Source organism: Oncorhynchus gorbuscha, linkage group LG19 (genome assembly GCF_021184085.1).
Source record: "Oncorhynchus gorbuscha isolate QuinsamMale2020 ecotype Even-year linkage group LG19, OgorEven_v1.0, whole genome shotgun sequence".
NCBI classification, from domain to species: domain Eukaryota; kingdom Metazoa; phylum Chordata; class Actinopteri; order Salmoniformes; family Salmonidae; genus Oncorhynchus; species Oncorhynchus gorbuscha.
Window position 1 is genome coordinate 29,307,724 of NC_060191.1, and position 288,358 is coordinate 29,596,081.

The following is a 288,358-nucleotide window of genomic DNA, read 5'->3' on the forward strand; positions in this document are numbered from 1 at the left end:
CCAAACCGGATGGGATGACGTATCGCTGCAGAATGCTGCGGTAGCCATGCTGGTTAAGTGTGCCTTGAATTCTAAAAAAATCACTGACAGTGTCACCAGCAAAGCACCCCCACACCATAACACCTCCTCCTCCATGCTTTAAGATGGGAAATACACATGCAGAGATCATCCATTCACCCACAATGTGTCTCACAATGATACTGCGGTTGGAACAAAAAATCTCCAATTTGGACTCCAGACCAAAGGACAAATTTCCACCCGTCTAATGTCCATTGCTCGTGTTTCTTGGCCCAAGCAAGTCTCTTCTTATTATTGGTGTTCCTTTAGTAGTGGTATCTTTCCAGCAATTCGACCATGATGGCCTGATCCACACAGATGTGTCTGTTTATTGAACTCTGTGAAGCATTTATTTGGGCTGCAATTTCTGAGGCTGGTAACGCTAATGAACTTATACTCTGCCGCAGAGATAACTCTGGGTCTTCCTTTACTGTGGTGGTCCTCATGAGAGCCAATTTCATCATAGCGCTTGATGGTTTTTGCGACTGCACCTGAAGGAACCTTCAAAGTTCTTGAAATGTTCCGTATTGACTGACCTTCATGTCTTAAAGTAATGATGGACTGTCGTTTCTCTTTGCTTAAGTTGAACTGTTCTTGCCATAATAAAAAAAATAGGTCTATCTTCTGTAAACCACCCTACCTTTTCACAACACAACAGATTGGCTCAAAGACGAAGATTGGCATTAAGAAGGAAAGACATTCTACAAATTAAACTTTAAGAAGTTAACTGTTAATTGAAATGCATCCCAGGTGACTACCTCATGAAGCTGGTTGAGAGAATGCCAAGAGTGTGCAAAGCTGTCATCAAGTCAAAGGGTGGCTATTTGAAGAATCTCAAATATAAAATATATTTTGATTTGTTTAACACTTTTTTGGTTACTACATGATTCCATATGTGTTATTTCTTGTTTTGACATCTTCACTAAAATAGTAAAAATAAAGAAAAACCCTTGAATGAGTAGGTGTTTTAAAACTTTTGTCCGGTAGTGTATATGGCATATTTGCATTTCTATAAATTGGTATGTGGAGAAATAAACATGATTAATTCAGTCCATAAAATAGCATGTGGTTGAAATTGCATGATTTACTATTCCATTGTGCTACAGTACACTCCAGCAGAGGGCAGCATTTGTCCACCACCTCCTGATATCTGTCGCTTTGACATGGAGCTTTCACTCTTTAAGTTTACTCTAAGACAAATGGGCAGGGTCAGTATTTTACTCCAAATGTTTCACATGAGAATAGGCCTTTGATGTCTCACACAATTAAGTAGCCATTGGTCACAGGGGTAGGCTACGTGAATGTTCTGGCCACAAGTGTGAAGCTACTCAGTATTCCCCACCTCTTTGATCTGGGGTTTTTTAACAGCCTCCGTCTGCTGATCTCTGCAATCTGAACATTGAGTTTGGAGAGCTTTGGCAGGTACTTGTCCTCAAATAAATGTTGCTCTCAACGGGCCCTGCTGAATTACGTTATTCACTTCTTTCGTCAGTATAGTTCTCAGAAGAGCACCTGATTAAATTGGTCGAATGGTTACTAAACATGCTGTAGAAGCAATTCTCACCACAAAGTAGATTTATTTTAAACACTTTTTGGGAGGATGATACAAATTGGATTGTGAAGTCTTGCGAAGGATGCGCTGCAGAGTCTACTCACAGACGCTATCCCACTACTGGACTGCACCTGAGATTTGACCTGCTTCGTTTCCAACCTGGGCCAGTGCAGCCCTCCTTAGACGACATGGAGGGCCCGGCCTCCGCAGGAGCACTATATAGATACTGAATTTAGTGCAGACACCCGTTCGACATAGAGCGTCTCAGCTCACACAATGCGCCAACCTCAGCCCCGGGGTGACTTGGGTTTACAGGCATGCGCCACCGCGCCCGGCGCGAAACTGATCTGCAGGTAAAGGTGATAAGCAGAGTAGTATGTGACGTCATTTCAAAGGAACGTTTACAATCCTTTGCAAAGTCAACGAGAATAACTAAAGACTTTAGTTTTCTATAAACTAGGCTTCAAGTGCTTCAAATTACCCTCAGATTTGACAATATTTTAATAGAAAGTCAGAGTACAGAAAATCTCTGATAGACAGTTTTTTCTCTCTTTGTAAAAAAACAGTTTTTTCTCTCTTTTTTCTCTCTTTCCGCTACAAGACCATGGTGCTTGCCTACGGAGCTGTGAGGGGAACAGCACCTCAGTACCTCCAGGCTCTGATCAGGCCCTACACCCAAATAAGGGCACTGCGTTCATCCACCTCTGGCCTGCTCGCCTCCCTACCACTGAGGAAGTACAGTTCCCGCTCAGCTCAGTCAAAACTGTTCGCTGCTCTGGCTCCCCAATGGTGGAACAAACTCCCTCACGACGCCAAAACAGCGGAGTCAATCACCACCTTCCGGAGACACCTGAAACCCCACCTCTTTAAGGAATACCTAGGATAGGATAAAGTAATCCTTCTCCCCCCCCCTTAAAATATTTAGATGCACTATTGTAAAGTGGTTGTTCCACTGGATGTCATAAGGTGAATGCACCAATTTGTAAGTCGCTCTGGATAAGAGCGTCTGCTAAATGACTTAAATGTAAATGTAAATGTAAGATGATGGAAGGTTATCTGTGCTGTTGAAGGTTGTAAGAAAGAAAACAAGGCTAATGTATTTATGCTTTACCATACATTATGGAAGAGTACAGTAAAAAAAACATATTGAACTGACAATGAGATTGTAGTATTGTATTTGTATTAATTATTTTAGAAAAAGCAATAATTTATTTTAAAATTTGCTCAGGCTAAATCGAGATTTAGGACTACTAGGACAGTTACAGGACAGTTACAGTTGCTGCTGTGGGTCTCTCTACTATAGAACAATCTTTACTCTGGAATACATACATCTACCGTGTATTTCCCAAAACTCCACTGGCCTCCAATTCTCATCTGTCCTCCTTCTAGGCTCATTTGAAAGGTAGCAAGGTAGAGGTGCAACATGTCCTTAGTTAGTTTTAAGGAGACAGAACTTCCTGATTTGGCTTCATTTTGGATTTGGTTAATTAAGAAATGCTAGCGGCCATGAATGAATTCAAACATGAGTTGGTTTTGGGGTGTAGTGTGATGTGGGTGTCTGGTGTGTTTGTTCGCAGATGGGAAGAGTAAGCCAAATTATTTGGCCAATTATCTACAGCAGTCTGTCTGACTTTGACAGACATTAAATTACACAATGTAAATGAGACAACATTTCCATGTTGCACACCTTTTAGTTTACTCATTAAATGCTTTCAATAATTCTATATGAACTTCTAAAATTTATAGTGTGTTTGAGGTTTTTAAGTCATTGACATTCGGGGCTATTGGAATTTTAACATATTGTCCCATTTACATTGTGTAATTTACCAACGGTCCCTAACTGGCCCTTAGGCCAGGGACGGGCAACTCCAGTCTTCAGGGGCTGGAGTGTTGCCACACGTTTCCCCCATTCCTAGCATACACAGCTGATTAAACGAAATGCATTCTGAGCTGAAGATCATGATTAGTTGATTATTGGAGTCGGGTTTGTGAACTGGGCCTGGGGCAAAAGTGTGACACCAATCAGGACTGGAGTTGCCCATCCCTGTCCTAGGCAGTGCATTCAGACCCCTTCCCTTTATCCACATTTTGTTACGTTGCAGTCTTATTCTAAAATTGAATAAATAAATAAAAAGTCCTAATCAATCAACACACAATACCCCATAATGAAAAAGTGAAAAACAGGTTTTTAGACATTTTTGCAAAAAAAAATTTTTAAATCTCTGCAGCACTGCACCAATCAGACCTTTATGGTACAGTGGCCAGACGGAAGCCACTCCTCAGTAAAAGGCACATGACAACACGCTTGGAATTTGCCAAAAGGCATCTAAACGACTCTCAGACCATGAGAAACAAGATTGAACTCTTTGGCCTGAATGCTGTGGGGATGTTTTTCAGCGGCAGGGACTGGGAGACTAGTCAGGATCGAGGGAAAGATGAGCAAAGTACAGAGAGATCCTTGATGAAAACCTGCTCCAGAGCGCTCAGGACCTCAGACTGGGGTGAAAGTTCACCTTCCAACAGGACAACAACCCTAAGCACATAGCCAAGACAACGCAGGAGTGGCTTCGGGATAAGTCTATGAATGTCCTTGTGTGGTCCATTCAGAGCGGAGAGACCTGAAAATAGCTGTGCAGGGACACTCCCCACCCAACCCGACGGAGCTTGAGGATCTGCAGAGAAGAATGGGAGAATTTTTTATATATTTGCAAAAATGTCTAAAATACAGTTTTTGCTTTGTCATTATGGGGTATAGTGTGTAGATTATGGGGTATAGTGTGTAGATTATGGGGTATAGTGTGTAGATTGATGAGGGGGGATTTTTAAAATATATTTTAGAATGAGGCTGTAATGTAACAAAATGTGGAAAAAGTCAAGAGATCTGAATACTTTCCGAATGCACTGTATGTGGATATAACGATAAATGAGCCAAAACGTGGACCTGCAGAGTGGAATAAGTTATAAGATCTATATTATTCATTTAATTTAATCAGTTCCACCAGCTAATCGTAGATGCATCATTTAAGGGTCTATGTACACTACGTTATCAAAAGTATGTGGACACTAGCTAGCTCGACAATATTTCATTCCAAAATCATTCATATGGAGTTGCTGCTATAACACTTTTCTGGAAAGGCTTTCCACTAGATGTTGGAACATTGCTGCGGGGACTTGCTCCCATTCAGCCACAAGATAATTAGTGAGGTCGCTCACTGATGGGGTGTGTGTTCGATGGGTGTGTTCGATGGGTTTGAGGTCAGGGCTCTGTGCAGGCCAGTCAAGTTCTTCCACACCGATCTTGACAAACCATTTCTGTATGGACCTCACTTTGTGCACAGGGGCATTGTTATACTGAAACACAAAAGGGCCTTCCCCAAACTATTGCCTCAAAGTTAGAAGCACATAATCATCCAGAATGTCATTGTATGCTGTATCATTAATATTTCCCTTCACTGGAACTAAGGGGCCTAGCCCAAACCATGAAAACCAGCCAGTAGCAAAGTGTATAGCCAGCCAAGCTGAAAATGAACACTTTTCATCACGACTTACATCAATATCCTTTGCTTGCCCATTCACTATATATACTGTTAAATAACTCGGACTGACACCCAATAGCTTAAGGATGCATAGCGCTAATTCTAGCTTCTTAGCATTAGCCAACCCTTATACCGAGAGAGACAATTCAGTTAGCTACTACCAACCCTGCACAAACCTACAACTCTGCTGTTGCTGCAAATGGACTTCATGGCTGTTCTGCAACCTCTCTACCTCATTCACTGCTACCTCAACTTGCTCAACCTTTTTGCACTCTTTTGGAAGAAGTTCCGAATATCCAGATTCTGACTGAGTGACAGGCATTTTGCTGAGTGACGACATTGATATCTAACCGGTGCTGCAAGGGTGGTCAAGGGGTCAAGGGACGTGAGTGGTCCATTGCGATGTGAAATCTCGATCGATCACAGCAGGCACTGTGTCATTCTAGGGGCTCCTTTCAGTGCCTTCTGCCTAGCGCATTATATTGTATTGTTTATTTTTGTCACACAAAATGTGTCAGTAAAATGTTTTCTTATAAATACTGCATAGTGCAAGCGATGTGTGGTTATGGAAACTCATATCAGACTGAAATGTAAGAAGGTTGGGGGCTGGAGCAAAAAGCCCAGGCCTAATGATGCTACTGCTCAATTCCTGGACTCGCCCAGTGACTTCAGCACCATGGACAGGAAACCCATGCTGCGCCTCAATCGTACTGACATTGCCTGAGATGCAACTATATTGTTTCAAAATGTAGATATTTGTTGTTATTTCATGCATTTGTTGTTGTCACACATCCTGATCTTATTGTCTGTGTCATTTTGGGGGAACAAAATCAAATCTGAATCTCGCTACATAGGCTATGGGAGGTGGAAGAAGGCAATTTGAGGTCGGAACAATCATGCCTGCGTTATGTAACCCTACACTGCTGGAACATTGGTCATACTTGACTTCGAGCACGCGCTGTCACTGGTGGTGAGTGTTTAGCAGCTTCATCCTCGTCCAATCCTGTGTGCACAGTGTAATTTCCTCATATCAAAACACAGAGTGGGATGGGCTCCACAGTCAGACTCGTGAGGAACACTGGAGTAACGCGGGACTCGTTGTGGTGTCCGTGGTTTAGGCTACACGCGCATCCTTTGCGACTGGGGGAATCAACACCAAACATCCAAGCAAGTATAATTATATGTTTATGTAAATAGCTTGATAAAAAGATTTTGGAAAAAATAGGAATAGGAAAAACGATACGCATGTAAATCTGATTTCTAGCTGGCCTATGATGTTGTTTACTTTCCCATTTCGCACTAACCAAATGTTAAAGGTGGGGCTGGTTGAAAAGATGGTCAGGTTAAGTTTGAACCCATGTTCAGCACCACGAGACAGTGGACAGCGCCACTGATTTCAACTGCGTATTACGATAATCCCATGGGCGACCATCCCCCCAATGCTTTGATATCTTTCTTCTGGGGTTACAAGAGCGACAATGCATGTTTTGGTAGCCATATTTTTAGTACATTTATGGGCTAGACTATATGATTTACCTTCGTTGTTGGATTTTAGAAGAATGGTCTAAAATCATTTTCAAACCGTCAATATTAAGAATTTATACATGTGGCGGATAACTTTTGATATTAGGCCTACCTTTGATGTTAAAAAGGGGGAGACCTTCATCCAAATCCATGAAGCACATCACATAATGTAACTTAAACATGGACAAACATGGTCAGCATTTGCAGAAACAGATATTATAAGGATATTAAGGGACGTTTTGCCGTCATAAATTGGTTGTCTGTATTCTCTCTGTACATAATGTGTGTATTTAGAGTGCACTGAATGGGATAACTGTTGATAACTGAATGTTATCAACCACCAAAAAGCAACCTTGCCATTGTTATGGGTCTTTTATGGGTATTTTATGCACACCATAAGGTTCAGGATGATAAGGAAAATCTATGTTGGATTTGGGGGAAATCTATCAAAGCACTTTATAGAGCTGGACATTTTTAGATGTGGTTTTATTGGAGAAACTGTAATGTATTCGTTTGTGAACATCCTCAAAAGACAGAAAAGTAGACACCTTGAAACACATAGTTTCTATCATCCTGCTGAATGCTCACACACGTTTGCATGTTCTTACACACACACACACACACACACACACACACACACACACACACACACACACACACACACACACACACACACACACACACACACACACACACACACACACACACACACACACACACACACACACACACACACACACACACATCCACACGCACGCACACACACATACACACACACACACACAAACACACACAAACCATACACAATACCTGCACATACACAACGTGTCCAATGAGCTTATGTTCTCTTTTTTATATGGCTTTCAATAAATTATTATGTGCCATACCATGTCAACCCACTCAGAGGAAGAGATTGGATTATATAACAAAGCCAAGCAGGCAGACAATATACAGATTGAACAGAATGAGGATGCAGTATCATGAAGTAATTCCCAACTCAGAAATAAAGTGTAGTACAAATAACAAATAAAACAACACGAAGTAAATGAAACCATCATACCCACTAAATGAGCTTTCATAACTAAATGAGTTATCTTGTTAAATATGAGCTTGCCATACCCTGCAGATCTGTGCAGCTATTTAAAGGCACAGACGTCTTATATATTTCCACACTACGAGGTTAGAAAAATACTGTGAAATTGTGAAAATTATTATAATGCCCTTTTAGTGTAAGAGCTGTTTGAATAGACCACCTAAAATGTCAGCCTGTTTTGGTGGGATGGCATTTTGGCCTGCCTGGTGACACCACCAGGTGGTAAATGTGTTAATAGACCAATAGCAAAGAGTGTTCCAAACCTCTCTGCCAATGACAGCTAATTTCAGTTTTCCCCTTCCCACTCAAACCACTACCAGACAGTCGTAGCAAAATTCTTCTTTGAGAAATTGCTCTTTGCTAAGAAGCTATTTTTGTTTCTTTTTGACCATTTTAATTTAAAACAATTACAGCAAGGTACATCATTATTACCCAGAAATGATTTGATATTGAGATTAACGGCTTCAAACCACTCGCTGAGTAAACTTGCCTGCAAAACAGAAAATGACTGTTAACTCCCAGAGCTGAGGTCTATAGACTTTAGCTTGGTAAACTAACATAGTCTTGTGTTGTGCAAAACACCCGGGTTTGATACCCAGTTGATTGCATAAGTTCCAGCCATAGGACCAAAGCCAGGAACACTGTGAACAACACAGCCAGGTCACCCATGATGCCAAATCAGTGGTAGACGTAAATCCATATCTGAGGACGTCAGGGGATTATGTGGAAACCATCCACAAGGGGCAACAGTGAGCGGTGTTAGTTTCAAGTAGGTTTATGTTTTTGATGTGGACAGGGATGGGTGTAAGGATCTGCTTCTGGTGCCAAAGGTTGCATGTTCAAATCCAGCTGTAGAAGTTGTTTTTTAGATTTTTGTCCCTTAACTTAATCATTCAGAGTTAATGCCTAATCATCTGCCTCTGGTGCCAGGTTGCAATTTTGAATCTAGCAATAGAAAGTTGTTGTTTTTAGATTTTTTTCCCCCAAACCTTAACCCTTACCATAGCCCATTCGGAGTTAATGCCTAACCTTAAGATTTTGGAGTTAATGCCTAAACCTGGCCCTAACCTTAAAAATTCAGAGTTAATGCCTTAACCTGGCACTAACCTTAAAAATTTAGAGTTAATGGCTGAACTTAACCTTAAACACTTTGAAATTTGACATTGGGAACAAATGTAACCCTGGAGGTGCCTTGATAGATAGAGACCTGGGTGAAGGGTTGACAGCCTCAGATTCACCGAGAGGTGTTGACCAACGTGACCATCTCCACAGCGGGAGCCGTCTTGCGCTCTGGCTGTTGTCAGAATTAAACGTTTGTCCATGTTCGTCCATCTTTCTCAAGCGTCAAATTTCGATTGAGAAAGATGGACAAACATCTAATTCTAACGTGAGACCGTGAGAGCTTGTTGCAGCCATACGGCTCCCGCTGTGGAGATGCTCATGTTGTTTTGCATCTTATCTACCGAGAGCATGCATGGGCAGGCTTAGATGAAAACATCTCTCTGTGAATCTGAGGCTGTCAACCCTCCACCCAGGTCTCTATCTTCTAAGGGACCACCAGGGTTACATTTGCCTGCATGGAAAATTAAATGTTTTAAAATATTTTGTAACAGAAAGCGAAAATATGTGCTTGTTATTTGACAGGTCCAGGTAGTCCCTCACCGTTTCAGTCCATTTCCTTTGACCTTTTCTTCTACCTGGGTCATTCCTCATGACCCAGGAGGAGGTTTACAAGCACTACTGAGATTCAATCAGCATTGAGACACTGTATGGACATGATACGATAACAACTATTGAGTATAGCAATGCACAAACTTGATAGCATTTTCCTGACATTGATTGCTGTTGATGTGCACAGAGACAACGGCTCACGTGCACTTGCTCATATGGGAGCACACCTGACCTTGTTCCAGTCTGTAACACTCCCCCCACACTGCCGTAGGCCACTCCCAAAGTAAACAACATTGACATTTTTTATGTTGCAGGAGGAAAACCTTCCTATTGCACTCTCGGAAGATGCTGAACATAGAACTGTCTGCAAATTTAATTGGCCCAATTTAGCCTGTTTCTTCCTTGCAGTAATTTTCCTCTGTTGCTAAGTCTGTTGCTAGGGCATTGTTTGGTGGGTAGCTCTGTGACTGTGCCTGCTGCCTAATCTGATTCCACTCTGAAGCTGTGTGCTTGTGTGCCAGCTATCCAGAGGCGGGTAGAAACAAAAGGAAAACATATCGAGGCATAAAATGCTGTCGTACTGCTGTTTTATTGTGATGCTAATGACACACTTCTCAGTTGCCTTAAGAGGTACAAAAAGCTGAACTAATTTCAGGTGAACATTTGGTGTGTTCTCCTATCAGGGCTGGGGGACATAGAAGAATAAAAGTACATACAATCTGGTGTAAAACCTGTTTTCAAGTATTATTTTTTGTGGTTTAACTGTTTAACTGATTTCTTTGCCCTTACTTGCTGAAAACGTACCTGTAGTGGAAGACATGATGGTCAGGCTACACAGTGTATTTCAAGAGGGGTGTTTACTTAGTGACAGGGACAGCTGCTATATTTACCAACATCCTGGGTGCCATGCAGTCAGAATAAAGAGAGAGCATCTGGACTGTAAGGGGGGGAAAGAAGTCTGGATTCAGGAAAGCGATAACGACCTTAGGGGTCAATTACGTCATTCTTGATATAAAAAAAGGAGAAGGCCAAAGACGTACACACTTACATAACCAACTCCTTTAAGCGATGATGCTAAGCTGCACAACATTCAACAGTAGAGAGGGAATGGATAAAGAATGGAGGTATGTTATAATGTGCAGTCGGGCATTATGTGAACCTTGAATTATTCAGCCGTCAAACATCAATAAAACAAACACTTTTGTGCATGTACTGGAGCCTGGAGGCCTTTGCATGTCTAAGTCAAAAATGGAGAGGGTGAATTGAACTACCTGTATAGGGTCCGTGAAAATCGATATACAACCCAAACATTGTACACTATTATTCTGTAATTCTTATCTGAATATTCAGTCAGCGGTTTTCCGCTGTTTTCCACCTGGTGGGACGACATCATTTAGAAATACATGAATACATTAAGAGTTAGAACCCCACCCAGTTCCTATCTGCAGCGTCATTCACAGCTAGATTTCAATCATCATTCAATTACATCAATACGTAATCGGATAATGCGTTTTTAGGTTGTTGCATTTTTCTGTGGCACCTGCATGTGAACGACAGTAAGCTTTGGTTTTATTGGATGTAAGAAACGGTCTCATGCCTTTGTTCCATGTTTGAGGAAATACATGCAAAGTATTTTCAAGTAAAACAAAAACATTTTCCATCTGGTAGCCTATTTTTGATGTGGGTCTCACTGGTTTAATGACCAAGGTCCAGTCAGTGTCTGTGCCATCTGTGCCAGGCAGGGGTGGACGTGGGCGGGGGTGACATGATTTTACATAACAGATTCCAGACAGAGTCGCCCCTTGTTCGTAAAGGGTACCGTGCCAGTGCGCCACGTCATGAAGCCTTGGACAGAAATACATCTCACCTAGTTTTACTTTTCTCACAGATCCAAAGGGGAAAAGGCAGTGTTAAGCACCATGGGACCATTCCAGGAATACGAGGTGCGTGTCATTGCAACACTTTCAAAGTCAATCATTCTTGCTATATTAGGCTATCATTTTGAATCTTAACAGCTAATATTTTGGTTAACATTTCACATCATGAGAATGATAGTTATCTAATCTAGACTGTCACAGTCACAATAGCAGACCATAATTCGTTCCTGACTGTGTTGCTGTGACAGAGCTAGTGAGACAAAAACAAAATGCGCAAAGTTGCATTTGTGCACACCGATTCTGATATGAATCTGATTTGTTCTTGTGGCAAAGATTCAAGTGGCGAGCATAGTTGTGATACTTGTATGGTGCTCAGGAAAAGAAGTCGCCAGGGAAGGAGAGCCCCCGCAGCCGCATCCCACGCTTGATCCTCCATCCTTTCCAGCCTAATGAGAAAGGGTCGCCCCTGTCCGAATCACCCATTTCAGAGGAGGAGGGTAAGGACTGTGACATCAGCTCGGACAACTCCAAACGGACCATCAGCACCAACAGCTTTTGCTCTGGTATGTGGTTCCCATGTTTCAGATCGAGGCTAGGGTACATCCTAAATGTCTATAGTAGTTTCCTCTTCTAACCTCACTAAATGTAGCTGAAAACATAAAATTGATAGGAATTTGCTTTCACCTGTCACTATTGTCACATTTTTTATGGCTGCCAGGGCAGTTCTGGCAATGGTAGACCGAATTGGTAGGCCAAGTAGGCCGAATCCACATCTTATCACATACTAGTCAGGGCGTTGGTTACATAATCATGCATTGGCGATTTTGTGAGTGTTGCCAAGTCAAATTATGTAAAGAGAAGTCCTCATCATATCACATGAAAGCTTGTTGATTACTGTTGTTTCAAACAACTAACATACTGTTGCAACAAATTTGAATTACACAAGGCTACTAACCTACCACAAACAACAAAGTTGGCAAGCATAAGAGTTTGCATAATAGTTGGCATTATTCCAGAAATGACCTCGCCGTCTGTAGTAGGCCTAGATTATTTTCTCTATAGACATTATTTTGACAACAGTTACACCTAACCAAAATGAGGTTACAACATATTGACGTATATTGAATAACATTAAGTCGTCATGGAAGTTCCTCGTCACCCCCTTCGCCTCCCTTCAGCTTCCATAACACAGTGCTGTGGCGATGGTAACATGAACACTGTTGGTTGGACGAGTTACAGTATGAACAGATACGAGGGAGTGAACCTCGAGCTCTGTATGATTGATTGACTGCTGTGTGTTCCATGCTGCATGCGTATTCTTGGCTATACCTGTCTACATAGATGACACCGGCTGCCCCAGTAGTCAGTCTGTGTCCCCCTCCAAAACCCCATCAGGCTCAGACAACAGTCCGCATGGCTCCCCCACGCCCACCGCCGAGTGCAAGACCAAGGTGAAGAGGGTGAGGGTGATGGAAGAGTGGCACACACCCCCGCCAAGGCACAAGAGGGAGCAGCGATCGTCCACATTGCCCAGAGGTAGGCTACTGCAGGGAATTGGCTTCAGTTTTTTTTGTAGGTGGGGTTAGGAGGATCATACATACGTTGTCCTAGTAGATCTTAGGCCAGGGCTGACCAACCCTCTTCCTGGAGATCTACCGTCCTGTGGGTTTTCAGTCCAACCCTAATTTAACACACCTGACTCCACTAATTAGCTGCCTAACAAGACCTTAACGAACTGAATCAGATACACTGAATTAGGGTTGAACTAAAAACCTACAGGACAGTATATCTCCAGGAAGAGGGTTGGGCAGCCCTGTCTTAGGCATTTCTCTCAATGCTCATTCTGTGAATTTGTTTGATTTCAGTACTTGTCTAACTGTCAATTAAAATAGATCTACAAAATACATCTACATCAGATTAATATATATATGAAATAGCCATGTGAAATGGTTTCTTGTAGACCACGGTTGGGCTCAATTTGAATTGAAAGCAGTCAATTCAGGAAGTAAACTAAAAATCACAATCCAATAATAGAAAAAAGGGCATTTATTTTCAATGACTTCTCAATAAACTCAAAAGTAGAAGCTATTTATTTCATTTTGTTTTTAAATGTCTGCATTTTAAATTCTATTAATTTCCTACTTGACTGCCTTTAATTCAAATTGAGCCCAACCCCCGATTTCTACATGGTTTGTGTGTATACACTATCTGCATAGTATTGTTTTCATGTATTTTTAGCAGTAGAAAGTAAGTGTAACTGAGTTGAAATGGCTAGCTAGTTAGCGGTGTGAGCGTTAATAGTGTTTTAATCGGTGACGTCACTTGCTCTGAGACCTTGAAGAAGTTGTCCCCCTTGCTCTGCAAGGGCCGTGGCTTTTGTGGAGCGATGGGTAATGATGCTTTGTGGGAGGCAGTTGTTAATGTGTGCAGAGGGTCCCTGGTTCGAGCCCAGGTAGAGGTGAGGAGAGGGATGGAAGCTAAACTGTTACATTGGTGCCGTGACCCGGATCACTGGTTGCTGTGGAAAAGGAGGAAGTCGGAGGGGGGGTGAGTGTAACCGATGTGAAATGGCTAGCTAGTTAGCGGTGTGAGCGATAATAGTGTTTCAATCGGTGACGTCACTCACTCTGAGACCTTGAAGTAGTTGTTCCCTTTGCTCTGCAAGGGCCGTGGCTTTTGTGGGGCGATGGGTAACAATGCTTCATGGGAGGCAGTTGTTGATGTGTGCAGAGGGTCCCTAGTTCGAGCCCAGGTAGGGGTGAGGAGATGGACGGAAGCTAAACTGTTACACAAGCAACAATGATTTGCTTGGGAGAATGGGAGAATCTCAATTGCAAAACATCCATAGGAGGAGACAGTCAGAGCGGCAGGACCTCTGGCTTTCTCGTCCAATGGGGTTTGAGTAGGAGGCGAGACACTAAACCTTCTTTTTTAATGAGTATGCAATTGAGGTTCTCCCTATGGTTACATCCCAAATATCTCTCCTACCTCTGTGTACACTTGTTCACTTCCATTCATGGATTTGAAAGGAACTGACTGGTATAAGACACATGATAGAAACTTCCTCTAGCCCATGTCTACACCAATCCAATGCTTTTACATTTCTGGGGAATAATGAACAAATGCAGGAAGAAGGAGATATTATTGGGATGCACTCAATGGTTGTGTTCCGCTGCTCAGACATTGCATGTATTAACCAATGGTTGCATGCCACCACATCTTCTGTGCCTTTGGGCACCAGATTTCTGACATATGATGTGGTTAGCTGATGTATAAAATACTTATCTAGGCTTTGTAAAATCTGGCATGTGTCAGCAAGGTCTGTGCAGAAGACTGCCAACATTGAGGGGATTCGATTAATCTGGCCCAGGGATCCCGTTTAAAGCCCACATTGAAGTTGGCTCAAAACAAAAGTGATGTAATTAAGCATGTGGAGTAATGAGTAGGATTCTGTGTTTTCACATGCTAAATTTGAAAAAAGTTTGAAAATTTAAATATATACTGTATGGAAAATAGATGCATGTTTCTGGACGATTCGCCATGCTGCCTTGTTTGAAGACATGACCGAGAAGCGAAGATTACTGTTTGATTTGAGATGGGCATCCTTCCTTACTCCTTTTGCCCGTTCACGTCACGCAACCCGAGGCTCAGCATAATTGAATCCGACCAAACGCCTTAATCAAGGTTCAAATCCAGAGAGGCTGCTGATTGGATAAATAATGTTAGACGTGAGGTTTTCCAATTAGGCCGAGTAGTAGTCAGACTTCACGTTGTACTTGCACTTGATTCACTCACCCAGTGTTGAAGGTTCAGTTGTGTTGTTATTTTATCACAAATTCACTGTGAGCACTTTACTATGGTTTTATCGAATGGGAAGAGATGCTACTCAGGTATGTCATTTATTTCAGGAGTTTACCCATCACTGATTAGGGAGAATGATGTTCTACCCACATATTGAGTTGCCACGCTGGCTCATTCTGAGAGTGATTATTTTGTTTGAGAATGCAATATTGCAATAGTATTTTTGCACTAATTTAGCAACATGTCTTCAGAGGTTATTTATGGAATAAAATTGGTTGTCATGATTTGGTACAGCTCTACTGTAGGTACGTTAGGTTGGGTTGGCCCTGTTCTTTTCATTAATAATCTGGTCTGAATCTTTACTAGGTGATATGATGCTTAAATGTACTATGTTTGGTTTTCTAGGGATTAACTGGATTTAAAATGTATTTTATGAAGTGGTTGATGCAAAACGATATGTACAAATTGTATTGGCCCTCCATGTCAGTAGATTACTGTAGTGCATGAGGGAGGGAGAGGTTAGGGCAAGGGATGCCACAGCCTGCCCTGCAGCCACCAGACAGGTGAGTGACGGATCTAATGGCCTTGCCCGATAATGGACTAAAGGAACCCGATGTTATTCCTTATAGTCCAATCAACTCACAGGTTCAGTTTCAGATGTGAATTTGCTCTGGCAGCCAAATACTACATTTAAATTGAGTCGGTTCTAAACTTTGCCCTCTAATTTCATATCACAAATACAAAATCTACTTGCTGTACACTGTTTTAAATTGCAGCTGACAGTATTGTTCAATGACACAGGTGTTCGAAGACTCAGTCAACTACCAGTGCTACTTAGCTGTCTTCTATCTGTCCTCCGTAAACAAGCGCTATAACATGGAAATATGTCCTTGTGGGAAATCTATGAAAGGTTAAATTGCTACACCTTTTATATCAGCGAGAAAAAAATAAAGATTCGTTCCTTATTATGTTTCCAAACTTTTACAGTACGTAAGCGGCGCATGTTAACGTTCAAGTACGAGCGTTGGGGCTCATAATAAACTCGCTCGGCCAGTAGCGCCTATCGTCAATAGGCGCTAAAGGTAGTTCGTGTCTATGAATGGGTTAGCGGGTGAGGCTGCATTTATTAGGTACCCTCTCGTGCAAGGTTGAACCGATCGGGCCTGCTTATTTTATGGGAGCTGTGTAATCTAATAGCATCTGCTTGAATCATGCCATTGTTGCCAACCACAAACGCACCATAGCCTCTAACAAGGAAGGGCTTTTGCAGCAGGATGACGCTATTCGGTTTGTTTACCGTTTTAAAGTGGCTCGCATGGTGTTTAAAAAAATGATATGATGTTTTTGACATCTGAATGCAGAGAAGTTGGTTCTTGAAATAGACATGGAACACAACTGCAAGATGTGTAGTCATGGAAAAGCAGAATGCAAGTGTGTGTGTATGGCATGAGTGTTTAGTGTGTCCTGCCTGCTGATGCCAGGTCAGTAGTAATATCCTGATGTGTTTGTCTGACTCTGCAGGTAGTGAGGCAGACTTCAGCTCCTCCAGCAGCACTGGCAGCCTAAAGCGAGGGGGGAGCCTGGCCCACAGCTCCACGGGGAAGAAGATCTCCTCACGCAGGTGATGTATGAGGTGTCTCTGTTTCTCTACTGCCTCCATTGTAGAAGCAGACACGCCATGCCTTTGCCATTTATCTTCCCCCACTAGTGGGTGTTATACTTAAAGGGCCTGTTTTCCCTGATCCAGATTCAGCCTGATCCTAAACTAAAATGCACTTTCAACAAAAAAATGTAATTGGGTTGGTGAAACTGTTCCAATAATAGCTATGCTATTTTTTTATTGCTGTATAGTTCCCCGCCCCCACTGGTATTTTGTTTTTTCAATGATAAATGCACAACATTACAAGACTGGTATTGTGGAAAATGTCTTCTCTAGCTTTGCCTGTCTTTCCCCACAGTCGGGGTGCCCACATCAGGGGCCTCCCTGTGTTCAAGCTGGCAGGGATCCCCTCAGCATCCCGTGATGCAGAGCTCTATGCCCCGTACAGGACAGTTCCCTCATCCACCACCAACAGCAGCAGCAACTCTAGCCCCACGGTACCCTCCAGGTAAACAGCCATGTCAATAATTCCACCTAGCCTATCGAAGGACACAAGCAACTACCATGTTCCTTCCCGATTAACATGAAATGCCCTAAGAAGAAGGGGTTAGGGATCAATTTGTAATGACTCATATGTTGCTCTGTGAGGGGTGGGCATTCACTTAGGTGGGGCAAGGGTGGATAGATTAGGCTCTATGCTGGGACTTTTTTGTCGTCTCCCCTCCCCCTTCCTGAGGGATTATATCGGTCAGTATTGGGCTACACTGGCTATACTGAGATTAGATTAGATTTTATAAACAGTCAGGATTATTTTGGTGTGTGGGTGTCAACCTTGGGTTTATAGGAGAGGAAGAGTTCATTAATATTTCATGAATATGTCATCCTATCTCAGTCGCTAGCCAGACGTGCTTGCCTGGCTGCATCCCTGCCTTTTTCACTTACTGTCTGACATTTGTAGTCGCGCTTCTGGGTTCTCATGTTGCTATGTGGCAGAATATTCACTTGAGGGTTCCTGTGCTGCCATGACAGCAGCACTGCTAAAACAAGCTCAACCTTGCCTTTCTGCTCGGACTGTAAAAATAACTAACCAGAGTCCTCTTGAATTCAGCCCACAGGCTTAACGTGATTCATTCTCTATGCAACACAGAATACTTATGTACTTATGGATCTTATGCGGACGTGAAAATGTCCACGACTGCATTTTTTTATTGCTACAGGATTTTTGTCCTTGTTCCCCTCCGCTCTCTTCTGCCTGGCTGGGTTTCGTGTGACGTCCTAGTTCTCTCACTACCTTCTGCTAGCCTGTTCTATTTCTGGCAGGGATGCAGAGAGCTCGCATCAAAGAACAAGTCCCAGGTTGTTGCTAGGATATAGTGCTAGCTTTTAAGTCTGTAAGAGGGGCTGCTCTGCATATTAGCCAAATCCATCCTCTGAAACAAATGTTTCATCAACCCTTTTTTTTAAACCTGAGCCCTGATCACAGGGATATATTCCAGAACTGCTAATGCACAATTGAAGGTTAATGTGCTTGTAGTGATAAATGTAGGCGTTTCAGGTAATTCTCAGGCAAAAACACTTACCTTGTAGAGTAGCGCAAATGTAATTTGGGCTTTCCCTCCCAATTCATTGTTTTCCTATCTATCCTTGCAAGCTTTTGACCAACCTGGCATTTTAGCTTTTTTTTTTTGCAGCATGAAGTCTGCTGGCTGTTAAGCTTGTGTCCCAGTCGGACTTTGAACTTTGCATCGTGCAAGTTGCACCAATCCCTTTATTTTTTTTTGCATGGCCTAGTTCCTTCCCCACAGAACTGAGGGAGTGTACTTTAGATGGGGCACAGTACAGGATGGTGTGTATAATAGACGTGGTGTCCTCTTCATCAGTATCCATATTGAGAAAAAGATGGCGTCTGACCAGTAGAACATACAGTATGTGACTCTGGGCAAAGGTGTAATTTCCTGTCTTGTCTCCCCAGAAGGATGACCCCCAGAAGATACCACTCCTGTGGGGACAACCATGGCATCAGACCCCCCAATCCAGAGCAGTACCTCACCCCCCTGCAACAGAAGGAGGTGGCCATCCGCCACCTGAGGAGCAAGCTGAGGGAGGTGGAGAACACAGTCCACGACAGGTTACCTTCTCAGTGAACATCACATGTTTAGCTTATTTCCTAAATTCATCCCATAGTGCATTCCACCTACAGTGTAGCCAAACATTGCAATCCCACACAGCTGTAGCTACTAGCTGACCCTCTCTTTTCTCCCTCAGGGAGTCTGAGATTGAGAATCTCAAATCCCAGCTGGGACGGATGAGGGAGGACTGGATCGAGGAGGAGTGCCACCGCGTCGAGGCACAGCTGGCCCTAAAGGAGGCACGAAAGGAGATAAAGCAGCTCCGGCAGGTTGTGGAGACCATGAAGAGCAGCCTGATGGAGAAGGACAAGGGCATCCAGAAGTACTTTGTCGACATCAACATCCAGAACCGCAAGCTGGAGTCCCTGCTGCACAGCATGGAGATGGCCCAGAGCGGCTCCACGCTGCAAGACGAGCCAACCATGGACTTCATCTGTGGCGACTCCGACTCCCCTGTCAACGACCAGCAGGGGGAGGTGGGTGACCAGGCGGTGGAGGAGATGGCGGACAGTGGGCTGCTGGTCAACTACAACCTGGAGCACGTGCTCATGTCCACGGCGGTGGACTCTAGCCACGACTCTAGCGGTAAGCTGCGCTGCCACCCAGAGGCTGGTCCAGGGGTGTCCACTCTACTCCACAGTCTGGAGGAGAAGGTCACACCACTGCCTCCACCACCCTCCAACACGTTCTGCTGCAGCACACTCCCCTTCCCTGCTCCAGAGGACAAGGCCGTTCAGACCGAGGTGGTGTCCTTCCCTCCTGACCTGCACACCCTCCTGCTGCAGCTGCTGAAGCTCCATGGTGGTGCAGTTGGAGATGCTCTCCTCCCAGCTTCTACCAGCCTCCTAGAAATCCCAGCACTGCAGGGCCCAGCCTCGGCCCCTATCCCAACCAGCCCTAACCAGTCCACCTTAAGCCTGCCTAGCCCCAGCCAGCCCACACCAGTTTTGCCAGTGAGCCCTGACATGTCCAGTGATTCAGGCCTGTGTTGCTCAGACCCTGAGGTGATTGTCTCCATGCGCTTCATGGAGGAGCTGGATTTTGAGGTGAGCAGTGAGGAGCCCTGCAGGGCCCCCGAGATGGACGTGGTCAACAAACGCTATTGGAGCAGCAGCTTCCTTGTCGATCTTGTTGCTGTGGCCGTACCAGTGTTGCCCACGGTGGCCTGGCTGTATTCCCGGCATGGCGTGGATGGGGCGGCGCCAGTCTACAACATCGCAGCACTGATCCGTGGCTGTTGCATGATGGGCTTGCACTCTCTCCGTCATGTCACTCATCATCATGGGGCAGATGTGTAACGAACGGCCTCTGACCCCCGCATGCACAGCCCGACCCCCTCAACTTGAAGCACTTAAACATCAGTTAATCAAAGAGTATTTGTGAAAATCTTTAGTTTTTCTACACTTGTGAATATTAAAGCTACAGTTATTAATTTAGGTTCCCACGCGGTTACTTTGCACTGTGTACAGTTGTTGTGAGTTATGTGAAATTTATGGTGAAGGGATTTTATTTACTTTTCCATCTGTTCTGTTATCATAATTGTGTCTAAATGGATAATCTGAGTAGGTGGTTATGCATCATTGATGTCCTGGGCTGGCACTAGTTACCCCTACTTAAAGCAACTATGTTATTTTTCTGAAAGTATTAGGACTTCTGAGGGTGGGGATGAAATTGAATGTTAGTTTAAGCCTGTGTTTGTAATGGTTTATGTAATGGTTTATGTTCCCCAATCTTAAACCTGCAGCCAAAGCTTCATTAGTGAACGTTCACTCTTAATGTTTATTTTTCTACCTGGGAGTAGAGCTTTTTACGTACGTGTGTAATAATAAATTGTTGATGGGAGTATGAGCTCAATGCTTCGAAACATCCCATACTCGTTTGTGCCTGAGCTACTTTGTGTAATACTCATAACATCAAATGTCCTAATATATTTATTAAAGCATGATAATCCAATCCATGTTTGATTCCTCTTGGGCATTTTCTGGTGGGAAGGGTTGAGCAGACTTTCATCCCAAGCATTTCTATAGTGACCATACATTCTACATGCCATACCTAGCAACAGCACACAACCGTTGTCTCGTTCTACAACCAATTGAGATGCATCGTTCAGCTCTTGTCATGGGTGCCAATTTCAATTGATTATTTTCATAGTTTCTCTTTAAATGCCAACAAGAAGTTCTCTCACGTCACCCCGCTCCTCCGCTCTCTCCACGGTCTTCCAGTTGAAGCTTGCATCCGCTACAAGACCATGGTGCTTGCCTACGGAGCTGTGAGGGGAACGGCACCTCAGTACCTCCAGGCTCTGATCAGGCCCTACACCCAAACAAGGGCACTGCATTCATCCACCTCTGCCCTGCTCGCCTCCCTACCACTGAGGAAGTACAGTTCCCGCTCAGCCCAGTCAAAACTGTTCGCTGCTCTGGCCCCCCCAATGGTGGAACAAACTCCCTCACGACGCCAGGACAGCGGAATCAATCACCACCTTCCGGAGACACCTGAAACCCCACCTCTTTAAGGAATGAATACCTAGGATAGGATAAAGTAATCCTTCTACCCCCCCCCCCCCTTAAAAGATTTAGATGCACTATTGTAAAGTGGCTGTTCCACTGGATGTCATAAGGTGAATGCACCAATTTGTAAGTCGCTCTGGATAAGAGCGTCTGCTAAATGACTTAAATGTAAATGTAAAATGTAAGAAGGATATTTCAGTGAGCAAATGAAACTAAAGAGTCTTCTCAGATGTACCGTTTCTAATCTCCAGCGTAGAGGGGGAATCCTTAATTGCAAAGCCACACATGTCAGAGGCCAGCTCTGAGAACAGCAGAACACAATGTTCCCGGCCCCAAACACGAGGGTACATCTTTCTGCATCCGCACAACAGCTCTTAACTAAGGAACAAGTTCAAATGAATTAATAAACTGATCTGTCTGAGCCTTTCCATATGACTGCATAATACACTGAACAAAAATAAAAATGCATTATGTAAAGTGTTTGAGCCTAAATTAAAGATCTCAAATTTTCCATATGCTCAAAAAGCTTCTCATTTTGTGCACAAATTAGTTTGCATTTCTCCTTTGACACAATAAATCCACCTGACAGGTGTGGCATTTCAAGAAGCTGATTAAATGGCATGATCTGCTGGGGACACAAGGCCACTCTAAAATGTGTAATTTTGTCACATCTGTGGCATAAGGTTTTGAGGGAGCATGCAATTGTCATGCGGACTGCAGGAATGTCAACCAGAGCTGTTGCCAGTGAATTCAATGTTAATTTCTCTACCATAAGCCGCCTCCAATGTAGTTGTGTAGAATTTGTCAGTATGTCCAACTGGCCTCAACCTCAGACCACGTGTAACCACGCATGCCCAGGACCTCCACATCCAAGTTCTTCACCTGCGGGATTGTCTTTTCTTCACCAGGGTCTTGACCTGACTGCTGTTTGACGTTGTAACTGACTTCAGTGGGCAAATTCTCACCTTCAATGGCCACTGGCACGCTGGAGAAGTGTGCTCTTCACGGATGAATCCCGGTTTCAACTATACTGGGCAGATAGCAGCGTGTATGGCGTCAAGTGGGCGAGAAGTTTGCCGATGTCGGTGTTGTGCATCGTGATGGTGGGGTTATTGTACGGGGTTATGGTACACAATTGCATTTTATAGAATGCACAGAGACACCGTGTTGAGAACCTGAAGCCCATTGTCGTGCCAATCAACCGCCGCCGTAACCTCATTTTTCAGCATGATAAATCACGGCCCCATGTCACAAGGATCTGAACACATTACATTACATTTAAGTCATTTAGCAGACGCTCTTATCCAGAGCGACTTACAAATTGGTGCATTCACCTTATGACATCCAGTGGAACAGCCACTTTACAATAGTGCATCTAAATCTTTTAAGGGGGGGGGGGTGAGAAGGATTACTTTATCCTATCCTAGGTATTCATTCCTTAAAGAGGTGGGGTTTCAGGTGTCTCCGGAAGGTGGTGATTGACTCCGCTGTCCTGGCGTTGTCAGGAACACAATTCCTGGAAGCTGAAAAATGTCCCAGTTCTTCCATGGCCTGCTTACCCACCAGACATGTCACCCACTGAGCATGTTCGGAATGCTCTGGATCTATGTGTACAACAGTGTGTTCCAGTTTCCACCAATATCCAGCAATTAAGCACATTGAAGAGGAGTGGAACAAGACTCCACAGGTCACAATCAACAGCCTGATCATCTCTATTTGAAGGAGATGTGTCACACTGCATGAGGCAAATGGTGGTCACACCAGATACTGGCTGGTCTTCTGATCCAGGACCCTAACTTTTTAAAAAGGTATCTGTCACCAACAGATGCATATCTGTATTCCCAGTCATGTGATATCCATAGATTAGGGCCTAATTCATTTATTCAATTGACTGACCATCTTCGAAGAAAGGTCATGCCACAGATCAGCAGTGACTGTACACACACACAATGTTTTCACTTGTCACGTTACATCTATGTTTGTGTGAGGGTTGAAGTAAATCTAATCAGCTGGCAGACTGATGAAATGAGACGAGTTGGAATGAGAAGTCCCATGCGATGCTAAATAACCCATTTCCCCTACTGCCATATGGGGATGTTGCATTACATAACCATGATGCTCTGTTCATTAGAGTGCAAGGAGTCTGATGAATCATTCCATCTGTTGTAATCTCTCTCTGCAACCAGGCCTGATAGAAAAGAGAAGGTTGAATCAATATGGGGAGGGGGGATGGAGTCATGCTGCGTTCGTAACCAGTGGGAAGTGGGAATTTACCACAGACGAATGGCCCTCCAACAGGTAATTACTAGTGGGGAACTCATCTATCCTCCTAAGCTCTCTCATTTGTCTCACCTGCTGACTTCTGACATCAACTACTAAGGAAATTACCTTGATAACAGCATTTTCAGCAGTTAAATGCTATAAAACTTTATAAAAGGCAATCTATTAATATGGTTTTTGAACGTCATTTGTTTACATCCTTCATAGCTGAACTTTTAGATTATGGTTTGCTCAGCTGGTTGGCCATTAGCCATCTGGCGTTTCTCTGTGAATGCATCCAACTGTTATTTATGACTTCACAACTGGTCAATTCCTACCTCCCACTTGGTTACGAATGCAGCATTAGCTGAGTTCAGGGCTGCCTCAATTTGTCTTTCTTTGATTCCATGCATCCTTCTCAATTGTATTGGAGATGATGAACCAAGGTCCCTCCCCTCTGACCTTCTCCAATGCATTCTGAGTAGAGGCAGTAAGATGTGAGGAATCAAGGAGAGATGGATTGAGATACCAACAGAATAAAATATGGATACTTTACTTAGAATGGCTCTTATTGGACACAGAATGAGACAATTTCAGTTTTACAATGGAAAAATTATAATTCTGCAGGAACAGAGCAGATTATCCTTCAGCGATCCCTCTACCCCAACTCTTGCTGAAAAACTGACGAGTGAGACATTTTGTTCCAAGAAGTAGGTCATGATCAGTCTGAGTGGTTTGGTCAAGCAGTGGTGTTTTTTGGAGACAGATAGTGACTTTGTGACGATGTTGTTACATGTTATGGCCAGAAATGAAGAGTCAGGACAACTAGGTTTTGGGTTTGAAAAGCATTTGAAAGGAATTTGCATTGCACGAGATTAAAATGCCCTATTAAAACTACTTAAGAGAACAAGCATATCTAATGACACTGGGCTCCATGCACGTAAAAGGTTTATTCAGAATGGTAGTTTTTCCTAATGCAATAAATCGTGGATGGTGCAGAGAAATATGACTTGAGTGAATCTCGGGAGGACATTTTAGTCCAATACTAAAAATGATGTCCAATCACAAACAAGTCTGAAAAAAAACAAGTGATTTAATGCAGATTTAATCTTAAAATCCACTTGCTTAACTGATTTTGTACCTTTGTTTCTGTCATGACTCTAATATTGGTTAACATTCAGACACAATTGAAAAGTGACCCAGAGATTTATTACAGAAAATTAAGGAATGTGCAAAAAAAGACATATGACAAAGATAAACATAAGCACATATCCCCATCATGCTGACTTTGATAACAATTGGAAGAAGTATTTGCAAAGAAAGCAAAAAGGACAATTGTCAACGGTATTATTTTCATAATTCTCTGTGGCTAACAACCTCTTTCTTCACAATCCAATGTTCCATGCAATGGGTAATATAATACTATCGATATCAAGAGTCTGAAAAACAGAAATTAATCCCTCATTTACCACAAAGCCCCACCTAAAATAACCATGAAAACACCACGGTTTCAAAGGCATCGTTCATTTAGACATTCTATATAACTATTTTTGCCAGAGTCCCCATATTATATACAGGATACCCCAGTGACGGAACAAGGAAAACACAAATGTGTAAAAAGGGACTATCAGTTACTCTAATCCAACAGGTCTGTTTATTTGCAAATGCATGTCAGCTCTTACAGCTCCATCTCTGCATATATGTTTCCATGGCAACTAGACCCTTCTGCTTGACATTCCAGTCTCATACACCGGTTGCTGGGAACTCGCATAAAAGCGCACACTTCCATCACAAAAAGCTCCAATTGATTCGACATTGATTGACCATACCAAAATCATATTGATACGTAACAGGTTTAGTCCAGTCAATGGAAAAGGCTTTGACTTCTGAAATCTATTGACCGATTCTGGTATTATAACGGTCCACAAATGACAGAGGGAAGCACGAAGCTTTGCATCTTTTTATTTGCTATGATCACCGATCAAGGATGTCAGTTGGCCATCCAAGTCTGATCACCAAGTTGTCTCAGATAACACAGAGACAGAGTTTGTGTGTGTTATGCTACATTGAAAGTGTAAAACAAAAAAACATTCAACATAATAACAAAGGCAAAAGTCATTAAAGAGGAGTCGCTTCTATGTTGGTGTATTAAAAAGCAGGGATAAGAACAAGCAGGAACATTTTTTGATTATTCAAGATGTCAGAGATGTTGAGCCAGGCAGATCAGTAACCACAGGATTACCATAGGAACCCACAGTCAACTCTTGAGTATGGCTCAATTAAATTCCCAAATCCCTTTGACAGTGTCCACACTCAGTTTGAAACTTCTTTTTAAGCCTTCAATTAAAAAGTGCAATTCCAGTATATTGAAGGCTGTACAGTAAAAGTACATCAGGAATATCAAGCAACATCAATGAGAGAATGTGTTTTTGAACAAAGACGAGAAACATAATTAAAAAGCACAATAACCAAGGCAACAAAGGGATGTATGTAACTGATATACAGTGAGAGTTACATTTAATTGCACACCTTCGTCCTTCTTGTTATAAGACAATGCCAGAGAAATATGTCTCTTGAGAGTTCACTTGTACATAGATACCAGAATATTTACACATATTCCTGGAAAATACAAATGGACAGTTTGTTTTCTGTAACTCAAATCTAAATTACTGAACCTTGAGTCATACCTAGCCAGAGTGACATTTGATGGCAAATCTTTGATATAGGGCAATGCCAAAGGGCATTGCAGAGTATTTATTTAACCCTTCAGACTCAAAGTATTGTCACACAAACTGCAATTGCAGTTGAAGTCGGAAGTTTACATACACTTAGGTTGGAGTCATTAAAACTCGTTTTTCAACCACTCCACAAATTTCTTGTTAACAAACTATAGTCTTGGCAAGTCGGTTCGGAGTAATTTGTCCAAAAATGGATTACAGACAGATTATTTCACTTATAATTCACTGCATCACAATTCCAGTGGGTCAGAAGTGTGCATACACTAAGTTGACTATGCCTTTAAATAGGTTGGAAAATTCCAGAAAATTATGTCATGGCTTTAGAAGCTTCTGATAGGCTAATTGACATCATGAGTCAATTGGAGGTGTACCCAAGCATGCATTTCAAGGCCTACCTTCAAACTCAGTGCCTCTTTGCTTGACATCATGGGAAAATCAAAAGAAATCAGCCAAGAACACAAGTCTTGTTCATCCTTGGGAGCAATTTCCAAACGCCTGAATGTACCATGTTCATACGTACAAACAATAGTACGTAAGTATAAACACCATGGGACCACACAGCCGTCATACCGCTCAGGAAGGAGATGTGTTCTGTCTCCTAGACATGAACATTCTTTGGTGGGAAAAGTGCAAATCAATCCCAGAACAACAGCAAAGGACCTTGTGAAGATGCTGGAGGAAACCGGTACATAACTATCTATACCCACAGGAAAAAAAATGTCCTATACTGACATAACCTGAAAGGCGGATGAGCAAGGAAGAAGCCACTGCTCCAAAACCACCATAAAAAAGCCAGACTACGGTCTGCAACTGCACATGGGGACAAAGATCATACTTTTTGGAGAAATGTCCTCTGGTCTTATGAAACAAAAAATAGAACTGTTTGGCCATAATGACCATCATTATGCTGGGAGGAAAAGGGGGGAGGCTTGCAAGCCAAAGAACACCATCCCAACCGTGAAGAACGGGGGTGACAGCATCACATTGTGGGGGTGCTTTGCTGCAGGAGGGACTGGTGCACTTCACAAAATAGATGGCACTATGAGGAAGGAAAATTACGTAGATATAATGAAACAACATCTAAAGACATCAGTAAGGAAGTTAAAGCATGGTCGCAAATGGGTCTTCCAAATGGACAATGACCCCAAGCATACTTCAAAAGTTGAGGCAAAATGTCTTAAGGACAACAAAGTCAAGGTATTGAAGTGGCCATCACAAAGCTCTGACCTCAATCACATTTGTGGGCAGAACTGAAAAAGCATGTGCGAGCAAGGAGGCCTACAAACCTGACACAGTTACACCAGCAATGCTACCAAATACTAATTGAGTGTATGTAAACTCCTGACCCACTGGGAATGTGATGAAAATAAAAGCAGAAATAAATCATTTGCTCTACTATTATTCTGACATTTCGCATTCTTAAAATTAAGTCGTGATCCTAACTGACCTAAGACAGAGAATTTTTACTAGGATTAAATGTGAGGAATTGTGAAAGCCTGAGTTTAAATGTATTTGACTAAGGTGTATGTAAACTTCCGACTTCAACTGTAAATCAGTAGTGTTAATTTGGCTCAAAAAACAAAGAAAGAACTGATACAGGGGGTGACTTCCTGAACTTGTTAGATAAAAAAAAAGCTAATTTCCGTTGCGTGCCCTAATGAACACATCCCAGGTATGCCGTGCCTTTCCGGAAACTAAATGCAACCGTCTTTGAACAAACATCACACTGGCCAAGCCATGTCTCGAATGATGGCTGGTGGACAGAGATTTTTTTAAATGACCGCTGTGTGGAGTAGAGATGATCTTCGTGTGGAGATGACTAGAGGATAGAGTGATGACGTTTGTCTAAGTGTTCATTTTCTTGCCCTCCGGCTCACGGGGTGTGTGCTCTAAAAAAATGTTACGAGAGCTTGACCGCAATCTTCTGGTCCTTCTTCATCATCCTTTGAACCTCCTTCTCCATCTTCTTCCTCTGCTGCTCCATGGAACGCTTTTCTCTCTCAGCCATCTTCTGTTGTCTGGTAGACAGGGAAACACAAAGGTGTGAGTTTAAAAGGATTGCAACAAACCTCATTACTAAGCTTTTTGATAGAGCAAAGGTGATAGTTCAGGAGGTAGAGAGAGAAAAAAAAATTCAAAAAGTACTGCCAACCAAGTTTCCCTGAAGTCCCTGAATTTTCTGTGTGCAAATAATGCCTTTCTTTCATGTCGACTTTGTGCTGAACATTCTTAATATACTGCCACCTGCTGGATAACAACTAAACTTGCAGATCTCTTGACAATATGACAGTAATGACACTGAACATGACAGGATTTTCACATTGAACTAGGGCTGTCCCCGACAATTCGTCTGGTCCAAATTTTTAAACGTGTTTTTTTTCCCCATAAAATGACATGCTATGTGTTTTAATCAAATCAACTATATGTACTGAGCTTGGCTGATGCTTTAAGCACACCATTTGATGAAAATAGTTAAGACACACAAATGACTACAGGGAGTATGACCGCATTTGATTTGATTGTGTAGGGCCGGGCTCAGACTTGCTGCACTGTTTTTTTTTTTAAATGACAGCGAGTGACTATGTCTCTCACCTCCCTGCTGCAGTGACCACAGAACATCAATCTATTGTTTATTTTTTTGCTGAAGCTACAACATTACAGCCATTTCTGACTGAAAGGTTCTGGTACCGAAATCCTTCATTTGTTTAGAAAAAAACATTCCCTATTCCCTCAACCCTTACTCTATTTACGTGACAAATGTATGCATCGCATGCGACCGACCTATACCATAATCACATCAATAACTTGGATATAACAAACTCCAAACACGTGACATCAAATTGGATGCTAAGGACGTGACAAATAAACTCGAAACGTGGAAATGTTTTAATGGATGCTCAGGAGGAAGTCAGATATGTGGAATAAATTGTAACCTTTTGTGGAAAATATTGGAGGTCAAGTAAAGTTTTTTTGTGAAGCCGTTATTACAGCAAAGACTCAAAAACAGTCGCATTCATTCATGAATCCAATTTCCGAAATGAAACGGTTTATTTATTGTTTACGCCAATTACTCAAGGAATGCTTTATTTTAAAACGAAAATGCTGGATTGCATCTCAAATCATGAATGACTCGTATGCTGTGTGTTGACATGAATGAATGATTAATGGATACAGTAGCCTACAGAAGTATTTAAATACAGGCCTAAGTAAGTTACTGTATTAAGCCTAAACAGGATGCACTCTTAGGCCTACAACTCAATGGTGGTTATACAAGGATGTTATATAAACTTACTAATGATAATAACATTACTTATAATAATAATAAGGATGATAATAATAATAATAGTAACAATAAGGAGATCAAGAAAAAAAGAGGGTTATTACAAATATTATTTCTTCTGACAATTTGGAACAGTATAAACAAAATAATACCAGAGGCTGTTCTAACGGGGGGGAAAAAGTGTAAAGCTTTTATGACAGCATAGCTAAGATTAAAAACAGACGAATGTGAAATTGTTTATCCGACAGGTTGCGTGAGGCTTGGTGCTGACGGAACAAACACACAAAAAAAGCATCAAAAGCAGGATCTGTCTTATTTCTGTTGATATATATGGATTATTTACAGTGGCAAGAAGTCACAAGGATGTGAACCCTGTGGAATCACCTGGATTTATGCTTAAATTAGTCATCAAATTTGATCATCCAAGTCACAACAATAGACAAAAATAGTGCTTAAGCTAATAACACAAATTGTATTTTTGTCTATATTGAATACATCATTTAAACATTCACAGTGTAGGTTGGAAAAAGTATGTGAACCTCTAGGCTAATGACTTCTCCAAAAGCTAATTGGGGTCAGGAGTCAGCTGACCTGGAGCCCAATCAATGAGACGAGATTGGAGATGTTGGTTAGGAGCTGCCTTTCCCTATAAAAAGAAAAATCACAAAATTTGAGTTCGCTATTCACAAGAAGCATTGCATGATGCGAACCATGCCTCGAACAAAAGAGATCTCAGTTGACTTGCATAAAGCTGGAAAGGGTTACCAAAGTATCTCTAAAAGCCTTGATGTTCATCAGTCCACTGTAAGACAAACTGTCTATAAATGGAGAACGTTCAGCACTGTTGCTACTCTCCCTAGAAGTGACCGTCCTGCAAAGATGACTGCAAGAGCACAGCACAGAATGCTCAATGAGGTTAAGAAGGATGCTAGTGTTAGCTAAAGACTTACAGAATTCTCTGGTACATGCTAACATCTCTATTGACGAGTCTAAGATACGTAAAACACTAAATAAGAATGGTGTTCATGGAAGGACGCCACGGAAGAAGCCACTGCTGTCCAAAAAAACAAACATTGCTGAACATCTGAAGTTTGCAAAAGTGCACCTGGATGTTCCACAGTGCTTCTGGCAAAATATTCTGTGGACAGATGACACTACAGTTGAGTTGTTTGGAAGGAACACAACACAATGTGTGGAGGAAAAAAAGGCACAGCACACCAACATCAAAACCTCATCCCAACTGTAAAGTATGGTGGAGGGAGCAGCATGGTTTGGGGCTGCATTGCTGCCTCAGGGCCTGGACAGCCAGCTATCATTGACGGAAAAATGAATTCAAGTTTATCAAGACATTTTGCAGGAGAATGTTAGGCTCTTTGTCCGCCAATTGAAGCGCAACAGAAGTTGGGTGACGCAACAGGACAATGACCCAAAACACAGAAGTAAATCATCAACAGAATAGCTTCAACAGAAGAAAATACACCTTCTGGAGTGGCCCAGTCAGAGTCCTGACCTCAACCCGATTGAGATGCTGTGACATGACCTAAAGAGAGCGTTTCACACCAGACATCCCAAGAATATTGCTGAACTGATACAGTTTAGTAAAGAGGAATGGTCCAAAAATTCCTCCTGAATACAGAAAACGTTTGGTTGAGGTTATTGCTGCCAAAGGAGGGTCAACCAGTTATTAAATCCAAGGGTTCACATTTTTCCACCCTGCATTGTGAATGTTTAAATGGTGTGTTCAATAAAGACATGAAAACGTGTAATTGTTTGTGTGTTAGTTTAAGCAGACTGTGTCCATTGTTGTGACCTAGATGAAGATCAGATCAAATTTTATGACCAATTGATACAGAAATCCAGGTATTTCCAAAGGGTTCACATACTTATTCTTACCACATACACATTTAACAGTTAGGCTATTGATTATAGAATTAATTAAGTTGGGGTTTCCTCTCGCCTCAATTTTCTTAGAAAATTAAGGCAAGGGCTGTTCTCGTCTCCTAACACCGCTGCTGTCGCCAACCATTGTTCTCAACAGTGGTGTAAATTGCTTAAGTAAAAATACAACTTGTCATTTCTGGGGGTATTTATATTTACACAACTTTTACTTTACTACATCCGAATCGAAAATAATGTACTTTTTACTCCATACAATTTCCCTGACACCCAAAATAACTTGTTCCGTTTTGAATGCAGGACAGGAAATGGTCTAATTCATGCACTTAACAAGAACATCCCTGGTCAGCCTACTGACTCTGATCTGGTGGGCTCACTAAACACACGCTTGGTTTGTAAATGATGTCTGAGTCTTGGAGTGCGTCCTAGCCATCCTAAAAAATAATAATTTAATACGAAAAAAGAAATACAACAAAAAAAGTACCGTTAAAAACCTCTTGAATCTAGGGGGCACTATTTTCATTTTTGGAAAAATAACGTCCCCAAAGTAAAACGGGCTATTTTGTCAGGTTAAGATGCTAGAATATGCATATAATTGACAGCTTAGGATAGAAAACTCTAAAAATTTCCAAAACTGTAAAAATATTGTCTGTGAGTATAACAGAACTGATATTGCAGGCGAAAGCCTGAGAAAAATCCAATCAGGAAGTGACTCTTATTTAGAAACCTCTGCGTTCCTATAAGTCCCTATTGAGCAGTGAAAGGGATATCAACCAGATTCCTTTTTCTATGGCTTCCCTAATGTGTCACAATACATAGTTTCAAGCTTTTATTTTGAAAAATGAACCTGAACGTCAACATTGCGTCAGTGGTCAGCTGAAGTCTCTCAGAGTGTTTTGTGCTTAAAGGACAAATGTGGCAATTGTTTCTCTCTATCCTACTAAGAAGCCACCAGTCCGGGTGATATATTATCGAATAGATATTTGTAAAACACCTTGAGGATTGATTATAAACAACATTTGCCATGTTTGTCGATATTATGGAGCTTATTTGGAATATTTTTCAGCGTTGTTGTGACCGCAATTTCCGGTCGATTTCTCAGCCAAACGTGAAGAACAAAAACGGAGCTATTTCGCCTACAAAAATAATATTTTTGGAAAAAAGGAACATTTGCTATCTAACTGGGAGTCTCATGGGTGAAAACATCTGAAGCTCAAAGGTAAACAATTTAATTTGATTGCTTTTCTGATTTGTGACCAGGTTGCCTGCTGCTAGCTAGGCATAATGCTATGCTAGGCTATCAATAAACTTACAAATGCTTGTCTTGCTTTGGCTGTAAAGCACATTTTCAAAATCTGAGATGACAGGGTGATTAACAAAAGCCTAAGCTGTGTTTCAATATATTTCACTTGTGATTTCATGAATAGGAATATGTTCTAGTAATATTTATGTCTGTTGCATTATGCTAATTAGTGTCAGTTGATGACAACGCTCCCGGACCCAGGATGGGTAGTATCAAGAGGCTTAAGTTATCTTTTACAATTGGGTACTTTTTCCATCACTGGTTCTCAACACCAATATGCTGTTTAACGTTGATATTACTCACATAGCAACATGGTCTAGGAAAAGGCGCCAATTCAACAGCGCACTGATGTGTTTCCGCAGAGAGCGACCGCTATCGCGGGAGAAAGCACATTTGTTATAAAATAATAATTGTTAGTGTCGCACCACTGTTCGTATGTAATATAACCATATACATTTCCAGTAGAACAAATTTTAGAGTGATGAACTGTGCCATCCCCACAGCCTCCACACAGTCCACTCAGACAGGCGCAAATCTGACAGGTGTCTTGTACACCATGATTAATTTTGTTTTGCTACTGGTCGTCTAAAGAAATCTCAGTCGACCAACAGCCTATCGCCCAAACAATCGACCAGTCGACTAACTCCGTGCCTCTGCTTGACATCATGGGAAAATCAAAAGAAATCAGCCAAGACCCCAGAAAAACAATTGTAGACCTCCACAAGTCTGGTTCATCCTTGGGAGCTATTTTCAAATGCCTGAAGGTACCACGTTCATCTGTACAAACAATAGTACGCAAGTATAAACACCATGGGACCATGCAGCCGTCATACCGCTCAGGAAGGAGACGTTTTCTGTCTCCTAGAGATGAATGTACTTTAGTGTGAAAAGTGCAAATCAATCCTGGAACAGCAAAGGACCTTGTGAAGCTGCTGGAGAAAACAGGTAAAAGCGTATTTATATCCACAGTAAAAACGAGTCCCATAGACACAACCTGAAAGGCCGCTCAGCAAGGAAGAAGCCACTGCTCCAAAATCTCCATAAAAAAAGCCAGACTACGATTTGCAACTGCACATGGGGACAAAGATCATACTTTTTGGAGAAATGTTCTCTGGTCTTATGAAGCAAAAATAGAACTGTTTGGCCATAATGACCGTTATGTTGGGAGGAAAAAGGGGGGGGGGGGGGCTTGCAAGCCGAAGAACACATCCCAACCGTGAAGCACAGGGTGGAAGCATCATGTTGTGGGGGTGCTTTGCTGCAGGAGGGACTGGTGCACTTCACAAAATAGATGGCATCATGAGAAGGAAAATTGTGTGGACATATTGAAGCAACATCAAGACATCAGTTAAAGTTTGGTCGCAAATGGGTCTTCCAATGACCCCAAGCATACTTCCAAGTTGTGGCAAAATGGCTTAAGGAAAACACAGTCAAGGTATTGGAGTGGCCATCACAAACCCCTGACCTCAATCCTATAGAAAGGTTTTGGGCAAAACTGAAAAAGGATGTGTGAGGAAGGAGGCCTTCAAACCTGACTCAGTTACATCAGCTCTGTCAGGATGGGCCACAATTCACCCAACTTATTGTGGGAAGCTTGTGGAAGGCTACCCGAAACGTTTGACCAAAGTTAAACAATTTTAAAAGCAATGCTACCAAATACTAATTGAGTGCATGTAAACTTCTGACCCACTGGGAATGTGATGAAAGCAATAAAAGCCGAAATTAGCATTCTCTCTACTATCATTCTGACATTTCTCATTCTTAAAATAAAGTGGTGATCCTAACTGACCTAAGACAGGCAATTTTTACTAGGATCAAATGTCAGGAATTGTGAAATACTGAGTGTAAATGCATTTGGCTAAGGTGTATGTAAACTTCCGACTTCAACTGTATCCTTGAGAGTCTATGTATTCCCAATACACAAATATATCAGGAGCAATATCTACATGGTATAGGTCTCAAAAATATTTTCAAAAACGGAATTGCATTTAAAATATTCTCTAGACCCCTCAAACTCAAATCTGAACCTCAAAGTAGAGGGCTGCCTGTGGGTCCCGACAGAGATCATTGCGGTGAGGTCAGCCTTTTCATGCTATGGGTGGGAGTAGGCAGACAGATGACTTCTGGATTAAATTATTTGTTGTTGTTGCACAGATTATTTGGAAACGGTCATCGTTCTTCTTTGTATGCGTTAGGCTTCCTATTGTATTAAAAGCACATCTTTGTCACATTCACACACACTCAGAATTCGCTGATTCATCTCGTTGGACGTGAGATCAAGCACGACTTGTACACAAAAGTATGTGGATTTTGCTATTTCCGCCATACTCGTTGCTGACAGGTGTATAAAAATCAAGCACACAGCCATGCATTATCCATAGACAAACATCGGCAGTAGAATGGCCTTACTGAAGAGCTCAGTGACTTTCAAAGTGGCACCTCCATATGATGCCACCGCCATATGATGGGAGCAACCAGGGCTCAGCCGCAAAGTGGTAGGCCACAGAAGGTCACAGAACAGGAGTGCTGAAGCGCATAAAAATTGTCTGTCCTCAGTTGCAACACTCAATACCGAGTTCCAAACTGCCAAGGGAAACAACGGCAGCACAAGAACTGTTCGTCAGGAGCATCATGAAATGGGTTTCCATGGCCAAGCAGCACCACACAAGCCTAAGATCACTATGCTCAATACCAAGCATCGGCTTGAGTGGTGTAAAGCTCGCCACCATTGGACTCCACGGCAGTGGAAACGCATTCTCTGAAGGGATGAATCACGCTTCACCGTCTTGCAGTCCGACGGACCCATCTGGGTTTGACGGATGCCAGGGGAAAGCTACCTGCCACAATTCATAGTGCCAATTGTATAGTTTAGTGGAGGAGGAATAATGGTCTGGGGCTGTTTTCCATTGGTCGGGCTAGGCCCTTTAGTTCCAGTGAAGGGAAATCTTAACGCTACAGCATACAGTGACATTTCTAAACAATTCTGATCTTCCAACTTTGTGGCAATATTTTGGGGAAGGCCCTTTCCTGTTTCAGCATGAAAATACCCCCATGCAAAAAAGCGAGGTCCATACAGAAACGGTTTGTTGAGATCAGTTTGGAATAACTTGACTGGCCTGCACAGAGCTCTGACCTCAACCCCATTGAACACCTTTGGGATGAATTGGAACGCCGACTGCGATCCAGGCCTAATCGCCCAACATCAATGCCGATCACACTAATGCTCGTGGCTGAATGGAAGCCTCAACAACATTCCAACATCTAGTGGAAAACCTTCCAAGAACAGTGGAGGCTGTTATAGCAGCAAATGGGAGACCAACCCCATATTAATGCCCATGAGTTTGGAACGATGTTCGATGAGCAGGTGTCCACATACTTTTGGTAATGTAGTGTATAGGTGTGGTCTCATTGAAATAGAGTAGGCTGCCAATGCATGGGCAGAGAATCACTGGCAGTTATCTTTCCAAGGAAATGTACTACCTGAATATGATTAGGCTATCTCACTATATTGCCTATAAATACACATTTATAACCCATATTTGTCTCTGTCTGAACATTTTCCCACTCCTAAAAAGATAGGCTATAAAAATAGCTCAAGAGAAAGTGCAAGTCTCTCTACGTCTAGCATATTGGCCGATAGCCCACTAATACGGATAGCTTAATATAAACGGGCCACTTGTGGCTGGCAAGTGAGCTGCGTACATACGCCTAAAATAACATCACAAGACAGCGGTTGGGTTCAGAACCAGTTATGCGGATAGAGGTTGGGAGCAGGAGGAAGAAATCAGTCCTGCGCAGACTACATCGAAGCCAGTTCCACTGCCCCCCCCCATTCTTCCCCTCCAATCAGGGTCTGATTTAGACCTGGGACACCAGTTAGGTGAAATTCATTGTCAGGTAAAACAGAAAACCAGCAGGCTCTGGACCTGTAGTGTAAGATTTGAATACCCTTGCTCTTCACATTATTAAAAGTGCTATCACCTGAGCACCAAATCGGCCTCCCAGGCAGCATCTGACGACTCATCCTCCCAGGCGTTGGCCTCCTCATGCCAGGTATCCATGTCTCCAAGCTCAGACTGTGGGACAGAGGAGGAGGACAGGAATGCAGTCAGGACACGATCGCTGACACAGTATAGGTTGGCAGTGGGACCTAATCTCCATTAGCAACTATTCTTCAAAACAATATAAAACCTTTATTCAACATGAATACAGAGAACTGTGGCCCTGGAGAACTTGTGCACTCCTGGGAATGAACAATGTCAGAGCACTGGTCCAACTAAAACAGACATTTGAGATGGTGAACTAAAAAGAGACTCAGACTTCCTCATATTGCTATAGAGAGATTGTCTGTAATCAGTACCACTTCTCTCAAAGCCCCTCACCAGCCCGTCCCCTTTCAAAAGACACCGGTTTACAACAATTTCAGAGGTTAGCAGTGTGCATTAGAACATTCAAGTTAAAAACCACACCCTAACTTCAAACATCACCCCTGCAAAAATCAGTATTTATCAAAATAATAAGTACCGCTAATCCACCGTACAAGGAGATAGAGATTCAATTAAGACAACATACTCCATAGTTTTAAAGTGAAAGTTATAGAACATTTTCCAAATTAAGGGAAAGAAAGCAAAACTGAAATATCATAATTGGATAATTCTCCACCCCCCTGAGTCAATACTTGGTGGAAGCACCTTTGGCAGCCATTACAGCTGTGTGAATAACTTGGAATAAGATTCTACCAATTTTGCACAACTCTTAGAGCAATAAAAATCCATTGTTTTCGTCAAAATTGCTCAAGCTCGTTACATTTGGTTGGAAATCTTTGACGGACAGTAATATCCAAAAAAACTGGTATCAGATTTTCAAGCAAATTTCATTCAGGACTAAAAATTATTTGTAGTGGATCTAACCCACGGTCAGGTTCTCAGAAAACGGAATGCAACAACATTGCATTCATTCCAAAGTGGAAATGAATACACCTGTGTAAAATTTATTTAAAAAATACAATTAAAAAATAAGAAATAATCCACTCCAAATGATCCATTCTGTTTGCAACAAGGCTGATAAGTAATATAAAAAACTACAGGATTGGGTCAAATCCAATACAACAGAGTGAAACCCTCTATATTTTCAAGTAATGTGGTGGCAAAATTTTATGGGTATGATCGTCATCAGCAGGGACTGCAGAGTTTGTCAGGATAAAAAAAAAAACGACTCGGTCTTCTGTAAACCTAAACCTGAGATACATTTTTTTCAGCGAGACAATTACACACATTTTAATGCCAAAGGCACACCAGAATGGCTTTCCAAGAGGTGCTGAGTGTTCCTGTGTGGTCTAGTCTCAGTCCTGACTTTAATCAGCGTAAAATAAGTCCAAGTTTAAATATTGCTGTCTGGAAATGATCCCCAACCAAATGTTATGAGTTTGAGCAATTTAAACAAAAACAATGGATATAAACTCAGCAAAAAAGAAACATTCTCTCACGGTCAACTGCATTTATTTTCAGCAAACTTAACATGTGCAAATATTTGTATGAGCATAACTAAATTTAACAACTTCCACAGACATGTGACTAACAGAAATGGAATAATGTGTCCATGAACAGGGGGGGTCAAAATCTTGAGATTGCCTGCAATGACAACAAGCTCAGTCCGATGATGCTGTGACACGCCGCCCCCAAACCATGACGGACCCTCCACCCCTAAATCGATCCCGCTCCAGAGTACAGGCCTCGGTGTAACGCTCATTCCTTCGACGATAAACGAGAATCCGACCATCACCCATGGTAAGACAAAACCGCGACTCATCAGTGAAGAGCACATTTACCAGTCCTGTCTGGTCCATCAACAGTGGGTTTGTGCCCATAGGCGACATTCTTGCAGGTGATGTCTGGTGAGGACCAGCCTTACAACAGGCCTACAAGCCCTCAGTCCAGCCTCTCTCAGCTTATTGCGGAAAGTCTGAGCACTGATTGAGAAATTGTGCGTTCCTGGTGTAACTCTGACAGTTGTTGTTGCCATCCTGTACCTGTCCCGCAAGTGTGATGTTCGGATGTACCGATCCTGTGCAGGCGTGGTCTGCCACTGCGAGGATGATCAGCTGTCCGTCCTGTAGCGCTTAGGCGTCTCACAGTAGGGATATTGCAATGTATTGCCCTGGCCACATCTGCAGTCCTCATACCTCCTTGTAACATGCCTAAGGGCACGTTCACGCATATGAGCAGAGACCCTGGGGATTTTTCTTTTGGTGTTTTTCAGAGTCAGTGGAAGGCCTCTTTAGTGTCCTAAGTTTTCATAACTGTGATCTTAATTGCCTACCGTCTGTAAGCTGTTAGTGTCTTAACAACTGTTTCACAGGTGCATGTTCATTAATTGTTTATGGTTCATTGAACAAGCATGGAAAACAGTGTTTAAATCCTTTACAATGAAGATCTGTGAAGTTATTTGGATTTTTATGAATCATCTTTGAAAGAAGAAAAAGGGACATTTCTTTTTTTGCTGAGTTTGTTGCCCTAAGAGTTGTGTAAAGTTGTTGGAATCTCATTCCAAATTATTAACAGCTGCAAAGGTGTGCTTCCACCAAGTATTAACACAGGCGGGAGGAGACTTATCCAACTATGATATTTCATTTGTGTTTTCTTAATTTAGAACATTTTCTATAACTTTCTTCCACTCTGAAAATGTGAACTAGGTTGTGTAGCACTGTCTGAATTTTTTAAATCCAATTTTAGATTACATTTTATGGCAACAAAATGTGAGAAAAAAAGCTCAAAAGGGTGTAAACTTTCTATAGGTACTGTACTCTGGGCGATGCTACACAAACTCACAGATGGCTGAATGAAGGAGGTGTCCTGAGTGGCTGCCAGTCTGCTGGAGAAGCCCACACTACCATCGGGTACCAAGTAGTTGAGTGGCTCCCTCTTCTTCAGTACAATCTAGGGTGGGGACAGAGAGAAAAGAGACAAGTTAAATCTACTAAGACTCAACAATATGATATGGCGCGACAACAAGCAGCAGTGTGGCCAGCGATATTGTGGACAGAGTGTGAGGCAAGAGGCTGCACTCTTCATCACCAAAACAAATACTGTTAAGCATCAGTGCATGTACACGGGAGTTTGCTTCGCCCTCTCATGCCATGTGATAGCTCGGTGAAAACAAATGTTGTACAGTGCAGCCTCGCCCTTTAGACAATTTATGTTTGTGTTGGGAGTTATCCTGCTCCTCCCTTCTGGTAAAAGTATATTGCTGAGTCTACCTTTAATTAGTGTTGAGAAATGCACTTTAAGTTGGAATCCATAATTTGTGAAAATGCCTCATCCATTTGGGATATTTCAACAAAGAAGTTAAGTCACACAACAAACACCTTTTCCCCCTTGGACATCATTGCATGCACATATAATACTAGAGTATGTGCAGTACTGCGATTTTTTTTATCATGCCGTCTGACACTCCCCTCCTGAGTTTCATCAACTAAACAAAACAAACACAACAAAAGACACTGGGGCGAACAGTGGCACAGATTTCAGCTTTAAATGAAGACCCAGCCTACTTTCTGTGTTTTCCTGATGGTGGGAGCCATGTCTTTGAAGTAGTCTGGTTCCACTTCCTCGCCGGGCTGTGGTGGCACATTGCCATTACCGCCCTCGATCTTGATACTTGTGGGACCATCTTCATCCCACGAGCTCCATTCTTCAATTTCTGCCTGCACAGGGTTTGGTCAAATAATATGACGAAAATAAAGAGAAAGGATTTAAGTGTGCCACAAAGTAAAAATTGACTGTTGGTTGCATAATAAATGCTTGATGATGTAATTAATGACAATAGGGGGAAAGCAGGTTTGTTAGGGATGTAAAGCGAATCGACTAAGCACTTACAGCACATTATTGCTAACATGATGCATCTTACAAACTTGTATATCACTGACCGGTTTGGGTACTGATGAAAAATCAACCGTCGTTGGAAGAGATATCTGATCCCCACTTAGCTTACGCAACCTCCCAGATCTATGTCAAAACAGGAAATGTGCTTACCGTCAAAACTGTGGGCCACCACAAAAACAGACATTTTTAGAGCAAAGGCATTCCATGGGAAGCAATTTTCACATGCAAATAGCATTTGATTTCTATGCTAATGTATTTGGTAGTGCTCAAGGAATGGCATTCTATATCATTAATTTCAACATTAAGTAAAGTGACTGGAAAGCTTACAGACTACGGCTGTCAGATTTGACCGAATCTGACACGGCAAAGGGTTCTAGATCAGTTTTGCTTCTTTCAATTCAACATAATGGTTGTTCCTTACCTGCATATTAACCTTCTGAAGAATGAAAGGAAGGTTGCAAGCCATGTGCAAATCTTGAAAAGGCGAAACTGAGAGATGGCCATGGTGAAGTTGAGCTAAAAGGAGGACATACCATTATTAGCAAATTTGATTTATAATCAGAATTGTCAAGCAAGACTGTCATCAACATCCATCTAATACATGAGTAAGTTTTCTAGCTGTAATAGCTTTTGTCATTAGCATAGCTAGAAAGTTAGCTAGCTATTTTCTTCCTGGTTACTACTTCCTCCTGGCAATTTAAAAAGTATCACAGTATGAGTCATAATACCCAGAAAACCTAGCAGTCAAACAGGGGAATGGTTCCAATTGTTTTTACACCATTAATTTTTACCATAAGGGATTTGAGATACTTTTTTAAAATAAGGGCTTGCATTTCGTGTAGGCTTATCCTGGCGTGACATTTTGATAACTGTGTAAATCTCTCTAGGACAATGTGACTAACAAAATACATGCCTGTATTTAACCCCAAAAAATGAAATGCTAATTAGCTTCTAATGTGGCCATCATAAAGAACTACAAATGCCAGGATCTGGACGAGACCTGGACGAGACTGCCGAATCGAGGCAAAGGTAAGCATCTCTGGATTAACCATGTTAGCTAAATGTAGTAATGAATAAATTGGCTACATTTCTTTAAATGGGCAATTATGTGAACAGTCTTGTGCAAGTTTTAAATTGACAATGCCTGTTAGCAAAGGTGTCAGCTAGAGATTATGTGGCCCTTCTGTAGCTCAGTTGGTAGAGCATGGCGCTTGTAACGCCAGGGTAATGGGTTCGATCCCCGGGACCACCCATACGTAGAATGTATGCACACATGACTAAGTCGCTTTGGATAAAAGCGTCTGCTAAATGGCATATATTATTATTATTATTATATTATGTGCAGGAGCTTGCAGGGATTTGTAGTTTAGCATGTCGTCTACTTTGATGCTACTTAGCATTTTCAAATCTGAGAGTAAATAGTTGTGCTGTTATTTTGATTGATTTGGCCAAAGCTTTTGATACGGTAGACCATTCCATTCTTGTGGGCCGGTTAAGAAATATTGGTGTATCTGAGGGGTCTTTGGCCTGGTTTACTAACTACTCTCAGAGTGCAGTGTATAAAGTCAGAACATTTGCTGTCTCAGCCACTGCCCATCACCAAGGGAGTACCCAAAGGCACATCACTGAACTCTATACTCCTCTGTAAACTGGTCATCTCTGTATATCTGTCACAAGACGCACTGGTTGATGCTTATTTATAAAACTCTCTTAGGGCTCACTCCACCCTATCTGAGAAATCTACTGCAGTCCTCATCCTCCACATACAACACCTGCCAGTCACATTCTGTTAAAGGCCCCCAAAGCACACACATCCTTGGGTCGCTTGTCTTTTCAGTTCGCTGCAGCTGGCGACTGGAACGAGTTGCAAAAACACACTCAAACTGGACAGTTTTATCTCAATCTCTTCATTCAAAGAGTCAATCATGGACACTCTTAGTGACAATTGTGGCTGCTTTGTGTGATATTTTGTTGTCTCAACCTACTTGCCCTTTGTGCTGTTGTCTGTGCCCAATAATGTTTGTGCCATGTTGTGCTGCTGCCATGTTGCTACCATGCTGTTGTCAGCAAGGTCTCTCTTTATGTAGTTTTGTCTCTTGTCGTGATGGGTTTTGTCTTAATTATATCCCAGCCCCCGTCCACACAGGCCTTTTGGTAGGCCGTTATTGTAAATAATAATTTGTTTAACTGACTTGCCTCGTTAAATAATGGTTAAAAAAATAAATGTATTGATAAGTCACCTTGTCCGAGAGACTTCCATGATTATCAAAACGTCACGCCAGGGTAAAGCCTACACGAAATAACCCTTAATGAACTGTTTCGAAAATCTCTATGGGTAAAATTTCTGTTTGAAGAACTATTGGAACCATTTCCCTGTTTGAACGCTAGGTTTTATGGATATTATGAGACCACCGTGGGGCTCAATTTCTGCATCATCTAATGCACCCATTCAAAACCACTGAGAACTCATACAAATACGAGCTCAAATCATGCAGGTCGGAAAGTCGGAACTCAAGAAAGAGGTCCGAGTTCCCGAGTTGGAAATCCGAAATCCGTTCATATCGATTTTCCATTGAAGATCGTTTATTTCTGGATTCCGAGTTGTTTTGGACGCAATTAAGTTGGAGATTTCAGAGTTCCCAGTTGTTCTGAACGCGGCATTCTAATTCTAAGTATAGGTAACGTTATATATATATATATATATATTATTTTTTATTTTTTTTTTGGGGGGGGGTCTGAAACGGATATAGACCGTTAGCTCATTGTCTTCATTGCTAAAATACAGACACTCACCGTACAGCTCAATATACTTGCTTAGCTGACAGCTGGCGAATCAGATGTCGTCCCCAGAATTCATGTGTTTAGCTAGTTAGCGCTAACTTAGCAAAACAGCATACCGATATGCAGCGTATTTTTCCTTGTAAATTTCACTCTCGAAACAACACACTTGTAATAATGACACCAGTCATATCACAAGCGTATGTGTCTTAACAGCTGCTACCTAGCATCCGTTCTCATTATTTATTCCATAAATATTTGTCGCTTCTTCATAGCCTCATGGCTGCCATCTTGAAATTGGGGAGAGGATGTGGAACCAAAGCCGGGGCAAGAGGCACCACTAAGTATCTCTGGGCTATGGTAGGCGTTGGCCTTCTGCCCCCCAGTGGTAGAACATATCATAGGACTTTGGCTTTATTTGAGCTGTTCTGTGAAATGTTATAGGCATTAAAAAAACGCATTTGGTTAATAAAAGTATAAATGTCATCCAGGCAAACTATGGATTTATTATGAGTAAATAATTAGGACCATTAACCAGTAGTGTAAAGTACTTAAGTAAAAATACTTGAAATTACTACTTAAGTCGTTTTTTGGGCTATCTGTACTTTTACTATTTATATTTTTTGCCATCTTTTACTTCACGACTTTCCTAAAGAAAATCATGTACTTTTTACTCCATCACATATTACTGAGTGTTGGAGTGTGCCCCTGGCTATCCGTCAATAGAACATGTAAGGAATTTGAAATGGTTTATATTTTTACTTTTGATACTTAAGTACATTTGAGCAATTCCATAATTACAAATAATTTTGATCGAAGTGGGCGAAGTATTTTGAATATTTGGGGCGTAGTCATCCATACAAACTGGCCAATGAGCTGACGAAGTACTTGGACGTGGTAGATTTGAAAGTGTGTTATAAACAGACATACTGACGTTGTTGTTGTTGTTTTTTAGCTGGGAAGTGTAACTATTTCACGTGAAACTACATTTGATAAAAAGGTGAGATGCGTTTTAATCTAATGTACGACTTTTAAAAAAACGTTTTGATTGCTTTATAGCTTTGTTTCCTTGTAAATCTTTGTGCTATGGCATACGCCATAATCCGGTAGCTAACTGGCTAGAACTAGTCGCAAACGCGTTATTAGCTAAGGTAGCTTTTCTTTGGCTAGACGAGATGCAAATGGTTAGCTAGCTAAGGACGTTAATTTAGCAGCACATATCCCAGCGAACTGGTTATTTACATCAGGGTCCGTTGTATGCTTGTTGATTCACACATCAGCAGTATATATCGCACTAAAGCGTAGATGTCATATGTGTGAATAGCTAGCTAGGCTTACTGTCAGTAACTGCCTCAATATCCATTAGCTAACGTATCGACGGTGACGTTAGCTACATTCTTTGCAGCGATGTTGGAGGAGGAACATACAGACAGACAGCACCAACTTGCCATGTTGTGTCAGAAGCTCGACCGAATTAAAACAAGATGTCTAATCGAAGGTAATAAAACAATTTCATTCGTTCCATGGCGAAGACAACATGCCTCATATATTGTACATAATGATATGCCCATATAAGACCACAGAGTTTGCAAACGGTCACTCATTGTCTTTTTTTTCTCTCCCATTTTCATGCAGATGACACTGATAATATCAACCAGGCCATTGGCTCCAATTCGCCTGAAACGTGTCTCGCATATCTGATGGTCTTGGAGAAGAAAGGAGACCCTCACTTGGATGCTAGTCATCTCACAAAGCTTACAGACTTCTATACCCGTGTATTCTCAACTATGCCACTGGGAAAACACTGCCAAAATGAGAGCTATGCCAAAATGCTGGTCAGATTTGCAGAGCTGAATGTGTGAGTGAACCATGATCATGCTGTACCATGAGAGGCTTGAGCTTTGTTTTGCAACATGTTCCTCTGTTGACTGTACTTAGCTACATCAGTTAAATACAAAGTGTGGTGTGTATTAATAATATTAACGTGGCAATCTAGGATTTGGGAAAACTACAAAGTGGCCACATTGCCACTTTTTGGTTAACAGCTGAGGGATAAGGCTAGCAAAAAGGTAACCATTCTCAAATTCACGGATGCAAGGACTGACCATCCATGAGCTCAAAATAATAGTTGAAGCTATTCAGTGTTTGTTTACAATTACATGGTTTACAAATAATGGAAGTGAAATCAGTTTAGATGTTGGGGTCTCTGATGGATTCCGACAGTTGAACTAAGCTCTGGAGGCATTTATACCGGTAAATTATTTTATTCAAAAAATCAATGGCTTATTCCAGAATTTACGTCTAAAAATGTATGTACCAATCCCAGATTGCCCCTTTAACAGACAACCTTTTGGTATTTATTTATTTCCTTCACATTGTCGAATGAGTCCTTTAATTTCTTTCAGAATTCAAGACCCCAGTGGGGCGGAGGGCAACTTCAATGTTGCGACTACACACTGCCAGGATTTCGCTTTTGTCCACATTGCACACGCTCAGTTTGAACTGTCACAAGGTAGAGCGATGTACAACTATCTTTGGTTCGACTGGCATAGATGATTTATACACACAGGCAACACAATTTGGGTTATTTACTCAACTTTGGCTGCATGGTTTTACAAGCTTTTTCATATTCACCCAATACAGAGCAACTATTGAATCTCTAACATGTTACTCATATCATGCCAATGATGAATGAATCAGTCCAATCTGTGAAACTCCCATTCAGGAACTCCATACTGCTGCAGGAAAGTATTATTGGTATCTAGTCAGTAAGATTATTATTTCTTTACTATCCCATCTCAAAAGGCAACACAAAGAAAAGTACTTGGATACTTCAGAGGGCAATTGAACTGAATGCCAAACCCAATGACCTGCTGGAGGCTGCTGTGCAGAACTTGACACTGGGCAAAGCAGAACTTCTTTCCTCTGAGGATAAGGAAAATGTACCAGGTTAGTTATGTCCAATTTCCAATCCCATTTGAGATCAGGATTAACCGGAAGCCCATTTTCTCTCTTTTAAAAAAAAACTTTTTTTTTGTTTACGTCAAAAACAAAAAATAGTATATAATACATGAACATGTTTCTTCACCTTAGATTTGAATGAAATCACTATTATGCTACTGTAGGTTTTTAGTACTGTATATTGATTGTCTTAATGTGTTGTTAAAACAATTTTTCTTTCAGTCTCAACGTATAATATAAATGGATCTGCAAAAAATGGCAAAGAATTTCGCAAAGTCTCCAGAAACTCAGACGGTACAGGCGACTTGCAACTCTCCAGTATATTTTCTTCAGGGTAAAAAACAAGTGTGTTTTTTTGCGTGTTTTTTACAGTGCCATGTTCTCACACCAAGTTTCTCTCTGTTTGGATTTACATTCTTCTATTCTGTCTCGTGAAATTTTTGTTGTTGACACTGTTCTTCTCGTTCCCTTAGAACAATGGAACCACGGAATGGACCCCAAGAGGACCAGGCTCCAGCTTGGAGTTCTGGGTCTCAACGAAAGAGAGCCGTTGGCATAGTAAAGTTTGATTTTATTCTTTTAAAGATTCTACATTTAGATTTTATTAGTAGTAGTTTTAAATAGTGTTGGGGGGGGGGGGGTGTTGATACAGTTGCATATCGCAATATTACTATGGACGATATTGTATCGATACTTTGACTCAAAGTATCGATTGTGTTTTTAGCTAGGTAGCGTTAGCTAGCGCCAGTTGGTTGTATCTGCGCCAAACCCGGGTATTTTTCATCCTGTAGCTTGTTCTCCAATCTTTTTAAATTGTTAGCCAACATGTTCGCACTTTTATTTTCATGCCTGATCAAACCTTGTTTTCATTATGACTCTCTTGTCTCTGCAGCAGACATATATAGTGAGCAATGCGTTAGGAACGTCAAATCGCAGTATCGAATCGCGATACATATAGATACATGCATATCGCAATACATGTCGTATCGGTACCTAAGTATCGTGAGAATATAATATCGTGAGCCCTAGTTTTAAAGTCGTTTTCCCCCCCATCACTTCTCTGGCTTTAAATCATCTCTTGTTCATTATTATCCTGCCCTTCTAGCCAGGGAGAGTGCCTGTAGTCCATCGTTCTATCTATGAAATGGATGATGATGACAGTGATGGAAGACAGGTGAAGAAGAGGGAGGCTCTCATCCCAAGTAGCTTGTCCAGGTAAGCATCTTTATTTTTTACCTATTTCAAGGAAACACGTTCAGAACACAGGATTACAAAGCCTAAACTGATGAATGGAACTTTCTTTTAGGCAAACATCTGGTTCAAGTGCCATGTTTACCTTGTCCTCAGCCCAAAAGCGTGTTGAAGATGGGGACTTCCTCAATCTAAAGGTCTGTGAATGAAAATCCCCACTGTTTCAGTTGTAATTATAGCGGGGGGGGGGGATTGTTGAAATAACATGGAGAGCAAGAGCATATGATATCTCACATAATCCTATTTTAAAGACGAGTTGATTGGACAATCATATCGTTGTTAATGTGCTCTCTCAGACACCGATCATTAGCCCTGAGCCACGCCCATGGGAGGACATGGGAATGGTAGACTCCACCACGACACTGCTGCATGGGCAAGACGGGAGAGATGCCACTAGGGTGGAAGGTGAAAACCTTTTACATTGAAGTGAAGCCATTTTGACCTAGTAGTTGACGTACAAAAAGCTTGTTTAGTGAAAAGCATTAGTTGGTGCACACCCACATATTCAAAGAGGTGCTCACTAACCGAATGGTAAACTTGTGAGAGGAAAAATGTTCCTCACTCATATGTTCTCTGCTGTTTCAATGGTAGATACCACTGACAATATAAACCAGATAATCGGTTCCAACTCCCCTGAGGCTTGCCGGCTCTATCTGACTAAGCTGGAGAAGAGGGGCAACCCTCAGACGGACACCAACCTTCTCCTAAAGCTGAAGGACTGCTATTCCAGAGTCTTCTCCAGACTGCCATTGGGAATGTACAGCAAAAACGAAAGCTATGCCAAGATGCTGGTCCGATTTGCCGAACTCAAAGGGTGAGTGTACTAAAGGATATTTTTGTAAATTAAAAAACATGCATGTATTCAGATGTGTTTCTAGTGTTCTAGAATTGGTTTGTTGGTTTGATGGCTGTCTAAAAATGTCCTCTGTAGTATTGATGACCCAGATGATGCTCGGGACAACTTCATCGTTGTGAGATCCAACTGCAAAGGCTTTGCCTTTGTGCACATAGCACATGCTCAGTTTGAGGTGGCTCAAGGTAGATTGCCCATTTGTATTTGTATCTTACATAAACGATTGTGCGTAATATAGAGTTCTGATACTAAAGAGATTTTTGTTCATATTCTTCCAATAGGTCAGGTCAAGAAAGGCACCTCAATACTACAGAAAGCCCTTCAGGTGAACGCAAAGCCCACTGAACTAATTGAGACTGCAATGCAGAAGCTAAAAGCCGGGAATTACCAGTTTCTCCCCGCAGAAGACCGAGAGAGTGTCCCAGGTAGGTTTAATTTAAGTTTAGTCAATTATGCTGTATGTTTTGGTGGTGTTCGTTAGGGCATGCAATGGAAAATGTAGTCCCTCTGTTTTCTCCTGTTTGGTACCTAATGAACATGACCCTGTTCATCCTGACTGCAAAGTGATAACGGCTTAAAGCTTGCAAACCTGATGTAAGTTTTAGTTAATAGATTCCTTATACGTGTTTCTTTTTACAGAGCCACAGTCCCACGGGTCATTGAGTCTGTCAAACTATGGTAGAGATAGGGAGCCGGAGATTCCCGCCCGTTTACCTCTGAGCCAGACACAGCCCAAACCCTCTAGCATGGAGCTGTCTTCAGGGTGGAAAATGCCAGCCCGTGTCAGCCGAGTCGTGTCTCCAGAGGTTTGGCTTGCTATTTTATTTTTGGTGTTTCTACTGTGTCATCAACATGAAAAGTGCTAGCATCAATCTCCAATTTAGTTTGTTCATTCTTATGGCGGAGTTAACTACATTTCTGTCTCTCTTTTTGCCTCTGTTTTGACACTTAACACTTTTTTGTTTTCTTTTGGATTCTTCTATTTTAACCTTTGGGTTTATCTGTGTGTGTGTTTGGTCGTCATCAGGAGAAGCACACCCCTCCTGATCTCAGGCCCATTCCACGTCTGGTGGACTCTCTGCCCACCCCATCCCTCCCTCTCCCGTCCAGACTAAACCCACCCGTCGCCTGCCAGACGCCCAACTACAAAGACCCCAGGGCCAACTGGTGAGGGGGCTGGAGTGGACATACATCTGACATAAAAGCTCTTGTGCAATGATCCTAATAACCATAATTTAATGATTCTATTTCAGCTCTTGAGATATATTAGGAAATGGTATTGTCAGTGTTGGGGAAGCTAACCTGAAAATATCACTTTCCACTGCAAGAAGTTGCGCTACAATAAAGCTACCCTCAATAAAAAAATATATATTTTGAAAAGGTTACTTTGAAAAGGTTACTTTGAGAACTACCTCTTGAAAAATGAGCATATTTTAATCTGAACTGGCATAGTGCAAAGTTAAGACTCATCCATCCTGTGACGTGGCTTAAGTAACAGTCACGGCAGACAGTGTGGTGAGATCTGAGTGTGTTTTGTCTTGGAATCAAGAGGAAAGATGGGAAGCAGTGGTGCAGAAAATAGGACTTTGACATTTGAATTCCCTTTTCTCCTCAGTTACGTTACCCCCGTGGTCAAGAGGAACCCCCCGGTTGCGGCCCCTCTCTCAGCAGCCCATAAAGCCGGCCCTGCCCAGCAGCAGCCGTGCACCCCCCTCAGCCAGGTGTCCTATGCCCAACAGACCCACCAGGTAAACCACAAACTCCATCCATGGGATTTCCCTGATCACTTGAGACGCAGTCAGGTCAGGAGGAACTAACTCATGTCCCTAGCTAGTTATGTTCTCTATTTGTAAGTTTTCTGTTTAAGTTAAAGGCCTATGTCAAATGAAATGTGAACTTGATGGTTGAATGACTTTGCACTTGTCCCTTACTTCAGGGTTCCACCACTGCTCTCTCAAACGAGTCCATCGTGATAAAAGGCAAACAGTTCCTCGTCCTGAAAATGATTGGCCGAGGTGGATCCAGTAAGGTAGGGTCCAGTTGTCTTGTTCATTAAGGCACAATGTAACAAAAGTTCTCAAACATTGTGCAACGGACAACGAAAGACAGTTAATTGTTGGACAATTTAAGATACCAGGGAAGTACTACACAGGTGGTTGGATGACCGATTAGCCAGCTGGTTTAATAGTAGGTCCTCTGTCATTTCAGGTGTACCAGGTTCTGGACCAACGGAATCAGCTGTTTGCTGTGAAGTATGTGAACCTGGAGGAGGCTGATCCCCAGACAGTGGAGAGCTACAAGAATGAGATCGAGCATCTCAATCACCTTCAGCAGTACAGTGATCAGATCATCAAGCTGTATGATTAGTGAGTGTTCAGTGTTTGCTACTGACTTATTCTGCTAGGGTCTAGCAATATATTATTTGGATTTTTATAAAAATGCATACACTATACATCCAAAGCACAAAAACTGGTGGTACTGATACATACATAACAAATCAAATACATAGTCATATGGCCTACATGTAAAAAAAAAGGAAGATAACAACATAAATCTATTATTTAAGTTTTACATTTTTTTTTGTCTCATTGATGTTGTATCAACTCCCAAACGGGAGAGGTGAAGGTCGAGTCGTGCGTCCTTCAAAACATGACCCGCTAACCTGCACTGTTAACACCTGCTCGTTTAACCTGGAAGCCATCCGCACAAATGTGTCAGAGGAAACACCGTTCAACTGACAAGTGAAGTCAGCTTGCAGGGATTAAACCCCGAGCTGTAGTGATGCCTCAACACTGCTGATGCAGTGCCTTAGACCGCTGTGCCACTCGGGAGGGCCCAACACAATGTATTTCGATTGTGGTCCTCTGTTCCATCCCACTATACATGTCATGGGATTCCCAGTGAGCAATGCATTTTATCAGTCGAGTTCTCTTGTGTTCCAGTGAAATAACCAACAGCTACATCTACATGCTAATGGAATGTGGTAACCTGGACCTCAACACCTGGCTACGGAACCGTAAAACTGTCAACCCGCTGGAGAGGAAGTTCTACTGGAAGAATATGCTGGAGGCAGTCCAGACCATCCACAAACATGGTTATTATCTCTCCATCTATCTCTCTTCATCAGTAACAATTGTTTTCTAAGTTCCTCATACCCAAACATTGCACTCTATAAGAATCTTTTTTAGTTTTTTCAGTAACTTTTTTTGTGTGTAGGTATTGTCCATAGTGACTTGAAGCCTGCCAATTTTGTGATTGTGAATGCATCGCTGAAATTGATCGACTTTGGCATTGCAAACCGCATCCAGCCTGATGTGACAAGCATTATGAAAGATTCTCAGGTAAGAGCACAACCCCCATCTCCAACTGTAGTTCATAATGTATGTATGCATAACCAGAAACTTGCCAAAATAAGGATATTGATCTTCAAGAAAAATATCCGAAACACAGGTGGGGACCTTGAACTACATGCCCCCCGAAGCCATCAAAGACACTTCATCCCAGCCAGGGAAGGCACGCTTTAAGGTGAGCTGATGTCCCGTCCTTCCAAAACAATGTATTTTTAATTGAATGCATATTCCTTATGGACTCATTTGTATCAATGCTGGAAGTATATGCATGTGAAATGATGTATAATAAATATTTTTGTTTCTTTGATTCATAGATTAGTACTAAAGGTGATGTGTGGTCCCTTGGTTGCATCATGTACTGCATGACCTATGGGAAGACTCCATTCCAGACCATCACCAACCAGATCACCAAGCTACACGCCATCATTGACCCGACTCATGAGATAGAGTTCCCTGACATTGCAGAGAAGGATCTGCTAGATGTGTTGAAGGTGAGTGATTCCGCTATGTATTTGGTGTTTTGGTTGAGTTTTGATTTACCGTGAATTACATGGATCTGATGGGGATATGTTTTTTTGTTTTGTTTTTCTACCACCAGAGGTGCTTGGTACGAAACCCAAGAGAGCGGATTTCCATCGCGGAGCTGCTGGAGCATTCATACCTAAAGCTTCAGTCTCAGCAACAGTCACCTGTGCCAGGTACATAAATGCCCACACATTATGCATATTTTTAACTTATACCTGCCATAATACCAAGTGTTTTTTATTATATTTTTTTAATAAGAACAAGAATTGCAACAAATGTAATTTTGTCTTCCTCTATATCTCCTTTCAGCACCTCCTGACAACAACGATCTGAAGAGGATCCTCAATGAGCTCGCTGCCTTAAAGTCTCCCAACAGCATTGCCAGGGCAACTAATGTGAGCATAACAATGTGTGAATTTCCAATAATATTCATCTTATTGTCATTTGCTTTTAACTGACTGGCGTCTTCTCTGCAATCGACAGAACTTGGCGAAAATGTGCAACAGTGGTCGAAAACTGGATGCTGCAGGGTGTGTAAAGTCATCCAGCCTGCTCAACTGGAAGATGTGATCTGGCCATGTAGATGCTCCACTGATGGCCTAAAAAAACCCATAGGTGTCAGCAGATGGGACTCCATTTATAGCCTAAGTCGTGCTTTACCCATGCTTCAGCACAACCTGAAAAATACATCCTGCTTGGCAGTACACTGGCCTTGTTTGAATACTTTGAAAATGTATCCTTCCTTCCCCTTGAAGTAATCACTGATCTGACATGTCTGGATTGGTGTGAATGCTTTGAAGTGGAACCTTTACTTTTATTTTATCCAAGTATGTCAGTATGACACAGAGGATGAGAGGAAATAAGGAAGCTTTTTAATCCGGGTCCATATCTGCCCTACAGCGCTCTACCACCTCCACTTTTTATGTCCTCATGACTTCCCCTTACTTGCATCTTGACAGATATGAATCTAAACTTTTTTTCTTTCTTTTTTTAGACTGACATTTTTTGTGTTTCTTTACTTTACACATTTTACTGTACTCTCAAACATGTAACTGCAAAAAATGCTCAACAAATAAACTAGCTAACTGATGTTTATTTCAGCTGTCAGTTTCATCTGTGGATAGACAGATATAGTGAATATAGTATATATATATATAATTCATTCAAGACTTTCAGTTATTTGTATATATATATATTTTACTGGCACTGGTAGGATACAAATAACTCAAAGTCTTGAATGAATTATAGTGAAGCTGCTGAATGGACGAAAGGGGGCATTTTATGTGGAGGGGGGAATAACCTGCTCTGAAAATGTAAAATGGGATGATGTATGGTAATTATGCTGTCTCAAATTCATATCAAAACCAACCAAAGGGTTTCAGCACCACATCATGGAGAGCTATGAAAATGGACCAATACTGCATGCACCATTTCCTATTACCTCCAGCATGACTGTTACTTGCTCTTCATGACACCAGACATCTCTCTTTTTCACCTTCTTGCACCCAGGAATGGTGTACACTAGACAGCATAGCCACAAAGTCAACATTGTCTTTAAGGTTAGCAGTGTGGTTAAACAGGTAATTTGCTGTCTTTACCTAAGCACAGTACTTGACTTGGGCGGGAGGTCACCTGAACTGAGTAAAGGCACCTCAGATTTAATTCCGAGTTGCTGCGCCTCATATATCTCGAAGGTATTGAATTCCTGCAACTAAATATAAATGAGTACTGGCACCATTTCAGGTCAAATCAAGCACTGGCCTAAAGATGTATTTACAGTCTGGTAAAATTCATAGCTAGGAGGGGTGGGAAAGGGATCTGGTATATATTGACAATAATACATTTTATTGGGCAGATGCCTTTCAGGACACTCATACATTTTATTGGGCAGATGCCTTTCAGGACACTCATAATACATTTTAAGGATATCTTACATCAAATCTGGTACTATATATTAAATCTATTTGATTTAGGCCTATAATGAATTAGAATGTTGCTTTATTTACAGGGAAAATATAACATTTTAAAAACGCTTTTTTAAATAATAATATCCGGGTTCTGTCACTTCACATGGTATCATGTGCGGTGAACAGTAGCTATTGCTGTGTAGGTTACTCCACATTAGCTAGCTAGACTCACAAAACTAGCAAAAACAAGTGGGCAAACAAAGCTCACTTCAATTTTTTTCAGTTTCGGGACATTGAGACAATGATCAGCACGACAATGATGTTTTTATTCAGCACTTTAAGAAATCATGAAACACTCTTCTCCACTTCAATTCGCACTCTCCCTCCCTGTCCAGTGAAAAAAAATGGCCTATTACCAGTGTTTCATATCGTCTAGTTTGAGACTCAAGTTTTGAAATATAAGCAACTCTGTTATATTAAGGGAAGGCCTACATTCAGAAAATATGACCTCTTATTGTAAATGAAAATAGGCAAATGCATGAAACAATATTTCCAGTCAGTGTAAATAGCTCATAATTTGTAGAAATGTAATTAAATTGGAAATATAAATATGCCCAGAGCTTTTGCACTATAGTTAGGCCCTATAGGCTATTGATCATTTAATTGATATCACACAATACATGGTAGGTATACTTGATCTCTTGCGCCCAGCAGAGAATTGCACTCTGCTTGCATTTTGACTCATAAAGTGATCTCGACAAATAAAAGGTTGGTGACCAATGTTCTAGTCTATATAGGCTATGGCCTATTATTATTATTATTATTATAAACTGGGTGATTTGAGCCCTGAATGCTGATTGGCTGACAGCTGTGGTATTTCAGACAGTATACCACGGGTATGACAAAGCATTTAATTATGTTGGTAGCCAGATTATAATAGCAATAAGGCATCTCAGGGCTTCGTGGTATGTGGCCAATATACCACGGCTAAGAGCTGTATCCAGGCACTCCGTGTTGCGTCCTCCCAAAAACAGCCCTTAGCCGTGGTATATAGGGCATATACCACAACCTCGTACCTTATTGTGTGTATTAGCATACTGTTAGGCAATTCTCTACATTTCCTTTTAGGGTGTTTTAATATGCAGCATGTAACCTAATACAAAGCTGATCTACTTTGATTGGTTGCCATGCCAGTGATTAACACTAGAAAAGCCTGGCCTCGTTGGACTCACCTTTGGGGCCAATGATGTGTCTTTTGAAAGTAAACATGCTAGCAGTCTAAATAACAGTGCATTCAGAATGTATTCAGACCCCTTGAATTTTTCCACATTTAGTTTCGTTACAGCTTTTTTCTAAAATGTGTTAAATATTTTTTCCTCTCGTCAATTTACACACAATACTCCATAATGACAAAGCAAAAATAGTTTTTTTGAAATTGACCATCAGGTTCTTGGTCACCTCCCTGACCAAGGCACTTCTCCCTCGATTGCTCAGTTTGGCCGTACGGCCAGCTCTAGGAAGAGTCTTGATGGTTCCAAACTTCTTCCATTTAGGAATGATGGAGGCCACTGTGTTCTTGGGGACCTTCAATGCTGCAGAATCTTTTTGGTACCCTTCCCCAGATCTGTGCCTCGACACAATCTTGTCTCAGAGCTCCACGGACAATTCCTTCAACCTCATAGATTGTTGTTTTGCTCTGACATGTACTGTCAAATGTGGGACCTTATATAGACAGGTGTGTGCCTTTCCAAATCCTGTTCAATCAATTGAATTTACTACAGGTGGACTCCAATCAAGTTGTAGAAACATTTCAAGGATGATCAATTATTTATTTTTTCTTCTAAAAACCTGTATTTGCTTTGTCATTATGGGGTATTGTGTGTAGATTGATGATGACATTTTTTTTATTAATCCATTTTAGAAAAGTTTGTAACATAACAAAATGTGGATAATGTCAAGGGGTCCGAATACTTTCCGAATGCACTGTACATGTCATATATGCTATCGGAGGAACAGTCATTTGGTTGTGGTTATGAATGTCTTAGGTAACATTAGAATATGAAAGAAAATGTATTTCAAAGAACACAATAGCATTTTCATTAGTTTATGTAACTGTAGGCTATATGTACAAAATAAAAAAAAACACTAAAACACCACAATTTAAGTCTGAAAATCCAGGACAAAATACATTTGTTAAGGGCAGGTCTTAAGGAATTTATGAATTTAAGAATATGCATTTCAACGCAATTGCATATTTTGAGTTTAAATATATTACTGTGCTTAGTGTTACGAGTGCACACGGGGAACACATGTAATCGCAATAATTCTTCACCCCAAAAAGTTATATTTTAAAAAGTTATATATTTCTTTTGTTTCGATACCAAATCTTTATTCATTTTATCATTCTCCTGTTAAGGGAAGGGGGGGGGGGTACATGCACAATATACAAATTATTATAAGTAAAAAAGTAACCATACAGAGACAAAAAGTATCAATACATTTAGTATGTAAAGGTGAGGTAGGTAAAGGTAAAGGAAAAGGTGAGCCTCCACCCCAACATGCTACCCCATTCCCCCAACCCCACCCATCCAGCATGTTTCCCTTCAATAACCCCCTCACCCAGAAACCATGTTTTCAACCCCTTCCCAACCCTTCAATAGCAACTAGGGTTGCTTTTCAGTCCCGCCTCCCCTCCCCAGAAAAACCCTCTCCATACCACCTCTTCCTGGAGGGGCTAGAAGCAAAGAAAGTAAAAGAAGATGACAATGCCAAGAGTGTGCAAAGCTGTCATCAAGGAAAAGTGGCTACTTTGAATAATCTAATATATATATATATATATATATATATTGATTTGTATAAAACTTTTTTGGTTACCACATGATTCCATATATTTTGATGTCTTCACTGTTATTCTACAATTTAGTAAAAATAAAGAAAAACCCTTGAATGAGTAGGTGTGTACAATATTTTGACGGGTACTGTATATATGTTTCTTTACTTCGGGGGGGCTGTTCGGGCTCTATAGATTGCTTATGTGATTTAGCTGAGATTATTCTTTACAGAGCCAAGAGTATTTGTCCAGGCCTCAATTGTTTCTTGACAAGCATCATTAATTCTCGCTGTCGATAATTATAATATTAGAACTTCTAATAGTAACTGTATCCCATGGTGAATTGGGAGAGAGTGAGACAATTGCCACCTAAGTGCCAACATCTTTTTTTTTGCGGCAGTGCTGCCTGCCAGCATTAACCATCTCTGATTTATTGAGAGATTCAAGGAGCTATCATCGTTAAGTAGCATATTAGATGCAAAACGTTGAATATTTACATTCATGAACTTCTAAATGAATCCTGTAATTTTGTCCCTGGATAATTTTTCTGCAAGGCACTCCCACATCACATGAAGGAATGTGCCTAACTGATTTAGGGGACACAGTGAACAGTTGGGGCCAATTTCATCGTAAAATGTTTCCTTGGTGTTAAATATAGTCTGTGAAACAAATTGAAAATGTATAAATTGATGGTTCAGATTATGGAATGCCAAGGTCATGTTTTTACGTTCTCGTCCAGTTAAAGGTGCACTATGCAGAAATTGCTCTGCCATTTCCTCGTTGCTGAAATTAGAATAGTTTGCCTAATTTCACTTTGTGACAAAAAAAGAAAGTACAGTGTAGAGAATTGTACTATCTAAACCGCAGCAAAATATATTTTCCATTACCAAAAATACTGTATTTTCAGCTGTTTGAAGCTGGTGTACAAAAACCGAAAGTAAAAGACACAAAAACTAAACTTAAGCAGGGGAAGCAGGGAAAAAGTGCACATAGAACAGCTCCACCACTTCTTAGACTTGCTTTCAATATATCTATATATTGCATTTCTATGTGAATTTGGTTGGGTTGCCCAAAAAGTTACAGATTACAGATTTAAAGGTTTACTCATATTCACTTAGATCTGTGGACCATATTTTCTTTAATGGCTAGCTTAGAATATGAGCTTTCCAAAAGTTATTTATATATTATAGAGATGTGTCCTTTCGGGGGACCAGATCATTTATTCATGAATCCCATCATTGGATCGTCCGGTAATTGGGTTTCCCAAGATATACATAGGCCAGCATAGCTGACCTAAGTTGTAAGTATAGAAATAAAGAGTTTCCTGGTAATGAGCATGTGTCTTTCAAATCTTGGAATGTTTTCAAACCATTACTGTCCATGATATCGGTAAGGATTTGGACCATTGGGGGATGCAAAAGCCGTCCTCCAGATCGCAAGGCATTATTGTTAAATATTGGAGTTTTAATTTCCAGATACATTGTTTTTTCAAATTTGTACCAAATAGAGAGTGTGAGCAATAACAGGTCCAAAGCGTAGTTTACATTATTTAAGGCGGCTACTCCCTAACAGGCGTACGCGCAAAGCCGTTGGGGGTACGCCAAGTAAAAATGTGATTCACATTTTCAAACAGTCCATTTGGATTTTCCAACGGGGCTATACATCTGGGTGATGCTTTTTTTCACCTGAGTAACCCTCGTTTCACTGCCCAAAATACAATTAAACCATCAAGTGTTCAGTGAATACAATGTCAAATACAGGTAGCCTAGTCAAATAATTAACATCCAATCACATTAATCGTTACTCTATCGCGGAAATTCCACTAATGTATGTAGCCAAATGTAGCTGCTGCTCATTCCGTTTGCTCAAAAATTGATAAATGTTTTTTTTTAAAGTAAGCCCATAGAAACACAACAGCAGGAGAGGATATTTTTTAAAATACTGGACAGCTTTCTGACACCAAATGGACTTTGGTAGTCAATATGTGTTGGTATCTGTGCTGATGGCGCAAAACCCATGACAGGGAGACATAGTGGAGTGGTAATGCGCATGCAAGCAGGCCCCTGAACTCCATGAAGGAACGCATCGAACAGGGCTTCCGGGTTCCAGGCACTCTCCACTGCCATTGTGAGAAAATCCACTGTATAGTCTGCCACACTACAGGAGTCCTGATGTAGTTGGAGCAGCTTACGAACTTCCTCTCTCCTGGAAAACAGAGAATCAAACACTTTATGTACCTTCTGCCACAAATTCCTACAGACTGAGGCAAACAGTGGATTGCTGCTCCCACACTGCCGTAGCCCATGCAGGAGTCCTCCCAGACATCAGTGTTATCAAGTACGCTATCCTCGAGCGATCAGAGGGAAATGAAGAGGGCTGTAGCTCAAGATGAGAGAACGCAGAGAGAAACGCCCTGCAGGATCCTGGATCTCCAGCGTAGCGCTCCGGAGGAGGTAAGTTGGGTTCTCGGGAAGCCTGGGTAGATTGGGGAGAGGCGCCACTGGTAGCGGGGTAACTGACACTCTGGGGGGTTTGCTGTAGTGGCGGGGTCTGCTGGGTTAGACTAGTCCGAGTCTGCTGGGTTAGTCAAGGCCAGTACGTACTATCAGACCTCAGGATAAGACCCAGATGCAGACAGTTCAAATCACAGATGTTTATTAACAAAACAGTGTGCAGGCAGACAACAGGTAAGCAGGGGTCGGTAATCCAGGAAAGAGTCAGAAAGGTACAGAACGGCAGTCAGGGTCAGGGCAGACTGTGTGGTCAAAACTGGGAAAAGAAACAGAAAAACAAGCTCTAGAGCGAAACAGGAGTACGGGTAAAAAACACTGGTAGGCTTGACAAGACAAACTGGCAACAGACAAACAGAAAACACAGGTATAAATGCACAGGGGATGATAGGGAAAATGAGAAACACCTGGAGGGGGGTGGAGACAAGCACAAGAGAGGGAAACAAATCAGGGTGTGACAAACTCGATGAATGGTAAATTCTGCTCTCCATCCTATCAATACATTTAGTTCTGTCTTGCCCCCTGTTTTGACTTTGGAGAGAGTAGTCGCTACCGAGTCTGTTTGTTGAGAATGCTGGAACGTTGTTAACAAAAATGTCCAATTCTAATATCCGCTTTAATTGTGATGTATTCAGCCCAGATCAAAAATGCAGTTGAATTATTTTTAAACCCGTAAGAGTGCTGTCTAAGAGGGGTTTTTACTAAACTTTATGAAAAACATGTTGTGGTCTTACTGCTATTAGCCCATATAAACACATTGAGTAACAGATTCACTATACAGAACACCAAATAGTCCCCCCCAAAAAAAGAAATCTAAAGAAAGTTTGTTCTGAAGTGTAAAAAGAAAGATCAGGAAACATTATACACTGCTCAAAAAAACAAAGGGAACACTAAAGTAACACATTCTAGATCTGAATGAATGAAATATTCTTATTAAATACTTTTTTCTTTACATCGTTGAATGTGCTGACAACAAAATCACACAAAAATTATCAATGGAAATCAAATTTATCAACCCATGGAGATCTGGATTTGGAGTCACACTCAAAATGAAAGTGGAAAACCACACTACAGGCTGATCCAACTTTGATGTAATTATTATATTATATTATGTAATGTCCTTAAAATAAGTCAAAATGAGGCTCAGTAGTGTGTGTGGCCTCCCCATGCCTGTATGACCTCCCTACAGTGGCGTTGGTGGATGGAGCGAGACATGATGTCCCAGATGTGCTCAGTTGGATTCCTGTCTGGAGAACAGGTGGGACAGTCCATAGCATCAATGCCTTCCTCTTGCAGGAATTGCTGACACACTCCAGCCACATGAGGTCATGATGCTCTCGGCACTTTTAACGGACCTCTGAGACTATCACAGTGCAGGTGCATTTATACGAAGACTTGATTACACACAAGTGGATTGTATTTATCATCATTAGTCATTTAGGTCAACATTGGATCATTCAGAGATCCTCACTGAACTTCTGGAGAGAGTTTGCTGCACTGAAAGTAAAGGGGCTGAATAATTTTGCACGCCCAATTTTTCAGTTTTTGATTTGTTAAAAAAGTTTGAAATATCCAATAAATGTCGTTCCACTTCATGATTGTGTCCCACTTGTTGTTGATTCTTCACAAAAAAGACAGTTTTATATCTTTATGTTTGAAGCCTGAAATGTGGCAAAAGGTCGCAAAGTTCAAGGGGGCCGAATACTTTCGCAAGACACTGTATATCTGTTTTTAATTGTACATTTTTTGAAAGGGGCATGCTTATTTAAGATGGTGAGGAAATAACTTTTAAAGATTGACCAGGCATCCTCGACTGACGGGATGAGGTCAATATCCTGTCATCACCCGGGCCAGGTCGATTAGAAAGGTCTGCTCGCAGAAGTGTTTTAGGGAGCGTTTGACAGTGATGAGGGGTGGTCGTTTGACCGCTGACCCATAGCAGATGCCTGCAATGAGGCAGTGATCGCTGAGATCCTGATTGAACACAGCAGAAATGTATTTGGAGGGCAAGTTGGTCAGGATAATATCTATGAGGGTGCCCATGTTTCCGGATTTAGGGTTGTACCTGGTGGTTTCCTTGATAATTTGTGTGAGATTGAGGGCATCTATCTTAGATTGTAGGACTGCTGGGGTGTTAAGCATATCCCAGTTTAGGTCACATAACAGAACGAACTCTGAAGATAGATGGGGGGCAATAAATTCATATATGGTGTCCAGGGCACAGCTGAGGGCTGAGGGGGGTCTATAACAGGTAGCAACAGTGAGAGACTTATTTCTGGAGAGATACATTTTTTAAATTAGAAGCTCGAACTGTTTGGGCATAGACCTGGAAAGTATGACAGAACTATGCAAGCTATCTCTGCGGTAGATTGCAACTCCTCCCCCTTTGGAAGTTCTATCTTGATGGAAAATGTTGTAGTTGGGTATGTAAATCTCAGAATTTTTGGTGGCCGTTTTTACTCCTGAACTTATTTAGGCTTACCATAACAAACGGGTTGAATACTTATTTACTCAAGACATATTAGCCTTACATTTGTATTAATTTGTAAAACATTCTAAAAACACATTTCAACTTTAACATGATGGGATTTTGTGTAGGCCAGTGACACAAAATCTCAATTTAATAAATTTTAAATTTGGGCTGTAAATGCAACAAAATGTGAAAGAAGTCAAAGGGTGTGAAAACTTTCTGAAGGCAGTGCTTGTGTAGGAGAATTTTCAAAAGTCACTTTATGGCACTCGGTTTCATTTCCCTGCCTCAGTGTCAATTCCAAGCTGTGTTGTTAATCAGACTCTTCATATAGAATAGAAACAATTGATACTATTCTCACCCATCAGACTCTTGTCAATTTGATCTTGTCTTTAGGTAACTAATTTCTGTGCTGTATTCATGTGCTGTTCTATGAACCAATCTCTCTGTTCATGCAAGTGGCTGACTGAACAAATCCTCACTATCAGTAGCTGCAATTTGGCAGTAAACCCAGACCTTGTTCTGAGAACGAACAAAAGATATCTCAGTTTCAAGGTCTCAGCTTCGAGAGAAGAAGCCTGAGGTATTGGTCACATGTTATTAACCAGTATTGGTCGGTCACATGAATGAAACAAAATGGTAATGATTCATGAATTATGCTAAATCATGCAAATATAACTTGTCTGTGTATAGCTGTATATAAGACAACTGCTGGGACTGCCCAGGCACAGCTCCTGATTGGCATGTGTACTATGGTGCATTGAGTTGGTTGGAACCTCTCCAGCGTGCTGACAAATAAAGGATGATTCATTTAAGATTGACTTTGAGTGTCCCTTTGTAAGAATTTCCATGACGTATGTTTAACCATGGTAAATATGAAAATAAACTCTTCCAAATTAAACAAACTCCCCCACCTGTCTGTCATGCTTTAAACCATTTATTTCTATATGGCTGCACACACTCTCCCTTTCCATGGAGTGGATGAACATGCACAGGTAGCCTACTTTTTGAAGTGATTTGTTTGACTATCAGATGAAAACATCATGACTGGTTGTGTTCATGCCAAATTAAAGGGTCATTTGTTTTTACAGTTAAATTAAGTCTTTATTATTAGGCCCTGCCTATAGTTTATTATAGGTGTAGGTTAAATCAAGAGTCATGGTAGCAAGATTATTTGTTAAATGCATGGGTTGTGGTTTGTGATCGATTACTGTATAGGGTAGGTTTGTATTATAATTTAATGATGGTTTGAGTGCCTACATTTTGGACCTCCTTTTGCCCGCCCTTCGACAATGGATTTCTGCCGATGCCATTGGTTTAAAATAACATTTTAAGTAGATAAAATGTAGATAAAATGCATGAATGGGCGCGATGGCTGTGGTAACTAGTGACAACACAGTTTCGTCATCCCACAATAAAAAGTCATTCATTTTTTCATGTTTGGCACAACCAGAAATAGGGAGAGGCCCAACTCGGAGGAAAAGCGGTCTCCCCCCATTACACCGACCAAGCAAAGGTTTTTGTATGAAGTTCAATTAGAGAGTGTCGAATTTGGTCAAAAAACATTTGTATGGTTTATATGCTACGTGAGGTTTATTTGATCAAATATACGTTTCGTAATGCTTAAGTTCTTATATAAGTAGGACAGGTGACAGCAACTTTGAGAGAAAAACACTATAACGGCGTTGTCTCGAGATGGTTATGCATAGTCATTGAATGATGCAGGTCGTGTAGCATCTCTCTACATTGATACAGGTGGTTGACGTCAACAACCCTCATCGAATATTCAAAAACAGATTTACAATAATGACATTTATCCACCAATCCAAAGAAAGGATGGGCGGGGGCTAGACAGCCCGCGGTGCCACTTTGTGGACAACGATTCCAAGTGTTAGGGCGAGAGATTCTTTTGTCAGTATATCCATAATCTTTGGCACAATTTATTTACCTGAGTCAATGGCTGTGTTCGAGAGCGTCAAAACCGTGATGGTATCATGGGTAAATTGTGACTGACTGACTGATCTACAAATAATATTGAGTAGTTATTTAGGATGCAAGGTCATTTGTAGATCTTTCAGTCTCGACTCGCTTTAATAAGTGGGCTGCAATGTCGAACGTGACAAAAGTCCAGCAGGGAGTTCGATTAATCTCGCTCAGGCGCCCGTGTAGGCGTGTTTTCTATCGCCTGAAAGTCAATTGCTGCCTCCCGCAATTCAGTCGGGTGCCCGCTCTGTCCGACAGCGAAGAAGTCTCAAAATACAAGTGATGTAATTAACGTGAAGTAATGAGTAGGATTCTGTGTTTTCCCATGAAAAAGTGATTGTTTTATCTGCCTCCCCAATAAAACACATATAAAACATGTATTTTATGGAAAATATCTGTTGTACTGTTGGACGATGCCATGCTGCTTTGATGATAACATAACCGAAGGGCGCAGATTACTCTTCGATTTGAGAAGGGCGCTACTCCCATCCCGCTTTCGCCAGACGACGTGACGGACACGTCAACGCGGGCCAGCGTAAAATAACTCCCTCAAGTAAATTCAGGGTCGATGTAGGGCGATTGGACAAGAGGCTGAACCCACTGACACCACCCACTGTTTCAACCAATCACAGCCGCTTTCGACTAAAAGGGGACTCTGTCATCATTCTCTTCTTCCTGTTCAGTCCATTCACAACAGCAATGGCGGCTGCTGCACGGTTTCTGCTCAGAGGTGCAGGCTCGAAAGCCTCCATCGCGAATGTAAATATTGGTGATCAGAGCTTGTTTGGGATTACTCTGCTGAGGTTATCCCCGAATTGCTCATCCCAAACAAAAACACAAAGAAGGAATGCTGCGCACTTCACCTACCACCCTGACCCTGTCCCCACAGAGTATGGTAAGTGAATGCCCTTGCATTCTCAAATAATGTGTCATACAGACAACTATCTTTGCTGAAAGGTAAAGATCATTTGACAATATCTTCAATTCGTGGTCTACATTTTTCCCTAAATGAGTTAGCTAGCTTTCTAACTAGCATGATAAAATTAGCTAGCTAGTTAACGTTATTCCAGCTGCATTCATGCTATGTTTTTTCTGTTTAAATTTTTTCATGCTTAGCTTTTTTTCTTCTGTCGTTGGCTGTGTTGCATTAGTCTTTCTAGGGCAGTGGCCCCCAACCTTTTTTGCACCAAGGACAGGTCTCATATAGATTATAATTATAAAAAATAAAAAAAAGTTTTGGTTTTTTTTGGGGGGTGGGTCAAAACACAAAAGGAATATCAATTAGGCCTATAAGTTTAGTATAGCCACTTTTTCATAATATTTTAGTTTAATAGGTCTAACGTGATGATGTTATAAAAACATAATTATAATGCACATTTATTTTCTAAAGACCATATAATAAAAACATTACAACTCACCATGTTGCTGAGCTTGTTTCGTGGCAACAAGACCGTCCCATCAAGGGGTGATGGGAGACAGTGACACCTGAAGGGTGTTCCTTATGTCCAGCCTTCTCCGTAAGGCTGGACATGTAAGATGGCGCTAGAGAAGAAGGCAGACGTTTCAAGTGCCTCCAACTGATTTTTTTGTTCGTTTATTTGCAACTTATATTTTTAAACTTGTTTTGTACATATTGTTGCCGCTACTGTCTTTATGACCGACAATAACTTTTGGACATCAGGACTGAGATTACCCACCACGGACTGGCAGAATCCTTTTTTCCCCTATAACGAGTCTGACGAGCCCAACTTGAACGATATACTGCTTTCTCAAGAAAGGCCCAGATCCCTGTGATTTGCGTGGAGAAAAAAGGTGCCGGACGGCGGGCCGCCTTCTGAGAATTTCTAAACCTCCATTTCCTTCCATCCTGCTAGCAAATGTGTAATCTTTGGACAATAGAATACAGATAAAGTCGGAAGTTTAATTACACTTAGGTTGGAGTCATTAAAACTTGTTTTTCAACTACTCCACAAATTTCTTGTTAACAATCTATAGTTTTGGCAAGTCAGTTAGGACATCTGCTTTGTGCATGACACAATACATTTTTCCAACAATTGTTTACAGACCGATTATTTCACTTATAATTCACTGTAATTCACTGTATCACAATTCCAGTGGGTCAGAAGTTTACATACACTAAGTTGACTGTGCTAAACGGCATGGAAAAATCCAGAAAATTATGTCATGCCTTTAAAGCTTCTGATAGGCAAATTGACATAATTTGAGTCAATTGGAGGTGTATCTGTGGATGTATTTCAAACTCAGTGTCTTTGCTTGACATTATGGGAAAATCAAAAGAAATCAGCCAAGGCCTCAGAAAAAAAATTGTAGACCTTCACAAGTCTGGTTCATCCTTGGGAGCAATTTCTAAACGCCTGAAGGTACCTCGTTCATCTGTACAAACAATAGTATGCAAGTATAAACACCATGGGAACATGCTGCCGTCATACCACTCAGGAAGGAGACACGTTCTGTCTCCTAGAGTTGAACGTGTTTTGGTGCAGAAAGTGCAAATCAATCTCAGAGCAACAGCAAAGCATTGTGAAGATGCTGGAGGGAACAGGTAAAAAAAGTATCTATATCCACAATAAAACGACAACTTGAAAGGCCGCTCAGCAGGGAAGGAGCCACTACTTCAAAACCACCATTAAAAAAAAGCCAGAATAGAGTTTGCAACTGCACATGGGGACAAAGATCGTACTTTTTGGAGAAATGCCCTCTGGTCTGATGAAACAATGACCATTATGTTGTGAAGAAAAAGGGGGAGACTTGCAAGCTGAAGAACACCATCCCAACTGTGAAGCACGGGGGTGGCAGCATCATTTTGTGGGGGTGCTTTGCTGCAGGAGGGACTGGTGCACTTCACAAAATAGATGGCATCAGGAGGAATAAAAATGATGTGGATATATTGAAGCAACATCTCAAGACATCAGTCAGGAAGTTAAAGCTTGGTTGCAAATATCTCTTCCTAATGGACAATGACCCCAAGAATACTTCCAAAGCCATTTTAAGGACAACACAGTCAAGGTATTGAAGTGGCCATCACAAACCCCTGACGTCAATCCTATAGAAAAGTTACATTTACATTTACATTTAAGTCATTTAGCAGACGCTCTTATCCAGAGCGACTTACAAATTGGTGCATTCACCTTATGACATCCAGTGGGACAGTCACTTAACAATAGTGCATCTAAAACTTAGGGGGGGTGGGGTGAGAGGGATTACTTAACCTATCCTAGGTATTCCTTAAAGAGGTGGGGTTTCAGGTGTCTCCGGAAGGTGGTGATTGACTCCGCTGTCCTGGCGTCGTGAGGGAGTTTGTTCCACCATTGGGGGGCCAGGGCAGCGAACAGTTTTGACTGGGCTGAGCGGGAGCTGTACTTCCTCAGTGGTAGGGAGGCGAGCAGGCCAGAGGTGGATGAACGCAGTGCCCTTGTTTGGGTGTAGGGCCTGATCAGAGCCTGGAGGTACTGAGGTGCCGTTCCCCTCACAGCTCCGTAGGCAAGCACCATGGTCTTGTAGCGGATGCGAGCTTCAACTGGAAGCCAGTGGAGAGAACGGAGGAGCGGGGTGACGTGAGAGAACTTGGGAAGGTTGAACACCAGACGGGCTGCGGCGTTCTGGATGAGTTGAAGGGGTTTAATGGCACAGGCAGGGAGCCCAGCCAACAGCGAGTTGCAGTAATCCAGACGGGAGATGACAAGTGCCTGGATTAGGACCTGCGCCGCTTCCTGTGTGAGGCAGGGTCGTACTCTGCGGATGTTGTAGAGCATGAACCTACAGGAACGGGCCACCGCCTTGATGTTAGTTGAGAACGACAGGGTGTTGTCCAGGATCACGCCAAGGTTCTTGGCGCTCTGGGAGGAGGACACAATGGAGTTGTCGACCGTGATGGCGAGATCATGGAACGGGCAGTCCTTCCCCGGGAGGAAGAGCAGCTCAGTCTTGCCGAGGTTCAGCTTGAGGTGGTGATCCGTCATCCACACTGATATGTCTGCCAGACATGCAGAGATGCGATTCGCCACCTGGTCATCAGAAGGGGGAAAGGAGAAGATTAATTGTGTGTCGTCTGCATAGCAATGATAAGAGAGACCATGTGAGGTTATGACAGAGCCAAGTGACTTGGTGTATAGCGAGAATAGGAGAGGGCCAAGAACAGAGCCCTGGGGACACCAGTGGTGAGAGCGCGTGGTGAGGAGACAGATTCTCGCCACGCCACCTGGTAGGAGCGACCTGTCAGGTAGGACGCAATCCAAGCGTGGGCCGCGCCGGAGATGCCCAACTCGGAGAGGGTGGAGAGGAGGATCTGATGGTTCACAGTATCGAAGGCAGCCGATAGATCTAGAAGGATGAGAGCAGAGGAGAGAGAGTTAGCTTTAGCAGTGCGGAGCGCCTCCGTGATACAGAGGAGAGCAGTCTCAGTTGAATGACTAGTCTTGAAACCTGACTGATTTGGATCAAGAAGGTCATTCTGAGAGAGATAGCGGGAGAGCTGGCCAAGGACGGCACGTTCAAGAGTTTTGGAGAGAAAAGAAAGAAGGGATACTGGTCTGTAATTGTTGACATCGGAGGGATCGAGTGTAGGTTTTTTCAGAAGGGGTGCAACTCTCGCTCTCTTGAAGACGGAAGGGACGTAGCCAACGGTCAGGGATGAGTTGATGAGCGAGGTGAGGTAAGGGAGAAGGTCTCCGGAAATGGTCTGGAGAAGAGAGGAGGGGATAGGGTCAAGCGGGCAGGTTGTTGGGTGGCCGGCCGTCACAAGACGCGAGATTTCATCTGGAGAGAGAGGGGAGAAAGAGGTCAGAGCACAGGGTAGGGCAGTGTGAGCAGAACCAGCGGTGTCGTTTGACTTAGCAAACGAGGATCGGATGTCGTCGACCTTCTTTTCAAAATGGTTGACGAAGTCATCTGCAGAGAGGGAGGAGGGGGGGGAGGGGGCGGAGGATTCAGGAGGGAGGAGAAGGTGGCAAAGAGCTTCCTAGGGTTAGAGGCAGATGCTTGGAATTTAGCGTGGTAGAAAGTGGCTTTAGCAGCAGAGACAGAGGAGGAAAATGTAGAGAGGAGGGAGTGAAAGGATGCCAGGTCCGCAGGGAGGCGAGTTTTCCTCCATTTCCGCTCGGCTGCCCGGAGCCCTGTTCTGTGAGCTCGCAATGAGTCATCGAGCCACGGAGCGGGAGGGGAGGACCGAGCCGGCCTGGAGGATAGGGGACATAGAGAGTCAAGGGATGCAGAGAGGGAGGAGAGGAGGGTTGAGGAGGCAGAATCAGGAGATAGGTGGGAGAAGGTTTGAGCGGAGGGAAGAGATGATAGGATGGAAGAGGAGAGAGTAGCGGGGAGAGAGAGCGAAGGTTGGGACGGCGCGATACCATCCGAGTAGGGGCAGTGTGGGAGGTGTTGGATGAGAGCGAGAGGGAAAAGGATACAAGGCAGTGGTCGGAGACTTGGAGGGGAGTTGCAGTGAGGTTAGTGGAAGAACAGCATCTAGTAAAGATGAGGTCGAGCGTATTGCCTGCCTTGTGAGTAGGGGGGAAGGTGAGAGGGTGAGGTCAAAAGAGGAGAGGAGTGGAAAGAAGGAGGCAGAGAGGAAAGAGTCAAAGGTAGACGTGGGGAGGTTAAAGTCGCCCAGAACTGTGAGAGGTGAGCCGTCCTCAGGAAAGGAGCTTATTAAGGCATCAAGCTCATTGATGAACTCTCCGAGGGAACCTGGAGGGCGATAAATGATAAGGATGTTAAGCTTGAAAGGGCTAGTAACTGTGACAGCATGGAATTCAAAGGAGGCGATAGACAGATGGGTAAGGGGAGAAAGAGAGAATGACCACTTGGGAGAGATGAGGATCCCGGTGCCACCACCCCGCTGACCAGACGCTCTCGGGGTGTGCGAGAACACGTGGGCGGACGAAGAGAGAGCAGTAGGAGTAGCAGTGTTGTCTGTGGTGATCCATGTTTCCGTCAGTGCCAAGAAGTCGAGGGACTGGAGGGAGGCATAGGCTGAGATGAACTCTGCCTTGTTGACCCTCCGATGTCAACAACTACAGACCAGTATCCCTTCTTTCTTTTCTCTCCAAAACTCTTGAACGTGCCGTCCTTGGTCAGCTCTCCCGCTATCTCTCTCAGAATGACCTTCTTGATCCAAATCAGTCAGGTTTCAAGACTAGTCATTCAACTGAGACTGCTCTTCTCTGTATCACGGAGGCGCTCCGCACCGCTAAAGCTAACTCTCTCTCCTCTGCTCTCATCCTTCTAGACCTATCGGCTGCCTTCGATACTGTGAACCATCAGATCCTCCTCTCCACCCTCTCCGAGTTGGGCATCTCCGGCGCGGCCCACGCTTGGATTGCGTCCTACCTGACAGGTCGCTCCTACCAGGTGGCGTGGCGAGAATCTGTCTCCTCACCACGCGCTCTCACCACTGGTGTCCCCCAGGGCTCTGTTCTAGGCCCTCTCCTATTCTCGCTATACACCAAGTCACTTGGCTCTGTCATAACCTCACATGGTCTCTCCTATCATTGCTATGCAGACGACACACAATTAATCTTCTCCTTTCCCCCTTCTGATGACCAGGTGGCGAATCGCATCTCTGCATGTCTGGCAGACATATCAGTGTGGATGACGGATCACCACCTCAAGCTGAACTTCGGCAAGACGGAGCTGCTCTTCCTCCCGGGGAAGGACTGCCCGTTCCATGATCTCGCCATCACGGTTGACAACTCCATTGTGTCCTCCTCCCAGAGCGCTAAGAACCTTGGCGTGATCCTGGACAACAAACTGTCGTTCTCAACTAACATCAAGGCGGTGGCCCGTTCCTGTAGGTTCATGCTCTACAACATCCGCAGAGTACGACCCTGCCTCACACAGGAAGCGGCGCAGGTCCTAATCCAGGCACTTGTCATCTCCCGTCTGGATTACTGCAACTCGCTGTTGGCTGGGCTCCCTGCCTGTGCCATTAAACCCCTACAACTCATCCAGAACGCCGCAGCCCGTCTAGTGTTCAACCTTCCCAAGTTCTCTCACGTCACCCAGCTCCTCCACTCTCTCCACTGGCTTCCAGTTGAAGCTCGCATCCGCTACAAGACCATGGTGCTTGCCTACGGAGCTGTGAGGGGAACGGCACCTCAGTACCTCCAGGCTCTGATCAGGCCCTACACCCAAATAAGGGCACTGCGTTCATCCACCTCTGGCCTGCTCGCCTCCCTACCACTGAGGAAGTACAGTTCCCGCTCAGCTCAGTCAAAACTGTTCGCTGCTCTGGCTCCCCAATGGTGGAACAAACTCCTTCACGACGCCAGGACAGCGGAGTCAATCACCACCTTCCGGAGACACCTGAAACCCCACCTCTTTAAGGAATACCTAGGATAGGATAAAGTAATCCTTCTCACCCCCCCCCCTTAAAATATTTAGATGCACTATTGTAAAGTGGTTGTTCCACTGGATGTCATAAGGTGAATGCACCAATTTGTAAGTCGCTCTGGATAAGAGCGTCTGCTAAATGACTTAAATGTAAATGTAAATTGACCGCAGATTGGCAGTTCCAGAGGCTACCGGAGACCTGGAACTCCACGTGGGTCGTGCGCGCTGGGACCACCAGAGTAGGGTGGCCGCGGCCACGCGGTGTGGAGCGTTTGTATGGTCTGTGCAGAGGAGAGAACAGGGATAAACAGACACATAGTTGACAGGCTACAGAAGAGGCTACGCTAATGCAAAGGAGATTGGAATGACAAGTGGACTACACGTCTCGAATGTTCAGAAAGTTAAGCTACGTAGCAAGAATCTTATTGACTAAAATGATTAAAATGATACAGTACTGCTGAAGTAGGCCAGCTGGCAGTGGGTGCGTTGTTGACACTACACTAATCAAGTCGTTCCGTTGAGTGTAATAGTTTCTGCAGTGTTGCTATTCGGGGCTAGCAGGCTAGCTAGCAGTGTTGTTTACGTTACGTTGCGTTAAAAGAACGACAATAGATGGCTAGCGAACCTAGAAAATCGCTCTAGACTACACAATTATCTTTGATACAAAGACGGCTATGTAGCTAGCTAAGTAGCTAGCTACGATCAAACAAATCAAACCGTTGTACTGTAATGAAATGAAGTGAAAATGTGATACAACCTGTGAATGCGACCGGGTAGTTGAGTTCTATACAGAAGACGTTGGCTAGCGTTGGCTAGCTGTTGGCTAGCTAGCAGAGTTGGCTAGCTAGCAGAGTCACCTACGTTAAGGACGACAAATAGCTGGCTAGCTAACCTCGGTAAATTAAGATAATCACTCTAAGACTACACACTCTAAACCTAAACAACACAATTATCTTGGATACGATGATACGATGATACGAAGACAGCAAAGACAGCTATGTAGGTAGCTAACACTAAACTAATCAAGTCGTTCAGTTGAGTGTAATAGTTTCTCAGTGCAGCTAATCAGTGGACGTTAGCTAGCTGGCTAGTGAAGACTACGTTAGGACGGCGAAATACGATAATTACGCAATTATCTTTGATACAAAGACGGCTATGTAGCTAGCTGAGAAGAAATTGCTAAGATAAGACAAATCAAACCGTTGTGATATAATGAAATATAATGAAAAAGTTATACTACCCGTTGGAGCGACGTGCAGATGCGACCACTCGCTCCGACCGGAACCGGAAGTTGTGGGCATAACTTAAAGCGTGTGCGAGCAAGGAAGCATTCAAACCTGACTCAGTATCACCAGCTCTGTCAGGAATGCTCTGACTCAGTATCACCAGCTCTGTCAGGAATGTGCCAAAATCCACCCAACCTATTGTGGGAAGCTTGTGGAGGACTACCCAAAACATTTGACCCAAGTTAAACTATTTAAAGGCAATGCTACCAAATAATACTATTTGAGTGTATGTAACCTTCTGACCCACTGGGAATGTGATGAAAGAAATAAAAGGGGAAATAAATAATTCTCTCTACTATTATTCTGACATTTCACATTCTTAAAATAAAATGGTGATCCTAACTGACCTAAAACAGGTATTTTGTTTTAGGATTAAATGTCAGGAATTGTGAAAAACAGAGTTTGTAAGCTTCCTATTACAACTGTATATGACCTATGCAGAAGATTAAACTACCAACGGGAAATTCAAAACTGTAATATCTTATGCTTCACGGAGATGTGGCTGAACGGCGACACTATCAACATATAGCTGGCTGGTTATACGCTGCACCGGCAGGATAGAAGAGCGGTGTCTGGGCGCGACGGACTATGTATTTTTTGTAAATAACAGCTGGTGCACGATATCTAAGGAAGTCTCAAGCTATTGCTTGCCTGAGGTAGAGTTTCTCATGATAAGCTGTAGACCACACTACCTACCTATAGAGTTTTCATCTGTATTTTTCATAGCTGTTTACACACCACCACAGTCAGAGGCTGGCACAAGGACAGCATTGAATGAGCTGTATTTCGTCATAAGAAAACGCTCACGCAGAGGCGGCGCTCCTAGTAGCCAGGGACTTTAATGCAGGGTATCTTAACTCCGTTTTACCAAATTTCTATCAGCATGTTAAATGTGCAACCAGAGGGAAAAAAATTCTGGACCACCTTCACTCCACACACAGAGACTCATACAAAGCTCTCCCACGCCCTCCATTTGGCATATCTGACAATAGTTCTATCCTCCTGATTCCTGCTTACAAGCAAAAATTAAAGCAGGAAGCACCAGTGACTAGATCAATAAAAAAGTGGTCAGATGAAGCAGATGCTAAACTACAGGACTGTTTTGCTAGCACAGACTGGAATATGTTCCGGGATTCTACCGATGGCATTGAGGAGTATGCCACATCAGTCATTGACTTCATCAATAAGCGCATCGATGACATCATCCCCACAGTGACCGTACGTATATACCCCAACGAGAAGCAATGGATTACAGGCAACATCCGCACTTAGCTAAAGGCTAGAGCTGCCGCTTTCAAGGAGCACGACTCTAACCCGGAAGCTTATAAGAAATCCTGCTATGCCCTCCGACGAACCATCAAACAGGCAAAGTGTCAATACAGGACTAAGATCGAATCGTACTACACCGGCTCTGACGCTCGTCTGATGTGGCAGGGCTTGCAAACCATTACAGACTACAAAGGGAAGCACAGCTGAGAGCTGTCCAGTGACACAAGCCTACCAGATGAGCTAAACTACTTATATGCTCGCTTCGATGCAAATGACACTGAAACATGCATAAGAGCACCAGCTGTTCTGGAAGACTGTGATCACACTCTTTGCAGCCGATGCGAGTAAGACCTTTAAACAGGCCAACATTCACAACGCCGCAGGGCCAGATGGATGACCAGGACGTGTACTCCGAGCATGCGCTGACATAATGGCAAGTGTCTTTATTGGCATTTTCAATCTGTCCCTAACAGAGTCTGTAATTTCAACATGTTTCAAGTAGACCACCATAATCCCTGTGCCCAAGAACACTAATGTAACTTGCTTAAAGGACTACTGACCTGTAGCATTCACGTCTGTAGCCATGAAGTGCTTTGAAAGGCTGGTCATGGCTCACATCAACACCATTATCCCAGAACCCCAAGACCCACTCCAATTTGCATACTGCCCCAAAAGATCCACAGATGATGCCGTCTCTAATGCACTGCACACTGCCCTTTCCCACCTGGACAAAAGGAACACCTATCAGAGAATGATATTCATTGATTACAGCTCAGTGTTCAACACCATAGTGCCCTCAAAAGCTCATCAATAAGCTAAGGACCCTGGGACTTAACACCTCCCTCTGCAACTGGATCCTGGACTTCCTGATGGGCCGTCCCTCAGGTGGTAAGGGTGTGTAACAGCCCATCCGCCATGCTGATCCTCAACACAGGGTCCCCTGCTCAGTCCCCTCCTGTACTCCCTGTTCACTCATGACTGCATGGACAGGCACGACTCCAACACCATCATTAAGTTTGCAGATGACACAACAGTGGTAGGCCTGATCACCGACAATGACGAGACAACCTATTGGGAGGAGGTCAGAGACCTGGCCATGTGGTGCCAGGACAACAAGCTTTCCCTCAACGTGATCAAGACAAAGGAGATGATCACGGACTATAGGAAAAATAAGACCAAGCACGCCCCCATTCTCATCGACGAGGCTGCAGTGGAGCAAGTTGAGAGCTTCAAGTTAATTGGTGTCCACGTCACCAACAAACTAACATGATCCAAGCACACCAAGACAGTCATGAAGAGGGCACGACAAAACCTATTCCCCCTCAGGAGACTAAAAAGATTTGGTATGTGTCCTCAGATCAGTTCTTTGGCTGCACCATCGAGAGCATCACTGCCTGGTATCCCAACTGCTCGGCCTCCAACCGCAAGGCACTACAGATGGTAGTGTGAATGGCCCAGTACATCACTGGGGCCAAGCTGCCTGCCATCCAGGACCTCTCTACCAGGCTGTGTCAGAGGAAGGCCCTAAAAATTGTCCAAGACTCCAGCCACCCTATTCATATACTGTTCCCTCTACTACTGCACGGCAAGCAGTACCGGAGCTCCAAGTCTAGGTCCAAGAGTCCTCTAAACAGCTTTTACACCAAGCCATAAGACTCCTGAACAGCTAATCAAATGGCTACCCAGACTATTTGCATTGCCCCCCTCTTACACTATGCATAGTCACTTTAATAACTCAACCTACATGTACATATTACCTCAACTAACCGGTTATCCAGCACATTGACTCTGTACCGGTACTCCCCTGTATATTGCTGTGATTCGCTTTTGTACGGAGACCTCAGAAGTGTACTGTAATCTTGTGACATTTCATGTATCCCTATGTTACGGTGTGAACAGTTCATGGGCACACATTGAAATAATGTACGTGATTGCAGAAATTCAATGCTTCAAACACAAAGACATACTTTAATATGATTACACAAATCGATACTGTCATGAACAGGGTTTTTCAATAATTCTACATAATAGTTGTTTTCTGTAAAATGGTATAGAATCAGCTTGATCCCTTCTGTCGAAGACGCTTGGACCTTCTTTTTTGATAGTTTCAGTGGTATTGTTAACAAACACACCCCCATAAAGAAAATGAGAATTAAAAACAGGTTCAGCCACTGGTTTGACCGTGATCTTGCAGTTACTCCACCTCAAGAATTGCATTTGGCGAAAGCCTCGGCACACGCATACTCAGGCTGACTGGCTCTCGTTCAGGCAAATGAGAAGTGCACTCAGGCTATCCGGAAGGCAAAAGTTAGTTACTTTTAAGGAGCCGTTCTCTCTCTGTGGGTCTAACCCCAATAAGTTCTGGAAAACGGTTAAAGACCTGGAGAATAAACCCTCCTCCTCACAGCTGTCCATGTCTCTTAATGTTGATCTGGTTGTTACTGACAAGAAGCACATGGCTGAGCTCTTTAATCACCACTTCATTAAGTCGGGGTTCCTATTTGACTCAGCCGTGCCTCATTGCCCGTCCATAATTTCCTCATCTCCCACCCTTTCTAACGCGACACTTTTTTTGCTAGATATGCCCTAGCTATAGTTAGTCAGTGGTTGCACTGGAATGAAGCAAGGGAGTGAGTAGTAGTCATGTACATATATCCTTTCACTGTTTTCAGCAGATCACCAGCTACCTAGACCTGTCTGATCTGTGCTGTGGGTGTGTCCAATTTACACCTGTGCAAATCTGTGTGTATAGCAATGGAATTAAACATCCAACCAATGCCTCAGGTGTCGTTCTGTAGGTCCACCACACACCGCAGGGGAGACGAGCTTTAAGTTCCATGGCGTACACATCACTGACAATCTGAAATGGTCCTCCACACACAGACAGTGTGATTAAGATGGCACAGCAGCGCCTCTTCAACCTCGGAAGCTGAAGGAAATTCGGCTTGTCCCCTACGACCCTCACAAACTTTTACAGATGCACAATTTAAAGCATCCTGTTGGGCTGTATCACCGCCTGGTACGGCAACCACACCGCCCGCAATCGCAGTGCTCTCCATATTATACATTTTTCTGCATAGGTTATCTAAGCATTCAATTGTAATTTTTTATTAATGATGCACATTGATTATTTTACAACATTTATGCCTTTAGGAGTTTAGTACAACTGCCACGCTGTTGTATACTGTATATACCGAACAAAAATATAAATGCAATTTCAAAGATTTTACTGAGTTGTAGTTCATATAAGGAAATCAGTCAATTGAAATAAATGCATGAGGCCCAAAACTATGGATTTCACATGACTGGGCAGGGTTGCTGCCATGGGTGGGCCTTGGAGGGCATAGGTCCACTCACCTGTCAGCCAGACCCACCCACTGGGGAGCCAGGCCCAGGCCCAGCCAATCAGAATTAGTTTTCCCCCCACAAAGGGCATCATTAGACATAAATACTCCTCGGCACCCCCCACAATCCCCTCTGATGATCCCGCAGGTGAAGAAGCTGGGTGTGAAGGTCCTGGGCTGGCGTGGTTACATGTGGTCTGTGTTTGTGAGGCCGGTTGGACATACTGCCAAATTCTATAAAACTACGTTGCAGGCAGCATATGGTAGAGAAATTAACATTAAATTCTCTGGCTACAGCTCTGGTGGACATTCCTGCAGTCAGCATGCCAATTGCACGTTCCCTCAACTTGAGGCATCTGTGGCAATATGCTGTGACAAAACTGCACATTTTTAAGTGGATTTTTATTATCCCCAGCACAAGTTGCAACTGTGATCATGATGTTTATATGCCACTCCTGGCAGGTGGATAGATTATCTTGGCAAAGGAGAAATGCTCTGTAACAGGGACGTAAAAACAAATTTCTGCGCAAAATTTAAGATAACTTAGCTTTTTGAGCATTTGGAACATTTTTTTTTTCTTCCCAACTAACTAAAAACTGATTTTTGCTCTGTGTAGTATCAGCTGTCTATCTTCCTGACTGGTGGTTCTTTAAAAAAACGTTTAAAAAAAACGAAATATGCTTCTCTACATTTCTGCTGAAGTCTGGGTAAAAGATTGAACGGAATATATCCTGGATGTCACAAGACTGTTAACCCACTTAGCTAAAGCCCATAGGGATGAGATGAGGAAGTTAATGTAAAGGATGATGTACCACTTGCTTATCGATTACCGCTTCCCCCTAATTCCGCTTATATCGAAAGTTGAACTCAGGACCTCAAACACATGTGACTGCCCATACAATAAAATATACAAAACATTTGAAGCTTTCCATCCCATCTCAGGCTATTAATATTTTACTTCAATCAGGGTCACACAGTGTGTTTCTTGGTAGTCTTAAACAAATCTACTTTGAAACAAAAGTATACACCTCACACACATGGTTTTGTTCTTAAAAAAAAGACAACTGTACCATGTCGGATATAGAGTTGAAATGTAGTAAATTTAGTTTGTATTATAAGAATTATAACGCAATTGTTTGACATAGAAACATTAGATTCCCCCCCCATACATTCCACCCATGAGGCCACGAGGTAATTTGACTTCAGAAAAGGGCTACAACAGGCCTTTAAAGGGGCGACGCTTCAGGCTGAGGAGTGAGTTTCACAAATCCCCATCTGCTTCACTAATACTAAGTCATCAAGATCCAGCAAGGTTACTCATCAAAAGAATGCGGTTTGGTGACCCATGCTTATGCAATGAGAACCTTGCCTGAGACCTGAAGACGTGTTAGTTTGACATGTTATGGTGTCCGCATGCTTCCAGCCGAAACATTTTGTGCATATACTATATTATGACAAAATGTTCTTGTTTTTGTTCATTTTTCAGTTGTTTGAGGACATTTTCATTGAGAAATACTGCACCAAACATCTTAGTTGGATGTAAAATTGCGTGACTAAGACCTCCTTTGCAAAAACATCAAAATGAATGACAGATATCTTGCGTTAGAATTCTGACTATTTGAGGAAGTGCTTACTGGCTACAGCGTCTCAAAATGGACAATCTGCACTATTGCGTTGTTTTTTTTTTTTAAAGATTTTTTTTTCAAGCAGCATTTATTATTATTTTGGCCCCTTTTTCGCCCTGATTTTGTGGTATCCAATTTAGTCTTGTCACATTGCTGCAACTCCCCTACGGACTCAGGAGACGCGAATGTCGAGAGCCATGCGTCCTCCGAAATATGACCCTGCCTGCTTAACCCTTAACCCACACTGCTTGCTGGGTTCAGAAGCCAGCCACACGAATGTGTCAGAGGAAACACTGTCCAAATGATGACCGAAGTCAGCTTGCAGACGCTCAGCCCACCACAAGGAGTCACTAGAGTATGATGAGACAAGGAAAATCCATCCGGTCAAACCCTCCACTACCCCGGATGACACTGGTCCAATTGGGTGCCGCCTCATGGCTCTCCCGGGCCTGGCTGGCTGTAACACAGCCTGGGATCGAACCCGAGGCTGTAGTGACTGCTCAGCATTGCAATGCAGTGTCTTAGTCCGCTGCGCCCTTCGTAAGGCCAAGCAAAGGTATTTTAAGGGAGTATTCGAGCACACTCATTCGGTTTGGCTAGCCGCCAGCCAAACTGAAGCATGCTGACTACATTAGTTTCATGTCTCTGTCAAGGGTACTTGTCGATTCCCTGAGCTGACAAGGTAAAAATCTGTCATTCTGCCCCTGAACAAGGCAGTTAACCCACTGTTCCTCGGTAGGCCGTCATTGTAAATAAGAATTTGTTCTTAACTAACGTGCCTAGTTAAATAAAGGTTAAATGTTTTTTCAAAAAACATGACTGATTGGGTTAAGACTTTGTTAGCCTGCGGAGCTCAGGCCTAGGCAATGATTCTGTGACTTGCGACGCTTGCGTGATGAGTAACTGGTGAAAGACCTGAAAAGTTACATTGTGTGGTGCACAGGAGACTTGGGTTAAAACCCCATCAGTCAAACTAATGTCTTCAGGTCAAAGGCAATAATGTTGCTCATCACGTGCATAGATCACTAATCCACCTCTGTTGCAGTCTCATTGGGTGACACAGAACCTTCTGCTTCTGTTTGCCATAGAAAGTGTTGTTGTGCAGTAGGCTTGAGTTTGAACCCACCTTTTGAGGATAACGGCACTGAGCCTTTTTCTAAAATGTTTTATGAGAATGGAGAACTCTATACATAATATTTCCAGATCCTTGATATTCTGACATGGCCATTGCAAAATGTAGATTTTTGTGGTCAATTAACAATTTCTTTGGATTTTGGGTCACTTGGGATTATTATTATTATTATTGACTTGTTGGAAGGTCCACCTCCGACCTAGTTTCAGCCTCCTTGCAGAGGCAACCAGGTTTTTTAGCAAAAATATCAGGGTACTAGGTAAAGTTCATGATGCTGTTGACCTTAACCAGGGCCACAGGACCAGTGGAAGTAAAATGGCCTCATTTTAAAATCAGGTCCACCACCATACTTAACCTTATACCTACTGTAATCTTCTATTTTGACGCCTAACTCACCACTGGTGTGCGTGGCCAAAAAGCTATATTTTCATGTCATCCAACAAATGTAAATGCATAGCATTTCATTAATGACATTGGATTGAAACTGGTGCTGTGCTCAGATGACATGAGGAATTGTTATGGGGCCAAATAGCATTTCTTAACAATTTGCATTTAAAACATTAATTGCGCGTACACACACACACACATTATCTGTTACACGTACATGTCAGTACATACACACAACAAGTAGGTCACATGGGGGAGAGGTGTTGTGCCATGAGGTGTTGTTGTATTTTTTTAAAGACCAGGTTTGCTGTTCACTGGCGCTATATATACGATGGAAGGTAGTTTCATGCATTCATGGCTCTGTATAATACTGTACGTTTCTGTGAATTTGTTTTGGACCTGGGGACCGCGAAAAGACCATTGGTGGCATGTCTGGTGGATAAAGTGTGAGTGCTGTGTGTGTGTAAGTTGACTATGCAAACAATTTTTGGAATTTCCAACACAATGTTTCTTATAATAACAAGAAGTGACGCGGTCAGTCTTTCCTCAACTCGTAGCCAAGCGAGACTGGCATGCATAGTGTTAATATTAGCCCTCGGATTACAATGCGGCGCAAGACATGCGGCTCTGTTCTGCGCCAGCTGCAGCTTGACTAGGTCCTTCTTTGCAGCACTTGATCATATGACTGGACAATAATCAAGATAAGATAAAACTAGAGCGTGCAGGAATTGCATTGTGGAGTCTGCTGTCAAAAAAGCGGAGCATCTCTTTATTATTGGACAGACCTCTCCCCATCTTTACAATCTTTGAATCTATGTTTTGACCACGACAGTTTACAATCTAAGGTAACACGAATTAATTTAGTCTCCTTTTCAACAGCCACACCATTCATTACCAGATTCAGCTGAGATCTAAAACTTACAGTTGAAGTCGAAAGTTTACATACACTTAGGTTGGAGTCATTAAAACTTGTTTTGGTGTGAAAAGTGCAAATTTAATTCCAGAACAGCAGCAAAGGACCATGTGAAGATGCTGGAGGAAACCGGTACAAAAGTATCTATATCTACAGTAAAACGAGTCCTATATCGACATAACCCGAAAGGCTGCTCAGCAAAGAAGAATGGACAATGACCCCAAATGGACAATGACCCCAAGCATACTTCCAAAGTTGTGGCAAAATGGCTTAAGGACAACAAAGTCAAGGTATTGGAGTTGCCATCACAAGCCCTGACCTCAATCCTATAGAAAATGTGTAGACAGAACTGAAAAAGTGTGTGTGAGCAAGGAGGCCTACAAACCTGACTCAGTTACACCAGCCCTGTCAGGAGGAATGGGCCATAATTCACCCAACGTATTGTGGGAAGCTTGTGGAAGGCTACCTGAAATGTTTGACCCAAGTTAAACTATTTAAAGGAAATGCTACCAAATTCTAATTGAGTATATAAACTTGTGACCAACTGGGAATGTGATGAAAGAACTAAAATCTGAAATAAATAATTCTCTCTACTATTATTCTGACATTTCACATTCTTAAAGTATAGTGGTGATGCTAACTGACCTAAGTCAGGGAATTTTTACATAGTCTGTAAACAATTGTTGGACAAATTACTTGTCATGCACAAAGTAATGTCCTAACCGACTTGTCAACAAAATATAGTTTTGGTAAGAAATTTGTGGAGTGGTTGAAAAAGTTTTAATGACTCCAACCTAGTGTATGTAAACTTCTGTGTGTGTGTGTGTGTGTGTGTGTGTGTGTGTGTGTGTGTGTGTGTGTGTGTGTGTGTGTGTGTGTGTGTGTGTACCTCTCTTTGCTAAAACTGGGAATTATGGTTTGTAGACTTGATACACATGCAAAGAATTCCATTATTTATCATTTTTGAAACTGATATAGAATTTAAATATGAACCTAATTTGAAATCTGAATGCAATATTCATTCAATTCAGTTTCAAATGAAAATAAGTTACATTTATGAATTAAACCATTCCATCTTTTCATTACAAATTCAATATCTATATACAAATAAAAAAAATGTGGATTTCAAATAATTTCTGTTGACACTTTTTAATCGCTCCATAAAATTCTCCCAACTTCTTGTAGGCCCCACTACAAAGATGAACTTATTTCAGTCTGTGACCAGTGCCTTGGACAACACTCTTGCCAGCGACCCCACCGCAGGTAATAAAACTGTTCTGGATTGTCATTTAATGTGTTCATGTGTTCATCAATGTTTTGGAGGATATCCGTGAATAAGACATGCCATTTAGAAATGTTATGCCTATGTGTTACTGTGTCAATCAATATGAGATGTAACTGTATCTGTCCTTCAGTCATCTTTGGGGAAGATGTCGCCTTTGGTGGAGTATTTCGTTGCACCGTGGGTCTCCGAGACAAATATGGTAAGAGGCTAAATACTTTCCCCTTAACATTTTGGACAAATGTATCAGTATGTTTGTGCTGATTTTAATATTAATTACATTGTGATACCACCAGATGGCAGCAGAGAACCATTTTTTCATGCATACACCTATTGGTCAAAACTCAAAAAATGTGTGTGATAGTCCTGCTATAGCTATGCTTGCTTACAAATGTTGATTTTAAGGAGACACATTTTCGATAGAAACTTGATTTTAATAATAATCGCGTCATTTTTTCATATAGTAGTAATCATTCTTGCACACTTGAATTCCTCCTTTTATTATCCTAATATGAAATTATTTTTTAGAGTGGATTAACTAGTGCGGGTGTACTGCTGTTACACATGTGCAGGTTTTGAAATGGCCATGATGTATTTTGTGTGCTGCCTCCTGATAATGTAGAATTCTTTACCCTCATTTCCATAATGTGGACACCAGTCGTGATTCACCCCTGGCTAGGTGTAAATATATGATTAGATTTTGGAAAAGCCAAAGCGCATCTCCCTCTTTGTGCTTTCTTTTGTTGTATTTGACGTCAGATGGGTTGACCTTCTGCATTTACATTTAAGTCATTTAGCAGACGCTCTTATCTACCTTCTGCTAGGGATCATTATTTTTAATCTCATCTAGGTAGGTAGATGGCGGAGAGGGATTTTTTTTGTGATCCCCCTCTCTCTCTACCATTATACCACATGCAGCTTTATGGGAAGTATGCTAATCTCTATTTGTGTGGCTGACTGACTCATTCACCCCAGTGATGCATTAGTCCGCCACTGAGTAGCGTGCGCACAGGAAGTGTCTCCTGCGCCGTCCACCTGGAAACGACTAGCCACTTCGACCTCGGTCTTTCTATTTCTCCGAAATGAAAATGAGTCCGTCGTGAATGAATACCCAATAGATGCCTCAAACGCGTGCGAGGTCAGTGCATATTCATCTAATGTGAGCTCCAAAGGTATAGGGACAAATTCACCTATGTGTTTTAAAGTAGTCAAAAGATGTTGTATTTGGTCCCATATTCCTCGCACACAATGATTAAATCAAGCTTGTGACTCCTACATTTGCTGTTTTGTTTTGCTCGTGTTTCAGATTAGTTTGTGCCCAATTGAAATGAATGGTAAATAATGTATTGTGTCATTTTGGATTAACTTTTTTACATTTTTTAATTGTAAGTAAGAATAGAATGTTTATGAACACTTCCACGTTAAAATGAGTGAGAATGTTACAGATGCAAAAATATCATACCCCACAAAAAAAAGGTTTACCTCTTATTGTAATCGTGATAGGTTAGCATGTGTGGTGGGTATGATATATTTGTGCGTCTGTAACATTCTCACTCATCCTTATTCACGATTCACTCAGGCCCATCCGTAATCATGGTAGCATCCACATTCACGTAGAAGTGACTCCGGAATGACATCATACAGCATCTGTAACGCAACCAAAAACCAACAGAAAATGCAATCCAACCACTTTGCAGAGTCACAAGCTTTGATGTTGGTCATTGCGTGCTTGGAGTATAGGATCAAATACTCAACTTTGAACTACTTTAATACACAAGTGAATTTGTGGGCCCCTAAAATAGGGAGGCTGTAAAAGTGCTGTCATTTCTAAACGGTTCACCCGATACGGATGAAAAGACACTCAAATTAAAGCTGACAGTCTGCACTTCAACATAGTCATTGTATCATTTCAAAGCCAACGTTCTGGAGTACAGAGCCAAAACAACAAAACAATTGTCACTGTCCCAATACGTTTGGAGCTCACTGTGTCACTCGTTGACCACCCGATGTATTTGTTTACTCTGGCTGTGTTTTACAAGTACACAATATTCTGATTGGACTGTGATGGTTTGGCCTAATTATTCATTTATGAGGGCTTGTGGTGCTCAAATGATGTCCGGTCTGTGGTGAGAGGAGGGCGCTTGAGGTCAGGTCTCCCTGGACGGGACAGAAACGAGGTTCGGAGGGATCAAAGACAGAAAATACTTGCTTCTTAGCAATTAAACAAAGTAAGAGAACCAAAATAACATTCCTCCCCAAATGTAGAGCCCCAGTCCTGCGGCTCACTGTCAAGATTATAGAGTGGAGGATGGAAAAATAGTTTTTGTGTTTATTTTTCAGACTAGGGCTTTTCAGTGCGTCACAGCCGACTTTGCTCCAGTTGACGAGGAATCCTCTGTCTCTGTGTGTCATTTAACTTATTTTAAGTCCAGATGCTATTTTAAGGAGATACTGCAATGATTAAACACACTTATGAAGCAAGTGTTGGTTAGGTGGGGGGGTGACTGACACACCTTGTCATCCACCATGTGCCCTGGCCCTATTACACTGTGTTTTGCTTGGATATCATCCCTAATTGAAAATTAATGAGTGGATGTTTTTGAAGAAATTAGTCAGAAATACACAGCACAAACTCTCTCTGTTGGTTGATATGTGTGTGCTCTTATTTGTCGTCATCAGCCCCCTTGGTAGATGATAGCTGAGTAACCCTCTCCCCTCCTCTTTCTCTCTCCAGGTAAAGACCGTGTCTTCAACACTCCTCTGTGTGAGCAAGGCATTGTAGGATTTGGAATCGGTGCGGCGGTTGCCGGCGCCACGGCCATCGCTGAGATCCAGTTTGCCGACTACATTTACCCTGCCTTCGACCAGGTGAGCCAGTCTGTCTGCTCTCTGTGCATAAAGTGTCATTTCTCAGTCACTTGTTTGCCTGTTTGATTACACAGATGGTTTTATTTGTTGTCATCATAGCCCAGCCTCTCGTGTGACGGGAACAGATTTGATCAGGGACTACTGGAATCCATTTCCCATTTCTGCTTCTCTCGTTCATAGGTGTTTTCACCCACCAACAAACACCTGCCTCATTTGCATCCATGTCAATCTTGTGTTATTAGTGTAAATATAATATTTTCTCTAGTGAGTTCTCTGCTCATATGTGATTAGGCTTCCACACAATCAAGCTGTAATCAAACGCTGTCAAAAAAAGCAAAACATTTATAATTGAGGTGCAATTTGGCCAGATGACAACCACACATTAGCTTTTAACACTGTCTGCTGACGTATTTCTGCTATAAATAGCGCGCGCGCACACACACACACACACACACACTACTCTCCTCTCTCTATTTCCAAAATGCCCCCCAGAGATGCATAAAATCAAGAAAGAATTGTCAACCTGAATATTGGATGAAATAGAGCCTTGGACACCATCAGTGGAAGGGTCAGGTTCTGTCAATCGTGAATACGTAAGTGGAAAAAGGTTCTGAAATCCGGTTCCGAGGTACTTTATATGATCGTCGGAATGTATTGGCATGTAATATATTAACTACAGACCAAAAAGACCCCTCGGAACCTGTGGTCTTTAATAGTTTTTCGTGGTGGGTAAGGTCAACTGTTGTGTGGTAATATTTGATATACAGTGGAGCAAAAAAGTATTTAGTCAGCCACCAATTGTGCAGGTCTTATTATTCTTTACTTATTTATTTTTTATTTGCAAATTATGGTGGAAAGTAAGTATTCGGTCAATAACAAAAGTTTATCTCAATACTTTGTTATATACCCTTTGTTGGCAATGACAGAGGTCAAACGTTTTCTGTAAGTCTTCACAAGGTTTTCACACACTGCTGGTATTTTGGCCCATTCCTCCATGCAGATCTCTAGAGCAGTGATGTTTTGGGGCTGTTACTGGGCAACACGGACTTTCAACTCCCTACAAAGATTTTCTATGGGGTTGAGAACTGGAGACTGGCTAGGCCACTCCAGGACCTTGAAATGCTTCTTACGAAGTCACTCCTTCGTTGCCCGGGTGGTGTGTTTGGGATCATTGTCATGCTGAAAGACCCAGCCACGTTTCATCTTCAATGCCCTTGCTGATGGAAGGAGGTTTTCACTGAAAATCTCCCGATACATGGCCACATTCATTCTTTCCTTTACACGGATCAGTCGTCCTGGTCCCTTTGCAGAAAAACAGCCCCAAAGCATGATGTTTCCACCTACATGCTTCACAGTAGGTATGGTGTTCTTTGGATGCAACTCAGCATTCTTTGTCCTCCAAACACGACGAGTTGAGTTTTTACAAAAAAATATATATTTTGGTTTCATCTGACCATATGACATTCTCCCAATCTTCTTCTGGGTCTGAGTCCCTGGCGGCATAGTGTGTTACTGATGGTAGGCTTTGTTACTTTGGTCCCAGCTCTCTGCAGGTCATTCACTAGGTCCCCCGTGTGGTTCTGGGATTTTTGCTCACCGTTCTTGTGATCATTTTGACCCCACGGGGTGAGATCTTGCGTGGAGCCCCAGATCGAGGGAGATTATCAGTGGTCTTGTATGTCTTCCATTTCCTAATAATTGCCCCCACAGTTGATTTCTTCAAACCAAGCTCCTTACCTATTGCAGATTCAGTCTTCCCAGCCTGGTGCAGGTCTACAATTTTGTTTCTGATGTCCTTTGACAGCTCTTTGGTCTTGGCCATAGTGGAGTTTGGAGTGTGACTGTTTGAGGTTGTGGACAGGTGTCGTTTATATTGATAACAAGTTCAAACAGGTGCCATTAATACAGGTAACGAGTGGAGGACAGAGGAGCCCCTTAAAGAAGTTGTTACAGGTCTGTGAGAGCCAGAAATCTTGCTTGTTTGTAGGTGACCAAATACTTATTTTCCACCATAATTTGCAAAGAAATTCATTAAAAATCCTACAATGTGATTTTCTGGATTTTTTTGTCTTCTCCAATTTTGTCTGTCATAGTTGAAGTGTACCTATGATGAACATTACAGGCCTCATCTTTTTAAGTGGGAGAACTTGCACAATTGGTGGCTGACTAAATACTTTTTTGCCCCACTGTAAGTATTTACTAGAGATCGACCGATTTGCAATATTTTTCAATATCGATAATTGGAGGACCAAAAAAATCAAATACCGATTAATCTGCAAATTTTTATATAGATATATTTGTAATAACAATTATGACAATACTGAATGAACAATGAACAATTTTATTTGATACTTAAATAAATTCAATTTAGTCTCAAATTAATAATGAAACTTGTTCCATTTAGTTGAAATAATGCAATAACACTGTGTTTGAGAATAAAGTAAAAGTGCAATATGTGCCATGTAAAAAAGCTAATGTCTAAGTTCCTTGCTCAGAACATGAGAACATATGAAGCAGATGGTTCCTCTAACATGAGTCTTCAATATTCCCAGTTAAGAAGTTTTAGGTTGTAGTTATTATAGGAATTATGACGCGTCAACTATTTCTCTGTATACCATTTGTATTTCATATATCTTTGACTATTGGATGTTCTTATAGGCACTTTAGTATTGCCCGCCTAATCTTGGGAATTGATAGGCTTGAAGTCATAAACAGCGCTGTGCAGCAAGCATTGCTAAGAGCTTCTGGCAAACGCAGTAAAGTGCTGTTTGAATGAATGCTTACGGGCCTGCTACTGCTCTATCAAATCATGGACTTAGTTATAATATAATTAACACACAGAAATACGAGCCTTTTGGTCATTAATATGGTCAAATCCGGAAACTATCATTTCGAAAAAGAAAAAGGAACTGTTACGTATTTTATCGAACGGGTGGCAACCGTAAGTCTAAATATTGCTGTTACATTGCACAACCTTCAATGTTATGTCATAATTTTGTAAAGTTTATGGCAAATGAATTGGTCTTTGTTAGGAAGAAATGGTCTTCACACAGTTCGCAACAAGCCAGCCGCCCAAACCGCTGCGTATACCCTGACTCTGCTTGCACTGAACGCAAGAGAAGTGACACAATTTCCCTAGTAAATATTGCCTGCTATCAAATTTATTTTAACTAAATATGCAGGTTTAAATAAACTTCTGTGTATTGATTTTAAGAAAGGCATGGATGTTTATGGTTGTGCAACGATTGTTTTTTCGCGAATGTGCTTTTGTTAAATCATCCCCACCTTTTGGAAAAGTTGAAGTAGGCTGTGCAATTATATGCAACGCAGGACAAGCGAGTTAACCTAGTAATATCATCAACCATGTGTAGTTCACTAGTGATTAGGTGAAGATTGATTGTTTTTTATAAAATAAGTTTAATGCTAGCTAGTTTAATGCTAGCTAGCAACTTACCTTGGCTCCATGCAGCCACAAGGTTCTTTTGATGCTGCACTCACGTAACAGGTAGTCAGCCTGCCACGCAGTCTCATTGAGGATTGCAATGTAATCGGCTTCCATAAAGGCCGATTTACGATTGTTATGAAAGCCCGGCCATGCCGATTAATAGATTGACCTCTAGTATTTGCTATGCATTTGGAAAGTGTTCAGACCCCTTCACTTTTTCCACATTTTATGTTGCAGCCTTATTATAAAATGGATAAAATATATATTTTTCCTCATCAATCTACACACAATACCCCGTAATGACAAAGCAAAAACACGCCTTTAGACATTTTTGCAAACGTATAAAAAAAAACATAAATACATTATATACATTAGTATTCATGCCCTTTGCTATGAGACTCAAAATTGTGCACAAATGCACCCTGTTTCCATTGGTCATCCTTGAGCTCTTTTAACAACTTGATTGGAGTCCACTTGTGGTAAATTCAATTGATTGGACATGATTTGGAAAGGCGCACACACACCTGTCTATTTAAGGTCCCACAGTTGACAGCGCATGTCAGAGCAAAAACCAAGCCATGATGTCGAAGGAATTGTCCGTAGAGTTCCGAGCTTTCTGGGAAAGGGTACCAAAAAATGTCTGCACCATTGAAGGTCCCCAAGAACACAAATCATTCTTAGAGCTGGCTGCCCGGCCAAACTGACCATGGGAGAACCTTCCAGAAGGACAACCATCTCTGTAGTACTCCAACAATCAGGCCTTTATGGTAGAGTGTCCAGACGGAAGCCACTCCTTAGTAAAAGGAACATGACAGCCCGCTTGCAGTTTGCCAAAATGCACCTAAAGGACTCCCGACTATGAGAAATAAGATTCTCTGGTTTGATGAAACCAAAATTTAACTCTTTGGCCTGAATACCAAGTGTCACCTCTGGAGGAAACCTGGCACCATCCCTACGGTGAAGCATGGTGTTGTCAGCATCATGCTGTAGGGATGTTTTTCAGCGGCAGGGACTGGGAAACTAGTCTGGATCGACCGAAAGATGAACGAAGCAAAGTACAGAGAGAACCTTGATGAAAACCTGCTCAGGAGCTTAGGCTGCGGCGACGGTTCACCTTCCGACAGTACAACGACCCTAAGTACATAGCCAAGACAATGCAGGAGTGGCTTCAGGATGAGTCTGTGAATGTCTTTGAGTGGCCCAGTCAGAGCTCGGACTTGAACCCGATCGAACATCTCTGGAGAGACCTGAAAATAGCTGTGCAGTGACGCTCCCCATCCAACCTGACAGAGCTTGAGAGGATAGAGAAGAGTGTGAGAAACTCCCCAAATACAGGTGTGTCAAGCTTGTAGCGTCATACCCAAGAAGGCTGGCTGTAATCGCTGCCAAAGGTGCCTCAACAAAGTACTGAGTAAAGGGAATACTGAATACTTACATAAATGTGATATTAATGTTTTAATATATTTGCAAAAAAAAAAATGGCATATTGTTGCTTTGTTGGGATATTGTGTCACATTGCCACCCAGACTACTTATATACTGTTTATTATCTATAAATAGTTACTTTACCCCTACCTAAATGTACAAATGACCTCAACTAACCTTTACCCCCACATTGACTTAGTACCAGTATCCCCTGTATATCTTTATTTTGTTGAAACTTTTTATTCTTTACTTTAGTTTATTTAGAGAATATTTTCTTGACTTTTTTTTTTCAACTGCGTTGTTGGTTAAGGGCTTGCATTTCACGGTGAGGTCTACACCTGTATGTTCGGCGCACATGACAATACAATTTAATTTGAGATCGATGAGGAGGGGGGGGGAGCTATTTTAATATATTTTAGAATAAGGCTGTAGCGTAACAAAATGTGGAGACAGTCAATGGGTCTGAATACTTTCTGAATGCATTGTGAATATACTCAGTGTACAAAACATTAAGAACACCTTATATTGAGTTGCCCTCAGAACAGACTCAATTTGTCGAGGCATGGAATCTACAAGGTGACAAAAGCGTTCCACAGGGATGCTGGCCCATGTTGACTCCAATGCTTCCCACAGTTGCCAAGTTGGCCGGATGTCCTTTTTGGTGGTGGACTATTCTTGATACACACTGGAAGCTGTTGAGCATGAAAAACTCATCAGCGTTGCAGTTCTTGACACAAACCGATGCACCTGGCAATTACTACCATACCGCGTTCAGAGGCACTTAAATACTTTGTCTTGCCCATTCACCCTCTGAATGGCGCACACAAACAATTCATGTCTCAAGGCTTAAAAATATGTTTTTAACTTGTCCCCTTCATCTACACTGATTTGGAAGTGGACTTTAACAAGTGACATCAATAAGGGGTCGATCATAGCTTTCACCTGTATTCACTACGTCAGTCTGTCATGGAAAGAGCAGGTGTTCTCAATGTTTACTTCACATGTGACCCGTACTAAGACGATGCTATTGGCCTAATTCAACTCTTTATCTGTCTCCGTTTAACATTTATTGTGAAATCAAGTATTATGGAATGGTCCTTAACTCATGATAAGCGAAATATGAAAGCAAGTATTATTTAATAGCTTTGTAAAATGAATAGATTCACATACAAGGCAGTACTGACATTAACAATATACATCTTAACAATATACATCTTAAGGTTAACTAACTTACGAGACAAAGCGTGAACTAATCAGACCTACTCAGGGCATTGGCCTTGGCAGCTCACAAAATAAAAATGTCCATACAACCTATTTCCATGGGCAGGAAACAGGAGAAGAGCAAGAACAACAGACCTTCATCCCATTTATTACCAGATCTATTCAAAACTCAATTGTTTACCAACCTGCAGACTCAACCAATGGTAGTAAAACTAAGATATCGCATCAAACCAGCCAACATCCTCTAGGAAGTGGGTCTATGTGTAATGACCTGAGGGGGTGGGCTGGCAAGGACAATTTAATACAGTGTCGACAGAGGTCATTCTGCGCAACTACAAGTAACCATAGAGATCAGACATCCATGTAGATGTCATCTCAGTTGAATATAGAATAACACTATTGCAGCCATGTTTGGTACCTTACACACATTTCTGTAGTCAATTCTCTGGTTTCTGTTGGAGAGGTTTGGCCCCTCTTAGGTGGGAAGGGTGTACTGGTCCTCGGGCATGGTCTTTTTGTGTTTTGCTGAGCCATTTGCCATGCAGCCGAAGGTGACAGAGAGCCATAAATTAGGGCCGAGCCTACACAATCGTGTCGTCTTAATGTTGTGGGAGACTGAGGTATTGTTATGAATGTCTCGCTCTGACTATTATTATTCATGTATCACGGTCTGTCTGTCTTCAGATTGTAAACGAAGCAGCCAAGTACCGCTATCGCTCCGGCAACCTATTTGACTGCGGGAACCTCACCATCCGGGCGCCGTGGGGCTGCGTGGGCCACGGCTCGCTCTACCATTCCCAGAGTCCAGAGGCCTTCTTCGCCCACTGCCCAGGCATCAAGGTTAGACACGCATCCCTACCCCCCCCCTCCCCGTCCTCCACTCACTCACTTCTCCACCTCACCTGTACTCGGTACTCTTAAATCACCTTACTTCTGCTCTGCTTGCCCCTTCCTAAACGAGCCTGTCTTTATGATCTAAGGCACACGCATCTTTTCCCCTGTATCAGTTAGCCAACCTCTCTCTTCGCTTCACTGCGCTGCACTTTGTTGCACATATTTTGGCGTAGTCTATCTCCGTGTATGTACCTTTGCTTAAACACCCACTGGTCTGTTTGGATTGTTGATTTGATGAGGTAGAAAAAGATCTACCTCAAATTGCTATTGACCTATTCATGCACCCCCCTCCCTTAACTTCCAAACCTCGGCGGCTGCTGCGTATTGCTTTACGTCCACAGCAATGACAGGGAAATGATGCACATGGACTCTCAAATCAATACCTGACTCACTGTACACCCCGGGCGGTCACCTGGGGTTTAACCGGCTGATCTGTGAGCGTGTGTGAATTAAGCTGGCATTTAATGCACGTACGCTCGGAGGGAAACGAGTGCGTACTAAAAATTTCAAATAGGATTCACCCCCCCACACACTCCACCATGAAAGGAATAAAAGTCTAAAGTTCTCCTACGCAGCCAAGCACCACAGCAGCAGTTGGAGCTTTACAGCTATTGCCAGTACAGTAAACATCCTTCGTTGTCTTTTTCAAAGGTCATGGTAATAAACACACTGCAAGGGGTCCGAGAAGGCTCAAATGTCTAGCTCGGATGTAGAGGAAGCCGGGCTTCTGCTTTCCACCCAATTGCACATCATCTGGGTCGTTTGTTTGCGTACCAGTTGAATAGTATGGTCTGTGTGGGTACAGAAACCCCCTATTTGCACTACTAAGTCGAGGCATGCTGTACTGTTGTCCTGGGTACACTCCCTTAAAAGTCGCTGGAAACGTGCTGAAAAAGGACAACGTTATAGGAAAATGTCCGAGCAGTACAGTTCAGGTTGGCACAATGGTGTGAAAGGGTAATGTACTATGTGTTTCACTCCAGGTTGTAATACCCAGAGGTCCGGTCCAGTGTAAGGGACTGCTGCTGTCCTGCATCGCAGATCAGAACCCCTGCATATTCTTCGAGCCCAAGATCCTCTACAGAGCAGCGGGTGAGTGAAGGAGCCAATCTGACCCAGGTGATGTGTGTTTACAACAACACGTCTATGCTCAGTTTCCTCAGGCATTCTCAATGGCCTTTCGTCAGCCTTTTCGTCTCCTTGGTGACACACGGCTTGTTATTTTTTGTTTGAGAACGGAACGGCAAACAAACTATGCCCTGTCCGCTTGGCTCTGGACTGAGTGTGAGTGAGTTCACCAGATTCAATCGCAAGTGTGAACCAGCTGGTCCAAATGGGCCATAACCTGCTGACAGCCTGTGCCCTGTCCTCTGGTTGGCTGTCCTCTCTGGCCTCGGGCGCCTGCCTCTGGCCTACATTGTTTTTTTCGACCTTTAGAGCAGGGATAGATGGCCTTCACAACTGAATGGCTTCTTATTAACCCTCTCAACCAAGCCTCTAATTTCCACACATTGGTAGCTTTGGGTGATAAGAGTCAAATAAATCAAGTTGTGAGATAATCTAGCTGACTTTTTGAGAGACTGTTTTGATTAAGGCATTAGAAAGTGATTATGCCCAGAACATTATTTTTCATCTCCGGTATTGAAACCACTCTGTCCAAACAAGCCTAAGTGGCAGTCTTTCCCTCCGTCTCTTCTGGGATTGTGTTAAACTCTGTTTAATCAAATCTTCCTTTACCATACAGGGCTCTACATACAGGGCTCTACATACAGGGCTCTACATACAGGGCTGCCCGCTGGCCTAGGAAGTTTTGGAGACTGTCCGGGCCAGTCAATCATCTACGTCAGTGGGCCAGTGAAAGAAATATTGTAAAAAATGCTATTTTCAATCGACACAATTGATGAAGAATCGGACACATATCCCGAAGCTGTTACTTCATTATGTTGATTATTTATGACATGCAAGCCAAACACAGCCTAGCGGAGTAATCTGTCTGGTAGTAAGAGCATGCAGCTCTCAACTGGTAGTCGTGTAAAGCAGCTCACAGAATGAATATGGCAAGACCGCCTGTGTGACTAAGACTTTGCTCCATCATGGTATGCACGACACACAGACACCGACAGAAACAAACAAAACAAACCGGTTCCATGATGAAGCTCCACCAGAAACTAATTTTACTTTACTTAGCCTCTGCCCAGGTTTTCAACAATATTACCCTGACCTGTTCACCGGACGTGCTACCTGTCCCAGACTTGCTGTTTTCAACTCTCTAGAGACCGCAGGAGTGGTAGAGATACTCTTAATGATCGGCTATGACAAGCCAACTGACATTTACTCCTGAGGTGCTGACTTGCTGCACCCTCGACAACTACTGTGATTATTATTATTAGTTGACCATGTTGGTCATTTATGAACATTTGAACATCTTGGCCATGTTCTGTTATAATCTCCACCTGGCACAGCCAGAAGAGGACTGGCCACCCCTCATAGCCTGGTTCTTCTCTAGGTTTATTCCTAGGTTTTGGCCTTTCTAGGGAGTTTTCCCTTGCCACCGTGCTTCTACACCTGCATTGCTTGCCGTTTGGGGTTTTAGGCTGGGTTTCTGCACAGCACTTTGAGATATCAGCTGATGTAAGAAGGGCTATATAAATTGATTTGATTATCTTTCGTCATGATTCGTCCAGTTGAAGCACGTGATTTCACACTGTAGCCCAATGGTGGTTTTAATCTGAGGTGGGCAATAGGGAGCGACGCCATCGTGTATCATGTAAATAGTCACGATGGGACAAAGGTTGACATAGCCCAATCCTAGATGGCGTAACAAAGTAAACAGAGAGGCAACACACAATAGGCAGTAGTTATATGACTAACTATGAAGAACAGTGTACACGTCACGCAACTCACTTGATGCACGCACACCATCACACAAGTCCACGGAGATATATGGAGGAGTCCAGTTGTGTTGGGCAGGGCTGAGGTGCAGGAGCTTGCTTGAAGGAGAACGTGTAGTGTGAGACCTGGAGAGTCAGAAGGGTGTCCGGCCCCCTAGCAACTGACCTAGCTACTTGGTTGGCAACCAATCAGGGCCGGGTCAGAGAGTTTTGAGAGGTCAGTTTATGGTACCCATAGACTTTCAGACACCACTCCTGGCTGGATGGGGAGTGGAGTGTGCAATTTGAAAGGGTTGTGAGGTGCTGATAAGAGGCACTGTTAGGGAATTTGTAACACTTAAGTTTGACATTTTTAATTTCACCTTTATTTAACCAGGTAGGCCAGTTGAGAACAAGTTCTCATTTACAACTGTGACCTGGCCAAGATAAAGCACACAAACAAACAACAACACAGAGTTACACATGGGATAAACCAACGTACAGTCAATAACACAATAGAAAATAAAATAAAAATCTATATACAGTGTGTGGAAATCTAGTAAAATTATATGGGGATGAGGTGGGCTAGTTACAGATGGGCTGTGTACAGGTGGAATGATCGGTAAGCTGCTCTGACAGCTGATGCTTAAAGTTAGTGAGGGAGATAGAAGTCTCCAGCTTCAGTGACTTTTGCAGTTCGTTCCAGTCATTGGCAGCAGAGAACTGGAAGGCCAAAGGAGGTGTTGGCTTTGGGGATGACCAGTGAAATGTACCTGCTGGAGTGTGTGCTACGGCTGAGTGTTGCTATGGTGACCAGTGAGCTGAGATAAGGCGGTGCTTTACCTTGCAAAGACTTCTAGATGACCTGTAGCCAGTGGGTTTGGCGATGAATATGTAGCTGGAGTCAGCCAACGAGAGCATACAGGTCGCAGTGGTGGGTAGTATATGGGGCTTTGGTGACAGACTGCATCCAGTTTGCTGAGTAGATTGTTGGAGGCTATTTTGTAAATTATACCGCCGAAGTCAGGATCGGTAGGATAGTCAGTTTTACGAGGGTATGTTAAGCAGCATACGTGAAGGAGGCTTTGTTGCGAAATAGGAATCCAATTCTAGATTTCATTTTAGATTGGAGATGCTTAATGTGAGTCTGGAAGGAGAGTTTACAGTATTTGTAGTTGTCCATGTATTCTAAGTCAGAGCCGTCCAGAGAAGTGATGCTAGATGGATGGGGGGTTGCGGGCAGCGATCGGTTGAAGAGCATTCATTTAAAGAGCAGTTGGAGGTCACGGAAGGAGTGTTGCATGGAATTGAAGCTCGTCTGGAGGTTTGTTAACACAGTGGCCAAAGAAGGGCCTGAAGTATACAGAATGGTGTCGTCTGCATTGAGGTGGGTCAGAGAATCACCAGCAGCAAGAGCGACATCATTGATATATACAGAACACTATGCAACATTCTGCTAAATGCGTATAGCTATGCTGTCATCAATGTGCAGTTTATGGAGAGTCATTAGGTTAGCGTGAGTGTATGCTTCCAAGTTGTAGAATATAGGATATGTGGCCGTGTTGACTCATTTTGCACCTCTGCCATTTCTATGCATGTCTGAAGTGTTATTGCCTCAAGTGCAGGGGTCTCCAATTACATTCAACCCAGGGTTGATATTTCCTCGAGGGGATGGTCAGAGGGCGAGAATATAGTTTTAATGTCTCCACTGCAAATTGACCGCAAGAATCCCAAACAGATATAGTACTTGACAGAAACAGAATTATTTCCAACCTTGATTACATTGCGATACGATCACATATGCCTCTGTATTTATGCGTGGGAATAGTCGTGAACTTCCTAAATTAAGGGGGGGGGGGGTCAAATTCACCCAAGGGTCAAATTTGGCCTGTTGGAAAACCCACCTCTAGTCAGACAGTAAAATGGCGAGGTGAACTGTTAGTCACAGTAATATGGTTTAACAATCAAGTTGAATTCCACCTCTTTAGGGCCTGCAAGGATATGATGTTTCAGTTTTGCAATGTTCTTGGCACAGAAAATCAGTTGCCACATTTATTTTTCCACTCCTTATCTTTATTTTGGATGTCAAATTGTGTTTGATGCTTCTCATGAAGTCAAGAGCAGCCTTTCTTTCCTTACTGCAGAGTAAATCATGAGTCATGACACTTACTGTCTGTCTCTCAAAATGTGAATGAAGCAACGCCAGTTATATCCCTCAACAAAACCTTAAATCTTTTTTTTCTGTAGGGTTTGTTTCATTTTCAGATGGACTAAACCCAGTTACTTGGAAGTACAGTGGGGTATGCAGGTCCACATTGTGTAAATTGTCTATGGCTCAGTGAGACAATCAAACTACGTCAGAGAGGGAGAGATTCTGTGTGTTTCTGTGAGGAGAAAGACTCACTCTTGTCTGACTGAAATAGTTCCATGGTATACCACCTAATGGATATTTATCTCCTTTCCTCTTCTCAAAATATCTTCTAGCTATGTTTCCCATAGCGAAATGACTACATTCACCCCCCCCCAACAATCGCTCGTCTGTTTCCCACAGGGCTCTCAGAACTGGTAGCAGTTAGGGAATGATTTTAATTTACGAAAAGTGCAGAAAAGCACTACCTCGTGCCGGGTCCTAATCCCTCTGAGCGATGCTTGTGTGGATGATGAGGTCATGTAATGTTTTTCGTCATTTTATTTTCTTACCAGCCAGAGGGGATGGAACCACAAGTACTGGCTTCATCAGGACCGTAGTTACAGTTGAAGTCGGAAGTTTACCTACACTTGGGTTGGAGTCACTAAAACTATTTTTTTCAACCACTCCACACATTTCTTGTTAACAAACTATAGTTTTGGCAAGTCGTTTAGGACATCTACTTTGTGCAAGTCATTTTTCCAACAATTGTTTAGAGACAGATTATTTCACTTATAATTCACTGTATCACAATTCCAGTGGGTCAGAAGTTTACATACACTAAGTTGACTGTGCCTTTAAACAGCTTGGAAAATTCCAGAAAATGATGTCATGGCTTTAGAAGCTTCTGATAGGCTAATTGACATAATTTGAGTCAATTGGAGGTGTACCTGTGGATGTATGTCAAGGCCTACCTTAAAACTCAGTGTCTCTTTGCTTGACATCATGGGAAAATCCCCCCAAAATCAGCCAAGACCTATTATTTGTACGTTCATCTGTACAAACAATAGTACGCAAGTGTAAACACCATGAGACCACACAGCTGTCAGGAAGGAGCGTTCTGTGTCCTAGAGATCAACGCATTTTGGTGCGAAAAGTGCAAATAAATTCTAGAACAACAGCAAAGGACCTTGTGACATACAAAAGTCACAAAATGTATCTATATCCACAGTAGAACGAGTCCTATATTGATGTAACCTGAAAGGCCGCTCAGCAAGGAAGCGGCCACTGCTCCTAAACCACCATAAAAAGCCAGACTGTTTGCAACTGCACATGAGGACAAAGATCGTACTTTTTTGGTGAAATGTCCACTGGTCCGATGAAACAAGAATAGAACTGTTTGGCCATAATGACCATCGTTATGTTTGGAGGAAAAAGGAGGAGGCTTGCAAGCCGAAGAACACCGTCCCAACCGTGAAGCACGGAGGTGGCAGCATCGTGTTGTGGGGGTGCTTTGCTGCAGGAGGGACTGCTGCACTTCACAAAATAGATGGCATCATGAGGCAGGAAAATGATGTGGATATATTGAAGCAACATCTCAAGACATCAGTCAGGAAGTTAAAGCTTGGTCGCAAATGGGTCTTCCAAATGGACAATGACCCCAAGCATACTTCCACAATTGTGGCAAAATGGCTTAAGGACAACACAGTCAAGGTATTGGAGTGGCCATCACAAAGCCCTGACCTCAATCCTATAGAAAATGTGATATTTCACATTCTTAAAATAAAGTGGTGATCCCAAGACAGGGAATTTTTAGTAGGATTAAATGTCAGGAATTGTGAAAAACTGAGTTTAAATGTATTTTGCTCAGGCGTATGTAAACTTCAACTGTAAATGTAGGTTAGTTAGTGACAGAGTGCCAATATTAAGAGAATATTTTTTTTATGAAGACTTATACATCACCGTTGTCACGTTATCTCATGATCTCACAGCTGGTTGTTGAGTGGACTTCCTTTAAGTGAATTGGGTACTTTATTCTGAAAAAGACAATCACCGCCTGACATTGGTCTTCTTGAGTAAGATTGGTCACAACTACTGTAAAATGACTGCTGTGTCACGGCCTGAAACGGGGAAGCTGTGTACAGCAGAGGTTGATGAAATTCCACTATATAAAGATCCCTGAATCCAGTCACCAGCAGTTCACTCGTTTGTTCGATGGTGGCAGGGGTTTTACTTGATGCTTGTTGTTGCTTTCTGTGTAAGCTTAATTTAGTAGATTCTGGAAAAACCTATGAATTTCAGCTTCTTGTTTGCTTACGTATTATAAGCATCTCAAGATGTTCCGAGAGAGAGGGATCGTTTGAAATTCCGTCTCTGGAGTTTATTTTTATTTTGAAAGAGTGCATTTTTTTATTTTTCCAATTCCACATCTTTCTGAATCACCCTGATGATTAGATGACTTGCTCTGAGAAATACTGATTAACCAAAAATAAACGCCCTCCCATCCCTGACATCACTTAAATCTGGAAGACATTTTAATTGTAAATAAATGTCCCATGTGGCCTAAAGGTGAATCTATCATTCACACTCCATTCAATCCATGATTCATTTGAACCACGTACCAGCACACACACTGACTTCAGGATTGGGTTGTGAAAGGCTTGCACGAGGTAGCTCTTTTCACTCGTTTGAAATTCCTTCTCGAAACTTGAAGTCGACAGCCTGTTTCTTAACCTCTAGAGGGAGAATGGGTGGAAGTCATTCCGACTTCTGGGAAGTATATTGTGGAGTTGGAAAACCGTAATGTCGCCCTTGAGTATCAATAGTACGCCCACATACCGTTGCAGTTAATGTGTTACCACGCAAGAGACTTTTTAAAGAGCACCCGTCTCCCCACGTAACACCCACACACTTTCTGAAGCGTGTGTATGTTGAGCACCAAAGACCTGTGTAATGTTGTTACCACATAACTACATAATAGGCCATGTTGGTGCCTCCGGTGTTTTGCCACCAAGTGTTTATGAACTCCAAGATTTCCATAAATAGGCTGCCAAACGGTTAGTCTCTTTGGGAAAGGATCCAAGAGAAAGTCAGATGCATGAATATAATGTCCCTTGTGTGTGGAACACAATTTGAACTATGTTGTCCACATTGATCATTGATTGTTAGTGCAATAATTGATTGCATTATTTTATTATAATAATTAATAATGCAAGTAATAGTAATAATATTTGCCATTCAGCAGACGCTGTTATCCAAAGCGACTTAGTCATGTGTGCATACATTTTATGGATTGGGGGTACAGAGGACCATAGGCGAGGCGCACACAAGGCTCCGCGTGATTGATTGAGGTCTGGAAAAAGCATTTCAAATGAGCCAGAGACTTTGTTCCTAACTGGAAGCACAGATTGTAGGCTTTCATTTGTGAGTGTGCCGGTTGTTTCCCTTGTCACTCTCTCCATCATTGAGCTCTGCGGGTGGTTATGGACCATCGTTTGACAGAGCAACCACAGTTGGCCATAACAGAGTGATTGATGTGTGTTCGGGATTGACCCCCCCCCCCCCCCCCCGATCATATTCCTGTCGTGAATGTTGGCCGTACATTTAAGATATTTTTCTTCACTGGACTGATCTACAAGAATTTGCAAGATTAACTTCCACCATAGGGTTTTCACCGGTCAAGTCATTTACAATCTGTGCAAATGAAGGGGAGGAGATGAGAGTACCGGTTTTGAAACAATTGAGATAAAGGTTGTGTTTGTTTTTTTTCTTTGTTTGTTTTGCAGTGGAGCAGGTCCCTACAGAGGCCTACACCATCCCACTTTCGCAGGCCGAGGTTATACAGGAAGGAAGTGACGTCACTCTGGTCGCGTGGGGAACACAGGTGAGACGTGGAAGAAGGAGCCATGGGTTGATTCTACGTACTCGAGCCATAGAGGAGATGGAGCTATATATATCCATCTGACTGTGCATGAGTCATGACCTTAGCCAGAAGTCATTGTTTATGGTTTGGAGGTGGGCAGAGGTAGGGACATCCGCGTTACGTCTTCGGTCTTTGACATTTTTAAGCCGACAGGGACGAGCCATGGATTAACTCCTAGCTCCATCACAAGCCCACGCCTCTCAACAGGGGTTTTCTCAACAGGGGTTTGTGATTTATCGTGTCGACACTGACGTCTCCGTTGGCCCGACGCTGCTCCACGGTGTTAACAGTCCACGTCTACACAAGGCCTTCCGTTGTCTTCAACTCCTGTTCCCCTGATTTATTTTCCTCAGGAGGGTATTATGTTCTCTATAGCGCTCTTGGTGTCGTTGCCCCTTACAAAGATTCTGCTCGCCCACTTAACGGGCTTAACCCACCCAGAAAAATAGACTCATGTAGGTACAGCTGAATAGCAGAGGGGTTCTAATCCTGAGGGCCGGGAATGATTGGGAAATCATCTCCATCAAAGCTGTCACTTTGCAAAGATGAAAAAGACACCTAAGTAGTCGAAATCTGGGCTTTTTAAAATGCCACCCCATTACTCCGGTAATCCATCAGCCTTCCATGGACGAGTGAAAAGAAAACAACTCCCAGCGAGTGGAGCGGTCGGAACCGCGCCTGGAACCTGCATTGAGGGCCTGCTAATGGACGAAACAGAGGGGTTCATTTTGCTAGTCCTACTGTTTATATTGTAAAGTTTCATTTTATTGCACACTTTAAACCTGTTCATGTCTTGACAGAAGTACTAGGCTCTGTCATTTCTTCAGCAATATTCAGTGTATTAGTACTCATTTCTAGCATGGTTGACTAAAACCAGAATATTTATCTTTTTAATATGCCCGTTGTCGAATCTTGTCTAAATGGGTTAGAAGTTTATAGATTGCTGTGTTTCTTTTTTATCAATTTGCTGTCTGGTTATGACTCATGACTATCACCCAAGACACACACATGAATAGATTTAGTTCATTAACCCTCACACACATTCATAGACACACTCAAAGCCCTGATGCACGGCTTGGGGATAATAATGATGGAGCCAGTATGTCCTGCTGTTAGATTGCCGATGATTCAATGGCACAGCAGTCATTATCTGGAAACATACAGCTTTCTAATTTGCCAATAAACATGTAGTCTATCCAAGCAACTTCCTTCATTAGTCCAAACTGACTTGAAAGTTAATAAGGGGTGCTGTGTAGTGGTTTTCTGCTGATTCTAAAAGGGTTCTTGATGGTATTATAAAATGTTCTAATATCCATTGTGGATTAGAATGGAATGCACGGTCTTGATCGCTGACTCCTGCCTTACAGATCCATGTGCTGAGGGAAGTGGCCAACATGGCTCAGGAGAAACTAGGTGTGTCCTGCGAACTCATAGATCTACAGACCATCTTGCCTTGGGACACTGAGACCGTTTGCAAGGTAAGACGCATGCTAGGCTATATAATTTGTGTACACACACACTCAGGATTGGGTAGGGTACTTTCTAAATGCAATACGTTAGTTACTAGTCGTTAGCAGTAGTTTAACTTTTGGATTACCCAAACTCCGTAACGTAATCTGATTACTTTTAGATTGCTTTCCCCTTAAGGCATAAGAAGACAAAAGAATAGACTGACGAGTTTCAGAAGTTTTTTGTTTCTGGTCATTTTGAGCCTGTAATCGAACATACAAATGCTGATGCTCCATTTACTCAACTAGTCTAAAGAAGGACAGTTTTATTGCTTCATTAATCAGAAGAGTTTTCAGCTGTGCTAACAAAATTGCAAAATGTTTTTCTATTGATCAATTAGCCTTTAAAAATGATAAACTTGGATTAGCTAACAACGTGCCATTGGAACACAGGAGTGATGGTTGCTGATAATGGGCCTCTGTACGGCTATGGAGATATTCCATAAAAAAATCTGCAGTTTCCAGCTACAATAGTCATTTACAACATTTAGTGATGTCTACACTGTATTTCTGATCAATTTGATATTTTAATGGATAAAAAAAATAGCTTTTCTTTCACAAACAAGGACATTTCGAAGTGACCCCAAGCTTTTGAACGGTAGTGTAGGTAGAGGTAAAATGACTAGGCAACAGAATAGATAATAAATGCTGGTAGCAGCATCATATGTGACGAGTCAAAAGAGTTTGTGTAAAGAGGGTCAAAGCAGATTGTCTGTGCAGCTATTGATTAGTATTATGGCTTGGGGGTAGAAGCTGTTTAGGTTCCTGTTGGTTCCAGACCTGGTCTGTGCCTGGTAGGTGGCTGGAGTCTTTGAAAATGTTTAGGGCCTTCTCACACCGCCTGGTATAGAGGTCCTGGATGGTAGGGAGCTCGGCCCCAGTGATGTACTGGGTCCTACGCACTACCCTCTGTACTGCCTTGTCGGATGCTGAGAAGTTGCCATAGCAAGCGGTACTGAAGCCAGTCAAGATGCTCTCAATGGTCTAGCTGTTTTGCAGATCTGAGATCCCATGTCAAATCTTTTGAACTTTTATTCCATAGGCTGGGATCCACACTATGCAGCTGTTGCAAGAGAGCATTTTTCACAGTCTGTCTACAGACTACACTCAATCATATGACTCACTGAATAGATGAGTCTTCAGTGAAGACTTAAAGGTTTAGACCGAGTTTGCGTCTCTCACATGGGTAGGCAGACCATTCCATATAAATGGAGCTCTATAGGAGAAAGCCCTGCCTCCAGCTGTTTGCTTAGAAATTCTAGGGACAATTAGGAGGCCTGCATCTTGTGACCGTAGCGTACGTGTAGGTATGTACGGCAGGACCAAATCAGAGAGATATGTAGGAGCAAGCCCATGTAATACTTTGTAGGTTAGCAGTAAAACCTTGAATTCAGCCCTTGCCTTGACAGGAAGCCAGTGTAGGGAGGCTAGCACTGGAGTAATATTATATTTTTGGGGGGTTCTAGTCAGGATTCTAGCAGACGTATTTAGCACTAACTGAAGTTCATTTAGTGCTTTATCCGGGGAGCCGGAAAGTAGAGCATTGCAGTAGTCTAACTGAGAAGTGACAAAAGCATGGATACATTTTTCTGCATCATTTTTGGACAGAAAGTTTCTGATTTTTGCAATGTTACGTTGATGGAAAAAAGCTGTCCTTGAAACAGTCTTGATATGTTCTTCAAAAGAGAGATCAGAGTCACGTCAAGGTCCTTCACAGTTTTATTTGAGACGACTGTACAACCATTTAGATTAATTGTCAAATTCAACAGAAGATCTCTTTGTTTTTTGGGACCTAGAACAAGCATCTCTGTTTTGTCCGAGTTTAAAAGTAGAAATTTTGCAGCCATCCACTTCCTTATGTCTGAAACACATGCTTCTAGCGAGGGCAATTTTGGGGCTTCAGCATGTTTCAATGAAATGTATTGCTGTGTGTCATCCGCCTAGCAGTGAGAGTTAGGGTTAGCATTATGTTTTCGAATGACATCCCCAAGAGGTCGAATATAGTGAAAACAATAGTGTTCCTAAAACGGAACCTTGAGGAACACCGAAATTTACAGTTGATTTGTCAGAGGACAAACCATTCACAGAGACAAACTGATATCTTTCCGACAGATAAGATCTAAACCAGGCCAGAACTTGTCAGTGTAGACCAATTTGGGTTTCCAATCTCTCCAAAATAATGTGGCGATCGATGGTATCAAAAGCAGCACTAAGGTCTAAGAGCACGAAGACAGATGTAGAGCCTCGGTCTGACGCCATTAAAAGGTTTTTTACCACCTTCACAAGTGCTGTCTCAGTGCCATGATGGGGTCTAAAACCAGATTGAAGCATTTCGTATACATTGTTTTTCTTCAGGAAGGCAGTGAGTTGCTGCACAACAGCCTTTTCTAAAAATTTTGAGAGGAATGGAAGATTCGATATAGGCCGATAGTTTTTTATATTTTCTGGGTCAAGGTTTGGCTTTTCCAAGAGAGGGCTTTAATACTGCCACTTTTAGTGAGTTTGGTACACATCCGGTGGATAGAGAGCCATTTATTATGTTCAACATAGGAGGGCCAAGTACAGGAAGCAGCTCTTTCAGTAGTTTAGTTGGAATAGGGTCCAGATGCAGCTTGAAGGTTTAGAGGCCATGATTATTTTCATCATTGTGTCAAGAGATATAGTACTAAAACACTTGAGTGTCTCTCTTGATCCTAGGTCCTGGCAGAGTTGTGCAGTCTCAGGACAACTGAGCTTTGAAGGAATACGCAGATTTAAAGAGGGGTCCGTAATTTGCTTTCTAATAATCATGATCTTTTCCTCAGAAGTTCATGAATTTATTACTGCCGAAGTGAAAGCCATCCTCTCTTGGGGAATGCTGCTTTTTAGTTAGCTTTGCGACAGTATCAAAAAGGAATTTCGGATTGTTCTTATTTTCCTCAATTAAGTTGGAAAAATACGATGATCGAGCAGCAGTAAGGGCTCTTCGAAACAAGTTCCAATTTACAATTGCGACCTGGCCAAGATAAAGCAAAGCAGTTCGACACATACAACAACACAGAGTTACACATGGAGTAAAACAAAAATACAGTCAATAATACAATAGAAAAATAAGTCTATATACAATGTGAGAAAATGAGGATTATAGATGGGCTATGTACAGGTGCAGTAATCTGTGAGCTGCTCTGACAGATGGTGCTTAAAGTTAGTGAGGGAGATAAGTGTTTCCAGTTATAGAGATTTTTGTAGTTCGTTCCAGTCATTGACAACAGAGAACTGGAAGGAGAGGCAGCCAAAGGAGGAATTGGTTTTGGGGGTGTCCAGAGAGATATACCTGCTCGAGGTATATCGTGCTACAGGTGGATGCTGGCTGCTATGGTGACCAGCGAGCTGAGATAAGGGGGAGCTTTACTTAGCAGGGTCTTGTAGATAACCTGGAGCCAGTGGGTTTGGCGATGGGTATGAAGCGAGGGCCAGCCAATGAGAGCGTACAGGTCGTAGTGGTGGGTAGTATATGGGGCTTTGGTGACAAAATGGATGGCACTGTGATAGACTGCATCCAATTTATTGAGTACGGTATTGGAGGCTATTTTGTGTCAATGACGTCGCAAGTCGAGGATCGGTAGGATGGTCAGTTTTACGAGGGTATGTTTGGCAGCATTCCTATTTGTTACGAAATAGGAAGCCAATTCTAGATTTAACTTTGGATGGGAGATTCTTAATGTGAGTCTGGAAGGAGAGTTTACAGTCTAACCAGACACCTAGGTATTTGTAGTTGTCCACATATTCTAAGTCAACCATTTAGAGTAGTGATCCTGGACGGGCGGGCAGGTGCAGGCAGTGATTGGTTGAAAAGCATGCATTTAGTTTTACTTGTATTTAAGAGCAGTTGGAGGCTACGGAAGGAGAGTTTTATGGCATTGAAGCTCGTCTGGAGGGTTGTTAACACAGTGTCCAAAGAAGGGCCAGAAGTATACAGAATGGTGTCATCTGCGTAGAGGTGGATCAAAGACTCACCAGCAGCAAGAGCGACATCATTGATGTATACAGAGAAGAGTTGGCCCAAGATTTGAACCCTGTGCACCCCCATAGAGACTGCCAGAGGTCCGGACAACAGGCCCTCCAATATGACACACTGAACTCTGTCTGATAAGTAGTTGGTGAACCAGGCGATGCAATCATTTGAGAAACCAAGGCTATCGAGTCTGCCGATGAGCATGTGGTGATTGACAGAGTCGAAAGCATTGGCCAGGTCAATGAATATGGCTGCATAGTATTGTTTCTTATCGATGGCAGTTAAGATATCGTTTAGGACCTTGAGCGTGGCTGAGGTGCACCCATGACCAGCTCTGAAACCAGATTGCATAGCGGAGAAGGTACGGTGGGATTCGAAATGGTCAGTAATCTGTTTGTTGACTTGGTTTTCGAAGACCTTAGAAAGGCAGGGTAGGATAGATATAGGTCTGTAGCAGTTTGGGTCTAGAGTGTCACCCCACTCATTCATATATCTTTATGTACATATTCTTTGTCCCTTTACACTTGTGTGTATAAGGTAGTAGTTTTGGAATTGTTAGTTAGATTACTCGTTGGTTATTACTGCATTGTCGGAACTAGAAGCACAAGCATTTCGCTACACTTGCATTAACATCTGCTAACCATGTGTATGTGACAAATAAAATTGACCGCGGCAGCTTTCCAATCTTTCGGAATCTCAGACGACACGAAAGAGGTTGAACAGGCTAGTAATAGGGGTTGCAATAATTTCGGCTCAGATTGGGGTCCAGATTGTCTAGCCCGACTGATTTGTAGGGGTCCAGATTTTGCAGCTCTTTCAGAACATCAGCTGACTGGATTTGGGAGAAGGAGAAATGGGGAAGGCTTGGGCGAGTTGCTGTGGGGGGTGCAGGTTGTTGACCGGGGTAGGGGTAGCCAGATGGAAAGCATGGCCAGCCGTAGAAAAATGGTTTTTGAAATTCTCAATTATAGTGGATTTATTGGTGGTGACAGAGTTTCCTATCCTCAGTGCGGTGGGCAGCTGGGAGGAGGTGTTCTTGTTCTCCATGGACTTTACAGTGTCCCAGAACCTTTTTGAGTTTGTGTTGCAGGAAGCAAATTTCTGCTTGAAAAAGCTAGCCTTGGCTTTTCTAACTGCCTGTGTATATTGGTTTCTAACTTCCCTGAAAAGTTGCATGTCACGAGGGCTGTTTGATGCTAATGCAGAACGCCATAGGATGTTTTTGTGTTGGTTAAGGGCAGTCAGGTCTGGAGAGAACCAAGGGCTATATCTGAATTGCTTTGCCACATTTTTTAAACTTTTGTCCTGAATACAAAGTGTTATGTTTGGGAAAAATTCAATATAATACATTACAGAGTACCACTCTCCATATTTTCAAGTATAGTGGTGGCTGCATCATGTTATGGGTATGGTTGTAATTGTTAAGGACTGGGGAGTTTTTCAGGCAAAAAAATAAACGGAAAAGAGCTAAGCACTGGCAAAATCTTAGAGGAAAACCTGACTCAGTCTGCTTTCCACCAGACACTGGGAGATGACTTCACCAGCAGATGGGTGAGAAATAAATATATGTAATACATTTTGAATTCAGTCTGTAACACAACAAAACATTGAATAAGTCAAGAGGTACGAATACTTTCTGAAGGCCCTGTATTTTGTCACCTCCCGAGATGTGCCAATGCCACGCATTTTAAATGGTCCACTTCAAACTTGCCGCCACATTGTGTTTTGTTGTGAACGTGGCAAACCGCTGGGGACACTGCACTCTGGCAAAAATGCCGGATGGATTTTTATATTGCCTGTTTTATCATGCAGTTTTAAAGTCCCTCTGGTGCAGCACATGACACAGTTGGTAAGCTCTGCGAGGCCTGCCGCTGCCAAGTAAATCTTATAACTGACAGTTAAGGCACAAGATCAAAATTGTGGTCTCAGACCAGAAATTTAATAGCGAGCCCAATTGGAATCGATGGCATGTATTGTTATTGTCTTGGCAACGGGATGCTTCAAATTAAGTCAGCAACAGTCTGTTATGGGCCGTTTGTTCAGAGACTATTTTCTCAAATAAACGGGGTGATTTTCAGCAATGGCCGCCCCCATTAAACCGGCTCTATGAAATTGAATAGTGTGTTTATACACCGCTTATGGTTCTCGGGGGCAAGGCCCCCGTCTTCACCTTGCCAACAACACTTGTCTTCCTCTCCACTGTTTTCTCCTCTCTCCTCTCCTTCAGCTAAACGTGTTGTGGATTGTCCACCCTCATTCCTTTTTACTTCCCCCATTTCCTTGTCATTTCATAGGGGGCTATCTCCTCATTCTCCTATTACATATTATTCTGTTTTCTCTTGGTAAGATATTATGTCCTCACTCAGCCCTATAGCCGTGAAATTCAAAAGCCGACAACACTGCCAGGGAATGTGTTGTTGTGCAGCAGTCTCTGTGTGTTGCCCTATATGCCCCATGTGGCATTATTTGGTGGTTGTGGATGAGTAGAGAACCTTTTTAAATCACGCAATTAACTGGAGAGGATGAATTAACCACAGGCTAAATAATCGCCATGTTCTTTGTACCCGATATGCCATGAATGCAACGTTAAAATATTTTGTTTTATCTTTTAATAAATCTGAATCATAAAAAAACTTCATGGTCCAGATTTAAATTAGGAACAAATGCGGGTGTCTGTTTAAAAAAAGTACAAAATAAAAGCTTACGTAAGACTACTGATTCCTCTCAAAGTGAAAGCAGAGAATCCCTTTTATGATTTCAGACAGTGGGGCCAGCTAATGAAAACAACCCTGACATGGAATAGAATATTGGCTCCTTTTATGCACGAAAGGTGGGTTCGTAGACGGGGAAATGGGTTCGGTTACCCAGAAATGGCTATGCTGAAGTACTGTGGTTTTAAAAGGTTTTTGTCTGTCTTGGCAGTGCCTGTTTTGGTCACAACGTACAGAAAACCAAATCCCCCATGGTTCAGTATCATCATTGCAAATGGTCTACCTCTGCAATGGGGGGGGGGGGTGTTAGAGTGAAGACTAGACAAGACATAGGTATTCATCCACTGAGTGCCATAATGGATTTCTTGTGTGAAATACTCCTGTCGTCTTAGTTGGGAAGTGCTGGCTGCTGAGTGGTTGAATTACAGGTTTTTACCAGTGTAGGTCCCCTTAGGTGCTACAATGTATAGCACATAAAGGTCGCCTTTGAAACTAGTCTAGCTTTCCATATCTGCATTTGAAGAGCTAGATTGATTGTACTCGCATTGCACAGCAATTTAGGGGGCATAGCTGCCTGACGATAGGGGAAATGTTTCACTTTTATGGTTGGTTTCACTAACCCATATTGAGTAAATCCAGGAGTAACAGAGAACTAAAAATGTTATTTCATTAGCATTGATGTAACTGGGAAATCAGACACCGGCCCAGAACTATTGAGTGTGAGTGGAACCATTTTAAATCAAATTAACTGCTGTCCAGGAATATGTCTATGAAACAAAATGATCATTCATTCTACCTAAAAGTGCAATCTAGTCCACGTCCCTGCTTAATCTCTAATGTGAAACAGACCCCTTATGTGTGCTTACGCAACTCCATCTGTCACCCCTCTGACTACCCAGAATCCTCCACTTCCAATCCTATAGTAGGCCTAATATTCAAAGGGTAGGTGAAGAGTGAGGTCAAACCCTGGTGCCCCTGGTCACCCTGACTGACTGAGGGCTAGCCCTGGGTGCTCCATGTGCCCGCCTGCCCTGGGTGCTCCCCGCCCGCCTGCCCTGGGTGCTCCCCGCCCGCCTGCCCTGGGTGCTCCCCGCCCGCCTGCCCTGGGTGCTCCCCGCCCGCCTGCCCTGGGTGCTCCCCGCCCGCCTGCCCTGGGTGCTCCCCGCCCGCCTGCCCTGGGTGCTCCCCGCCCGCCTGCCCTGGGTGCTCCCTGCCCGCCTGCCCTGGGTGCTCCCTGCCTCCCTGCCCTGGGTGCTCCCTGCCCGCCTGCTCTGTGGCTAGAACTTCTGCTGATGCTGAGCCTTTTTCAGACACGGGGTCATTCACACAAGGCAGCTATTTCAGGAATTTCCACATTAATTTACATTTAGCATTTTATTGAAACTAGTCCTACACATGTAGGGCCGGTCAGCCGGCACAGTTGTCACAAACCTCTTCTTTTCTTCTCTTGACTCACCCTCCCGCCGAGCCCTCTGACTCACCAGCTATTTTGGATTTACAGAGGACGACTGTGGCCAGAATTACCCAAGTCACACAGCCCTCTCTGGCCTCAGAGCCTTAGATCTTTTGCTACTAAAGGGGAGATGTGACATTTCATCAAACGATTGTTCAGAGGGATAACTCCGAGCATTGTAACCTCCAATCTTTATCCTGTTCCATCTGAGTTGGCTTTCTCCGACTCCATTGAGAATTGCTATGATTCATTATGTGCCAGTCTATATGCTGACATAAGGAAAGAAAAATCGCTGGCACAATTGGCGCCATCAGATGATAGTAAATAGTATTATTCTCCGATCCATTGATTTCAACTGTCAGTGCTGTTCTTGGCCTCAAGTACATGTCAGAAAGAATTCAGTCTGTTTTTTAATTCAGTGGTTGTTTTTTAGGAATACCTACCTGCGCTAACATCGTCTTGCAGTAAATGGGTCGATGGGCTCGTGAGTGAGTGAGTACACACACGCTCAGCTTGTTGGTCCATGGACCCACATCCGAACACGGGAGTCCAATTAGGACTTCATATAAATCTATGAGTCACTGTCTGCTCCTGCATCTCTCGTCAGTCTTTGAACAGCGGACATCCATGCCCAGATTGTCCATATGAGTCAGTTCAATCAGTTCTTATCTGTTTGATCCCGGTGGGTCTTTATAGACGTGTGTCTCTTAGTACATGTGATCATTAGCACGATAGCTCTGGGTTTCCTGTTCCCTCCATCCGGAGCCATCTACCCCGGTGGTAACCGGCGGCGACACAGGGATCTAAATATACAGTCAAGTCTCTTGTTGACAAAGGGAATAGACAGAAATTGCTGTAGAAATGGAGGGAAAAACTGTATTTTGTGCCGCTGTCTGCGGCAGTCCAGTAAATGTAATAGTCGTTCATTTAAGGGATAAACAAAATGGCTGGTTTGGCCCTGCCAGACCACCATGCTCAAATGATATAATGTGGAAAGTCTCCCTCTCTCTTGCTCCTGGGTCAAAAGCCAGTGTGGTAATTTATATAAAAACCCATATCATCCTCTTTGACAGACCTTCAGTCTGTTGTTGTTTTCAGTGGCCTACATCTTAAGTGCTCTTGAGCTGGCTCTTGTACAATCTAATTTTGATCAGAGATTTCTATCGCATCGTACGGCTCCTCGTCAATATTCAAAACTAGTCCAGATTCATATTAGTGCCTAGTCAGTGATTCAGAGGCATTTTCCAGTCCTGGTCAGACTACGATCTGGCCAGTGTGAAACCGTTTGTTGAGGGTGTGCAGTCAGTAATAGAGTGGTGGATCAGTTAGCAGTGATTGGAGATGGCACTTCTCATGCCTCACAAACCAGACCCGTCAGCCGAAAGGCCTTGGACCTGGAAGACCTTGAGGAGCTCAGGCCCTCTCCCTACAATGAATCTCTTATTACTTTCCACCCATAGCTTCAGCTCTCTCCAAAATAGCTATTTTGACTGCTTCGACCTCCCATGACACACAATACCCTTCCAGACGGGGTCTTTCCAAAGCAAAGAAACTGACTAACGTGATCAAGATGTGACTCGGGCTTATGCTTTGAGGTTCCAAGCTCCATGCGCGCATGTCCCCTATAAAATGAATTTGAGACAATTCACGGTGAATTGATGTGTTTGTTTGATTTTGCAGTGAGACTTGTAAAGGCGTTTTGTACCCAGATCCGTGTGGTTGGCATCTGGAGGGTTCACGCACTGTCCTTTAGTATCCGGGACGGCAGAGGTCATGTACTGTTTCATTTGATTGTGTCCTCATTGCCTTCAGTTAGTGGGTTTAAAGATGTTTCAAAGACTTCTTCTCAGGCTCATTTTAAGGTCACCATGGCACTGATGAAATACGTTGTTTCGCGATGAACTGTCAAGATTAGCTTATTTCACCTGGGATTGATCTCACACCCTTAGGTCACGGCTGGGAAATGCTATTTTAGATATCTCCCTGTCTCCCATCTCTCCACACACTTGGTCATGGTCTGTTAACTTTCTCTTGGTCGTCGATATCCCCTGACTACTTTTACCTCTCTTGACCTCACTTGCTTACTCTCCCCTCTCTCAACATTGCTATTGTCATCGCACACAATATTTCTTCGTTTGGCGTTTTGTCCTCGCAGGCAGCAAGTCCATTCTGGTTTGGGAATCTGCAAGTCCTATCTGCTCCCATAAAACACACCGTTCCCATTTCCCCAGCCTCGGCACACGTGCCACATCATATGGTGTCCCTTAATGACCCCAGGAAATGTGTGTGTGTGCTCACTTCTCCTCCTTCCTCCTCTCCAGAAATATGTATGGCTTTGCCAAAGAAAAGCCAGAACACCCACTGTAGCAGAGCAAAAAGTAAAGGAGAGCAAAGGCTTAACAGACCACTCTGACTTTCCGCAACATGAAGAAGGAAACTCCTCTATCCTTCTGCTACATTCAAGCACAACTGCCACAGATAGCTGCTGGTGTGTCCTATTTGACAAGTAGAAAGGGATGTGTAAACATGAAACGGCCAGTGACATGTTCTCCCTATCTGCTCTGAGTGAGTGGTGTGGGCATAGCATGCTTGCTGAACTTGGTTACCCGTGGGGCTGGTGTTCCCGGCAGTCGGCACTTCACACTGAAGGCTAACACTTGCCATGGTAACACAGATGTGTTGGCAGGTGGGCAGGTGCTGGCTGGCAGTTTCATTCGTTTATTCAAAGTTCACAGGGAGTGGAACATTTTTTTCTTTTTAAAAGCCCCAGCGTTGCACGGGTACTTAAAGGCGTGGATATGAAAGGTGTGATTGTCACTACGGAAACTGTATATTATCCATAGTGGGTTAGCATCTGTCATTCCATTTGTCTGTTGATTTATTTGTAGCAGTGAATGGAAGACTCTTCGTATGGTTTTTGGCCAAATCCTGACCAAGAAAATATCACTTAAATCAGTATCGGCCTAGAATTGACATTTTAGCACATCTCTCACATAGACTTGTATACGTTATCAATAATGCACAGTGGAGAGGTCTGTCTGCCTATGGGTCCACTGGTGACACGAGTATGGGCCTACCCTTTTTGGTACGATGGCGTGAAAAGGTCATACCTTCAGTTAGACTGACTCAAAGTCCCTCGAGGTGACGCAACCCATTGGCTGAACCCATAAGAGGCAAGAGTAATCTAAGGACTAGATCTGTGTGTTTGCACCCACCGATCTCTCTGCTAAATGAAGATTTGTCTCTCGTCAGTGCCAGTGAGAGAGAAATAGGTGATGGTATGAGAACGGAGGGACATAGATGCAATATCGGCAGCGTGGCCTTTTCTCCAAGACTGTCTTTCTGACTGTATCGGGTACTCTAGAGCTTGTTCACTTGCTAAGACTTACCAATCTGGCCCACTAAGTGCCGTCTTACTCAAAGAAATCTAGCAAATATACTGTACCGGCAGTGGAACGGAGTGTTCAGACTTTGTTTGTTTGTCATGAACTGGGATGGAAGGAATGCGAAATGCAAACACTTTATTTAAAAAACTTTTTTTTTTTTTTACCCCTTTTTCTCCCCAATTTCGTGGTATCCAATTATTTAGTAGCTACTATCTTATCTCATCGCTACAACTCCCGTACGGGCTCGGGAGAGACTAAGGTTGAAAGTCATGCGTCCTCCGATACACAACCCAACCAAGCCGTACTGCTTCTTAACACAGCGCGCATCCAACCCGGAAGCCAGCCGCACCAATATGTCAGAGGAAACACTGTGCACCTGGCAACTTTGGTTAGTGTGCACTGCACCCGGCCCGCCACAGGAGTCGCTGGTGCGCGATGAGACAAGAATATCCCTACTGGCCAAGCCCTCCCTAACCCGGACGATGCTAGGCCAATTGTGCGTCGCCCCACGGACCTCCCGGTCACGGCCGGTTGCGACAGAGCCTGGGCGCGAAACCAGAGTCTCTGGTGGCACAGCTGGCGCTGCAGTACAGCGCCCTTAACCACTGCGCCACCCGGGAGGCCTCAAACACTGTTTTTAAGATAGATGGAGTGTTTTGGATACAATGTCACAAGTAACAGGCTTTTCCTCAGTCTATGGCTGTGGGTGTAGTGGTATTGTAGTTTTTGAGTAGTACTTAAAAAAAAACTTTTGAATAAATTTTTACTTTGACTGTTTTACTTGTGTTGTCTTTCAAAATGGGCTTTTAACGTCACATGCACAAGTACAGTGAAATGCCTTTATTGCAAACTTGAGGCGTACACCACATCAGTCACTGGCTTTATCAATAAGTGCATCGAGGATGTCATCCCCACATTGACTATAAGTACATACCCCAACCAGAAGCCATGGATTACAGGGAACATTCACACTGAGCTAAATGGTAGAGCTGCCACTTTCAAGGTGTGGGCATGCAACACTGAGGCAGGCATCCATGCATGCATGAGAGCATCAGCTGTTAAGGATGACTGTGTGATCACGCTCTCTGCAGCCGATGTGAGTAAGACCTTTAAACAGGTCAACATTCACAAGGCCGCTGGGCCAGATGGATTACCAGGACGTGTGCTCCGGGCATGTGCTTGACCAACTGGCAGGTGTCTTCACTGGCATTTTCAACATGTCCCTGATTGAGTCTGTAAAACCAACATGCTTCAAGCAGACCACCATATTCCTTGTGCCCAAGAGAACTAAGGTAACCTGCCTAAATGACTACAGACCCGTTGCATTCACATCCGGAGCCATGAAGTGCTTTGAAAGGCACATTAACACCATTTGTAAGTCGCTCTGGATAAGAGCGTCTGCTAAATGACTTAAATGTAAATGTAAATTATCCACTAAACTAAAGACCTCCCTCTGCAACTAGAACCTGGACCCCAGGTGGTGAGGGTAGGTAGCAGTACATCTGCCACAATGATCCTCAACACAGGGGCCCCTCAGGGGTGCATGCTCAGTCCCCTCCTGTGCTCCCTGTTCACTCATGACTGCACAGCCAGCCGCAACTCCAACACCATCATTAAAATTGCCGATGACACAACAGTGGTAGGCCTGATCAACGACGAGACGGCGTATAGGGAGGAGATCAGAGACCTGGCTGGGTGATGCCAGAATAACAACCTATCCCTCAACATAATCAAGACAAAGGAGGTTATTGTGGACTACAGGTAAAGGAGGACCGAGCACGTCCCCATTTCCATCGACGGGGCTGCAGTGGAGCAGGTTGAGAGCTTCAAGATCCTTGGTGTCCACATCACCAACAAACTAGAATGGTCCAAATACTCCAAGACAGTCGTGAAGAGGACACTACAACGCCTATTCCCTCTCAGGAGCCTGAAAATATTTGGCATGGGTCCTCAGATCCTCAAACAGCTGCACCATCGAGAGCATCTTAACTGGTTGCATCACTGCCTAGTACGGCAACTGAAATGCCTCTGACCGCAATGCACTACAGAGGGTAGTGCAAACGGCCCAGTACATCACTGGGGCCAAGCTTCCTGTCAACCAGGACCTCTCTACCAGGCGGTGTCAGAGGAAGGCCCTAAAACTTTTCAAAGACGCCCAGCCACCCCAGTCATAGACTGTTCTCTCTGCTACCGCATGTTAAGCGGTACTGGAGCATCAAGTCTCGGACCAAAATGCTTCTCAACAGCTTTTACACCCAAGCCATTAGACTCCTGAACGTAATGAAATGGCTACCCGGGCTATTTGCATTGTATCATGTTTGTACAACTGATTTTTTTGACAGTTTAGAAGGAAACCATATTATGATGGTGAGGTAAACAAGAAGCCTCCACGCTGCGTTTCAAACTTCCAAGCCATGACCTTGTATTTTTTGCTTAATAAGTCAATCTTTCAAATCAAATCAAATCAAATTTTATTTGTCACATACACATGGTTAGCAGATGTTAATGCGAGTGTAGCGAAATGCTTGTGCTTCTAGTTCCGACAATGCAGTGATAACCAACAAGTAATCTAACTAACAATTCCAAAACTACTGTCTTATACACAGTGTAAGGGGATAAGGAATATGTACATAAGGATATATGAATGAGTGATGGTACAGAGCAGCATACAGTAGATGGTATCGAGTACAGTATATACATATGAGATGAGTGTGTAGACAAAGTAAACAGTGGCATAGTTAAAGTGGCTAGTGATACATGTATTACATAAGGATGCAGTCGATGATGTAGAGTACAGTATATACATATGCATATGAGATGAATAATGTAGGGTAAGTAACATTATATAAGATAGCATTGTTTAAAGTGGCTAGTGATATAGTTACATCATTTCCCATTATTAAAATGGCTGGAGTTGGGTCAATGACAGTGTGTTGGCAGCAGCCACTCAATGTTAGTGGTGGCTGTTTAACAGTCTGATGGCCTTGAGATAGAAGCTGTTTTTCAGTCTCTCGGTCCCAGCTTTGATGCACCTGTACTGACCTCGCCTTCTGGATGATAGCGGGGTGAACAGGTAGTGGTTCGGGTGGTTGATGTCCTTGATGATCTTTATGGCCTTCCTGTAACAACGGGTGGTGTAGGTGTCCTGGAGGGCAGGTAGTTTGCCCCTGGTGATGCGTTGTGCAGTCCTCACTACCCTCTGGAGAGCCTTACGGTTGAGGGCGGAGCAGTTGCCGTACCAGGCGGTGATACAGCCCGCCAGGATGCTCTCGATTGTGCATCTGTAGAAGTTTGTGAGTGCTATTGGTGACAAGCCGAATTTCTTCAGCCTCCTGCTCGTTTCAGTAAATACCCCACAATGAAACTAATCTACACTACATAACCAAAAGTATGTGGACACCTGCTCATCGAACGTTCTCATTCAAAAATCATGGGCATTAATCTGGAGTTGGTCCACCCTTTTGCTGCTATAACAGCCTCCACTGTTCTGGGAAGGCTTTCCACTAGATGTTGGAACATGCTGCGGGACTTGATTCCATTTAGCCATGAGCATTAGTGAGGTTTGGCACTGACGTTAGGCCTGACTCGCAGACTGTCTTCCAATTAATCCCAAAGGTGTTCGATGGGGTTGAGTACTGGGCCCTGTGCAGGCCAGTTAAGATCTTTCAAACCAATCTCGACAAACTATTTCTGTATGAACCTCGCTTTGTGCATGGGGGTATTGTCATGCTGAAACAGGAAAGGGCCTTCCCCAAAATATTGCCACAAAGTTGGAAGCACAGTATTGTTTAGAATGTCATTGTATGTTGTACATTAAGATTTCCCTTCACTGGAACTAAGGGGCCTAGCCCAAACCATGAAAAACAGCCCCACTATTCCACCAAACTTAACAGTTGGAACTATGCATAACCCTGATTTGCGTCTGCTAGATGGTGAAGCGTGATTCATAATTTCAGAGAACGCATTTCCCCTGCTCCAGAGTCCAATGGCGGCGAACTTTACACCACTCCAGTCGACACTTGCCATTGCGCATGGTAATCATAGGCTTGTGTGCGGGTTCTCGGCCACGGAAACCAATTTCATGAAGCCCCTGATCAAATCAAATCAGCTGATATCTCAAAGTGCTGTACAGAAACCCAACCTAATACCCCAAACAGCAAGCAATGCTGGTGTAGAAGCACGGTGGCTCCTAGAAGGCCAACACCTAGGAAGAAACCTAGAGAGGAACCAGGCTATGAGGGGTGGCCAGTCCTCTTCTGGCTGTGTCAGGTGGAGATTATAACAGAACATGGCCAAGATGTTCAAATGTTCATAAATGACCAGCATGGTCAAATAATAATAATCACAGTAGTTGTTGAGGGTGCAGCAAGTCAGCTAGAAAGCCCTGCCTCCAGCTGTTTGCTTTGAAATTCTAGGGACAATTAGGAGGCCTGCATCTTGTGACCGTAGCGTACGTGTAGGTATGTACGGCAGGAGAGATGGGTAGGAGCAAGCACATGTAATGCTTTGTAGGTTATCAGTAAAACCTTGAAATCAGCCCTTGCCTTAACAGGAAGCCAGTGTAGGGAGGCTAGCACTGGAGTAATATGATCAATTTTTTTTGGTTCTAGTCAGGATTCTAGCAGCCGTATTTAGCACTAACTGAAGTTTATTTAGTGCTTTATCCAGGTAGCCGGAAAGTAGAGCATTGTAGTAGTCTAACCTAGAAGTAACCAAAGCATGGATACATTTTTCTGCATAATTTTTGGACAAAGTTTCTGATTTTTGCAATGTTACGTAGATGGAAAAAAGCTGTCCTTGAAACAGTCTTGATATGTTAGTCAAGAGAGATCAGGTTCCAGAGTAACGTCAAGGTCCTTCACAGTTTTATTTGAGACGACTGTACAACCATTAAGATTAATTGTCAGATTCAACAGAAGATCTCTTTGTTTCTTGGGACCTAGAACAAGCATCTCTGTTTTGTCCGAGTTTAAAAGTAGAAATTTTCCTTATGTCTGAAACACAGACTACTAGCGAGGGCAATCTTGGGGCTTCACCATGTTTCATTGAAATGTACAGCTGTGTGTCATCCGCATAGCAGTGAAAGTTAACATTATGTTTTCGAATGACACCCCCAAGATGTAAAATGTATAGTGAAAACAATAGTGTTCCTAAAACGGAACCTTGAGGAACACCGAAATGTATTTGTCAGAGGACAAACCATTCACAGAGACAAACTGATATCTTTCCAACAGATAAGATCTAAACCAGGCCAGAACTTGTCCGTGTCGACCAATTTGGGTTTCCAATCTCTCCAAAAGAATGTGGCGATTGATGGTATCAAAAGCAGCACTAAGGTCTAGGAGCACGAGGACAGATGCAGAGCCTCGGTCTGATGCCATTAAAAGGTCATTTACCACCTTCACGAGTGCTGTCTCGGTGCTATGATGGGGTCTAAAAAAGCATTTCGTATACATTGTTTGTCTTCAGGAAGGCAGTGAGTTGCTGCTCAACAGCCTTTTCTAAAAAAAATTGAGAGGAATGGAAGATTCGATATCGGCCGATTAGTTAAAAAAATAAAAATAATTCTGGGTCAAGGTTTGGCTTTTCCAAGAGCGGCTTTATTACTGCCACTTTTAGTGAGTTTGGTACACATCCGGTGGATAGAGAGCCATTTATTATGTTCAACATAGGAGGGCCAAGTACAGGAAGCAGCTCTTTCAGTAGTTTAGTTGGAATAGGGTCCAGATGCAGCTTGAAGGTTTAGAGGCCATGATTATTTTCATCATTGTGTCAAGAGATATAGTACTAAAACACTTGAGTGTCTCTCTTGATCCTAGGTCCTGGCAGAGTTTTGCAGACTCAGGACAACTGAGCTTTGAAGGAATACGCAGATTTAAAGAGGAGTCCGTAATTTGCTTTCTAATAATCATTACCTTTTCCTCAAAGAAGTTAATGAATTTATTACTGCTGAAGTGAAAGCCATCCTCAATTGCTGAACAGCTGCTGCTGAACAGTTATTGCGGTGACATTGCTTCCAGAGGCAGTTCGGAACTCAGTCGTGAGTGTTGCAACCGAGGACAGACAATTTTCTCGCTCTTCAGCACTCTGCTGTCCCGTTCTAAGCTTGTGTGGCCTACCACTTCGCTGCTGAGCCGTTGTTGCTCCTAAACTTTTTCACTTCACAATAACAACAGCACTAACAGTTGACCAGTCAGAAATTTGACAAACTGAGTTGTTAATATGGCATCCGATGTCAGTGCCACGTTGGAAGTCACTGTTCTCTTCAGTAAGGCCATTCTACTGTCAATGTTTGTCTATGGAGATTGCATGCTTGTTTGCTCGATTTTATACACCTGTCACCATAGGTGTGGCTGAAATAGCCAAATCTACTAATTTGAAGGGGTATCCACATACTTTTTGTATTTATTATTTTCAACTCTAATTAATCAGAACATCAATGGGCAGAATTTCCTTCAGGTTAGCACTAGGGCTGGGCAAAATGACGATATATATCGCGTGACAATAGAAAAAAAAACATATTATGCTGTATTTTTTTATTTTGTTGTGTCGCAAATCACACTCTTTACGGCAATATTTTTCTTTGTTTGGATAACTCTTTGCATGTGGAAGGAAATTTGCAACACAAACAAACGTGGAAGAGGGTGAACGTGACACAGAGCACAGAGACATGGAGCTCGTACAAACAGGGGCTACTTCGGTTGCATGGACGTGGTTTGGGTATGGAAAGTCTGACACGGACCAGAAAACCGTCCCCTGCTAAATATGCCGCAGACCAGTCCCGACATCAGGCTCAAACACCACTGACCTCTTTTTGTTTTTTATCACCTAAGCAAGAATCATGTGAAACAGTACATAGAGAGTCTACGGATGAGACTCAAAAAAGTACAGTCGAGTGCTCAAAACAGACCCCCGACCCAGACGTTGCAAGAGGCTTCTGCCCGCGGCACATCATATGGCAAAGAATCATGAAGACGGAAGGAGAAAACAGCTGCCGTTACAACTTACATCTGCAAAGACAGGGTTTTTACACGGTCCAGAAACGCGGTTTCATGAGTTGGTGAGAACACTCGACCGAAGGTACCAAATGCAAATTGATATGTAACACGTATTAATGCCAAAATAACAACATACAAAACAGGCAAGCCCCTTAAATAAATATGTATTTATTCATGTTTGCAACTGCAGTTGAAGTGTTTTCTATTCACCTTTTTAGATTTTATACATCCATATTTTATATCTCACCACATGCTTAATTGACCATTTGCGCAAAGGTTCTAAGTAAAAGGAGAAATAATCAAATATGAGTAAGTACCATTTATTTGTTGAGTATAATTCAAAATGTGTTAAGAAATAGGCCTTTACATGGAGTCATTTTATGTAAACTATTTATTCATTGAATTTACAGAAAATGTGCTATGTATCGTTATCGGGATATGAAATGACCTATATCGGGATATGAGATTTTGGCCATATCGCCCAGCCCTAGTTAGCGTTATACTTCTTTCTAGAAGAGAAGTTCAAAGAGAAACCTTGTGGACACTGGATCTGTAGAACCAGATCGATTTTTAGTAACCTCAATTTGTTCTGTTGATTTAGGGCTGTGCTGCTTCCCTTTTATCATTACTTAAAAAGTACACGTTTGATAGAAGGGTCTTGGCTTGTACAGGATGAGTACTGGCGAAATGATGTTAGCTCCTTAAATACCCCCAAAATATGTTGAACTGTAAAACTGATCCTGAAAGCCTTTTTGGATTTAGAATGCGAGTTCCATTTCATTTTAAGCCGGCTGTACTGCTGTCTGACTGCTTGCCCAGTTCCATTGGGGTCTCAGGGACCGAACCTTGTTTCTTTTGTGATTCTGTTCAGGTATGAACATAACATGGACTGCATCCAAACACTAGGTCCTTGAGCGCCACAGGGACGTGTCGAAGCGAGTCAGTTGGCAAACGGCATCGCAGAACACTAATATATGAATTCATTGAACTGTCGTAAGGTTGCGAGGGTGGCGGTGGGAGCATGTGTTTATGGCCGAGACAGAGACTGCATAGTGGGAGACTGGGACACAGCAGGCTTGAGTTAAGTTGTTGAGCGCTAAAGGAGGCTGATTTGTCTAAGCAACTCTCCACTCACTGGCAGGAACCCATCTCTCATTAGTTTACATATGCATTGAAAAAGATGACTTCAAACAAACAATAACAAACATGGAACATGGCCCCAGTATTGTGTCAGGGACATCACTTTTCAATTAAAGTAGATTTATGACGAGCCTGCTCCAACAGAAGACTATACTTTCCAGTAAATGAAGTTCAATGAGTTGTTAAAATATTTTATTAATCCTTTATTTATGGGTTGTTCCAGCAAAGTGCGCATTTTGGGTAGTGCAAGGCTGTAAAAAATATATATATTTAAGCAAATTTTAATATTCTGCTGTAAAGAGCACATTCCACTTCATAAATCATGTTTTCCCATTTCAAGAGCTCAAATTTAAGAAAAGTGCCAATTAAAGTAACCGGGTTGACTGTAAAAGGGTTGACGATTTCATCTTAAATCAGCCATAACTCCCCAAGTGACAGGGAATGAAAGCATGTTGTGTGCAACAGGGAGGGGCAATTTAATGCAAGCTTAACAAAAAGGTTACTTGTTAAAATGTGCCTAGCCAACCTATCTATATGGGTTACACTGTTTTATACCACCAAACCCCAGAAAATCACCAAAAAGAGCAGAACCAGCTCATCTGCTTTCACACTATGATTTGACTATTAATCAATGTTTCTTTTGAAAAAATATTTTAACAAGGAATAAATAGTTTCACCATATTAAAACAAGTGTTCAGTGTGCAGGTTTGAACCTAAAATGAAGGACAAATGTACATCTATCACTCATCACATAAAATAAATATTCTTCAGAAATGACTATAAGTAGAGTCTTTTGGGGTTAAGTGGGTTAAAATCTTCATAAGTGATGTAGGTGGGGGATCAATAGAGAATGTTCTGGAAGATCTATTGTAAGTTCTAGTAGTAGAAGGTTTTATTGGTTTCTCAGTCAGACTGAATTGTTAACCAATTTATAATCATAACATCATATATAATGATCAAATAGTAAAATCCTGAACTAGCAAAACACTTAATAAAATACAATGTTAAAATATGCAATATAAACACAACAACTATTACAATGACAAGGTTTGGGGTGGCCGCCTGGGTAGAATATATTTATATTTCAGACATTGCTCATTCTGATTTCTTTCTTTTTAACTTTTTGAATGTTGTGTGTATTGTATTAATGCACTGTTGGAGCTAGAAACACAAGCATTTCTCTGCCCCTTTGCGATAACATCTGCAAATCTTTGTACGCGACTAAACTTTGATTGGGGGTACAGGCTACAATTTGTTGCGCGTCCCCACACGCTTCTGCAGGGTCATCACCTCAACTGTCCCCGAGGATTCGGTGCCCGTTTTGAGGCAGGTAATATCCTCCCGTCTGCAGGTGTGGGCAATCAGAGTGGTTTCTATGTCGGATCCAGGACGGCTGGTACAGCCGGTATTTCCTGGTTCTGGAAAGGGGTCGAGACTTTATCCCCTGTTCTATACTTAACCTTTTACTGAACCCAGTGAGTTCAGAAAGAATTCACACCCGTTTACTTTTTTCCACATTTTGTTGTTACAGCTAGAATTTAAAATAGATTAAATTGCGACGGGCTTTGTTACACGGAACGCACACAGTTGACAACTGCAGTTTCGACACTTTGATCAAGTTAATAGGCTTATATCAATATATTGAATAATACCATATTCACACCCATTTACACTTTCCACATTACAGCCCGAATTTAAAATTGGTTAAATTATTATGGTGTCACGGGCCTACACACAATACCCCATAATGTAAAAGTACACATTTTTTGCAAATGAATGAAAAGCTAAAATATCTTGAGTCAATCATTTTTCAAACCCTTTATGGCAACCTAAATAAGTTCAGTAGTAAAAATATGCGCAAGTCACAAGTTATATGGACTCTGTGTACAGTAATAGTGTTTTAACATGTTTTTTGAATGACGACCTCATCTCTGTACCCCACACATACAATTATCTGTAAGGTCCCTCAGTCGAGCAGTGAATTTCAAACACAGATTCAACCACAAAGAACAGGGAGGTTTTCCAATGCCTCACAAAGACAGACACCTATTGGTAGATGGGTACAAACTTTAAAAGCAGACATTGAATATCCCTTTGAGCATGGTGATGTTATTAATTACACTTTGGATGGTGTATCAATAGACCCAGTCACTACAAAGATTCAGGCGACCTTCCTACCTCAGTTCGCTGAGAGGAAGGAAGCTGCTCAGGGATTTCAATTACATAGTTTAATGGGTGTGAGAGGGGAGAATTGAGGATGGATCAACAACATTGTAGATACTCCACAATAGTAACCTAATTGACAAAGTGAAAAGAAGTGTGTACATAAATAAATATATTCCAAAACATGCATCCTGTTTGCAACAAGGCACTTAAGTAATATTGGCAAAGCTATTCACTTTTTGTCCTGAACACAAAGTGCTGGGTTTGGGACAAATCCAATACAGCACATTACTGAATACCACTCTCCATATGTTTAAGCATATTGGTGGCTGGATCATGTTATCGGTCTGCCTGTGATCGTTAAGGCCTGGGGAATTTTTCATGAGGAAAAAAATAAACAGAATGGAGCTAAGCACAGGCAAAGTCCTAGAAGAAAATCTGGTTCAGTCTGAACTTCCCTTTTAACAGAACAATAACCTAAAACACAAGGCAAAATCTACACGGTAGATTTTTACAGAAAAATACAGTGAATGTTCCTGAGTGGCCGAGTTACAGTTTTGACTTAAATCTACTTGGAAATCTATGGCTAGACCTGAGAATGGTTGTCTAGTAGTATGTGTGTCGTGAAGCTAATAGCAGTGACACTATTGCAACATCACCCACGACAGAGAACGGTTGATTGTCAAGGGCAATGATTTCCATTCTTGGCTTTAACGGATTTCGCCTTTGAGTTGTCTCGCTGAAATGTTGTTTTTCAAATGACTGCTCACTTGTTGACTGCTCGATCCACACAGCAGACATTATGTGGGCTAGGTTAGGAATGCTGTTTTGCACGTTACGTGGCGTAAAGTATAGGTACGCACGGTAGCTTTGACATCAGTTTTAACATTGGCGTCAAACTAGCTGATACCAATGTTGCCATTTTTAGCTAATATCGACCGATTCTGATATGTTCACCGATTTAAACACATCTATCTATCTATCTATCTATCTATCTATCTATCTATCTATCTATCTATCTATCTATCTATCTATCTATCTATCTATCTATCTATCTATCTATCGGGATGCACGATCGATCGATCGTGCATCCCTATAAATTATAAATGTGTGATTATAAAATCCTATAAATTATATTTCTTTGTTTTCTTTCAAACATTTCTAAAAACATGTTTTCACTTTGTCATTATGGGGTATTGTGTGTAGATGGTTGAGAAACCAATATTTCATATATTTTAAATTCAGGCTGTAACACAACAAAATATGGAATATGTAAAAGGGTAAATATACTTTCTGAATGCACTGTAGATGTCCTCAGCAAGCACCTCCGTCTGAGTTCAGAATACTCACAAGCCTGCGGTTATTACAGTCGACTGGCCGGGTGCAAGCAGTGTTACACACACAGTACCAGTCAAAAGTTTGGACACACCTACTCATTCAAGAGTTTTAATTTTTTATTTTTGTTCAAGGATAGAGCCTGCTTCCTGGGTCGCACTTACTCAATAATATCTTTAGTCCGCTGTAGGCCGAAAGGCACCAGAAACAATCCCTTGAGAAAATGTCTCACGAAGAAAGAGCCCAGTGGTTTTGGGGCTGCCTCCTACATATTTATTGTTGTAGCCGATGTCTGTAATTACAATATTAACACAGTGCTCTGGTCTGGCCCAGTGGGGTTGCGTGCTTATTGGCCAGTATGTCATAACCTTGTTATGTGTCCTTACTGTGGTGATGTTTCGGCGGTTATATCAGTGGAAAATGACTCGTGGTTGTTTTTTGGTGGTAGCTCCACCCCCCCGCTCTATCGCTCGCTGCCTGGTGAAAGTATAGTGTGTAACCCGACACTACCAGAGGCTAACACTGTGGTGGATTGGTGAGGAGCTTTTCAGACTACAGGGATTTATTAAGCCCATTGTTGATTAGATTTTTACTGCCTTTGCTTCAACACTGAGATTTTAATATGGTGTCTCTTGATCTCCATCTCTTCATTCAGGCTCTCTCTCATCACCATCTCTTCATTCAGGCTCCCTCTCATCGCCTTTTCCTCCTATCACTCACTCACTCACACTGCTTTCCCCATTGACTTTCCAGGCTGCAGCCCAGCCCGTGTTCCACATTCCTCGACACTGGAGATTTCTAGAATTCCTCTCTGTGTCACCTTCTAGCGGAGGCCAGGCTTACATTTGCTAAATCCACACAGGCATTTAAAGAAGGGTGAGAACAAGGAGCTCTTTATCCTTTTGGAGGTGCTTTTTCCTGGAGGGATTCAGGGATGTGTGGTACACATTGAATCTAAAGTGGTCTAACTGGCCACTGACGAAGCTTACGGTCAGGGTTGACATACAGTCAGTGTTGGTGCTGTGAGACAACCCTACTGTATACAAGTGAGTGATGCACACCCATTGGCACCTTACAGATACACACACACATTGGCAAAGATGCGCACACACACACAGTGATGGAGAATAGGCCTAGTCGATAATGAGCCATCAATTCCCCATAACACTCAACTGCTGTGTTATCCCTGTTTTTGTTTTCATAAGTTGGCACAACCAGCAGGGGCTGAAAGAGAAAGAGAGAGACCTTAGAGTGAAGTGCTTACTTATAAGCACTTAACCAACAATACAGTTTTAAGAAAAGTTACTTAAAGTATTTACTTAAAGAGCAACTATAAAATTAGAAGTAGCGAAGGCTATGTACAGAGTCAAGGTGCAGGGGGACCAGGTTAGTCGAGGTAGTATGTATGTAGAGGTAAAGTGACCATGCATAAATAATAAACAGAGAGTAACAGCAGTGTAAAGTGGGTGAGAACAATGCAAATAGTCCAGGTAGCCATTTGATTAGCTGTTCAGGAGTCTTTTTCGTTTCCTGATGGGGAATAGGCTTTGTCGTGCCTTCTTCACGACTGTCTTGGAGTGTTTGGACCATGATAGTAAATTGGTGATGTGGACACCAAGGAACTTGAAGCTCTCAACCTGCTCCACTACAGCCCTGTCAATGAGAATGATGGCGTGCTCGGTCCTCCCTTTCCTGTAGTCCATAATCTTCAACTATGTCTTGATCACCACACTACCAGGTCTCTGACCTCCTCCCTATAGGCTGTCTCATCATTGTTGGTGATCAGCCCTACCACTGTTGTGTGGTCGACAAACTTAATGATGGTGTTGGAGTCGTGCTGGGCCATGCAGTCATGGGTGAACAGGGAGTACAGGAGGGGACCGGGCACGCACCCCTGAAGGCCCCCTGGTTTGAAAATCATCGTGGCAGGTGTGTTGTTACCTACCCTTACCACCCGGGGGTGGCCTGTCAGGAAGTCCAGGATCCAGTTGCAGAGGTAGCTGTTTAGTCCCAGGGTCCTTAGCTTGGTGATGAGCTTTGAGGTAACTGTTGTTGAATGCCGAGCTGTCGTCAATGAATATAATTCTCACGTAGGTGTTCCTTTTTGTCCTGGTAGGAAAGGACAGTGTGAAGTGCAATAGATATTGCAACATCTGTGGATCTGTTGGGGCGGTATGCAAATTGGAGTGGGTATAGGGTCTCTGGGATAATGGTGTTGATGTGAGCCATTACCAGCCTTTCAAAGCACTTCATGAATACAGAAGTGAGTGCTACGGGTTGATAGTCATTTAGACTGGCTGAAGTCTTTGAAAATGTTTATGGCCTTGTGGTCAGATGCTGAGCAGTTGCCATACCAAGCAGTGATGCTCTCAATGGTGCAGCTATATAGCTTTTAAGCCTCATGAAGGGGAAGAGGCACGATTTTGTTAACTCTTCATGATTTTGTTGGTGTGTTTGTACCATGATAGGTACTTAGTGATCTGGACACCGAGGAATTTGAAGCAACGACCCGCTCCACTGTTCGGCCCTCCGTTTCCTGTAGTCCACACTAATAATCTCCTTTGTCTTGCCCACATTGAGAGAGAGAGAGGTTGTTGTCCTGGCACCACACTGCCAGGTCTCTGACTTCCTCCCTATAGGCTGTCTCATTGTCGTCAGTGATCGGACCTACCACCGTCGTGTCAACGGCCAACTTAATGATGGTGTTGATGTTGTGCATGCCCACGCGGTTTTGGGTGAACAGGGAGTACAGGAGGTGACTGAGCACCCCCGAGGGGCCCAAGTGTTGTGGGTCAGTGTGGCGGATGTGTTACCTACCTCCACCACCTGGGGGCGGTCATCAGGGAGTAGAGATTGCGTCATCTGTGGGTCTGGGGTTTCTGGGATGACTGTGTTGATGTGAGCAATGACCAGCCTTTCAAAGCATTTGGTGGCTACAGATGTGAGTGCTGTGGCGTGGTAGTTGGTGGTTACCTTGGCATTCTTAGGCACACAGACTATGGTGGTTTGCTTGAAGTATGTAGGTATTTACAGTCTGGGTCCGAGAGATCTTGAAAATGTTATTGAAGACACTTGCCAGCTGGTCAGCACATGCTCTGAGCATGCATCCTGGTAACCTGTCTGTCCCTGCAGCCTTGAGTATGTTAGCCTGTTTCAAGGTCTTACTCACATTGGCTACAAAGAACGGCAGGGTAGCCTAGTGGTTAGAGCGTTGGACTAGTAACCGAAAGGTTGCAAGATCAAATCCCCGAGCTAACAAGGTAAAAATCTGTCATTGTGGCCCTGAACAAGGCTGTTAACCCACTGTTCCTTGGTAGGCCGTCATTGAAAATAAGAATTTGTTCTTAACTGACTTGCCTAGTTAAATAAAGGTCAAATAAAAATAACGAGATCATATGACACAAGTTTACCTCCCCCTTTCATACATTTACAGACCACTGCTCACGCCTGTTCGTCCTGTGGTCTGCGCTCCGAGTTGTTGATGGCAGTATGGTTTAAGGGCAGAAAGGTAGTGTAATTGATTTGAATTGGTTTTATTGGGCCTTTATGGCATGTTTTGTTATTGAGATCTCAAGGCGGCGGTGTGAATTTAGGACCCAGTGGCGGCGATTACAGGGTGGGTAGGGCGACTCAAAGCCCAACGGGGCCACGACTCCTCGCTGGCGGCAGGGTTCACTGTCTTCACTTCCTGTCCCGGGGTTTTTGACGTAGTGCCCTGTGGAAACGGAGGGTTGGGGAAAACGCTGGGAGCTTCTTCTTGCAGGTGCTCTGGCGACTCTCCCGGGATGTTTTTGTGTGTGTAGCGTGTGTGCTGGATTTTGTTTTTGTGAACCCTGCTATTTGTTTTTTTGTTTCTTGGAAAGAGTTGGACCAAATTAGCCATGTGAAGTATAGGCTAGATCTCACATGTGCATTTTATAAAATGTTTCTCCTCATTTAAAACTTGTTGTGTTGGACTTGCCAATATGAAACACATTGATTTCTTCTGTACCACTCAACCGCAGTGTTTGTTCGCTTCTCTGACTGCACACAGTCCTACAGAGTGAGAGTCCATGATCAGTTTGTGTTTGTACTTTGTGTCTCTCTTTCATTCTGCTTTCCTGGAGACATCAATATTGGCTTCTGAAGATGTTCAAAGCAGCCAGGAAAATCTATTGAACTGCCATCAGAATTGCAATGTTGGCAGGTCTTGGGCGATAATAGAACTGTCTATCAGTCGAGGTTCAACTTCAATTGATTTCCTGGCAAGTTTCTGTTCGACTGAGGGATTTTAGCCTTGAACCGTTTCCGTATGAGTGGATCCAGTGGCCCGGAGGCAGAGTTGGACTGAGTGGGTCAAGCCTGAAGGCTGTGCTACTGGGTTAGCTGGCTGCATGTTGGTTGCTGGTAGTGTGGTTGGGAACAGAGCGCAGGCTGCATGGCCTGGGACTCCAAGGCAGAGTAGAGTGAAGCTGAGCTCTGCTCGTTATGTTGGGTGTGTATGGGAACGCCTGTAAACATGACATTCCCTCTCCGGCGAGCGGGCCCGGGTTAATGAAAGCCCTGCAGCACAATGAGCCGTAAAGTGCGGTCACCACTGTCGCCACCCTACCGCCGGGACTGCGACTCGACAGACCCAGAGTGGACATTAACCCCTTTGTCCCACATATTGAAATAGGACTTACAATGGGCATCCATTCAAATCCATTTCTATTTTCTCACGCTCTATTTTGTTGCCCTCTTTTTGCCTTCACTTCCTTTTCTCTCTTCCCTTTCAACCCTTTCTTTTAAGTCTTCCATATTTTCCAGAGAGGACATTAACCTCTCCCACCATACACCACTCTGATTCTCTCTCTGTGCTCTCCTCCTTTCTGCTTTCCACCCATCCACCCGACTGACTCTGGGTTCTCACCTTCCACTCAACTCTGCCGACCTTCTACACTCCTCTGCTTTTCATCGCTTCTCTCAGATTTCCCTTCCTTTTCCCTCTCCTCTTTCACTCTTCCTTTCCTCTTATTTTAATTTCCCCACATTTCCCCCTCTACCTTCTGGTCTTCCTCTTCTCATGCTTTACTCTTTCATATCGGAGGCGGAGGAGAGATTTATCGCGTAGCCTCCCAGCTCCGTACTCATCGCTTCAGAGGTTTTTTGAAAGCTCTACTTGAGTCTTGATTACACGGATCACACACTCTTCCTCTCCTCATCTCCCTTTCCTTCTGTCACACACACACACACACACACACACACACACACACACACACACACACACACACACACACACACACACACACACACACACACACACACACACACACACACACACACACACACACACACACACACACACACACACACACTCTGATTCATCAGGCCACTGTCCAAGGGGTAGAATCGTACCAATAAAAGCCCCCTGTCAGTATGCATGCCTGTCTTTGTCTGGCTGGAGTGTACAGTGAGATTCATGGTATGTCTGTGTGCTCTCATTGCTCCAAGCGTATAATTCTCATGCACATAAATCCTACTGCTCATATTTAGGCTCCACCACTGTCTATATAAGGCAAATTGACATTACGACATTGGGACCATGTTCACCACTATGATTGGTTTTGATGAGTGAAATAAATCGGTAGTGTGCTTCTGAGAAAGGGTCACTGGCTCCTCGGAAGAGTCAGGGTTAAAGGTCCGACCTCAATTACTATGTTTTGAGTAAATGAGTACACCACTGTCAGAGATTGTGTGTCCAAGAAAAGTGTCTGGCCCATCCCTGTCCCCTGGGTGAGGCAGTGATTTGAGATGAGTGAGTAGGACAGTGCCAGTGAGGTTAGCAATATAAGCTGAGGTCTGACAGCAACCACCATGGTATTTGCCCTTTTTTAAAAGCGCTGTGTGCCAGACACTGAGAGAGTGAGACAGGCAGACGGAAAACTGATAAATTGAACACGAAGAAAAGAGACGGAAGGAAGAACGACAAACAAACACGCACCGACAGGCGAGAGACCGATGGACAGACACACGTGGAAGACTGAGGCGGAAGACTGAGGCGGAAGGCTGAAAACGGGTTGAAGGAAAATAGACGGACTGAAAGAAGACAGACGGACGTATTGGAGGTTGAGAGAAAAGTAGAGATTAGATGGACATGAAGCCGTTTCTTCACCGTCGTTTTAGTTGTCTGTCCCACAAAATCTTTATCCAAAAGTATAAGCAGTGATTATAGCTTTAAACGGTCTAGCTCACAATACAATTTATTTTTCTTCATAACAGAAAATTGCTGGGTATGATCTCGCATTTGAGGCAAGCGATCTGCGAGCTGGATTAATCCTCAGTTTGAATCCGATAGTGGGTATTTTATGACACGTTTTGTGACTATTAATAAGAGTGTGATCTCACGTACTCTTTGGCCCAAGCCTCACCTGGTTCTCATGTTCCTATTTAGTCCACATAGTCCAACATTTTGGGCACCCCTGCTTTACATTCAGTAATACCCCTGCTGTGTGTTCCAGACGTCAATAGCTACACTTTGTCTTATCTTTGTCACAGCATGCACTGGAATCACAATCACACATCAGAATACTCGTCGGCCTAAGGAAGAGACTTTCCCAGACCACCGTCCCACCTAGTACTGCGGAAATCCAGAAGGCATTTGGAGTGTGATTTACTAAATGGGTCATTCGATTCCCAGGCCCCCCGGGGTGTGAAATACTATCTCACGAAATTGAAATAACAGCGCTGCTGCCTTTTTGTGTGAGAAGCATTTGAAGATTGTGCTTGTGTTGGAGTATGGTGTGCAGCTGGCACTAGCTGAGATAGTGAAGTGCAATGCTTATTTAAACACAATCTCTCTCGTGTGTGTGTGTGTGTGTGTGTGTGTGTGTGTGACAACAAGCAGGAGGAATGGGGTCAATTTAGCTGCAGGGAATTGGGTGGTAGCCTGACTTATTCACTCTACCTGTGAGTCATGTTCCGTAGCATTTCACAGCATGATATTGGTTCCCTCTTTCACCCCTTGCCTGATTTTGCTCTCTGCTTTACCTCTTTCACCGTTATCCTCTTGTTCTCCCAATTTCCAGATCTAAAGCCAGTTACTCATGCTCAGTAGACAGGGATACAAATCTAATGGCAATTTATTATTTTAAAGGGATGTTATAAAAATATATTCCTGAGTGATCGGACAGTCCTACTCCCAACCGGAGGTCCATACCTAGAAATGTCATGGCTGTCAAAGCAGGCATTCTTCCAATAAGTTGACTCTGGAGACTGTCATGGTGAGATCCCCATATTAGTATGTGGTCTCTGACTGAGTCAGTGTGTTGCAACCAAACCAGGGACCTCAGCAACGTCAACAAACACTCAACCAACCTCTTTAACATCAGAGATGCCCAGAACACTTTTGGTTCTGATACTGTATCTGTGGTCCTTTTGGTGTAAACAAATGAAGTTATGTTTTTGTCTTTTTTTCTATATCCATGTGTTGTGTGTTTTGAGTGAGTTCAGGAGTCCCCACACCAAGTTTAAAAAATAACCCTGTATATAAGCTGCAGTATTGCAGATAGGGCATGTTGTTATACATTGGGACTTCACTTGCCAAGTGGGTTTAGAAGGTGGAGGAGCCAGGTGATAATTTTCTTTCTTGTCTGTTCTAGTTGCAGTGTGTCACATGCCTGCAGTAGACCGTCTTGTATAGGGCAATGGGAGAATCACGGCTTTGTCTATATAGTGCATCATCTCTGTGGAAACAATATTCTCATTCCAAACTGGAGGAGGAATTTCTCTCCACTCACAGCTCAGGGCTGCACGATCCAATCGAATCACTTCAGCTGAATCAGTCCATTACTACCACACAACACTAGCAGGTTTTTACAGACCGGATTGGTGGAGTAGCTAACTGTACTTACGTCAAGTATAATTGCTATACTGTTATTTGTCTCCTAATCAAGAGTAGGGAAATAATCTATTGAGTATAGAGCGACGTGATTAGGAGACTTGGAGACGACGGAGCAGAGATGGAGTTGAGAGACGGATGAGGTTTGGATGAGATCAGACTGTGTTAGTTATACGTTGTGGTCTGTTGCATCTTCCCCCTCCGCAACCTCTTCTTTGTCCTGCTGCTGCTAAAGTAGGGTTCACAGTAAAGCCAGATGAAGCCAGATGAACAGCCTGAGAGAATAGATCACAACAGCAGAATTAGATCTCCATGATCATCATGCTCTCTTAGCATGTTACCCAGCTCGTTGTCTACCAGCCTAAGTCAAACCCCAATAACATTTCGAAAGAACACATCCTACTGCTCTCCAACATCCATATCACACAAAGCCTGGCCGTGCAAACATACTGTTCGTTCCGTTCCACTGTTCCAACCAGCAAAATAAAGTTCTGAAGCAGTTCGAACCACAAAAAAAGTAACAGTTTATATCATTCCTTTTTTAACTTGTGAATTATTATTTATATTTTTTTACATATAGCTAATTAAATGACTTTACCGATCAGTGCGGATAGAGCAGGCAAGCTGGTGGTTTACATGCATGATGGACAGACAAGTGTATACTATGGAGCAAGATGCTTCAGAAATTTTGCGGGTAGCGGGAGAGTGTTGAGGAGGCTTGAAGCACTGGGCATCTTGTTATGACATGCATTATTTAAATTAGGTCCACAGAATTCTGTCTAGGAGGAGTGGCTTATATCTTCTGAATCATGCTTGTACATCAGTACAGTAGCCTATGCTTCGGAGGGTCAGGTAGCCTGAACTCGCACACATACTTGCAAGATTTTCAGCTTGCAGGCAGACACTTGAATAAGGTTCTGAGTGACAGAGTGAGGGCTTTGCGTAGGCACGTTGCTGCTTTTTTTTGTGGGACTGGAAACCTTGTTGTGGCACATAAAATAACAGTATTACCTGGTTCCCAAGCTTTTAAAATAAAGGTTCTGTTCCGGAACAGTATGGATCACTTTCGTTCCAGGATCTGTTTCTGTTCCTTGAAAAATATATACAGTGGGGCAAAAAAGTATTTAGTCAGCCACCAATTGTGCAAGTTCTCCCACTTAAAAAGATGAGAGGCCTGTAATTTTCATCATAGGTACACTTCAACTATGACAGACAAAATGAGGGAAAAAATCCAGAAAATCACATTTGTAGGATTTTTAATGAATTTATTTGCAAATTATGGTGGAAAATAAGTATCACTCCAGTGTAAATCGTAATTACTTTGCCACTATGGTCTATTTATTGCCTTACCTCTTTACTTAATTTGCACACACTGTACACAGATTTTTCTATTGTGTTGTTGACTGTACGTTTGTTTATTCCATGTGTAACTCTTGTTCTCAACTAGCCTACCTGGTTAAATAAAGGTGAAACGAAAATAAAATAAGGAAACAATGTGTCTTTTTGTAATTTAGGTGAACTGTCTCTTTAACTGTTTGTCAATCAATCACTGTGGGTGGGATTGTCAGGGGAGGTGGCAGGATGTTTGTGAGTCAGAGTTGGTAGGGTTCCAGACCTGTCAATCACTATGGGTGGTACTTTGAGGGAAGGTGATAGATTAGTAATCTAGTCAGAAAAACTAGTCTTACAAATGAATTTACTCCGGCAAATACTAAATCTAGTCTCCTCTTTACAGACGGTAGGCAATTAAGGTCACAGTTATGAAAACTTAGAACACTAAAGAGGCCTTTTCTTCTGACTCTGAAAAACACCAAAAGAAAGATGCCCAGGGTCCCTGCTCATCTGTGTGTATGTGGCATGCTTAGGCATGCTGCAAGGAGGCATGCGGACTGCAGATGTGGCCAGGGCAATAAATTGCAATGTCCGTACTGTGAGATGCCTAAGACAGCGCTACAGGGAGACAGGACGGACAGCTGATCGCACTCACAGTGGCAGACCACGTGTAACAACACCTGCACAGGATTGCTACAGCCGAATGTCACATCTGCGGGACAGGTGAAGGATGGCAACAACAACTGCCCGAGTTACACCGGGAACGCACAATCCCTCCATCAGTGCTCAGACTGTTTGCAATAGGCTGAGAGAGGCTGGACTGAGAGCTTGTAAGGCCTGTTGTAAGGCAGGTCCTCACCAGACATCACCGGCAACAACGTATCCTATGGGCACAAACCCACCGTCATTGGACCAGACGGGGATGGCAAAAAGTGCTCTTCACTGACGAGTCGTGGTTTTGTCTCACCAGGGGTGATGGTCGGATTCGCTTTTATTGTCGAAGGAATGAACGTTACACCGAGGCCTGTACTCTGGAGCGGGATCTATTTCGACGTGGAGGTTCTGTCATGATCTGGGGGCAGTGTGTCACAGCGTCATTGGACTGAGTCGCTCTGGATAAGAGTGTCTGCTAAATGACTTAAATGTAAATGTTGTCATTGCAGGCAATCTCAATGCTGTGTGTTACAGGGTAGACATCCTCCTCCCTCATGTGGTACCCTTCCTGCAGGCTCATCCTGACATGACCTTCCAGCATGACAATGTCACCAGCCATACTGCTCGTTCTGTGTGTGATTTCCTGCAAGACAGGAATGTCAGTGTTCTTCCATGGCCAGCGACGAGCCCGGATCGCAATCCCATTGAGCACGTTAGGGATATGTTGGATCGGAGGGTGAGGGCTAGGGCCATTCCCCCCCAGAAATGTCCAGGAACTTGCAGGTGCCTTGGTGGAAGAGTGGGGTAACTTCTCACAGCAAGAACTGGCAAATCTGGTGCAGTCCATGAGGAGGAGATGCACTGCAGTACTTAATGCAGCTGGTGGCCACACAAGATACTGTCACATGTCTGTGGAACTTGTTCAGTTTATGTCTCAGTTGTTGAATCTTGTTATGTTCATTCAAATATTTACACAAGTTCGCTGAAAATAAAAACGCAGTTCACAGTGAGAGGACATTTATTTTTTTGCGAGTTTAGTTAATTCTATTGGGAGAAGGCTATACAGACTTTTCTGGCTAGTGAATTGAAACGTTTAAATGAAAGAAGCCTAGTTAATTAAGTGGAAAAAGTAGCTGGCTAACTATCTGAAGCTATCTGAAGCTATTTAGACAAAGGCCAGCGCTTATGGAAAATACTGCACTCGTTTGTGCGCACACACACATATGCTACACAAATGCTGTTAGAATGGGATTTATGTGAGTTTGCGTATTTATTATCCCCGGGGGCTATTCATAGTGTGATGAATTGTTACTCATGTGCTGACTGAACTAACTGTACTACAATGTATCAAATGTGAGATAGGGGTCCCTCGGGGGAAAAAGGTTGTTACAAACTGTATTTGCGTACTCAAATCATGTTCACCCTCTACCCCGTTGTACATTTGTCATGGTACCATAATACAATGCTGGTCTCAATGCCTGCCACATGCTTGCCTTCGACACCACAGGCAGGCTAAGGAGAGATATTATGTCTACAGTAACCATGGATTTTTGTCAATGGGTGATGCGTCACACTGTATTGATCAGACTGTGTGTGTTGTGTTTTTCAGTCGGTGGCCAAGACCGGACGGCTGCTTATCAGTCACGAGGCTCCAATCACCGGAGGCTTTGCTGCCGAGATCAGCTCCACAGTGCAAGTAAGTGTGTTTGTGTGTGGTCATGCATGCAGAGGGTTCTATTGGAATCCCAGGGGGCCTTCAGAGGTGAGATGTGGGACGGATTGCACATGGACAGTAGGGTATCTATATCTGTGTGGATGGGGGTTTGGGTTGGGCTTTCTCTGTTTGAAATGTGAAATGAAGTTCAAATGTCTGTCAGGGTCAGGCAATAAATCTGAGCTTAAGAGGCACTGACAGACACACTATACCGGTCTAAAGTTTTAAAACACCTACTCGTTCAAGGGTTTTTATTTTATTTTAACTATTTTCTACATTGTAAAGTAATAGTGAAGCCATAAACACTATGAAATAACACATATGGAATCATGTAGTAACCAAAAAAGTGTTAAACAAATCAAAATATATTTTATATTTGCGATTCTTCAAATAGCCACCCTCAGCTGTGTTGTCACAATGTAGGGGTGGTATACAGAAGATTTGGTAAAATACCAAGTCCATATTATGGCAAGAACAGCTCAAATAAGCAAAGAGAAACGACAGTCAACATTTCAATAACTTTTATAGTTTCTTCAAGTGCAGTCGCAAAAACCATCAAGCGCTCTGGTGATACTGAATGGAAAACCCAGAGTTACCTCTTCTTCGGAGGATATATTCATTAGATTTAGCAACTTCAGAAATTGCAACCCAAATAAATGTTTCACAGAGTAATGGTAACAGACACATTTCAACATCAATTGTTCAGAGGAGACTGTGTGAACCAGGCCTTCATGGTTGAATTGCTGCAAATAAACCACTACTAAAGAACAGCAATAAGAAGAAGTGACTTGCTTTGGCCAAGAAACACGAGCAATGGACATTAGACCGGTGGAAATTTGTCCTTTGGTCTGGAGTCCAAATCGGAGATTTTTGGTTCCAACTGCCGTGTCTTTGTGAGATGCATTGTGGGTGAACGGATGATCTCTTTATGTGTATTTCCCACTGTAAAGCATGGAGGAGGAGGTGTTATGATGTGGGAGTGCTTTGCTGGTGACACGGTCTGATTTATTTAAAATTCAAGGCTCACTTAACCTGCATAGCTTCCACAGCATTCTGCAGCGATAAGCCATCCCATCTGGTTTGCTCTTAGTGGCACTATCATTTGTTTTTCAACAGGACAATGACCCAAAACACCTCCAGGCTATGTAAGAGCTATTAGACCAAGAAGGAGAGTGATGGAGTGCTGCAGCAGATGACCTGGCCTCCACAATTTCCTGACCTCAACCAAATTAAGATAGTTTGGGATAAGTCGGATCGCAGAGTAAAGGAAAAGCAGCCAACAAGTGCTCAGCATATGAGGGAACACCTTTAACACTGTTGGAAAAGCATTCCAGGTGAAGCTGGTTGAGAGAATGCCAAGAGTGTGCAAAGCTGTCAAGGCAAATGGTGCCTATTTGAAGAATCTCAAATGTAAAGATTGTTATCACTTTTTTGGTTTACTACATGATCCCATATGTGTTATTTCATCGTTTTGATGTCTCCACTATTATCCTACAATCTAGAAAATAGTTAAAAAAAATAAATAAAGAACATCCCTTGAATGAGTAGGTGTTCTAAAACGTTTGACCTGTAGTGTATGTCAGATATGTCATACTGAAACTCGCTAAACTTTGTCAGTTGAAATGAGTGATATATATTGGATCATGCCAGTTGAAACTAATACTCAACCTTGTCTGTGGATACATTTTCTGCTCATGGAATGTACTGGGGGGTGTATCCCCTTTCCCTCCCTCCCGCCCTCTGTCTAATGAACACTCTGCTCTGGCCTGGTGAGGGCATGATCAAAGTGTTTGATTCTGTGTTCATTTCAGGGATAACGTGAGAGGGTTTGAGACATAGTTTCACCTCCTTGAGCTATTCCTGAGTTATGATTATGACCCTTGTCGGCAGGGTGTTTTTTTTTTCAAAATTATTATTTAGATTCCCCCCCCCTAGACCACAATCAAAGGAATCCGGTTAATGGCATGCTATTCAGTGTAGGCATTACCTCAAGTGGATGATGCCCTGTGTGTCTGCATCAGCTTTGGTGTGGCGCTGAGGGCCCTCGAATTGGACCTTCTCATCTCCGTGGCTGTCACTCATGTTGTTGTTGTTATCCCCAGACCTGCTTATTGGTAGGATTATTGGTCTATGAGTCATAGCCATGTTTTCACATGTTTTGTGTCCCGAGGTAACCAGCAGTATTTTTAGTCATGAACCAAGGTTTTAAATGGACCGCCATGCTCCACTGTTGAATGTGAGAAAGCATATGGTGAATAGAACGGTTTATGGAATTTATTGTGCATAGCAATTAGCTTTATGAGCTTTGTGTATGATGAGGAATTGTTGAGACTGCTTTCATCTCGCGCCAAATGAATCCTCAACCACTACTGACAGAATACATGATCACACGCACTTGCACCTCATGTCTAAGTGTATCCAGGTGTTGCGGCCACATGCCACGTTGTCCCCCCTCTAGAGCAGGGCACACACACACACACACACACACACTCTCGTGGGCCAAGTTCCCTTGACAACGTGACCTCGCTGGCTCCTGAGGGCCCACTTGCAGCCTGTACAGATGGCCAAGGGTGGTGGTCAGTACTGCGACTCGCCGGACTGTGGTGACTCACCCGCTAACAACGGGGATGTGGCGTGGTTCCACGCTGATAATGCCATGAAACGGAAAATAGCGCTAAAAATAGAGCTTTCAGTAGGAAGGTGCTGAGCTATCGGACCTGGGTCAAGCCTCTGGGAACTTCAACAACAATGTATCAAGTGCTCTCAGTGGAACGACCAGAAAGGCACCACACACTCACCACCAGTCAGAGAGGAGACCTTCCATTGCACCACACCTCACAACCAGTAGTGGGAGACCTGCACCACACCTCACAACCAGTCGAGAGCAGAGAGGGAGACCTGCACCACACCTCACCACCAGTCAGAAGCAGCGAGGGAGACCTGCACCACACCACACCACCAGTCAGAAGCAGAGAGGAGACCTGCACCACGCCTCACAACCAGGGTCAACAGCAGAGAGGGAGACCTGCACCACGCCTCACAACCAGGGTCAACAGCAGAGAGGGAGACCTGCACCACGCCTCACAACCAGGGTCAACAGCAGAGAGGGAGACCTGCACCACGCCTCACAACCAGGGTCAACAGCAGAGAGGGAGACCTGCACCACGCCTCACAACCAGGGTCAACAGCAGAGAGGGAGACCTGCACCACGCCTCACAACCAGGGTCAACAGCAGAGAGGGAGACCTGCACCACGCCTCACAACCAGGGTCAACAGCAGAGAGGGAGACCTGCACCACACCTCACAACCAGGGTCACCAGCAGAGAGGGAGACCTGCACCACACAACCAGGGTCAACAGCAGAAAGGGAGACCTGCACCCACACCTCACCACCAGTCAGAAGCAGAGAGGGAGACCAGCACCAAACCTCACCACCAGGGTCAAAAGCAGAAAGGGAGACTTACACCACACCTCACAACCAGGGTCAACAGCAGAGAGAGACCTGCACCACACCTCACAACCAGGGTCAACAGCAGAGAGGGAGACCTGCACCACACCTCTTAACCAGTCAGCAGAGGGAGACCTGCACCACACCTCACAACCAGGGTCAACAGCAGAAAGGAGACCTGCACCACACCTCACAACCAGGGTCAACAGCAGAGAGAGAGACCTGCACCACACCTCACCACCAGTCAAAAGCAGAGAGGGAGACTTGCACCACACCTCACAACCAGTCAGAAGCAGAGAGGGAGACCTGCACCACACCTCACAACCAGGGTCAACAGCAGAGAGGGAGACCTGCACCACACCTCACAACCAGGGTCAACAGCAGAGAGGGAGACCTGCACCACACCTCACCACCAGTCAGAAGCAGAGAGGGAGACCTGCACCACACCTCACAACCAGGGTCAACAGCAGAAAGGGAGACCTGCACCACACCTCACCACCAGGGTCAAAAGCAGAGAGGGAGACTTGCACCACAACTCACCACCAGTCAGAAACGGAGAGGGAGACCTGCACCACACCTCACCACCAGTCAGAAGCAGAGAGGGAGACCTGCACCACACCTCACAACCAGTCAGAAGCAGAGAGCGAGACCTGCACCACACCTCTTAACCAGTCAGAAGCACCACACCTCACCACCAGTCAAAAGCAGAGAGGGAGACCTGCACCACACCTCACAACCACAAGCCAGGGTCACCAGGGTCAACAGCAGAGAGGAGACCTGCACCACACCTCACAACCAGCAGAAGAAGGAGACCTGCACCACACCTCACCACCAGGGTCAAAAGCAGAGAGGGAGACTTGCACCACAACTCACCACCAGTCAGAAACGGAGAGCGAGACCTGCACCACACCTCTTAACCAGTCAGAAGCAGAGAGCGAGACCTGCACCACACCTCAGAAGCAGAGTGGGAGACCTGCACCACACCTCACAACCAGTCAGAAGCAGAGAGGGAGACCTGCACCACGCCTCACCACCAGTCAGAAGCAGAGAGCGAGACCTGCACCACGCCTCACCACCAGTCAGAAGCAGAGAGCGAGACCTGCACCACACCTCTTAACCAGTCAGAAGCAGAGAGGGAGACCTGCACCACGCCTCACCACCAGTCAGAAGCAGAGAGCGAGACCTGCACCACACCTCTTAACCAGTCAGAAGCAGAGAGCGAGACCTGCACCACACCTCAGAGAGCGAGACCTGCACCACACCTCTTAACCAGTCAGAAGCAGAGAGCGAGACCTGCACCACACTTCTTAACCAGTCAGAAGCAGAGAGCGAGACCTGCACCACACCAGTCAGAAGCAGAGAGGGAGACCTGCACCACGCCTCACCACCAGTCAGAAGCAGAGAGCGAGACCTGCACCACACCTCTTAACCAGTCAGAAGCAGAGAGCGAGACCTGCACCACACCTCTTAACCAGTCAGAAGCAGAGAGCGAGACCTGCACCACACCTCACCACCAGTCAGAAGCAGAGAGCGAGACCTGCACCACACCTCTTAACCAGTCAGAAGCAGAGAGGGAGACCTGCACCACGCCTCACCACCAGTCAGAAGCAGAGAGCGAGACCTGCACCACACCTCTTAACCAGTCAGAAGCAGAGAGCGAGACCTGCACCACACCTCTTAACCAGTCAGAAGCAGAGAGCGAGACCTGCACCCACCTCACCAGTCAGAAGCAGAGAGGGAGACCTGCACCAGTCAGAAGCAGAGAGCGAGACCTGCACCACACCTCTTAACCAGTCAGAAGCAGAGAGCGAGACCTGCACCACACCTCAGAAGCAGAGTGGGAGACCTGCACCACGCCTCACCACCAGTCAGAAGCAGAGAGCGAGACCTGCACCACACCTCTTAACCAGTCAGAAGCAGAGAGCGAGACCTGCACCACACCTCTTAACCAGTCAGAAGCAGAGAGCGAGACCTGCACCACACCTCTTAACCAGTCAGAAGCAGAGAGCGAGACCTGCACCACACCTCAGAAGCAGAGTGGGAGACCTGCACCACACCTCTTAACCAGTCAGAAGCAGAGAGCGAGACCTGCACCACACCTCTTAACCAGTCAGAAGCAGAGAGCGAGACCTGCACCACACCTTACCACCAGGGTCAAAGGCAAGACTCTGCCTGGAATATCCCATTCAGGGGCACATGGCGGAAATTAAGTCCTGTGATACTAATGGCTCATGGTTTGGTATGAGTTACTATTACAATTGACGAAATGCATGCTCAGCTGTCAGAGTCCAGGACTCAACTTTTCTTCTATTCTTTATGTGAAATATACTTTGAACAATGTACAAATAGATTTTCTTTGAAGTGACAGGGTTGGGAGTATGCCTTGATTTACCCACCCTGGAGCTGGTTGTTTAATTTGGTTTGTTGAAGAATAAATAATTGAAATCAGGCCTTCAGTAGACTTATCCTGACGTTCAGCTGTTTTGTCTTAGCAAATGTTCAGCTGTTTTGTTATCTGGCATGTGCCAACTCTTTCCACCCCTTTCCACGTGTTAGTGACTCCAGGAGTGGCTATACATAAAGGCCTTTGTCAATGTATTATGTCTGGACAGCAGGGTGAAGCTGAACGATAATCGGTTCAAAGCCAACTGCCTCAGGGCAGTGAAAGCACGGTCCAATTATGGATTAGTTAGACTTTCTTTCAAATTTGGAACAGCGGCGTTAAGGGTTTGAAAGTTTCCATTCGGTGGATTAGCTGCACCTCGTTAAAGGTGTTGTCATTGGCTGACCTCGACTCAGATCAGTGCTTCTCTGCTGACTTACAATGGACCTCAGGGATACAAAGAGGGCCATGGTAAACTTGAGCAGCCTCTCCCATACTACTGTGCGTACAGTTTTGTGATAATTAACACATGGACCTCGCTGGGCTACACACAGTACCAGTCAAAAGTATGGAATCATGTAGTACCAAAACAAAAGTGTTAAACAAATCCAAATATATTTTCCATTCTTCAATGTAGCCACCCTTTGCCTTGATGACAGCTTTGCACACTCTTGGCATTCTCTCAACCAGCTTCATGAGGAATGCTTTTCCAACAGTCTTGAAGGAGTTCCCACATATGCTGAGCACTTGTTGTCCCAAACCATCTCACTTGGGTTGAGGTCGGGTGATTGTGGAGGCCACATCATCTGATGCAGCACTCCATCACTCTCCTTGGTTAAATAGCCCTTACACAGCCCGGAGGTGTGTTGGGTCATTGTCCTGTTGAAAAACAACTGATAGTCCCACTAAGCGTATCACTGCAGAATGCTGTGGTAGCTATGCTGTTGTGTGCCTTGAATTCTAAATAAATCACTGACAGCATCACCAGCAAAGCACCCCACACCCTCACACTTCCTCCGTGCTTAACGGTGGGAACCACACATGCTGAGATCATCCGTTCACCTACTCTGCGTCTCACAAAGACATGGCGGTTGGAACCATAAATCTCAAATTTGGACTTATCAGACCAAAGGACAGATTTCCAGCAATTCGACCATGAAGGCCCGATTCACGCTATTTCCTCTGAACAGTTGATGTTGAGTTGTTTGTCATTTGAACTCTGAAGCATTTATTTGGTTTGAGGCTGGTAACTCTAATGAACGTATCCTCTGCAGCAGAGGTAACTCTGGGTCTTCCTTTCCTGTGGTGGTCCTCGTGAGAGCCAGTATCATCATAGCGCTTGATGGATTTTGCGACGGCACTTGATGAAACTTTCAAAGTTCTTGAAATGTTCCAAATAGGGCTATCTTCTTTATACCACCCCTACCTTGTCACAACAAAACTGATTGGCTCAAATGCATTAAGAAGGAACATTTATGGAATTTAACTTTTAACAATGCACACCTGTTAATTGAAATGCATTCCAGGTGACTACCTCCTGAAGCTGGTTGAGAGAATGCCAAGGGTGTGGAAAGCTGTCATCAATGCAAAGGGTGGCTACTTTGAAGAACCTGAAATGTAAAATATATTTTGATTTGTTTAACACTTGTTTTTGGTTACTACATGATTCCATATGTGTAATTTGATAGTTTTGATGTATTCACTATTGTTCTACAATGTAGAAAATAGTAAAAATAAAGAAATTCCCTTGAATGAGTAGGTGTCCTAACTTTTGACCGGTAGTATATAGTATTTATAGGCTAGACCCCTAGGATTGGATCGTGCAGTAGAGGCTGTGCTTACAAGAACACTGTGGCTTTAAGTCTCTGTTTCACGCTATAGACGCAAGTACACTTAGCGTTACTTGAGATACACAAGCAAAACTAGAACGTCCATTTTTTAATTTATTGAGTACCTACAGTTGATGCTGCATCTCCCCAGTCACTGCAAACACCAATCCCAGATTATAAACTGGGTGGTTCGAGCCCTGAATGCTGATTGGCTGACTGCCGTGCTATATCAGATTGTATACCACAGGTATGAAAAAACATAGATTTTTACTTCTCTAATTAAGTTGGTAACCAGTTGATAATAGCGATAGTTATGTCTTAAGAACAGCCCTTAGCTGTAGTATATACCACACACCCTCGGGCCTTATTTTTTTAATTATACACTGCCTTTGGTCCCGTAACCTTTGCTGTTGACCTACCACAGCTTTCAGAATCGTTGGAATCATCCACACTGGTTGCTCTGCCGAGTTCCTTCCTTTATTTGTGTAATGGGAATGGCGCGGAGTCCCGCATCAAACTCCAACCCAACGCACATCGCTGAGTTGTGGTACTACTGGTCCGGGCCTCACATCAAAGATGGCCGTCTTCCATTCCGGCCCAGTTGGGGTTGGTCAAAGTTGAAAGCCTGCGATTCTCTGACATAATTGCCTTCGGAATCAGAAGCAGAACCCTTGTATGCCGGTCAGGTCATTTAACGAGTCCAGGACGCTCTTGAAAAAGAGATTTCAAATCTCAATCAGCCCTTCCTGGTTAAAAAAAAGTAAAAAAAGATAGCTGGTTTGTTTCCTCAGGCCCTGTTTTCCTGCACCTTCTTCCACTGTAAAACCATGGCTGGATACCCTCTGTCTCTCTCCCTCACAGGGTATACCAATCGCCTTCAGAGGCATGTGTTTATGGAAGAGCCCTGTTAAGCTTCACACACACTGAGGAAAGTAAAATTGTATAGTATACAGGCTGTGGTAGAGTATGGACATGAGGTATCGCCCCAAGCTCCATGTTCTCCTCTGCCAGTTGATGGGTTGAATGGCCACATTCTAGCATGAAACCCTCTTTGGCCAGTTTGGGTATTAATTCATCCATACTGGTCCATCCTTTACCTGCAGAGGTAGATTTGAATCTAAATTGCAAGGAATTCCCCTAAATTTGACCTTCAACAGAATGATCAGAGAATGTGTGATTAATTTTTCCTTCCAGGACGGTGCTTAGTAAGTAATATATTTAAGTACCAGTACACAGGAAGTCTATAATGAACTCTTCTAATCAGTCTCTAAAAGCCTCCAGTGTTGATGAACCCACTAACTGCGGCTGTCTTTGAACCCTCTGAAACCTTTGTTCATCGGCGAACCATGGAAGCAAATAAACAAATACTTTTAAGATCAAAATGGATTTTCCAAGATGTCTTAAAAATATTTAAAAAATAGACCACACCATGTATTACTTGGTAACTCAGTAAAATAAGAACACTGATGGGAAGAAAAATCTATGGACTGCTGTCAACGTCAGAGCGGTGTTGAAATGGCCTATGTAAGACTGACAAAGATACAGTTTAAACGTTGCTGAGAGACTAGGCAGAGGAAAGTACCCCAGCAGTGAGATCTCACTGTTGCTTTCTCATGTACTGCTCCACACAGTGCATTCTGAAAGTATTCAGACCCTGTGACTTTTTCAACATTTTGTTACATTACAGCCTTATCGTAAAATGGATTTAATTGTCTCCCCCCCAACAACATCAATCTACACACAATACCCCATAATGACAAAACAAAAACAGGTTTTAAGAAATGTTTGGAAATGTATTTTTTTTAAATCAGTATTCAATCCTTGGTTGCAACACTCACTACCAAGTTCGAAACTGCCTCTGGAAGCAACGTCAGCACAATAACTGTTCGTCGGGAACTTCATGAAATGGGTTTCCATGGCCCAGCAGCCGCACACAAGCCTAAGATCATCATGCGCAATGCCTATTTTCGGCTGGATTGGTGTAAAGCTTGCCGCCATTGGACTCTGGAGCAGTGGAAACGCGTCCTCTGGAGTGATGAATCACTCTTCACCATCGAGCAATCTAACGGACAAATCTGGGTTTGGCGGATGCCAGGCAAATGCTACCTGCCCCAATGTATCGTGACAAATGTAAAGTTTGGTGGAGGTGGAATAATGATCTGGGGCTGTTTTTCATGGTTTGGGCTAGACCCCTTAGTTCCAGTGAAGGGAAATCTTAACGCTACAGCATTCAATGACATTCTAGATAATTTTGTGCTTCCAAATTTGTGGCAACATTTGGGGTGGCCCTTTCCTGTTTCAGCATGACAATATCCCAGTGCACAGAGAGAGGTCGAGATCGGTGTGGAAGAATCTGACTGGCCTGCACAGAGCCCTGACCTCAACCCCATCAAACACCTTTGGGATTAATTGGAACACCGACTGTGAGCCAGGCCTAATCTCCCAACATCAGTGCCAGACCTCACTAATGCTCTTGTAGGTGAATCCCTCCAGAAAAGTTCCAACATCTAGTGGAAAGCCTTCCCAGAAGAGTGGAGGCTAATATAGTAGCAAATGGGGGACCAAATCCATATTAATGCCATGATTTTGGAATGAGATGTTTGACAAGCAGGTGTCCACATACTTTTAGTAATGTACCATTTAGCCCTATAATTAGGATGCCAAATTCAGGATATTAATAAAACACTTTTACGTTTGGATATTGTCTTGTATTTGCAGGATGGTTGATTGATTTCAAAGTTAGTCTACAAGTTATTACTATGTTGGATTCATGCCTCCATCTCAACCAAAAATCGAATTTGAAGAATAAGACTAAATCAAATCAAACTTTTTTTAAAGTGCATTTAAAGTTTGATTTGATTTAGTGCTATTCTTTAACTTAGATTTTTGTTTGTGAATTATTATTATGAGTGTTGTACTGTGACCCTGGCTAGCCTTAAAAAAATGTTTTGTCTTGTTTGCTTAATATAAGATATTTTAAATGATTTATACTTTTACTTTTGATACTTAAGTACATTTAAAACCCAATACTTTTAGACTTTTATGCAAGTAGTATTTTACTGGGTGACTTACTTTTACTTGAGTCATTATATTTTAAGGTATCTTTACTTTTACTCATATGAAGATTGCATACTATTTCCACCACTGCCAATATCCTGATAAAAATAAATATCCTATAAATCATATTGGCTACACATGGTCTGTCTGCAAGGAACTTGAAACGTTGTATGAACTATTAACTTGGTCCAGGCCGAAGCTTGTGCTAGCAAACTTACAACATGATATAAAATGTTCTGGGTGCTCAGTTTCCCACGCCAGTGAGCTCCTGACACACAGCTGTAGGCTATTTGCGCAAGCGATAAGAAGTAATCAGGTAGGCCTATTTAATGAAGTTTCCATCGATCAGAGCATGACATTTTCTTCCCCTTTCATGCTGAGTGGTTATCAAAAGGGAGAGCCCTGGAAAGATTTTTCAAATAGGCTTCATTGATGAACTATTGTCATTCTCAATGGATGTAAAAACAGACTTTGTTTACTTGCTGTTAGAGGCGAAGAAAAAAAATTACTTTGAGAAGCCTCACGGTGATGGTGAGTTAAGACAATCAGAAATGGTGTCAGATCTCCAGATCTGGGCACATTTATAGGCCTACATTTGCTTCCAGGCAAGGTAGCCGTGGCCTACTTCTATACGTAGTCAGGTGCGTTTCCTTTCTCAAGATTGACAGGAGCGCACCAAACAAAAGAGGATTAATAAATTGATAAGTCATAAATGGAATGAAATGAACCAAAACCTATTAATCACAAGTGTAGCCTAGGTTGTGCTCGCTGCAAACAGTGTCCACTCCTACAATGAGAACAGTACGACTGTCATAATATATTGCATTAACAGAAATGACCATAACCAAACAAACATTGTAGATTAGAAATTATGGGAATTTACTGTAAATGTAGGCTTACTGCTGGTGTGCAATCCCCACGGCCTCTGCAAGGGATTAGTCCACTTAGACAGTTGTGAATCAGACGAGGTGTCTTGTGTGCCATTAGAAATATATATATAGAGATATTACACACACATATACAGTGCATTTGGAAAATAGTCAAACCCCTTGACTTTTTCCACATTTTATGTAACAGCTGTAACAGCCGTGTTAAATATATATATATTTATTTTTCATCGATCTACACACAATAGCCCATAATGACAATCAAAGACAGTTGTTGGTTTTTTTTGTGCAAATTTAGTGCAAACTTGTGAAAATGTCATTTCAGTTTTATTTTTTATAAGTATTCACTCCCCTTACTCAGTGCTTTTTTGAAGCACCTTTGGCAGCGATTACAGCCAGCCTTCTTGGGTATAACGCTACAAGCCTGGCACACCTGTATTTGGGGAGTTTCTGCCATTCTTCTCTGCAGATCCTCTCAAGCTCTGTCAAGTTGGATGGGGAGCGTCACTGCACAGCTATTTTCAGGTCTCTCCAGAAATGTTTGATTGGGTTCAAGTCTCGGCCACTCAAGGACACTGTTATTGACTATTTGTTTATCCCATGTGTAACTCTGGGATTGTTTTTGTCGCACTGCTTTGCTTTATCTTGGCCAGTTCGCAGTTGTAAATGAGAACTTGTTCTCAACTGGCCTACCTGGTTAAATAAAGGTGGTGGGGGGACTTGTCTCAAGGACAGATACATGTCCCGAAGCCACTCCTGCGTTGTCTTGGCTGTGTGCATAGGGTTGTTGTTCAGAGCGCTCTGGAGCATGTTTTCATCAAGGTACTCCGTACTTTGCTCTGTTCATCTTTGCCTCAATCCTTGCTAGTCAATTCAATTCAATTTCAATTCAAGGGCTTTATTGGCATGGGAAACAGTCTCCCATTCCCTGCCACTGAAAAACATCCCCACAGCATGATGCTGCCACCACCGTGCTTCACCGTAGGGGTGGTGCCAGGTTTCCTCCGGACGTGACTCTTGGTATACAGTTCAATCTTGGTTTCATCAGACCAGAAAATCTTGTTCCTCATGGTCAGAATCTTTGGGTGCCTTTTGGCAAACTTCAAGCTGGCTCTCATGTGCCTTTTTTTACTGAGGAGTGGCTTCTGTCTGGACACTACCATAAAGGCCTGGCTGGTGGAGTGCTGCAGAGATGGTTGTCTTTCTGGAAGGTTCTCCCATCTCCACTGAGGAACTCTAGAGCTCTGTCAGAGTGACCATCGGGTTCTTGGTCACCTCCCCGACTAAGCCCCTTCTCCCCCGTTTGCTCAGTTTGGCCGGACAGCTCTGGTAGCCTTCCCCAAATCTGTGCCACATCACAATCCTGTCTCTGAGCTCTACGGACAATTCCTTCGACCTCGTGGTTTGGTTTTTGCTCTGACATGCGCTGTCAATTGTGGGACCTTATATAGACAGGTGTGTGCCTTTCCCAGTCATGTCCAATTGAATTTACCACATGTGGACTCCAATCAAGTTGTAGAAACATCTCAAGGATGATCAATGGAAACCGGATGCACCTGAGCTCAATGTCGAGTCTCATTTACATAAGCATTCTGACTCTTTAACATAAGGTATTTGTTTTTTAGATTTAATAAATGTGCAAGCATTTCTAAAAGCCTGTTTTCGCTTTTGTCTATGGGGTATTGTGTTTAGATTGCTGATTTTATCCATTTAGAATAAGGCTGTAACGTAACAAAATGTAGAAAAAGTCAAGGGGTCTGAATACTTCCCGAAGGCACGAAAGTTTTACCCTAATTTCAATGTTTACAATGCTGGTTCAAATGAGATCAAAACAGAACTGGTTGATTACTTATTTCAAATCCAATGTATTTTCCACGTTGATTCCAAGTCACAATACGGATTCAGCTAGTGTGTGCCCAGAGGGCAGTGTGTGATTTGTCATTGTTGGCCGTCCCATTTGGTAATATTGGAATTATCCAATAGTGACTGAATTCCGCAATCTGTGGCTGTCGCTGACAAACTTTTTCTGTGTGACAGGAGACAAAAATGCGCAACTGCAAATCTAAACCTCCGCCGGTTGGTATTTTACATTTTTCTATATTGCCTCCACGGGAGATGCAGTCCATAGTTTATTCTGCCATTTTCTCATATTTCTATGCAGACATTTAAGTCAGATTGCGTATAATGATGTGTTTTCTCTAAAGATAAACAGCGATTTGATTGAAATCGGAGTTCTGTTGCACATCATCATTTAGCTGTGGTGACAAGCAACCAGACGGCTTTCTTCTTGCTTCCAGTAAGTAAATGTATTTCGAGGAGATTACAGTTAGGAATCTTACAGGAAAAAAAGCCTTTCGTACTGTCTTTCTGTCTGCCTGTGGATCATAGACTGTCTCATGAGACGTTCTCCCTTAATGCTGTGTGCACTCTAGAGACACGGAGGGTCCTCTATCGTGACAGTAAATTGGGAGAGATGGACTAGGCTACATGGCCTATGCTAAATGTTTCCATTCTTTCAAAAAGTCTAACAGGATTTATCACACTTCTGATGTAACTCTACAAAAATGCAGGCCTGACCAGACTCATCTAATTTGTTTTATCTCCGTGATTAAGTGTGCTGTCAATCCTGTCACTGAAGTCCACTGCAGGCCCCCTCCAGCTGCCACACAAGTGTCTGACTGTTACACTCCTAGACTCCACTGAGCAACAAGACAAGGAAACCTGGTCAAAGAATATAATTAGTCGCAGCTCAATGTTTTTTATTTTCCTTAGCCACTGCCAGACATTGTGAGTGTCCTTTCTGAGAGTTCTGCATCAAGGAAGTCAACCACCTTCCAAGTGTTGAAGAGCTATTCAAGTTCTTTAGGACTTTGAAAACTGTAATTTTGTACTTATAAGATTTTGACCTTAGAGGCTAAATTGATTCATGTTCTTGCCTCAACTAGGTGCAATAGGGGGAATATAGATATTTGACTATAGAATATGTGAACTTATGGTCTTCTACATACAATGCATCATGTCCAGTCTCCCAGCTCTGCCCTAGACTGTTGGAGAGGACAGAAGGCGTTCTCCACGGAAACCGTTTGGCCCACTTGGCCATGGAGTGGCAGGCGGGGTGGGGTTGGATGGGGAGGGGATGCTGGCTGGCACTAACTGCTGGCATCCTTTTAAAGCTAATCACCACTAATTAGCGAGGCAGAGCGGGGCTGCCTGTAGTGGGCTGAGTAAAGACACCCCCAACCCCCCTTTGATACACTACAGTGGGCCATAAGCCTTACAAACGAGCCCATCGTTTTCCCTGTACGTTGTAAAACATGTCAAATTGCTTGTAACACTGATGTATGAACTTTGTTGTACCACTGTGGTAATAATGTATACTGCGTATGTATTCCCGTCGCGTGGTACAGTAAACTCTAATGACCCAGAGGACCCTTTTGTCCGCCTGCCAATTCCTTTTTAACATATCAAAGCAACCTGAGACATGCCGCTGCTGGCAATGCTAAAGCTATATCTGTAAATTAGACCCGGCGGGCCTGGCATGATACTGGGGACGTGGAGCCGACACGCATCTACAGGCTCTCTGTTGTTTTTACAGCCCATGAAATAAGGAGACACACAAAGGCTTTCTCATGGAGCCTGACTTTCTTCTGAACCCTGCCAGATGTTTTGGAGGAGATGGAACAACATATTACTGCAGAACCATGCAAACACAACACGATGTCCACAGAGTAGGGCTAGCCTTAGTTTAGCTAGGGGTCTGCAGAATCTGTTCTAAAAGCCCAACGACTCCCTACTCGTCTTTGTCTCAGTTTTCAAGTTTGTGACTGATTTTTGTCTTGTGTAGGTATGATTGGGTGAGCTGTGAGCACACATCACATACACATTTTAAGAGGGTGTGTGAATGTGTGGTGTGTCTCTCTCTCTCTGTGTGAATGCTAGTTACTAAGACCCTATGGTTAATTTGGCTCAGCGATGGCTCTCCTCTATTGGCCCCTCCATTGCTTTCAGATGCTGTGAGAGGAGGTCAAAAGCCAATAGAGACATAAGTGATGGCTTGTTTACCAGCGCTGCCAAAACACAAAGCTTTGCGCGTTGGCCAACTCTGAGCTGTGATTTGAAATAAGCCATTTGTCTCCAACTTTTAAGGATGGTGGTAGTGAAGCTGGTAGTAATGTTCCAGTGAATAATTTCCAGTCTTACTGTGGCTACAGCCATGACAGTGAAACTGATTCCCCTCCACTGTCTCTCTGTCAAGCACAAGAGCAGGGGCCTGGAGTTTTTCCTGGTGTTAGGTATTTTATCAGGATCCCCATTCGCTGTTGAAAAAGCAGCAGCTACTCTTCCTGGGGTCGACACTAAACATGAAACACTAGATAATGCAGAGCATTAATAGACAAGGACACAACTACATAAATTTTTTCTTGGAAAGGCACACGTAACCTATGTAACAGTGCATACACAAACTGTCTAGGTCAAACAGGGGAGAGGCGTTGTGCCGTGAGGTGTTGCTTTATCTGTTTTTTGAAACCAGCTTTGCTGGGCTCTGTTCTGGGCTGGCTGCAGCTTTAACTACAGTTGAAGTCGGAAATTTACATACACTTAGGTTGGAGTCATTAAAACTCGTTTTTCAACCACTCCGCAAATTTCTTGTTAACAAACTATAGTTTTGGCAAGTCGTTTAGGACATCTACATCTACGTAATTTTTGTTTACAGACAGATTATTTCACTTATAATTCACTGTATCACAATTCCAGTGGGTAGGAAGTTTACATACACTAAGTTGACTGTGCCTTTAAACACTTTGGACAATTCCAGAAAATGTCATGGCTTTAGAAGCTTTGGATAGACTAATTGACATTGTTTCAGTCAATTGGAGGTGCACCTGTGGATGTATTTCTAGGCCTATCTTCAAACTCAGCGCCTCTTTGCTTGACGTCATGGGGAAAGCAAAAGAAATCAGCCAAGACCTCAGAAAAACAATTGTAAACCACAAGTCTGGTTCATCCTTAGGAGCAGTCGTCATACCGCTCAGGGAGGAGATACGTTCTGTCTCCTAGAGAGGAACGTGCTTTTGTGTGAAAAGTACAAATCAATCCCAGAACAACAGCAAAGGATCTTGTTAAGATCCCGGAAGAAACGGGTTCAAATTTATCTATATCCACAGTAAACCGAGTCCTATATCGACATAACCTTAAAGGCCGCTCAGCAAAAAAGAAGCCACTGCTCCAAAACCGCCATAAAAAAGACCGACTACGGTTTGCAACTGCACATGGAGACAAAAAACATACTTTTTGGAGAAATGTCCTCTGGTCTGATGAAACAAAAAATGTACTGTTTGGCCATAATGACCATCGTTATGTTTGGAGGAAAAAAGGGGAGGCTTGCAAGCCGAAGAACACCATCCCAACCATGAAGCACGGGGGGTGGCAGCATCATGTTTTGGGGGTGCTTTGCTGCAGGAGGTACTTGTGTACTTTTTTTTAAAGATGGCATAATGAGGCAGAATAATTACGTGGATATATTGAAGCAACATCTCAAGACCAAGTTAAAGCTTGGTTGCAAATGGGTCTTCCTAATGGACAATGACCCCAAGCATACTTCCAAAGTTGTGGCAAAATGGCTTAAGGACAACAAAGTCAAGGTATTCGAGTGGCCATCACAAAGCCCTGACCTCAATCAATCCTATATAGAATATGTGTGCAGAACTGAAAAAGTGTGTGCAAGTAAGGAGGCCTACAAACCTGACTCAGATACATCAGCTCTGTCAGGAGGAATGGGACAAAATTCACCCAACTTATTTTGGGATGCTTGTGGAAGGCTACCCAAAACATTTGACCAGTTTGACGTTTGAATTTAAAGGCAATGCTACCAAATACTAATTGTATGTAAACTTCTGACCTGTTGGGAATGTGATGAAAGAAATAAAAGCTGAAATAAATCACTCTCTACTATTATTCTGACATTTCATATTCTTAAAATAAAGTGGTGATCCTAACTGACCTAAAACAGGGAACTTTTACTGGGATTAAATGTCAGGAACTGTGAAAAACTTATTTTAAATGTATTTGGTTACGGTGTATGTAAACCTCCGACTTCAACTGTAGGTCTTTCCTTGCAGCACTGGACCACACGACTGGACAATAATCAAGATTAGACCAAACTAGAGCCTGCAGAACTTGCTTTTTGGAGTGTGGTGTCTAAAAAACAGATCATCTCTTTATTACGGACAGACCTCTCCCCATCTTTTATGTTTTGACCATGATAGTTTCCAATCTAAGGTAACATCAAGATATTTGGTCTCCTCAACTTGTTCAACAGCCACACAATTCATTACCAGATTCAGCTGAGGTCTAGAACATAGAGAATGTGGTCATGAAAAACTCTGGCCTCGTGTGTACCGCAAAGTCAGGTAAAGAGTTGCATTTACTGGGTCATGTTTAGGCACAAGAAGGATAGAAACCTAGTAAAACGGGGACGTACTATTTCAACTTGTCTGACTAGAAATACTTCTGAATTTCCTCTTGCTGCTTTTTTTCGACGTATGGCCTATTGAACACGACTTGTTGCGATTACCCACACACCTGCAGAGCCTGTCATCCATGTCAAGAGGGATGTAATGTGACTGCTGAGAGAGAGTGAAACTGACCACGTCCCTGTTGTGTCCACAGGAGGAGTGCTTCCTCAACCTAGAGGCGCCCATCGCTAGAGTCTGCGGCTACGACACTCCCTTCCCTCACATCTTCGAACCCTTCTACATCCCAGACAAGTGGAAATGCTTTGATGCTGTCAAGAAGTTGATCAGCTACTGATCTACAACTACGGATCCCCAGGTGAGTACCATGTTTGAAGTTCTCTGGGGTTTGTAGTTTTTAACTGTGCAGCTTTTTGATTTTTTTCTTTTATCTGATCAATATTCAAGACCATATGTTCACCTCCAACCACTTTTTAACATGGATTGATAAAGAACAATGAAGATTATATCAGAAGCTCAGTTATGCATTCAGGAGTCGCAATGTTCTAGAACGTTGCCAATAGAAATGTATTTTGTAGAGCTGACATGATTCCATTTTTGACACGACTGAGGAACACGCCTGTTCTGCATGATATATTTCTATCTGAAAAATCAATCATTACACCCCACTGAACGCAATCCTGATCTCTGTGCTCCTTGCAATTGTCCTCAAACATCTCACTATGGCTGACTGACAACCCATCTAGATTTAATGATTATGGTTCATGTCTCCGATTTAACTTGTGTAGCTCCATGCTGTTATTTTATAGTTTGTGTATTGCAAACGATTATCTATACATGTGGCAGAATTGATGAGTAATTCACTTTGAAATGGAGAGTGCTGTTGTCATTCGCCTCGATCGGCTGTGTTTAATCCTTTTTTTAATTGCCTGTGTCGTTTTGAGCACCATGTTGTAAAAACGAGCCTGGAAAGAAGTCAATAAAGGGATGGTAAATTGAATTTGACAGTGGTCAACCCCCGCCTTTCTCTCACTCTCTCTCCCTCTGCTATGTCAAGTAAGATATCCGGACTGAAGTACTGAACCTTTCTCTTCTCATTATTCTTCCCAGAGCCACCTCTCGGAGGACCAAGACTCCGAGCTCTCTCTCTCTCTCCATTGTTCTCACCAATGAACATCATGCAGAAAAATACACGTTGTCGGCCATCCAATCAGGAAGCAGCATCCAGATGGAGCTCTTGGCCCTCCCTGTGCAAGCACAGACTGTTACTTCTGGTTTAGTGAACGTTTTCTGTAAATGGGGAATAGGTGTCCTCTTGGTCGACTCTCTTACTATGTTTTCTAGCTTCCATGGTAAAACAGATCCACACAGACAGTTTCAGTAAGTGTTATTCTATAGGAACTGACTGTTAGAATAGTTGAATGTGTGTCTGCCTCAGTCTTCCCCGTTTTAATTTTACTCTTTGAATGACTCTTTGCCTTTCTAATCTTAGTTTTGTTTGACATCAAGTTGACTGTACTAAAAATAATGGACCTGTGTTTTTTTTAAATGAAAATAAACGAATTGACCTTTGGCCTCATTATATTTGACAGTACTTTAAAGGGGCAATCTGAAGTAACTACATCCATTTTTTAAAACTTATAAATTAATGATATGTACCCATTGATTCTTGAAGAATATATCTTGTAAATGTCTCATGAGTTCAACTGTCATAACCCATCAAAACCCACAATATAAGCTTATTTTACTCCAATGTTTGTAAACACAGTCAATGTAAACAGACACTGTATAGACTTCAACATGGTTACTATAATTTTTATATAATGGTCCTTGCATCCATAGCTCTATGAATTTGAGTTGTTACATTTCCCCCACCCCATCCCTCAGCTTTTTGGCAAACCAGTGACGGGGAGTGTTTCACCTGCTCATTGCCACTTTTTAAATGTCTTGATGGTTTTCATAGCTGAGATGGTGAAGTCTTTATATACTGGTCAGTCACCTTTATGATGAAGCTATGGAGGTGACCTTTGAGAATATTTGAGTAAGCTCTACTGAATCTGTTGTGGAATACCTCATCTGCGTTGTGCTCATTAGGGCAAAGTCCAAACAGTCCCTCCCTGTTTCAATCCACGTTCTTACACTTGGTGCCTAATGAACACAACCCTGATAAATGATAGTCAACATGAGTGCGGCCGATTGATACAGAAAAGGATGACTGAATCACATCCCGGGGCAAAGTGTGTGTCACCACATGTTCTGTCTAATGCCTTCAGGCACCCTATCAATCTCCCTCTCTGATGTCCCAGCACTCCAGCCAGATGCACACATGAAAAGAGACCTTAAAAAGACTCATAGGGAGCATAGACAGCCTGATCCACTTTAATCAACATACCACAGCTCAGACCCTGAGATGAGAGATGAGCTTTAATGGGGCTTCAAGGAGGCCTATGGGATTTTGATGGTGGAACAGTCTCACAGATAGACATGTCATCGTTATTAGGGTATCTGAACTCGGCAAAAAAAAAGAAATATCCCTTTTTCAGGACCCTGTCTTTCAAAGATAATTCGTAAAATCCAAATAACTTCACAGATCTTCATTGTAAAGGGTTTAAACACTTTCCCATACTTGTTCAATGAACCATAAGCAATTAATGAACATGCACCTGTGGAACAGTCGTTAAGACACTAACAGCTTACAGATGGTAGGCAATTAAGGTCACAGCTCTGAAAACTTACGAAACTAAAGAGGCCTTTCTTCTGACTCCGAAAGACACCAAAATAAAGATGCCCAGGGTCCCTGCTCATCTGCGTGAACATGCTTTAGGCATGCTGCAAGGAGGCATGGGGACTGCAGATGTGGCCAGGGCAACAGGGAGACAGGACGGACAGCTGATCGTCCTCGCAGTGGCAGACCACGTATAACAACACCTGGGGCAACGGGATCGGTACATTCGAATATCACATCAGACCGGTACAAGATGGCAGCAACAACTGCCGAGTTACACCGGGAACGCACAATCCCATCAGTGCTCAGACTGTCGGCAATAGGCTGAGAGTGGCTGGACTGAGGGATTGTAGGCCTGTTGTAGTAAGGCAGGTCTTCACCAGACATCACTGGCAACAACGTCGCCTATGGGCACAAACCCACCGTCGATGGACCAGACAGGACTGGCAAAAAGTGCTCTTCACTGACGAGTCGCGGTTTTGTCTCACCAGGGGTGATGGCCAGATTCGCGTTAATCGTTGAAGGATTGAGCGTTACACCGAGGCCTGTACTCTGGAGCGGGATCGATTTGGATGCGGAGGGTCCGTCATGGTCTGGGTCGGTGTGTCACAGCATCATCTGACTGCGCTTGTTGTCATTGCAGGCAATCTCAACGCTGTGCGTTACAGGGAAGACATCCTCCTCCCTCATGTGGTACCCCTCCTGCAGGCTCATCCTGGCATGACCCTCCGGCGTGACAATGCCGCCAGCCAAACTGCTCATCCTGTGCCTGATTACCTGCAAGACAGGAATGTCAGTGTTCTGCCATTACCAGCGACGAACCCGGATCTCAGTCCCATTGAGCACGTCTGGGACCTGTTGGATCGGAGGGCGAGGGCTAGGGCCATTCCCCCCCAGAAATGTCTGGGAACTTGCAGGTGCCTTGGTGGAAGAGTGGGGTAACTTCTCACAGCAAGAACTGGAAAATCTGGTGCAGTCCATGAGGAGGAGATGCACTGCAGTACTTAATGCAGCTGGTGGCCACACCAGATACTGACTGATACTTATGATTTTGACCCCCCATTTGTTCAGGGACACATTATTCAATTTCTGTTAGTCACATGTATGTGGAATGTGTTCAGTTTATGTCTCAGTTGTTGAATCGTATGTTCATACAAATATTTACACGTGTTAAGTTTGCTGAAAATAAATGCAGTTGACAGTGAGAGGATGTTTCTTTTTTTGCTGAGCTTAGATGAAATACTACCGAATCCCCTGACTTGTAGGTGTTCCTACTAAGTACCCTGAGAATCTGTAACTGCACACAGGTGTTCAGAGTCCGACACTTCAAAATACACACACATAAAGAGACTAGTGTACAGTTAACTCCCATGCAGTCTGAGTTTTCAGCCTTTCTATCTATTTTCCCTTATCAGGGTGCATGTTGCAATAGCACCTCACCTTGCATCTTATTTCACTTTGGGCCTCCAGTGCTCATTTGTCTCACCCACAGAGTAATACGATCTGAAAGAGCTGAGGCCTCATTCATGAAACTACACTGAACAAAAATATAAACGCAACATGTAAAGTGTTAATGACATGTATCATGATCTGAATTAAAATATCCCAGAAATTTTTCATATGCACAAAAAGCTTATTTCCCTCAAATTTTGTACAGAAGTTTGTTTTGCATTCCTGTTTGTGTGCAGTTCTCCTTTGCCAAGATAATCTATCCACCTGACCAAGAAGCTGATTAAACAGAATGTTCATACACATGTGTACCTTGTGCTGGGGACAATATAAGGCTACTCTCGGGCATAAGCTACCGAAACTAACACAATTGCATTTTATCAATGTCAATGCCATTCATCTGACGCCATCACCTACTGCTTCAGCATGATCATGCACGGCCCCATATTGCAAAGATCTGTACACAATTCCTGGAAGCTGAAAATGTCCCAGTTCTTCCATGGCCTGCATACTCATATGTCACCCATTGAGCATGTTTGGGATGCTCTGGATTGAAGTGTACAACAGCGTGTTCCAGCCATTGAAGAAGAATGGGACAACATTCCACAATCAACAACCTGATCAACTCCATGCAAAGGAGATGTCGCGCAGCATGAAACAAATGGTGGTCACACAAGATACTGACTGGTTTTCTGATCTACACCCCTACTTTTTTTAGGTATCTTTGACCAATTCCCAGTCATGGGAATTGCCATAGATTAGCTCCTAATGAATTTATTTCAAATGACTGATTTCCTTATATGAACCCAGTCTTTGGAATTGTTGCTTGTTGCATTTATATTATTGTTCAGTATAATAAAATGCACAGATTGTATCTTAAATTGTGCGTACAATAAAGTCCATGCCAAGACTGATTCATAAATCTTGAACTTCACATGAAAATACGTGATTTATAATATGTGCATACCCAATGTTTTATGTATTTCTACGACTTTTTTTACACTTAGGTTTAAATTGTTTCAAGTATTCAGTAAAAAATTGCAATTTTGAGTGCAGTAGATACTATGTTTACAGATTACATCTTAGTTGAGAGCAGTGAAAGTGTATTAGAGGTCAGTATGTCACTGTCTGTTAGATGTTCACTAGGGCTATATTTGAATATTGATTTGACCAAGATGCGCACTGACATAGACGAATCAATCTCAGATAAAGTATCGGAGTGAATGAAACAGCGCCCTACTGGCTCAGTATGGGTAGCCCATGGAGCTTGGATGGGCTCCATGGATGCCCATGGAGCATGGATGCTGTCTGGACAAAAAGAGTATGGAATGTCATACTTTTTTTTTCCAGACAGCATACAGTATAGTAAGGCAGAGGGGCACTGTTTCGCTCGCTCGGATGCTTTCTCCGGTGAGATTAATTTCAGCAAATTGAATTGAAGTTGGCAGGTGCACAGTGCACTGTTCGGATGCTGGAATTATTTTTGGACAAACGTGCAAAGATAACCTACTTTTTGAAGTGATTTGTTTGACAGTGAGATGACAACTTCATGACTTGTGTTCATGCCACTTTAAAAGGTAAAACATTTGTATAGTTAAATTACAGGTCTTTACTATAAAACCCATTTAAAAATGTAGGTGGTCCTGTGAGCCCTATGGAAATCAAATGCCCGTCCAACTGATTCGTTCTGGCCGGCCCTGGAATAGTTCAGAATTAATATTTCTGTGTGTAGTTTGAAGGAACTTTCCTTCTAGCAAGTGCGCAATTACTGTAATTCTATGGGAACAGCTAGCTTGTTAGCTATTCCTGTATAATTCCAGTCCTTGTGCTAAAGCCAGTTAGTATTGGCTGGCGAAACTACCTTTAACTTCCTTCATACTGGACAAAGATACAGTACGTAAAAATGGTATCCATGAGGTAGATAAATGGCCTCATTGCCAAAATTCTGAACTATCCCTTTAACGTACAGTATGAAACAAATGACCCCAATAACAGGGCCAGCTTCCCCCTACACGTAAAGTATGAGCCTTTGGAAAGATTAGGGATGGAATGTGTGAAGCATCCTGAGATGATGTAAGATTTACGTTTTCGGGGTGAGAAAAATGTGTGTGTTTGTTAGGATTAATCATCTCATACACTTTGCAACGATGAAACCTTTACTCATATTGACTAAGTGCGTGAGGGAGTGGCCGGCTGTGGCCACGGCCAAATATACTGTACGTGGCCTCATCCTGGGGATTAGTTTGCTCTCTAAATGTAAAACTCAAACCATCGGCGCGCTTTGGAGGAGAAAGGTGAATCGTACATCAAAGCAGCACTAACAAGCACTTGGCGTACAGTAATTCTTTCCTCATGCGCCATATGAGATCAAATGAAGCGGACGGAGCTGGCTCTGCCTTGTTCGTATGATGCCCTGGACAGCGTGGCTTAGGAGATCTGGACATCGGGGACGTGTCTCGTGGGCCTAATCAGAAACACACTGTGTTGGATGTTGTTCTGAGAGGACTGTGACCACTTGTCAATGTGCACTTTTGGCTTTTTCTGTGTTTTTTGGAATGTAGGCCACACATTGGAGTGACGTGTTGTTGAGAGCAAATGTTTTCAATATGTTGCTTTTCTTTGCTTGCTGTGATGTCCTATTGTTTTTTTAAAGTTTTTTTTAACAAAAGCAGGTCGAACATTAGTTGAAGGACATTAGTTGAGGTATTACAGTTCCTAGGACTGATTCAGGGCTTTGCCGAGAGCAATATATTTATTCTCTGTTGGTGATGTCTCTCACAATCACTTCAAAGTAAGATGGATGGATGCCTTGACCTCTTCCGCAACCATTCAACACCACCTATCATAAAGTTATTGCGGTTCACATCAACAGGAAGCTGCGGCTTTGGCTTTCAAAGGCGAACAAATAAACGGAGAAAGTAACGAAAGTTGAGCCATTGAGACAATGCTACTAATCACCCAGTCTCTACCAACCTCATGCTCGCTTCGCCGAGAATTCTCAGCACTACCCGACTGCCAAACCCCTGAGAAATTTTTAAGATAAAATCATGTCTGTCATTTTGGTTAGGGCAAAAGCCAGGCCTGTAACCGCAGTGGTGAGGTGCCACACCCTAGGGCGTGGCAGGCAGCAGAGATGACCTCTGGTTGGGAGGGTATAATAGCATCTATGCACTGACACTGTGTCATTAGGCACTATATTTACATGAAACACGAAACCACCCGGTGGGAGGGCTGGTCACCGTTCAGTGTATCCCTCCACTGCAAGGGGGAAAGGATCCACTATGGTCCCTTTTCAACTCAAACTTGTGTTTACTGAGGGGGGAAACAACAAGCTTTTCATACAGTGTCATATGACCTCTGTCATTGAAAAAAACATTTTGCTTATGACAAAATTTGGTGAAATTTTAACTGTCACATAAATCCTCCCTGCCTTCACCACCTGTATTCAAAGTCAAAGCACCACTGTAATATTGTATTATTACGGTGTCATTATTCACATAATAAACACTTCAAAGTTTTGGTGAGTGTTTCAAATGCATAGAAAAGTTGAATTGACTAAGAAAGTCAAGTAAATAGTGCATTTATTTACATATGTGGTGCAACAGATTCTAATGAAAAAAGCACTGAAATCGCAAGCTATCAATGGCCTCGTGAGTCATGAGGTCTGTCTTGCATTACAACTTTCAACCTCCAAGAAACATGTTCACGTCTTTACACTTGCTATATTCCCTCCTGTGTATTATATATAATTAACTAGAAGACAATTTGTCACAATTGTGGCTGGTTAATAATACATGTTGCGGAGCTAGATACTCTAGCCCAATATTGAAAGTATTCTCAAGATACAATGTGATGATCACATGTCATGTACCATTGGCGTCGTTTTGATGTTGATTGATTCCCCATTTCTCGGCCTTAGTAAGGTGCCTCTGTGACTGGGGGCAGGTAGCCTAGTGGTTTAACTGAAAGGTCGATTGTTCGAATCCCTGAGCCAGCTAGGTGGAGAAATCTGCCGTTCTGCCATTGAGCAAGACACTTATCCCCCAACATCAACTGCTCCCCGGGTGCCGATAACGTCCATTAACGCACCTCTCTGATTCAGAGTGGTTGGGTTAAATGCGGAAGACACATTTCAGTTGAATGCATTCAATAGTGACTAGATATCCTCTTTCCCCATTCATGTTGGTGCATTCAGACAGACTACAGCTGAACGAGTAAGGAAACTCACAGATGCCAGTGCTTTCCTGTTCTGATTGGTCAAAGCTCTGCACACCGCATCTTCTACCAAGACGTTTTGCTGTTTTCTTCAGCTTCCTCATTCCCATTCAACCCATGATTCCTTCAATCTTCCTAATGCTGTTGCAGATCCTGTTGGAACACTAAGATATTTTGATCTTGAGGTCAATCATTTAAACTCCAGCGTTAAATCCACACATCAGTTTCCAATGTACATCCTCTAAAGACCAATAGGCTAAGGATGTTGATCCAAGACTGAAATCTCTTGGGGTTGAAGGTATTGTAAATACATTTCAACTCAGTGAAATGAGCATTGACAGGAGAAAACACACACACTCTCATTTTCCTTTTGTTGACTGGAGTCACAGGGGACTTACTGTGTGTCCTCATCCGGATTATTTAAACTTCCATTACTTCATCAAACATTTATCTGAAATCGGACACACACACACATACACTTTGTGCTCTCAGCCCATTAGGGTACTGATGTCAGAGCTTAAAGAGCAACAGAAGAGGTTCAGTGGGCACACAGGTCTCCTAGCAGCAGCATACTGCTATCATCAAACCCCAACTGAATACACACACGCTAATAATACATGCATTACACATGTCTGTCTGTCTCTTTCTGTCTATGTCTTTCTTTCTTTACTGTGTTCCAGTGGTGTAAAGTACCTGAGAAATAAATACTTTAAAGTAATACTGAAGTCGTTTTGGGGGGGGTTCTGTACTTTACTTCACTAGTTAAATTTTTGACAACTTTTTATTTTACTTCACTACATTCCTATAGAAAATTATGTACTTTTTACTTCATACATTTTCCTTGACGCCCAAAAGTACTCGTTACATTTGAAATGCTTAGTAGGACAGGATCATTGTCCAATTCTGTCACGCCCTGGCCATAGAGAGGTTTTTATTCTCTAGTTTGGTGAGGCCAGGGTGTGACTATGGTGGGCATTCTAGTCTCTTTATTTCTATGTTGGTGTGGTTCCCAATCAGAGGCAGCTGTCTATCGTTGACTCTGATTGGGGATCATATATAAGTTGTCCTTTTTCGTTTGGATTTGGTGGGTAGTTGTTTTCTGTTTAGTGTCTGCACCTGACAGGACTGTTTCGGGTTTCCCCTCGTCGTTATTTTGTTTGAGTGTTTTGAGTATTAAATTTATCATGAACATCACGCTGAGTTTTGGTCCACTCCTTCATTACGACGATCATTACAAATTCACACACTTATCAAGAGAACATCCCTACTGACTTTGATCTGGTGGAAACACACATGCTTTGTTTATAAATTATGTCTGTGTGTTAGAGTGTGCCACTGGCTATCAGTAAATAGAAACACTTAAATTAAATTAAATTGTGCCGCCTGGTTTGAATAATATAAGAATTTGAAATAATTTATACTTTTGATACTTATGTATATTTTAGCAATTACATTTACTTCTGATAGTTAAGTATATTTAAAACCAGATACTTTTAGATTTTTACTCAAGTCATCTTCTAATAAGGTATCTTAAATTTTTTCTCAAGAATGACAATTGGGTACTTTTTCCACCACTGCTGTTTTCTTCCTTTCTTGGGCTATAGTCCGTTTGCATGTCGTCCTGTAATGCCTGGCTGACAGGGATGATGAATGGTTGCTGGGGGACTCAAAAACACTGTCCGCGGAAGGTCATTTGGCTTGGCTGACCGTTTGACTGTGTGATTTTGTTTTTCTAACCATGACATCCTGTTTGAGACAGTTGGCAGCTCAGTCTCATGACGTAAGTGGCACTAATTTGTGTGGCAATGAAATAATTTCCAACTCTAATTGAGGGCCACTTGCATGTCATGCTCTACACTTGCCCACTTAAGGCCCATGGCAAACAAGAAATGTGAGGTTTCCCAACAGTCGCTCTTGAAGCAGTAAGGAAAGTGTGTGTATGTGTGTGTAACATCTTATTACTCCAAGGACAAGTTTTTAAATGTTTAGCTTTGCCTGGAGTGAGCATTGTGTATGAAAGCTGATACAATAGAAATGCCTACCATCTGTGCGGGACTGAGAAGGAAACATAGTGTTTGAAAAGGTTTAGCCAGAAGCACCAGCACTGGGTTGACCGTGTAAACACAAACTCATGCTTTTAGTGAGCAAACCAACTTTTTGGGGAAACTGGTCATAATAAAGTCAGACTGAGCAGCATTACTCTCTGTGGCCTATGATATAAAATACACCACAGACCTAGGACTAGGACTGAGGCATTACAGTGTACATTTTCGGACATCCCTGTGTGGAGTGTGGTCATAGCTGGTGTGTGTATTGTGTGTGCAGTTTGTGTTCAGACTAGCTGTGTTTATTTACTTAGTTGATCCATCTCATTACTGGAGGAACAAAAGTACTAAAGTTTTTGAACGTTGCCGCTCTTGGGCTGCTTTCTTTACCTCAGGCCATGACAAGCGGATCTTCTTCAATTCTGAGTCTACACCTGAGTCTACACCTGAGTCTACACCTGCGCCAGGTCATTGTTGGACGTCCTCTTCTTCGCTTTCCTTGTGGATTCCGTGTGACCAACCCACCTCCACTTCCGCTCTTTTATGGTGCACGAGGCAGACTTCTTCCACAGGTCTATATTAGTGATCCACTCAGGCCACCATATGCGCAAGATTTGTCTGAGGCAGGAGTTGACGAAGATCTGTAGCTTGTGTTTTAGGCTCTTGATCGGAGCGGAATGTTTAGTGTACAGTCAATGTTGATCCCTCTCCAGCTGTCTGGAGTGTACAGTTGAAGTCAGAAGTTTACATACACTTATGTTGGAGTCATTAAAACCCCTCAAATGTATTGTTAATTAACAAACTATAGTTTTGGCAAGTCGGTTGATTGACACAAGTCATTTTTCCAACAATTGTTTACAGACAGATTATTTCACTTATAATTCAATGTATCATAATTCCAGAAGGTCAGGAGTTTACATACACTAAGTTGACTGTGCCTTTAAACAGCTTGGAAAATAGCAGAACATGATGTCATGGCTTTAGAAGCTTCTGATAGGCTAATTAACATCATTTGAGTCAATTGGAGGTGTACCTGTGGATGTATTTCAAGGCCTACCTTCAATCTCAGTGCCTCTTCACTTGACATCATGGGAAAATCAAAAGAAATCAGCCAAGACCTCAGAAAAGAAAAAAAAATGTAGACCTCCACAAGTCTGGTTCATCCTTGGGAGCCATTTCCAAACACCTGAAGGTACCACGTTCATCTCTACAAACAATAGTATGCAAGTATAAACACCATTAGTACACAGAAAGGAGATGGGTTCTGTCTCCTAGAGATGAACGTACTTTGGTGCAAGAAGTGCAAATCAATCCCCGAACAACAGCAAAGGACCTTGTGAAGATGCTGGAGGAAACAGGTACAAAAGTATCTATATCCACAGTAAATTGAGTCCTATGTCGAAATAACTTGAAAGGCCGCTCAGCAAGGAAGAACTCACTGCTCCAAAACCACCATAAAAATGCCAGACTATGGTTTGCAAGATGGTACTTTTTGGAGAAATGTCCTCTGGTCTGATGAAACAGAAATAGAACTGTTTGGCCATAATGACCATTGTTATGTTTGGAGGAAAAAGGAGGAGGCTTGCAAGCCGAAGGACACCATCCCAACCGTGAAGCACAGGGGTGGCAGCATCATGTTGTGGGGGTGCTTTGCTGCAGGAGGGGCTGGTGCACTTCACAAAATAGATGAAGAAGGAAGAACGTGGATATATTGAAGCAACATCTCAAGACATCAGTCAGGAAGTTAAAGCTTGGTCGCAAATGGGTCTTCCAAATGGACAATGACCCCAAGCATTCTTCCAAAGTTGTGACAAAATGGCTTAAGGACAACAAAGTCAAGGTATTCGAGTGGCCATCACAAAGCCCTGACCTCAATCCTATAGAAAATTTGTGGGCAGAACTGAAAAAGCATGTGTGAGCAAGGAGGCCTACAAACCTGATTCAGTTACACCAGCTCTGTCAGGAGGAATGGACCAAAATCCATCCATCTTATTGTGGGAAGCTTGTGGAAGGCTATCTCAAACATTTGACCCAAGTTTTAAAAGGCAATGCTACCAAATACTAATTGAGTGTATGTAAACTTCTGACCCACTGGGAATGTGATAACAGAAATAAAAACTAAAATAATTAATTATCTCTGCTATTATTCTGACATTTCACATTCTTAAAATAAAGTGGTGATCTAACTGACCTAAAACAGGGAATTCTTACTAGGATTAAATTGTGAACAACTGAGTTTAAATGTATTTGGCTAAGGTGTATGTAAACTTCCGACTTCAACTGTATGTTCAGAACAAGCCTTGCAAAGTGTGTGTATTGTGTAGCGAGAGCATCAGTGTCCAGCATATGGTCAGTGTTGATGCACTCCGGCAGTCTGCGTCAGAGGTGTTAAGGGTGGCCAAGTGGAGGTTAGAAGTCAAGTGAAGCAGTCAGATGTTGTGAGATGTTGACAATGAAATGGAGGAGAAAGGCTATCTCATCTCCTTCCAAGCTTTAATGTCCATCTGCAGCCATGCTCACTGGGATTGTTTTAATTTAAACCCAAAGTCATCTGAATATGATTGATATGCACAGATGTACACTGAACAAAAATTTAAATGCAACATGTGAAGTGTTGGTCCCATGTTTCATGACCTGAAATAAAAGATCTCAGACATTTACCATATACACTATCAGCTTATTTCTCTCATATTTTGTCCACAAGTTTGTTTACATCATTGTTAGTGAGCTTTTCTCCTTTGCCAAGATAATCCATCCACCTGATCAAGAAGCTGATTAAATAGCATGATCACTACACAGGTGCACCTTGTGCTGGTGACAATAAAATGCCTCTGAAATGTGCCAAAGCCACTCCTGCATTGTCTTGGCTGTGTGCTTAGGGTCATTGTCCTGTTGGAAGGTAAAAGGTGAACCTTCACCCCAGTCTGAACGCCAAGCGGGCTGTCATTTGCCTTTTACTGAGGAGTGGCTTCCGTCAGGCCACTATACCATAAAGGCCTGTTTGGTGTAGTGCTACAGAGATGGTTGTCCTTCTGGAAGGTTATCCCATCTCCACAGAGGAACTCTAGAGCTCTAGAGCAAGCACCTTCTCCCCCGATTGTTCAGTTTGGACGGGTGGCCAGCTCTAGGAAAGTCTTGGTGGTTCCAAACTTCTTCCATTTAAGAATGATGGAGGCCACTGTGTTCTTGAGGACCTTAAATGTTGCATATCATTTTTGGTACCCTTCCCCAGATCAGTGCCTCGACACAATCCTGTCTCGGTGCACGACGGACAATTCCTTCAACCTCATGGCTTGAGTTTTGCTCTGACATGCACCTTCAACTGTGGGACCTTATATATACAGGTGTGTGCCTTTCCAAATCATGTCCAATCAGTTGAATTTACCACAGGTGGAACTCCAAGTTGTAGAAACATCTCAAGGATGATCAATGGAAACAGGATGCACCTGAGCTCAATTTCGACTCTCATAATAGCAAAGGTCTGAATACTTATGTTAATAAGCTATTTCTGTTTTTTATTTTCAATTCATTTTTAAAAATTCTATAAACCTGTTTCTACTTTGTCATTATGGGGTATTGTGTGTAGATTGCTGAGGATTAGATTGCTGAGTTTAAAAAATATATATATTTTAGAATACTATGTAACAAAATGTTAGAAAAAGTCAAGTGGTCTTTCCGAAGGCACTGTATATTTTTTATCCCGTTTAACCCCATACCAAATCACCCTACATATGCATTCTACTGCATTCAATAAAGTATTTCTCTCTTTTCAATCTGCTTCTACGCTTTTGTCACATATTTCCACCACTGCAGAACATTGCCAGTTTAGGCTTGTGGCATGAGGCTTGTTATTCTCCTGCCACTGGCTTATGTACTTTCCCTTTTCAAACACTGTTATAAACACAGACCACTTGATCCTCTCCCGATCCACAGATCTGTCAGACTTAACTTACTGATCATGGTGCGAAAGGATCCAAAGGAACGTGATTTCTGCGAGGAGAACAGAGAGTGATGAGTTATCTGAGGTCAGGGAAGGAGAGAAATGTGTGAACAGTAAAAACATTCCACTTTCCTGGGGACTGAGACACAGACACTCCAATCAGATACTGGCAGACACCGAGTTACCAAATACAGCTGGGAATGATGGGAACTGACTGACCCAAGAAGAGACTGGAGATTTGTGCTGGAGGGAAGAATTACATTATCACCCCCTGCCAATATCCACACAGGGAACTTTTAGAAAAACGTTAGAGGCTTAACTTTAGAGACTCTGAGAAGGCAGAGATAGTGAGTAAATATGACATATTTTCAGGGGGACAAATACAGCTGTTGTTTGGATGCTAAGACATGTACATGTTTGTTGCCCTAAGTAGGGATCATCCAAAATTTGACAAAGTCATCAAATCAAGGTCAGGGAGAGGTCTGTCAGTAGACTGTGTGGAAATCAGTTTAATAAATCAATGCCAGCTGGACAACCCTCAAAATACAGATCCATCTGTATGAGAATATAACATTATAACGCACTGAATGGTCACGATACTATCAACATGTTTTCTTTGACAAATATTCTCATAGTAATGACAATGCATTGCAAAGATCTTTCACATACAAATGGAAATGAAGACCCAATGCATGGGATTACGCTCTTACTAGGAAACTCGTTGACAGTATGAGACAGGAATGTAGCACACCAGTACAGTATGTGTAGCATTACGACAGGGACATTGTCTTCGAATAGTGTCACACATGTCAACGAGTTACCCAGAGGCTCCTGTGATGTTTCACATCAATTCTGAACCTTTTTAATCGCATAGTATCTACAGATTGTAAATTCATTTTTTTTTACTAAGAGTGTTATTAAATTGTTGATTGATTGGCTATGGCTTTTCCAAACCTCCCAACGGTGCTATTTGTAGGGTTAGTTTCAGGTAAATGTTACGATTTTTCGGCGTCCCCTGAACTTGTGACCAGACACAAGCTACATAGCGAAAACACCAGAATAAGTGATCTACTGTGATGATTCTGTATTTTCACAGCAAAATCTGCAGATCTGAGATGGTTGTATGCCCTATATACATATTATTCTGTTTGTGGCAAGAATTTTGTAGAAAAAACGTATTGAATGAAGCATTGTTTTGTGTTACAGAATATTGAAAAACTCTTCCCAGCTATTTTGCAACCTGTATGGTGCCGCTGACCACATTTTGGTCCTGAAACTGGTATGTTTTTCCAATTTTGGTCATTAATAAAGAGCAGACAAACAAGTTTCCTACCTTTTCCCCCTTCCACATGCCTCTCCCATTTTTGTGGTAATGCTGCAATCAGTTGGTTGTAATTTTGGATAAAGCAAAACTGTCCATATGTTTTTGTTAACTGCACGTGTGACATACACGTGCCTTCACTTGATTTATTCCACATTTTGTTGTGTGTCAGCCTGAATTCAAGATGGATTAAATATATTTTTACCCACAGTAGACTTTAATGACAAAGTGAAAACATGTTTTTAGACATTTTGAAAATTTATTGAAAATGAAAGGCAGAAATATCTAATTCACATACAGTATGTATTCACACCCATGAGTGAATATTTTGTAAAAACAAAACAAAAAACTTTCTGGGTGATTCTCTAAGAGCTTTCCACACCTGGATTGTGCAATATTTACCCATTATTCTATTCAAAATTCTTCAAGCTGTGTCAAATTGGTTGTTGATCATTGCTGAATTTGTTTTTGAGGTCTTGCAATATATTTTCAAGTAGATTTACTCAAAACTGTAGCTCTGCCACTAAGGAACATTCACTGTCTTTCTTCGTAAGCAACTCAGTGTATATTTGGCCTTGTGTTTTAGGTTATTGTCCTGCTGAAGGGTGAATTCATTTCTAAGTGTCTGGTGGAAAGCAGACTGATCCATGTTTATATCTAGGATTTTTATCCTGAATAACTCCCCAGTCCTTAACGATTTCAAGCATACCCATAACATGATGCAGCCACCACTAAACTTGCAAATATGGAGAGTGGTACCCAGTAATGTGTTGTATTGGATTTGCCCCAAACATAACACTTTGTATTCAGGACAAAAAGTTAATTGCTTTGTGAAATATTTTGCAGTATTACTTTAGTACCTTGTTGCAAACAGGATGCATGTTTTGGAATATTTTTAATTCTGTACAGGCTTCCTTCTTTTCCCTTTGTCAATTAGGTTAGTATTGTGGAGTAACTAAAATGTTGTTGATCCATTTGGGGTGGCAGGTATCCTAGTGGTTAGAGTGTTGGGCCAGTAACCAAAAAGTTGCTGGATCAAATCCCTGAGCTGACAAGGTAAAAAATATGTCTTGCTTTCCCTGAACAAGGCAGTTAACCTTGTTCCCCGGTAGGCTGTTGTTGTAAATAAGAATTTGTTCTTAACTGACTTGCCTAGTTAAATAAATAAAAATCCTCTGTTTTCTCTTCTCACACCCAATAACTATGTAACTGTTTTAAAGTCATCATTGGCCTCATAATGAAATCCTTGAGCGGTTTCCTTCCCCTCCGGCAACTGAGGACGCCTGTATCTTTGTAGTGACTGGGTGTATTGAGTGTAATTAATTACTTCACTATGGTAAAGGGGATATTTAATCTCTGCTTTTTTATTTTTACCCATTTTCCAATCGGTGCCCTTCTTTGTGAGGCATTGGGAAACCTCCCTGGTCTTTGTGGTTGATTCTGTGTTTGAAATCCACTGCTTGACAAAGGGACCTTACAGATAGTTGTATTTGTGGGGTACAGAGATGAGGTAGTCATTCAAAAATCATGTTAAAACTATTATTGCACACAAAATTTGTCCATGCAACTTATGTGACTTGTTCATTTTTACTCCTGAACTTTTTTTAGGGTAGTCATAACAAAGGGGTTGAACACTTACTGACTTGAGACATTTCAGCTTTACATTTTTTTTTAGGAATTAGTCAAAATTTCCTAAAACATAATTCCACTTTGACATTATGGGGTATTGTGTGTAGGTAGGCCAGTGACACAACATCTCAATTTAAAAAATGTAAAATTCAGGCTGCAACACAGCAACATGTGGAACAAGTCAAGGGGTGTGAATACTTCTTAAAGGCACTGCACTTTTCTTGTTTTAGATAAGGCGATACAGTGCCTTTAAGAAGTATTCACACCTCTTGACTTGTTCCACCATAAAACAGTTACAGAGTTTTAACAGAAAACTGTGATAACAGAAAACTGAGGATGGATCAACAACATTGTAGTTACTCCACAATACTAACCGAAATGACAGAGTGAGAACAAGGAAGCATGTACAGAATAAAAAATATTTTAAAAATGCATCCTGTTTGCAACAAGACATTAAAGTACATTTTCAAAAAATGTGTCAAAGACATTAACTTCATATCCTGAATACAAAGTGTCATGTTTGGGCAAATCCAACACCACATAGTACCAGTTTTCATATTTTTAAGTATGGTGGTGGCTAGATCATGTTATGGGTATGCTTGTCATTGGCATGGACTAGGGAGTTTTTGGGGATAAAAAAATAAACAGAATAGGTACAGCCTGTTTTCCAACAGACACTGGGAGACAAATTCACCTTTCGTCAGGACAATAACCTAAAACATAAGGCCAAATATACACTGGAGTTGCTTACCAATATGACATTGAATGGTCCTGGATGGCCTAAATTGTATAAAAAGCTATGCCAAGACTTGAAACAAATGTCTGTCTAACAATGATCAACAACAATCTTGACATGTTGGAAGGGTTTTTCAAAGAATAATAAATAATAAATATTGTACAATCCAGATGTGCAAAGCTCTTAGAGACTTACTCAGAAATACTTACTGTAATTGCTGTCAAAGGGGATTCTAACATGTATTGACTCAGGGGTGTATTCACACTTCACACACTTATGTAAATGTGATATTTGTGTACTTGATTTTCATTTTGTTTTCACTTTGGCCCCGATTCCAACCCAAGTTAAGCATGCATAACAGGAACGCAATTCTCTTTTCATGCACTTTTCTCTATATACGTATTCTCACCCTGAACTTAAGCATGAGAATAGCATGCTATTCTCCCACTATTCATTTGTGGTGGAGAACTAAGAAATAAAGGTGTGGCAGAGGTGTGTCTACTTAATTCCACCATCTTCACGCAGCCAAGACAGAAAGATAACGCGGTCAGGAACCCACTAAAGCAACACTGCCCCCTCAAGAGTCTGAGCCTGTCTGGCAGGGTTGGTCCTACAACGCCAAAGCCCCTGGATGGGTGAGCATAACATACAAGGAATTTCTCAAAGATGCTAAAGAGAACCTTGATGACTTTGTAGCTAGCCGGTGGGAATTTCAGTGGGGAGCCCCAACTCAGGTAGTGGCATTGCTGGCAAGACTAGCTGCAGTAACCTATGGGGAGGGAACAAATTATTGTGACCCTGGTGGCACAAAATAATCAAAAGTTTTGACTGCACAGAGATGCTTGGTAAAATGGTCACAATGGGGGACAGGCGTGTCTGGTGTATCTGAGCTCCATCAGCTAGGACTTGACATTGGTTAATGAAATCTTCCCATTCTTTCTCATGCCTTCTCAAACAGCTTCAACTGTATATGCCACAGGAGGTTGGTGGCACCATACTTGGGGAGGACTGGCTCGTGGTAATGGCTGGAGCAGAATAAATGGGATGTCATCAAATATTGGGATGTCATCAAATACTTCAAACACATGGTTTCCCGCAAAACACCAGTCTCAACGTCAACAGTGAAGAGGCGACTCCGGGATGCTGGCCGTCTAGGCAGAGTTGCAAAGAAAAAAAGTGATATCTAAGACTGGCCAATAAAAAGAAAATATTAAGATGGGCAAAAGAACACAAACACTGGACAGAGGAACTCTGCTTCGAAGGCTAGCATCCCAGAGTCGCCTCTTCACTGTTGACGTTGAGACTGGTGTTTTGCGGGGACTATTTAATGAAGCTGCCAGTTGAGGACTTGTGAGGCATCTGTTTCTCAAACTAGACACTCTCTTGCTCAGTTTTGCACCGGGGCCTCCCACTCCTCTTTCTATTCTGGTTAGAGCCAGTTTGCGCTGTTCTGTGAAGGGAGTAGTATACAGTGTTGCACAAGATCTTCCGTTTCTTGGCAATTTCTCGCATGGAATAGCCTTCATTTCTCAGAACAAGAATAGACTGATGAGTTTCAGAAGAAAGGTCTTTGTTTCTAGCCATTTTGAGCCTGTAATCAAACCCACAAATGCTGATGCTCCAGATACTCAACTAATCTTAAGGTCAGTTTTGTTGCTTCTTTTATCAGAACAACAGTTTTCAGCTGTGCTAACATAATTGCAAAATGGTTTTCTAATGATCAATTAGCCTTTTAAAATGCTAAACTTGGATTAGCTAACACAATGTGCATTGGAACACAGGAGTGATGTTTGCTGAAACTCTCTACTTCCGGGTTGGAGCGAGCGGTCGCATCCCCACTTCGGTCCACAGGTAGTATAACTTTTCATTACATTTCATTACATTTCATTATAGTACAACAGTTTGATTTGTCTAATCTTAGCAATTTCTTCTTAGCTAGCTACATAGCCGTCTTTGTATCAAAGATAATTGCGTAATTATCGTATTTCGTCGACCTAACGTAGTATCTGCCCAGCAGCTAGCCAGCTAGCAAACGTCCACCGTCTACCGAATAGCAGCACTGTAGAAACTATTACACTCAACTGAACGACTTGATTAGTGTAGTGTTAGCTAGCTACATAGTTGTCTTTGCTGTCTTCGTATCCAAGATAATTGTGTAGTTTAGAGTGTGTAGTCTTAGAGTGATTATCTTAATTTACCGAGGTTAGCTAGCCAGCTATTTGTCGTCCTTAACGTAGGAGACACTGCTAGCTAGCCAACAGCTAGCCAACGTCTACCGAATAGAACTCAACAACCCGGTAGCATTCACAGGTAGTATCACATTTTCATTTCATTTCATTACAGTACAACGGTTTGATTTGTTTGATCGTAGCTAGCTACATAGCTAGCTACATAGCCGTCTTTGTATCAAAGATAATTGTGTAGTCTAGAGCGATTTTCTAGGTTAGCTAGCCAGCTATTGTCGTTCTTTTAACGCAACGTAACGTAAACAACACTACTAGCTAGCCAGCTAGCCCCGAATAGCAGCACTGTAGAAACTATTACACTCAACGGAACGACGTGATTAGTGTAGTGTCAACAACGCAGCCACTGCCAGCTAGCCTACTTCAGCAGTACTGTATCATTTTAATCATTTTAGTCAATAAGATTCTTGCTACGTAAGCTTAACTTTCTGAACATTCGAGACGTGTAGTCCACTTGTCATTCTAATCTCCTTTGCATTAGCGTAGCCTCTTCTGTAGCCTGTCAACTATGTGTCTGTCTATCCCTGTTCTCTCCTCTCTGCACAGACCATACAAACGCTCCACACCGCGTGGCCGCGGCCACCCTAATCTAGTGGTCCCAGCGCGCACGACCCACGTGGAGTTCCAGGCCTCCGGTAGCCTCTGGAACTGCCGATATGCGGCCAACAAGGCAGAGTTCATCTCAGCCTATGCCTCCCTCCAGTCCCTCGACTTCTTGGCACTGACGGAAACATGGATCACCACAGATAACACTGCTACTCCGACTGCTCTCTCTTCGTCCGCCCACGTGTTCTCGCACACCCCGAGAGCTTCTGGTCAGTGGGGTGGTGGCACCGGGATCCTCATCTCTCCCAAGTGGTCATTCTCTCTTTCTCCCCTTACCCATCTGTCTATCGCCTCCTTTGAATTCCATGCTGTCACAGTTACCAGCCCTTTCAAGCTTAACATCCTTATCATTTATCGCCCTCCAGGTTCCCTCGGAGAGTTCATCAATGAGCTTGATGCCTTGATGAGCTCCTTTCCTGAGGATGGCTCACCTCTCACAGTTCTGGGCGACTTTAACCTCCCCACGTCTACCTTTGACTCATTCCTCTCTGCCTCCTTCTTTCCACTCCTCTCCTCTTTCGACCTCACCCTCTCACCTTCCCCCCCTACTCACAAGGCAGGCAATACGCTCGACCTCATCTTTACTAGATGCTGTTCTTCCACTAACCTCATTGCAACTCCCCTCCAAGTCTCCGACCACTACCTTGTATCCTTTTCCCTCTCGCTCTCATCCAACACTTCCCACACTGCCCCTACTCGGATGGTATTGCGCCGTCCCAACCTCCGCTCTCTCTCCCCCGCTACTCTCTCCTCTTCCATCCTATCATCTCTTCCCTCTGCTCAAACCTTCTCCAACCTATCTCCTGATTCTGCCTCCTCAACCCTCCTCTCCTCCCTTTCTGCATCCTTTGACTCTCTATGTCCCCTCCCCTCCCGCTCCGTGGCTCGACGACTCATTGCGAGCTCACAGAACAGGGCTCCGGGCAGCCGAGCGGAAATGGAGGAAAACTCGCATCCCTGCGGACCTGGCATCCTTTCACTCCCTCCTCTCTACATTTTCCTCCTCTGTCTCTGCTGCTAAAGCCACTTTCTACCACTCTAAATTCCAAGCATCTGCCTCTAACCCTAGGAAGCTCTTTGCCACCTTCTCCTCCCTCCTGAATCCTCCTCCCCCCCTCCTCCCTCTCTGCAGATGACTTCGTCAACCATTTTGAAAAGAAGGTCGACGACATCCGATTCTCGTTTGCTAAGTCAAACGACACCGCTGGTTCTGCTCACACTGCCCTACCCTGTGCTCTGACCTCTTTCTCCCCTCTCTCTCCAGATGAAATCTTGCGTCTTGTGACGGCCGGCCGCCCAACAACCTGCCCGCTTGACCCTATCCCCTCCTCTCTTCTCCAGACCATTTCCGGAGACCTTCTCCCTTACCTCACCTCACTCATCAACTCATCCCTGACCGCTGGCTACGTCCCTTCCGTCTTCAAGAGAGCGAGAGTTGCACCCCTTCTGAAAAAACCTACACTCGATCCCTCCGATGTCAACAACTACAGACCAGTATCCCTTCTTTCTTTTCTCTCCAAAACTCTTGAACGTGCCGTCCTTGGCCAGCTCTCCCGCTATCTCTCTCAGAATGACCTTCTTGATCCAAATCAGTCAGGTTTCAAGACTAGTCATTCAACTGAGACTGCTCTTCTCTGTATCACGGAGGCGCTCCGCACCGCTAAAGCTAACTCTCTCTCCTCTGCTCTCATCCTTCTAGACCTATCGGCTGCCTTCGATACTGTGAACCATCAGATCCTCCTCTCCACCCTCTCCGAGTTGGGCATCTCCGGCGCGGCCCACGCTTGGATTGCGTCCTACCTGACAGGTCGCTCCTACCAGGTGGCGTGGCGAGAATCTGTCTCGTCACCACGCGCTCTCACCACTGGTGTCCCCCAGGGCTCTGTTCTAGGCCGTCTCCTATTCTCGCTATATACCAAGTCACTTGGCTCTGTCATAACCTCACATGGTCTCTCCTATCTTTGCTATGCAGACGACACACAATTAATCTTCTCCTTTCCCCCTTCTGACGACCAGGTGGCAAATCGCATCTCTGCATGTCTGGCAGACATATCAGTGTGGATGACGGATCACCACCTCAAGCTGAACCTCGGCAAGACGGAGCTGCTCTTCCTCCCGGGGAAGGACTGCCTGTTCCATGATCTCGCCATCACGGTTGACAACTCCATTGTGTCCTCCTCCCAGAGCGCTAAGAACCTTGGCGTGATCCTGGACAACACCCTGTCGTTCTCAACTAACATCAAGGCAGTGGCCCGTTCCTGTAGGTTCATGCTCTACAACATCCGCAGAGTACAACCCTGCCTCACACAGGAATCGGCGCAGGTCCTAATCCAGGCACTTGTCATCTCCCGTCTGAATTACTGCAACTCGCTGTTGGCTGGGCTCCCTGCCTGTGCCATTAAACCCCTACAACTCATCCAGAACGCCGCAGCCCGTCTGGTGTTCTTCCTTCCCAAGTTCTCTCACGTCACCCCGCTCCTCCACTCTCTCCACTGGCTTCCAGTTGAAGCTCGCATCCGCTACAAGACCATGGTGCTTGCCTACGGAGCTGTGAGGGGAACGGCACCTCAGTACCTCCAGGCTCTGATCAGGCCCTACACCCAAACAAGGGCACTGCGTTCATCCACCTCTGGCCTGCTCGCCTCCCTACCACTGAGGAAGTACAGTTCCCGCTCAGCCCAGTCAAAACTGTTTGCTGCTCTGGCCCCCCAATGGTGGAACAAACTCCCTCACGACGCCAGGACAGCGGAGTCAATCACCACCTTCCGGAGACACCTGAAACCCCACCTCTTTAAGGAATACCTAGGATAGGATAAAGTAATCCTTCTCACCCCCTCCCCCTTAAAAGATTTAGATGCACTATTGTAAAGTGGCTGTTCCACTGGATGTCATAAGGTGAATGCACCAATTTGTAAGTCGCTCTGGATAAGAGCGTCTGCTAAATTACTTAAATGTAAATGTAAATGAAATTGGGACCTCGGTACGCCTATGCACAGTAGATATTCCATTAAAAAATCATCCGTTTCCAGCTACAATAATAATTTACAACATTAACAATGTCTGCACTGTATTTATGATCAATTTGATGTTATTTTAATGGACAAAATGTTTTGTTTTTCTTCATTCAAAAACAAGGACATTTCTAAGTGACCCCAAGCTTTGAACGGTAGTGTATATATATTTTTTAATAACTGGTACAATACAGTCGAAAAGAGGACGTTGGAAATGCTTTTGGCAGTTAATTAATCTGTTTATGTTCTTTGAGTGGCACTGTGTGCACTTTTTAAAGAGGCCCTAGGATGTACAGGGATGGTCTGCCAGTCACTGGAACGTCAATCTAACTTGGGATGGGGGGGAGGTTTTAGCAGGGATGACACAGTACCATGACACAGCTATATGGACACTCAATCATTTTAGTACTTTTAAAAAAATAAAACATTTTTACATCCTCTCACTTTCGGTTATTTCAAAATGAAATAATCTCCAAAATATTGCTATTTTTAAAACAAGCCATAGAAGGTTTGTTGCAATTTCAGTTTAATCCACCAGAAAATACAGAAAAAATATTACAACAAATGTTATGGTTAAACTCAAATATACGAAATGAAAAATATATATATAAAATAAAACAAAAACAAAATATATATAATCTTTGTAAATTATATCATAAATAGGACTGGTGGAGTTATGTCACACATGCACATTATGTACATTTGGTATTTCTGTTCTTGTATTTTTATACATTTGCAAAAAACTATTAAAAGTCTGTTTTCACTTTGTGATTATGGGGTATTGTGTGTAGATTAATGAGGGGGGAAAAGTCTTTAATCAAGGCTGTAAAGTAACAACATGTGGAAAAAGTCAAGGGGTCTGAATACTTTCCCGAATGCACTGTAGATGGGAAGGGTTGTGAGTAGCTGAAGGATGGCATTAAAAACAAACAAAAGATAACTATTGTAAAATATACTGTGTCCTTAAAATGTATATTGTATGTATAAATTGGAGTAGAAGCCCAAGTGTTGTTGTCCATTAGTTTACTCCAATTAGGGGATGGGTGGTAGGGTTAGGGAAAAAGAATAAAGGAAAATGTGTACAAAAAATATATATTTTTATGCATATATTTCTAAGAAAATATATAAACGTCCCTTTTTCAGGACCCTGTCTTTCAAAGATAATTCGTAAAAATCCAAATAACTTCACAGATCTTCATTGTAAAGGGTTTAAACACTGTTTCCCATGCTTGTTCAATGAACCACAAACAATTAATGAACATGCACCTCTGGATCGGTCGTTAAGACACTAACAGCTTACAGATGGTAGGCAATTATGGTCACAGTTATGAAAACTTCTACTGACTCTGAAAAACACCTTAAAGAAAGATGCCCAGGGTCCCTGCTCATCTGCGTGAATGTGCCTTAGGCATGCTGCAAGGAGGCATGAGGACTGCAGATGTGGCCAGCGCAATAAATTGCAATATCCGTAATGTGAGACGCCTAAGACAACACTACAGGGAGACAGGACGGACAGCTTATCTTCCTCACAGTGGCAGACCACGTGTAACAACACCTGCACAGGATCTGTACATCCGAACATCTCGCCTGCGGGACAGGAACAGGATGGCAACAACAACTGCCCGAGTTACACCAGGAACGCACAATCCCTCCATTAGTGCTCAGATTGTTCGCAATAGGCTGAGAGAGGCTGGACTGGGCTTGTAGGTCTGTTGTTAAGGCAGGTCCTCAGCAGACATCACCGGCAACCACGTCACCTATGGGCACAAACCCACCATCGATGGACCAGACAGGACTGGCAAAAAGTGCTCTTCACTGACGAGTCGCAGTTTTGTCTCACCAGGGGGGATGGTCGGATTCGCGTTTATTGTCAAAGGAATGAGCGTTACACCGAGGCCTGTACTCTGGAGCGGCATCGATTTGGAGGTGGAGGGTCTGTCATGGTCTGGGGCGGTGTGTCACAGCATCATCGGACTGAGCTTGTTGTCATTGCAGGCAATCTCAATGCTGTGCGTTACAGGGAAGACATCCTCCTCCCTCATTTGGTACCCTTCCTACAGGCTCGAATGTATCGTCCATTTAAAAAAGCTTGTCTGATCAGGATTAATAATAACCTTTTTCATTTTGCCAGGATTTTTTGATCATGACATTGAAGTGTGAGGGGCCTCCAGTTTTTTTTAAAGGACTGGATCTTTATACTTACAGTGTTGCTCAACTAAAAGGATTTAGAGGTAATTTGTTGTTTAGTACATTGCCCTGCGTCACTGCGTCACTGCTCCAGACCAGCGCAAGGGGGAGTTAGAGCACTGACTATGCTTAATGGAAAATACTCTTTCAAAATTAATGGAAGGGGCAAGTGGAAGGGGGGAAAATACATCATTCAGAGGTCAAGACAGCACTGCTCTGAGACAAGCATGGGGATTGGTCTTGATAAATCAATGAGATTTTTATTTTCATTGATTCTCCGTTTGTGTTACGGTTTTCTTCCGTCGAAAGAGAGTCGGACCAAAATGCAGCGTGGTTAGTTCGATACATCTTTAATGAAGAAAAAAACACGAACAATACAAAAACAACAAACGGAATGAGAAAACCTATACAGCCTATCTGGTGACAACTAACACAGAGACAGGAACAATCACCCACAAAATACTCAAAGAATATGGCTGCCTAAATATGGTTCCCAATCAGAGACAACGATAATCACCTGACTCTGATTGAGAACCGCCTCAGGCAGCCATAGACTATGCTATACACCCCACAAAACCCCAAGACAAAAACACACCACAAAAACCCATGTCACACCCTGGCCTAACCAAATAAATGAAGACAAACATACTATACTTCGACCAGGGCGTGACAGTTTGGGTATTGGTTAGACTACAGTTAAGGTGTGGAAAAGTTAAGATTATTTTGTTCTAACTGTGGTACTGTAGCCTAATCCTGACCGGTCACGTTGTACAGCGCCATTATGGGCTATTAACAGGACAATAGATACTTTTTGCAAGGCAATTGATCAGCCTTAAAAAATGTGTGCTTGGGGCCTGCGGAATGGCGCAGCTGTCTAAGGCACTGCATTCCAACTGTGTTGCTACAGATGCTTTTTTCGATACCCGAGCCCGGCTACGACCCATGAGGCGATGGTGGGCTTTTGATTTCTCTCACTATAAAAACATAAATAAATCATTCTAAAAATTAAACTGGCTTTATTTACAAATGAGTTAGAATGTCTCACCACATGTTGGATTGCCTCTTTGTTGCTCACTTTCGGTTATTTGAAAATGAAATAATCTCCAAAATATAGTTACTTTTTAAACAAGGACTTGAAAATGAGATTGTGTACTCTGCAAACAATGTTTCCAGTCTGAGAATTAGAAAAATATATATATTGGCTATATTGGTCATGGCTCCCAAGTGGCACAGTGGTCTAAGGCACTGCATTTCAGTGCAAGAGCCATCACTACAGTCCCTGGTTTTAATCCAGGCTGTATCACATCCAGCCATGATTGGGAGTCCCATAGGGCGGCGCACAATTTCCACAGAATCGTCCGGGTAAGGGGAGTGTTTTGCTAGCTGTAATGTCCTTGTCCAAAAAATAGGCACATGGGCTTTGGTTGCTCTCACTCTAAAAACAGAAATAAAAATGTTGGTCTTTATCAATATTATTTTGGCCTTTATTAAGATTACAATCGCTCACTTTCGGTTATTTGATAACTAAATAATCTCCAAAATGACGTTCTTTTTTAAACAAAGTGATTATTATTATTAGTTAATTAATTTAGAATTACATAAAATCCCCTTAGATATTCTCACAGATCAGATTTGCCCTAACGAAAAATGCCCCTTAAATATTCATTTAGAATCCAATCCTCTAAATCTAATTATTGGCGGAGAGTCACTTCATTGAAAACATTATTTTTAGATAAGCTGTAGGTCTACCATAGGCGACACGAGTCTCACTAGTGTTGACTAATGTGCTGTTAAGTGTAGGTCTTATTTATTTAAAAGCATATTGAAATTAGAAGCAATAGAATTGAATCAATAGCCTAAGGTCAACTATTGCAGCACAGCTTTGTGCTGTTCTGAGACAAGCATGGAGACTGGTCTTGATAAATCAATGAGATTTCTTTTTCACTTCATCTCCCTTTGGGTATTGGTTAGACTACAATTAGGGTGTGGAAATGTTGTGCTCTTAGTACTGTAGCCTACTCCCAGACCATCACGTTGTACAGCCCTGAGGGTTTCATCTTTTTTTGTTTTTTCTTGGAAAAGAAACACCATAATATTAATCAAATGAATTAAGCAAAATTTCTTAAAATCATTCCCATATACTTTGTTCTTTCAAAAAAGGTTTTAAATTCTCTAGTACAGCTGTAACGGCGTTCGTCTGTTGAAAGAAGAGAGTCGGACCGAAATGCAGCGTGTTGGTTACTCATGACTTTAATGAAAGAATCGCGGTACATGAAATAACTGAAAGATGAAAACAACAAACGGAACGTGAAACTAATTACAGCCTATCTGGTGAATACTACACAAAGACAGGAACAATCACCCACGAAATACAAAGCGAAACTATGGCTCCCTAAATACGGTTCCCAATCAGAGACAACGAGAATCACCTGACTGATTGAGAATCGCCTCAGGCAGCCAAGCCTATGCAACACCCCTACTCAGCTGCAATCCCAAATAATACAAAAACCCCAATACGAAAACAACATATAAACCCATGTCACACCCTGGCCTACCCAAACATATAACAAAAACACAAAATACAATGACCAAGGCGTAACAGAACCCCCCCCCCCTAAGGTGCGGACTCCCGGACGCACCTCAAAAGCACAGGGAGGGTCCGGGTGGGCATCTGTCCATGGTGGCGGTTCCGGCTCGGGACGTGGACCCCACTCCATTAATGTCCTTGTTCCTCCCCTTCGCGTCCTGGGATAATCCACCCTCTCCGCCGACCATGGCCTAATAGTCCTCACCCAGATCCCCACATAACTGAGGAGCAGCTCGTGACTGAGGGGCATCTCGGGACAGAGGGGCATCTCGGGACAGAGGGGCAGCTCGGGACAGAGGGGCAGCTCGGGACAGAGGGGCAGCTCGGGACAGAGGAGCATCTCGGGACAGAGGAGCATCTCGGGACAGAAGCAGCCCGGGACTGAGGGGCAGCCCAGTACTGAGAGGAAGCCCAGTACTGAGAGGAAGCCCAGTACTGAGAAGAAGCCCAGTACTGAGAAGAAGCTCAGGCAGGTAGTAGGCTCCGGTAAATCCTGTCTGGCTGGCGGAACTGGAAGATTCAGGTTGACTAGCAGATCTGGAAGAGGCTGGTTGTCTGGCAGATCTGGAAGAGACTGGTTGTCTGGCAGATCTGGAAGAGACTGGTTGTCTGGCAGATCTGGAAGAGACTGGTTGTCTGGCAGATCTGGAAGAGACTGATTGTCTGGCAGATCTGGAAGAGACTGGTTGTCTGGCAGATCTGGAAGAGACTGGTTGTCTGGCAGATCTGGAAGAGACTGGTTGTCTGGAAGAGACTGGTTGTCTGGCAGATCTGGAAGATCATGGCTGACTGGCGGATCTATCTGCTCTATGCAGACTGACAGCTCTGGCTGCTTCTTACAGACTGACAGCTCTCTGCAGACTGGCAGATCCTGGCTGACTGGCACTTCTGGCGGATCCTGGCAGACTGGCGACGCTGGGCAGACTGGCGGTGCTGGGCAGACTGGCGGTGCTGGACAGACTGGCGGCGCTGGGCAGACTGGCGCTGGGCACTGGCGGCACTGGGCGCTGGGCAGACTGGGAGCACTGTCGGCGCTGGGCAGACTGGGAGCACTGGCGGCGCTGGGCAGACTGGGAGCACTGGCGGCGCTGGGCAGACGGAGACTCCGGCGGCGCTGGGCAGACGGGAGACTCCGGCAGCGCAGGAGAGGAGAAAGGCTCTGGCTGCGCTAAACAGGCGGGAGACTCCGACAGCGCAGGAGAGGAGAAAAGCGCTGAACAGGCGAGGCGCACTGAAGGCCTGGTGCGTGGTGCTGGAACTGGTGGTACTGGATCGAGGACACGCACAGGAAGCCTGGTGCGGGGAGCTGCCACCGGAGGACTGGAGTGTGGAGTGGGCACAGGATGGGCTAGACCGTGAAGGCGTACTGGAGATCTTGAGAGCAGTGTAGGCACAGGACGTGCAAGGCTAGGGATGTGCACAGGAGGCCTGGTGCGTGAGGCTGGCACCAACTTCACCAGCCGACTAACACGCACCTCAGGTTGAGTATAGAGCGCTAACTCAGGTGCTATCAAATCCCCGACACGATCCGTCGGACGAATATTGTATCTATAGCACCAAGCTAGCAACTCCCTCATTACTCTCCACTCCACTTTCCCCATTAACTCCTTCACAGTCTCTGCTTCGCTCACCTCTAACACTGGCTCTGGTTCTGGTCTCCTCCTTGGCTCCTCACGATAAACAAGGAGAGTTGGCTCAGGTCTATCTCCTGACTCAGCCATACTCTCCCTGAGCCCCCCCAATAAATATTTTGGGGTGACTTTCGGTTTTCGCTCTGTGCCGCCTTCTCTTTGTTATTGACTCCATTCGCCTATAGCCCTCTTCGCATTGCTGCAGCGAATCCCAGGCGGGCGCCTGCACTCTCTCTGGGTCGGCCGCCCACCTGTCGATTTCTTCCCACGTCGTATACTCCATGCCTCTACCGTCCATAACGTCCTCCTTTCGCTGCTGCTAGTTTACACACTGCTCAGTCTGTGAGTGGTGGGTGATTCTGTAACGGCGTTCGTCTGTTGAAAGAAGAGAGTCAGACCGAAATGCAGCGTGTTGGTTACTCATGACTTTAATGAAAGAATCGCGGTACATGAAATAACTGAAAGATGAAAACAACAAACGGAACGTGAAACTAATTACAGCCTATCTGGTGAATACTACACAAAGACAGGAACAATCACCCACGAAATACAAAGCGAAACTATGGCTCCCTAAATACGGTTCCCAATCAGAGACAACGAGAATCACCTGACTGATTGAGAATCGCCTCAGGCAGCCAAGCCTATACAACACCCCTAATCAGCCGCGATCCCAAATAATAACAAACCCCAATACGAAAACAACATATAAACCCATGTCACACTCTGGCCTACCCAAAGATATAACAAAAACACAAAATACAATGACCAAGGCGTGACAACAGCCAATATTGAAGACTATCAAATGCTTCTCAAAGATGCCCTCTGGTGGTCAAACTAGCACTAACTAGCATTAATGGCAACAACGGCTGACAATTAAATAACGTGCCGTAGAATTCTGCCACAGCCCACAAGGTGTGCTGCAGTATGACGCAACTTTTCCAGGAAGAGCCACTGTACCACCTGGGTCCAATTTCAGTAATAGTATCTACCATTTTTATAGGAGTAGTTAACACATGCTAATAGTGGATCTTTGAATACATCAAAAAAGGTTTGATATAACTCAACTGGTATGACATCAAGCCCTTGAGTTTTTCCCGGACAGATATTATTTAATTGCACAAAGAAGTTCCTCATAATTTGACCTTCACGCCAGTCTTTCTATTGAGTTGTTCATTTTACATTTTTTATTAGGAAAAAAGGCATTACAGTTAACATCATTCAGCGGAGATGGAGGACACTGAAAAGAGAACATATTTTGCTTCCGCTTTCAAAATTAAATTTGATGAACAATAATTGAATTTGACTTAAATAGTTTTTGTGTTAAAGAGGAGTATTAAATTACACGGCCACTGAAGACACATTTGAAAATATCCCATACAATAAGGGGATCTGCTGTACCTGTGTTATGCAGGAAAAAGTCAGTTATAAATGATTTGGTCTTGGCTAAGAACAGCTTGTCATCCAATAGGGTTTGATTAAATGTCCAATATCTCCGCCCACGTGGAAGTTCGATAGGAGTTATGTGGATACCAATTAGATGGTGGTCCGATTACATTCTGCCTCCTATCAACACTTTTTTTTTTTTGGTGTCATCGAAAAGGACACAAGAAACTAGGCAAATACAGTATATTTCTCCCTCCCAGTTATATCCCCACACAACCTCGTCTGTAATTGTGTAGTGAGTTTCCTGTAAACAGTAGATATTATATTCCTTATCTTTTAGCCAGTTAAAGAATGATTGTCTTTATTTACAATCTGCTAAGCCATTACTACAATTATAACTAGCTATACCTATTGCACCACTTACCATGATGAGATACAAGTTGCAGTTATGCTTACCATAATATACTGTACAGTGTGCCTGTAAACTTACTACCAAACAGTACCATGATGATCAAGCTGCTAGACACCCCAAATTTATTCATACTTACCAATACTACCAGAATCAATGCTTGACATCTAGCCATGTATCTGTGCAATAATAAATGCACTGCTAAACATACTATAGCAGCAACGGACTCTAGCAGCAAGTAGACCTCCAATAGACCACATACACCTATTGCATGACCGTAAGAGGTGCATCTTCTTTTGGAATTAGCCATATAAAAAAAAAGTTTCAAAAAAAGGGAAATAAAAAATTACATGGAAAGAGAGAAGTAAGACAATAATAAATTAGATAGTACTGCGGATAATATGACCTAAAAACAGATATCCAGATAACAGCAAAACCTGGAACGTAATACCCATGATAAGAATCACTAATTAGATCAATAGTAATAGTTATAATAATCATACTAATAATATTGTCAATAAAAAATACCAACAATAATCTAACAACAGTACTCATCTTCCCATTATTCTACCATATTAACTTGTGTTCTTCGCCATTAACAGCATTGACAATAATAATAATAATGATAATAATACAAAATATCACCATTACTGCTGTTGGGGTATAAATATGATCAATACCAATACTGACAATGACAATAACCATCTACACCTTAATCACTACCAAGATCTTAACAATTATTCACTTGTGATCTTCACCTATTTGTAATAATAATATTAATAGTAATACTAATATTAATCATAAACACGATCATATAACTAGGTATAATGATAGTAATAACATAATAATAATAACATCAACAACAATGCAATCATCATCCTCATCAATGTCATCATTGAAAAAATGTACTAGCCACATGCAAAAAACATAATGCCCAGATATTAATATACAGCGCCTCATTATCGGCTCACTTTGCACATTTTCAGACCATTTCGTTCAGTTTATTAGATCCGTTTGCCAATAAACCTTTTTAGAAAAGTTCAGTAAAAACATTAGAAGCTCACTTATTTGCATCCCGACTATCACAATAGAGGAAAGGCACATCAGCCCAGTTCGTTCAGATCATTAGATCCGAATGCCAGTGAAACAAGAGAAAGAAATTGAACACAATTGAAAACAACATCGTTGGTGGCTCCAATGGTTTGTAGAAAAAGTAGTGTGGTTTTCAGAACCTGTAGATCAGTTGAGGACATAGCACAGGACAACTCCATCGCCCTAAGTCTAACTACATTTATTGCTTCCTGAAACGAATTCAGTAGGAAAAAAATGCAACTGACACATTGTCTTACAGACACACATATTCAAGAGGATCCCCATCTTGTTTTATTTGGGGTTTCGCCCGTGATTTATTTGGTCAAAATGTTTATCATTTTAATTTGCTGAGATTTGTTTTCATTTGTGTGTATTTAGCTCTTCCTGATGCTGGGCCCGTTGCCCGGCGGAGAGAGAGAGCCTCTAATTAGAACAGCAGAAATACATACTTAGAACCATGTGGCTTTTGGGAGACTTTTATTTAAGTGCAATGGAGGAAATGATGCCGGTAGAAGAGTTTATTTTTTAAATTTAGCCCACTGAGTCGATACGTTCAGACCTGCTCAGCAGACTAGATCTGAGGTCTAATGTAGGCTATCAACCTCTCCTTGGAGAAAGAAACTGATTGCTGTTTTATGTTTATTGTTAATTATCTATCAGCTGCCAGATGTACCACACACTTTCATATCTAGACCCCTGAATCAGAGCAGTAAACTCCTCTCAAAATGAAATCTATTGAAATGATTTTATGAATATCGTCTGTTATCAACTCTTCACTTTACCAAGTGAAACACTCTCTCTCCCTCATTTGTAACGTGATTACAGTGGTTTACAGTGTGATAATAGCAGCTCTGGAACAGGAACAGGCAATAATAATCCCTCTATAGTGGTGTTGATGTGAGAAAGCCGTGCCTTCATCCTGATAATGATTTGGTTTTGGCGTTATCTCCGTCAAGGCAGGCTTGTGCAGGAAGTTTGGGTGAGCCCGGGAGACATTTCCCTTTGCTCACTTGGCAGACTCCTTAGAAAGAAAAAGCCCTGATGGCGATAAATGTCTCCACTCTCAGACTGAGGTGGTTTTACATCAAGATTATAAAGCAGCTGCAGTACGGATGTGACTCGCCTACACTTTGCTTTAATTTCCTATAAGAAGCGGAGACGCAGTTAAATGATACCTTGGCTGAGACACGTTCTTCAATTTCCCTTTTTAAAACATTGTTTGGTCTGATCACGTTCCCCCACTGACATTATTATGTGAAGGGGGCCCTTGCCATACAGCTTGGTAGCATTTGTTTCCCCCCTGGTTTGGTGGTGACAGTTTCCATAATAAAAATGTAATGTAAGCCATCGCTCAGCGCACAGCGGGGCAGCCCAGATGTTTAGGGATAAACATACTGGTAATTAGGGCTCTGATCTCACCCTGCTATTTATACTAGGCATAGACACTGGATGGTCACGCCCCTCACACCCTCTCCACGCAGCCCCTCACCCCCTGACCCCCGGACCCTGGCCCGGACCAGCCCATCTCCCAGCAGGGTAAATATTTAGGGGGATGGCTTCTTTCCCATTTTCCCTGATGAGAATGCTGTTCTTCTAGGAAGCAATGTGGTATTCTGGAGAATACAGCTGTAAGTGGTGTTAGCTAACCACTTAGTTCCTATCAACACTGGACATTACCCCCGTCCTCCCTAACCAGCAATGCCAGCTCAGAAGTCAGAGTGGCTGTTAGGAGGTTGTAAGAAAGGTGAGGGGTGGTGAAATCCTGAATAAGGGGAAACTGCTGTTGGTACGTTCCAGGTATTGAGGGAGCAGGAAGACTTTCCACGCTTCTGTCATCTCCTCTCTCAAACATGTACAGTATATCACAAAAGTGAGTACACCCCTCACATTTTTGTAAATATTTGAGTGTATCTTTTCATGTGACAACACTGAAGAAATGACCCTTTGCTACAATGTTAAGTAGTGAGTGTACAGCTTGTATAACAGTGTAAATTTGCTGTCCCCTCAAAATAACTCAACACAGCCATTAATGTCTAAACCACTGGCAACAAAAGTGAGTACACCCCTAAGTGAAAATGCCCAAATTGGGCCCAATTAGCCATTTTCCCTCCCCGATGTCATCATTAGTGTTACAAGGTCTCAGGTGTGAATGGGGAGCAGGTGTGTTAAATTTGGTGTCATCGCTCTCACGTTGAACAGGGTTGGACTTAAAATGCACCCTTTTCTCACCCCTCGCCGTTGTGAATATACATATATATATATATATATATATATATATATATATATATATATATATATATAATATATATATATATATATATATATATATATATATATATATATATATATATATATATATATATATAATAAAATATGTTATTTTTGTTCAGTCTACCGTGTAAATAGATTTTATGATGTTGTATACTTTACCCGCAATGTCTTTTTCTTTTAGCGCATTCACTGCCACGCCAAATCCACCAGAGACACCATTTCTTTGTCCCAGGTAGTTGGGCATGTTCAACCCATTGACAATGCTTTGCTAGTGACACATTCCCCTATATTTATCAGGGTGTAATTTGTCACCTTTTTTTATATATCAAAAAAATAATATATATATATATATATATATGGAGGTTATGAGCCCCTGGTTCCAAAAATCAGGGAAGCAATCACTCTCCAAAACCAGGTTGAATAGTTTTAATAATATCCCACAGCTCACTCCTGATGCTGTCAGGGCCACATGCCTTTCCAGGTTAATTTAACAGGAGGATTTGGTAATATAATCCATCATGCCATATGCAATTTAAAGCATTCTTAAAATTAACAAAACATGCAAATACTTTTCCTCTGCTTTTCTGATGAACATGCTGGTTTATTAGTGTGTGTAATGTGTGTATGTGTGTTCTGTTCTGTGTTTGGGTAGAAAGACCATTTGTTTTTTGCTGAGAGCGTTATGTTTGAGGAAGGTCTGTATTTGTTCACTGAGAATACAGCAGAACAGTTTCCCCATATTACTAGTGACACATTCCGCTATAGATATCAGGGTGTAATTTGTCTCCTTTTTTATATATGGGGGTTATGAGCCCCTGGTTCCAAAAATCAGTCAAGCAATCACTCTCCAAAACCAGGTTGAATAGTTTTAATAAGACATCCCGCAGCTCATTCCTGATGCTGTCAGGGCCACATACCTTTCCAGGTTAATTTATTTGTATTTTCTTAGAAAGTTCAGCATGTGTAATTTGGTAGTCAATGGGTTCTGGTTGTTGTTAATTGTGTGTTCTAGAGAGCTGAGTTTTTCTTGCCGATTTTGAGGGTTTACAGTAAGGTCTGATGGTATTGGTCTGGTATTGGTCTGATGGTATTGATGGTATTATTGCATGGAGACTTTCAAAATGTTAAGGTCATTTTTCCATTTAAACCATTCTGCCTCTCTCTCTCTCTCTCTCTCTCTCTCTCCCTCCCTCCCTCTCTCTCTCTTTCTCTCTCTCTCTCTCTCTCTCTCTCTCTCTCTCTCTCTCTCTCTCTCTCTCTCTCTCTCTCTCTCTCTCTCTCTCTCTTTTCTCTCTCTCTCTCTCTCTTTTTCTCTCTCTCACTCTCTCTTTTTCTCCCTCTCACTCTCTCTTTTTCTCCCTATCTCTTTCTCTCTCTCGTTAGTATCTCTTCAATCTTCCCTCCCTTCAGGATATTTACATTGCATATATTAAAGAAGAAGATGTCACGCCTTGGTCATTGTATCTTGTGTTTTTGTTATATGTTTGGGTAGGCCAGGGTGTGACATGGGTTTATATGTTGTATTTCGTATTGGGGTTTGTATTAATTGGGAGTGTGTATTATTAGGGGTGTGTCTAGTTAGGCTTGGCTGCCTGAGGCGATTCCTAATTGGAGTCAGCTGATTCTCGTTGTCTCGGATTGGGAACCGTATTTAGGTAGCCTGAGTGCGCGTTGTATTTCGTGGGTGATTGTACCTGTCTCTGTGTTAGTCACCAGATAGGCTGTAATTAGTTTCACTCGTTTGTTGTTTTCTTCTTCAGTTATTTCATGTACCGCATTATCTTCATTAAAAGTCATGAGTAACCTACACGCTGCATTTCGGTCTGACTCTCTTCAAACAACAGACGAACTTCGTTACAGAAGAGAGAGACACTAAGAGTGTAACTAACTAAAGAGAGGAAAGGGTTATTCAGGTCATCTTCCAACAGCTGTGTTGATTCCAAAAAATTGTTTTTAGTTTGCCGAAGGTCCTCTCCGCACTCCACTCTATCATACATGCAAATATGTACTTGATAACGTATGCATACACATATACAGTTGAAGTCGGAAGTTTACATACACTTAAGTTGGAGTCAAAACTTGTTTTTCAACCACTCCACAAATTTCTTGTTAACAAACTAGTTTTGTCAAGTCGGTTAGGACATCTACTTTGTGTATGACACAAGTAATTTTTCCAACATTTTTAACAGACAGATTATTTCACTTATAATTCACTGTATCACAATTCCAGTGGGTCAGAAGTTTACATACACTAAGTTGACAGTGTCTTTAAACAGCTTGGACAATTGCAGAAAAGGATGCATTGGCCTTAGAAACCATCGTTACGTTTGGAGGAAAAAGGGGGAAGCTTGCAAGCCGAAGAATACCATCCCAACCATGAAGCACGGGGTGGCAGCATCATGTTGTGGGGGTGGTTTGCTGCAGGAGGGACTGGTGCACTTCACACAATAGATGGCATTATGTGGATATATTGAAGCAACATCTCAAGACATCAGTCAGGAAGTTAAAACTTGGTCGAACATGAGCCTTTCAAATGGACAATGACCCCAAGCACACTTCCAAAGTTGTGGCAAAATGGCTTAAGGAGAACAAAGTCAAGGTATTGGAGTGGCCATCACAAAGCCCTGACCTCAATCCTATAGAAAATGTGTGAGCCGAACTGAAAAAGCATGTGGAAGCAAGGAGACAGTTAACACCAGCTCTGTCAGGAGGAATGGGCCAAAATTCACCCAACTTATTGTGGGAAGCTTATGGAAGGCTACCCAAAACATTCGACCCACATCAAACAATTGAAATGTAACGCTACCAAATACTGAGTGTATGTAAACTTCTGACCCACTGGGAATGTGATGAAATAAATAAAAGCTGAAATAAATCATTTTCTCTACTATTATTCTGACATTTCACATTCTTAAAATAAAGTGGTGATCCTAACTGATCTAATACAGGGAATTTCTACTAGGATTAAATTTCAGGAATGATGAAAAACTTATAAATGTATTTGTTTACGGTGTAGGTAAACTTCCGACTTCAACTGTACACACACACACACACACACACACACACACACACACACACACACACACACACACACACACACACACACACACACACACACACACACACACACACACACACACACACACACACACACACACACACACACACACACACACACACACACACACACACACACACACACACACAGTAGTGTTTAAAGCACAAATACCACAGACACTCACTCACTAAAATATATTTTATACACACATCCAGAGTGATTGATAGCTGCACACTATGGATCTCGGTGGAATATCATAGAACCTGTTATGGCCTTGGATTTCCACCTTATCATTGTTAGCGGAAACAGATTAAATGTTTCTACAGTAGCTTCTCATAGTAAAAACTGTGTGTGTGTATGTGTGTGTGTGTGTGTGTGTGTGTGTGCGTGTGCGTGCGTGCGAGCGAGAACTGTGGAGTGAAAGACTGAGACATTTTGTCCCCCCTGGATATCCACCAGTAGAACATCCAATCAGATAATCAGCTGAAGGGAGTCCTAGGGTGAGATCATCTGGGGTTTGGCATTATGATGTTAACAGTAACTCACAGAGGAAAGAACTCCAATTATTCCAATCACAGACACATACTGTACTCTGCAGGCTACTGTTAACATGCAGTTAGTTTGTATGGTAAATCTATTACCGTACAAAATATGTTCTTCAGGACCAGTACATTTGAATTCGTTTTTAATAGTAATGTTTTCTTTATGTCCTGTTGTCTGATGAGGACTGAGCATTTTTTCTAAATCCAAGACATTAGAGCACGAAAGAAGATGTTCAGCAGGGTTCTCTGCTGGGTAACTTGCAGGGTAACTTGTTTAAGGATATTGGTATTCGGGACATCTCTGTATGTACCCAGACATCACTTCAACTCAGGAGTACTGCATGTATGAGGACTGGGTTGCTGTTGTGTATAGAGGCACTCTTGTGCTTCTAGCCCTGTAATCAACCTGCCAAGATCACCCCACTGCAGGGTGACTGGAGGAGGGCTGGAGAAAACTCAGCCAGAGAGGAGAGAGCGAGAGAGTTGGAAAGGGGGAGAGGGAGATAAGGGGGCGGGTTAAAGACCCTAAAACAGCATGAGGGCCCCATCTTTAAACACCAACACTACAGTTCCGGAAAAACTGGGAAACAAAACAGAAGCTATCCGCAATTAAGCCCATCCATTGTGTGATTCGTTACGTCTTCACGAACCTCACTATGGTAAAAAGCGCTCTTACTGTATGTAAGCACTATATTCTAAATCAACAGTATTACAATCCAACAGCGAGGTTTTGAATATATCGATGTGTGATTAAACAGCAGCAACAGGTAATATGATCCATCTTCCCATGCTACTGTGTTTTCCTATACCAGTTTCTTACTCACTAGATGCAACATGTTGTCATTGATAAGCCACAGAAAAGCTTTTGCGGAAAAAGAGTCGTCACGCACGGTCCATGATGCCTAAATCAATACACTGGATTAAATCGGATTAGCTCTCTGACAGAGCAGACCACTCAGGAGTGTCATCCCCTGCCTCTGCTCTGCCCATGTTTCCTGCAGGTTGTCAGGCAGTGTCTTTCCCAAAATTCCCAAACTGAAACGAATTACTCTGACATCTGATAAGTCGTTTTTTGTGCCGAATTCTCAGTGATTTCATAGTAGTGAATTCAAAGTACCCAGTGCAGTCCCACCTCTGTTGCAAATTATGCTGGGAGAGGTGCCAGTTCCCAGTCCTGGACCACCTGTGTGTCCTCGTAGGATCTCACTCTGCACTCCCCACAGGAGGAGACAGCAGACTCACCTCTGCTGGCCTGTAAACAGGTAGCAGGGTCGCCAGGCTCTTAAAGGGCACAAAACGGATGTAATTACAGATCTCCTTTGGGTTTGATTGTTAAAAAATTATTTTAGCAGATGCTCTTACCCAGAGCAACTTACACTTTCGTAATTGTACTTCCATTTAATTACCACTTCGCCATCGACAATATTCAGGCAGTCTGCTCAAAAATAATAATTGTGTCATTGTGAATCAGACAATTGCTCTTCTAATCGGCTTGAATTTGGTCAAACGAGAAGCCTTGGTGAATGGGTGGATGTGTGAACGCCGAACAGCGCTGCTTTGGATGAAGACAGACATTCTACACTCCCCCAGAGTCCTGTATTTCAAACCACTGGAGAGGCACAAAGGAGATACATCTGTCTCTTGTCTTTGGCTCTTTCTGCTCGGAAAAAGTTCATGGGATGACTCAAAGATTTTATGGTGTTGTCTCACTGAGGTAATGTTTCTGCTCATTCCCACCCATCTACCTACATGTACATATTACCTCAACTACCTTGACACAGGTGCCCCCGCACATTGACTCTGTACCGGTATCCCCTGTATACAGCCTCGCTATTGTTATTTACTGCTGCTCTTTAATGATTTGTTATTCTTAACTCTTACTTTTTTTTGGGGGGGGTATTTTCTTAAAACTGCATTGTTGGTTAATTAAGCAAGTAAGCATTTCACTGTGAGGTCTACACCTGTTGTATTCGGCGCATGTTGATTTGATCAACCATCAACCAACAACCCTCAAATCTGCCCACACCTGTATCATCACCACTGACCCTAGAACAGATCCTGTCCTTATGGCTTTAGGAGTTTGTCGTGAGGGCAGCAGTTAAACAATTCCTAGGCATTATCGAATAGACGAGACGAGACCATTATACCACCTTTGCTGTTCACTCAGCCCCATGCTGTTTGAGTTAGGTTGACAATTGCTCTCGTATGCTCTCTGTGATTTGGACAAGAGGAATACTTATGTGAGAATGCTGTTCATCGACTACAGCTCGGCATTTAACACCATAGTACCCTCCAAGCTCGTCATCAAGGGTCTCGACCCCGCCCTGTGCAACTGGGTACTGGACTTCCTGACGGGCCGCCCCCAGCTGGTGAGGGTAGGCAACAACATCTCCACCCCGCTGATCCTCAACACTGGGGCCCCGCAAGGGTGCGTTCTGAGCCCTCTCCTGTACTCCCTGTTCACACACGACTGCGTGGCCATGCACGCCTCCAACTCAATCATCAAGTTTGCGGACGACACAACAGTGGTAGGTTTGATTACCAACAACGACGAGACGGCCTACAGGGAGGAGGTGAGGGCCCTCGGAGTGTGGTGTCAGGAAAATAACCTCACACTCAACGTCAACAAAACTAGGGAGATGATTGTGGACTTCAGGAAACAGCAGAGGGAACACCCCCCTATCCACATCGATAGAACAGTAGTGGAGAGGGTAGCAAGTTTTAGTTCCTCGGCATACACATCACAGACAAACTGAATTGGTCCACTCACACTGACAGCGTCGTGAAGAAGGCGCAGCAGCGCCTCTTCAACCTCAGGAGGCTGAAGAAATTTGGCTTGTCACCAACAGCACTCACAAACTTCTACATATGCACAATCGAGAGCATCCTGGCGGGCTGTATCACCGCCTGGAACGGCAACTGCTCCGCCCTCAACCGTAAGGCTCTCCAGAGGGTAGTGAGGTCTGCACAACGCATCACCAGGGGCAAACTACCTGCCCTCCAGGACACCTACAACACCCGATGTTACAGGAAGGCCATAAAGATCATCAAGGACATCAACCACCCGAGCCACTGCCTGTTCACCCCGCTGTCATCCAGAAGGTGAGGTCAGTACAGGTGCATCAAAGCTGGGACCGAGAGACTGAAAAACAGCTTCTATCTCAAGGCCATCAGACTACAAACATTGAGTGGCTGCTGCCAACACACTGACTCAACTCCAGCCACTTTAATAATGGGAATTGATGGGAAATTATGTAAAATATATCACTAGCCACTTTAAACAATGCTACCTAATATAATGTTTACATACCCTACATTATTCATCTCATATGTATACGTATATACTGTACTCTATATCATCTACTGCATGTTTATGTAATACATGTATCACTAGCCACTTTAACTATGCCACTTTGTTTACATGCTCATCTCATATGTGTATACTGTACTCGATACCATCTACTGCATGTTTATGTAATACATGTATCACTAGCCACTTTAACTATGCCACTTTGTTTACATGCTCATCTCATATGTGTATACTGTACTCGATACCATCTACTGTATCTTGCCTATGCCGCTCTGTACCATCACTCATTCATATATCTTTATGTACATATTCTTTATCCCCTTACACTTGTGTGTATAAGACAGTAGTTTTGGAATTGTTAGTTAGATTACTTGTTGGTTCTTACTGCATTGTCGGAACTAGAAGCACAAGTATTTCGCTACACTTGCATTAACATCTGCTAACCATGTGTATGTGACAAATACAATTTGATTTGATTTGATTTAAGATGCCCACAGGGGTCTCCCATTAATGCGTCTCTAATCAGAGTGAAAACAGCATATCTGTTTGCCTATTGATGTAACCCATCATTAGGATTGATGTGTGTCCCTGTGTGCTCACCAATATGTTACATTGCAATGTTCTGGCCCATTTTCTGGTATGACATATTTATCCACGGAAATGTATACTGATCCCCAGAGGCGAGAGATGACTGTTTAGTCTTGGGTGGCATGCCAGGTGTTTTATAGGTATCACATAGGTCACATGTAATGCTTTTCTTTTTAAAGGTCAGAGAGATGTTTCATTCATGACATCATAACTATTTCATGGTGCAGACCTCGCCAGACCCACTGGCTCCAGGTCATCTATGAGTCTATGATCTGCCTTATCTGTTAAGCTCTGCCTTATCTCAGTTCACTGGTCACGATAACAACACCCACCCGTAGCACACATTCCAGCAGGTATATCTAACTGATCATCCCCAAAAGCCAACACCTCATTTGGCCGCCTTTTCTTCCAGTTCTCTGCTGCCAGTGACTGGAACGAATTGCAAAAATCGCTGAAGTTGGAGACTTTTATTTCCCTCACCAACTTTAAACATCAACTATCTGAGCAGCTAACTGATCACTGCAGCTGTACATAGTCCATCTGTAAATAGCCCACCCAATCTACCTACCTCATCCCCATACTGTTTTTTATTTTATTTACTTTTCTGCTCTTTTGCACACCAGTATCTCTACTTGCACATGATCATCTGCTCATTTATCACTCCAGTGCCTACTTCCTCATGCCTTTTGCACACACTGTATATAGACTTAGAGATGTTTTTCTACTGTGTCATTGACTTGTTTATTGTGTTATTGGCTTGTTTACTCCATGTGTAACTCTATGTTGTTGTCTGTGTCACACTGCTTTGCTTTATCTTGTCCAGGTCGCAGTTGTAAATGAGAACTTGTTCTCAACTAGCCCACCTGGTTAAAGGTGAAATAAAAAATTTAATTAAGAGATCCACATGGTAGAAAGATATATATATATATATATTTACATTTTCACCAAAAACTAGTGCTCTGTGAGCCGCAATGCGTTGATCACAGCATGTTGAACCTGGCAATACACTGAGATCCAATGACGCACCTGCAATTCAAAATAAAGCAAAACAAAATGGTGTTGAATAGTAAGGGGTATAAGCACACTTCAACTGCTTTTAATGACTTTTTATTTGGTTTAAGTGTTAGTAGAGCTAATTTGATCTGTGTTCATTCTACTACTATTATGGTCTATTGATGACTTTTAATGACCAATTATAGATTGCCATGTAGCCATAAAGAGGCAGTTAAAGAACCGCTTGTGGCTCCAGAGCCACATGTTACAGACCGCTGGTATAGACTGTATGATAATTATCTGAGGCAATGCAGTAAATGCAAAATCCTGTGCAATGATCATATGCTGTCTTACTTTTACACACCAAAGGGTCTGGTTGGTTAGTCAGGAAATCAGTGTCTTCCCAATCACAATCGTAACACAGCACAGTACTGCTTGCTTTCCATAATCATAGGGCATCATACGCACAATAGTCTCTGCGCTATGACAGGCATATTAGAATCCAGACAATGCCACTGAGCAGTGACTCATACCTAAACATTTGGAGATGATGGATGTCAGATTCTATTGGCCGTCTCACAGCCAAGAGGAGGTTTTCCATCTTATGCTCTGGCAGGAAGGCAGATAGTGCTGCGTCGTGTTCATTAGGGCACGAAGTGGAAATATTTTTGCAATGGAAAATGAAAATTAGCAATGTTATTGGATAAGCATAGATAGTACCTCCTTGTTTCATTCCTACTGATCACTACCCTGTACTTTACATGGTGAGGCACTGTGACTCATACTGTGACTCATACAGATAGACAGACGTCATACGGTGCTGCTACCAGCATCATCGGCCTCTGAGGTCACATGCGAGCCTGCTCAAGAGCAACCTTTGACCCTGGATGATGTCTAGTGACAGTGATGGAGTTTTTCACTGACAGCTACCGTCATATATCTGACTGGCAGGACTAAATTATTCAGAACAGGGACATTGTCCTCTACTTGTAAATAAATTGTACATTATTCTGCTTTGATTTCAATATTCAATACTATCACGGTAAATCCGTTTTTTGGCTGGTGTTTGGTAATTGTCTCTGTGCATCTCTCTTCATTCTTCTCTTCAGAATGTGTGAGTCATCCAAAAACACATTTCTGGAAATGCATTCAGGCAAGGGCTGGTGTTCAGAATTCACATTAAAGACAGAAATGCTTACAGTAATAGATTCGGCATCTATTGGGTCAATAGCTCAGTTGGTAGAGCATGGCGCGGCAGTGGGTTCGATCCCGGGACCACCCATTAGAATGTATGCACACATGACTGTAAGTCGCTTTGGATAAAAGCGTCTGCTAAATGGCAAATGTCCAAATGTCCTGTTTATCTTTAGGCTTTATGCCTCAAAATAATGGACCAGGTGCACTGTGTTATTTATTAAAAACATACACATTAACAAACACTGATTCCAACAACAAGGGTATAGCTAACATGGGGACATCCATGACTGAAGAAACATGAAAGATTTCAGTGTAATGGTTTATCGTCTCCCGCTCTAGTTCCATATACTTTCACATGGTCTTAGATTTCATACGGCGAGGTACATACAACTGACTATTTACTCCTCTCTGTTGCAGTATCCTCGTTGCATCCATACCACCCACCCCCCTGTCCTTTTTCATCCTCTGTGATGCTGTATTTTTACTGTGCTCTTCACGTCTTTGATGTTGATCTTATGCTAGCAATAACTCTCCCTCTGTGTAATCTTATTGAATTCAGTATGTTTTAACATACTCACTAATACTGGGTGACGTCTTCCATCCATGACCTTGATCTGGGCCAGTCTCTCTCTCTCTCTCTCTCTCTCTCTCTCTCTCTCTCTCTCTCTCTCTCTCTCTCTCTCTCTCTCTCTCTCTCTCTCTCTCTCTCTCCCACTCTCTCCCATTCTCTCTCTCTCTCTCTCTCTCTCCCACTCTCTCCCACTCTCTCTCTCTCTCTCTCTCTCTCTCTCTCTCTCTCTCTCTCTCTCTCTCTCTCTCTCTCTCTCTCTCTCTCTCTCTCTCTCTCTCTCTCTCTCTCTCTCTCTCTCATCAAGATATGTGCTGATGGATATTGACAGTCCCATTTCAGAATGGCTCTGATCTGTTGCTAGTAATGTGTGCACAGTCAATAACAGCAACCCTCTGTGGGCTAAAAGGAGAAAGTGCATACCAGATCTGACACACATGGTGTAGAAAGCATGTGGCCCAAAGGGAGTGCATTGCCCTGGAGCGTGCAGAGGTAGTGGAACACAGCTGCATGACTTACAGGTGTGTGTCCTCGGGTCTGTATATTTATTTAACCTTTACTTAACTAGGCAAGTCAGTTAAGAACAAATTCATATTTACAATGACGTCCTACCAAAAGGCTTCCTGTGGGATAAATAAATAAATACAATACAATATAAATATAGGACAAAACACACATCACAACAAGAGAGACAACACAACACTACGTAAAGAGAGACCTAGGACACGTTTTTCCAACACATTTGAGAAACAGGGCAGAATAGGCTTATAATAGTTAGGAAGCAGAGTCGCGGAGAAGTGATAGTGTGTCAGGTTCCAAGCATAGCAGGGTCACAACATAGCAGATTTAAAAGAGATCAGCCTGTCTCACCACTCTCTCTGATCTCTGAGGTGATAATCAAGCTCAGAGACCCGGTGCTAGACAACGTCACCAGGCTGCAAAAAACACTTCATCCCACTGGGCACACCACTTCATTTCAACGTGGAAATTCTGGGAATATTGAGGTTGAGACGCTGATCAATGAGTTGTCAACCTTTATTCACCCACTCAAAAGGACAGAACGTTGTTGAATTTTGAGTGTGCTATCACTATGCTTTCAACTATCTAAAAGCACAACCAAATTCCAATAGAAAAACAATGTCAGATTTTTGGTTTAGTTGTCATTTCACCAGTTTAAAAGCATATGGGAATACAATGTCAGATATTTTGTATTTATTAAATAACTTAATTTGTTATCGCTGTGCTAATAGCACAGTCAAATGACCTGGATTGCAGTAGAGATTACATTAAAATCACATTGTTCAAGTGATCACTGCCATTTTATTATGTACAGACTTTCTTCTTTTCGCTCTGTCAATTAGGTTAGTAACTATAATGTTGTTGATCCATCCTCAGTTTTCTCCTATCACAGCCATTAAACTCGGTAACAGTTTTGAAGTCAACACTGGCCTCATGGTTAAATCCCTGAGTGGTTTCTTTCCTCTCAGCGAACTGAGATAGGAAGGACGCCTGTATCTTTGTAGTGACTTGGTGTATTGATTCACCATCCAAAGTGTAATTAATAACTTCACCGTGGTCAAAGGGATATTCAATGTCTGCTTTTAAAGTTTGTACCCATCTACCAATAGGTGTCTGTCTTTGTGAGGCATTGGAAAACCTCCCTGTTCTTTGTGTTTGAATCTGTGTTTGAAATTCACTGCTCGACTGAGGGACCTTACAGATAATTGTATGTGTGGGGTACAGAGATGAGGTCGTCATTCAAAAATCATGTTAAACACTATTATTGCACACAAAGTGAGTCCATGCAGCTAAATATATGACTGTTTTAAAAAAATCACCTTTATTTAACCAGGTAAGCTAGTTGAGAACAAGTTCTCATTTGCAACTGGGACCAGGCCAAGATAAAGCAAAACGTTTGACACATACAACAACACAGAGTTACACATGGAATGAACAAAACATACAGTCAATAATACAGTAGAAAAAATATATATACAGTGAGTGCAAATAAGGTCAAATAAGGGAGTTAAGGCAATAAATAGGCCATGGTGGAGAAGTAATTATAGTATGGCAATTAAACACTGGAATGGTAGATGTGCAAAAGATGGATGTGCAAGTAGAGATGCTGTGGTGCAAAAGGTGCAAAATAAATAAATACAGTATGGGGATGAGGTAGATAGATGGGCTGTATACAGATGGGCTATGAACAGGTGCAGTGATCTGTGAGCTGCTCTGACAGCTGGTTCTTAAAGCTAGTGAGGGAGATGGGAATCTTCAGCTTCTGTGATTTTTGCAGTTCGTTCCAGTCAGTGGCAGCAGAGAACTGGAAGGAAAGGCGACCAAAGGAGGAATTGGCTTTGAGGGTGACCAGTGAGATATACCTGCTGGAGCGTGTGCTACGAGTGGGTCCTGCTATGGTGACCAGCGAGCTGAGATAGGGTGGGGCTTTACCTAGCAGAGACTTGTAGATAACCTGTAGCCAGTGGGTTTGGCGACAAGTATGAAGCGATGGCCAGCCAAAGAGAGCGTACAGGCTGCAGTGGTGGGTAGTATGTGGGGCTTTGGTGACAAAACGGATGGCACTGTGATAGACTACATCCAGTTTGCTGAGTAGAGTGTTGGAGGCTATTTTATAGATGACATCGCCGAAGTCAAGGATCGGTAGGATGGTCAGTTTTACGAGGGTATGTTTGGCAGCATTAGTGAACGAAGCTTTGTTGTGAAATAGGAAGCCGATTCTAGATTTAATTTTTGATTAGAGATGCTTAATGTGAGTCTGGAAGGAGAGTTTACAGTCTAGCCAGATACCTAGGTATTTGTAGTTATCCACGTATTCTAAGACAGAGCCTTCCAGAGTAGTGATGCTGGATGGGCGGGCAGGTGTGGGCAATGATCGGTTGAATAGCATGTATTTAGTTGTATTTGCGTTTAAGAGCAGTTGGAGGCCACGGAAGGAGAGTTGTATGGCATTGAAGCACGTCTGGAGGTTAGTTAACACAGTGTCCAAAGAAGGGCCAGAAGTATACAGAATGGTGTCGTCTGCGTAGAGGTGTATTAGAGAATCACCAGCAGCATGAGCGACATCATTGATGTATACAGAGAAGAGAGTCGGCCCGAGAATATATGATTAATACATATTGACTCAAGACATTTCAGCTTTAAATGTTTTAGTTTGTAGCAATTTATAAAAACCTAATTCGACCTTGATATTGTGGAGTATTGTATCAATTTTAAATTCAGGCTGTAACACAATAAAATGTGGAATAAGTCAAGGGATACGAATACTTTCTGGAGGCACTGTATGTGGAAGTAATCAGATTCACACATGCAAGCACACGCACACACATTTCACCAAGCGAGGAGAAGGTCACGTACAGTACCAGTCAAAGGTTTGGACACACCTACTCATTCAAGGTTTATTTGTCATTTTTTCAATATTGTAGAATAATAGGAAACATCAAAACTATGAAATAACACACATGGAATCATCTAGTAACCAAAAAGGTGTTAAACAAATCAAAATATGTTTTAGATTTTAGATTCTTCAAAGTAGCCACCCTTGACAGCTCTGCACTCTCTTAGCATTCTCTCAACCAGCTTCACTTGAAATGCTTTTCCAACAGTCTTGAAGGAGATTGCTGAGCACTTGTCTGCTTTTCCTCCACTCTGCGGACCAACTCATCCCAAAACATCTCAATTGGGCTGGGGTTCCGGTGATTGCGGAGGCCAGGTCATCTGATGCAGCACTCTCCTTCTTGGTCAAAAATCCCTTACACAGCCTCGAGGTGTGTTGGGTCATTGTCCTGTTGAAAATGATAGTCCACACTAAGCGCAAACCAGATGGGATGGCCTATAGCTGCAGAATTCTGTGGTAGCCATGTTGTTTAAGTGTGCCTTCCATTCTTAATACATCACAGACCGTGTCACCAGCAAAACATCCCCACACCATCACACTTCCTCCTCCATGCTTCATGGTTTAAACCACGTTTGCAGAGTTCATCCATTCACCTGCTCTGTATCTCACAAAGACACTACGGTTGGAACCAAAAATCTAAAATAATTTGGGCTCATCAGACCAAAGGACAGATTTTCACCAGTTTAATGTCCATTGCTCGTGTTTCTTGGCCCAAGCAAGTCTCTTCTTCTTATTGGTGTCCTTTAGTAGTGGTTTCTTTGCAGAAATTTCACCATGAAAGCCTGATTCACGCAGTCTCCCCTCAGCTGCAATTTCTGAGGCTGGTAACTATAATGAACGTATCCTCTGCAGAAGAGGTAACTCTGGGTCTTCCTTTCCTGTGGCGGTCCTCATGAGAGCCAGCTTCATCATAGCGCTTGATGATTTTTACGACTGCATTTGAATACATTTTCAAAGTTCTTGAAATTATGACTGACCTTCATGTCTGAAAGTAATGATGGACTGTCATTTCTCTTTGCTTATTTGAGCTGTTCTTGCCATAATATGGACATATTTCTATCTCACTTATCAAATGCACATGAGGGTTCCCATTTCTCTATTGACTCACCAGGAGGGCAAGTAAGCGTAAAATAAAGGAGGGGTTCAATAGAGTGGGAGATACACGAGTGTAAACAGTCTGTTTCAGTAGCAATTTTATTCTGTGTATCTATCTTCCACAATCATAACATCCATGTAGTGTATGTCCTACATGCTTTAAATAAAAATCCACTGTAAACAATAAAAACAGCAGGTGGAGTTTGTGTGTGTGTGTGTGTGTGTGTGTGTGTGTGTGTGTGTGTGTGTGTGTGTGTGTGTGTGTGTGTGTGTGTGTGTGTGTGTGTGTGTGTGTGTGTGTGTGTGTGTGTGTGTGTGTGTGTGTGTGTGTGTGCGTGCGTGCGTGCGTGCGTGCGTGCGTGCGTGCGTGCGTGCGTGTGTGTGTGTGTGCACATGTGTGTGTGGATGAGTGTGTGTGTGTGTGTGTTTGCCCTGTGTAGGGAGTTGCTGAGGTTCTCTGTACACTCTGTGAAGGTGCTGAGTGTATGTTAGGCTGTGGCTGCAGGGCCTGCCTGTGTGATGTGGTCTGTGATGAGTGAGCCACAGGAGTCCTCTACAGCCTGAGCTGTGTGTGTGTGCGCGTATGTGTGTGCGTGTTGCGGATGGTTGCATGCAAGCGAGAGGGAGAATCTGTGCTGTGGATAAGCACAATTACTTTTCCTGGCTGTCAGCGTGTCAAGCACTCCTCCATTGATTACCATTTCCTCTGCTCATCTAATAAAAACTAAACATTAGCTTCCACATCTCTTCTCCCCCTCCTCACTACTCTTCCTCTCCTCCCCTTTCTACCTGCCTGCTGTAACTCAACCTAGGGAACCAGAACTGCTTTTATTGCTTTGTGAAGACTTCTTGAGTTGAAACTCTGAACTCCAGAACACGGGCACATCCCAAATAGCACCCTAGTCCCTATATAGTGTACTACTTTTGACATGGGCCCATAGGGCTCCGGTCCAAAATAGTGCACTATATCGGGAATAGGGTGCCATTTGGAATTAGCCAATAACTTCCAACCGTAATTAGCTCCCTGTGCTGTCTGTGATGTAAGACACAAAAGTCAATGAGTCAGTCAGCTATGGGAGTATATGGAGGACCATGATAATGCCCATACTGCACCACATTCACACACGCCTTCCCCAGCTGGTAGTGGATCAGTGCTCTGTGGTTAAAAAAGGGATGTTGTTTCCCATGTCCTAATTCACCACGCAATCCCCATAACCAACCGTGAAACAACACATTTTCAAGTGGCACAACAATGTGGTATAGATTTGATCAAGGGGAAAGACCATGCTTCTCTGGTTCCCTCAAGGATTCACGTACAATATAACCACTTCAAATCAGAACAGCATCTCCCATATTAAAATATGACTGCTGGGTGATAAATACATTTAAGTTCAACTTTATCTGAGAGTGCTGGCCATCAGTACATAAAGACGGGTGTACATTTTATGTATGACTTTGTGCTTTCCCTGTAAAATATGTGCTGTTTAGGTTGTTGTTTGAAGACATTATTGATGTATTTCTATGTGTAATGAAGGACAGAATTTGGAGTTTTACGCTTCTGGATTATCTCTTTGAACCATTTAAAGCGAGGTGTCCTTCTGTCCTGTAGTGAAACAGTGAGACTCGTGTTTTCGTTTGCCATGTAATTGAAGCTTTAAAACACATTGCTGCAGTAATTTACTCAAACTCCCTCTTTGAAATACTGTTTCAGGATAATAGAGTATGTTCAGTAATTATATCAGATTATATATTATATTATTTCATTGTCATTGTATATTATTTCATTGTCACCAAAGTGCTAGCATGGAGGAGCTCATCATGGAATGTGGCTAATATAAACGTCTGGCTGAAGATCACCCGAACAGAAACACAGCTTTGATGGGACATTATTTTTTATTCACATTAAGAAGAGAAGGCAGCAATTAACAAAGCAAAGTAAAACAGTGTGAAGCACGAAGACACACATATGAGACAGCTGACTGAAATTAAGTGTGTGGCTTTGATCCCAAAGTATAAACGCAACCAGCAACAATTTCAACCGTTTTACTGAGTTACAGTTCACATTAGGAAATCAGTCACTCACTTTAAATAAATTCATTATGCCCTAATATATGGATCTAACAAATACCTTTAAAAAATGTAATAAAAAGGTAGGCGCGTGGATCAGAAAACCAGTCCGTGTCTGGTGTGACCACCATTTGCCTCATGCAGCGCATCTCCTTTGCAAAGAGTTGATCAGGCTGTTGATTGTGACCTGTGGAATGTTGTCCCTCTCCTCTTCAATGGCTGTGTGAAGGTGCTGGATATAGGTGGGAACTGGAACACGCTATCGTACACATCGATTCAGAGCATCCCAAACACGCTGAATGGGTGACGTGTCTGGTGGGTATGCAGGCCATGGAAGAACTGGGAAATGTTCAGCTTCCAGGAATTGTGTACAGATCCTTGCAACATGTTGCTGTGCATTATCACGCTGAAACATGAGGTGCTGGCAGTGGTTGAATGGCACGACAATGGGCCTCAGGATCTAGTCACGGTATCTCTGTGCATTCAAATTGCCATCGATAAAATGCTAATTGTGTTCGTTGTCCGTAGCTTATGCCTGCCCATGCCATAACCCCATCATGGGGCACTCCATTCACAATGTTGAAATCAGCAAACTGCTCACCAACACGACGCCATACACGGCGTCTGCCATCTGCCCGGTACAGTTGAAACCGGGATTCATCTGTGAAGAGCACACTTCTCCAGCGTGCCAGTGGCCATTGAAGGTGAGCATTTGACCAGTATGTATGTCAGTATGCCAATTGCACGCTCCCTGTTTTGTGTGACAAAACTGCACATTTTAGAGTGCCATTTTATTGTCCCCAGGACAAGGTGCACCTGTGTAATGACCATGCTGTTTAATCAGCTTCTTGATATTTTTTGCACAAAATTAGAGAGAAGTAAAGCTTTTTGTTTGTGTGAATGGAACATTTCTGGTATCTTTTATTTCAGCTCATGAAACATGGGACCAACACTTTGCATGTTGCGTTTATATTTTAGTTCAGTTTATATGTTGGATTCACGTCTCCAACTAAACCAAAAGTTAAAGTTAAAGAATAGGATTAAGCCAGTGGCTTAGATCAAACTACCAAAGCATATGCCTGCCCATACCATAACCCCACCGCCACCATGGGGCACTGAATGTTATTATTTGGTTGCGTTGTCAACCAAACATAATTCAATGTTGCCTTTGTAATACACTTATTAGCTAATGTAATAGTATTTATTCAAACTTAAAGGGATACTTAAGGATTTTCAGATGAACTCGTGGATACTATTTTTATGTTTCGGTGTCCAGTATGAAGGAAGTTAGAGGTAGTTCCGCGAGCCAATGCTAATTAGCGTTAGCGCAGTGACTGGAAGTCTGTGGGTATCTTTTAATTATTATTTTTTTAACCTTTATTTTACTAGGCAAGTCAGTTAAGAACAAATCCTTATTTTCAATGACGGCCTAGGAACAGTCACAATCTGGTAGAATGCAGTTCAAAATGGTATCCCTGAGTTAGTGTGATTCTGGTGGAAGTAGATAAAGGTCCTTATTGCCAAAATATATCTTTAAATTGAGTAACACGTCCATGGCCACATCGAGGTTACTGTAACTATAAATGTATTCTTATGTAATCCTCTTTACAATGTCTATAACAATCTGTGCAGAATCTCGAACACCATTGACCACTTGCATTATGTACATTTAATGTCATCTCATTTGCAATCCAGGTCATTTGGCTGTGCAATTAGATGAAGCACAGGGATTACACATTAAGTTGTTGTACACAAAATACCAGACATTGTATTCCCATTTGAACTTTGTCTTTTTGAGTGGGTGAATAAAACGGTTGAAATGTCATTGATCAACAGCTCAACCACGTATCCACATTGAAAGGACGTGGTGTGCACACTGGGACACACACATGCCCACAAATTCACATTCTCCCAGTCAGGTTTTCACTCTGCTCTGACCTTCCACCTCCCCTCTTGTAGGGAACATCCTCTTCAGTTTTCACTGGCTGTGTAATTATGTTGGAGCGTCTCTCGGCCCGCTTCAGATGGGGAACCACAAAAGATTTTTACTGTCTGTAAAAGCATGTATTACCCTCCCATACCTTAGTTTACTGTCAACCTCTCCCAGTGGTACAGCCAGAACCTCTCTGCCTGCGTCCTGCTATCCTTTCTCCACCACAAAGTGAGTATGTCAGGCCAAAACAGGGGCTGTTTGATGTGCAGGACCACACGGAGCCTACTTACTGTACTGTAGCCTACTTACTGTATACATACTGCTTTGTACAGAGACTGACTGCGCTCTTGCTGTAGTTTCTATACAAAGACAGATTAGGTCTGAGAGAGGGGTGGGTATATGATTTGTATGTGAAAGTGAGGTGGGTATTTCAACACAACCGGTAATTTATGTCGTCAAAAGAAATATTCAACACGGCAATTAGATGTTTTATGTACTGTACAGTAGGTATGGTCTTTCAAAAACAGACCTCATAGCCAGGGCCCCACTCTCCTCACTAACACTTTGTCCACAGCTGCTCTTCAAAGGCAACTATCACATGCTGAGCACAAACTACGTGTGCTTTGAGTTAGCCACAGTCACATTTTGGCCTGCAGAACATGTCTGTTGATGTAAATGGGGAGAGTCCTCTACACACTGAGGCTGAGACATCCATAATAATGCATCACATGGCAGAACCAAAGACAGTCAGATGACATCTACTTGGCATCTGATATCTACTGACATCTACTTGGCAAATGATGATAATTGATGGTCAGGATTCATCTTGCATATGTTAGGGCATACATTTGGACAAAGCTGAAAAAACCGACTCTATCACTCCTCTCCACGGGTACCCAGGATGCCTCTGTCAGACGAATCAGAGTCATGTTAATGGAACGGTCTTACCTTATGCATTTAAATATATATCTTTTTTCATGGTTTGCCATGCACAACAACAGCTGAGGGGATGTTACAGTAACCCTCTCAAGGTTTGGGAGATTTGTCAACCCTGAACACAAGGCTGCATTAAGCACCACGAAATGGCCGTGAGTTTGTGACAGACTGAACGTCCTGTTTCTCAAACAATTTTCCGTTTTACCTTCTTTTTTATTTTTTTTTCCCCACCTGTGGCTGTTCGATGCTGGGACAAGGTGACATGATGCTAGGTACATCCTGTAATCATTCCTTAATCAGACAGAGTGTATTACACGGAGGATCCAGACAGGAGTCAGTGTGACACTTTCACTGACCACACTCAGGATCCAATTGGAAAGGAGAGGCCATGTCAAAACCACCCCTGGTGAAGGACCACTCGGGGTCAGTCGTACTTACGTGGACAATGCCTGCCTGGTAAGACAAACCCTGGTTAAGGAACACTTCTAGGGTCAATCAGAATATAAACACATCTGAGAAGACAATGTGATCGACAATCAACACTCATTGCCGGCACCTGTAATCCATACTGAATTGAAATATATTGCCTATATTTGACACTTTCTATGGACCACCTGTGTCTATCTGTAATACAGTGCCTTCGAAAAATATTCAGACCCCTTGCCTTTTCCACATTGTTATGTTACAGCCTTACTCTAAAATCAACACATTACCCCATAATGACAAAGTGATCACAGGTTTTTAGAAATGTATTATCTACATTTTCAAACCCTTTGCTTTGTGACTCGAAATTGAGCCCAGGTGCATCCTGTTTCTACAACTTGGAGGCCACCTGTGGTAAATTCAATTGGTTGTACATGATTTGGAAAGGCACACACAGCTTGTCTATATAAGGTCCCACGGTTGAAGTTGCATGTCAGAGCAAAATCCGAGCCATGAGGTTGAAGGAATTGTCCGTAGAGCTCAGAGACAGGATTGTGTCGATGCACAGATCTGGGGAAGGGTACCAAAAACATTCTGCAGCATTGAAGGTCCCCAAGAACACAGTGGCCTCCATCATTCTTAAAAATGGAAGAAGTTTGGAACCACCAAGACTTTTCCTAGAGCTGACCGCCAGACCAAAATGAACAATTGGGGGCCTTGGTCAGGGAGGTGACCAAGAACCCGATGGTCACTCTGACAGAGCTTCTCTGTGGAGATGTGAGAACATTCCAGAAGGACAACAATCTCTCCAACACTCCACCAATCAGGCCTCTATGGTAGAGTGGCCAGACGGAAGCCACTCCTCAGTAAAATGCACATGACAGCCCTCTTGGAGTTTGCCAAAAGGCATCTAAAGGACTCTCAGACCATGAGAAACAAGATTATCTGGTCTGATGAAACCAAGATTGAACTCTTTGGCCTGAATGCCAAGTGTCACATCTGGAGGAAACCTGGCATCATCCCTATGGTGAAGCATAGTGGCGGCGGCATCATGCTGTGGGGTTGTTTCTGAGTAGCGGGGACTGGGAGACTAATCAGGATCGAGGCAAAGATGAACGGAGCAAAGGTTCACCTTCCAACAGGACAACGACTCTAAGCACACAGCCAGGACAACACCAGAGTGGCTTCGGGACAAGTCTCTGAATGTCCTTGAGTGACCTAGCCAGAGCTCGGACTTGAACCCGATCTAAAATCTCTGGAGCAAACAGAAAATAGCTGTGCAGCAACACTCCCTATCCAACCTGACAGATCCTGAGAGGATCTGCAGAGAAAAATGGAAGAAACTACCCAAATACAGATGTGCTGAGCTTGTAGCATCACACCCAAGAAGACTCACGGCTGTAATCGCTGCCAAGGGTGCTTCAAAGTACTGAGTCTTAATACTTATGTAATATTTCCCTTTTTTATAAATGAGCAATTTCTAAAAAAAAAAACTATTTTTGTCTTGTCATTATGGGGTATTGTGTGTAGATTGATGAGAAAAATAACAATTGAATACATTTAGAATAAGGCTGTAACGTAACAAAATGGGATGAAAGCGAAGGGGTCTGAATACTTTCCGAAAGGCACACATCATGGGTATGTCTAAGTCAGTCACCACACCCACAATAACATCTGCTAAACATGTGACCTATAACATTTGAGGGGAAGAATGAAAGCCAAAAGTGTTGCAGGTCTCGAGGGACAGATTTCAATACCCCTGCACTATGAGATACAGCACAAGAAATGCATCCATACATTAATAGAGAGAATGTTACTGAGAAATGTCAGCTATCCTGTAGACTCAGTCAGATGTTCTGTGCAATTTGAATCCTTTTTATTAACCTGACAATCATTCTGTAATCTAGGAATTCTAAACATTTAACTTGCAAGTAGGCCAATTGGTGTTCCTCTGCTCTCACGTCATATCCCACATCTGGAGTGTATGCAACCTCAGCTTGATCTCTCCTCGTGTTTTGTTTGGGGACACTGGAATAGTAGGACGACTGGGGTTTGTTTACATTCTGTTTCATTTGGTACAAACACTTTAAAGAACTGTTTGCGCCTTGTTACTACAGTAGGCTAGCTGCCATCTCAGTACCATCAACTAGACGGGGACTTTAGCTGTTTCACTGCACTTAGCAGCTGACCTGGTCCCTGTGACAACAGTGTGAGAATCAAACGTAATATGAAAAGGGGAAATCCCAGCTAAAAATGTAGAGGAAAAAGGCGGCAGCATGCCCGATTCTTCTGAAGGCGGACTGCAATGCTGGAGCCTCGCGTGGGCAATGTTCCACACCACCTCTGCACGCTGGAAGCACTCATCAACTGCAGGGGCTTCGGTCTGGCTCAGAGTTCACGGAGCCAGGGCTGGCTGGTATCCCAGGATGCACCGGAAGGGAGTCAGCCTGGTGGAGAAGTAACGAAGTGAATTCTGGGTGTATTCCAGCCAGGGAAGGAACCGGACCCACTCCCCCTGCCGGTCCTGGCAGTGACTCCTTAGGAACCTCCCCATCTCCTGGTTGGTCCTCTCCACATGCCCGTTAGGCTGGATGTGAGGCTGACCATGGTCCCCAGCTTCTCAAAGGCTTTCCAGACCTGCGATGTGAATTGGGGACCACGGCCGTTAAACAATGTCCTCCAGAAGGCCATAGTGCCAGAAAACCTGCTGGAATTGTGCCTCAGCAACCTGGAGAGCGGTAGAGGAGATTGGTAGAGGAGATCTGTTACAAAGTCTATGGACAGATGTGACCAAGGCCGTTGAGGCACAGGAAGGGGAAGTAGTTAACCTGCTGGAGCGTGCTGGGGAGATTTGGAATGAGTATGAGGTTAAGTTCAGGGAGGAGGCGAGGGCCTGGTTGATAAACTTCACTTTGGTGACCGGAGTACACTAGAGCTGTGGAGACAACACTTGAGGGACAGTCAGCCAGTGAGATGGGAACCAGAAAGGGTCTGGAGGATAACGATGATAATGGAATACTTACGCCTTCCCTGAGAGACAGAAGGTCATAGGGCCGCCCCTCTGCTCTAATGGACCACAGGATAGGAAGCGCCGAACGCCACTGAAGCTGGCGCCCCTCCTGGCCACAATAGGCGCAGAGCCCCAGCTGTCTCCAGCAGCGCCGCTCTGCCTCGGAGAGGTGTGTGGCTACTACCTCCATCGGTTCAGGCTCTGCCTCAGGACAGCCAAAGGAGGGGGGTGAGTGGCGAGTTGGACACCGACACTCCCGAAGAAGGTTATCCAAGGATATCCAAGGATATGTTGTCATCCCAACATGCCAACTCCGTCTGGACCTCTTTGCGCAGTCCACTCAGGAATAAAGTGAAGAGCACCGCTCTGGAGGCTGCCATAGTCCGAAAGGTGAGGGCATACTCCTCAACGGTCTGGGCACCCTGCTGGAGTTGGAAAAGTTGCTCACCTCCCTATCTGCCCTCTGGAGGATGGTCGAAGACCACCCTGAACCACTCATAGGCATCCAGCTCCTCTTCTCCTCTCTCCCAGACGGCCGTAGCCCACTCCAACGCCCGTCCGGTCAGTAGGGAAATTACCATGGCAACCTTGGACCTCTCGGTGGTGGGGGCTCCCGTCTGATAGGCAAAATATAGGGAGCACTGGAGTAGGAAGCCACAGCCGCATTTTGATAGAGTGCCATCATACTTCTCTAGAAGGGACAGTCAGGCATCACTGACCTGGGATGATGGCTTGGTTGGCTGGATCACTGTGACGACCCGTGGTAGGAGGCCGTCCATAAGAGGTATGGAGAACCTCGCTGGTGGTGTCGAGGAGGTGGAGAACGCGGAGGACCTCCTTCATGGTCGTACCCAGTAGAGCCAGCTGGTCGTGGTGTTGGTGGAGTAGATGACCCTGTTCCTTGACTCTCTGGAAGATGGTGTAATCATCTGCTGCTTCCATCATTTTGGAGACAGTATTCTGTTACGAAGACGCAGGGAGTCAGGAAGCAGGTCCAGATGGTGAGGTCAATAATAATGAACATGACGCGTTACAAAACAAGAGTCTGGACATGAAAAGAGAACCAATACTGCCTGATGACTGAGGGTGGTGAGAGCTATACAAAGGGAGAGTAATTAGGGTGGTGATGAAGTCCAGGTGTGCTTAATGATGGGGAGCAGATGTGCGCAATGATGGTCGCCAGGTGTGCGCAACGTGGGTTGCCAGGACCAGTGGTTAGTAGACTGGCGACGTCGAGCGCCAGAGGGAGGAAGCAGGAGTAGGTGTGACAAGCATAGAGCAACATATGTAAGTATTTTTGGGAGTCTCCCCTTTCCAGAGTGGTCATCATAGTTTATCTTCATGTGGTCCAAACAGGAAACAACACAACAAATAAAATACATAAATATATGTAGCACTACATTTACATTACAATTCAGCCATTCAGCAGACGCTCTCATCTAGAGCGACCCACAGCTAGTGCACTCATCTTAAGATAGCCAGGTGAGACAACCCCATATTCCTTAATCAGAACATGAAAGTAAAAAATAAAAACCCATCTCAGCTACCTTTCCAAGGAGCAGATTAAAGTCCAAAATAGCACCAATCATCAGTGTCTCAGTTCCGTGGCCTTATCCCAACCACGTATCACATACATAATACAATACTTAAAACAATACCAACTTCAATACAAAATGCATAAAAATGTCTGTGTGTGCTTCTTCATAGTCCCCATCGTGCCGTAATGTGTTCTTTTATCTGTTTTTATTGCTCGCTTGAGTTTCTTGGGGTAGCAAAAAGTTCCATTTAGTCATGGCTCTATTCAATCAAATGTATTTATAAGGCCCTTTTTCCATCAGCTGATGTCACAAAATGCTGTACAGAAACCCAGCCTAAAACCCCAAACAGCAAGCAATGCAGGTGTAGAAGCAGGGTGGCTAGGAAAAAGTCCCTAGAAAGACAGGAACCTAGGAAGAAACCGAGAGGAACCTGGCTCTGAGGCTTGGCCAGTCCTCTTCTGGCTGTGCCAGGTGGAGATTATAACGGCCAATATGTTCAAACGTTTACATAGATGACAAGCAGGGTCAAGTAATAATAATCACAGTGGTTGTAGAGAGTGCAACAGGTCAGCACCTCAGGAGTAAATGTGAGTTGGCTTTTCATAGACGATCATTCAGAGTTAGAGACAGCAGGTGCGGTAGAGAGAGAGAGTTGAAAACAGCAGGTCCGGGACAAGGTAGCACGTCCGGTGAACAGGTCAGGGTTCCATAGCCGCAGGCAGAACAGTTGAAACTGGAGCAGCAGCATGAGCAGGTGGACGGGAAACCAAGGAGTCATCAGACCAGGTCTTCCTGAGGCATGGCCCCAGGGCTTAGGTCCTCCGAGAGAAGAGAGAAAGAGAATTAGAGGGAGCCTACTTACATTCACACAGAACACCGGATAAGATATAACAGACTGACCCTAGCCCCCCGACACAAACTATTGCAGCATAAATACTGGAGGCTGAAACAGGAGGGGTTGGGAGACACTGTGGACCCGTCCAACAATATACACGGGCAGGGCCAACCAGGCAGGATATAACACCACCCCCCTTGCCAAAGCAAAGCCCACACACCACTAGAAAGATATCTTCAACCACCAACTTACTACCCTGAGACAAGGCCGAATGTAGCCCACAAAGATCTCCCCCGCAGAACAAACCCGGGGGGGCACCAACCCGGACAGGAAGATCACATCAGTGACTCAACCCACTCAAGTGATGCACCCCTCCTAGGAACGGCATAGAAAAGAACCAGTAAGCCAGTGATTCAGCCCCTGTAATAGGGTTAGAGGCACAGAATCCCAGTGGAGAGAGGGGAACTAGCCAGGCAGAGACAGCAAGGGTGGTTCGTCGCTCCAGTGTCTTTTCGTTCACCTTCATACCCCTGGGCCAGACTACACTCAATCATAGGACCTACTGAAGAAATGAGTCTTCAATAAAGACTTAAAGGTTGAGACCGACTCTGCATCTCTCACATGGATTGGCAGACCATTACATAACATTTTGTCATGCTGGTGAATGAGGACCCAAAAGCGACTTGGCGAAAACAGAGTATTTAATCCAGAATAAACATTACAAAACAAAAAGCATAATACTACACGTAAAGACGAGAACAGACTGGAGACTTGATCGAGAACTGCAGGTTGCCTCGGGAAGGCACTTGAACCTAGCAGACTCAGACACCTGCTCACCACGCAGCATCTGAGGGAAACACGACACGACAGGGCAAAACATAGACACAGCACGGTGAATATAAATGAGGATCCGACGGGGCAGGTACGGGAAACAAGGAGAGAAATAGGGACTCTAATCAGGGAAAAGGATCGGGAACAGGTGTGGGAAGGCTAAATGATGATTAGGGGAATAGGAACAGCTGGGAGCAGGAACGGAACGATAGAGAGAAGAGAGAGCGAGAGAGTGAGAGAGGGAGGGGGAGAGAGAGGGATAGAAAGAGGGAAAGAACCTAATAAGACCAGCAGAGGGAAACGAATAGAATGGGAAGCACAGGGACAAGACATGATAATAAATGACAAAACATGACACATTTGAGCTCTATAGGAGAAAGCCCTGCCTCCAGCTGTTTGCTTAGAAATTCTAGGGACAATTAGGAGGCCTCGTCTACGTGTAGGTATGTAAGGCAGGACCAAATCGGAAAGATAGGTAGGAGCAAGCCCATGTAATTTGTAGGTTAGCAGTGCAACCTTGAAATCAGCACTAGCCTTCAACAGGAAGCCAGTGCAGAGAAGCACGGGAGTAATATGATCACATTTTTTTGGTTCTAGTCAAGATTCTCTATTTAACAATGTGTTTCCCAGCCTCTTCTCTGGACTTGGGGACTGTGAAAAGATTTCTGGTTGCATGTCTTGTGTGATACCGATGAGTGTCTGAACTGTCTGCCAACTGCTTGAGCAGACCATTTGATACCTTTAACATGTCAACACCTCGAACAAAGACCCACAGTGATGCAGTCAATATCTCCTCAACTTTGAGCCAGGAGAGATTGACATGCATGTCATTGACACTCACCCTCTGTGTACAATACCTGCTGCTCTGTTGTGGACCAACTGGAATTGGCCTATGCCCTTCTTTGCAGAAACTGACCACACAACTGGACAGTAGTCCAGGTCCAACAAAACAAAAGGGCCTGGTAGGACCTGTCTGGTTGACTTAGATATATCTTGCAGCATCTAATGGGGATCCATAATAAATATAATACAATCATGGACAGACCTCTTCCCATTTTAGTAACCATTGAGTCTATATGTTTTGACCATGATTGCTTGCTATCTAGGGTGACACCCAGCAGTTTAGTCTCTTCAACTCGCTCAATAGCCACATTATTCAATAACAGGTCCAGATCAAATCCAATTTTGTTTGTCACATACGCCGGACCTTAAGGTGAAATACTACTTACAAGCCCTAACCAACAATGCAGTTTTTTTAATACCTAAAAAAAGAATAAGAAATAAAAGTTACAAAAAATTAAAGAGCAGCTGTAAAATAACAATATCGAGGCTATATACAGGGGGTACCACAGAGTGAATGTGCGGGGGCACTGGTTAGTCGAGGTAATTGAGGTAATATGTACATGTAGGTAGGGTTATTAAAGTAACTATGCATAGATAATAACAGAGTAGTAGCAGCAGTGTAAAAGGGGGGTGGGGGGCAATGCAAATAGTCTGGGCAGCCATTTGATTAGATGTTCAGGAGTCTTATGGCTTGAGGGTAGAAGATGTTTAGAAGCCTCTTGGACCGGTACCGCTTGCCATGCGGTAGCAGAGAGAACAGTCTATGAATAGGGTGACTGGAGTCTTTGATCATTTTTAGGGCCTTCTTCTGACACTTGCCTGGTGTCGAGGTCCTGAATGGCAGGTCGGTGGCCGAGCAGTTGCCATACCAGGCAGTGACGCAACCAGTCAGGATGCTCTCGATGGTGCAGCTGTAGAACCTTTTGAGGATCTGAGGACCCATGCCAAGTCTTTTCATTCTCCTGATGGGGAATAGATTTTGTCATGCCCTCTTCATGACTGTCTTGGTGTGCTTGGACCATGTTAGTTTGTTAGTGATGTGGACACCAAGGAGCTTGAAGCTCTCAACCTGCTCCACTACAGCCCCGTCGATGAGAATGGGTGCGGCCCTCCTTTTCCTGTAGTCCACATTCATCTCCTCCCTATAGGCTGTCTCGTCATTGTCGTGATCAGGCCTACCACTGTTGTGCCATCGGCAAACTTAATGAGGGTGTTGAAGTCGTGCCTGGCCGTGCAGGTATAGGGTTGAGCGAGTGAATTATCCCAAAAAATTATACATTTTTTAATTTTTTATTTAGCACCAGCCTATTGCTAGTTACCCCTTCTAAAACTTACTTAAGCTCTATGTTAAGGGTGTCAGTTATTTATTTTACTGTGGCAGCCAACGTCTATACTGTTGAGTCATCAGCGTACATGAACACAGGCTTTATTCAAGGTCAGTGGAAGGTCAATGGGAAAAAACAATAATGGTCCCAGCCAGCTGCCCCACCACACTCAACCAAATTTGCATTAGAGGTTTCATTAACGAAAACCCTCTGTGTTCTATTGGATAGGTAGCTGTACATCCATGATAAGGCGAAAGATGTTCATCTATAACAGGTACGTCTTTTCAGCAATTTGATATGATACATGATCTCAAAGGCTGCACTGAAGCCTAACAAAACAGCACACACCATCTTCTTATTACCAATTTATTCCAGCCAGTCATCCGTCATTTGTGTCAGTGCCCGAGCATGTTGAGTGCCCTTCCCTTATAAGCATTCTGAAAGTCTGTTCATTTGTTTTCTGCAAAGTAACATTGTATTTGGTCGAACACGACTTTTCCCAAAAGTTTGCTTGGCACCGGTAACAGGCTGATTGGTCTGCTGTGATCTATTAATGGTTGCGTTTACATTTTTAGTCAGTGGAATGACCTCTGCCTGCCTCCAAGTCTGAGGGCATACTCCGTCTTCTAGGCTTAGATGTGGGAAATAGGAGTTGCAATGTATTCCACTATCCTACCTCAGCAATTTACCCACACTTCTTGGAATGGCCAGAGTCTTCGAGATGCGGTTCTAGAAACATCCATCGTCCTGTAAGCATTACATGGCAACGCAGGGATTTTAATAGCACACAGTGCTGTGGGCCGGAAGGTTGTGGTTTCGCAGACCACCGTAGACAAGAGTAGGGATGGATAGATTAACTTTATAGTAAAAGCATTGCATGAATCTATCATCCTATCTGCAGGTCAGAGAAAAAATAGCCTTTAATAAAAAATGTACATCATTTGACATGTTTGCAGAATCTTTTTTAATAACACACAATTTAACAAAATTACAGGCTAAGAATGGACAGAGACATATGATAAGATGAACTCATAGGCCTATTTCTCCAATGACAAATGAGTGTCTCTTGTTTGCAAACAAAACTTTCCCTGTTTGCAAATAATTACCTCGGAGACATCATTAGGAATCTGAGCACGGCAAGTTAGGAGTGAAAAGTTAGGCCTGACAGAGTAGGCCTGCTAGCGCAGAAAACGTTAAGCTTTAATTGCTGGCTACTCTTCTTCCGTGGCTTAACTCAATGAGAGGTCACAAGTGTTCCCCTATGAGCGGTCTGGGTTTAAACATCTTCTATTTTACAGAAAGTGAATAGGCCCGAGTGGCGCAGCGGTCTAAGGCACTGTATTGCAGTGCAAGAGGTGTCACTACAGACCCTGGTTCATTCCCAGACTGTGTCACAACCGGCCGTGATTGGAAGTCCCATAGGTCAGCGCACCATTGGCCCAGAGTCATTATCGGAGGGATAGGCCATCATTATAATAAGAATTTCTTCTTAACTGACTTGCCTAATCAAATACAGAATTAGATTACTTCCCAAGCAAAGTACATTTTTTGTCTCCTCGGCTCTAGCAGGTTGTCGCTCAGGCTCTGAATTTCTAACAAAACAATGATATCCCCCCATATGCACGAGTCACATCTTTCCCGGATATTTTACAGCTTGTTTCTAGCATAAAGCCTTTTATATTAAACAGATCTGTTTTACTTTCTACAAAATCTTAAACTAACTGCTTCTTGCCATTTCCTTTAATAGAAGGGAGACCTATGTCATACCCTCTCATACCCTCTAATTATGAGTCTCTTGATAATAAATGACAAAACATGACAGTACCCCCCCCACTCACCGAGCGCCTCCTGGCGCACTCGAGGAGGAATCCTGGCGGCAACGGAGGAAATCATCAATGAGTGAACGGTCCAGCACGTCCCGAGACGGAACCCAACTCCTCTCCTCAGGACCGTAACCCTCCCAATCCACTAAGTATTGGTGACCCCGTCCCCGAGAACGCATGTCCATGATCTTATGTACCTTGTAAATAGGTGCGCTCTCGACAAGGACGGGAGGGGGGGAGGGAAGACGAACGGGGGTGCGAAGAAAGGGCTTAACACAGGAGACATGGAAGACAGGATGGACGCGACGAAGATGTCGCGGAAGAAGCAGTCGCACAGCGACAGGATTGACGACCTGGGAGACACGGAACGGACCAATGAACCGCGGAGTCAACTTACGAGAAGCTGTCGTAAGAGGAAGGTTGCGAGTGGAAAGCCACACTCTCTGGCCGCAACAATACCTAGGACTCTTAATCCTGCGTTTATTGGCGGCTCTCACAGTCTGTGCCCTGTAGCGGCAAAGTGCAGACCTCACCCTCCTCCAGGTGCGCTCACAACGTTGGACAAACGCTTGAGCGGAGGGAACGCTGGACTCGGCAAGCTGGGAAGAGAATAGAGGAGGCTGGTAACCCAGACTACTCTGAAACGGAGATAACCCGGTAGCAGACGAAGGAAGCGAGTTGTGAGCGTATTCTGCCCAGGGGAGCTGTTCTGCCCAAGACGCAGGGTTTCTGAAAGAAAGGCTGCGTAGTATGCGACCAATCGTCTGATTGGCCCTCTCTGCTTGACCGTTAGACTGGGGATGAAACCCGGAAGAGAGACTGACGGACGCACCAATCAAACGACAGAACTCCCTCCAAAACTGTGACGTGAATTGCGGGCCTCTGTCTGAAACGGCGTCTAACGGGAGGCCATGAATTCTGAACACATTCTCGATAATGATTTGTGCCGTCTCCTTAGCGGAAGGAAGTTTAGCGAGGGGAATGAAATGTGCCGCCTTAGAGAACCTATCGACAACCGTAAGAATCACAGTCTTCCCCGCAGACAAAGGCAGACCGGTAATGAAGTCTAGGGCGATGTGAGACCATGGTCGAGAAGGAATGGGGAGCGGTCTGAGACGACCGGCAGGAGGAGAGTTACCCGACTTAGTCTGCGCGCAGTCCGAACAAGCAGCCACGAAACGGCGCGTGTCACGCTCCTGAGTCGGCCACCAAAATCGCTGGCGAATAGACGCAAGAGTGCCTCGAACACCGGGATGACCAGCTAACTTGGCAGAGTGAGCCCACTGAAGAACAGCCAGACGAGTGGAAACAGGAACGGAAAGGAGGTTACTAGGACAAAGCGCGGCGACGCAGTGTGCGTGAGTGCTTGCTTAACCTGTCTTTCAATTCCCAGACTGTCAACCCGACAACACGCCCATAAGGAAGAATCCCCTCGGGATCAGTAGAAGCCACAGAAGAACTAAACAGACGGGATAAGGCATCAGGCTTGGTGTTCTTGCTACCCGGACGGTAAGAAATCACAAACTCGAAACGAGCGAAAAACAACGCCCAACGAGCTTGACGGGCATTAAGTCGTTTGGCAGAACGGATGTACTCAAGGTTCTTATGGTCTGTCCAAACGACAAAAGGAACGGTCCCCCTCCAACCACTGTCGCCATTCGCCTAGGGCTAAGCGGATGGCGAGCAGTTCACGGTTACCCACATCATAGTTGCGCTCAGATGGCGACAGGCGATGAGAAAAATAAGCGCAAGGATGAACCTTATCGTCAGACTGGAAGCGCTGGGATAGAATGGCTCCCACGCCTACCTCTGAAGCGTCAACCTCGACAATGAATTGTCTAGTGACGTCAGGAGTAACGAGGATAGGAGCGGACGTAAAACGTTCTTTTAGAAGATCAAAAGCTCCCTGGGCGGAACCGGACCACTTAAAACACGTCTTAACAGAAGTAAGAGCTGTGAGAGGGGCAGCAACTTGACCGAAATTACGAATGAAACGCCGATAGAAATTAGCGAAACCTAAAAAGCGCTGCAACTCGACACGTGACCTTGGAACGGGCCAATCACTGACAGCTTGGACCTTAGCGGAATCCATCTGAATGCCTTCAGCGGAAATAACGGAACCGAGAAAAGTAACGGAGGAGACATGAAAAGAGCACTTCTCAGCCTTTACGTAGAGACAATTCTCTAAAAGGCGCTGTAGAACACGTCGAACGTGCTGAACATGAATCTCGAGTGACGGTGAAAAAATCAGGATATCGTCAAGATAGACAAAAACAAAGATGTTCAGCATGTCTCTCAGAACATCATTAACTAATGCCTGAAAAACAGCTGGCGCATTGGCGAGACCAAACGGCAGAACCCGGTACTCAAAATGCCCTAACGGAGTGTTAAACGCCGTTTTCCACTCGTCCCCCTCTCTGATGCGCACGAGATGGTAAGCGTTACGAAGGTCCAACTTAGTAAAGCACCTGGCTCCCTGCAGAATCTCGAAGGCTGATGACATAAGGGGAAGCGGATAACGATTCTTAACCGTTATGTCATTCAGCCCTCGATAATCCACGCAGGGGCGCAGAGTACCGTCCTTCTTCTTAACAAAAAAGAACCCCGCCCCGGCCGGAGAGGAAGAAGGCACTATGGTACCGGCGTCAAGAGACACAGATAAATAATCCTCGAGAGCCTTACGTTCGGGAGCCGACAGAGAGTATAGTCTACCCCGAGGAGGAGTGGTCCCCGGAAGGAGATCAATACTACAATCATACGACCGGTGAGGAGGAAGGGAGTTGGCTCGGGACCGACTGAAGACCGTGCGCAGATCATGATATTCCTCCGGCACTCCTGTCAAATCGCCAGGTTCCTCCTGAGAAGTGGGGACAGAAGAAATGGGAGGGATGGCAGACATTAAGCACTTCACATGACAAGATACGTTCCAGGATAGGATAGAATTACAAGACCAATTAATAGAAGGATTATGACATACTAGCCAGGGATGACCCAAAACAACAGGTGTGAAAGGTGAACGAAAAATCAAAAAAGAAATAGTCTCACTGTGGTTACCAGATACTGTGAGAGTTAAAGGTAGTGTCTCATATCTGATACTGGGAAGATGACTACCATCTAAGGCAAACATGGGCGTAGGCTTGTCTAACTGTCTGAAAGGAATGTTATGTTTCCGAACCCATGCTTCGTCCATGAAACAACCCTCAGCCCCAGAGTCAATCAAGGCACTGCATGTAGCACCCGAACCGGTCCAGCGTAGATGGACCGACATAGTAGTACAAGATCTAGATGAAGAGACCTGAGTAGTAGCGCTCACCAGTAGCCCTCCGCTTACTGATGGGCTCTGGCCTCTTACTGGACATGAATTAACAAAATGTCCATCAAATCCGCAATAGAGGCACAGGCGGTTGGTGATCCTCCGTTCCCTCTCCTTAGTCGAGATGCGAATCCCTCCCAGCTGCATGGGCTCAGTCTCAGAGCCAGAGGAGGGAGATGGTTGCGATGCGGAGCAGGGAAACACCGTTGATGCGAGCTCTCTTCCACGAGCCTGGTGACGAAGATCTACCCGTCGTTCTATGCGGATGGCGAGAGCAATCAAAGAGTCCACACTGGAAGGAACCTCCCGAGAGAGAATCTCATCTTTGACCACTGTGTGGAGTCCCTCCAGAAAACGAGCGAGCAGCGCCGGCTCGTTCCAGTCACTAGAGGCAGCAAGAGTACGAAACTCTATAGAGTAATCCGTTATGGATCGATCACCTTGGCATAGGGAAGCCAGGACCCTAGAAGCCTCCCCACCAAAAACTGAACGGTCAAAAACCCGAATCATCTCCTCTTTAAAGTTCTGGTAATTGTTAGAACAATCAGCCCTTGCCTCCCAGATAGCTGTGCCCCACTCTCGGGCCCGGCCAGTAAGGAGTGAAATGACGTAAGCAACCCGAGCTCTCTCTCTAGAGTATGTGTTGGGTTGGAGAGAGAACACAATCTCACACTGGGTGAGAAAGGAGCGGCACTCAGTGGGCTGCCCGGAGTAGCAAGGTGGGTTATTAACCCTAGGTTCTGGAGGCTCGGCAGGCCAGGAAGTAACAGGTGGCACGAGACGAAGACTCTGGAACTGTCCAGAGAGGTCGGAAACCTGAGCGGCCAGGCTCTCCACGGCATGGTGAGCAGCAGACAATTCCTGCTCGTGTCTGCCGAGCATGGCTCCTTGGATCTCGACGGCAGTGTTACGAGCGTCTGTAGTCGCTGGGTCCATTCCTCGGTCGGATCCTTCTGTCATGCTGGTGAATGAGGACCCAAAAGCGACTTGGCGAAAACAGAGTATTTAATCCAGAATAAACATTACAAAACAAAAAGCATAATACTACACGTAAAGACGAGAACAGACTGGAGACTTGATCGAGAACTGCAGGTTGCCTCGGGAAGGCACTTGAACCTAGCAGACTCAGACACCTGCTCACCACGCAGCATCTGAGGGAAACACGACACGACAGGGCAAAACATAGACACAGCACGGTGAATATAAATGAGGATCCGACGGGGCAGGTACGGGAAACAAGGAGAGAAATAGGGACTCTAATCAGGGAAAAGGATCGGGAACAGGTGTGGGAAGGCTAAATGATGATTAGGGGAATAGGAACAGCTGGGAGCAGGAACGGAACGATAGAGAGAAGAGAGAGCGAGAGAGTGAGAGAGGGAGGGGGAGAGAGAGGGATAGAAAGAGGGAAAGAACCTAATAAGACCAGCAGAGGGAAACGAATAGAATGGGAAGCACAGGGACAAGACATGATAATAAATGACAAAACATGACACATTTGAGCTCTATAGGAGAAAGCCCTGCCTCCAGCTGTTTGCTTAGAAATTCTAGGGACAATTAGGAGGCCTCGTCTACGTGTAGGTATGTAAGGCAGGACCAAATCGGAAAGATAGGTAGGAGCAAGCCCATGTAATTTGTAGGTTAGCAGTGCAACCTTGAAATCAGCACTAGCCTTCAACAGGAAGCCAGTGCAGAGAAGCACGGGAGTAATATGATCACATTTTTTTGGTTCTAGTCAAGATTCTCTATTTAACAATGTGTTTCCCAGCCTCTTCTCTGGACTTGGGGACTGTGAAAAGATTTCTGGTTGCATGTCTTGTGTGATACCGATGAGTGTCTGAACTGTCTGCCAACTGCTTGAGCAGACCATTTGATACCTTTAACATGTCAACACCTCGAACAAAGACCCACAGTGATGCAGTCAATATCTCCTCAACTTTGAGCCAGGAGAGATTGACATGCATGTCATTGACACTCACCCTCTGTGTACAATACCTGCTGCTCTGTTGTGGACCAACTGGAATTGGCCTATGCCCTTCTTTGCAGAAACTGACCACACAACTGGACAGTAGTCCAGGTCCAACAAAACAAAAGGGCCTGGTAGGACCTGTCTGGTTGACTTAGATATATCTTGCAGCATCTAATGGGGATCCATAATAAATATAATACAATCATGGACAGACCTCTTCCCATTTTAGTAACCATTGAGTCTATATGTTTTGACCATGATTGCTTGCTATCTAGGGTGACACCCAGCAGTTTAGTCTCTTCAACTCGCTCAATAGCCACATTATTCAATAACAGGTCCAGATCAAATCCAATTTTGTTTGTCACATACGCCGGACCTTAAGGTGAAATACTACTTACAAGCCCTAACCAACAATGCAGTTTTTTTAATACCTAAAAAAGAATAAGAAATAAAAGTTACAAAAAATTAAAGAGCAGCTGTAAAATAACAATATCGAGGCTATATACAGGGGGTACCACAGAGTGAATGTGCGGGGGCACTGGTTAGTCGAGGTAATTGAGGTAATATGTACATGTAGGTAGGGTTATTAAAGTAACTATGCATAGATAATAACAGAGTAGTAGCAGCAGTGTAAAAGGGGGGTGGGGGGCAATGCAAATAGTCTGGGCAGCCATTTGATTAGATGTTCAGGAGTCTTATGGCTTGAGGGTAGAAGATGTTTAGAAGCCTCTTGGACCGGTACCGCTTGCCATGCGGTAGCAGAGAGAACAGTCTATGAATAGGGTGACTGGAGTCTTTGATCATTTTTAGGGCCTTCTTCTGACACTTGCCTGGTGTCGAGGTCCTGAATGGCAGGTCGGTGGCCGAGCAGTTGCCATACCAGGCAGTGACGCAACCAGTCAGGATGCTCTCGATGGTGCAGCTGTAGAACCTTTTGAGGATCTGAGGACCCATGCCAAGTCTTTTCATTCTCCTGATGGGGAATAGATTTTGTCATGCCCTCTTCATGACTGTCTTGGTGTGCTTGGACCATGTTAGTTTGTTAGTGATGTGGACACCAAGGAGCTTGAAGCTCTCAACCTGCTCCACTACAGCCCCGTCGATGAGAATGGGTGCGGCCCTCCTTTTCCTGTAGTCCACATTCATCTCCTCCCTATAGGCTGTCTCGTCATTGTCGTGATCAGGCCTACCACTGTTGTGCCATCGGCAAACTTAATGAGGGTGTTGAAGTCGTGCCTGGCCGTGCAGGTATAGGGTTGAGCGAGTGAATTATCCCAAAAAATTATACATTTTTTAATTTTTTATTTAGCACCAGCCTATTGCTAGTTACCCCTTCTAAAACTTACTTAAGCTCTATGTTAAGGGTGTCAGTTATTTATTTTACTGTGGCAGCCAACGTCTATACTGTTGAGTCATCAGCGTACATGAACACAGGCTTTATTCAAGGTCAGTGGAAGGTCAATGGGAAAAAACAATAATGGTCCCAGCCAGCTGCCCCACCACACTCAACCAAATTTGCATTAGAGGTTTCATTAACGAAAACCCTCTGTGTTCTATTGGATAGGTAGCTGTACATCCATGATAAGGCGAAAGATGTTCATCTATAACAGGTACGTCTTTTCAGCAATTTGATATGATACATGATCTCAAAGGCTGCACTGAAGCCTAACAAAACAGCACACACCATCTTCTTATTACCAATTTATTCCAGCCAGTCATCCGTCATTTGTGTCAGTGCCCGAGCATGTTGAGTGCCCTTCCCTTATAAGCATTCTGAAAGTCTGTTCATTTGTTTTCTGCAAAGTAACATTGTATTTGGTCGAACACGACTTTTCCCAAAAGTTTGCTTGGCACCGGTAACAGGCTGATTGGTCTGCTGTGATCTATTAATGGTTGCGTTTACATTTTTAGTCAGTGGAATGACCTCTGCCTGCCTCCAAGTCTGAGGGCATACTCCGTCTTCTAGGCTTAGATGTGGGAAATAGGAGTTGCAATGTATTCCACTATCCTACCTCAGCAATTTACCCACACTTCTTGGAATGGCCAGAGTCTTCGAGATGCGGTTCTAGAAACATCCATCGTCCTGTAAGCATTACATGGCAACGCAGGGATTTTAATAGCACACAGTGCTGTGGGCCGGAAGGTTGTGGTTTCGCAGACCACCGTAGACAAGAGTAGGGATGGATAGATTAACTTTATAGTAAAAGCATTGCATGAATCTATCATCCTATCTGCAGGTCAGAGAAAAAATAGCCTTTAATAAAAAATGTACATCATTTGACATGTTTGCAGAATCTTTTTAATAACACACAATTTAACAAAATTACAGGCTAAGAATGGACAGAGACATATGATAAGATGAACTCATAGGCCTATTTCTCCAATGACAAATGAGTGTCTCTTGTTTGCAAACAAAACTTTCCCTGTTTGCAAATAATTACCTCGGAGACATCATTAGGAATCTGAGCACGGCAAGTTAGGAGTGAAAAGTTAGGCCTGACAGAGTAGGCCTGCTAGCGCAGAAAACGTTAAGCTTTAATTGCTGGCTACTCTTCTTCTGTGGCTTAACTCAATGAGAGGTCACAAGTGTTCCCCTATGAGCGGTCTGGGTTTAAACATCTTCTATTTTACAGAAAGTGAATAGGCCCGAGTGGCGCAGCGGTCTAAGGCACTGTATTGCAGTGCAAGAGGTGTCACTACAGACCCTGGTTCATTCCCAGACTGTGTCACAACCGGCCGTGATTGGAAGTCCCATAGGTCAGCGCACCATTGGCCCAGAGTCATTATCGGAGGGATAGGCCATCATTATAATAAGAATTTCTTCTTAACTGACTTGCCTAATCAAATACAGAATTAGATTACTTCCCAAGCAAAGTACATTTTTTGTCTCCTCGGCTCTAGCAGGTTGTCGCTCAGGCTCTGAATTTCTAACAAAACAATGATATCCCCCCATATGCACGAGTCACATCTTTCCCGGATATTTTACAGCTTGTTTCTAGCATAAAGCCTTTTATATTAAACAGATCTGTTTTACTTTCTACAAAATCTTAAACTAACTGCTTCTTGCCATTTCCTTTAATAGAAGGGAGACCTATGTCATACCCTCTCATACCCTCTAATTATGAGTCTCGGTTTAACTTAACAGCCCTTCACTGACACAGAGGATGGCTGGAGTGCATGGTGGGTGGAGGAATTGACTGACAAATCTGTGGATATAGCAGCCTATAGCCTCATTTTGTCTGTCAAACAGGTAGGCCTACCTCTAATTTCTTAAATAGGAAGAAATAGGCTCCAACACAAAGCCCTCTTGTTGTTAGTAAGGCCTAATTAAAATGAAGACTGTTTAGATGAATTATAACTACTAGAATTTGCCTCCTTTCAGAACCTTAAGCTGTCCATTTCTGATTGACTTTGCTGTGGCTACTGATAAATGTAGGCCTAATCAACAACAAGAAATTCAGAAGAAGCCTTTGACTCTCCTCCTGAACAGCCATCATAGGCCTATACCGCAAAGCCCTTGGTTAGGTAGCACACAAAACATGTTTGTTGATCAGTAAGAGCAGAGCAGGCTGGGGCTCAGGGTTGGAATATCCATTGCATTGTGTAATGCAGCCTAGATGCATTTACACCATCCCAGCAGCTATCTTAGAGAAATATAACTTTGCTCTGTGCTTCTCCAAGAATGCACTTCTCAGCCTATAGGTTATGGACCATTTGATTGAGACCACACTAAATAGCCTATAGTCGCACTTGATATTGCGCGCCCAACGAGAATCAGAGATGAGGGTCGGCATCGGGCATACATTGATATATAGCCAAGTAAACAACTAATTCTAAAACACAGAGAAATATAGACATTTCATCAATTACAAATGACATGACCCTCCCCTGGACTGTAGATTAAAAAACATGTTTTAAATACTAAAGCTTCCTCTTGACTGAAATTGAAAAAGCATGATCCTCCCCCATTATCCTCGAGGTAACCATTCTGCAAATGTCGATCCGTCCATTAGTTACGTGATTTCTCATGTTTGCCACTCTGCTGCGTTGCCAGAATTATTTGCCATTCCCTTTGCCTCATCCCTCTCAGTCATAACGTTTTTCAATGAATCATCTATCCATGAGGATTTGGCAGTTTGAACAGTGTTTCTTTATGGGCGCATGCCTGTCAGTAGCCGGAAGAAGCTATTTCATAAATGCTTCAAGTGCTGCATCAGGATGTTCCTCATTACACACATCAGCCAAACAAATAATTTTCACATCTTCAACATAGGAATCATTATAAAAGACCTTGTATGATCGCTTATATGATTGCTGTTTTAGGTCCAGTTTTTGGAACTTTGTTTTTCCTAGTTATGATCAGTACATCTGATGAATGTGGATGCTGTATTCTGCAGCATTAGTAAAGATGTGGTCAAGACAAGCGGATGATTTAGTTCCTGTTCGGTTTGTAACTACCCTGGTATGCTTTTTCACTGCACTCAGCAGCTGACCTGCACTGAACAAGGTGACAACGGTGGAATGGGGTGATTGAATTGTGTTTCTCTACTTTTTCAAAATGTTGGGTATCATTCCAAAAGAGTGTGTAGTCAGTCTTGGCAGCATTGAGTAACTCTCCCAAAAATGTTCATGATTTTGTTGTGTATCCATGCTCTAAGGCCAAAGGTAGGATGTGCAGTAGTATTTCTCAACCTCTGGTCCCTTAAAGGATTCTAACCGGTCCATGACATGGTTAGCTGACACTGACATTCAGTTCTCAAGTGCTAGTTTTAATGTAAACAATCCTCCAATGAGAAAGGACCATAGCTAGCAGTCTCTGATACAAAAAATGGTTGAGAAACACTACGTAAGGTTAAGCAGTGGGCAATTTTCAACGTACCTCAATGTAGCAGCTATCATCAAAACCAGTGATCCGATGTCACACAGATGCATGCTGGGACTGGTGACAACATGGCCGCCTGTCATCTGGTTCTGATGTCTCTTTGGGAAGTCTTGGCCAGTGGTAACAAAGAAAATATCTGGGCAGCGAAAACCAGGACTTTGAACTCTCTTTACCAATAGCTCAATTGTCCCTGGATCCAGTTGTGCTCTTTGTTGCTTCAAACATTGTTTTTGCCAAGTGGATTGTCTTACAACTAGCCTAGCAAACCTCAAATAGAGTCAACCATTCGGCATGTCTGTGAAATGGCGTTCGGATCTGCTTACAGATATTTTGGACAGAATCTGAAAATGATTAGCAAGTCTGTAAAAACAACATGCTATCATTCATTTCAACTCGTATGTTCGCTCATTGAGCTACGGTCATTGTGCAGGTTTGTCTCATTTCAACAGAAATAATAGCTTTTACACTTACATATACAAACAAACTGACAATAACGCTACAGGACCATTGTGCAACATGGCAAGCGGATAAATAAGGGAAGATATAGATATTTACACCAATTCTCATTCATTTGTTAAACCCTTGCAATTTGTGAGAGATGTTCATCTGCAGGGCTTGATTGAACCGCACTGCTGGAACCCCTGCACGACTGGATGATACAATGATGTTCGAGTCAGAGGGGCAGCACATTTCAAACAGACTCTCTGCCAAGGTAATAAAAGTCAGTGAGCACGAGCAGGCATCTCTCACGACACAATGACCTTTCCTGATCATACACATTACCTCCTGGCTGGCTACCTTCTGACCTGGTAACCTTTGACTTTATCAGATTATAATCCAAGGATTATGCTATATGCCACACAAAACTCACCTGGAGGTACCAAAGCCTGGCCGTCTATTCCATCCGGATATGCACCATATTGTAAAGTTAGGTTGTTATGATGCAAAACTAGGTTATTTTTTCATAAAGCTGTGGCTCTTGTACCGTAAAGCTATAGTTATTGTACTGTAACGCTAGGTTAACAGTCCCCATAGACATTGAGGCTATTTCTGAGGAAATAATAATTGTGTGACTTCTACCTAATGTACAACTTTAATAATATTGCTTATATTCTTCTAAATAATCCATTGAAGCCCACTCACTCCTCATAAACTGAATGTCTACTAATCTCTAAGGTAACCTGCGCCCCTACTTCCCTAAAGATAAGAGCCAAACCGTTGGTATCCCTGACGGTCCGTTACACAATGTGTGGTGTGGTGGGGTGAGTGCGTTACTAAGCAGCTGAGGGCTGAAACTGAGGATGACGTCAACCCCCTGGCCTTGGGTGAGATCTGTTTACAGCTCTGCGGAGTGTCTCTGCTGTCTGTGACGTTGGCAGTGACACAGCCCATGAGTTTAGGGGAGCGTCAGCGTGTGTATGGGAAGTGATGCCCAGATGCCAAAGGGACTACGCATTGCCATGAGCCATTAGGACACACACATACAGTACACAAAACACACACACACGGGTACTACGCACTGCTCCAAGTCATTAGGATGTTAGCGACACAGCCAACACTCATAAATCTCACCTAAGTATGATGCACACACACACAAACACACACGGACACATACGCACACATGCATGCTCGCACGCACACACTGGCAGTCTGCACTTTAACCTCATGGTCATTGTATAATTTTGGGTCTGAGGTGTTGGAGTGCAGAGGCAAGGCAGCATGGGATGTGTCATTGTTCAAATATTTTTGGACCTCACTGCTTATATGTGAATTTGTATGCTGATATGTACGGTGCCTTCAGAAAGTATTCATACCCCTTGAGTAAATCCACATTTTGTTGTCTTACAGCCTGAATTCAAAATGTATTAAAAAGATTTCTCACCCATCCACATACAATTCCCCATAATGTGAACACGTTTTTAGAAAATGTTGCAAATGTATTGAAAATGAATGAACTAACTTACATAAGTATTCACAATCCTGAGTCAACAATACATGTTAGAATCACCTTTGTGTCATGTTTTGTCATTTATTATCTTGTCTTGTCCCTGTGCTTCCCATTCTATTCGTTTCCCTCTGCTGGTCTTATTAGGTTCTTTCCCTCTTTCTATCCCTCTCTCTCCCCCTCCCTCTCTCACTCTCTCGCTCTCTCTTCTCTCTATCGTTCCGTTCCTGCTCCCAGCTGTTCCTATTCCCCTAATCAATCATTTAGTCTTCCCACACCTGTTCCCGATCCTTTCCCCTGATTAGAGTCCCTATTTCTTCCTTTGTGTTCCGTTCCTGTCCTGTCGGTTCCTTGTCTAGAATTCACCGTGCTGTGTTTGTGTATCGCCCTGTCGTGTCGTGTTTTCCTCAGATGCTGCGTGGTGAGCAGGTGTCTGAGTCTGTCTGGTTCAAGTGCCTTCCCGAGGCAACCTGCTGTTCACCTGCTGTTCAAGATCGAGTCTCCAGTTTGTCCTCGTCATTTCGAGTGAAAGTTGTGTTTTTTGTTTGTATTTACTTTTACTGGATTAAAGACTCTGTTTTCGCCAAGTCGCTTTTGGGTCCTCTTTCACCTGCATGACAGAAGGAACCGACCAAGGAATGGACCCAGCGACTTCAGACGCTCGTTACACTGCCGTCGAGATCCAAGGAGCCATGCTCGGCAGACACGAGCAGGAATTGTCTGCTGCTCGCCATGCCGTGGAGAACCTGGCCGCTCAGGTTTCCGACCTCTCTGGACAGTTCCAGAGTCTACGTCTCGTGCCACCTGTTACTTCCTGGCCTGCCGAGCCTCCAGAACCTAGGGTTAATAACCCACCTTGCTACTCCGGGCAGCCCACTGAGTGCCGCTCCTTTCTCACGCAGTGTGAGATTGTGTTCTCTCTCCAACCCAACACATACTCTAGAGAGAGAGCTCGGGTTGCTTACGTCATTTCACTCCTTACTGGCCGGGCTCGAGAATGGGGCACAGCTATCTGGGAGGCAAGGGCTGATTGCTCTAACAAGTTCCAGAACTTTAAAGAGGAGATGATTCGGGTTTTTGACCGTTCAGTTTTTGGTAGGGAGGCTTCTAGGGCCCTGGCTTCCTTATGCCAAGGTGAACGGTCCATAACGGATTATTCTATTGAGTTTCGCACTCTTGCTGCCTCTAGTGAGTGGAACGAGCCGGCGCTGCTCGCTCGTTTTCTGGAGGGACTCCACGCAGTGGTTAAGGATGAGATTCTCTCCCGGGAGGTTCCTTCAGATGTGGACTCTTTGATTGCTCTCGCCATCCGCATAGAACGACGGGTAGATCTTCGTCACCGGGCTCGTGGAAGAGAGCTCGCATCAACGGTGTTTCCCTGCTCCGCATCGCAACCATCTCCCTCCTCTGGCTCAGAGTCTGAGCCCATGCAGCTGGGAGGGATTCGCATCTCGACTAAGGAGAGGGAACGGAGGATCACCAACCGCCTGTGCCTCTATTGCGGAGTTGCTGGACATTTTGTTAATTCATGTCCAGTAAAAGCCAGAGCTCATCTGTAAGCGGAGGGCTACAGGTGAGCGCAACTACTCAAGTCTCTCCTTCAAGATCCTGTACTACTTTGTCGGTCCATCTACGCTGGACCGGTTCGGGTGCTACATGTAGTGCCTTGATAGACTCTGGGGCTGAGGGTTGTTTCATGGACGAAGCATGGGTTCGGAAACATGACATTCCTTTCAGAGAGTTAGAGAAGCCTACGCCCATGTTCGCCTTAGATGGTAGTCATCTTCCCAGTATCAGATTTGAGACACTACCTTTAACCCTCACAGTATCTGGTAACCACAGTGAGACTATTTCTTTTTTGATTTTTCGTTCACCGTTTACACCTGTTGTTTTGGGTCATCCCTGGCTAGTATGTCATAATCCTTCTATTAATTGGTCTAGTAATTCTATCCTATCCTGGAACGTTTCTTGTCATGTGAAGTGTTTAATGTCTGCCATCCCTCCCGTTTCTTCTGTCCCTACTTCTCAGGAGGAACCTGGCGATTTGACAGGAGTGCCGGAGGAATATCATGATCTGCGCACGGTCTTCAGTCGGTCCCGAGCCAACTCCCTTCCTCCTCACCGGTCGTATGATTGTAGTATTGATCTCCTTCCGGGGACCACTCCTCCTCGGGGTAGACTATACTCTCTGTCGGCTCCCGAACGTAAGGCTCTCGAGGATTATTTGTCTGTGTCTCTTGACGCCGGTACCATAGTGCCTTCTTCCTCTCCGGCCGGGGCGGGGTTCTTTTTGTTAAGAAGAAGGACGGTACTCTGCGCCCCTGCGTGGATTATCGAGGGCTGAATGACATAACGGTTAAGAATCGTTATCCGCTTCCCCTTATGTCATCAGCCTTCGAGATTCTGCAGGGAGCCAGGTGCTTTACTAAGTTGGACCTTCGTAACGCTTACCATCTCGTGCGCATCAGAGAGGGGGACGAGTGGAAAACGGCGTTTAACACTCCGTTAGGGCATTTTGAGTACCGGGTTCTGCCGTTTGGTCTCGCCAATGCGCCAGCTGTTTTTCAGGCATTAGTTAATGATGTTCTGAGAGACATGCTGAACATCTTTGTTTTTGTCTATCTTGACGATATCCTGATTTTTTCTCCGTCACTCGAGATTCATGTTCAGCACGTTCGACGTGTTCTACAGCGCCTTTTAGAGAATTGTCTCTACGTAAAGTCTGAGAAGTGCTCTTTTCATGTCTCCTCCGTTACTTTTCTCGGTTCCGTTATTTCCGCTGAAGGCATTCAGATGGATTCCGCTAAGGTCCAAGCTGTCAGTGATTGGCCCGTTCCAAGGTCACGTGTCGAGTTGCAGCGCTTTTTAGGTTTCGCTAATTTCTATCGGCGTTTCATTCGTAATTTCGGTCAAGTTGCTGCCCCTCTCACAGCTCTTACTTCTGTCAAGACGTGTTTTAAGTGGTCCGGTTCCGCCCAGGGAGCTTTTGATCTTCTAAAAGAACGTTTTACGTCCGCTCCTATCCTCGTTACTCCTGACGTCACTAGACAATTCATTGTCGAGGTTGACGCTTCAGAGGTAGGCGTGGGAGCCATTCTATCCCAGCGCTTCCAGTCTGACGATAAGGTTCATCCTTGCGCTTATTTTTCTCATCGCCTGTCGCCATCTGAGCGCAACTATGATGTGGGTAACCGTGAACTGCTCGCCATCCGCTTAGCCCTAGGCGAATGGCGACAGTGGTTGGAGGGGGCGACCGTTCCTTTTGTCGTTTGGACAGACCATAAGAACCTTGAGTACATCCGTTCTGCCAAACGACTTAATGCCCGTCAAGCTCGTTGGGCGTTGTTTTTCGCTCGTTTCGAGTTTGTGATTTCTTACCGTCCGGGTAGCAAGAACACCAAGCCTGATGCCTTATCCCGTCTGTTTAGTTCTTCTGTGGCTTCTACTGATCCCGAGGGGATTCTTCCTTATGGGCGTGTTGTCGGGTTAACAGTCTGGGGAATTGAAAGACAGGTTAAGCAAGCACTCACGCACACTGCGTCGCCGCGCGCTTGTCCTAGTAACCTCCTTTTCGTTCCTGTTTCCACTCGTCTGGCTGTTCTTCAGTGGGCTCACTCTGCCAAGTTAGCTGGTCATCCCGGTGTTCGAGGCACTCTTGCGTCTATTCGCCAGCGCTTTTGGTGGCCGACTCAGGAGCGTGACACGCGCCGTTTCGTGGCTGCTTGTTCGGACTGCGCGCAGACTAAGTCGGGTAACTCTCCTCCTGCCGGTCGTCTCAGACCGCTCCCCATTCCTTCTCGACCATGGTCTCACATCGCCCTAGACTTCATTACCGGTCTGCCTTTGTCTGCGGGGAAGACTGTGATTCTTACGGTTGTCGATAGGTTCTCTAAGGCGGCACATTTCATTCTCCTCGCTAAACTTCCTTCCGCTAAGGAGACGGCACAAATCATTATCGAGAATGTATTCAGAATTCATGGCCTCCCGTTAGACGCCGTTTCAGACAGAGGCCCGCAATTCACGTCACAGTTTTGGAGGGAGTTCTGTCGTTTGATTGGTGCGTCCGTCAGTCTCTCTTCCGGGTTTCATCCCCAGTCTAACGGTCAAGCAGAGAGGGCCAATCAGACGATTGGTCGCATACTACGCAGCCTTTCTTTCAGAAACCCTGCGTCTTGGGCAGAACAGCTCCCTGGGCAGAATACGCTCACAATTCGCTTCCTTCGTCTGCTACCGGGTTATCTCCGTTTCAGAGTAGTCTGGGTTACCAGCCTCCTCTGTTCTCATCCCAGCTTGCCGAGTCCAGCGTTCCCTCCGCTCAAGCGTTTGTCCAACGTTGTGAGCGCACCTGGAGGAGGGTGAGGTCTGCACTTTGCCGTTACAGGGCACAGACTGTGAGAGCCGCCAATAAACGCAGGATTAAGAGTCCAAGGTATTGTTGCGGCCAGAGAGTGTGGCTTTCCACTCGCAACCTTCCTCTTACGACAGCTTCTCGTAAGTTGACTCCGCGGTTCATTGGTCCGTTCCGTGTCTCCCAGGTCGTCAATCCTGTCGCTGTGCGGACTGCTTCTTCCGCGACATCTTCGTCGCGTCCATCCTGTCTTCCATGTCTCCTGTGTTAAGCCCTTTCTTCGCACCCCCGTTCGTCTTCCCTCCCCCCTCCCGTCCTTGTCGAGAGCGCACCTATTTACAAGGTACATAAGATCATGGACATGCGTTCTCGGGGACGGGGTCACCAATACTTAGTGGATTGGGAGGGTTACGGTCCTGAGGAGAGGAGTTGGGTTCCGTCTCGGGACGTGCTGGACCGTTCACTCATTGATGATTTCCTCCGTTGCCGCCAGGATTCCTCCTCGAGTGCGCCAGGAGGCGCTCGGTGAGTGGGGGGTACTGTCATGTTTTGTCATTTATTATCTTGTCTTGTCCCTGTGCTTCCCATTCTATTCGTTTCCCTCTGCTGGTCTTATTAGGTTCTTTCCCTCTTTCTATCCCCTCTCTCCCCCTCCCCTCTCACTCTCTCGCTCTCTCTTCTCTCTATCGTTCCGTTCCTGCTCCCAGCTGTTCCTATTCCCCTAATCAATCATTTAGTCTTCCCACACCTGTTCCCGATCCTTTCCCCTGATTAGAGTCCCTATTTCTTCCTTTGTGTTCCGTTCCTGTCCTGTCGGTTCCTTGTCTAGAATTCACCGTGCTGTGTTTGTGTATCGCCCTGTCGTGTCGTGTTTTCCTCAGATGCTGCGTGGTGAGCAGGTGTCTGAGTCTGTCTGGTTCAAGTGCCTTCCCGAGGCAACCTGCTGTTCACCTGCTGTTCAAGATCGAGTCTCCAGTTTGTCCTCGTCATTTCGAGTGAAAGTTGTGTTTTTTGTTTGTATTTACTTTACTGGATTAAAGACTCTGTTTTCGCCAAGTCGCTTTTGGGTCCTCTTTCACCTGCATGACACTTTGGCAATGATTCAAGTTGTGAGTCTTTCTGGGTAAGTCTCCAAGAGCTTTTGCACACCTAGAATGTGAAATATTTGCCCATTATTCTTTTCAAAATTCTTCAAGCTCAATTGTTTGTTGATCATTGCTAGACAACCATTTTCATGTCTTGTCATAAGTCAAAACAGTAATATTCACGGTCTTCCTGGTAAGTAACTCCAGTGTAGATTTTGCCAAGCATTTTAGGTTAATGTGCTGGTGAAAGATTAATTTATCTCCCAGTGTTTTATCCTGAAATACCCCCCAGTCTTTAACGATTACAAGCATACACATAACATGGTGCAACCACCACTATGCTTGAATACATGGTGAGTGGTATTTAATCATTTACATTTTTAGTCATTTAGCCTACACTCTTATCCAGAGCAACGTACAGAAGCAATTGGAGTAAAGTGCCTTGCTCAAGGGCACATCAGATTGTTTTCACCTAGTCAGCGTGGGGATTCGGACCAGTGACCTCTCAGTAACTGGTCCAATGCGCTTAACAACTAGGCTACTTTGTATACAGGACAAAAAAGTACATTTTTTACTAGTCAACTAGTGCCTAGTTGCAAACACAATGCATGTTTTGGAGTATTTGTATTCTGTTCAGGCTTCCTTCTTTACACTCTGTCATTTAGGTTAGTATTGTAGAGCAACTACAATGTTGCTAATTTATCGTCAGTTTTCTCCTATCACAGTCATTCAACTCTGGAACTGTTTTAAAGTCACCATTGGCCTCATAGTAAAATCCCTGAGTGGTTTCCTTCCTCTCCGGCAACTGAGTTAGGAAGGACGTCTGTATCTTTGCGGGGTATTGATACACCATCCAAAGTGTAATGAATAACTTTCCCACGCTCAGATATTCAATGTCTGCTTGTTTTTTGCCCGTCTACCAATAGTTGCCCTTCTTTGTAAGACATTGGAAAACCTCCCTGGTCTTTGTGGTTGAATCTGTGTTTGAAATTCACTGCTCAACTGAGGGACCTTACAGATAATTCCACTTTGACATTATGGGGTATTGTGTGTAGGCCAGTGACAAAACATATTCATTTAATACATTTTAAATTCAGGCTGTAGCACAACACATTTTGGAAAAAGTCAAGAGATGTGAATACTTTCTGAAGGCTCTGTATATATGCATGTACTGTATATAATTGACAGTGAATTCTGTAGATAGGCCTCACTTATGTTAACTTTATGTAGCTCTGTCCTTGAGATGTTCTTGTCTATAAATGTTTTGTATTATGGTAAGTTTTATGTTTTGTGTGGACCCCAGCAAGAATAGCTGCTGCATGAGCAACATCTAATTAAAGAGATCCTAATAAATAAACACACACACACACACACACATCAGACTCTGATAATAACACTTAGGCATGGTAGTGAAACGCTGTCTATCTATAGACCAAGAGTCATAACATATTGAAGCTTTTCCTTTTACAGTCATTGAGGAAAGACAGTTTGGAGGGAATCTTTATCTCTCTGTGTGGTATTAGAAATAAATATTGCTGACCAGGTTATTGATTCATTGCATGTCAGAGGAATTAATTAGTATTCTTCAGGGTGAAAAAATATTGTGCTTGGGTTCATCTATCAAAAAACAATGGAGGTCATCTCTCTGAAGTTGTCTTCCAAACAACTGTGTGTTGAAAGATCCCACTTGCCACACAACGCTCTTTCCACGTCATTTCAATTAAATGATGTTGAACCAATGTGGAAAAAATGTTGAATTGACGTCGGTGCCCAGTGGGATAACTATTTTTTACTTAATCTATCACTTTGACGCAGGGTCAGTTACCGCTTTCAATCATGACCCTGCAGTCATCACCACCCCAACCACTGACCTCTGAACCAGCAGTCTCATATGGAGCAATCAGTGCCAACAGAAATTTCAGTATAGTTTTACAATTTTTACTTTGTTGTAGGATATTTAATTTCAAATTGAAATTGTTTGTATTGTTAATGCACAAATTGAATGATTAAATTCCTAAATTGAACTTGAATTTCATGATTTGAAAAGGAATTGAATTAAAATTGCATTTCAATTGAATTCAAATTCAATATTTATATATTTAGTTTTAATATGGTATATATTGCATTCATTTTCTGTCTATCACGTTTACAAACAATGATTTCAAGTTTACATTCAGACTCAGATTTTCAAATTCAGTTTCTAAATTCAGATTCAAAACTGCTCTCAAAACATCCTGGTACTTTGCCAGCCAGGAAAAGTAAAAGAACAATGATAAATCTAAGGAAGTTAGATGTATCATTGTTCTTCTACTTTTCCTGGCTGGCAAAGTACCAGGATGTTTTGAGAGCCATTTTGAATCTGAATTTAGAAACTGAATTTGAAATCTGAATTTGAAAATCTGAACCGGAATGTTAACTTGAAACTATAGTTTGTAAAGTTGATAGACAAAAGATGACTGCAATATCTGTGTGCACTGAAATCGCTACATAGTCCCACACCATTCACCTTGTGTCAATTGACTCTTCATTTATAAGAAAGTTAGAGGTGTTGAATTACAAGTTAACTACTGATAATGTATTTGCTAAATTGATTGTAGTATTTTACCACATCTGCTTAGCGAAGTTATTCCTCTGTGTGAGAAAAGAGTGGATAAACTTAGAGCAGTGGAAGGATCCAGCGTCCACGCATTTCCTCTGGGCAGAAGTGCCCTGTATGGATTCTGTAAAACAAACTTTCATTTGACCAGAAACTACCATGGCAAACCATAACCGCCCTTTAAAAGAATCGTCAGCACTAGAGTATGGGAAACTTTTCTCCCTGTAGTTATTTCATTTTCATTCAATCAGTATTTCCATGATAGTGAAAAAAAGGAGGCATGCAAGAAGCAAGAAGAATCTTGCCCTCATGCTAGCGACTACGTAACCGTTGAAGATTTCAAAGGCTGCCAACAACAATGTGTGAACTAAAAACATTATCTCTCGCTCTCTCTCGGACGCAATATAAATAATGTTTGTGTATGGCATGCTGTCACTTATTACCCCCAACATTCTGCACTCAGCAAGGATGCCTGTGCCTCTCCACATCTCTGTGCTGGAGTTCTAACACTTTCACTCTCCTTAGGGACCTAAGTGTGCCCCCCACAACCCCTCTTTTACACTGCTGCTGCTACTCTCTGTTTATCTTATATGCATAGTCACTTCAACTATACATGTACATACTACCTCAATTGGCCCGACCAACCAGTGCTCCGGCACATTGGCTAACTGGGCTATCTGCATTGTGTCCCACCACCCGCCAACCCCTCTTTTTACACTACTGCTACCCTCTGTTCTTCATATATGCATAGTCACTTTAACCATATCTACATGTACATACTACCTCAATAAGCCTGACTAACAGGTGTCTGTATATAGCCTTGCTACTCTTATTTTCAAATGTCTTTTTACTGTTGTTTTATTTCTTTACTTACCTACACACACACACACACACACACACACACACACACACACACACACACACACACACACACACACACACACACACACACACACACACACACACACACACACACACACACACACACACACACACACACACACACACACGGGCAAAGGGAAGTGAGGGATCCTGCGAAATGCTCTATCTTCCTATAGACTGGCTCACTGGCTGGGTTCCTGGGGGAGCCCTTGTTTCCATGGTGACACACCTCAGTATGAAGCCCTTCCAGGGAGACAGAGAGTACTTAGTAGAATGCTGGATCGCAGACATTGCTGACCTGCTAATGGACATCTTGCTTAGACGGTTATAACTGTCTCTTTGCTGCGGTGGTTCAGACGTGTCAAAGAGCATAGAATGTCTTTACTATGCTTCAGAGAGGGAGTGGGAAGATCTCAAGGAAATAAGAATACTTCAATAGGATTGCATTTTGTCCCTTACAAAAAAAGATTGCAGTTTTGAAACTGCAGTAAAAGTGCAGTTAACTGCAGTCAACTGTGGTATTTTGGATGCAGTATGTGTAGCATACTGCAGTTATACTGCACTCTAACTGCCATCTTTTTTCATAAGGGCTCAGATATGTCAAAGACAGTCTGTATGGCTGGAAATGGAAATTACATGACAGATAGGCCTTATTATCGCTAAATATTAGTCCAATACCATGGAATTTCCCTCCCGTAAAAACCTTTGAAGCTGCTTCTCTGTTCCTCTTCTTGGAAGAGGGCATACAGTGTATATCACGTGTGTTTTTACATTGAATATGATATTTTCTGGCCTTGGTATATCACTAGCAATACAGACTTTCTCCAGAAAATTCACATCTTTGGCTATCTGCTCTGGCTCTGAAACTTTTCTGTGGGGAATGAAAAGCGCAGCATAAGAAGTCCTTCATTTTATTTTATTAAACTTTATTTTATGTTACTTAGCTAAAGGCTATTTTATTTTTAGCTACATGACCATAGTGAAGAATTCCCTACAAAATTATCATACAGTGAATTTGGAAAGTATTCAGACCACTTGACTTTTTCCATATTTTGTTACATTACTGCCCAAGTATAAAATTGATGAAACAATTTAAATGATCCTCATCAATCTACACACAATATCCCATAATGACAAAGCAAAAACAGTTAATTTTTTAAAAATGTGCTCATATTTTTATTTTTTTACTGACATAACATTTACATAAGTATTCAGACCCTCAGTACATTGTTGAAGCACCTTTGGCAGCGCTTACAGCCTAGAGTCTTCTTGGGTATGACGCTACAAGCTTGGCACAACTGTATTTGGGTAGTTTCTCACAGTTTTCTCTGCAGATCCTCTCAAGCTCTGTCACATTGGATGGGGAGCGTCACTGCACAGCTATTTTCATGTCTTTCCAGAGATGTCTGATCGGGTTCAAGTCCAGGCTCTGGTTGGACCACTCAAGAACATTCAGAGACTTGTCTCGAAGCCACTCCTGTGTTGTCTTGGCTGTGTGCTCAGGGTCATTGTCCTGCTGAAATGTGAACCTTCGCCCCAGCCTGAGGTCTTGAGTGCTCTGGCGAAGTTTTCATCAAGGACCTCTCTGTACCTTGCTCCATTCATCTTTCCTTCAATCTGGACTATTCTCCCAGTCCCTGCTGCTGGAAAACAACCCCACTGCATGATGCTGCCACCACCATGCTTCACGTAAGGATGGTATTGGCCAGGTTATGAGCGGTGCCTGGTTTCCTCCAGACGTGACACTTGGCATTCAGGCCAAAGAGTTCAATCTTGGTTTCATCAGACCAGAGAATCTTGTTTTTCAAGGTCTGAGAGTCCTTTAGGTGTCTTTTGGCAAACGCTAAGCGGGATGTCATGTGCGCTTCACTGACGAGTGGCTTAGATCTGGCCACTCTACCATAAATGCCTGATTGGTGGAGTGCTGCAGAGATGGTTGCCCTTCTGGAAGGTTCTAACATCTCCACAGAGGAACTCTGGAGCTCTGTCAGGGGTACCATTGGGTTCTTGGTCACCTCCCTGAGCAAGCCCCTTCTTCCCCAATTGCTTAGTTTGGCTGGGCGGCCAGCTCTAGGAAGAGTCTTGGTGGTTTCAAACTTCTTCCATTTAAGAATGATGCAGGCCACTGTGTTCTTGGGGACCTTCAATGCTGCAGACATTTTTTGGTACCCTTCCCCAGATCTGTGCTTTGACACAATCCTGTCTAGGAGCTCTACGGACACTTCCTTCAACCGCATGGCTTGGTTTTTGCTCTGACATGCACTGTCAACTGTGGGACCTTGTATAGACAGGTGTGTGCCTTTCCAAATCATGTCTAATCAATTTAATTTTCCACAGGTGGACTCCAATCCAGTTGTAGAAACATCTCAAGGATGATCAATGGAAACAGGATGTACCTGAGCTCGAGGGGTCGGAAAACTTATGTAAATAAGGTTTTTATTTTTATTTGTATATGTATATGTATATGTATATATATATATATATATATGTATATGTATATGTATATATATATGTATATGTATATGTATATGTATATATATATGTATATGTATATATATATATATATATATATGTATATATATATATACTGTGGCAAACCTCTTCAGGTTATGAGCGTTTGTCACAAATTAAGTGGGAAACTGTCACCAAATCACCCCAGAATGAGAGTTCTTTCGAATAGGACAGTACCTATGTGTTTGTTTCTCCATCCTGGTCCACCCAGGCCGTAGGCAAGGTCAAGGATAGCAGGGTTTGGTACACAAATCGGGTTCTCGGTAGGTCCCAACGCCAACAGGTAAGTCCAAAACAGTCCAGCTCAGACACGGTAAATCCAGTCAATATCTATTGTCTTTTCATCTACGGTTCATAGATCCTTCCAACCCTTTCTCTCTCTTCCTGGTTTTTCTTGACCCTTTATCTGTGGGTCGGCTCCACCTTCTGAGGGTTCCCCTTGCTTCTGGGACTTGTAGTTTTGGCATTCGGCCATGTTGTGATCTGTAGTTCTGATCAGGGAGGCCATTTTAGAGATCGGGCAGAGACCGTTTATAAGTTCTGCTCTCACATATCTGCCATTTATCACTCGACACCCTTCTTTGTCACAACACACACACACACACACACACACACACACACACACACACACACACACACACACACACACACACACACACACACACACACACACACACACACACACACACACACACACACACACACTTAGGTTGGAGTCATTAAAACTCATTTTTCAACCACTCCACAAATTTACATACACCTTAGCCAAATACATTTAAACTCAGTTTATCACAATTCCTGACATTTAATCCTAGTAATAATTGCCTGTTTTAGGTCAGTTAGGATCACCACTTTATTTTAAGAATGTAAAATGTCAGAATAATAGTAGAGAGAATGACTTATTTCAGCTTTAATTTCTTTCATCACATTCCCAGTGGGTCAGAAGTTTACATACACTCAATTAGTATTTGGTAGCATTGCCTTTAAATTGTTTAACCAGTTGGATTTAGGGGGGCGCTATTTAAATTTTGGGATGAAAAACGTTCCCGTTTTAAACAAGATATTTTGTCACGAAAAGATGCTCGACTATGCATATAATTGACAGCTTTGGAAAGACGACACTCTGACGTTTCCAAAACTGCAAAGATATTGTCTGTGAGTGCCACAGAACTGATGTTACAGGTGAAACCCAGATAAAAATCCAACCAGGAAGTGCAGCATTTTTTGAAACCGCCTCATGCCAATGACTCCTTTTATGGCTGTGAATGAGTTACGAATGAGCTTACATTTTCCAAGTTTTTCCCAAGGTGTCTACAGCATTGTGGCGTCTTTTTAGGCATTTCCCTTGAATAATGGCTGTAAGGGACCATATATGGCATGTGGTCACATGGTGTCTCCCGCAGAAAACCTTGCATAAAATACTGAGGTAGCCATTTTTCCAATCGCTTCTTATGAGAAACCAACTGCCTCGATAGATATATTATCAAATATATTTGTTAAAAACACCTTGAGGATGGATCCTAAAACAATGTTTGCCGTGTTTCTGTCGACATTATGTAGCTAATTTTGAAAAAAGTTTGGCGTTATAGTTGTAGCATTTTCGGTCGATTTTCAGCCAAGCATGGTGAAGAAACGGGAGCTTTTTCGCCTACAAAAATAATATTTTTGGAAAAAAGGAACATTTGCTATCTAACTGGGAGTCTCCTGAGTGAAAGCATCTGAAGTTCTTTAAAGGTAAATGATTTCATTTGGTTGCTTTTCTTATTTTCGTGAAAATGTTGCCTGCTGCCAGCAGAGCCTAGCATAGCATTATGCAACAATAAACTTACACAACTGCTTGTCTAGCGTTGACTGTAACGCATATTTTGAAAATCTGAGATGGCAGTTTTGTTAACAAAAGGCTAAGCTTGTGTTTGAATATATTTATTTCATTTCATTTGCCATTTTCTTGAATAGGAAACATTTCTAGGGGTATTTATGTCCGTTGCGTTATGCTAATGCATTTGAGGCTATGATTACGCTCCCGGATACGGGTTTGCTCGTCGCAACTGGTTAACTTGGGTTAAACGTTTTGGCTAGCCTTCCACAAGCTTCCCACAATAAGTTGGGTGAATTTTGGCTCATTCCTCCTGACAGAGCTGGTGGAACTGAGTCAGGTTTGTAGGTCTCCGTGCTCGCATGCGCTTTTTAATTTCTGCCCACAAATTTTCTATAGGATTCAGGGCTTTGAGATGGTCACTCCAATACCTTCACTTTGTTGTCCTTAAGCCATTTTGCCACAACTTTGGAAATATGCTTGGGGTCATTGTCCATTTGGAAGACCCATTTGCGACCAAGCTTCCTTCATGATGCCATCTATTTTGTGAAGTGCACCAGTCCCTCCTGCAGCAAAGCACCCCCACAACATGATGCTACCACCCCTGTGCTTCATGGTTGGGATGATGTTCTTCGGCTTGCAAGCCTCTCCCTTTTCCTCCAAACATAACGATGGTCATTATGGCCAAACAGTTCTAATATTGTTTCATCAAAATGTATCCAAAAAGTATTACCTATGTCCCCATGTGCAGTTGCAAACTGTAGTCTGGCTTTTTTATGGCGGTTTCTTCCTTGCTGTGTGGTCTTTCAGGTTATGTCAACTTGTTTTACTGTGGATATAGATACTTATGTACCTGTTTTCTCCAGCATCTTCACAAGGTCCTTTGCTGGTTTGATTTGCACTTTTCACACCAAACTACGTTCATCTCTAGGAGACAGAACGTGTATTCTTCCTGAGCGGTATAAGATGACTGCGTGGTCCCATGGTGTTTATATTTGCGTACTATTGTTTGTACATATGAACGTGGTACCTTCAGGGGTTTAGAAATTGCTCCCAAGGATGAACCAGTCTTGTTAAGGTCTACAATTATTTTCTGAGTTCTTGGCTGATTTCTTTTGATTTTCCCATGATTTCAAGAAAAGAGGCCATGAGTTTGAAAGTAGGCCTTACAATACATCCACAGGTACACCTCCAATTGACTCAAATGATGTCAATTAGCCTATCAGAAGCTTCTAAAGCCATTACATCGTTTTCTGGAATTTCCCATGCTGTTCAAAGGCACAGTCAACTTAGTGTATGTAAACTTCTGACCCACTGGAATTGTGATACAGTGAATTATAAGTGAAATGACTATCCTTGACTATCCTACCTATCCTCGACTTCGGCGATGTCATCTACAAAATAGCTTCCAATACTCTACTCAGCAAACTGGATGCAGTTTATCACAGTGCAATCCGTTTTGTTACTAAAGCACCTTATACCACCCATCACTGCGACCTGTATGCTCTAGTTGGCTGGCCCTCGCTACATGTTCGTCGCCAGACCCACTGGCTCCAGGTCATCTACAAGTCCATGCTAGGTAAAGCTCCGCCTTATCTCAGTTCACTGGTCACGATGGCAACACCCACCCATAACACGCGCTCCAGCAGGTGTATCTCACTGATCATCCCTAAAGCCAACACCTCATTTGGCCACCTTTCGTTCCAGTTCTCTGCTGCCTGTGACTGGAACGAATTGCAAAAATCGCTGAAGTTGGAGACTTTTATCTCCCTCACCAACTTCAAACATATGCTATCTGAGCAGCTAACCGATCGCTGCAGCTGTACATAGTCTATCAGTAAATAGCCCACCCAATTTTACCTACCTCATCCCCATACTGTTTATATTTATTTACTTTTCTGCTCTTTTGCACACCAATATCTCTACATGTACATGACCATCTGATCATTTATCACTTTATCATTCGCCTACCTCCTCATGCCTTTTGCACACAATGTATATAGACTCTTTTTTTTCTACAGTGTTATTGACTTGTTAATTGTTTACTCCATGTGTAACTCTGTGTTGTCTGTTCACACTGCTATGCTTTATCTTGGCCAGGTCGCAGTTGCAAATGAGAACTTGCTCTCAACTAGCCTACCTGGTTAAATAAAGGTGAAATAAAAAATATATAAAAAATAAATATAATCTGTCTGTTAACAATTGTTGGAAAATGTACTTGTCCTGCACAAAGTATATGTCCTAACCGACTTGCCAAAACTTTAGTTTGTTAACAAGAAATTTGTGGAGTGGTTGAAAAATCTGTTTTAGTGACACCAACCTAAATGTATGTAAACTTCCGACTTCAACTGTGTGTGTGTGTGTGTGTGTGTGTGTGTGTGTGTGTGTGTGTGTGTGTGTGTGTGTGTGTGTGTGTGTGTGTGTGTGTGTGTGTGTGTGTGTGTGTGTGTGTGTGTGTGTGTGTGTGTGTGTGTGTGTGTGTGTGTGTGTGTGTTCAAAAATGTCTAAACCTGTTTTGCTTGACATTATGGTGTATTGTGTGAAGATTGATGAGGAACAACATGAATTTAATCCATTTGAGAATGAGGCTGTAATGTAACAAGATGTGGAAAAAGTGATGGGGTCTGAATACTTCCCGAATGCACTGTATTTGTTTCTCTGCTCTGGCTGTGTAGTGTTTCTGTGGGGCTGTGGCAAATACAACTAAACGTGCAGCACACGGAGTACTTTGTTTTATTTCATTCAACTTTATTTTATTTTACTTTCAAGTTTGTTTAATTTCCTGAGAAGGCAAGACTTGTGATCTGTGAGAAAATGTGTGGGTTTGGTTCTACTAAAATATAAAAGCTTGTTAATGTAATTTCTAATAATGTAGCAATACAACACACCATACATACTTCATGTGTCATGAAGCTAAGTGAAAGAGACATGTTTTGGTGGAAATAAAGTGAACAAGCTCATCTGCATGATAAATCCAACTGTTCCATTCATAAATGGGTTGTTTCACGTGGCTTCACTGCTGGGGTGTCTCTACACGCCACATAGCTCCCTCATTTATAGTTTTGTGGGAAAAAGTCTCCTCTCCTCCCACTTACATCCTTCTCTCTTCAATCTCCTTTAAACAGTGAGACAGCTGGGCTTCATCACCTCGGGGTTTGTTGCTAGAGTGTTTAAGTATGGTCCTTTTGACCTCTAACCGTGCCCTTCCTCAACCAATTGACACTACTATCCCTGTATTTCTTTCAGGGCGGCTCAACCTATAGCTCTAACTCTAACACGATTAAATTAAAGTGACACATGAGCACTTCTGGAGGTTTTCAGGGCAGGCCCATGCAAGCTTAGAGTCATATATTCACACAGACACATGATGTATGCAAGGCAAGCACAAAGCAGTATATTGTCGATGAGTTTAAAAGTTATTGTGTGTTCTGTGTGTGGGGAGTACTGTATGTTCAAAGGACGCTCTATGCTACGTGTGTGTGTGTGTGTGTGTGTGTGTGTGTGTGTGTGTGTGTGTGTGTGTGTGTGTGTGTGTGTGTGTGTGTGTGTGTGTGTGTGTGTGTGTGTGTGTGTGTGTGTGTGTGTGTGTGTGTGTGTGTGTGTGTGTGTGTGTGTGTGTGTGTGTGTGTGTGTGTGTGTGTGTGTGTGTGTGTGTGTGTGTGTGTGCCTCAACATTGACAGTGCTCTAACTCCTCTAGCTCCACAATGAGAGAGGGTGCAGGCCATAAAAAACATAACATTTTTATTTTTGATACTGTCGCAAAGCTAACTCAAAATCAGCATTCCCCAAGTGATGAAGTCATGAAATTTTACGACGAAAAGATCATGATCATTAGAAAGCTAATTACGGACCCCTCTTTAAATCTGCGTATTTCTACAAAACTCCGTTGTCCTGAGACTGCACAGAACTGCAAGGACCTCGGATCAATGGAGACACTCAAGTTTTTGAATCCTGTATCTCTCGACACATTCACAAAGATAGTCATGTGCCTACTGGACCCTATTCCAACTAAACTACTGAAAGAGCACCTTCCTGTGCTTGGCCCTCCTATAACCTCCTAACCGGTCCCTATCCTCTGGATGTGTACCAAACTCCCTAAAAACGGCAGTAATAAATCCTCTCGTGAAAAAGCCAAATCTTGCCCGGAAAATTAAAAACACTATTGGCCTATATCGAATCTCCCGTTCGTGTACAAAAAAAATGAAAAAGATGTTGCACAGCAACTCACTGCCTTCCTGAAGACAAATAATGTCTTAATTAGTGCCTTAATAATTAGACCCCATCATTGTGCTGAGACAGCACTCGTGGAGGTGGTAAATTGTCTTTTAATGGCATCAGACCATGGCTCTGCATGTGTTCTCATGCTCCTAGACGTTAATGCCGCTTTTGACACCATCAATCACCACATTCTTTTGGAGAGATTTGAAACCCTAATTGGTTTACAAGGACGAGTTCTTGTTTGGTTTAGATCTAATCTGTCGGAAAGATATAATTCCGTCTGTGTGGATGGTTTGTCCTCATACAAATCAATGTTACGTTTCGTTGTTCCTCAAGGTTCCGTTTAGGACCACTATTGTTTTTACTATATATTCTACCTCTTGGTGATGTCATTCGGGAAACACAATGTCAACTTTCACTGATATGCGGACGACACACAGCTGTACATTTAGATGAAATATGGGGAATCCCAAAAATTGCCTACCCTGGAAGCCTGGAAACATAAGGAAGTGGATGGTGACCAATGTTTTACTTTTAATCTCAGACAAAACAGAGATGCTAGTTCTAGGTACCAAGAAACAAAGATATCTGCTGTTTGATCTGACAATAGACTTGATGGTTGTACAGTCATCTCAAACAAAACTGTGAAGGACCTCTATGTTACTCTGGACCCAGATCTCTCTTTTGACAAACATATCAAGAATATTTCAAGGGTAGCTTTTATCCATCTTCGTAAAATTGCAAAACTCAGAACCATTTGGCCAAAAAATGTGGCAGAAAAACTAATCCATGCTTTTGTCACTTCTAGATTAGACTACTGCAATGCTGTAATCTCCGGCTATCCGGATGATAAAGCACTAAAGACATTTCAGTTATTGCTAAATACGGCTGCTAGAGTCTTGACTAGAACCAAAAATATTTATCATTTTACTTTAGTTCTCGCATCTCTACACTGGCTTCCTGTTGATGGCTAGGGATCATTTCAAGGTTTTACTGCTACAAAAGCATTACATGGACTCCTACCTATCTCTCCGATTTGGTCCTGCCGTAAATACCTACACTCACGCTATGGTCACAAGACGAAGGCATTCTTATTGTCCCTAGGAATTATATAAGCAAGCAGCTGGAGGAAGAGCTTTCTCCTATAGTGCTCCATTTGTATGGAATGGTCTGCCTATCCATGTGAGAGTCGTAAATTTGGTCTTGTCCTTTAAGTCTTTAATGAAGACTCATCTCTTCAGTAGGTCCTATGATTGAGTGTTGTCTGGCCCAGGGGTGCGAAGGAGAATGGCAAGGCACTGGAGTGACGAACCGCCCGTGCTGTCTGCCTGGCCGGCTCCCCTTTCCACTGGGATTTTCTGCCCTCGACCCTATTACGGGGGATGAGTCACTGTCTTACTAGAACTCTTCGATGCCGCCCCTATAAAGGGGTGCGTCAAGTCGTGCCATGCTTTTCCCCCCGCTATACTCGACTTGAGTAGGTTCTGATCTTCTTGTCCAGTTTTGCGCCCCCTCGGGCTTGGGTGGTGGAGGAGAACTTTGTGGGCTATACTGAGCTTTCTCTCGAGGTAGTAAGTTGGTGGTCTGTTGATATCCCTCTAGTGGTGTGGGGGCTGTGCTTTGGCAACGTGGGTGGGGTTATATCCTGCCTGGTTGTTCCTGTCCGAGGGTATCGTCGGTATCGTCGCCACAGTGTCTCCCAACCCCCCCTGTCTCAGCCTCCAGTATCTATTCTGTGATTGTCTGTGCTGGGGGACTAGGGACAGTCTGTCCTATCTGGTGAAGTTCTCCTTTCTATCTGGTGTCCTGTATGAACTTAAGTATGATCCCTCTAATTCCCCCATCTCTCACTCCCTTCCCGGAGGACCTGTGCCCTAGGACCATGCCTCAGGACTACCTGGCCTAATGAATACTGGCTGTCCCCAGTCCACCAGGGTCATGCTGCTTGTCCAGTTTTAACTGTTCTGCCTCTGGCTATGGAACCCTGATCTGTTCATCGGACGTGCTACCTTGTTTTGAGCCTGCTGTTTTTGACACTCTCTTTCCTTCTCCCTCTCCATCTATCTCTCTTGCTCTCTCTTTCTCCCTCCCTCTCTACCGCAATTGCTGTCTTGACCTCTGAATGCTCGGCTAAAAAGCCAACTGACATTTACTCCTGAGGTGCTGATCTGTTGCACCTTCTAAAACCACTGTGATTAATATTTGACCATGCTGGTCATCTATGAATGTTTGAACATCTTGAAGAACTATCTGGCCCTAATGGCCATATACTCTTATAATCTCGGCACAGCCAGAAGAGGACTGGCTAACCCTCAGAGCCTGGTTCCTCTCTAGGTTTCTTTCTAGATTTCTGCCTTTCTGGGGAGTTTTTCCTAGCCACTGTGCTTCTACATCTGCATTGCTCGATGTTTGGTATTTTAGGCTGGGTTTCTGTATAAGCACTCTGTGACATCTGTTGATGTAAAAGGGCTTTGTAAATGTGTGTGTGTGTGTGTGTGTGTGTGTGTGTGTGTGTGTGTGTGTGTGTGTGTGTGTGTGTGTGTGTGTGTGTGTGTGTGTGTGTGTGTGTGTGTGTGTGTGTGTGTGTGTGTGTGTGTGTGTGTGTGTGTGTGTGTGTGTGTGGCGGGCGGGCGGGCGGGCGGGCGGGCGTGCGTGTGTGTTTGAGTTGTCCCTCCAGGGGATTGAGATGGTCTGGTTCCAAGGCCTTGACCATGACCGTCTGACCGTTCTCTCCTGAGTCATCCCTCCCTCTGGTCCATCTCAGAACTGCCTGTCTGTCTACAGCAGTAGTCGACCTATTTGTCTAACCTCATTGGATGACCTCTCAATAGTTGTGTTTTATCCCACAATCCTTAGCCTGTTCCTCTCCTTTCCTTTCCTCCTCGCTCTCACTCTTGCCCGCTCTCTCCTCTCTACAATCCCACCTTCTCTCTCAGTGGTAGTCAGTGAGTGACTAAAGCGTGAACACATTAGCACAAATCAGGGTAATAATCGGGTGGAAGTATTACTTGTGCCAGTAGCTACCAGCAGGTGTATCAATGTGTGATGGGGCTAATAAAAGGTTCCCTTTCAGATTGTGATCACATTAATGATCAAACACCATAACCCCAAAGTCTCTCTGTTTGCTGATCTCAATCAGGGATTTCAAGATCAATCAGATAGTTTGTAGTTTATAGCGTTCCCATTTGAATTTTCCCAGGCCTATTTATCTGTCATGTCATCATATGATCATTGTGACAGCTCATCATTTCATGAATCGTGGATATGAAGAACGTATTTTCTGTCCTGTAGTAACCAAAAAAGTGTTAAACAAATCTAAATATATGTTATATTTGAGATTCTTCATAGTAGCCACCCTCTGCCTTGATGCCAGCTTTGCACACTGGACACAGGAGACAAAGGGCTGTGAGACATTTTTTTATTTTTTTATTTCACCTTTATTTAACCATGTAGGCTAGTTGAGAACAAGTTCTCATTTGCAACTGCGACCTGGCCAAGATAAAGCATAGCAGTGTGAACAGACAACAACACAGAGTTACACATGGAGTAAACAATAAACAATAAACAAGTCAATAACAAAGTAGAAAAAAAATATCTATATACATTGTGTGCAAAAGGCATGAGGAGGTAGGCAATAAATGGGCCATAGGAGTGAATAATTATAATTTAGCAGATTAACACTGGAGTGATAAATGATCAGATGAACATGTGCAGGTAGAGATACTGGTGTGCAAAAGAGCAGAAAAGTAAATCAAATAAAAACAGGGGATGAGGTAGGTAAATTGGGTGGGCTATATACCGATGGACTATGTACAGCTGCAGCGATCGGTTAGCTGCTCAGATAGCTGATGTTTAAAGTTGGTGAGGGAGATAAAAGTCTCCAACTTCAGAGATTTTTGCAATTCGTTCCAGTCGCAGGCAGCAGAGAACTGGAAGGAAAGTGAGGTTTTGGCTTTAGGGATGATCAGTGAGATGCACCTGCTGGATCGCGTGCTACGGGTGGGTGTTGCCATCGTGACCAGTGAACTGAGATAAGGCGGAGCTTTACCTAGCATAGACTTGTAGATGACCTGGAGTCAGTGGGTCTGGCGACGAACATGTAGCGAGGGCCAGCCGACTAGATCATACAGGTCGCAGTGGTGGGTGGTATAAGGTGCTTTAGTAACAAAACGGATGGCACTGTGATAAACTGCATCCAGTTTGCTGAGTAGAGTATTGGAAGCTATTTTGTAGATGACATCGCCGAAGTCGAGGATCGGTAGTATAGTCAGTTTTACTAGGGTAAGTTATGCGGCGTGAGTGAAGGAGGCTTTGTTGCGAAATAGAAAGCCGACTCTAGATTTGATTTTGGATTGGAGATGTTTGATATGAGTCTGGAAGGAGAGTTTTCAGTCTAGCCAGATACCGAGGTACTTATAGATGTCCACATATTCTAGGTCGGAACCATCCAGGGTGTTGATGCTAGTCGGGCGTGCGGGTGCAGGCAGCGAACGGTTGAAAAGCATGCATTTGGTTTTACTAGCGTTTAAGAGCAGTTGGAGGCCACAGAAGGAGTGTTGTATGGCATTGAAGCTCGTTTGGAGGTTAGATAGCACAGTGTCCAATGAAGGGCCAGAAGTATACAGAATGGTGTCGTCTGCGTAGAGGTGGATTAGGGAATCGCCCGCAGCAAAGCAACACCATTGATATATGCAGAGAAACGAGTCTTTAACCCCGTGGTACCCCCATAGAGACTGCCAGAGGACCGGACAACATGCCCTCCGATTTGACACACTGAACTCTGTCTGCAAAGTAGTTGGTGAACCAGTCAAGGCAGTCATTAGAAAAACCGAGGCTATTGAGTCTGCCGATAAGAATATGGTGATTGACAGAGTTGAAAGCCTTGGCCAGGTCGATGAAGACGGCTGCACAGTACTGTCTTTTATCAATGGTGGTTATTATATCGTTTAGGACAGGCTGGCTGAAGACCCAATGAGCGTGCAGAATGCTTTCCATAACTGGGACGAGAACTGAGGACCCCGGTCGGAGACCATGTCCACCGGGAGTCCATGGATCCGGAAGACGTGCTGCACATGAGTTTGGCCGACTCTTTGGCAAAGGGTAGCTTGCGGAGAGGAATGAATTGGTCGGCTTTGGAAAACCAGTTCACTGTGATGGTGGCGGTCTTGCCATCAGACAGGGGAAGACCCATGATGAAGGCCAGGGATAAGTGAGACGAGGGACGGTGAAGGACAGGCAGTGGTTTAAGAAGACCAGCCAGAGCTTGCCGAGGAGTCTTGTTCAGCGCACAGACAGTGCAAGCGGCGACGAAAAATCCCCCCCGGGTTTCGGCTGGGAACGCTGCACCTCACGGATCTGCTTCCCTATTCCCCAGCTGAGTTTTGTCGTCAGACACGAGGTGGGAAGGATGATCTCGGGGTCCGAGGGTGTAGCTGCGGGGCTATAGTGGCATGACAGCGCATCCGGATTGATGCACTTGGATTCTGGTTGGTAGGAGAGGGAGAAATTGAACCGGGTGAAGAGTATGGCCCACCTAGCTTGCCTGGAATTGAGATGCTTGGTGGTGTGGAGATATTCCAGGTTCTTGTGGTCAGTCCACACAATGAACGGATGTCCCGTCCCCTCCAGCCAGTGCCTCCACTCCTCCAACGCCATCTTCACTGCAAGACGCTCACGATTTCCCACATCGTAGTTCCTCTCTGTGGTGTTGAGGCGATGGGAAAAGAAGGCGCAGGGATGTAACTTGAGGTCCAGGGCGGAACCCTGGGACAGGACAGCCCCCACTCTGACATCCAAAGCGTTGACCTCCACCACAAACTGGTGGGACGGGTAAGGATGAACCAAGATGGGAGCTGTGGTGAAATGGTGTTTGAGATCCCGGAAAGCCTGGTCAGCAGCTGGGGACCACGTGAACGAAACCATGGGAGAGGTGAGTGCAGACAGGGGGGAAGCCAGGGTGCTGTAACTCTGGATAAAAGTTTGATAAAAGTTGGCGAATCCCAGGAAACATTGCAGCTGCACCCTGGACATAGGCTAGGGCCAATCCACCACTGCTCTCACCTTCTCGGGATCCATCTGTACACTCTCTGCAGCAATGATGTAACCAAGGAAAGGGGATGGTGGAACGATGGAATTCGCACATTTCCGCTTTCACAAAAAGCGGGTTCTCCAGGAGGCATTGGAGAAGCTGTCAGAAGTAGAGCACATGTTCTTGGGTGGAGCAAGAGAAGACGAGGATGTCATCATGGTAGTCGTCATGGTAGATGAAGACTACCCGGTTCAAAATGTCGTGGGGAACATCATTAACCAGAACCTGGAACACAGCTAGGGCGTGTGTTCCAACCTCAACAAAACAAAGGAGATGATTGTGGACTTCAGGAAACAGCAGAGGGAGCACCCCCCTATCCACATTGATGGGACAGTAGTGGAGAGGGTAGTAAGATTGATTTGTAAGTCGCTCTGGATAAGAGCGTCTGCTAAATGACTTAAATGTAAAATGTAAATGTAAGTTTTAACCTCTTGGAACACTAGGGGCAGTATTTCATTTTTGGATGAAAAAACGTTCCCGTTTAAACAAGATATTTTGTCACGAAAAGATGCTCGACTATGCATATAATTGTCAGCTTTGGAAAGAAAACACTCTGATGTTTCCAAAACTGCAAAGATATTATCTGTGAGTGCCACAGAACTGATGCTTACAGGCGAAACCAAGATGAAACTTCAAACAGGAAATGAGCGCTGTTTTCCATTGTCTCCTTATATGGCTGTGAATGCGCCCTGAACGAGCCTACACGTTCTGCCATTTCCCCTTCAGCTGCACGCATTCATCCATGTGATTCAGAGGAGAGAGGAGACTTCCACGAACGATATATCATCGAAGAGATATGTGAAAAACACCTTGAGGATTGATTCTAAACAACGTTTACCATGGTTCAGTCGATATTATGGAGTTAATTTGGAAAAAAGTTTGGCGTTTTGATGACTGAATTTTCGTTTTTGTGACGAAACGTGACGAACAAAACGGAGCGATTTCTCCTACACAAAGAATCTTTCAGGAAAAACTGCTTTGCTATCTAACTGAGAGTCTCCTCATTGAAAACATCCGAAGTTCTTCAAAGGTAAATGATATTATTTGTATGCTTTTCTTGTTTTTGTGAAAATGTTGCCCACTGAATGCTAACGCTAAATGCTACGCTAGCTATCAATACTGTTACACAAATGCTTGTTTTGCTATGGTTGAAAAGCATATTTTGAAAATCTGAAATGACAGTGTTGTTAACAAAAGGCTAGGCTTGAGAGCTAATATATTTATTTAATTTCATTTGCGATTTTCTTGAATAGTTAACGTTGCGTTATGGTAATGAGCTTGAGGCTGTATTCACGATCCCGGATGCGGGATGGCTAGAATCAAGAATTAAGTTCCTCGGCATACACATCACGGACAAACTGAATTGGTCTACCCACACAGACAGCTTCGTGAAGAAGGTGAAGCAGCGCCTCTTCAACCTCAGGAGGCTGAAGAAATTCGGCTTTTCACCAAAAACACTCACAAACTTCTACAGATGCACAATCGAGAGCATCCTGTCGCGCTGTATCACCGCCTGGTACTGCAACTGCTCCGCCCACAACCATAAGGCTCTCCAGAGGGTAGTGAGGTCTGCACAACGCATCACCGGGGGCAAACTACCTGCCCTCCAGGACACCTACACCACCCGATGTCACAGGAAGGCCATAAAGATCATCAAGGACAACAACCACGCGAGCCACTGCCTGTTCACCCCGCTATCATCCAGAAGGCGAGGTCAGTACAGGTGCATTAAAGCAGGGACCGAGAGACTGAAAAACAGCTTCTATCTCAAGGCCATCAGACTGTTAAACAGCCACCACTAACATTGAGTGGCTGCTGCCAACGCACTGACTCAACTCCAGCCACTTTAATAATGGGAATTGATGGAAATTGATGTAAAATATATCACTAGCCACTTTAAACTATGCCACTTTGTTTACATACCCTACATTACTCATCTCATATGTATATACTGTACTCGATACCATCTACTGCATCTTGCCTATGCCGTTCTGTACCATCACTCATTCATATATCTTTATGTACATATTCTTTATCCCTTTACACTTGTGTGTATAAGGTAGTAGTTTTGGAATTGTTATGTTAGATTACTCGTTGGTTATTACTGCTTTGTCGGAACTAGAAGAACAAGCATTTCGCTACACTCATATTAACATCTGCTAACCATGTGTATGTGACAAATAAATTTGATTTGATTTGGTAAGGCCAAATGGCATGACCAGATATTCGTAGTGACCACTGGCCACGTTGAAGGCAGTCTTCCACTCATCCCCTTCCCGTACCCGCACCAGGTGTTAGGTGTTCTATAGGTCCAGCTTGGAGAACATGGTGGCCCCCTGGAGCGGCTCGAAGGCCGAGGCAAGGAGTGGTAGCTGGTAGGGGTTCTTCACCGTGATGTCATTGAGGCCTCGGTAGTCGATACACAAGTTTTGTCCTTCTTTTCCACAACGAACCCTGCGCCAGCGGCAGAGAGGCAGAAGGACGGATGCAGCTAGTGAGTCCTCAATGTAGGTCTCCAGAGTCTTGGTCTACAGGCCCGACAGAGAGTACAGTTATCCCCGGGGTGGAGTGGTGCGTGGGAGAAGGTCAATCCCACAATCATATGGTCGGTACGGCAGAAGTGAATTGGCCCGGGCCTTACTGAACACCTCCCGGAGGGCCTGGTACTCCGCGAGAGGTCCGGGGCAACCTCCGAGCCCACAGGAAGACGTCCCAGGGCAGACTGTGCTGACTTCCGACAATGGGCGTGGCAGAATGGGCTCCAGCCCATAATGGCTCCAGCAGTCCAGTCTAGGCTGGGATTGTGTCACTGGAGCCAAGAGAATCACAATACCACGGGAACCTAGGAGACTTAATCAGCATAAATTGGATTTCCTCGCTGGGGTTCCCTGACACTCGTAGGTTGATGGGAGTGGTATTGTGAGTGACCCGGTCTATAGAGAGCACGTCCAGTGCTCTAACATCCATGGGAATGGAGAGGGGCTGTGTGGGTATGCCCAGCTCGGACGCCAGGGTAGCGTCCAGAAAATTCCCGGTACTCTCTCTCGGACAGTACCCAGAGAGATTTTGACTGGTTCCCCCACAGCAGGATGGCATGGAAAGAGGTGCAAGTAAGAAGAGAGGAAAATGGGCAGGTAGCTACGAAATGTCCCTAAGCTCCACAATATAGACAGCTCAATCTAGCCCAGAGTCAATCTAGCCCTGCCCAGGTGCCTGGACTCCAAAGGAGGAGAGTCGGCAGCCCTCTGTGATTCCCGAGAGAACTCTGATGACGTCGGGTTCACTCGGACATGTAGACTCCGGGGGTCTCCGGGATTCTTCAAGGAGAAGGTGGGAATTGAGGGTGAACGAGGGCTACAGGGCACAGATTCCCTCTCCCTCCTACATTCTTGATGCCGCCCATCGATCCGAATGGTCAAAGCTATGAATGGTCAAAGCATAGCTGGTCATAAAAGGTCATCTTTGGCCACCTCCGATAATCCGTGAAGGAACACGTCGAACAATGCTTCCGGGTTCCTGGCACACTCAGCCGACAACGTGCGAAAATCTACGCAGTAGTCTGCCACACTATGGGAGTCTTGACGTAGCTAGAGCTGCTTACAAGCAGCCTCTCTCCTGGACAATAGAGAATCAAACACCTTCCCGAACTTCCACCACAAACTCCTCTAGACTGAGGCAGACGGCGGACTGTTGCTTCCACACCGCCGTAGCCCAGGCGGGTACCCTCCCGGACACCAGTGTTATGATGTACACTATCCTCAAGCGGCCCGAAAGGAATGAAGAAGGCTGCAGCTCGAAAATGAGGGAGCACAGGGAGAGAAATCTCCAGCGTAGCACTCCAGAGGAGGTAAGCAGGGTTCTCAGGACACTGGGGTAAATTGGGAGATTACGGATGTGACCCGCTGCCCAGTGGGGAATCCGCGGAATTGCTCCAGCAATGTCTCGAATGCCTGGTATGGTTCTGCCAGGGTATGGAGTCCCTCAATAAGACATTGCAGTAACTCCTCGTGTCGTCCAATGCTGGTTCCTTGCAGGGAGACAGCATTGTGGAGCTGATCTGATTCTGCTGGGTCGGTCATGGCCAGTTTGTACTATCATGTTTTTGGGAAGACTCAGAGGCAGATAGTGTCGAAGTAACAAAAGTGTATTACTAGAACAGTGGGCAGGCAAAACAACAGGTCAAGGGCAGGTAGAGCTCAGTAATCCAGATTTGAGTCCAATAGGTACAGAATGGCAGGCCGTCTCAGGGTCAGGGCAGGCAGAGGTTAATAATCCAATGTAATGTGGTGGAGCAATGTACAGGACGGCAGGCAGGCTCAGGGTCAGGGCAGGCAGAAAGTTAAAAAAATAAAAAATAAAAAATACAGACCAAAATACTTTCTAATAATGGAAACCGAAACCGATCTCAATAATGGAACCAACCTCAAAAAGCACTAAACGCGCACACTACCACTATGACATACAAGTGTATCCGAAATGCAGACATAGGCTACACCTAAACTATAGTCTACTCTAGCCTATCAAAACTAATTTCCAGTTTATTTTTTTATTTTTTTATAATCAAATCCTCCTGCTGCAGGATTATTTTACTCCTGCGACAAAACTTGTCAAATTAAGATCATACATCTGTAAGTGAATACACAATACACTGAAGGATGAGTAGAATACTATCATCACAGGCATTGTTTGGCTAGTATTTCTGTGTCCCAATTTGTGCTTGTAATGAAAAGGGAAGCTCCCACTCACTGCTGAATGGACACTCATCTGCAGTCAGTGCCACTAGAGTCACAATTTATGTAAATTAAACCATCATCTCTGTTGGTGAGACGGAGAGAAAGAGAGAGAGAAAATCGAAATGGAGAGATGCAGAGCTTTTCCGTTTGCTTTCAGAATATTGTCGGTCAGTATTACCCCCGTTTGTCTGAGAGGGGATAAACTGTTGACTATTCTCTAAAACCACACAATCCTCCGTGTTAAAAACATATCCATGTGTTGAGTTACCGAGAGAAAAACACTTCAAGACACCCACATGCTCAACCGTAGTGTTTTGTTGAACACAGTACAATATTTTTTTGGTACTTCATAGGGACCCAACATCCTGTTTTGATTGGCTAATTGGGAGTGATGGTTTCATCCTAGTTGGCAGGCGCCCGATAGTGCTTGGCTGACATAAGAGTATGACACTGCCTGGGTCACATTGGCCATGTCAAATAAGAAGCAGAATTAATTTCCCCAAACACATGGGGATTCACACAATAGAGGGAGATGAGAAGGGAATGAGAGGGAAAAAAAACTTTCTGAGCCAGACAGAATATTGACACTGTGTGGCGTGGAGAGAAGGCGTGGTCTTGATTTCCATTATTGTTTCAGCTGAGGAAGCTCCCCTGCCGGAGAACCGTGAACAAAGCCTTTGTGGTTCTGCTAAGTGTGGACAATTGTGGACAACATATAAAGGGGCCTGAGCTGTCTGTAGATTTGCAGATATACAATCCAAAAGAGTTGCAACTTAGCAAACCTCTTGCTATGTTTTCTGAGGGCTTGAGGTGTTATCAGTATGGTATGAGTCATCCTGCCTGTGCCTGTTCTCACACCAGGGTCTTTATCTATCGGTAGCGGTGCAGCCAAAGCTGTGGTGAGTGTTTACCAGGTCTGGTGTGAGACATGGACAGGCCCTGGGTCTGCTGTCCTATCTGTCTGCCTCCTGTCTCCCTTCTTCAGGCCAGCCAGGCTAACTAACACCCCCCAGATTTATGGCCCTAAGAGTCAAAGCACCAGCCTGCTGGATGTGATTTTGACAATGTTGGTTTGCTCTACCTTCTCCCTCCCTCCCTCCCTCTCTGTCTCTCGCTCTGTCTGTCAATCTCTCTCCCAGCTCCCTCAGCTTTCTCTCTCTATTTCTCCCTCTCTCTCTCTCTCTCTCTCTCTCTCTCTCTCTCTGACGTTTACAGGCATAGGCCAACACTGCCGTGTCCTAATACATGAAATACAATAACTCAATGTCCTCGTAAGTCTAAAATAATGAATGTAAATACACAGGTAACTGACAAAATAAAGGAAAGACCAGCATAGTGTCTTAATAAGGCGTTGGGCCACCACTAGCCACCAGAACAGCTTAAACGCACCTTGGCATAGATTTTTCAAGTGTCTGGAGGGATGCGACACCATTCTTCCACAAGAAATTCCATCATTTAAGTGTTTTGTTGGTGGTAGAAAACGCTGCTCAGACACCGCTCCAGAATCTCCCACAAGGGAGAATTGAAATTGAATTGAAATTTGGTGACAGTCTTCGTCACTGAAGCACCTGCCAAACATACCCCAACAATCACACCTCTTTTAAAGCCACTGAGATCTCTTGTTCTAGGCTTGGTAGTCAAAGTAATGGGCAACTGGGCCTGCCCACCATTTTTATACCTGACCCCTAGTATGATTGGATGTTAATTATACACCTGTGTGGAAGAACCAGCTTTTAAAATTCTTCGTTCTATCCCTGATTTCCTTTATTTTGTCAGTCAACTGTATATTGTATATTCAGTATAAAACACTGGATTTCAATTGTTTACTAGGGAAAAATGGCAAAGGTTCTATTGTAACGGTGTTGCACGGGACTCATGTTCCTTCCAAACGTGATGGTATGCCGAGGTGTGCAAAATGGATTACAAAACAGGAAGGAAAGTTGACATAATTGCAATCCTTGCTTCAAGTTGGTTGTCATTTCAGAGAGAGCTACACATTCATGTCTCTGGAGGCATCTGTCAACTGCACAGTTGTACTTACAGCTCAGTCTACAGGTGTGTGTGTGGGGGGGGGGGACTGTGCTATGGGGATTCCACCTGCACAGAACCAGGTAAGATGATGATGGTGATGGTGATGATGATGATGATAACCTGATAATAACTATTATCTGAGCACAGCTAAGTACAGCTGTGGCTCTGCGGTTCTGTATCTAAAGCTTTCCTCACTGAGGCAGAGAGACATTGACACGGTGGCTGAAATGAATGCGAAGAGAGTCACACTTTCAATGTTACGCTCCAATAGAGGGGCTTATAAGCTTTTAACTGTTGTAATTTAAACTTTAATGAGCACTGGAGGAGATAGGTATGTCCACATTGACTACTGTGTGCCAATAAAACATTTCAAAACGAAGCTCCTGCCGAACTGAAATCTTGCTGCCACTTGTATTGCCTCAAATTTCTTCTTCTGAGCTGTTTTAAATATACATTACTGTGGCTGACAGGCTAGCCTAATTCCACTTACTTGGCCTAAACGCATACTTACAGACTTACAGTATACAGATGAAGTCGGAAGTTTACATACACCTTAGCCAACTACATTTAAACTCAGATTTTCGCAATTCATGACATTTAATCCTAGTAAAAATTCCCTGTCTTAGATCAGTTAGGATCACCGCATTATTTTAAGAATGTGAAATGTCAGAATAACAGAATAATTATTTCATCACATTCCCGGTGGGTCAGAAGTTTACGTACACTCAATTAGTATTTGGTAGCATAGCCTTTAAATTGTTTAATTTGGGTCAAACATTTCGGTTAGCCTTCCACAACCTTCCCACAATATGTTGGGTGAATTCTGGCCCATTCTGCCTGATGTAACTGAGTCAGGTTTGTAGGCCTCCTTGCTCGCACACGGTTTTTCAGTTATGCCCACAAATGTTCTATAGGATTGAGGTCAGGGCTTTGTGATGGCCACTCCAATACCTTGACTTTGTTGTCCTTAAGCCATTTTGTCACAACTTTGGAAGTATGCTTTGGGTCATTGTCAATTTGGAAGACCCATTTACAACCAAGCTTTAACTTCCTGACTGAAGTTGCTTCAATATATCAAGAAAATGTTCCTCCCTCAGGATGCCATCTATTTTGTGAAGTGCAGTTCTATTTTTCTTTCATCAGACCAGAGGACATTTCTCCAAAAAACTATGATCTTAGTCTCCATGTGCAGTTGCAAACCGTAGTCTGGCTTTTTTATGGCGGTTTTGGAGCAGTGGCTTCTTCCTTGCTGAGCGGCCTTTCGGGTTATGTCAATATAGGACTCGTTTTACTGTAGATACTTTTGTACCTGTTTGCTCCATAATCTTCACAAGGTCCTTTGCTGTTGTTCTGGTATTGATTTGCACTTCTTTCACCAAAGTACGTTGATCTCTAGGAGACAGAACCCGTCTCCTTCCTGTGTACTAATGGTGTTTATACTTGCATACTATTGTTTGAACAGATGAACGTGTTACCTTCAGGCATTTGGAAATTGATTCCAAGGATGAACCAGACTTGTGGAGGTCTACAATTTTTTTCTGAGGTCTTGGATGATTTCTTTTGACTTTCCCATGATGTCAAGCAAAGAGGCACTGAGCTTGAAGGTAGGCCTTGAAATACATCCACAGGTACACCTCCTGTCACGGTTCATGAATCCACTGCCTCCCTCTCTCTTTCTCTCTCTCTCTCTCTCTCTCTCTCTCTCTCTCTCTCTCTCTCTCTCTCTCTCTCTCTCTCTCTCTCTCTCTCGTGTTTGTGTGGGCGTGGTTCCCAATCTCGGCCTGATTGTCTGCGCCAGCTGGAACCACTTATCTTCCCTTTATATGTTCTGTAACCAGTGTTTCTTGTTGTCAGATCGTTGTTACTTCCCTGAGGTTGTGTCGTTACTTCCCTGAGGTTGTGTCGTGTGTCAGTGCTCATCTCTCGCCGCCCTTGTGTGGATTATCTGCTGTGCTCCTTCCTTCCCATCCGGACACACTCCCCTGGATTTCTCAGCACGCTATCACCGGAAGATGCGCTCTAGTCCCTGGGTCGGATTCCGTCTGAGTACAGTCTGTCTGTCCTGTTGCTGCTATAAATTGTATTCATTAAACCATCGTTGCTTGCATCTTGCATCCGCCTCTGTATTGTCACACCTCCAATTAACTCAAATTATGTCAATTAGCCTATCAGAAGCTTCAAAAGCCATGACATCGTTTTTTGTAATTTTCCAAGCTGTTTAAAGGCCCAGTCAACTTAGTGTATGTAACCTTCTGACCCACTGGACTTGTGATACAGTGAATCATAAGTGAAATAATCTGTCTGTAAACAATTGTTGGATAAATGACTTGTGTCATGCACAAGTAGATGTCCCAACCGACTTGCCAAACCTGTAGTTTGTTAACAAGAAATTTGTGGAGTGGTTGAAAATGAGTATTAATGATTCCAATCTAAGTGTACATAATAATAATATAATAATATAATAATAATATATGCCATTTAGCAGACGCTTTTATCCAAAGCGACTTACAGTCATGTGTGCATACATTCTACGTATGGGTGGTCCCGGGGATCGAACCGACTACCCTGGCATTACAAGCGCCATGCTCTACCAACTGAGCTACAAACTTCCGACTTCAACTGTATATGCTGTAGCAGGATGGCGCCTTGCATTGAGTCCTTATTTTTTATTTTTTATTATTTCTTACATTGTTACCCCAGGAAATCTGAAGTCTTATTACATACAGACGGGAAGAACTATTGGATATAAGAGCGACGTCAACTTACCAACATTACGACCGGGAATACGAAAGAGGATCCTCTGTTTGGACCACCAGCCAAGTCAATGGATCTATTCCCAGAAGCTGACCCAAAACAACGGAGCCGCAGAAGGGGCAGACGGAGCGGCCTCCTGGTCAGGCTCCGAAGACATGCACATCGCCCACCGCTTCAGAGTATACTACTCGCCAATCTCCAGTCTCTTGACAACAAAATAGCCAAAATTCAAGCAAGGGTTGCCTTCCAGAGAGACATCAGAGATTGTATCATTCAGTTACCGAGCTTCTTCATGCATCGCGCCGACAGAGATAAACACCTCTGGGAAGAGGAAGGGTGGGGGTGTATGCTTCATGATTAATGACTCATGGTGTAATCATAACATACAGGAACTCAAGTCCTTCTGCTCACCCAACCTAGAATTCCTTATAAGCAAATGCCGGCCATATTACCTCCCAATAGAATTCTCATCAGTTATCCTCACAGCTGTGTACATTCCTCCTCAAGCAAAAACCAAGATGGCCCTCAAGGAACTTCACTGGACTCTATGTAAACTAGAAACCATATATCCTGAGGCTGCATTTATTGTAGCTAAGAATGTTATCAAAGTTAATTTGACTTTAACGATTCCACGCTGGCCGGACCAATCGGAATATCCTTCTTCAAGATTGTTTTGATCACGCGGACTGGGATATGTTCTGGTCAGCCTCAGAGAACAACATCGATCTATAAGCTGACTCGGTTAGTGAGTTTATAAGGAAATGCATTGGAGATGTTGTACCCACTGTGAATATTTAAACCTACCCTAACCCGAAACCATTGCATTCACGCAAAACTGAAAGCACGCACCACCACATTTAATCATGGAAATATGGCTGAATATAAACAGTGCAGTTATTCCCTCCGCAAGGCAATTAAACAAGCAAAATGCCGGTACAGGTACAAAGTGGAGTCGCAATTCAACGGATCAGACACGAGACGTATGTGGCAGGGTCTTCAGGAAATCATGACCTACAAAAATAAAGCTAGCCACATCACGGACACCAACGTCATGCTTCCAGACAAACTAAACACCTTCTTTGCCCGCTTTGAGCATAATACAGTGCCACCATTGCGGCCCGCTAACAAGGACTGTGCTCCCCCTCGCCTTCTCCATGGCCAACGTGAGTAAAACACTTAAACGCGTTAACCCTCACAAGGCTGCTGGCCCAGACGGCATCCCTATCCGCGTCCTCAGAACATGCACAGTCCAGCTGGCTGGTGTGTTTACGGACATATTCAATCGTTCCCTAACTCAGTCTGCTGTCCCCGCTTCAAGATGGCCACCATTGTTCCTGTACCCAAGAAGGCAAAGATAACTGATCTTAAAGACTACCGTCCGTAGCACTCACTTCTGTCATCATGATGTGCTTTGGGAGACTAGTCAAGGATCATATCACCAAATCCTTACCTGACACCCTAGACCCACTTCAGTTTGCATACCGCTCCAACAGGACCACAGACGATGCAATCACCATCACACTGCACACTGCCCTATCCCATCTGGACAAGAGGAATACCTATGTAAGAATGCTGTTCATTGACTACAGCTCAGTATTCAACACCATAGTACCCTCCAAGCTCATCATCAAGCTGGAGGCCCTGGGTCCTGGACCTTCTGACGGGCCGCCACCAGGTGTTGAAGGTAGGAAACAACATCTTCGCTTCGCTGACCCTCAACACTGGGGACCCACAAGGGTGCGTGATCAACCCTTTTCTGTATTCCCTGTTCACCCATGACAGCGTGGCCAAGCATGCCTACAACTCAATCATCAAGTTTGCAGATGACAAAAACATTAGTGGGCTTGATTACCAACAACAACGAGACAGCCTACAGGGAGGAGGTGAGGGCACTTGGAGTGTGGTGTCAGGACAACAACCTCTCACTCAATGTCAACAAAACAATGGAGATGATCGTGGACTTCAGGAAATAGCAGAGGGAGCACCCCCCTATCCACATCGAAGGGACAGCAGTGGAGAAGGTGGAACGTTTTTTAAAGTTCCTCAGCGAACACATCACAGACAAACTGAAATGGTCCACCACACAGACAGTGTTGTGAAGAAGGCGCAACATCGCCTCTTCAACTTCAGGAGACTGAAGAAATTTGGTTTGTCACCCAAAACCCTGACAAACTTTTACAGATGCACAATCGAGAGCATCCTGTCGGGCTGTATCACTGCCTGGTATGGCAACTGCACATCCCTCAACCACAAGGCTCTCCAGAGGGTGGTGCGGTCTGCACAATGCATCACCGGGGGCAAACTACCTGCCATCCATGACACCTACAGCACACAATGTCACAGGACGGCCAAAAAGATCATCAAGGACAACAACCACCCGAGCCACTGACTGTTTACACTGCTACCATCCAGAAGGCGAGATCAGTACAGGTACATCAAAGCTGGGAACCGAGAGACTGAAAAACAGCTTCTATCTCAATGCCATCAGACTGCTAAACAGCAATCACTAAGTCAGAGAGGCTGCTGCCTACATTGAGACTCAATCACTGGCCACTTTAATAAATTGATCACTAGTCACGTTAAACAATGCCACTTTAAATAATGCCAATGTAATAACGTTTACGTATCTTACATCACTCATATATGTATGTACTGCATTTTATTGCACCTTGCCTATGCCACTCGGCCATCGCTCATCCGTGTATTTATATGTACATATTCTCATTCACCCCTTTAGATTTGTGTGTATTAAGTAGTTGTTGGGGAATTGTTAGATTACTTGTTAGATATTGCTGCACTGTCTGAACTAGAAGCCCAAGCATTTCGCTACACTCACAGTAACATCTGCTAACCATGTGTATGTGACCAATCAAATTTGATTTGATTTGATATACACTTGAACATTCACATAGCAACATAACCTACATACACTAATGTTATCTTAGAATCAAAGAGTGATCTCATTGAGACTGTAAGCATACAGTACATTACCTTGATGGGTGTGTGAGTCAGACTTAGAACAGGGCTCAATAACTGACCAGGCAGTGAATAGGTGTAAATGAGGATCACGGTTGAGGGGATTACAAAAGTCACGTTATGTTGTGCTTCGGAATTCCCATTTAAGACTTCCTTAGCTTCATCACAGAAATATAATTACTAGAACAGGAATTCACATTCAAGTTAATGGGTCTGTGATTTAAAAAAAATTAAAAATATTATTGAACCTTTATTTAACTAGGCAAGTCACTTAAGAACAAATTCTTATTTTCAATGACAGCCTACCCTGGCCAAACCCGGACGACTCCGGGCCAATTGTGCACCGCCCAATCACAGCCGGATGTCATACAGCCTGGATTTGAACCAGGAACTGTAGTGACACCTCTTGCACTGAGATGGAGTGCCTTAGACTGCTGCGTCACTCCAGTGGACTGGTGGCAAATTCTATTTTCATGAGTTAAACCATCTGGACACGATCAGCCTCCTGGCCTCCTTGGGGAGCTAGACCGGTTACTAAACATCCTGCCATCAAATGCCTTAGATGCTCCCTGTCCAAAGTCCAAACCCCTAAAACATGCTGGTCCATTTACAAGGCTCAGTCTGGGAGTTTGGGTCATCGCCTCAGGAAATGAAAAGGAAAATGGTTGTAAAATGGATGATTCGCTGAGTGATCAAGAGACCTGGCTGGTGCTCACAGCCTCGCCAGTATGTGTGTGTATGTGTGTGTGTGTGTGTGCGTGCGTGCGTATGCATGCAGTCATGCAAACGTGCATGTGACCGTGTGTGCATATGTATGTGTGTGAAAGACATGACAAAGATGATTGTCAATGTCTAAGTGTCCACACATAAGAAAATTCAGAATCAGTATGTCACAATTTGTGTTAGCAAATATTTATAATGCATATGCTCTCAAATACAGTGTAATACACTCACTCAAACATCAATCATAATGCACTCAATGGACTCTAACTAGAGATGAGTTTAGACCACTGTGTGTTCTGCGCTGCCTGACAGATGTGTCAGCACTGGGCTGGTCCTGACCTGATGTTTGTGTTTTTTTATTTGAGCTTGTGCTGTGTGTGTGGAATTACACCACAGGAGGCCGGGAGAAAATAAAAAACAGCTGTGAGATAATTAATTACTGTCCTGCAACCAGGAAGCTGCCCAGAAATAGCATAGAATTCATACAGACACATACTGTGTATACACACACACACACACACACACACACACACACACACACACACACACACACACACACACACACACACACACACACACACACACACACACACACACACACACACACACACACACACACACACACACACACACACACACACACACACACACACACACACACACACACACACACACACTGTAGATCCTAACCATGTCCTATGTTTGCTGTGCGTATTGTGTCGTATACTGTACCTCCACTGTTACATACGCAGCTAGGTGTTTCATGCCGATAGGTGTCTCTTCTGGGAAAATTCCAGGCTGCAAAATCTCTTTTCTATTTTCTCCTAAACAGAGCTCTGAGAGATCTGTGAGTCTCACCCTGGCAGCCGTGTGGCTTTGCAGAGTAAACAGAGCACTTCCGCAGGCTGACCCCTGTGAACCTGCCCCACGCTATAGCCCAGTCAGTGTGAACTGCATAAGGCCATCTCAATGTGGCTCATACATGGCTGTTACCAGCAGCAGTCTGGGGCTTCCCACCTCATCCACTCAACTGCCTCACAGCACATAAAAGTCTCAGAGCTGTAGAGATAACATATAGGCTGTTTGTGTTTGTATGTGTGTCATGCATGTGTGTGTCTGGCTGGCTGCACACATTTCATCCCCTCATCTCATCCCCATATTTGTTTTTGTTTTTCTGTTGTTTTGCACACCAGTATTTCTACTTGCACATCCTCATCTGCACATATATCACTCCAGTGTAAAATGCTCAATTGTAATTATTTCGCCACTATTGGCCTATTTATTGCCTTACCTCTTTACTTCATTTGCACACACTGTACACATATTTTTCGATTGTGTTATTGGCTGTATGTTTGTTTATCACATGTAGCCCATGAATCCCATTCAGATTTAGGAAATAACAGTTATCAAATCAATGCTCGACCTGTATGGCTCTGTTGTGGTTTTATATGGAAAACCATCTCTGCTGGTGGGGACTCCAGGCCTCTCTCGTGTGGTTTGGCTCTCATCACATTTAATTCCACTGTAATCAAATGTACTTTTAAGGAAATTACAGAGTTTGCTTGAGGCTTGTCCTCCATTCACTTTATGAATGGGTCTGGTCTAAGTCTATGTTTGGCTACTCCTATTGAAAAGGGTAGCTGCTGCTGCTTGTTTTAATGGCCTAGTCTTATCTAAACTTACCTGCCTTTTATATCAGCAATACCGTCTGGATCCCATTACCCCAGCCATCCTCTCTTCCTCATCCAACAGCTGATGAGCCAGCCCAAAATGTTTTAATTTGTCCCAGAGAAAAGAAGATTTCTGTTTATCCAGAAAGGTTATGTTTGTTATATGGGCCAGTCCTGTCAAATAGTTTATTGCTGCCATAAAAATGGAGCTATTTCGACACCAGTTAATAAGAGGTTTGATAATGGTCTCCATTCCAGACAGCTTGAAATCTCCAACTCTATTATCGAGATAAGAAACAGACCCATGTTATCGTAATGCAAGTGAATTACATTGTGGTTCAGGTGTGAAAAAATGCTTTGCAGAGGCAATTGGTTTTAGTTCAACGGAAGCATTTCAAATGATATGTCCAATGGAACATACGGTGTCTTCAGAAAGGATTCATAATCCTTAACTTATTAAACATTTTCTTTGTGCTACAACATGAATTAAACATGTATTACACCTTTTTTTTCTCACCCATCTACACACAATACCCTATAATGACAAAGTGAAAACATATTTTGTTTTGAAATTAAATACAGACATATCTCATTTACATAAGTATTCACACCCCTGAGTCAATACTTCACAGAAGCACATTTGGCAGCAATTATAGCTGTGAGTCTTTCTGGATAAGACGCTTAAGAGCTTTTCACACCTGGATTGTGCAACATTATTTTTTATTTTTTAACATTTGCTCATTATTCTGGTTGTTGATAATTGCTAAATAACCATTTTCAGGTCTTGCCATATATTTTCAAGGAGATTTGAGTCAAAACTGTAACTCGGCCACTCAGGAACATTCCAGTGTTGTTTTGGCCTTGTGTTTTAGGTTATTGTCCTGCTGAAAGGTGAATTTTAGCTCCATTCTGTTTCTTTTTTATCCTGAAAACTCCCCAGTCCTTAACAATTACAAATATACCGATAACATGATGCAGCCACCACTATGCTTGAAAGTATGGAGACTGGTACTCAGTAATGTTGTTGATCTATCCTAAGTTTTCTCTTATGACAGCCATTAAACTCTCTAACTGTTTTAAAGTCAATATTGGCCTAATGGTGAAATCCCTGACTGGTTTCTTTCTTTCCGGCGACTGCGTTAGGAAGGACGTCTGTTTCTTTGCAGTAACTGGGTGTATTGATATACCATCCAAAGTGGAATTAACAAATCATGTTAAACACTATTATTGCACACAGAGTGAGTCCATACAACTTATGTGATTTGTTAGACACATTTTTACTCATGAATGTATTTAGACTCACAATAACAAAGGAGTTTCAGCTTTTCATTTGTAATTAATTAGAAACATATTGACATTATGTGGGGTTGTGTGTAGGTCAGTAACAAAAAAGTCTACATTTAATTCATTTTAAATTCAGGGTGTAACACAACAACATTTGGAAAAAGTGGATGGTGGATGGGGTGTAAACATTTGACTCTTCTGCCAAATGTTCCATGTTTGAATCCAGCGATACAAATACATTTTTGTTTTAAGCCTATCCCAAACCTTAAACCTTACTTTAACTATTTTGATTGAATGCCTAATCTTAACCTTGAAAATGAGAGTTAATGCCTAAACTTAACCTTAATCACTTCAAAACATCTGCCTCTGTGTCACGGGGGACTAGGTGTGTGAGGGAAGAATCAGGCGCAGAGAGCCGAGAGTTCCACAGGAAGAAGTGCACTTTAATATGGCACCAAAAACAATGCCCACAACAGCGGGCGCGGAAAAATATGGACCAACCCAAAACATAGGGTACCAGGTCCGGAGCACGAACACACCTAATAACACAAACCCGTAACACGAGAATAATCCCGCACAAAACAAGGGCGGGTTACCTAGCCTTAAATAAGGACGCCCATCAGGAAAACATAATAGGACGCTAATAGGTGCAACTAATAAGACAAAACAAACAGAAAAAGGAAAAAGGGATCGGTGAGCACCGCCCGAACAGGCAGGGGAGGCAGGGAAGCCAACTTCGGCAGAAGTCGTGACACTGGTTGCACGTTTGAATCCAGCGATAGAAAGTTGTTTTTTATATTTTTTGTTTTAAACTTATCCGAAACCTTAACACTTAATGCCTAACCTTAAGATTTTGGAGGTAATACCTAAATGTAACCCTAACCTTTAAAAAATTGGAGTTAATGCCTAAACTTAACCTTAAAACAGTTCGGAATTTGACTTTTGAGAAACATGGATGAATTTCTAATTCTGATGTGAGACTGTGAGAGCGTGGTGGGTGGGTAGGGTACTGTAATGCTCAGTCCCTCTAGGGAGAAGCAATCTTATTCAGCCTGGTATTAGTCTATAAGCATCGCACTGTGATGCTCTGGCAAAACGATATGTATCAATAACCGTAAAGCTAGGTCAATAAAGTACATCTTATTAGAATGAGATCACAGAAACCCACTTCAGTACCTGGGTGGGACGGATTCCATCTACCTCACACAGGCTCTTTGACTATTCTAGTGTTCTGTAAAGTCAATGCAAGATTTGTACCTGCTATTCAATAACCATATCAGGTATAGTAATATTCATGCTAACATTGAAAGTTGAACATTTTAACATTGAAATTTACCATCCTTATGGTATTATCATTATGACAATCTGAATGGATATGCTACAACAATTTTAACATGTGCGATTCATTTCAGTTTGGGTTGAAATTATGAACAAAAGGATATCCACATATTTTATTATCAAGATATTTGGTCAATATTATTCATGCAGCCAAAACTAGAGAACACACTAATAGTAAGAGTTGACCCATCCTTTTTTCCAGCAGCTTCTTGAAGTCTGCAGGCATTGTTCCCGCCACGACATGGAAACCAAACCAAAATATTAATCAGTTTCTTGACAACAACATAATATCCTTAAAAGTACCCATGTGTCATATTTGAGTAAAAGCAAAGATACCTTAATAGATAATGACTCAAGTAAAAGTGATAGTCGCCTAGTAAAATATTACTTGAGTAAAAGTATTTGGTTTTAAATATACATAAATATCAAAAGTACATGTAATTGCTACAATATACTAAGGCATCAAAGTAAAAGTATAAATAATTTCAAATACCTTATATTAAGCAAACCAGACGGTACAATTGTCTTGTTTTTTTGTATTTTACGGACAGCCAGGGGCACACTCCAACACTTAGACGGAGGCAGTAGGGATAACCAGGGATGTTCTCTTGATAAGTGTGTGTATTGGACCCTTTTCCTGTCCTGCTAAACATTCAAAATGTAACAAGTACTTCTGGGTGTCAGGGAAAATGTATGCAGGAAAAAGTACATTTTCTTTAGGAATGTAGTGAAGTAACAGTAAAAGTTGTCAAAAACATAAATACTAAAGTATAGTACAGATGACCCAAAAAAAATGATTTCAGTAGAACTTTAAAGTATTTTTACTTAAGTACTTTACACCACTGCTCAAGACCAAATCATGACTGAAGGAGAGAGGATGGAGTGAGCCAATTATCATGGGTACAAGTGAGTTATCGCTGCACAAGTCCTGGACTGTCAATCATTGCTAGTACTGTAGTTGGACACAGTAAACATGCTGTTGTGTCAAGAGGATGTGAACATGGACACATTCATGGACGCACACACACAAACGTAGTGTACACACATTCACACACACACGCAGAGACAAGCTCCTAACAGAAGACTTACCTGAGGACTTTGGGTCACTGACCCTGGCAGCATTAGTTTACCCGTTCCCTTTTGAGCCGAAGCCAATATCCACAGCAGTAATCATAGCCTCTCATAGCTTCCTAGAGAATGATGCTGACAACATGTTGGCTGCCATACCTCACTGAGCATCCAGATATAGATTTCAAGAATAAGAATACAATAACACAATAAGTGAATAAGACAAGCCCAACGTCAACACACACACTCAGTGACTCACACACAGACTTTCTAATAACTGATGTTAATTTCTCAGGAACAACCTATACTTTGAGAGTTCCCTTTCAGTCAGTCAACTTCGGTACAACACATTATGGGGGAGTTGCACTCTTGCGACTTCGGTTGAAATCTGCGCCTTGCTGGAAGCCCTGCCTTCCACAGGTGATTTATGTGTAGTTTGTCTCAACTTGGAGCACGCCCAGGCGGCCCTCGTTTGAACCAGTCCGTGTGTGCATTGCCACATGCTGCATGCAAACTCCATGGAAAGATGTGCAGCATTCTTGAGGAAGCTTGGAGTTACCGATGGGTACTTTCCTTTCCTGGACGCCAGTACCTTGAGGTGCGGGAAGTGAAGAGGGACTTGGGGATGTGGTTGGAACAGCTGGAACTAGCCTCCCAGCAAGGAAATGGTGACTTGACTGGTTTCGGTCTCCCAAGGTGACATACAGGGTCCAGGTTCGGATGACGACTTGGTGTCTCTGGATGGCTTCCCGTGTTTCTTTAGTGATGAAAAGCACTTAGTTCCAGCACTTAGTTCCCTAGTTACAGAAAGTTCCTGAGGCTCCATTTTGAGGCAATAGCCTAAAATATTTGGTCTTCCCAGTCGTCTTGTTCATCTCTACTCACATCTTTTCAAAGGTAGTGGAGGCAGCTCTGGGACCCATGAGGGGTCAGGGGCTGAGGGTGTTGGCCTATCTGGACAGTGGATTGGCTGATAGTAGCAGAGTCAAGGGAACAAGCGGTGTTACAAAAGTTGAGGATAGTGTCCCATGTTCATTCTCTAGGATTTATTGTAAACTAGAAAAAGCACTGTCCAACCCCATTGCAGTGCATTCCAATCCTTGATCTCGAGTTAGACTCATGCATAAATCACACTTTTCTTTCCCCAGAAACGGTGTCCCATTCCAGCTCTGCTTGGCCCAATTTTGGTTGCGGAGCACGGTACATTTTCAATCAGTTCCTGGGGATGATGGCTTCTATGATAGTGGTCATTCCTCTGTGAATATTATTGATGCGGCTATTCCATATGCTATCCAATGCCTCTTCCTCAGGAGTGGAGACTATACCCTAGATGGTTGTCCAAAAATGAGAGCGGTTCGACAGCACCGACTTAGATCTTTACGTAGCTCGAGAAAACCCGGAGTGTCATCTGTTTTTGTCAATGAGAGACCTGAGTGCCGGATGCTCTGGCGCACCAGTGGCCTCGGACCCTGCGTTCTGCGTTTCCACCAGTGGTTGTGATTCAGCCCACGTTGGAGTGGTTCCGCCGGGAGGCTACCCGTTGGCCCAGGCAACCATGATTCACGGAGATCATTTACCTTTTAGGCGGGGACCCGTGGCAACTCCCGTCGTACAGGGACCTGCCATTCCAGGCGAACGGGCAGGTTTGGTATGAAAGGCCGGATATTTGGTTCCAATGTGCCTTTCCCCTGAGAGAGCCAATCTGATGGCTAGAGGTTTACCTCTGAATGTTATTGCTACCATTTAGTCCACAAGTGCACCCTCCACGAGAGGGATGTATGCATATAAGTGGCAAGCGTTTGAGTTCTGGTGCCAAGAACGTTGTCTCAGGCCGGTCTCTAAAACTTTTGCGCCCAAAGGGGTTCTTGGAGCTGGATTTGGACACCCTGTGTGCGGCCCCCTTTGACCCTCTGTACTCGGTGGAACTGAAGATCCTCTCCTACAAATCAAATCAAACGTTAATTGTCGCCTGCGCCGAATACATCATGTGTAGACCTTAACGTGAAATGCTTACTTATAAGCCCTTAACCAACAGTGCATTTCAAGAAAGAGTTAAGAAAATATTTACCAAATTAAACTAAAGTAAAAAATTATAAAAAGTAACACAAAAAAATAACATTAACGAGGCTATATACTGGGGGAACAGTTATTACAGACTTGGTCAGGGAGAGGTTGAAAATGTCATTGAAGACACTTGCCAGTTGGTCTGTGCATGCTTTGAGCACACGTCCTGATAATATGTCTGGCCCCGCGGCTTTGTGTTGATATGTTTAAAGGTCTAGCTCATCGGCTACTGAGAAATGTATCACACAGTCGTCCAGAACCACTGGTGCTCTCATGCATGCTTCAGTGTTGCTTGCCTTGAAGCAAGCATTAAAGGCATTTAGCTCGTCTGGTAGGCTTGCGTCACTGTGCAGCTCGCGGCTGGGTTTCCCTTTGTAGTCCGTACTAGTTTTCAAGGCCTGCTACCTCCGATGAGCATCAGAGCCAGTGTAGTAGGATTCAATCTTAATCCTGTATTTACGCTTTTCTTGTTTGATGGTTCATTACAGGGCATAGCGGAATTTCTTATAATTGTCCAGATTAAGAGACCCGCTCCTTTACAGCGGCAGCTATAGCCTTTAGTTCATTGCAGATACTGCCTGTAATCACTGGCTCTGATTGGGATATGTACGTACGGGACGTCGGATGACGTCGTCAATGCACTTATTGATGAAGCAGATGACTGAGGTTGTATACTCCTCAATGCCATTTTATGAATCCCTGAACATATTCCAGTCTGTGTTAGCAAAATAGTCCTGTAACGTAGCATCTGCGTCATCTGACCACTTCTGTACTGAGCGAGTCACTGATACTTCCTGCTTCAGTTTTTGCTTGTAAACAGGAATCAGGAGGATAGAATTATGGTCAGATTTGCCAAATGGAGGACGGGGGAGAGCTTTGTATGCATCTCTGTGTGTGGAGTAAAAGTAGTCTAGAGTTTTTTTCCTCTGGTGGCACATGTGACATGCTGGTAGAAATCAGGTAAAACGGACTTAAGTTTGCCTGCATTAAAGCCCCCGGCCACTAGGAGTGCCGCTTCTGGATGAGCATTTTCTTGTTTGCTTATGGCCTTGTACAGCTTGTTGAGTGCAGTCTTAGTGCCAGCATCGGTTACGATGGTAAATAGAAGGCTATGAATAATATAGATGAGAACTCTCTTGGTAGATAGTGTGGTCTACAGCTTATCATAAAGTACTCTATTTCAGGCGAGCAATACCTCAAGACCTCTTTAATATTAGACAATTGCACACCAGCTGTTATTGACAAATAGACACACACCCCCGCCCCTCGTTTTTACCAGACATAGCTTCTCTGTCCTGCCGGTGCATGGAAAATCCCGCCAGCTCTATATTATCCATGTCGTCGCTCAGCCACGACTCGGTGAAACATAAGATATTACAGTTTTTAATGTCCCGTTTGAAGTATAATCTTGATCGTAGGTCATCTATTTTATTTTCCAATAGAATGGATATCAGTGAGAGTTTACTCACTCCCCTATGAATTCTCAGAAGGCAGCCCGACCTCTGCCCCCTTTATCTCCGTCTTTTCTTCACACAAATGACGGGGATTTGGGCCCGTTCCGGAGAAAGGAGTATATCCTTGCGTCGGACTCGTTAAAGAAAAATCCTTCTTCCAGTTTGAGGTGGGTAATCGCTGTTCTGATGCCAGAAATTATTTTTGGTCATAAGAGACGGTAGCAGCAACATTATGTATAAAATAAGTTTTAAAACAAGTTTACAAACAACTAAAAAAATTACAAAATAGCACAGTTGGTTAAGGAGCACATAAAATGTCAGCCATCCTCTGGCACCATTCTACTCCTTGTTCATAGCTTTGGCCTCAGCTAAACATGTCGGGGAGTTCCACGCGTTATCCGTGCACCCTTCCTGAACTTCCTGAACTCGGTTCTCCCCCAGGCGCCTCTAAGGTGACGTTGAGTCCAATTGCCCTACAGGTCCTTATCTTATGAGCTATTTCCTCCTTTTGCTTCTGAAGAGTAACAGAGGTTACACGCCCTGTGCTTTACGAGGGACATCCAGTTATGTGACCAGCTTTTTGTCCCACTGGATCTCCCCGGGCCCGGTTTCACAAAAGCATCTTAAGGATCCTATGGTTCTAAAAATGAACTTCACCTTCAGATGAATTTGGGAAACCGGGCGCTGGCGTATAGCGGCAAGAGGCATGAATGACTTAGTGGTGTACGCACCCATTCCACCAGGGGTCTGCCAGCGTCTTGGGTGTTGTCTAATTAAAGGGTTGACTGTATGAGATATTTGTGCTGTGACGAGTTGGGCATCACTATACACTTCCGTGAGGTTTTATTGCTTGAATGTCACTGTGTAGCCCACAGTGTAGCCCACAGTGTGTTTATGGCTGGGACAGGGGGAAAAGTTACTAGGCAGCACGCCATGTGCACAATACAAGGACTGAGGCATTTGGGGTCTGCCATGGACTGTTTCATTTAGTATCCTTTTGGGTCAGCTTGGGGTGGGATTCTATTTCCCCATATTATGTCGTACCAAAGTTGACTATAACAACTGTTCCCTGAAGGAGACAAACGAGGTACAATGCCTGTTTGGCCCCTCACCGCCCATTCCTGGGCCCGTTATAGAGAGTTATTAAATAATAGGAATGAATCCGAGCCTCTAGCTCAGTGGTTCTCAACACTGGTCCTGAGGACCCAAAGTGGTGCACATTTTTGTTTTTGCCCTAGCACTATACACCAGATTCAAATCATCAAAACCTTTTGATGAGTTGATCATTTGAATCAGCTGTGTAGTGCTATGGCAAAAACAAAAATGTGCTGGCCTTTGGGTCCCCAGGATCAGGATGGAGAACCAGTGCTCTAGCTTATCACTTGTGGAAGGAGGGGCTTCCAGCGAGGCGTGGATTTCATTAGCCCCTTCAGGTGTAATTTTAGGTCCTTCAACCAAAGTTGAATCTCGTTTTTTGTACCTCGTTTTGCTCCTTCAGGTAACAGTAGCTACAGACATAACATTACATTTACGAGTGTGTTTAAAAGGTAAGGGCAGAGCCGAGTCCTACTAGCTGACAAGCTTACCACCCATGCGTGGGTGTTGTGTTTCAGTTTCAATATGTTTAAATATGTGTCAGTGTGTTTGTGTTTGCTTGATAACCCTTGGATAAAGAGCAGCATTTGTTTTTTATTGATGTATGGGTTAACTAGTATTGACAAGTCTCTCCAAGCCGCACACCCATGGTAAACAGTGCTACGTCCAAATCAACACTGCACACAGTACGTCATGCCAATGTGTGTTTATGAGTGTGCATGGATGTGTTACCCTCATCACGTTCTCCCTCTCTTCATCTAACCTTGTATAGCTCTTTCTACCTGTCAGCATGGTTATTTCTCCCTTTAAGAACTTTCTCTCTCCCCCTATTTCTACCTCAGGTGCTGAGAGTGTGAAATGATTATCTATGCTGCATGCTGCAGGATCTGACTAAAGACAGACCTGCTAACCTCAATGAGACAAGACAAGAGGATCACCTTCCCTTTCTCTCCCCCCTTCTCATTCTCTCTGACTCTCTTACCCCTGCCACAGTTTCTCCTGCTCTCCTCCTCTCAATCTCACCACCCCTCTCTGTCTCTCTCTGCACCAGTGATGTGTGGTGAGGGCAGTGGCTGGGTTGGCACTGGCTATTATCAAAATCAGATTTACTCACAAATAGGGTTGCAAAGGGTCGGAAACATTCCGGGAAATTTCCATGGGAAGTTAAGCCCTGGAATTTGAGGAATGTAGCTTAAATTCATCAGAAAAGTTAGCTTATATTATAACAGTGAAACTTTTTTGTGGGATTCACATAAGGCAATTCTAGGTTTTGTGGCATATTTTGGTAAAACTATCCCCAATTCAATCGACTATCCCCATCACATGTACAGCTGATTATTGCACACTAATGAGATGCTATTGAGCCCACACTACTACACAGTCTGAGGCAAGGACTACATGCATTCTGGTAAGTTTTGTTTACAATACTGGGTGGGGTGAATATATTTTATATGACCACACAGGATTTTTTGTTAATTAGTAAGTAGTAGCCTACAGCAAAGTGTGTTTAAATCATTTCTAAATTATTAACTTCTTATGGCTGGGGGGCAGTATTGAGTAGCTTGAATGAATAAGGTGCCCAGGGTAAACTGCCTGCTACTCAGGCCCAGAAGCTAGGATATGCATATTATTAGTAGATTTGGATAGAAAACAGTCGTTTCTAAGACTGTTTGAATGTTGTCTGTGAGTATAACAGAACTCATATGGCAGGCAAAAACCTGATTCAAAATCCAACCAGGAAGTGGGAAATCTGAGGTTTGTAAGTTTTCAAGTCTTGGTCCGATTGCACTTCCCAAGGCTTCCACTAGATGTCAATAGTCTTTAGAACCTTGTTTCAGGCTTCTACTGTTAACCTCTTCAGTCTACCCTCTACTTTTTCGAACATTCTGTTAAAAATCGTGCAACATTTCAGCGCCCTGCTACTCTATGCCAGGAATATAGTATATGCATATGATTAGTATGTGTGGATAGAAAACACTCAGACGTTTATAAAACTGGTTAAATCACGGCTGTGACTTTAACAGAACGTGCATTTCATTGGAAAGTGCAGGAAAATCTGATCACTGAAAGTGGAAAAATATATCCATCCGCCGCTTCAACCCATTGTTATGGGCAAAAGACATTAAATATGGCTGAGGTTGCAGTACCTACAGCTTCCACACGATGTCAACAGTCTTGTCATTTGCCTAGGATTTGTTTCTTGGTCAAACGAACAAGAGACAGCCCATTTCTTCCGGTCTCCGACTGGATATTTTGGTTGAGAAATACACAGACAGTATTTCAAGACGGACCCCTATAGAAAACACTTCGTCTCGTGATTAATTTGATCGCTTATTAACGTTTACTAATACCTAAAGTTGCATTAAAGCCTTAAACACGGGCACCCTCATAGATATCATCCTAACCAACTTCCCCTCTAAATACACCTCTGCTGTCTTCAACCAAGATCTCAGCGATCACTGCCTCATTGCCTGCATCCGTAATGGGTCAGCGGTCAAACGACCTCCACTCATCACTGTAAAACGCTCCCTGAAACACTTCAGCGAGCAGGCCTTTCTAATCGACCTGGCCGGGGTATCCTGGAAGGATATTGATCTCATCCCGTCAGTAAAGGATGCCTGGATATTTTTTTTAAATGCCTTCCTAACCATCTTAAATAAACATGCCCCATTCAAGAAATTTAGAACCAGGAACAGATATAGCCCTTGGTTCTCCCCAGACCTGACTTCCCTTAACCAACACAAAAACATCCTATGGCGTTCTGCGTTAGCATCGAACAGCCCCCGTGATATGCAGCTATTCAGGGAAGCTAGAAACCGTTATACACAGGCAGTTAGAGAAGCCAAGGCTAGCTTTTTCAAGCAGAAATTTGCTTCCTGCAACACTAACTCAAAAAAGTTCTGGGACACTGTAAAGTCCATGGAGAATAAGAACACCTCCTCCCAGCTGCCCACTGCACTGAAGATAGGAAACACTGTCACCACTGATAAATCCACCATAATTGAGAATTTCAATAAGCATTTTTCTACGGCTGGCCATGCTTTCCACCTGGCTACTCCTACCCCGGTCAACAGCACTGCACCCCCAACAGCAACTCGCCCAAGCCTTCCCCATTTCTCCTTCTCCCAAATCCATTCAGCTGATGTTCTGAAAGAGCTGAAAAATCTGGACCCTACAAATCAGCCGGGCTAGACAATCTGGACCCTTTCTTTCTAAAATTATCTGCCGAAATTGTTGCCACCCCTATTACTAGCCTGTTCAACCTCTCTTTCGTGTCATCTGAGATTCCCAAAGATTGGAAAGCAGCTGCGGTCATCCCCCTCTTCAAAGGGGGGGACACTCTTGACCCAAACTGCTACAGACCTATATCTATCCTACCATGCCTTTCTAAGGTCTTCGAAAGCCAAGTCAACAAACAGATTACCGACCATTTCGAATCTCACCATACCTTCTCTGCTATGCAATCTGGTTTCAGAGCTGGTCATGGGTGCACCTCAGCCACGCTCAAGGTCCTAAACGATATCTTAACCGCCATCGATAAGAAACATTACTGTGCAGCCGTATTCATTGATCTGGCCAAGGCTTTCGATTCTGTCAACCACCACATCCTCATCGGCAGACTCAACAGCCTTGGTTTCTCAAATGATTGCCTCGCCTGGTTCACCAACTACTTCTCTGATAGAGTTCAGTGTGTCAAATCGGAGGGTCTGCTGTCCGGACCACTGGCGGTCTCTATGGGGGTGCCACAGGGTTCAATTCTTGGACCGACTCTCTTCTCTGTATACATCAATGAGGTCGCTCTTGCTGCTGGTGACTCCCTGATCCACCTCTACGCAGACAACACCATTCTGTATACTTCCAGGCCCTTCTTTGGACACTGTGTTAACAACCCTCCAGGCAAGCTTCAATGCCATACAACTCTCCTTCCGTGGCCTCCAATTGCTCTTAAATACAAGTAAAACTAAATCCATGCTCTTCAACCGATCGCTACCTGCACCTACCCGCCTGTCCAACATCACTACTCTGGACGGCTCTGACTTAGAATACGTGGACAACTACAAATACTTAGGTGTCTGGTTAGACTGTAAACTCTCCTTCCAGACCCATATCAAACATCTCCAATCCAAAGTTAAATCTAGAATTGGCTTCCTATTTCGCAACAAAGCATCCTTCACTCATGCTGCCAAACATACCCTTGTAAAACTGACCATCCTACCAATCCTCGACTTTGGCGATGTCATTTACAAAATAGCCTCCAATACCCTACTCAACAAATTGGATGCAGTCTATCCCAGTGCAATCCGTTTTGTCACCAAAGCCCCATATACTACCCACCATTGTGACCTGTACGCTCTCGTTGGCTGGCCCTCGCTTCATACTCGTCGCCAAACCCACTGGCTCCATGTCATCTACAAGACCCTGCTAGGTAGTCCCCCCTTATCTCAGCTCGCTGGTCACCATAGCATCTCCCACCTGTAGCACACGCTCCAGCAGGTATATCTCTCTGGTCACCCCCAAAACCAATTCTTTCTTTGGCCGCCTCTCCTTCCAGTTCTCTGCTGCCAGTGACTGGAACGAACTGCAAAAATCTCTGAAACTGGAAACACTTATCTCCCTCACTAGCTTTAAGCACCAACTGTCAGAGCATCTTACAGATTACTGCACCTGTACATAGCCCACCTATAATTTAGCCCAAACAACTACCTCTTTCCCAACTGTATTTAATTAATTTATTTATTTTGCTCCTTTGCACCCCATTATTTTTATTTCTACTTTGCACATTCTTCCATTGCAAAACTACCATTCCAGTGTTTTACTTGCTATATTGTATTTACTTTGTATTTACTTTGCCACCATGGCCTTGTTTATACTGTATTATTGACTGTATTGTTTGTTTTACTCCATGTGTAACTCTGTGTCGTCGTATCTGTCGAACTGCTTTGCTTTATCTTGGCCAGGTCGCAATTGTAAATGAGAACTTGTTCTCAACTTGCCTACCTGGTTAAATAAAGGTGAAATAAAAATAAAATAAATAAAAATAAAAAATTACAAAAGTATTTCGAAGTGTTTTGTGAAAGTTTATCGTCGACTTTTTGAATTTTTAAAAATGACGTTACGTTATGAAATGCTATATTTTTCCATTTATCACACAGTCTTCATAGATCGATATCTAGGCTATATATGGACCGATTTAATCGAAAAAAAAGACCCAATAGTGATTATGGGACATCTAGGAGTGCCAACAAAGAAGATGGTCAAAGGTAATGAATGTTTTATATTTTATTTGTGCGGTTTGTGTAGCGCCGACTATACTAATTATTTTGTTTACGTCCCCTGCGGGTCTTTTGGGGTGTTACATGCTATCAGATAATAGCTTCCCATGCTTTCGCCGAAAAGCATTTTAAAAATCTGACTTGTTGCCTGGCTTCACAACGAGTGTAGCTTTAATTCAATACCCTGCATGTGTATTTTAATGAACGTTTGAGTTTTAACTAATACTATTAGCATTTAGCGTAGCGCATTTGCATTTCCAGAGCTCTAGATGGGACGCCTGCGTGCCAGGTAGGAGCAAGTTTAAGGGGGAGAGAAGAAGAGCTGTTTGAGTCAGGTGTCTGGCAGAATGCCATGAGCTCAGTCTCGCGCACGCCAGTGAGAGTTAGCTGCGTTCCTTTTCCTTTCTAAATACAAAGGAATTGCCCGTTTGGAATAATATTGAAGATTCTTGATCAAAACATCCTAAACATTCATTCTATACATCGTTTGACATGTTTCTACAAACTGTAATGGAACTGTCGTCTGAACTAAGTGCCTGCCCCTTATGAATTTGGATTTGTGAATTAAACGCGCAAACAAAAAGGAGGTATTTGGACATAAATGATGGACTTTATCGAACAAAACAAACATTTATTGTGGAACTGGGATTCCTGGGAGTGCATTCTGATGAAGATCATCAAAGGTAAGTGAATATTTATAATGCTATTTCTGACTTCTGTTGACTCCACAACATGGCGGGTATCTCTATGACTTGTTTTGGTCTCTGAGCGCTGTACTCAGATTATTGCATGGTGTGCTTTTTCCGTAAAGCTTTTTTAAATCTGACACAGCGGTTGCATTAAGGAGAAGTTTATCTATAATTCCATGCATAACACTTGTATGTTTTATCAATGATTATTATGAGTATTTGTGTAAATTGATGTGGCTCTCTGCAAAATCACTGGATGTTTTGGAAGCAAAACATTCCTGAACATAACGCGCCAATGTAAACTGAGATTTTTGGATATAAATTTGACCTTTATCGAACAAAACATATTAAGGTTAGTGGTTCATTTTATCTCTATTTCTGCCGTTTGTGACTCAACTCATTGGCTAGAAAAATGGCTGTGTTTTTCTATGACTAGGTGCTGACCTAACATAGTCGCATGGTATGCTTTCGTCGTAAACCCTTTTTGAAATCGGAAACTATGGTGGGATTAACAACAAGTTTATCTTTCAAATGGTGTATAATACTTGTATGTTTGAGGAATTTTAATTATGAGATTTCTGTTGTTTGAATTTGGCGCCCTGCACTTTCACTGGCTATTGTCATATCGATCCCGTTAACTGGATTTCAGCCATAAGAAGTTTCTGCTAGTTAGTTTTTGCTACCATGTGGGTTTTAGCTTGCTTGAGCCTGCAAACTGAGGAGTGTAAATTCACCTGTTTCCATACATGTTTAATTTTAAAACGTTTATCTTACAAAGGAGTTGTTTAACCTGTTAGTCCTATAGGGGCAGTATTTCATTTTTGGATAAAAAGACGTGCCCGTTTTTAGCGCAATATTTTGTCACGAAAAGATGCTCGACTATGCTTGGAATTGATAGTTTTGGAAGGAAGACACTCTGACGTTTCCAGAACTGCAAAGATTTTCACTGTGAGTGCCATAGAACAAAAGCTACAGGCAAAACCAAGATGTTTGAGCGACCAGGAAATCAACAGGATTTCTGACGGCACGTTTTCCATGATCGCCTTATATGGCTGTGAATGCGACAGGAATGAACGGACACTTTCTATCGTTTCCCCAAGGTGTCTGCAGCATTGTGACGTATTTATAGGCATATCATTGGAAGATTGACCATAAGAGACTACATTTACCAGGGGTCCCGCACGGTGTCTGTGTGGAAATTGGTGCGCAAAAGTCACCTACCAGTATTTTTCCATCCGAATCTGAGAACAATGCAGGCTTCCAGGAACGGCATTTCAATGAAGAGATATATGACAAAACACCTTGAGGATTGATTCAAACAACGTTTTCCATGTTTCAGTCGATATTATGGAGTTAATTCTGAAAAAAGTTTGACGTGTAGGTGACTGAATTTTCGGTTAGTTTCGGTAGCCAAATGCATAGTAACAAAACGGAATGTTGTGTCCTACACAAGCATCTTTCAGGAAAAACTGGACATCTGCTATGTAACTGAGAGTCTCCTCATTGAAACATCTGAAGTTCTTCAAAGGTAAATTATTTTATTTGATCCCTTTGCTGGTTTTTGTGAATATGTTGCGTGCTAAATGCTAACGCTAAATGCTAAGCTAGCTATCACCACTCTTACACAAATTATTGATTTTCTCTGGTTCTAAAGCATATTTTGAAAATCTGAGACGACATGATTGTTAAGAAAAGGATAAGCTTGAGAGCAGGCATATTTATTTCATTTCATTTGCGATTTTTAGAAATCGCTAACGTTGCGTTATGGTAATGAGCTTGAGGCTATGATTACGCGACCGCATGCGGTGTGGGTCGGCCTAAGAGGTTAACCTGTTAAGCCTACCCCTGTTTACTGCCCCTTCTGGAGGAATTGGGTACCCATATAAAACAGGATAAATTTTTGTCAAAAGTTGCTAATATATGCATATAAAAAATATTATCA

At 43.3% G+C, this 288,358-nt stretch overlaps 4 protein-coding genes across 13 annotated transcripts; 3 read left to right on the top strand and 1 right to left on the bottom strand.

Annotated features, from left to right (window-relative positions):
• The first annotated feature begins 6,185 nt into the window (after window positions 1-6,185).
• On the top strand, window positions 6,186-20,797 carry sybu (syntabulin (syntaxin-interacting)). Of its 8 annotated transcripts, none has more exons than XM_046315348.1 (8): window positions 6,186-6,312; window positions 11,322-11,376; window positions 11,687-11,873; window positions 12,652-12,846; window positions 16,633-16,732; window positions 17,070-17,219; window positions 18,684-18,839; window positions 18,977-20,797. In XM_046315348.1, the coding sequence occupies exons 2-8, from the start codon at window positions 11,353-11,355 to the stop codon at window positions 20,136-20,138; spliced, it is 1,974 nt and encodes a 657-aa protein (XP_046171304.1). In that variant the 5' UTR covers window positions 6,186-6,312; window positions 11,322-11,352; the 3' UTR covers window positions 20,139-20,797. The 8 variants fall into 8 exon arrangements, with proteins under 8 accessions (XP_046171304.1, XP_046171311.1, XP_046171308.1 ...); XM_046315355.1 differs by having other exon boundaries at window positions 12,706-12,846; window positions 18,687-18,839; XM_046315352.1 differs by having other exon boundaries at window positions 6,190-6,312; window positions 18,687-18,839.
• A 6,976-nt stretch (window positions 20,798-27,773) lies between these two features.
• LOC124005624 (receptor-binding cancer antigen expressed on SiSo cells-like) lies at window positions 27,774-43,809 on the bottom strand. The gene is made up of 7 exons (XM_046315043.1): window positions 43,500-43,809; window positions 41,128-41,222; window positions 40,751-40,829; window positions 40,376-40,528; window positions 39,654-39,761; window positions 36,808-36,902; window positions 27,774-28,365 (listed from the first exon to the last, which is right to left on the bottom strand). The coding sequence occupies exons 2-7, from the start codon at window positions 41,208-41,210 to the stop codon at window positions 28,248-28,250; spliced, it is 636 nt and encodes a 211-aa protein (XP_046170999.1). The 5' UTR covers window positions 41,211-41,222; window positions 43,500-43,809; the 3' UTR covers window positions 27,774-28,247.
• A 540-nt stretch (window positions 43,810-44,349) lies between these two features.
• Window positions 44,350-53,519, top strand: ttk (ttk protein kinase). Of its 3 annotated transcripts, none has more exons than XM_046314576.1 (25): window positions 44,350-44,484; window positions 44,890-44,982; window positions 45,120-45,342; window positions 45,890-45,996; window positions 46,290-46,433; window positions 46,668-46,779; window positions 46,919-47,003; window positions 47,551-47,660; window positions 47,752-47,833; window positions 47,993-48,101; window positions 48,288-48,510; window positions 48,628-48,734; window positions 48,831-48,974; window positions 49,189-49,355; window positions 49,577-49,716; window positions 50,165-50,297; window positions 50,486-50,578; window positions 50,758-50,915; window positions 51,492-51,643; window positions 51,766-51,890; window positions 52,000-52,074; window positions 52,214-52,390; window positions 52,498-52,597; window positions 52,734-52,819; window positions 52,908-53,519. In XM_046314576.1, exons 2-25 carry the CDS (start codon window positions 44,892-44,894, stop codon window positions 52,992-52,994), a joined length of 3,030 nt encoding a protein of 1,009 aa, XP_046170532.1. In that variant the 5' UTR covers window positions 44,350-44,484; window positions 44,890-44,891; the 3' UTR covers window positions 52,995-53,519. The 3 variants fall into 3 exon arrangements, with proteins under 3 accessions (XP_046170532.1, XP_046170534.1, XP_046170533.1); XM_046314578.1 differs by having other exon boundaries at window positions 44,365-44,484; window positions 44,851-44,982; XM_046314577.1 differs by having other exon boundaries at window positions 44,371-44,484; window positions 44,875-44,982.
• An 11,266-nt stretch (window positions 53,520-64,785) lies between these two features.
• Window positions 64,786-157,382, top strand: LOC124005866 (2-oxoisovalerate dehydrogenase subunit beta, mitochondrial-like). Its single transcript, XM_046315492.1, has 11 exons — window positions 64,786-65,019; window positions 82,613-82,690; window positions 82,843-82,911; window positions 85,444-85,577; window positions 92,352-92,507; window positions 93,545-93,653; window positions 101,345-101,442; window positions 102,849-102,959; window positions 137,623-137,709; window positions 156,000-156,161; window positions 156,914-157,382. The coding sequence occupies exons 1-10, from the start codon at window positions 64,824-64,826 to the stop codon at window positions 156,138-156,140; spliced, it is 1,179 nt and encodes a 392-aa protein (XP_046171448.1). The 5' UTR covers window positions 64,786-64,823; the 3' UTR covers window positions 156,141-156,161; window positions 156,914-157,382.
• Window positions 157,383-288,358: the final 130,976 nt, after the last annotated feature.

Bases quoted from the DNA above. Each gene is read 5' to 3' on its own strand.
- ttk (XM_046314576.1), top strand. From the start codon at position 44,892: ATGTTGGAGGAGGAACATACAGACAGACAGCACCAACTTGCCATGTTG. The intron at 45,997-46,289 runs GTAGAGCGATGT...CCATCTCAAAAG, and splicing joins TCAGTTTGAACTGTCACAAG to GCAACACAAAGAAAAGTACT. The intron at 49,717-50,164 runs GTGAGGGGGCTG...TTTTCTCCTCAG, and splicing joins AAAGACCCCAGGGCCAACTG to TTACGTTACCCCCGTGGTCA.
- LOC124005624 (XM_046315043.1), bottom strand. From the start codon at position 41,210: ATGGCCATCTCTCAGTTTCGCCTTTTCAAGATTTGCACATGGCTTGCA. The intron at 40,529-40,750 runs GTCAGTGATATA...AACCCTGTGCAG, and splicing joins TTTCATCAGTACCCAAACCG to GCAGAAATTGAAGAATGGAG. The intron at 36,903-39,653 runs GTGAGTTTGTGT...TCTGTCCCACAG, and splicing joins CCTCCTTCATTCAGCCATCT to TCTGAGCTTGGAGACATGGA.
- sybu (XM_046315348.1), top strand. From the start codon at position 11,353: ATGGGACCATTCCAGGAATACGAG. The intron at 11,874-12,651 runs GTATGTGGTTCC...CTGTCTACATAG, and splicing joins CACCAACAGCTTTTGCTCTG to ATGACACCGGCTGCCCCAGT. The intron at 12,847-16,632 runs GTAGGCTACTGC...CTGACTCTGCAG, and splicing joins ATCGTCCACATTGCCCAGAG to GTAGTGAGGCAGACTTCAGC.
- LOC124005866 (XM_046315492.1), top strand. From the start codon at position 64,824: ATGGCGGCTGCTGCACGGTTTCTGCTCAGAGGTGCAGGCTCGAAAGCC. The intron at 65,020-82,612 runs GTAAGTGAATGC...AACTTCTTGTAG, and splicing joins CCCTGTCCCCACAGAGTATG to GCCCCACTACAAAGATGAAC. The intron at 82,912-85,443 runs GTAAGAGGCTAA...TTCTCTCTCCAG, and splicing joins GGGTCTCCGAGACAAATATG to GTAAAGACCGTGTCTTCAAC.